Source organism: Trachypithecus francoisi, unplaced genomic scaffold, assembly GCF_009764315.1.
Source record: "Trachypithecus francoisi isolate TF-2019V2 unplaced genomic scaffold, Tfra_2.0 Lachesis_group12, whole genome shotgun sequence".
In the NCBI taxonomy this organism is placed as follows: Eukaryota; Metazoa; Chordata; class Mammalia; order Primates; family Cercopithecidae; genus Trachypithecus; species Trachypithecus francoisi.
In genome coordinates, this window is record NW_022681457.1 from 5,710,384 (window position 1) to 5,954,450 (window position 244,067).

Here is a 244,067-nt window from a genome sequence, read left to right on the forward strand (position 1 = left end):
TGAGACACTGTCTCAATAGAAATAAATAAATGCAAAAATAATGCTAAAGATCCACTTTGTGCACTCTGGGGGATTTTCCTGAAACAGTCGACCATGTCTCTGATAACTGTCACCACCCACTTTGTTTTCTCAGTCAGAGCACCCTTCAAGTCGCCCCCCACGCTTTCCGTCTGCAGCACCCCATCCAACTTCACCCAAAGCGCCCGTAAGTAGTTTCTGAGAGGCCGTGCCTGCAAATTCCCAATTGGCCACAAGGTGGAGGTGTGGGCCTATTTTCCCAGCCAAGATTCCCCAGCCGCCACCCCTGTTTCTAGAGCGGGACTCCTGGAACACCAGGCTCTTTCCAGCTCCCTGCTTCTGCCCTGGCGCTTCCCCACCCTGGAATGCCGACTTGCTCGCTCTCTGCACCCCACGGGAAAAGGAGCAGAACAGAGGCTTCCTCCCTGACTCCCCTGCCCGAGGTTACTGGGACATCTCCTGCCGAACACGGCCTGGCCAATGGGACCTGGATCTCCCCATGTCTTCTCTCTCAGGGGGTTGTGACCGGGTCGGCCTCCACCATCAGAGGAGCACAGTCTCCAGAATCGCCCAACACAATCTTTCCCGAAGCCCCTCAGGAGGTGATTAGGTAAAGGATTGCCAGATTTTTAAACCCGTCATTTTATTTACTAACTAACCTTGTAATAAAGGAATTATCGCCCACATTTTACGGGATTGGGGGGGTGCTGCGGTGCAGAAAGGTTAAAAGGAGGCAGCCCAGGTGCACTTGGAGGGGAATTGAACCTGGTTCTTGAAGCTGCAGACACCAAGTAATCAGCCCAGATGCCTCGCATTGTCTCTGCCAGGATTACTTTTGCCCGTTCCATTAGCGAGAATCTGTCACGTGGTTGCTCCTGGCTGCAAGGACGACCCGGAAAATGTAGTCCAGTTGTGTGTCTAAGCGTGAGGGACACTTTGTGTGACTCTCAGCCACTGTGGGCCACATCTGACCCAACAGGGTCTCAAATTCGGACCCGCGTTCCCTCTATGATCTTATATCGCACTTTCCCGAGGTCTCGCATTAGGTTTTTTTTTTTTTTCCTTGAGGGAGAGTCGCGCTCTGTCATCCAGGCTGGAGTGCAGTGGCTGTGATCTCGGCTCACTGCAACCTGCGTCCCCTGGGTTCAAGCGATTCTCCTGCCAATTTTTGTGTTTTTAGTAGAGATGGGGTTTTGCCATGTTGGCCAGGCTGGTCTCAAACTCCTGACCTCAGGTGATCTGCCCATCTCAGCCTCCCAAAGTGCTGGGATTACAGGTGTGAACCACTGCACCTGGCCTACTCAAAATATTAAACACAGGCCGGGAGTGGTGGCTCATGCATGTCGTCCCAGCACGTTGGCAGACTGAGGTGGGAGGATTGCTTGAGCCCAGGAGTTCCAGACCAGCCTGGGCAATACAGTGAGTCTGTTTCTATGAAAGAATTAGCCGGCTTGCTAGTGCATATTGGTAGTCCCAGTTACTCTGGAGACTGAGGTGGGAAGATCACTTGAGCCCAGAAAGTCAAGGCTGCAATGACCTGTGACCACACCACTCCACTCCAGCCTGGGTCGCAGAGTAAGACACTGTCTCAAAACAAAAGTTAAACATAGAGTTACTGCATGACCTAGCAATCCTACTCCCAGGTGAAATGAGAACATATGTCTACACAAAAACTTGTACATGAATGTTCATAGCAGCGTTGCAGCCAGGAATAGAAACATCCCACCTGTCCATTAACTAGCCAATGGGTAAGTACAAGGTGGTATATCTGTATCATGGACTATCACTGTGCCATAAACACAAATGAAATACTGATACATTCTACAATGTAGATGAACCTAGAAAACTTTATGCCAAGTGAGAGATGCCAGTCACAAAGAGCCACATATTCCACGGATCCATTTATAGGAAATGTCCAGAATAGGAAAATTCCATAAAGTCATAGAATTTTTTTTTTTTTTTTTGAAACAGAGTCTTGCTTTGTCACCCAAGCTGGAGTGCAGTGGTGCCATTATGGCTCACTGCAACCTCAGCCTCCTGGGCACAAGTGATCCTCCCATCTCAGCCTCCTGAGTAGCTGTGTCTAGAGGCATTCGCTACCATGCGTGGCTTAGTTTTTAATTTTTTGTAGATACGGGGGTGGGGGGGTCTCCCTGTGTTGCACAGATTGGTCTCAAACTCCTGGGCTCAAACAGTCTTCCAGCATCGGCCTCCCAAAGTGCTGGGATTACAGGCATGAGCCACCTCGCTCAGCCAGACATAGATTAATTGCTGCCTCAAGCTAGAGAAAAAGGGTGGAAGAATTGGGTATAACTGTTTTTTGTTTGTTTGAGACGGAGTCTCACTCTATCGCCAGGCTGGAGTGCAGTGGTGTGATCCTGGCTCACTGCAACCTCCGCCTCCCGGGTTCAAGCGATTCTCCTGCCTCAGCCTCCTGAGTAGCTGGGATTACAGGCGCCCGCCACCATACTCGGCTAATTTTTGTATTTTTAGTAGAGACGGGGTTTCACCATGCTAGCCAGGATGGTCTCAATCTCTTGACCTCGTGATCCGCCCGCCTCAGCCTCCCAAAGTGCTGGGATTACAGGCGTGAGCCACTGCGTCCAGCAGGTATATCTGCTTATGGGAATGGGGTTTCTTTGTGGAGTGACCAAATGTTCTAAAATTGGCTATGGTGGTGGTTGCACAACCCTGTGAACATGCTAAAAACCATTCAATTGTACTTTGAAGTGGTAAATTGTTTGGTATGTGAACCAAATCTCAATAAAGCTATTACCAAAAAAATTAGAGGATATTGGCCGGGTGTGGTGGCTCACACGGGTGGATCTGGCCACTGCACTCCAGACTGGGCGACAAAGCGAGACTTCGTCTCAAAAAAACAAACAAACAAAAAAACAAACAATCAGAGGATATTGGATTACGTACAAATGAGAACCTTGGTCTACAACTACGTTCAGACAACAAAACTGCCAGTGACTGAATGCTTCTGTATGCCACGCGCTGCGCTTCCGGGATCCTCACACCCTTCATAAGAAATAAGAGCAAGAGGCTGGGCACGGCAGCTCACGCCTGTAATCCCTGCACTTTGGGAGGCTGAGGCGGATGAATCACCTGAGGTCAGGAGTTGGACACCAGCCTGGCCAACATGATGAAACCCTGTCTCTATTAAAAATACAAAAAATTAGCTGGGCATGGTGGCGGGTGCCCGTAGTCCTAGCTACTCAGGAGGCTGAGGCAGGAGAATCGCTTGAACCCGGCAGGCAGAGGTTGCAGTGAGCCGAGATCACGCCACTGTACTAGAGTAAACTCCGTCTCAAATAAATCAATCAATAAGAACAAAGCCAGGCGTGGTGGCTCATGTCTGTAATCCCAGCACTTTGGGAGGCCGAGGGGGGCGGATCACCTGATGTCAGGAGTTTGAGACCAGCCTGCCCAACACGGTGAAACCCTGTCTCTACTAAAAACACAAAAGTTAACCGGGCAAGGTGGCGCACACCCATGATCCCAGCTACTCAGGAGGCTGAGGCAGGAGAATAACTTGAACCTGGGAGGCAGAAGTTGCAGTAAGCCAAGATTGGGTCACTGCACTCTAGCCTGGGTGACAAGAGCAAAACTCAAAGAAAAAAGGAAGAATGATTTCTCCTATTTTACCAGTATATCAACCGAGACTGAGTGCTATGTGACTTGCCTCAAAAGTGTTGTACTTCCTCTTCAGCCTATGTCAGGACTCTTGCACTTTTCTAATAGTGGAAACTTAGAAACAACTTTAACATCTACAAGAATCAATACAGGCTGGATGCGAGGCTCATGCCTATAATCCTGGCACTTTGGGAGGCCAAGACAGGCAGATCGCCTGAGTCCATGAGTTCAAGAACAGCCTAGGCAACATGGTGAAACCCCATCTCTACCAAAAATATAAAAACTTGGCTGGGTGTGGTGGCTCATGCCTGCGGTCCCAGATACTCTGGAGGCTGAGGTGGGAGGATCACCTGAGCCCAGGAGGTCAAGGCTGCAATGAGCCAAGATGGTACCACTGCACTCCAGCCTGGGTGACAGAGTGAGATCTTGTCTCAAAAAAAAAAAAAAAAGTATAAATATAGTTCCACCATATCAGGCACCTCATTTGAAACCCACCCTGTTTATGCGTTTACCTCATTTAGTCGTAAGAGTAAGGCGACAAGGTCAGTACTCTTGATAGAGGTGGGCTAGGGGAAGTCCCCATACGCCGGTGTGGGACCTCCACCCCAGCCAATGTCCAGGCTCTTGACACCATCTCAGGAAGGAACTAAAGGACAAGTAGGAAAATACTGTAAGTACAAAGATGTATTGCGAAGTGAAAAGTACACACTCAACACAGAAGAGTGCAGGTGGACTCGAGAGAGAGTCTCCTGCAGGGGGTTTGGGGCTGCTACCTTTATGGTTTTTTTTTTTTTTTTGAAACAGTCTCACTCTGTCGCCAGGCTGGAGAGCAATGGCACGATATCAGTTCACTGCAAGCTCTGCCTCACAGGTTCCAGCAATGCTCCTGCCTCAGCCTCCTGAGTGGCCGGGACTATAGGCCTGCACTATGGGTTTCTTTAATCAAGGAGTGGAATATTCATGAAGATTCCTAGAAAAAGGAGATTTTTGAGAACGGTGGTGCCACCCAGTTTTACACCAACTATGGGTGTTCCTGTAACTGCCCTGGTGCTGGTGGGTGTGTGTTTATGTTAATGAGCATATAATGAGGTCCTAGGTGAGACCTAGATCATATGTAGGGCCTTGTTGGATCCAGCGTGTCTTAGCCAGGTTGGTCCGCACCTAGGGTTTTCAAGAGTCTTTTCAGCCCCTACCTGCTGCAACTATTTCAACCGTTTCCTTTTGCTAGTCATGTGAAACTGCTGCCTGGAATTTTCTATTCTCCCGTGACCAGCCTGTGTTATTCCTGTCTCACATTTTTGTTTTGTTTTGTTTTGTTTTTGTTTTGAGATAGAGTCTCACTCTATTGCTAGGCTGGAGTGCAGTTGCAGCGGTGTGATCTCAGCTCACTGCAATCTCCCACTCCTTGGTTCAAGCGATTCTCCTGCCTCAGCCTCCCGAGTAGCTGGGACTACAGGCGCCCGCCACCACATGCGGCTAATTTTTGTATTTTTAGTTGAGACGGGGTTTCACCATGTTGGCCAGGATGGTCTCAATCTCTTGACCTCGTGATCCGCCCACCTTGGCCTCCCAAAGTGCTGGGATTACAGGTGTGAGCCACTGCGCCTGGCCTCCTGTCTTTTATTTTATTTGTATTTGTATTTGTATTTTTATGATGGAGTTTCGCTCCTGTTGCCCAGGGTGGGGTGCAAGTGCACGATCTTGGCTCACCGCAACCTCTGCCTCCCGGGTTCAATTCTCCTGCCTCCGCCTCCCGAGTAGCTGGGATTACAGGTGCCCGCCACCACGCCCGGTTAATTTTATATTTTTAGTAGAGATGGGGTTTCACCAAGTTGGTCAGGCTAGTCTCGAACTCCTGATCTCAGGTGATCCACCCACCTTGGCCTCCCAAAGTGCTGGGATTACAGGCGTGAGCCACCACGACCAGCTGTCTCCTGTTTGCAATTTACAGGCAAGGAAACTGAGGCATGAGGAGGTAAAGGAACTGAGCTCAGTGTTATACAGGAAGGAAGTGACAGAGACGCCAGGTTCTGCCGTCTCCAATGCTCATGTTAACCATTTGTTTCGCTTCTAACATCCCTGGGTGGAAAATTCCACAATCTCAAAGGATGGGCCTGAGTAGACAAAATAAGTTACAAAAGAGCATGGATCACATAGTCCCATTTCTTTTTTTTTTTTTTTTAAGGCATACACATATGTCAGAGGCATTCCAACCATAGAGATTCCGTCTTGAATAGGAGCTTGGTAAAATAAGGCTGAGACCTACTGGGCTGCATTCCCAGGAGGTTAAGGCATTCCTAGTCACAGGATGAGATAGGAGGTTGGCACAAGATACGGGTCACAAAGAGCCTGCTGATAAAACAGCATATGCACTAAAGAAGCCAGCCAAATCCCAGCAAAACCAAGATGGCAATGAGAGTGACCTCTAGCCATCCTCATGGCTAATTATACACTAATTATAATGCATTAGCATGCTAAAAGTCACACCCACCAACACAACGACAGCTTACAAATGCCATGGCAACATCATGAATTTCCCCCATATGGTCTAAAAGGGGAAGGAACCCTCAGTTCTGAGAATTGCCTACCCCTTTCCTGGAAAACTCATGAATAATCTACCCCTTGTTTAGCATGTAATCAAGAAATAACTGTAAGTATAATCACAGTGAACAGCCCAAGCCGCTGCTCTACCTGGAGAAGCCATTCTTTTATTCCTTTACTTTATTTTTATTGTATTTTATTATTAACAGTGTCTCGCTCTGTCGCCCAGGTTGGAATGCAGTGGCCCAATCTGGGCTCACTGCAAGCTCCGCCTCCCAGGTTCACGCCATTCTCCTGTCTCAGCCTCCAGGGACTACAGGCACTGGCGGCCACGCCCGGCTAATTTTTTTTTTTTTTTCCAACAGAGACGGGGTTTCACCGTTAACATGTGTTAACCAGGATGGTCTCCATCTGCTGACCTCGTGATCCACCCGCCTCGGCCTCCCAACGTGCTGGGATTACAGGTGTGAGCCACCGTGCCCGGCTAATTTTATTTTTGAGACTGAGTTTCGCTCTTGTTGCCCAGGCTGGAGTGCAGTGGCGCAATCTCGGCTCACCGCAACCTCCACCTCCCAGGTTCAAGCGATTCTCCTGTCTCAGCCTCTCCGGAGTAGCTGGAATTACAGGCGCCCGCCACCACGCCCGGCTAATTTTGTATTTTTAGTAGAGACGGGGTTTTTCTATGTTGGTCAGGCTGGTCTCAAACTCCCAACCTCAGGGGATCCGCCCACTTCGGCCTCCCAAACTGCTGGGAGTACAGGCGTTTGAGCCACTGTGCCCGGTCTGAGACTGAGCTTTTTTAATTCTTCCAATCACCAAGTTATTGAAACCATTTTTGCAAAAATTTTAACGAGAAAATTCTGACATCTCATATCTGGCCGGGCACAGCGGCTCACGCCTGTAATCCCAACATTTTGGGAGACCGAGGCAGGTGAATCACCTGAGGTCAGGAGTTCAATACCAGCCTGGCAAACATGGTGAAACCCCATCTCTACTAAAAATAGAAATTAGCCGGCCGTGGTGGCGGGCGCCTGTAATCCCAGCTACAAGCGAGACTGAGGCAGGAGAATCGCTTGAACCCAGGAGGCGGAGGTTGCAGTTAGCTGACATCGCGGCACTGCACTCCAGCCTGGGTAACAGAGCGAGACTCCATCTCAAAAAAAAAAAAAAGTAAAAATAAGCCGGACGCCGTGGCTCACGCCTGTAATCCCAGCACTTTGGGGAACCGAGGCGGGCGGATTTGAGGTCAGGAGTTCGAAACCGGCCTCGCCAACATGGTGAAACCCCATCTCTACTAAAAATATAAAAAAATGAGCCGGGCGTGGCACATGCCTATAATCCCAGCTACTTGGGAGGCTGAGGCACGAGAATCTCTTGAACCCAGGAGGCGGAGGCTGCAGTGAGCTGAGATTGCACCACTGCACTCCAGCCTGGGGTGACAGAGTGAGATCTCTCCAAATAAATAAATAAGAATAAAATAAAACCAACAAGCAGCACGAGTCCAAAATCAGAAAACTTGTGGCCGGGCGCGGTGGCTCAAGCCTGTAATCCCAGCACTTTGGGAGGCCGAGACGGGCGGATCACGAGGTCAGGAGATCGAGACCATCCTGGCTAACACGGTGAAACCCTGTCTCTACTAAAAAAAATACAAAAACCAGCCGGGCGAGGTGGCGGGCGCCTGTAGTCCCAGCCACTCGGGAGGCTGAGGCAGGAGAATGGCGTAAACCCGGGAGGTGGAGCTTGCAGTGAGCTGAGGTCCAGCCACTGCACTCCAGCCTGGGCGACAGAGCGAGACTCCGTCTCAAAAAAAAAAAAAAACTTGTAACGACCAAAAAAGTGCAAACGTGCCTTAAATTAGTCATGTGCGACAAGCAGCTATAGTTAGGGTTTGGCCGCTGGCTCAGAGAAGCGCATGAATGAGCTAAAGCCACAAAGCGCGGGGCTGGAGGTTTGGCTCCCAGATTCCCCTCTCATCCAAGAAGCGAGGAAATGGGTTCGGAACTCTTCTGCCAAGTCCCAGTACATCTACCCGGTAAACTTCCGGTGTTTCCAACTTCCGTGCGGGGCAGCAGCTTCGGCTGGTCCTAAGCGGGCCGGAAGTTCGTCAACTTTCACGCTCCGCCTCTTTTCCGGACGTGACGCAAGGGCGGGGTTGCCGGAAGAAGTGGCGAAGTTACTTTTGAGGGTATTCGAGTAGCGGCGGTGTGTCAGGGGCTAAAGAGGAGGACGAAGAGAAACGGAGCAAGGGGACCCAGGCAGGTGCACCCGAGAGTGGGGAGACGCGGAAGGAGCCCCGAACCTGGGGCTTCTCGGCGCTCCCCGCGTACTCCGCTCAGCCCCGTTCTCTTCTTCCATTTCCTCCCGTCCGTAACTCGCGCCTCCCGCGGCTGTTTCCAGGGCAACAGGAGTAGTTCACTCCGCGAGAGACAGTCCACGAGACCCCCGCGCGCAGCCATGAGCCCCGCCCCCCGCTGGTGCTCGGAGAGGGGCGGGACCTGGAGCGAGGTGCGGGGGCGGAGCATGAATGGAGGAGGTGGGGGCGGGGCATAATGGGAGGGGATGGGGCGGGACCTGGAAGCGCGGTGCGAGGGCGGGGCATGAAGGGAGGAGGCGGGGCTGGGGGCGGGGCATGATGGGAGGAGATGTGGCGGGGCCTGGAGCGAGGTTGTGGGGGTGCAGCGGGAAGGGAAGAGGTAGGATGGGGGGGGCATGATGGGAGGAGATGGGGCGGGACCTGGAGCGAGGTTGTAGGGATGAGGCTTGGAGGGAGGGATGCGTATGGGGCGGGGCAAGGTGTTGGGAAGCCCATGATGGGGGGCTTAGGGGCTGAACCTGGAAGGTTGAAGGCGGAGCATAATAGAAGGAGGTGGGGTCAGAATGAGAAATAGGGATGCATGGGGCAGAAGTGAGGCAGCCTTATGAAGAGGAGGTTGGGGGGAAACTACATGGGATGGAGGCCGTGAAGGCAGAGCATAATTAAAGGAGAATGGGCCCTACCTAGAAAGCAGGTGGATCGGACCTGAGGGGGCGGGGCCTAGAGCAGGGGCGGGGCTTAAGACCAAGCTGAAGGCTGGCCTGGAACAGAAGGGGCGGGTCCTGTTAGAAGGATGGGGATGGTTTGTAGGCCAGCAGGAACCAAGGCTGTGGCTGAGAGTAGGGTCTCTGGAGAGATGGAAGTAACAGTGGAAGCCCTGTCAGGACCTGTAACTGACCTAACCCAACCCTTCTTAGCCCCACAAGGCTCTCAATCCCCTCTATTCTACAGGCTGCTCCGTGATCCCACCATGTCCTCTCCCACCACGAGTTCCCTGGATACCCCCCTGCCTGGTGAGTGACTCTCTTCCCTGCCCAGCCCTTATCACACACTAGCAGAAGCTCACTGTACTACCCCTCCCGGATTCCACCCTCTTCCAGGAAATGGCCCCTCTCAGCCTGCCGCCCCTTCTTCTTCACCCACTGTAAAGGAGGAGGGTCCAGAGCCATGGCCCGGGGGTCCGGACCCTGATGTCCCAGGCACCGATGAGGCCGGCTCAGCCTGCAGCGTGGACTGGGGTGAGACAGGGCCTAGAGACAGGGCTCTGGAGTTGATGTGGGGGCTTAGGGAGGGAGACATAAATGGAGATGGGAATGGGAGGCCCCTGATCTTTGCTTTTTGTTCTCGCTTTCTCCTTGATATATACATCTTTCTGAATTGCAATTTCCCTGAATGTGAGTAGCATCTCCTCTCTCTCTCCATCCTCTGGTGCTTTGCCTGGGGATCTCCTGTGGGCCCATCCCTCTGGTTCGTGTTTCTCCCTGTGGCTCTCTCATGGCCTCTGCTTACCCACCCCAGTCATCCCAGATCCTGAAGAGGAGCCAGAGCGCAAGCGAAAGAAGGGCCCAGCCCCGAAGATGCTGGGCCACGAGCTTTGCCGAGTCTGCGGGGACAAGGCTTCCGGCTTCCACTACAATGTGCTCAGCTGCGAAGGCTGCAAGGGCTTCTTCCGGCGCAGTGTGGTCCGTGGTGGGGCCCGGCGCTATGCCTGCCGGGGCGGTGGAACCTGCCAGATGGACGCTTTCATGCGGCGCAAGTGCCAGCAGTGCCGGCTGCGCAAGTGCAAGGAGGCAGGGATGAGGGAGCAGTGTGAGTGCAGTGGGAGGGGGCGGTGCCGGCCTGGCCCGCTGGCCCAGCCTTGGGGTTCTGCTGAGGCCTGCATCCCCCTACAGGCGTCCTCTCTGAAGAACAGATCCGGAAGAAGAAGATTCGGAAGCAGCAGCAGCAGCAGTCACAGTCACAGTCACAGTCGCCTGCGGGGCCGCAGGGCAGCAGCAGCTCAGCCTCTGGGCCTGGGGCGTCCCCTGGTGGATCTGAGGCAGGCAGCCAGGGCTCCGGGGAAGGCGAGGGTGTCCAGTTAACAGCGGCTCAAGAACTAATGATCCAGCAGTTGGTGGCGGCCCAGCTGCAGTGCAACAAACGCTCCTTCTCCGACCAGCCCAAAGTCACGGTACTGCTCTCTCCACAACCTTGAGTGTGATGGTAGATGCCTCTCCCAATCGGGTAGAGCCGGCTGGGCCATCGCCCAGGGTGTGGGAGAATGAGGCTCCAGAGGGCAGGGGCTTTAGGAGGAGGGTCCCCCAGGGTGCAGGCTTGGCCTCAAGGTGGCCACCCCAACTTAGGCTCACAAAGACCTGGGAGTGACCCTGGTGTCCCGTGTTCCAGCCCTGGCCCCTGGGCGCAGACCCCCAGTCCCGAGATGCCCGCCAGCAGCGCTTCGCCCACTTCACGGAGCTGGCCATCATCTCAGTCCAGGAGATCGTGGACTTTGCCAAGCAAGTGCCTGGTTTCCTGCAGCTGGGCCGGGAGGACCAGATTGCCCTCCTGAAGGCGTCCACCATCGAGGTAATGGTCCATCTGCCCACAAGGAACCCCAGAGATAGCTCCAGGACAGATGCAGGGAGCAGAGTTGAAGCAAGACCAGTCCTTGCCCTTGTAGGATGACATTCCATGGCAAACAGAATCTCCTATGAGCCAAGAAGAAAAAGGGTCTGAGGCTGAGAAAATTGAGGATCAGGCCAGAGGCTATTTTAGAGAAAAGTTGCCAAAAAGGCTTTTCAGAGGAGTTAGCATTTGAATCAAAGTAGGGATAACATGTAAGTATTGAGCACCTACTGTATGCTAAGCTGTATACCAAGTGTTGGCATATGGCAAAGAACAAAGCAGATCAAACCTCCTGCCCCTATACCTTGTGCCCACCTGAGGAAGGAGTATCCTAAGGAGGGGGGATGCAACGTGTGCGAAAGCCCAAAGTGAAGAAAGAGCTTGGGCTGTCTCACGTGATGGCTGCACGCTGGTGTGGCTGAGAGAACGGGGGACGGGGATGAGGGATATTCCTGGTGAGATTAGACCCCCATTTGGGCCAGCAGGGAAGGGACTAGCAGCCTAAGGGTCACAGGGCTTGAGCCCTCTCCCACTGCCACCCTCAGATCATGCTGTTGGAGACAGCCAGGCGCTACAACCACGAGACAGAGTGTATCACCTTCCTGAAGGACTTCACCTACAGCAAGGACGACTTCCACCGCGCAGGTAGGGCCCAGGGGAGGCTTTGGGGAGGCTTAGCGCCCCTGCTGGCTGGAAGACTTGGGGCCAATTAATTCATCCTTGTCAGAGTCTCTGTTTCTTTATCTCCAAAGTTGGGGTGAGGGTTGAGCCAAGGTGAGAGCAAGACAAGAGTGTGTATGCCATGCGTGGTGGCGTGTGCCTGTAGGCCCAGCTACTCAGGAGGCTGAGGAGGGAAGATTGCTTGAGGCTACAGTGAGCTGTGATTGTGCCACAGCACTCCAGCCTAGCGACAGAAGAGAGCGTGTCTCTATTTTTTTCAAAAAAAGCATGTATTGGCCGAGCACGGTGACTCACGCCTGTAATCCCAGCACTTTGGGAGGCTGAGGTGGGTGGATCACGAGGTCAGGAGGTCGAGACCATCCTGGCTAACACAGTGAAACCCCGTCTCTACTAAAAATACAAAAAATTAGCCAGGCGTGGGAGCGGGCACCTGTAGTCCCAGCTACTCGGGAGGCTGAGGCAGGAGAATGGTGTGAACCCAGGAGGCGGAGGTTGCAGTGAGCTGAGATCGCGCCACTGTACTCTAGCCTGGGCAACAGAGCGAGACCCTGTCTCAAAAAAAAAAAAAAAAAAAAAGCTTGTATTGAGTGCCGACTCTGTACAGTGGGTTGCAGTGGAAGTTGAGACAGAAAGGCCCTGTTACCATATCAGGCGTCTTGGTGGGCACTAGGGAAAGCATCCCCCCACCCCAAAACCTGGTCTCACCCAAGGGAGGCAGGCTGGAGCTCAGTCCATTGTGAAGTGGGCAGTCTTCCCTACTGTCCAGGAGCACTGCTTCCTGCCCTCCGAGAGCGCTGACCTGGGTGTGTCACCTGGGCGGGTGGGCTTCTGGAAGAAGGCCTGGGCAGTGAGAGGCACTGCCTAGGAAAAGGGTGGGAGGCGCATTGCTAGTGCTGTAGAGCATACACCTGGGCCTCGCTTCCTCATCGTCCCGTAATCTGTGTGGGACCTCTCTGCATTTCCCGACATCTTTCTGAGCCCCACCCTCTCCCCTTCCTTTTACCCTGGCCCTTTCACCACCCAAGACGGTCCCAGTAACCCTTTTAGTATGAGCTTAGCAGAGCAGGGCTTCGTGGAAGCGTTTCTGGCGGGGGGATCGGCGATTGCAAAGGCCCTGAGGTCAGGGAGAGCCGGTGGTTTGGAGGAACTACAGGGAGGCCCAGGCAGCTGGAGCACAAGGAGACGGGGTGGAGAGGTTGGGAATCCCACCCTACCCCTTCCCAGCCCCTCCTCTGCCACCACTCTGGAACACTGCCAGAGTCCCCTTGAGGGGCCCCTGCCTCCACCCCCGCCTGATGGAGCTGCTCCTATGGCAGGCAGAAGGGTCCTGTCAGCACTTGAGGCCGCCCACATCCCTCCTCCGCTAAGAACCCTCCACAGCTCCCGTCTCACTAGGAGAAGAGCTAGAGTCCTCTCTGTGGCCCACAAAGCCCTTTAGGACCTGGACTCTCACTCTCTGCCCTCAGCTTCCAGCCTCTCCCCCTCCTCCAGTCACTCTGGGCTCTTCCTGGCACCCACCTGGCGTGCTGTACTTGGGAGTTTCCTTTGCCCAGAACTAGGGGGACCAACTGGTCCTGGTTTGCCCAGGACCTTCCCAGTTTTAACACCGAAAGTCCCATGGCCTGCGTAGCCCCCTGTCCCAAGTCCTGGGAACAGCAGACAGTTGGTCACCCTCACAATCTCACCTCCTTGGGGTTAGTCACTGCTCCAGCGTCACCCACAGCATGGCCTTCCCTGCCCGCCTTGTGTAAAATAGAAACGTGGCTCAGCAGGGCCCTTCGCCCTTCTCTGCACTGCCTGGTTCCATAGAACTCAGCCTTCTGACTGGCTGGGCCTCTTCCTCATGTGTTTGTCTATGACCTGTTCCCTAGGCCCTCAAATGTAAGTGCTGGGGCCTGGCACGTGGTAGGTACTCAGTGATGTTCGATGAATGAACGAACAAATCAGTCGTGGGAATGAGTTTGGGCTTTACCTGAGCAGTGGAAACCAGTGCAGGGACCGACACGATGGTTTTAAAAGCTTCCCTTTGCCTTCGTGAAGGGGCAAGGATAGGACCCGGGGAAGCTGCAACCACCGCCAGGTGGGAAGGGAGGGTGGTGACAGGATAGTAGAAAATACTGAGGAAACATGCACCCTCATTATTCATTCCCTCACTAGGCGGGATGTGTGGCACACCTGCTACGTGCCAGCACTCTCATGGGCACAGGGCACAGGTGGACAGAAATGACAAGAACGCTGTGATTACTGCTGTGTTCCCAGCCCCAGTGACTGTGGGCGGTGCCAGGGGCGAGGCTGTGGGGCCCGGTTTCAGGCTGAGGGAGTCACGGGCTGCCTCCCGCCCCTTAGGCCTGCAGGTGGAGTTCATCAACCCCATCTTTGAGTTCTCGAGGGCCATGCGGCGGCTGGGCCTGGACGACGCTGAGTACGCCCTGCTCATCGCCATCAACATCTTCTCCGCCGACCGGCCCAACGTACAGGAGCCGGGCCGCGTGGAGGCGCTGCAGCAGCCCTACGTGGAGGCGCTGCTGTCCTACACGCGCATCAAGAGGCCGCAGGTAGGGCCCCGCAGCGCCTCTGCGCAGAGCCAGCTACGTCCCGCGGCCCACTTGGTCCGTCCAGGCTGGGCTCTGCCTGGCTGCTGTCCCCTCCGGCAGTCTTTCCTCAGGCCCCACCCTGCTGGACTGGGAGCCAGGTCTAGTCCAAGCACAGGGCCGGGCCCCACGCTGGCTCCCACGCCTGACCGGAGAGGGTCCCTCCTTTCTGTTGGGGTGGGCCGCCCAGAGCCTGGCCGGGCAGGAACTCAGTGCCCACCTGCCTCCTCCCTCAGGACCAGCTGCGCTTCCCGCGCATGCTCATGAAGCTGGTGAGCCTGCGCACGCTGAGCTCCGTGCACTCGGAGCAGGTCTTTGCCCTGCGGCTCCAGGACAAGAAGCTACCGCCTCTGCTGTCAGAGATCTGGGACGTCCACGAGTGAGGGGCCGGCCACCCAGCCCCACAGCCTTGCCTGACCACCCTCCAGCAGATAGACGTCGGCACCCCTTTCTCCTCCTCGGGTGGAAGGGGCCCTGGGCTGAGCCTGTAGACCTCCCAGCCCTCAGCCCTTGGGATGAGCCCCAGTCCGGGTCCAGGAGACTCCCTCCCTGCCCACCAAGTCTTCCAGAAAGGGTGAAAGGGTTACAGGTCCCGACCGCTGACCCTTCCCGGCTGCCCTCCCTCCCCAGCTTACACCTCAAGCCCAGCACGCAGTGCACCTTGAACAGAGGGGGGGACGACCCATGGCTCTCCCCATAGGCTGGGAGACCAGGGGCCTTCCTCTTCCTCTGCTCCTTTTATTTAATAAAAACTAAAAACAAAAACAGGAAAATAAAAATATGAATACAATCCAGCCCAGAGCTGGAGTGCAAGATGCAGAGGGCGTGGGCTTCTAGGGACCTCAGTGACACCGGGTCCCTGAACCTGATTGAGCATGTGGGACTGGGTCTCCCCAGGCTGGTGGGAGGGGTGGCACATAGGGTCCCAGTGCTGGGTGGTGTGTCGCCTGCTGTGAAAGTTCAGGGGTCTGACAGCCTCAGGGTCACCTCCCCTGGACAGGGTGAATCAGGACTCACCCTTGAAGGATAAACAGGACTTAAGTGTATGAGGGGACCTGGACTTTCGTCTCAACAAGTGTTTTCTGAGGCCTCCTGTGGGCCAGGCACTGGGTTGGCCATTCTAGAGATGAAGACATTTCCCAGTAAATGTTTCCGGAGCATTTACTATAGTCAGGCACAATTCTAGGCACTGGAAACACCCGTGAACAAGATAACCACGCTCCTACCAAGACTCAGGGGATAGGGACGTTAATGAGGGTGGCACTGTGGTGGGGCTAGAGGAAGTCAGGCAAGGTGTTACAACAGAGGCAATCGCTGGGACCTAAAACGAGCCCAGGGGCTGGGACTCCAAGTTGAGGGAAGAGCACGTGCAAAGTTTGAAAGGTGAGGGACACTGCGAGTTCGGAGTGAGCAAGCGACGAAGTTCCTCCAATTCTTCTTGCCCCTGTGCCAGCCCTAAAAGAGCTGAATGAGCAATTCCAATCGAGGGCGAAAGGGGGGGTTACATGCAGAGATGCAACTTAAAGGTACATTTATTTGGGGCGGGGGACAGCGGAAGTGAGAGTAGTTAAAAACGATCACCTTATCCCAAGAGTAGTGTACCGGGCGCCCCACACGTGTCCCCATCATGCGTTGTTGAGTCTAGTTTACATGTGGGGAAACTGAGGCCAGGATGGAGAACAGATCAAGCCAGGACTCCACCACTTATCGGCCAGCCTCTGCGGGGATCTCGGGCGTCAGGTCACCGGCTGGCTGCTGGGCAGCGACGGGGCAGAGCTCCCTACCCGGCCCCAGGCGAGAGGCGGGCGGGGGACACGGAGGATGCGCGCGCAACACACGAGGGTGGGAGGAGAGAGAACAGAGCAGCGGCGCGCACGAACTGCACGAGGTCGTGAACGCTGCCGCACGGAGGGGCGTGGCTTCTGGCCGACACGTCATGGGGAGGCGGAATTAAGGGAATTTTTCAGCAAGGGGGCGAGGCCACTTTGCAAGCTGAGGGAGGGGGCGGGGCCTGCCTTGCAGTCGAACGAGCGGGGCGTGGTCCGCTGCCTGGTTGGGCGTGGCCTCGCCCGCACTTGGGCAGGCGGGGGCGTGGCCCGTCTCGGCGCCCCGCGGCTCTGGGCTTGCGCGCGCGAGAGTCAGGGGTCACGGCGGCGTCTGCTGTGGCGGGAAACGCTGTTTGAAGCGGGTGAGTAGAGGGGAAGAGGGGAGTTCGGGGCACTGGGCCTGGTATAGGGAACGGGGCTTGACCAGCCAGGCACATAGACCTGAGAGAGGGTTGCGAGGGCACCCTTTGGCCCGGGAGCGCGCAGGAGGGGGCAGCGGCCAGGGGTTTCTTGGGGGAGGGCGCGGGGACGCACAGGAAAAGGCCGAGGTGGGGGTGGAATTCCTCGGCAGGCAGGGGGCGCATGCGCCGGGCACCGTGGGGCGGGAAGTGGCCCGGGAGCAGCGGGGGCCACTGGGTGGTGGTGCACATGCTGGCTTGGTGTCATCCTGGATTCGCTGGGTGTTTGAGTACTCTGTGCCAGGCACTTATTCTGGAAGCAAGAACAAGTCAGAGAAGTTCCTGCCTTGGGAAGACAGACGATAGACAAGCGATGAGTTAATAGTAGCACCAGTAAAGCCCTGCTCTGGGGCTGTGAGATGCTCTCACAAGGGAACTAACGCAGGGTAACATGGTATAATGAGCGAAGAGCCTGCTGCTTTAGCTGGAGTGGGCCAGAATAGGCCGCTCTGGGACCCTCAAGTGCAAAGGCTCTGAGGTGGAAGGAGCTCGGCGTATTTGTAGCAGGAGCCGAGGGGACGAGAGTAATACAGATGAGGTCGGAGTCATGATGGGGAACTAGATCCTATAGGGCCTTGTAAACCTTGGTATGGAATTTCTCCTTTATTCCAGGTTCAGCGGGGAGCCGTGGGAGGGTTTGAGCGTGGAAACAACACGATTCGCCCGTGTTTTGAAAAACTCACTGACCACTGAGTGGAAATTGGGTTGTAGCAGGAATAAGAATGGAAGGAGGGAGGTCTGTTAGGACGGAGAGAGTCCAGCAGGCAGAGGGAATCAGGCTCAGATTACCTTTGTGGGTGGAGCTACGGGCACTGGCTGATGGACTGGGCGTGGGAGCGAGGGAAAGAGTCCAGAATGACTCTTGGGTTTGAGTTTGAGCAGCAGGCTGGATGGGGAAGGCTAAGGGAGAAGCAGGTTGGGTTGCCGCTCTGAAGGCAGAGATTAGTGGGGGAGTGAGTGGGCAGGGTTTAGAGCGGAACCAGGAGTGGGCAGGGCGATGTCAGTGCCTCGCCTCAGCCCTTCCACTCAAGGAACTTGTTGCGGCGCTCCTTTTTTTTTTGATTCGGAGTCTCACTCTGTCGCCCAGGCTGGAGTGCATTGGCCGGATCTCAGCTCACTGCAAGCTCCGCCTCCCGGGTTCACGCCATTCTCCTGCCTCAGCCTCCCGAGTAGCTGGGAGTACAGGCGCCCACCACCTTCCCGGCTAGTTTTTTGTATTTTTTAGTACAGACGGGGTTTCACCGGTTTAACTAGGATGGTCTCGATCTCCTGACCTCGTGATCCTCCCGTCTCGGCCTCCCAAAGTGCTGGGATTACAGGTTTGAGCCACCGCGCCCGGCCCTTTTTTTTTTTTTTTTTTTTTTTGAGACTTGCTCTGTCACCCAGGCTGGAATGCAGTGGTGTGAACTCAGCTCATTGCAACCTCCGCCTCCCGGGTTCAAGCGATTCTCGTGCCTCAGCCCCCTGAGTAGCTGGGATTACGGGTACCCGCTGCCACGCCCAGCTCATTTTTTGTATTTTTAGTAGAGATGGGGTTTCGCCATATTGGCCAGGCTGGTCTCGAACTCCTGACCTCAGGTGATCCACTCGCCTTGGCCTCCCAAAGTGCTGGAATTACAGCCGTGAGCCACCGTGCCTGGCCGCCTCTCCTTCCTGCACTTCCCCCGACAGATCTCTCTTCCCGCTAGAGAGGTTCCTTCCCTCCTCTGAAATGCTCTTCCCTCTCTTATGGGTTTCTGACAGCTGCTGTTTGGACAGGCCCTCTGCTGAGCACTGGGGAGCCAGTGATCATCCAGTTTGGTTGGGGAAGGACCGGAGATCTCAGTCCAGAGTGTGCTGAGCTATGGTGGAGCAGTGATAGTCTTTGGGAGCCAAGAGAAGAACCTATGTGCTCAGGGAAGACTCACCAGAGTGGTTGATACTCACAGGGAGTTTCAACTCACATGTCTGTTTTTTTTTGGTTTTTGAGACAGAGTCTTGCTTTGTCACCCAGGCTGGAGTGCAGTGGCACGATCTCGGCTCACTGTAACCTCCACCTTCAAGTGATTCTCATGCCTCATCCTCCTGAGTAGTTGGGATTATAGGTGCGCACCACCACGCCCAGCTAATTTTTGTATTTTTAGTAGAGACAGGGTTTTGCCATGTTGCCCAGGCTAGTCTCGAATCCCTGACCTCAAGTGATCCGCCCACCTCAACCTCCCAAAGTGCTGGGATTACAGGCGTGAGCCACCACACCCAGCCTAAACTCGCATGTCTTGAAGTAACCAGTGGAGTTTCATGCAGTGAACACTGCCTAAGGCCTCTTGGGGGCTCAGCCCTATGCTGGGTGATGCTAAGGCCCCAGAGGAGAGTCAGTGCTTGCTCTGCCATCCAGAAGTCCCTGGCTGGTAAGGGAGGAAGACATACACCCAGGCAGTCCAGAGGCAGCAGTCACAGAGGCCTAGGGGAAGGACAAGACCAAAAGCGTGGAGGTGAGCCTGGGTGACATAGCAAGACCCTGTCTACAAAAAATACAAAAACTAGGCTGGGCCGGGCGCGGTGGCTCAAGCCTGTAATCCCAGCACTTTGGGAGGCCGAGACGGGCGGATCACGAGGTCAGGAGATCGAGACCATCCTGGCTAACACGGTGAAACCCCGTCTCTACTGAAAAATACAAAAAAAACTAGCCGGGCGAGGTGGCAGGCGCCTGTAGTCCCAGCTACTCGGGAGGCTGAGGCAGGAGAATGGCGTGAACCCGGGAGGCGGAGCTTGCAGTGAGCTGAGATCCGGCCACTGCACTCCAGCCTGGTTGACAGAGCAAGACTCCGTCTCAAACAAAAAAAAAAAAAAAAAACTAGGCTGAGCACGGTGGCTCACACTTGTAATCTCAGCACTTTGGGAGGCTGAGGAGGGCAGATCGTGAGGTCAGGAGATATCGAGACCATCCTGGCTAACACGGTGAAACCTGGTCTCTACTAAAAATACAAAAAATTAGCCAGACGTGGTGGCGGGCTGTAGTGCCACTTACTCGGGAGGCTGAGGCAGGAGAATGGCGTGAACCCGGGAGGCAGAGCTGGCAGTGAGCCGAGATCATGCCACTGCACTCTAGCCTAGGTGAACAGAGCAAGACTCCGTATCAAAAAAAAAAAAAATACAAAAACTAGCCTAGTGTGGTGGCACATGCCTGTGGTCCCAGCTGCCCAGAAGACTGAGGTGGGAGGATTGCTTGAGCCCTGGAGTTCAAGGCTGCTGTGAGATGTGATCATGCCACTGCACTTTAGGCTGGGCAATACAATGAGATCTTGTGTCAAAATAAAAAAGTGGAGGTGTTTTCTGGTGGAGCAAAAATGAATAGTTGCCTTTGCAGTTATTTAATCATTCCCTCAGCCGATGTGTGTGAACCAGGACGCAGTGGTGAACAAGCAAAAGAAAAAGTTGTCTCCCGGGGAGGTCACCACCGTATCTCCCCTGGCACAGGCCTGGCACACAGATTTATCGGTGGGGCTCTGGAGCCAGCCTGCCTGAGTTTGAACCCTGGCCGTGCCCCACTGGGCTAGTTGTGCCATCTTGGGCAGGTAGTTTCACGTCTCTGGACCTCAGTTCCAGCCTTTGTAAAATGAGGTCGTAGCAGCAACTGAGGATTTTGTGAGGATTCTTTGAGTTCCTTTATTCTTTTATCGTTCAAAAAATGTTTTCTGAGCACCCCTCCATTCCTGGAGCACTGGATAGAGCAGGAAACAAAAGATGATGCCCCTGCTCTCCTGGAGCCCCCGTTCTACTAGCAGGACTCACTGGACACAAGATAACTAACCAGGCCAGGCGTGGTGGCTCACGCCTGTTATCCCAGCACTTTGGGAGGCCGAGGCGGACGGATCACTTGAGGTGAGGAGTTTGAGACCAGCCTGGCAAACATGGTGAAACCCAGTCTCTACTAAAAATACAAAACTAGCTGGACATGGTGGTGGGTGCTTGTAATCCCAGCTACCTGCGAGACTGAGGCAGGAGAATCGCTTGAGTCCAGGAGGTGGAGGTTGCAGTGAGCCGAGATTGCGCCACTGCACTCCAGCCTGGCAACAGAGCGAGACTCTGTCTCAAAAACAAAACAAAACAAAACAAAAAACTGTGAGATTGGAGGCCGGGTGCAGTGGCTCATACCTGTAATCACAGCACTTTGGGAGGCTGAGGTGGGAGATCATTTGAGCCCAGGAGTTTGAGACCAACCTGGCCAACATAGTGAAATCCCGTCTCTACAAAAATTAAAACATTAGCAAGGCATGGCAGCTGGTGCATGCCTCTGGTTCCAGTTACTTGGGAGGCTGAAGTGGATGGATCACTTGAGCCTAGGAGATCAAAGCTGCAGTGAGCCATATACGTGCCGCTGCACTCCAGCCTGGGCAACAGAGCAAGATCCTGTCCCCCCCCCCAAAACAAAACAAAATAAAGCTGTGAGATTGGGCAAGATTGGATGAGGTTATTGAGGAAATGAGTGTCTCACTCATTGAGAAAACCGGTGTCTGGCCTGCAGTGAGCGCACGGTGTCATTTGACTGCTGAATCTCTGTTAAGTGCTTGCTACCGAAGGGCCGTGAGAGGTGCAGAGGACAATGTTTGCCAAGCTCTCATCCTGCGCCAGGGCTGATGAGAAGGAACACAGGGACCTTTCCTTCCTAATGCTGCTCTGCCTCCACCGTGTACTAACAGGAGCCCAGGTTTGCCCCTGCTGACACCATCCCTCCCACCGCACCCTCGTAGCCACAGCCAACTGACCAAGAGCAGCCAGTCAGCTCCTTCCTTCCTCCTCCAGCTCCCACAAGCCCCTGCGCTTTGTCTGTCCCACCCGGATCTCTCCCCACAGGTCATCACTCCCTGTCTCTCCGGCTACTTGCACAACTGGAGCCAGAGCTACTAACTATACTTGCTTCTTCCTATAAGTCACACATGTACGCGGTTGTCACTCAAAGAGCGCAAACGCAGCGTCAGCTAAAGTCCTCCTCACACGAAACCTCCTGCACACACTATGGCTGCACCACTCTCAAAAGGTGGAAGCAACTGTAATGGCCATCCATTGATGAGCGGATACTGCAAACGTGTTCTCGCCATATAGCGGAAAAGTACTCGGCAAAAAAGGAACGCAGCACTGATGACAGGCCGCCACACACATGAACGATGAACACATTCAGAGAAAGCAGCCAGACACAAGAGGCCGCGTATTCCAAGATCCCGTTTATAGGAAATGCCCAGAATAGGCAGATCCATGGAGACAGAAAGTAAGATGAGGGACTGCCAGGAGTGGGGGCAGATGAGCTGAATGCGGGGAGAGAGCTAGAGGATGTAGGCTTTTTGGGGTGATGAAAGAGTTCTAAAATTGACTGTGGTGATGGTTGCCTAACTCTGAACATACTGAATACCATTGAACTATATATACTTTAAGTGGATGAATTGTATAGTATGTGAATTATAGCTCAATAAAGCAGTTAGCAAATGAAGTCGTCTTCTACCCTGTCCCCCAGGAAACCAGTTTCTTAGCTGTCCTTGTAGAATGCTGCATTAAAAGCAAATAAATTTATACATATGCTCTGCATTAAAATAAAACAGATTTCTACATACTCCCTTCATTAAAAGCAAAAAGATTTACACATACTCTTCTGTCCACCTTGTAAAATTGTTACTATTTTCATTTTATATATTTCCCCCTTAATATTTTGAAAAGTCTCAAACCTGCAGAGAAGGTACAAATTAAGTACAGTGAACAACCACGCTCCTTTGCCTCGATTCACTGACTGTTGGCATGATACCTCATTTGCTTTATCCGAGCACACACATATACCTGTACCTTTTGTCCTTTTTGTGGCTGAACTATTTGAAAGTTGTGGTCATCATGATACTTTGCCTCTGAAAACTCCAGCAGTTAACTCCTGGGGTTTTTTTTTGTTTGTTTGTTTGTTTTTTGTTTTTGTTGTTTTTTTTTTGAGACGGCGTCTTGCTCTGTCGCTCAGGCTGGAGTACAGGCACAACCTTGGCTCCCTGCAACCTCCACCTCCCGGGTTCAAGCGATTCTCCTACCTCAGCTTCCTGAGTAGCTGGGATTACAGGCACCTGCCAGCACACCTGGCTAATTTTTGTATTTTTAGTAGAGACGGGATTTCACTGTCTTTGCCAGGCTGGTCTTGAACTTCTGATGACATGATCCACCTTCCTCTGTCTCCCAGAGTGCTGGGATTACAGGAGTGCGTCACTGCACTCTGCCTAACTCTTTTTTTTTTGTACAGGAGTTTACTCTTACCATGCAGGTTGTAGTACAGTGGGGTGGTCACAGCTCACTGCAGCCTCAAACTCCCCATACTCAGCTGATCCTCAGCCTCCTGAGTAGCTGGGACTAAAGATGTTTGCCACCACACCCTGCTAATTTTTGTATTGTTTTATAGAGACAGGGTTTCACCATGTTGCCTAGGCTGTTCTCAAACTCCTGGGCTCAAGCGATCCCCCTGCCTCGGCCTCCAAATGTCCTGGGATTACAGCCGTGAGCCACGGTGCCTGGCCTCCAGCAGTCAGCTCTTAAGAACAGGGATGTCCGCCTACAGAACTACAGTGTCATTGTCATCGTCATGCAGTTTAACATGAGACAGTGACGTTATCGAATAGACAGTCCTTATTTAGATCTGTCATGTGTCCCTGTAATATTCTTCAAAGCTATAATAATTTTTTTCTTTTTTTTTTTCCGAGACCGAGTCTCGCTCTATCACCCAGCAGTGGCGCTATTTCAACTCACTGCAAGCTCCGCCTCCCGGGTTCAAGCCATTCTCCTGCCTCAGCCTACCGAGTAGCTGGAATCACAGACACCCGCCACTATGCCTGGCTAATTTTTTTTGTATTTTTAGTAGAGACGGGGTTTCATTTTGTCCAGGCTGGTCTCAAACTCCTGACCTCAGGTGATCCACCCGCCTCGGACTCCCAAAGGGCTGAGATTATAGGCGCGAGCCACTGCGCCTAGAATCCCAGAGGGGTGGGATTATAGGCATAAGCCACTGCGCCTGGCCAATAATTTCATTTTTTTTTTCCCACTCTTGTCGCCCAGGTGTAAGTGCAATGGCACAATCTTGTCTCACTGCAACCTCCACCTCCCAGGTTCAAGCAATTCTCCTGCCTCAGCCTCCCGAGTAGCTGGTATTACAGGCGCCCACCACCACACCCAGCTAATTTTTATATTTTTTTAGTAGAGATGGGGTTTCACCACATTGGTCAGGCTGGTCTTAATCTCCAGACCTCAGGTGATCCGCCCGCCTCGGTCTCCCAAAGTGCTGGGATTACAGGCATGAGCCACCACGCCCGGGCCATAATTTTATTTTTTTAAATCCAAGTTCTAACTTAGGATAACACACATTGTCATGGCAACTTTTTCATTTTTTGAGACATGTCTCGCTCTCTTGCCCAGGCTGTATTGCAGTGGTGCAATCATGGCTTACTATAGCCTTCACCTCCCAGTCTCAAGTGATCCTCCCACCTCAGCCCCCCGAGTAGCTGGGACTATAGGTATGCACCACCATGCTTAAGTAATTTTTAATTTTTTGTAGAAATTGAGTCTCACCATGTTGCCTAGGCCAGTTTCTAACTCCTGGCCTCAAGTGATCCTCCCACCTCAGCCTCGCAAAGTGTTGGGATTACAGATGTGAGCCCCCTGGCCTAGGCAACTTACTTTTTCATGACATCAGCAGTTTTAAAGATTTCAGACCAGTGTTGTCACCCTTCATTTTGGATTCGTTTGTTTCTTTTTCTTGTTTTGTTTTGAGACAGAGTTTTGCTCTGTCACCCAGGCTGGAGCACAGTGGCATGATCTCAGCTCACTGCAACCTCTGCCTCCCAGGTTCAAGTAATTCTCCTGCCTCAGCCTCTGGAGTAGCTGGTATTACAGGCACCCACCACCATGCCCAGCTAATTTTTGTATATTAGTAGAGACAGGGTTTCACCATGTTGGTCAGGCTGGTCTGGAACTGCTAATCTCAAGTGATCCACCCGCCTTGGCCTCCCAAAATGCTGGGATTACAGGCGTGAGCCCCTGTGCCCAGGCCATTTGTTTCTTAATGACTAGAATCAGGGTAAACGTTTTCTTAGACATTGTTTTTCAACACAAAAGATAAAATTCTGAGTGCACCACTGTGCATCTTGCTTTATCTACTGAACAATGCCTCTTTGAGAAACTTCCCTGTCAGTACACAAAGAGCTTCCTCGTTCCTTTACACAGTTGCATAGTATTCCATTGAACGGACTTAACTTATTTAAATAGACCCCTGGATGAGGACAGTTAGGTGGTTTCCAGTCTTTGGGGATTTCAAACGATGCTTCCGGAAATAACCTTATAAATGCAGTTTTTCTTATGTGATAATATAGCTACAGCGTACGTCCCTAGATGTGGAATTGCGGCCTCCAAACTTTTATGTTTGTAATTGAGGTGTCATTTACATGGCATGCCATGCCCAGGTCTCCAGTGTACAGTTGGCTGTGTAGTGTGGTTTATCACCCCAGAAAACCCCTCGTACCCTTCCCAGTCTCTCCTACTCTAGGAGCAGCCACTAGTCTGATTTCTAGCGCTGTAGATCACTTTAGTCTATTCTACTTTGTTTAAATGGTATCATACAATAAGTACGTTCTTTTTTACGGAGGTAAAATTAGGCATTTTAAAGCAAACAATGGCTGGGCGCGGTGGCTCATGCCTGTAATCCCAGCACTTTGGGGAGGCCGAGGCGAGCAGATCACTTGAGCCCAGGAGTTTCAGACCAGCCTGAGCAACATGGCAAAACCCGTCTTTACCAAAAAACAATTGGCCAGGCATGGTAACACGCACCTGTCTTCCTAACTACTCAGGAGGCCAAGGTAGGAGGATCGCCTGAGCCTGGGAGGTCAAGGCTGTAGTGAGCTGAGATCATGCCACTGCACTCTAGCCTGGGTGACAGAGTGAGACCTTGTCTCAATAAAGAGAAAATAATAATAAAGCAAATAATTCAGTTGACACATTCACAGTGTTGTACAACCATTACTTCTGTCTAATTTCAAAACATTTCATCACCCCTGCAGAAAACCCCATACCCCGTAACCAGTCACTCCCCGAGCCCCCAGCGTGTGCTTTGTGTCTGGCTTCTGCACAGCCTGCTCTCAAGATCCATCCGTGTTGCATGTCTGTCAGTAGCTGGCCCCCTTCTAATGCTGAGTGTCTGTCATGAACCGCCCTGAACATTTCTAACGTATACTCCGTCCGTTCAGAATTTTTCCGTGCTTATTTGAGGTCTAAGCTGTTGTACCAAGGAGCCCCCAAAACACAGTGGCCCAAGAAAGACACAAATTGATCTCTCCACGTAATGCTTTGGAAGATAGGCAGGTGTGCAGGATTGGCAGACAGCTTTGCTCTGGAAGGTTGTTGGGGAGCCCAGTGTTGTCCCCATCTTTGTGGTTAGCTCCCCCACTACATCCACGTTCCAGCCATTGTGATGGGGAAGAGGGTGGGGTGATGTCCCAGTAGCTGCACACCTCATGATCACTCTCATTCCTGGAGGGAGAACTTAGTCACGTGGCCATGCTGGCGATGCACACTGGGAAATGTAGTCATCAACTGGGCAGCCTATAGCCGCTCCGAAGAGGCAGGGTAGGAGGGGTGCCTACCCCGTTTCTACTAAAAATACAAAAAATTAGTGGGTATGGTGGCGGGCGCCTGTAATCCTAGCTACTCAGGAGGCTGAGGCAGGAGAATCGCTTGAACCCAGGAGGCGAAGGTTGCAGTGAGCCGAGATCAGCCACTGCACTCCAGCCTGGGTGACAGAGCGAGATTCTGTCTAAAAAAAATAAATAAAAAGGCAAAGTGAGGACTGGATATGGGGCAACCGTTATGAGATCCAGGGGTGTTCACTTGAACCTAGGACAGCTGACCTGCTCACCTGTCTCTTCCCAGCCGCATCTGGGATCTGCTCTGTGTTCCAGTAATCCCCTCTGTCTCAGCCTGGACCCTGGGGGACAAGTACTTTGTTTTTTTGTTTGTTTTTTTGTTTTTTTGAGATGGAGTTTCACTCTTGTTGCCCAGGCTAGAGTGCAATGGTTCAGTCTTGGCTGACTACAACCTCTACCTCCTGGGTTCAAGTAATTCTCCTGCCTCAGCCTTCCAAGTAGCTGGGGGTTACAGGTGTGCGCCACCATGCCCAGCTAATTTTGTATTTTTTTAGTAGAGACAGGGCTTCACCATGTTGGTCAGGCTGGTCTCAAACTCTTGACCTCAAGTGATCCACCCGTCTCGGCCTCCCAAAGTGCTGGGATTATAGGTGCGAGACACTGCGCCCGGCTAGGTACAGGTACTTTTTAAAAACTTCTTTCTCTGATAATTTCAAATTAACAGGAAGGTTGAAAGAATAAATAGTGTAGGCCGGGCGCGGTGGCTCACGTCTATAATCCCAGCACTTTGGGAGGCCAAGGCAGGCGGATCACGAGGTCAAGAGATCGAGACCACGGTGAAACCCTGTCTCTACTAAAAATACAAAGTTAGCTGGGTGTGGTGGCGGGCGCCTGTAGTCCCAGCTACTCAGGAGGCTGAGGCAGGAGAATGGCGTAAACCCGGGAGGCGGAGCTTGCAGTGAGCTGAGATCATGCCACTGCACTCCAGCCTGGGCAACAGAGCGAGACTCCATCTCAAAAAAAAAAAAAATAGTGTAAAGAACACCTGCACGCCCTTTGCCCAGATCACCTGTTTCAACATTCCACCCTATTTATGATTTGCATGCGTGTTTCTTATCTCCCTTCTCTCTGTATACATACACTTTTTACAAAGAATTCCCAATACCTTGTAGGCGTTATGGCCATTTACTCCTAAATACTTGAGTGTGTATCTCCTTAGAATATTCTTATTGAACCACAGTAAAGTAACCCCCTTAAGTTTAACCTGAATATAATCTTGTCTAATCAACTAGAGGATACATACTTTTCTTCTTTTTTTTTTTTTTGAGACGGGGTCTTGCCATGTTGTCCAGTCCAGTCTCGAACTCCTGGGCTCAAGTGATCCTCCCACCTTGGCCTCCCAAAGTGCTGAGATTACACACATAAGCCACTGTGCCAAGTGAACTTTTTTGTTGTGGCTGTTTTTTGGCTTGCTTGTTTGGGTTTTATTTGGTGGTGGATTTTTTTTTTTTTTTTGAAACGGAGTCTCGCTTCGCCCAGGCTGGAGTGCAGTGGCCGGATCTCAGCTCACTGCAAGCTCCGCCTCCCGAGTTCACGCCATTCTCCTGCCTCAGCCTCCCGAGTAGCTGGGACTACAGGTGCCCGCCACCTCATCCGGCTAGTTTTTTGTATTTTTTAGTAGAGACGGGGTTTCACCGTGTTCACCAGGATGGTCTCGATCTCCTGACCTCGTGATCCGCCCATCTCGGCCTCCCAAAGTGCTGGGATTACAGGCTTGAGCCACCGTGCCCAGCGATTTTTTTTTTTTGAAGACAGACTATTGCTGTGTCACCCGGGCTAACATGCAGTGGCATGATCTCGGCTCACTGCAACCTCCACCTCCCGGGTTCAAGTGATTCTCCTGCCTCAGCCTCCCGAGGAGCCATAATTACAGGTGTGCACCACCACACCCAGCTAATTTTTTTGTATTTTTATTAAAGACAGAGTTTTACCATGTTGACCAGGCTAGTCTCAAACTCCTGACCTCAAGTGATCCACTTGCCTCAGCTTCCCAAAGTGCTGGGATTACAGCGTGGGCCACCATACCTGGCTCCAGTCAACTTCTGTATCAATATACCCCAAAATAATCTTTTTTTTTTTTTTTTTTTTTTGACATGGAGTCTCGCTCTATTGCCCAGGCTGGAGTGTGGTGGCACGATCTCGGCTCACTGCAAGCTCCGCCTTCCAGGTTCACACCATTCTCCTGCCTCAGCCTCCCGAGAAGCTGGGACTACAGGCGCCTGCCACCACACCTGGCTAATTTTTTTGTATTTCTTTAGTAGAGATGGGGTTTCGCCTTGTTAGCCAGAATGGTCTCGATCTCCTGATCTCATGATCCACCTGCCTCCCAAAGTGCTGGGATTACAGGGGTGAGCTACTGTGCCCAGCCTCCAAAATAATCTTTTATAGGTTGTAATTAAGAAAACACAGGTTAGGCATGGTGGCTTATGCCTGTAATCCCAGCCCTTTGGGAGGCCGAGGCAGGTGGATCACCTGAGGTCAGGAGTTCAAGACCAGGATGGCCAACATGGTGAAACCCTGTCTCGACTAAAATATAAAAATTAGCCAGGCATGGTGGTGGGCGCCTGTGATCCCAGCTACTCGGGAGGCTCGGGTAGGAGAGTCTCTTGAACCTGGGAGGCGGAGGTTGCAGCTGAGATCGCACCACTGCACTCCAGCCTCAGTGACAGAGCGAGACTCCATCTCAAAAAATAAGAAAACAGAGGCCAGGCGCCATGGCTCATGCCTGAAATCTCAGCACTTTGGGAGGCCCCAAGGAAGGCGGATCACTTGAGGTCAGGAGTTCAAGACCAGCCTGGCCAACATGGTGAAACCGCATCTCCACTAAAAATACAAAAATTAGCTGGACATGGTGGCACGTGCTTGTAATCCCAGCTACTTGGGAGGCTGAGGCAGGAGAATTGCTTGAACTGGGACCCGGGAGGCGGAAGTTGCAGTGAGTTGAAATTGCGCCACTGCACTCTAGCCTGGGCAACAAGAGTCAGATTCCGTCTTTTTTATTTGTTTGTTTGAGACAGTGTCTTGTTCTGTGGCCCAGGCTGGAATGCAATGGCATGATCTCGGCTCACTGCAACCTCCGCCTCCCGGGCTCAAGGATTCTCCTGTCTCAGCCTTCTGAGTAGCTGGGATTACAGGCGCCTGCCACGACACCCAGCTAATTTTTGTATTTTTAGTAGAGATGGGATTTCACCATGTTGGTCAGGCTGGTCTCGAACTCCTGACCTTGTGATCGCCCGCCTCAGCCTCCCAAAGTGCTGGGATTACAGGCGTGAGCCATCGTACCCAGCCCTGATTCCATCTTAAAAAAAAAAAAAAAAGAAAAAGAAAGAAAGAAAAGAAGAAGACACATGTATAAGTAGCAGTCTGTATGTGATTTGTGTGTGTTTTGTTTGCTACTGTGGGTCCTAGACTGGAGGAGAAAGCAGGTTACTATAAATAGCATTTAGGAGACAGTTGGAGAAATTGGGAAAGGTGCCCTTTATTTTATATCATCCTTGAGTCAGTGTTAAATGTCCTAGATTGTACCGTACTTTGCTGAGTGAAGGGAATTTCTTAGGCACTACATGCTGAAGTGTGCAGGGGTATGGGATCTGCTAGGAACTCTCAAATTAGGAAAAGAAGTCATAATATGGTGTGCACGCCACACATGTGGGAGGGCAGAGAGAGGCGGCGAGGAAGCACACACATAACACACTGACCACTGGGGAGCCTGGGGAAGGGCATACAGGAGTTCTAGGGATTTGAGATTATGTCAAAGCATTTAGGTTGGTGCAAAAGTAATTGCAGTTTTTATCATTTCAATGGCAGATGGCCTGGGTGCATGGTTGGTAGGTGAGGGCATCGGAGACAGAGGTTTATGGGAAATAAAGAGATGTGCTAAGGCCGGGTGTGGGGGCTGTAATCCCAGCACTTTGGGAGGCTGAGGTGGGCGGATCACCTCAGGTCAGGAGTTTAAGACCAGCCTGGCCAACATGGCGAAACCCCGTCTCTACTCAAAACACAAAAATTAGCTGGGTGTGGTGGTGGGCACCTGTAATCCCAGCTACTCGGGAGGCTGAGGGAAGATCCACTTGAACCTGGGAGTGGAGTTTGCAGTGAGCCGAGATCATGTCATTGCACTCCAGCCTGAGTGACAAGAGCACATCTCAAGAAAAAAGAGAGAGATGTGCTAAGGACCTAGTGTGATGGGAGAGATGGTCAGGGAGTCGAATGGCCTGCCACTGCAGTAGCTAACAGTTGAGCGTCTGGAATGTGCTCCCACCCCACTGCCTGCAAGGTGCAGAGTTAGTACAGCCACTCCAGAGTAGGAAAAGGCTCATGGTCATGGTGGATGCATGGGATGCCATGGAGAAGACAGGGTAAGAGGTGTCTCTGGTCAGAAACTCCACCAAGCTCCAACTTGCCCAGCAGGATGGATGGCAAGCGGCGGCCAGGCCCAGGTCCTGGGGTGCCCCCAAAGCGGGCCCGTGGGAGCCTCTGGGATGATGATGATGCACATCAGCCATCCCAATTCGAGGAGGACCTGGCACTGATGGAGGAGATGGAGGCAGAGCACAGGCTGCAGGAGCAGGAGGAGGAGGAACTGCAGTCAGTCCTAGAGGGGGTTGCAGATGGTAAGTCTTAGAGCTGGAAGCCCCTGCTGCCCAACCCATTGCTCCTGGTCTTGCCTTTGGTCCAACAGTCAGCTGCAAAGCTGACCTGTGACCCCACTCTTGCCAACTTTGAATCCTACAAAGGACTGTCCTTTCCCCCCATGCCGCCTGTGTGGCCTGCAGTGATTCTGGACCTGACCCTTGACCCCCATTCTCTTCCAAGTTTCCTGCCTGACCCAGACCGCCACCTCTGCCTGGCTCCTTTCAGAATCACATGCCATCCTGGCCAGGGAAGACCATGATTCCGTGTACCCCACTTCCTTCCCTTCCCCCACCAGGGCAGTTCCCACCGTCAGCCATAGATCCTCGCTGGCGTCGGCCCACACCACCCCCCCTGGACCCCCAGACAGAGCCCCTCATCTTCCAACAGCTGGAGATTGACCATTATGTGGGTGAGTTTGGGGGTTATGGGTGAGTGCTGGGGCCCTGCGCTCCTGGGGCAGAGGCCGGGCCAGGTCAGCCCTTCCAGCCATAGAGCTGTAGTGACAGAACAGACCAGTGGGTGCCAGGGCCTGTGGAGTGCGAAGCAAAGGTGACACAGGATCAACTTGAGGGAGGTGCTTGGAGCGTTGAGCTGTTTTGCATACGTGGTGGCTGCAGCCTGTGCAAGGACCTTTGTGCCTTAAAATTCATAACACTAGACATGTACACCAAAAGTCAATTTGACTTTTTTTTTTTTTGAGATGGAGTCTTGCTCTGTCGCCCAGGCTAGGGTGTAGTGGCGTGATCTCGGCTCACTGCAACCTCCGCCTCTGGGGTTCAAGTGATTCTCCTGCCTCAGCCTCCCAAGTAGCTGGGATTACAGGTGCACACCACCATGCCTGGCTAATTTTTGTATTTTTAGTAGAGATTGGCTTTCGCCATGTTGGCTGGGCTGGTCTTGAACTCCTGACCTCAAGTGATCCACCTGCATTGGCCTCCTAAAGTGCTGAGATTATAGGTGTGAGACACCATGCCCAGCCCAATTTGACTTTTTATGAGTTTTTTTTTTTTTTTTTTTGAGACAAGATTTCTCTCTGTTGCCCAGGCTGGAGTGCACCTAGCCAATATTTATTTATTTATTTATTTATTTAGTTAGTTATTTAGTTATTTTTATGGAGTCTTGCGCTTGTCGCCTAGGCTGGAGTGCAGTGGCACGCTCTTGGCTCACTATAACCTCCGCCTCCTGAGTTCAAGTGATTCTTCTGCCTCAGCCTCCCAAGTAGCTGGGATTACAGGTGCCCGCCATCACACCTGGCTAATTTTTGTATTTTTAGTAGAGACGGGATTTTGCCATGTTGGTCAGGCTGGTTTCGAACTCCTGACCTCAGGTGATCTGCCAACCTTGGCCTCCCAAAGTGCTGGGATTACAGGAATGAGTGACTGCGCCCGGCCAATTTTTTTTGTTTTTTTGAAACAGAGTCTCCCTCTGTCACCCAGGCTGGAGGGTAGTGGCACAATCATGGTTCACTGTAACCTCAACCTCCTGGGCTCAAGTGATCCTCCCACCTCAGCCTCCGAGTAGCTAGGACTACAGGCTTGCACCACAATGTCTGCCTTACTTTTTTTTTTTTTTTTTTTTTTTTTTTTTTTTTTTTTTTTTGAGACGGAGTTTCGCTCTATCGCCCAGGCTGGAGTGCAGTGGCCGGATCTCAGCTCACTGCAAGCTCTGCCTCTGGGGTTTACACCATTCTCCTGCCTCAGCCTCCCGAGTAGCTGGGACTACAGGCGCCCGCCACCTCGCCCGGCTAGTTTTTTGTATTTTTTTTTTTTTTTAGTAGAGACGGGGTTTCACGGTGTTAGCCAGGATGGTCTCGATCTCCTGACCTCGTGATCCACCCGTCTCGGCCTCCCAAAGTGCTGGGATTACAGGCTTGAGCCACCGCGCCCGGCCTGCCTTACTTTTAAAAATATACTTTTGGTCCCGGTGTGGTGGCTCAAGCCTGTAAACCCAGCACTTTCAAAGGCTGAGGCAGGCTGATCACTTGACGTCAGGAGTTTGAGACCAGTCTGGCCAACATGGTAAAACCCCATCTCTACTAAAAATTCAAAAAATTAGCCAGCTGTGGTAGCACGGGCCTGTAATCTCAGCTATTCAGGTGACTTTCAACCTGGGAGGTGGTTGAAATATATATATATAATATATGTGTAATATATATCATATGTTCTTTATGTTATTTTATATATAACATATATTAATGTACTTTGTAGGGACAAATATATTTATACAGATAATATGTGTGTGTGCGTGTGTGTATATCTATATATATATATATATATATTTTTTTTTTTTTTTTTTTTTTTGAGACTGGGTCTCGCTCTGTCGCCCAGGCTGGTCTCAAAGTCCTGGGCTCTAGCGATCCTCCCGCCTCGCTCTCACAAAGCACTGGAATCACAGGTGTGAGTCACTGTGCACGGCCAGGTGGTTTTATCTTGTAATAAAAAAGAGGGGCCTCCCTGTAGTTGTGCTGTGGAGAATGGATCCTGGGGGATGAGGGTGGAGATGGGAACCAGGGCGGAGGCTGAAATGGACACAGGGAATGGTAAGGGGCAGGAGTGCCCCAGGCTGCAGGCCCCAAGGTATTTCGAGGCTGTGGAGGCACACCTCGGAGGACCCTGAGTGAGACACATGGCCGCTGTCTTACCTGTGGCCCCACAGGCCCAGCGCAGCCTGTGGCTGGCGGGCCCCCACTGTCCCGCGGCTCCGTGCCTGTGCTCCGCGCCTTCGGGGTCACCGATGAGGGGGTCTCTGTCTGCTGCCACATCCACGGCTTCGCTCCCTACTTCTACACCCCAGCGCCCCCTGGTGAGTGGCCCCCACCCAGCCCCTCCCCGAGCCACTGGAGCCCCCTGCACCTCTGACCACCCCTCCCACACCAGGTTTCGGGCCCGAGCACCTGGGTGACCTGCAACGGGAGCTAAACTTGGCCATCAGTCGGGACAATCGCGGGGGGAAGGAGCTGACCGGGCCGGCCGTGCTGGCCGTGGAGCTGTGCTCCCGAGAGAGTGAGTGCTCCCCCGGGATCAGCAGGTTGGGGGGTCCCCTGGGGAGGCCATTGGCCGGTCCCAGCTTCTTCCATCTGCAGGCATGTTTGGGTACCACGGGCACGGCCCCTCCCCATTCCTGCGCATCACCCTGGCACTGCCGCGCCTCGTGGCCCCGGCCCGCCGTCTCCTGGAACAGGGCATCCGTGTGACAGGCCTGGGCACGCCCAGCTTCGCGCCCTACGAGGCCAATGTCGACTTTGAGATCCGGTACGGCCTCTGCCTCACTTCTCCAGCCTCTATCCCCGCCCTCGGGCAGCCCCTGTCCACTGACCCCCAGCCTCCTCCAGGTTCATGGTGGACACGGACATCGTCGGCTGCAACTGGCTGGAGCTCCCAGCCGGGAAATACACCCTGAGGCTGAAGAAGAAGGGACAGGGCTTCCCAGGGCAGGGCCTGCTGCCACCGCTGACCCACCCATGCCCACAGGCTACGCAGTGCCAGCTGGAGGCAGATGTGCTGTGGTCTGACGTGGTCAGTCACCCACCGGAAGGGCCGTGGCAGCGCATCGCACCCTTGCGCGTGCTCAGCTTTGATATCGAGTGCGCTGGCCGCAAAGGTCTGTCCCCGGGCCCGGGCTCCTGCCCGCCTCATTGTTGGTACCAGGCAGGGGGTCAGGAGGGCAGGCCCTGGGAATGGCAAGTGCGAAGGTACTGGGGTGGGAGCACCCTAGCCCATGTGGCCAGATGGAGTGAGCACGGAGGGTGTGGAGACGGCCTGGAGGTTAGGGCGGAGCAGGAGCCAGGGTGAGCCACACAGGGCTGCAGGGCCACAGGGCAGCAGGACCAGGGCCGGCAGGCAGTGGGGACAGCCCTAGGGAGATGGGAAGTGCAGCCTCCCTGCTGTGTCAGGAGTGAGGGGCAGGAGTCAGGCCCCTGCATCCTCCTCCCTCACAGGCATCTTCCCTGAGCCTGAGCGGGACCCTGTCATCCAGATCTGCTCGCTAGGCCTGCGCTGGGGGGAGCAGGAGCCCTTCCTGCGCCTGGCGCTCACCCTGCGGCCCTGTGCCCCTATCCTGGGCGCCAAGGTGCAGAGCTACGAGAAGGAGGAGGACCTGCTGCAGGTAGCTCTCGTTCCGTGCCCCACACCATTTCCTGGGGGCCCCACCAGCCTCCACGTCCTGAGCCGTCAGTCCCCGGGTGCTGCGACGCCCGTGTCTGTGGGTCTGGGTGGGCCCCTGTGCACTGAGGCTTGAGCACTTCCCCTCTGGGTTCTGCAGGATTTTCAGGGGTGGCAGGAGTTCTAGAACATTCTGGAAGTAGGGGACTCCGTGGCAGGGCAACCTACCAGGGTGACCCGGTGTGCTCCCACCCCCAGGCCTGGTCCACCTTCATCCGCATCATGGACCCCGACGTGATCACCGGTTACAACATCCAGAACTTCGACCTTCCATACCTCATCTCTCGGGCCCAGACCCTCAAGGTGAGGGCTGGGCAGGCGGGGGGATTCTCTCAGATGCCCTAGGTGTGGCCTCCAGGCTCTGGGCCTCCTTCCCGCTCCCTCTCCTGGCCCTGCCCTGCTCCAAGTCGGAAAAGTTACTGTGGCTTTTGTCAGAGACAAGGAGGGGGTTACAGTGAAGTAAGAGAAGGCTGTGCATTCGGATGTCGGACTGAAGCTTGCAGGGGTTCAACAAGCCATTGAAGCAGCCACTGAATCCCAGTCTTCCTTTAGGTTATATCAGCATAAGGGAAAGAATCATAATGAAGGAGGAGGAGGGGGGAGTGTGTTGACGGACGGGGCAAATTCCAGATGCTTGTTGAGTCTGGGTGTGTGTGTGTAAGGGTGGATTCCTCTGCCCGAGTTGCTGTGACAAAGAGCCACAGACCAGGTGGCTGAAAACAGCCAAAGGTCATTGTCTCACCATCCTGAAGGCTGGAAAGTCCACGACCACAGTGTCAGCGGGCCTGCTTCCTTCTGGGGCTGTGAGGGAGGACCGGTTCCCGGCCTCTCTCCTTGGCTTGCAGACGGACATTGGCCCCCTGTGCCTCTTTACACTGTCTTCTCATCTTCTCTCTGTGCGTGTCTGTTCCCACATGTCCTCCTTTTTTTTTTCTTTGAGACGGAGTCTCACTCCGTCACCCAGGCTGGAGTGCAGTAGTGTGATCTCAGCTCACTGCAAGCTCTGCCTCATGGGTTCACGCCATTCTCCTGCCTCAGCCTCCCAAGTAGCTGGGACTACAGGTGTCCATCACCACGCCCGGCTAATTTTTTATATTTTTAGTAGAGACGGGGTTTCACCATGTTAGCCAGGATGGTCTTGATCTCCTGACCTTATGATCTGCCCGCCTCAGCTTCCCGAAGTGCTGGGATTACAGGCATGAGCCACCGCGCCCGGCCCTTTTTTTTTTTTTTTGAGGTGGAGTCTTGCTGTGTCACCCAGGCTGGAGTGCGATGGAGCGACTGAGGCTCACTGCAACTCCACCTCCCAGGTTCAAGTGATTCTCCTGCGTCGGCCTCCTGGGCAGCTGGGACTACAGGCTCACGCCACCACACTCCGCTAATTTTTGCTTTTTTGTTGTTGTTTCTTGAGACAGAACTTCACTCTTGTTGCCCAGGCTGGAGTGCGGTGGCACAATCTCGGCTCACCACAACCTCCGCCTCCCAGGTTCAAGCCATTCTCCTGCCTCAGCCTCCCAAATAGCTGAGATTATAGGCGCCCACCTCCATGCCCGGCTAATTTTACATTTTTAGTAGAGACAGAGTTTCTCCATGTTGACCAGGCTGATCTCGAACTCCCGATCTGAGGTGATCTGCCCACTTCGGCCTCCCAAAGTGCTGGGATTACAGGCGTGAGCCAGTGCATCTGGCCCACATGTCCTCTTTGTAGTGATACCGTCATGGGATGCGTGCCCACCCCAGTGACCTCATCTTTGCTTGACCCCCTGCAAAGACATATTTCCAAATGAGGTTACATTCTGAGGTGCTGGGGGTTAGGACTTCAACATCTTTTGGGAGAACATGGTTCAGCCCTTAACAGGGTATATTGCCTTATTTTCCTGCTTTTCTCTATGTCTGGCCAGCTTGGTAATGGAAAAACAAAACAGGCTGGGTGTGGTGGCCCATGCCTGTAATCCCAGCACTTTGGGAGGATGAGGCGAGAGGATCGATTGAGCCCAGGAGTTCAAGACTAGCCAGGGTTACATAACAAGACTCTGTTTCTATTAAAAAGAAAAAAAGAAAAAATCCATTCTAAAAAACAGAACAAACTGTTAGGACCCCCAGTGGCTCCAGCTGTACATTCCACAGCGTGGCACTGATGCCTGGGCCACTGCCGCCTCCTCCCCTTCCCTGGGCGGCCCTCACCCTCTGCTCTGGCCCCAGCTCAGGCTTCTTCTGGCCTCAGTCTCCCCCAGGCTGGGCCCCAGCACCCTGCAAGGCCCCCTCCACCCAGGCGCCCTCCAGCGCCCTCAGCATCCATCTCAGTCCAGCTCCACGTCACCTCCTGCCTCTGCCCCAACCTGGCCGCCTGCTCACAGTGTCCCCAAATCTTTTCCTGTTTCCCGGCTAGGTGCAGCCCGTAGACACCAGGCTCTGTCCTTAGCCCCCAGTCCATCCGGGCCCCTGACTCTCCCTGTCCCAGCCCTGAATGCAGCTTCGTCCTCCCTCCGGACTCCCTCCCCAGCCTTCAGCCCCCCACACCCAGCCCGAGACTGTCTTTCTGTCCCCAGGGTTGCTCTCGACCCCCGAGGGTTGCTATAAGGAGGTTGTGGTCGGTCTCGATCTCCGTTCCTCTGGCTGATGTGACACTGAGGACCCGCAGCCTGCTGCACACCCTGCCTCTCCCCCGCCAGGTACAAACATTCCCTTTCCTGGGCCGTGTGGCCGGCCTTCGCTCCAACATCCGGGAGTCGTCATTCCAGTCCAAGCAGACGGGCCGGCGGGACACCAAGGTGGTCAGCATGGTGGGCCGTGTGCAAATGGACATGCTGCAGGTACAGCCGGGCCAGGCGGGAGGAGGGGTGTGTCCCTGTCCTCGGGAGGCCACTGCCCAGGCCTGCAGCCGAGCAGCCCATCCACCCACCTAGGTGCTGCTGCGGGAGTACAAGCTCCGCTCCTACACGCTTAATGCCGTCAGCTTCCACTTCCTGGGCGAGCAGAAGGAGGACGTGCAGCACAGCATCATCACCGACCTGCAGGTGCCTGCCGCCTCCCTGACCTCTGACCTCTGACCCCCACCTCACCCTTCCCCAGCCCCTAACCTCAACTTCACAGCCCCGTGTCTGGCTTCACTTTTTGACCTGCTGTTATGACCTGTGACCTTACCTGCCACCCACCTTTTTCTGACCTCTGACCCCAGATTTCTCTCCATTCCTGTGACCTCTGTTACTATGACCTTGGCTCCACTTTCCTGGCCTGACCACAGGTCCACGGTGGCCTTCAGGCTGCTCCTTTCTCCTCCCTCTGACCCTGTGGACTCCCTGGCCCCCAACACTACCTCCATCCCCACCCAGACCCTGATGGCTTGGAGGCTGCCCCTGCCCACCTCACCTCCCAGGCCCTCTCCAGGCTACCTCACCCTGACCCTCACTTCCTCCTCCTGCTCTGCCTCCCACCCCCAACTCCTGGTCCCTGACCCCATCCGTGCCCATCCCCAGAATGGGAACGACCAGACCCGCCGCCGCCTGGCCGTGTACTGCCTGAAGGACGCCTATCTGCCGCTGCGGCTGCTGGAGCGGCTCATGGTGCTGGTGAACGCCGTGGAGATGGCGAGGGTCACTGGCGTGCCCCTCAGCTACCTGCTCAGCCGTGGTCAGCAGGTGAAGGTCGTATCCCAGCTGTTGCGGCAGGTCAGTAGCTGAGACCTGTCCTCACCACTCCCCACCAGGCACATCTCTGGCCCCTCCAGGCAATGGCATCCGGGATGCAGTTTTTCTCCCCGTTCCCAATCCGCACAACCCCACCTATACCCACTCCGTTTTCCACCTTCTCCCCTCCCAGGCTATGCACGAGGGGCTGCTGATGCCCGTGGTGAGGTCGGAGGGTGGCGAGGACTACACGGGAGCCACTGTCATCGAGCCCCTCAAAGGGTGAGGCCCCAGGCTTGTACCTGTAACCTCTAGGAGGCTGAGGGGGGAGGATCACTTGAGCTCAGGAGTTTGAGAATAGCCAGGGCAACATAGTGAGACCCCTGCTCCACAAAAAATTTTTTAAAATGAGCCAGGCCCATGGTGGCTCATGCCTGTAATCCCAGCACTTTGGGAGGCCGAGTTGGGCAGATCACGAGGTCAGGAGATCGACCCCGTCTCTACTAAAAATACAAAAAAATTAGCCAGGCGTGGTGGCAGGCTCCTGTAGCCCCAGCTACTCGGGAGACTGAGGCAGGAGAATGGTGTGAACCTGGGAGGCGGAGCTTGCAGTGAGCCAAAATTGCGCCACTGCACTCCAGCCTGGGTGACAGAGCGAGACTCCGTCTCAAAAAAAAAAAAAAAAAAAAATGAGCCAGGCCTGGTGGTGCATGCCTGTAATCCCAGCTACTTGGGAGGCTGAGCTGGGAGGATGATGAGCCTGGGAGGTGGAGGCTGCAGTGAGCGATGATTGTGCCGCTGCCCTCCAGCCTGGGTGACAGAGCAAGACCCTGGCCCTAAAATTAATAGGCCGGGTGCGGTAGCTCACACCTGTAATCCCAGCACTTTGGGGGGCTGAGGTGGGCGGATCATAAAGTCAGGAGATTGAGACCATCCAGGCTAACATGGTAAAACCCCGTTTCTACTAAAAATACAAAAATTAGCTGGGCATGGTGGCACACGCCTGTAGTCCCAGCTACTCAGGATGCTAAGGCAGGAGAATCGCTTGAACCTGGGAGGCGGAGGTTGCAGTGAGCCTCCCAGGCTCAAACGATCCTACTGCCTCTGGCCTCTGAGTAGCTGGGACCACAGGCATGCACCACCACACCTAGCTAATTTTTAAAAATTTTTTGTAGACATGGGGTTTTGCCATGTTGCCCAGGCTGGTCTGGAACCTCTGAGTTCAAGCGATCCTCCTGCCTCAGCCTTCCAAAGTGCTGGGATTACAGGAATGAGCACTGCTCCCAGCTAATGAATGATTTTTCTTTTTTTTTTTTGTTAAAGGGTGAGGCCACAAGACAGGGCAGGGGGCGGCATGGGAACTTGTAGCCCTGACTCCCTGCCGTGGCTGCTCCCCTCCCAGGTACTACGACGTCCCCATCGCCACCCTGGACTTCTCCTCGCTGTACCCGTCCATCATGATGGCCCACAACCTGTGCTACACCACGCTCCTGCGACCCGGGGCTGCGCAGAAACTGGGGTATGGTGCCCAATTCAGCACGTGTCCCCCGAGGCCCACCTGGGCCCTCCCTTGAGGGGCTCCATCTGGCGGGGGGAGATAGGCACAGGCCCAGAGATAGTGGGGAGTGAAGGGGTGCTTGAGGGGCCTGCATGTGCTCATGGCCAAGACCAGGACTGTAGGGCAGAGGTGGGGCTGGAGGAGGAGGGTGGCCGGCAGTCACCCCGCCATCTTCCAACCCAGCCTGACTGAGGATCAGTTCATCAAGACGCCCACCGGGGACGAGTTTGTGAAGACCTCAGTGCGGAAGGGGCTGCTGCCCCAGATCCTGGAGAACCTGCTCAGCGCCCGGAAGAGGTGAGCCCTGGAGATCCCCTGCTTGGAGCTCAGAACTGCTGGGGCGTCTGGGCAATCCCTGTCCCTCACTGGGACACCCCAGGGCTGTCCGGCCACCCTGCCCACAGCTGTGTGTGAATTAGCACAAGGCATCCCCTCTTGGCAGCTTCCTTTCGCCCCCTTGACCAGAAGCTTCTGTGCAGTGCACAGCACGCCCAACTGTACATGGCACCCACTTCCAGAAAGGAGCCCTGACCAGTGCCCGGGCGCCACCTGAGTGTGCTTTGCCTGTGTTCCCTTGCAGGGCCAAGGCCGAGCTGGCCAAGGAGACAGACCCCCTGCGGCGCCAGGTCCTGGATGGACGGCAGCTGGCGCTGAAGGTGAGCGCCAACTCCGTATATGGCTTCACCGGCGCCCAGGTGGGCAAGTTGCCGTGCCTGGAGATCTCACAGGTGAGCACTCGGGCCCCTGGCAGGCAACTGGGGGCAGGTGGGCCCCCTGTGTAGGAGACCAGGGCTCCATGTTGGGGACCTGTATCCAGAGGACTGGGCGACCCGACTCACTGGCCTTCTAGAGAAAGGATGCCAGCATGGCTTGAGCAATTGGTCCATTCATTCACTCAGCAAATGCCTCCTGAGCACACACTGGTCAGGGCCCTGTGCCCTGGGGATACAGAGGGGGACACAGTGGATGAGAGTCCCTTTCCCTGTCAGCTCGCAGCCCAATGGGGACACTGACAGGTCCGTGGTAAACGTGTTCAGGACACAAGTGGAGCTACGAGCTTTGCAGCCAGATAAAGCGGAAGGTGCGGACTTGGGGGAAGTGATGGGGCTGGGCGGGACTCACCGCTCTCAGTAGGCGACGCTCACGCAGAGGCCAAGGGACGTGGGGAGGGAAGGCATTCACCGTCCTCACGGCGGCATCCCGGCCTGCCTACCCACGGCAGCCCTGCTGCTTGGACAGAAAACCAGATTCTTTGAAAGCACAGAGGGCCTGAGTTTCTGAGATTTTGCCAAGCTGGGGTCAGTGCCTCAGCTCCTGGCATATGAGGACCTCGGAAGGGTCTTCCTGTCCAGCCTTCTCCACTGGGACTTGGGTCTTGGCCCATTCCAGGCCAGTAGCTGTGCCGCTCTGCTTGGTTACCTCTAGCCACGGGGAACTCCCTCCCTGGCTGGGCCCTGCGTCAGTTTTCAGAGAGCTCTGCGTGGAAGGTTTGGATGAATTCTCAGTGGATGGGGCCTTTGTACACACACACCCACCCGCAGTTCTGGGACCCAAAGACCACTCAAGGCTCAGTGATTCACTAGAAGTACTCAGAGAGCTCAGAAAAGCTGGTTCTCATGGTTATGATTTAATACAGCGAAAGAACACAGATTAAACTCAGCAAAGGAAAGAGGTGCACAGGGCAGGGTGTCGGAGGGACCAGGCGTGTCTTCCAGTTGTGCTCTCCCAGTAGAGTTACTGGGATGGCCGTCCTTTCTCCTAGCGTTGATGCGTGGCCACACACATGCAGCATTGCCAACCCGAGGCTCTCACCCAAGCTTTGGGGTCCAGGGTTTTTCTTGGGTGTCAGTCCTATAGGCATGGAGCACCCTGTGACTGGCCGTAGTGACTCCATCATCCCCAGGCCCCTCAGCAACCCCCAGAGGTCAAACCGATACTGCATGGCCCAGGGCCTCACCATAAACCATGTTAGTGTCAACTGCCTGGTGTGGTTCAAAGTCCCAGGTACACAGATACCTTTTTTTTTTTTTTTTTTTTGAGACAGTCTCACTCTGTCACCCAGGCTGGAGTAGTGCAGTGGCACAGTCATGGCTCACGGCAGCCTCAACCTCCTGGACTCAAGTGAGCCTCCCACCTTAGCCTCCGAAGTGGCTGGAACTGCAGGCACGCACCACCTATTTTTGTTATTTTTTGTAGAGATGGGGTCTCGCCATGTGCCCAGGCTGGAACAGAGACACTGTTATCAGGCAGGATATTCTAGGGGCTTCGACTTCCAGGAACCAGGCAAGAGCCAGACCTTTCTTTGCACAAAGTGAATTGCTCACTGCATGCCCTCAACTGCCCTCCGCCTTTCACAGTCCCCAGCTGCCTCCCCAGCCTCTTCGTGGAAAGGGGCGGCTGTGTGGACATCAGGCTCCAGCCCTGAAGCAGAGGCCAGGCCAAGAGAGCACGGCTTGGCCCTCCCCTGGGACTGCCTCTTACCAATCCAGTGTCTCTGTCTTCTCTCTCTCAGTCGCTTCCCTCTGTCACTGTTCTGTTTCTGCCTCTTGACCTCTTTCCTTATTTCTGTCTCTCAAGCTTATGGGAGCAAGAGGTGGAATAATAAAAATGCAGTGGGCCGGGCGCGGTGGCTCAACACCTGTAATCCCAGCGCTTTAGGAGGCCGAGGCAGGCGGATCACGAGGTCAGGAGTTTAAGACCAGCCTGGCCAACATGGTGAAACCCCGTCTCTACTAAAAATACAAAAAACTAGCCAGGAGTGGTGGCAGATGCCTGTGATCCCAGCTACTCAGGAGGCTGAGGTGGGACAATCGCTTGAACCCGGGAGGCAGAGCTTGCAGTGCACCAAGGTCGCGCCACTGCACTCCAGCCTGGGCAACAGAACGAAACTCCGTCTCAAAAAAATAATAATAATAATGAATCACAGTGGTTCACGACTGTAATCCCAACACTTATGTGACACTGAGGAGGGAGGATCACTTAAGGCCCGGAGTTGGAGACCAGCCTGGGCAACATAGTGAAACCCCATTGCTACAAAAAATACAACCAAACAAAACTAGGCAGGCATGGTGGTGGCTCATGCCTAGAGTTGCAGCTACTCAGGAGGCTGAGACGGGAAGATGACTTGAACCCAGCAGTTTGAGTTACAGTGAGCTGTGATGGCATCACTGCACTCCATTCTGGGTGACAGAGTTGAGACCTTGTCTCTCTTAGTTTTTGTTTATTTGTTTATTTTGAGATGGAGTCTCACTCTGTCACCTAGGCTGGAGTATAGTGGCCCAATCTTGGCTCACTGCAACCTCTACCTCCCAGGTTCAAGTGATTCTCCTGCCTCAGCCTCCTGAGTAGCTGGGATCACAGGCGCCTGCCACCACGCCTGGCTAATTTTTGTATTTTTAGTAGATATGGGGTTTCACTATGTTGGCCAGGCTGGTCTCGAACTCCTGACCTCAGGTGATCCACCCACCTCAGCCTCCCAAAGTGCTGAGATTACAGGTGTGAGTCACCATGCTTGGCCTTCTGTTTCTTTTTCTTTTTTTTGAGACAGAGTCTCGCTCTGTCCCCCGGGTTGGAGTGCAGTGACCGGATCTCAGCTCACTGCAAGCTCCGCCTCCCAGGTTTACGCCATTCTCCTGCCTCAGCCTCCGGAGTAGCTGGGACTACAGGCGCCCGCCACCTCACCCAGCTAGTTTTTTGTATTTTTTAGTAGAGACCGGGTTTCACCGTGTAGGCCAGGATGGTCTCGATCTCCTGACCTCGTGATCTGCCCGTCTCGGCCTCCCAAAGTGCTGGGATTACAGGCTTGAGCCACCACGCCCGGCCGGCCTCTTGTTTCTTTAAAAAAAAAAAAGAAAGAAAGAAAAATATTAAATCATTTCAGGAGTCTCTTAAAAAAAAAAAAAAAAGAAATATTGTATGATTTCAGGAAAAGATTACAAAGGAAGGAAAAAGGAACATAAGACAGGTGGAACAAGTAAAAGCCAGACAGTAAAGTGGTAGACGTAAGAGCAGCTATATCAGTAATTATACTAAATGTAAATGGACAAAATGCTCTAGTTAGACAGATTTCCTGACTGGATCCACACAAACAAAAACAGAAGAATCACACCCATCTCTCCTTGGTGTCCCCACCCCCAGCCTCAGGTGTTTTTTTTTTTTTTTTTTGAGGCGGAGTCTCGCTCTGTCACCCAGGCTGGAGTGCAGTGGCCGGATCTCAGCTCACTGCAAGCTCCACCTCCCGGGTTCACGCCATTCTCCTGCCTCAGCCTCCAGAGTAGCTGGGACTACAGGCGCCCGCCACCTCGCCAGGCTAGTTTTTGTATTTTTAGTAGAGACGGGGTTTCACCGTGTTCGCCAGGATGGTCTCGATCTCCTGACCTCGTGATCCGCCCATCTCAGCCTCCCAAAGTGCTGGGATTACAGGCTTGAGCCACCACGCCCAGCCTGTTATTGTTGTTTTAAAGTATTTTTTAGGGGAGTGTGTGTGTGTGTGTGTGTGTGTGTGTGTGTGTGTATTTTTAGTAGAGATGAGGTTTCAGCATGTTGCCCAGGCTGGTCTTGAACTCCTGACCTCAAGTGATCCAGCCACCTCAGCCTCCCAAAGGCTGGGAGTACAGGCATGAGCCACCGTGCCAGCCAGTTTTCTTAATTCTAAAATAAGACAGTGGGTTTCTCAATGGTTTCTTAGTCAGGGTGGTACCACGCCCTGCCCTGCGGGGCGTTTGTCAATGTGTAGGTAGGGCCAGTTCTGGTGGCACAGGGATGGGGGTGGCACTGCTGGCTTCCAGGGATGAGGCCAGCTATGTCAGTGGTCCTATACCACAGAGAGCTGCCCAGAATGTCAGTGTGAGGGAAACACTGAGTCAGTGACCTCTTCAGGCCACAGTCTTTCCAGCATGCTTTTGATGTAGTCAGTTCCTCGTGCGTGGCCAGAGCTCTGAGCCGGGGAACCCAGTTCTTTCCACCTGACCATTGAGGAGCAGCCTCGTAATCTCATTTTGCAGATTTGGAAACTGAGGCCCAGGAGGGGCAGAGCGGCTTGTGCATAAGCCCATGCCACTGGGAAATGGCAGAGGCGGGACCCCTCCCCCACCAGTCCATGTTCACTGCACATGGCCCCCAGGGCTTCACTCCACACGATTCTCTCCCCGACAGAGCGTCACGGGGTTCGGACGTCAGATGATTGAGAAAACCAAGCAACTGGTGGAGTCAAAGTACACAGTGGAGAATGGCTACAGCACCAGCGCCAAGGTCGGGGGCTGCCCCCCCCCTGCCCTGAGATGGGCCCTGGGCAGGTGGGGGAATGGAAGCGGGGCCGGGCCCCCCTGTCCCCGTGCCTCCTGGTCACACCCTGCCCACTCTCCTGTTGCATCCTTGGGTCCTGCTGGCATTAGCCACCCACCCCCCCCACACACCCAGTAGTTGACAGAAGGGAGTTGTTGACACACACATCCTCGCCCGCCACAGGTGGTGTATGGTGACACCGACTCCGTCATGTGCCGATTCGGTGTGTCCTCGGTGGCTGAGGCGATGGCCCTGGGGCGAGAGGCCGCGGACTGGGTGTCAGGTCACTTCCCGTCGCCCATCCGGCTCGAGTTTGAGAAGGTGCGTGGCTGGGTCAGGGGCTCTGCATTTAGGTTCCTTCATCAGGGTACTCAGGGCGTCCCATTCTTTGGGTTCACATAAGCCTCAGTGTGAAGGGATTTTGCTGCTTAGAATCTCCTGAGGTTGGGGCCTTGGTTTTGGAAGCCTCCAAGGCCTTGGGCTTTGTTATACTGGACGGCATCTGTTCTTTGAAAACCCTGTCACAGTGTCCCTGGTTTTGAGGTTTCCCAATACCTGTCAGATGTGGAGCTGCCCTCCACGCAGGGACCCTAATGGGGGTGCATCTTGGATCTGTGCACCATTGCCCCAGCCCTCAGGGTGCAGCACACTTGGTCCCAGGAATCCTTGCACCATATTTTCTTTTCATTTTTTTTTTTTTGAGACGGAGTCTCCTTCTGCCGCCCAGGCTGGAGTGCAGTGGCCGGATCTCAGCTCACTGCAAGCTCCGCCTCCCGGGTTCCTGCCATTCTCCTGCCTCAGCCTCCCGAGTAGCTGGGACTACAGGCGCCGCCACCTCGCCCGGCTAGTTTTTTGTATTTTTAGTAGAGACGGGGTTTCACCGTGTTAGCCAGGATGGTCTCGATCTCCTGACCTCGTGATCCGCCCGTCTTGGCCTCCCAAAGTGCTGGGATTACAGGCTTGAGCCACCACGCCCGGCCCATATTTTCTTTTGAAGAGACTGGGTCTCGCTCTGTCACCCAGGCTGGAGTGCAGTGGCAAGTTCACAGCTCACTGCAGCCTCAAACTCCTGGGCTCTCGATCCTCCTACCTTGGCCTCCTGAGCCGCCATGCCCAGTTCTCAAACTGTACTTTTTCCCCTTGGTTTAACGCTCTCTTGTGCCAGGCCTTGGAGCCTCGCAGAATGGGAAGGTCTCTGCCTCAGGGCTCACCCAGCCGTAGTTTCTCCTCTTTCATGGGACGCTTCATCGACTCCCCTGTCTGGATCTCATGTTTTAGGGACTATCTGGATTTATCCCCATCTCTGTTTCAGATTGGGATCTCTGGTATTGGGGGCCCTGGCATGCCAAGGGGCCTCAAGAGCCACTTCCAGCCACATGCGGTGTCTCAGGGCCCATCCCGTCAGGTTCAGGGCGTGGCTCCCGTGTCCTCCTGCATCTGGGACCCTGTCTGCCTTCAGTTTCTGGGGGGAGTCTTGGGATTGGGGCTTGGCCTCCACAAGCTCAGGGGTCTCAGCCGCGGCTTTCTCCCAGGTCTACTTCCCATACCTGCTTATCAGCAAGAAGCGCTACGCAGGCCTGCTCTTCTCTTCCCGGCCCGACACCCATGACCGCATGGACTGCAAGGGCCTGGAGGCCGTGCGCAGGGACAACTGCCCCCTCGTGGCCAACCTGGTCACTGCCTCACTGCGCCGCCTGCTTATCGACCGGTGGGTGGGGCCTCCTCCCTCAGACTTAGGAGTCTGGGCCCCAGTCCCCTCCTCCCTCAGACCCAGGAATCTGGGCCCCACCCCTCCCTCCTCCCTCAGACCCAGGAGTCCAGGCCCCCGGCCCCTCCTCCCTCAGACCCAGGAGTCTGGGCCCCCAGCCCCTCCTCCCTCAGACCCAGGAGCCCTGGCTCCCAGCCCGTCGTCCCTCAGACCCATGGGTCCAGGCCCCCAGCCCCCTCCTCCTCAGATCCAGGGGTCCGGGCCCCCAGTTCCTTCCTCTCTTAGATACAAGAGTTCAGACCCCAGGCCCTCCTCCCTCATACCCAGAAGTCTAGGCCCCCAGCCTCTCCTTCCTCAAACTCAGGAGCCCAGGCCCCCAGCCCCTCCTCCCTCAGACCCACAGGTCCAGGCCCCCAGCCCCTCCTCCCTCAGACCCACAGGTCCAGGCCCCCAGCCCCTCCTCCCTCAGACCCAGGAGTCCAGGCCCCCGGCCCCTCCTCCCTCAGACCCAGGAGTCCAGGCCCCCGGCCCCTCCTCCCTCAGACCCAGGAGTCCGGGCCCCCGGCCTCTCCTCCCTCAGACACAGGAGTCCGGGCCCCCGGCCCCTCCTCCCTCAGACCCAGGAGTCCGGGCCCCCGGCCCCTCCTCCCTCAGACCCAGGAGGCCCCGGCTCCCAGCCCCTCCTCCCTCAGACCCACGGGTCCAGGCCCCCAGCCCCTCCTCCTCAGACCCAGGGGTCCAGGCCCCCAGCCCCTCCTCCTCAGATCCAGGGGTCTGGGTCCCCAGCCCCCTCTTCTCTTAGATTCAAGAGTCCAGACCCCCCAGCCCCTCCTCCCCTGGGAACACAGGTGTCAGGCCCAGCTCTTAGTGGTGAAGCAGTGGAAAGAGTCGGCTTGGGCAGCTGTGGGTTCAGGCCCTGCCTCTGCCACTCTACAGCCTGTGGTAGGAAGGGCCCCTCTTTGCCCTGAGCCTCAGCCCTAAGCACTCATCCTGGTCCCCAGTCCTGAGACCTGTGGAGGCACCAGCCTGGCCCTCAGTGCCCTTTGGTGACACTGTGCGGCTTGCTGTCCCACAGAGACCCCGAGGGTGCGGTGGCCCATGCACAGGACGTCATCTCGGACCTGCTGTGCAACCGCATCGACATCTCCCAGCTGGTCATCACCAAGGAGCTGACCCGCGCGGCCTCCGACTATGCCGGCAAGCAGGCCCACGTGGAGCTGGCCGAGAGGTCCTGCCACGGGGCGGGTGGCCTGGCTAGAAATAGCCCCCTCCTTCCTGCCAGCTGGGCCCACTTCCTACGCCCCCACCCCCACCCCCGCCACCCACCTGCCCTCACCCACCCGCCACCCCGTCTCCACGCAGGATGAGGAAGCGGGACCCCGGGAGTGCGCCCAGCCTGGGCGACCGCGTCCCCTACGTGATCATCAGTGCCGCCAAGGTGTGGCCGCCTACATGAAGTCGGAGGTCAGGCCCACCTGGCTGCCCGCTCCCGCCCAGCCCCCTTGCTCTCACTTCTGCTTTCCGTGATGGGCGGACCTGCGGGAAGGGCGGGGCCTCCCATGCCCTGTGGGGCCCTGAGAACCACCCCCGATGGCAGCCTAGGCGTGGCCTGGGCCCCTTCTGGAGGCCCCCCCTCTATTCTGACCCCTCCCTTGCTCCCCTATGGAAGGGGGCCCCAGTCCCTCCCCTGTGCACACAGCTCCCCAGTCAGGGGTTCCCTTGGATTCATAATCCTCCCACTCTTGCCCCCACCCCCCGTGACCCACATCTTAGCCCCATGACCTCTGACCTCCTGACCCCTTCCTCATCCTTGCTTCCCCTTGTGAACTCTGACCCTTCCTTGGTGACCTGAGGGCCCCATAGACTCTGTGGCCCAGAGACTCCTTCATGACCTCCAACCCCATCCCAGACCCAGGACCCCCCATGTCACAGCCCACAGGCAGGCCTAGGCCCTACGCCCCATGACCACCCCGTGCCATTGTTCCCCCGTGTCCGCCCCGGCGCCCTTACCCTGGGCTGCCTGGGTGTGACTGCTGTGTGGCCGCAGGACCCACTGTTTGTGCTGGAGCACAGCCTGCCCATCGACACGCAGTACTACCTGGAGCAGCAGCTGGCCAAGCCCCTCCTGCGCATCTTCGAGCCCATCCTGGGCGAGGGCCGTGCCGAGGCTGTGCTACTGCGTACGGGGGCATCGGGGGACGGGGGGCACCCTGGGGGTGCAGGGGAGGGCACCGACCCACCACCTGCCTCCTCTCCTGCAGGGGGGGACCACACGCGCTGCAAAACGGTGCTCACAGGCAAGGTTGGCGGCCTCCTGGCCTTCGCCAAACGCCGCAACTGCTGCATCGGCTGCCGCACAGTGCTCAACCACCAGGGTGAGTGGTCCTGTCCACTGGGCCCCCACTGGCCCTCAGCCTGCCTCTGCCATCACCCCAGGTCCTAGACACCCACCCCATGGGCTGGCACTGCCACCCAGTAGGCCCAGGGCCCTTGGGCAGGTGGCCCCTCTCTCCACCCCCCACAGAGGGTCCTCGGCCCCCACCCTGGGAGTTCCCCAGGGGAGTTTTCCCAGCACACTTGCTCCGTTGTTCTCCAGCCTCTGGGGACTTTCAGAAGCTGGGATTGGCAGTGGGCAGGGGTGGGGTGGCCCAGTTCCTGGCTTGGCCCCAGCCCTTGGTGCTGACCCGCCTTCCCCCAGGAGCCGTGTGTGAGTTCTGCCAGCCCCGGGAGTCTGAGCTGTATCAGAAGGAGGTGAGAGGGCCGGGAGGTGAGGAGGGGCCCGGTCGGGAGGCGGGGGCGCCCTGCTCAGCCGCTGCCATCCCCAGGTATCCCATCTGAATGCCCTAGAGGAGCGCTTCTCGCGTCTCTGGACGCAGTGCCAGCGCTGCCAGGGCAGCCTGCACGAGGATGTCATCTGCACCAGGTGTGCGCGTGTCCCGACCCTGGGCTGCCCCACCCCTTCCCAGCTCCCAGGCCTGTGGATTGCTGACCCAACCTCTGACTCCAAGGCCTCTCCTGAGCATCCTCCCTGCCCATCCCCTTCCAGCTGTGAGCTCTCCTGAGCCTCAGTGCCCTTGCCTGGAAAATGGGCCCATCCCAGCCCCCCCAGAGGGGGTGGGTGCTGAGGGGCAGGGCCCGGCACCCAGTGTTGCCCGGGAAATGGCTGTCCTCCTGACACACCCAGCCAGCCTGGCCCCCTCCCCAGGGCGGGGCTGGGCTTTCCCCAGGGAACAGGTAGGCGGGGTGGGTTCCCACGCCAGGTGACAGGTGATATACGGCCAGCCGTGGCTCTGCACCTCGCCAGACACCCGCCGTTATCGGCTCCCCCCGTGCCTGCTGAGCAAACAGCCCGCTGCGGGAGGGGGCGGGTGGGCTGGGCAGCAGGCGGGGGCCAAAGTCCTGGGAACAGCCCCCACCCCTCTCCCAGGCTGGGCACTGGGCCTTGGCCGGTCCTGCCCCTGCCCCTGCCCCTGCCCCTTCCCCCACCCGCAGCCGGGACTGCCCCATTTTTTACATGCGCAAGAAGGTGCGGAAGGACCTGGAGGACCAGGAGCAGCTCCTGCGGCGCTTCGGACCCCCTGGCCCCGAGGCCTGGTGACCTTGCAAGCATTCCGTGGGGCGGGGGCGGGGCCAGGGACAACGAATAAAGTTCTGGACTTTTGCTACATGGTGCTTTGTGGTCTCTGGGGGCACACGGTCTGGTTTCATAAGCCCTGGTCTTGGCTGGGACCCTCCTGAGGCCCCCACCGCACCTCATCCTCAGCCGAAGCCCCCTGGGCTCCCACCTGTGCTGCCTGGTTCATGTGGGCCAAGCCTGCCTGTTTCCTCTCTGGCCCTGAATGAACACATACCGGCGCTTCTCTGCCCTGCTTAGGACCCCCAGGTGTCTGGCCCCGGTCCAGCCCTCCCTGGTCATGACCCTGGGGACCCTGGTGGATGCCCCACCCTCCAGGTGCTGACCTGTTTCCTCCAGGCCTTGGGGCAGCCCCAGGCTCACCCGGGCTTCCACTCCCCAGCACGGCCAAGAGGACCCCCCCTCGCCCCCCACCGGGCCACACACCCACGATGTTTCCACGTCGAGGTCCTGGCAATGGGCTTTGGGTCTGGGTTTCCCCCCAGCGACTCCCATCTCCATCCCCGCAGCCTCTGAATGCCCTCAGACACCCTCAGCCCTCCCGTCACCTCACACATCCCCCGGGAGAGTCTTGTGCTTGCCCCTCGGGCCCCCAGCCTGCTGCTGCTGGAATTCGACTCCTGGGTCCAGATCCTCTGTTTCCTGATTCTCCTCTTCAGTGAACCCCAGCCCTTCCCTGACTTTCAGGATTCCCCCAAATCCAGCTTCTGTCCCATCTCCAGCCCTCAAGGTCAGCCCCCCAAACCCAGCCCCACGGGGATCCCCAAATCCAGACAGCCTCTGGCCCGCCCTCCCTGCCACGTGACAAAGGGGTTGTGCAATCCAGCCCCCTCCCCTGACCCCCTCCCTGAGGGGATTTTTGAGGAGGGCCGAGCTTGTGGACAGCGGGCACCTTCCTCCCCCCGTAGGGGCTGGGCCAAGATATAAATAGGGTTGGCGGCTGCAGCAGGCGGCAAACAGCCTGCCCGGCACCACCATGCTCGCCCTGGAGGCTGCACAGTAAGTGAGGGCCCCCAAACCTGCACCCGGGGTCCCCACCTGCCCTGTCCCTCTGTGGGGCCTTACCCATGGGCAGGGGTCTCTGCTCCTCAGGGCAGGTGGGTGGGAGTGGAGGGGAGGGGTCTCATTTCCCCAGGACACTTGCTAGCATGCCCTCGCTGGGACTCTCCTCCATCCCCCCAGTCCCTGTCCTTCCTGTTCCCCAAAGATCTCATTTCCTTGGGACACTTGCTAGCGAGCCCTCCTGCAGGCGTCCTTCGTGGCTCTCTGTCCAGCCATGACTCTTCCCCTCTCCCTGAGTTCCCGTATCTGTTCGCTCTATCTGGCATCTCCTGGTTCTCAGCGTTCTGCCTGTTGCTCTGTCTCCGCCGGTCTCTGTGTCTCTGTCTCCAGTTCTCGCTCTCCCTGACTTTTGGTCTCCTTCTGCCTCACCCTCCATCCGGGGCTCCAGGAATCCTCCCTGCCTCCGGCGTGAATGTCCCTTTGCACACCTTTCTCCCTGTCCCACCTCTCCTGGAGCCTCCTCATCTGAGACTCCTCTGGGTTTCCCCCTCTCCACCCAGACATCTCTCCATCCCTCTCCTCTGGTCCAAGCTGGACTCATTTAACTGACTCGCCACCAAGACCCCACTTGACCCAGGCCCCCTCTCCATCCCCACACCTCCCTTCCGGGACTTTCTCTCCCTCACTTTCCCTGCCCCTCCCCACCAGGGTGTCTATGCAAATCCTGGGGAGGAGGGGGACATTTGCCTCCCCCCAACTTCCTGTCCCAGCAGGGGGTAGTGGGGGAGTCCGGTGAATGTGGTGGGGCTGGTCCCTCACACAGGGCTGTGGTGGTCACAGCTGCTGCCGCCTCCCCGTCAGTCCCCAACCACTTTGAGACTCAGGTGGCTGGAGGCAGCCTCAGCATGCCCCTGTGTCTCTCCCCTTCCAGGCTTGACGGGCCACACTTCAGCTGTCTGGTGAGTTGGGGCCCCTGGGAGCCAGGGAGAGGTGGCCCATGGTGACCTCCCTCAGACAAGTCATTTGCTTCCTTCCTCAGTTTCCCCTCCTGCCTCTTCCTGACACTTTGTTTCTGAGCTCCCCCTCGGTATCTCCTGCCATCCCCATCCATATTTTTGATGTCTCTCTCCCTCTCTCAGGCTGAATCCACTTCCTTGTGGCTTTGCGTCTCTCTCTGCCCATCCCACATTCAGCAAATGTATTTTCATGTTCCTTTCCTTCTTGTTTGTTCATAGTTTTAAAAATTGTGTTCTGTAATAGTTCAGACACGGAATACTATACCCAACACCCTTGAACCCACAACCCAGTCTGATGTGCCTGAAAGAAACCCCCTGTTCATGCCCCTCCACATTCACACCCCAGTCATGCTTTTTTGTTTTTTTTTTTTTAATTGAAGTGTAACTAACAAGTCAGTAAAGTGACAAATCTTGTGGACGCTTCAGTGAGTTTTTGCATTATCTATACACCGTGTAGCCACAAGTCAGATCAAGATGCCGAACATTTCCATCTCTGAAATGTTCCTTCCTGTCCCTTCTCAGTCAATACCTTTCTCTGATGTTTTCCGCCACCAAGTTGTAATTTGTTTTGCCTGCTCTTCTTTTTTTTTTTTTTTTTTTGAGAAGGAGTCTCACTCTGTCACCCAGGCTGGAGTGCAGTGGGACCGTCTTGGCTCACTGCAACCTTCACCTCCCAGATTCAAGCAATTCTCCTGCCTCAGCCTCCCAAGTAGCTGGGATTACAGGCACACACCACCACACCTGGCTAATTTTTGTATTTTTAGTGGAGACAGGGTTTCACCAGGTTATCCAGGCTGGTTTCAAACTTCTGAGCTCAACTGATCCTCCCACCTCAGCCTCCCAATTGCTGGGATTACAGGTGTGAACCACCACACTGGCTGCCTGCTTTTGAACTTTATGTAAAGTGAGTCATACAGCATGTCCCTTTTGGGGTCTGGCTTCCCTCACTCAACATGAAATGTGTGTCAGTGTTTGTCCTTTTTCCTTGCTGTATAGTACTCTATGATCAGCCCCCACCACAGTTTGTTTATCCCTTCTGCTGATGATGCCTGGGCTGTTTCCAGTTGGAGACTCATAATAAAGCTGCCGGGATGATTCTGGAACAAGGCTATTTTGTGCACATCCATTTTCAGTTCTTTTGATTAAATGCCAAGGAGTGAGACTGCCAGGTCCTAGGCATGGTGTGGATCTAGCTTTAGTTTTTCCTAGACTCGAGTTCTTGAAGCAACAACACATGATTCTTGGGGCAAATCAACATATGGAGGTTTATTTATCTATTGAGACAGTCTTGCTCTGTCGCCAGGCTGGAGTACAGTGGCATGATCTCGGCTCACTGCAACCTTCGCCTCCTGGGTTCAAGCGATTCTCCTACTTCAGCCTCCCAAGTAACTGGGACTACAGGTGTGCACCACCATGCCTGGCTAATTTTTATATTTTTACAAAATACAAAATACCATGTTGGCCAGGCTGGTATCCATCTCCTGACCTCAAGATCCGTCTGCCTTGGCCTCCCAAAGTGCTGGGATTACAGGCATGGGCCTCTGTACCCAGCCTATTTATTTATTTTTTGAGACAAAGTCTCACTCTGTCACCCAGGCTGGAGTGCAGTGGTGCAATCTCAGCTTACTGCAACCTCCACGTCTCAAGTTCAAGCGATTCTCCTGCCTCAGCCTCCAGAGTAGCTGGGATTACAGGCACCTGCCACCACATCCAGCTAAGTTTTGTATTTTCAGTAGAGATGGGGCGTCACCATATGGAGCAGGCTGGTCTCGAACTCCTGACCTCAGGTGATTCGCTGGCCTTAGCCTCCCAAAGTGCTGGGATTACAGGCATAAACCACTGTGCCTGGCTAATTTTTGTATTTTTAGTAGAGATGGGATTTCACCATGTTGGCTAGACTGGTCTCAAACTCCTGACCTCAGGTGATCTGCCCGCCTCAGCCTCCCAAAGTGTTGGGATGATAGGCGTGAGCCACCACGCCCGGCCTGGAGGTGTATTTAAAAAGCATTGACCCCTGCTTCTGCTAAGTGAAACACTTCCATTTCCCCTTGCCCTTCACCTCCAGGGCCCCCAGACAGGCAAGGCTGGGAAAGTTCTTCCACCCCTTCTCCAGGTGCCCTGATGTGCTGACTGTGTGCCAGTGAGGGGCTGGGGTTCTTGGGAGCCCACTGTCTTAGCAGGAGCTGGTTGCTGTGTGTCCCTGTTGGGTTGTGTCTCTACTCCCTGTATCTCTGTCTCTTTGTCCCTGTCTCTGATGCCTAGTCTCTGTGTCTCTTTGTTGCTCTAATCTCTCCAGCGTCCCCTCTTCTCTCCCCTGTCTGTGCTGGAGTCTCCCCAAGGGTCCAGGGTGGGGGTTGGGAGTCCCCAAGGCCTGGGATGACCCCTCTTCCCTCCTGCACCCCGTACCAGTACCCAGATGGCATCTTCTATGACCTGGACAGCTGCAAGCATTCCAGCTACCCTGACTCAGAGGGGGCTCCTGGTGAGTGACCCCAGCCCAGTACCCTTCCTGCCTTGGGGCCCATTTCACAGATGGGGGAGCTGAGGCCCAGGGGAGGTCATCACCTAGCACAACAGGATAAAGGTGGCCCGGGCCTGTAGCCCTCCTCCCCTTTCCTCTCCCACCCATCTGCTCCCCCATGCAAATCCTGGGGTCAGAGATTTGCACAGCCTACAATGGCCTCTCTGTGCTGGGGGCTTCGACTGGGAGGAGGCCTCCCTCAGACCTCCCAGCTTCTGACTCAGTGCCCCTCCCCCAGACTCCCTGTGGGACTGGACTGTGGCCCCACCTGTCCCAGCCGCCCCCTATGAAGCCTTTGACCCAGCAGCAGCCGCTTTTAGCCACTCCCAGGCTGCCCAGCTCTGCTATGGACCCCCCACCTACAGCCCTGCAGGGAACCTCGAACTGGCCCCCAGCCTGGAGGCCCCAGGGCCTGGCCTCCCTGCATACCCCACGGAGGACTTCGCCAGCCAGGTGAGTGGTAAGGGGACAGTTGAAATCAAGCCCAAAGCAGGTGTGGTGGTGCACGCCTGTAATCCCAGCTACTTGAGAGGCTGAGGTGGGAGGAGGATTGCTTGAGCCCAGAAGGTCAAGGCTGTGGTGAGCGGAGATCATCCCACTGCACTCCAGCCTGGGCAACAGAGCAAGATCCTGTCTCAAAAAAAAAAAAAAAAAAAAAAGACAAGAAAAGAAAACTCAAGCTCAGTCATTTGGCTGAGGTGTGCTGGGTGCCAGGTACTGCACAGAGACTGCACATAGTAACCCCTGCAGCAGCCTCCCAGGTTACGTTCTGTTGTTGCCCCTCTGAACAAGTGAGTCAAGAGAGGTAGTGACAGGAAGCCAGAAACAGGGCAGCCTCACATCACCTGTGTTGGGCCAGCTTTGAGGAGGTGCCTCAGGTGTCCCCTGCCCACAACGTGGTGATCTGAACAAAGGCCAGAGTCCACGCTGTCAACAAAGAGGGAGACCAGAGCCAGGAGGGCCACCGCCTTGGCCTGAGAGGAGGAAGTGGAGGGAGACAAGGGGTCCCTGGACGTGCAAGTGACCCTGACCTTCCGCAGACCCTGGGTTCCCCGGCATATGCCCCGTACCCCAGCCCCGTACTATCAGAGGAGGAAGACTTACCGTTGGACAGCCCTGCCCTGGAGGTCTCAGACAGCGAGTCGGATGAGGCCCTCGTGGCTGGCCCCGAGGGGAAGGGATCCGAGGCAGGTATGCGGGAGTGGCTGGGGTGGGGGAGATGCCAGCTGGAGATGGTTGGGGGGCTGAGAGCACCATGGCTTCCTGGGCCTCTACATATACGCCAGCACTCCAGGCAGCTCCCAGATCCACACCACCTGCTGGCTGTGTGACCTTGGGTAAGTGCCTCTACCTCTCTGTGCCCAGGTTTCCTGTCTGTGCGATGGGGATGGAGGTGATAGTGTCTACCCTCCTGAGGTCGTTGGGAGGATTAGATGGGATAATAAGTGTAAATGGGACAGCAGTGCCAGGCACAGAGTGAGCACTTCAATAAGTTGACCTCTTCCCCATCATTCCTGACACCACAGCAACAGAAATAATAACGCTGTCAACCCCCAACGCTTCAGCCCTTGCCCTGCCCATGTGCCCAATATCCTTTATGCTCAACCCCAAGAAAGCTGAGATCATTCCTTACTTTCTGTGCCTGGGCCTCGCTTTCTCATCTGTAAAGTGAGCATCATTGTCATTGTCCCTATCTCACGGGGTTATGACGGAGATTAAATAAGCTCATAATTGTAAAGCACCTTGCAAAGCACCTGGTCCTACATGCACCACAGTGGATTGTAAAAATCAACACACAGGCTGGGTGCGGTGGCTCACGCCTGTAATCCCAACAGTTTGGGAGGCTGAGTGGGGCAGGACCTGAGGTCAGGAGTTCGAGACCAGCCTGGCCAACATGGCAAAACCCCATCTCTACTAAAAATACAAAAATTAGGCCGGGCGCAGTGGCTCACGCCTTTAATCCCAGCACTTTGAGAGGCTGAGGTGGGTGGATCATGAGGTCAAGAGATTGAGACCATCCTGGCCAACATGGTGAAACCTCACATCTACTAAAACTACAAAAATTAGTTGGGCATGGTGGTGCGCACCTGTAGTCCCAGCTACTCAGGAAGCTGAGGCAGAAGAATCACTTGAACCCAGGAGGCAGAGGTTGCAGGAAGCCGAGATCTTGCCACTGAAGTCCAGCCTGGCGACAGAGTGAGACTCCATCTAAAAAAAAAAAAATTAGTGGAGCATGGTAGTATGTGCCTATAATCCCAGCTACTCAGGAGGCTGAGGTGGGAGAATTGCTGGAACCCAGGAGGCAAAGGTTGCAGTGAGCCGAGATTACACCACTGCACTGCAGCCTGGGTGATAGAGCAAGACTCCATCTCAAAAACAAACAAAAGCAGCCAGGCGCGGTGGCTCAAGCCTGTAATCCCAGCACTTTGGGAGGCCAAGACGGGCAGATCACGAGGTCAGGAGATCAAGACCATCCTGGCTAACATGGTGAAACCCCGTCTCTACTAAAAAATACAAAAAACTAGCCGGGCGAGGTGGCGGGCGCCTGTAGTCCCAGCTACCTGGGAGGCTGAGGCAGGAGAATGGCGTGAACCCAAGAGGCGGAGCTTGCAGTGAGCTGAGATCCGGCCACTGCACTCCAGCCTGGGCGACAGAGCCAGACTCCGTCTCAAAAAAAAAACAAACAAACAAACAAAAAAAACAAAACCACAGCCTCATTAAAAAAAAAATTTAATTAATTAATTTATTTATTTTTTGAGACAGAGTCTCGCTCTGTCACCCAGGCTGGAGTGCAGTGACACAATCTCAGCCCACTGTAACCTCCACCTGCTGGGTTCAAGCAATCCTCCTGCCTCAGCCTCTGAAGTAGCTGGGATCACACCATGCCCAGCTAAATTTTGTATTTTTAGTAGAGATGGGGTTTCTCCATGTTGGCCAGGCTGGTCTTGAGCTCCTGACCTCAGGTGATCTTGGCCTCACAAAGTGCTGGGATTACAGGCGTGAGCCACTGTGCCTGGCCACACAGCCTCATTTGTGGCTGAGGAGACTTCAGCTCAAAGAGGTTAAGTCACCTGTTTTAACTTAGGACATTTAAGATGGAGAGGATCTCTCCAATGACTAGGGAAGACAAGATGGAAATAAAGATTTTATTTATTTTATTTATTTATTTATTTTTTTTTTTTTTTTTTGAGACGGAGTCTCGCTCTGTCACCCAAGCTGGAGTGCACTGGCCAGATCTCAGCTCACTGCAAGCTCCGCCTCCTGGGTTCACGCCATTCTCCTGCCTCAGCCTCCCGAGTAGCTGGGACTACAGGCGCCCGCCACCTCGCCCGGCTAGTTTTTTGTATTTTTTAGTAGAGACGGGGTTTCACCGTGTTAGCCAGGATGGTCTCAATCTCCTGACCTTGTGATCCGCCCGCCTCGGCCTCCCAAAGTGCTGGGATTACAGGCTTGAGCCACCGCGCCCGGCTATTTATTTTTATTTATTTATTTGAGACAGGGTCTCCATCTGTCACCCAGGCTGAAGTGCAGTGGTGCAATCTAGGCTCACTACTGCCTCAAACTCCTGGGCTCAATCGATCCTCCTGCCTCAGCCTCTTGAGTAGTTAGGACCACAGGCATACACCACCACACCTGACTAATTTTTTAAATTTTTATAGAGGTGAGGTCTCGCTATGTTGCCCAGGCTGATCTCCAACTCCTGAGCCTATGTTATCTTCCCACCTCAGTCTTCCAAAGTGCTGAAGTTACAGGCATGAGCCACCACACCCAGCCGGAAATAAATTGTTTTATTGCTTATAGGTCCTGGGGCATACATGGCACGCCTGGAGGCCACACACACACACACACACACACACACACACACACGTCAGGGAATGCAGGCAGGGAGGGAGAGAGAGAGAGATCAGTGGACTGATGCCTTTATTGGGTCCAAGGCGTCAACCAAACAGGTTTCCTGAGGGGGATTTTAATTGGTGGGTTCAGGCCAGGTACGATGGCTCATGCCTATAATCCCAGCACTTTGGGAGACTGAGGCAGGAGAATCGCTTGAGCGCAGGAGGCAGAGGTTGCAGTGAGCTGAGATCATACCATTGCACTAGCTTACAGCAGCTTGTTGAGATTACAGTAGCTTGTTGCCTCAGCTACTGTAATCTCAGTAGCTGGGATTACAGGCATAAGCCACCACACCCAGCTAATTTTTGTGTTTTTAGTAGAAATGGGGTTTCATCATGTTGGCCAGGCTGGTCTCGAACTCCTGACCTCAAGTGATCTGCCCACCTTAGCCTTCCAAAGTGCTGGGATCACAGGCATGGCCCACTGCACCCAGCCTCCAACTTATACTTTAAATTAATGCCGAGGCAGCCTAAAATTGTAAGAATTCAATCCGGGTGCAGTGGTTCACACCTGTAATCCCAGCATTTTCAGAGGCCGAGGTGGGAGGATCACCTGAGGCCAGGAGTTCAAGACCAGCCTGGGCAGCATAGTAAGACACCATCTACAAAAAATAAAACAATTAGCCAAGCCTGATGGTGCATACCTGTAGTCCCAGCTACTGGGGAGGCTGGGGCAGGAGGATTGCTTAGGCCCAGGAGGTCGAGGCTGCAGTGAGCTGTGATTGCTCCTCTGTACTCCAACCTGGGTGACAGAACGAGACCCTGCCTTGAAAAAAAAAAAAAATGTCACTATGTCACCACCCCAAGGTCACACTGCTGTAAAATGGCAGAGATGGGATTCTTGTAGCCAGTGCCCTGCTCTGAAACTCCCAGTTATTGGCTGGGCGCAGAGGCTCACACCTGTAATCCCAGCACTTTGGGAGGCCCAGGCGGGCGGATCACCCGAGGCCAGGAGTTCGAGACCAGCCTGGCCAACAGAAACCCTGTCTCTACTTAAAAATATAAAAATAAGCCAGGAGTGGTGGCGCATGTCTGTAGTCCCAACTACTCGGGAGGCTAAGGCAGGAGAATTGCTTGAACCCGGGAGGCAGAGGCTGCAGTGAGCCGAGATTGGGCCATTGCACTTCAGCCTGGGCCACAGAGCAAGAGTCTGTCCCAAAAACATAGAAAAGCCTAGGAGCCCAGGAGTCAGGTGCCTCTTCCTGGGACCCTGTCCTGGTTTGGGCTGAGAGGCTGGGAGACCAGAAGCAGGAGAGATAGCCAGGCCAATGCAACTGCCTCCAGATCTGTTTGCCTCTCCGTTATAATCCTTTGAGCAGCGCTGTCAACCCATTTCACAAACTCATCCACTAGCTCAACAAATAGGGACTATTACGTGCTGGCCGCAGGGCGGAAGGCAGCACAGATGTAAATCTCGAACATTAAAGCACAGAACTCCGGAGGGGGCCTGGGGAGGACAGCTTGGGGCAGGGGGAGTGACTTGCCCCCCGTGGTGAGGGGCGCAGAGCCAGGAGTATGTAACAGCCACTTCCTCACCCTACTTCTCAGATCCTGGAGACAGAGGCCGGGGCGGAAGTCTCAGAGGAGGGTGGATGGGGAAGGCGGGGCCTTAGGGACCCCTCGCCTAACGCGTGCCCCCAACCTCACCGCAGGGACCCGTAAGAAGCTGCGCCTGTACCAGTTCCTGCTGGGGCTGCTGACGCGCGGGGACATGCGTGAGTGCGTGTGGTGGGTGGAGCCGGGCGCCGGCGTCTTCCAGTTCTCCTCCAAGCACAAGGAGCTCCTGGCGCGCCGCTGGGGCCAGCAGAAGGGGAACCGCAAGCGCATGACCTACCAGAAGCTGGCGCGCGCCCTCCGAAACTACGCCAAGACCGGCGAGATCCGCAAGGTCAAGCGCAAGCTCACCTACCAGTTCGACAGCGCGCTGCTGCCTGCAGCCCGCCGGGCCTGAGCACACCCGAGGCTCCCACCCCGTGGAGCCGCTGGGGGACCTCACGTCTCAGCCAGGATCCCCCTGGAAGAAAAAGGGCACACACCCTACCTGATATGACTTATGCATCCCCACCTTTTGGGGGTAGGGGGAGTGCTGCCCTGCCATAATCCCCAAGCCCAGCCCGGGCCTGTCTGGGATTCCCCCACTTGTACCTGGGGTCCCTCTGGGATTTCTTTGTCATGTACAGACTCCCCAGGATCCTCAGGTTTTGGGTGACAGGACCTATGGACCACTATACTAGGGGAGGCAGGGTAGCAGTTCTTCCAGAATCCCAAGAGCTTCTCTGGGATTTTCTTGTCATACCTGATTCCCCAGTGAGGCCTGGGACCTTTTTAAGATCCCCGTGTGTCTGTAAACCCTCAATCTCATCTGGGGTGGGGGCCCTGCTGGCAACCCTGAGCCCTGTCCAGGGGTCCCTCTTGTCGGGTCTGAGATCTCGTTAATGTCTGGGGCCCTCTGGGAGCTGTTATCTCAGATCTCTATGGCTGTGTTGCCACATCTGTCTCCTCATCTCTGAGATCCCCCAATTCTCTGGAACCATTCTGCTGTCCCTTTTTATGTGTCTGGAGTTCCCCAATCACATCTAGGGCTCCTCCAAGATCCTTTTGTCATGTCTGAAATCACTCTTGAGAGGTCTGGGGTGCTGGGGGATGGGGAAGTCAGTGAAATGTGTCTTGTCTGGGCCCTGTCAGGGACACCCTTGTCATATCTGGGATCCTCTAATCACATCTGAGACCGCCTAGGCTGTCCATCTGATATGCCCTTTCAGGGACCCCACAAAGACTGAGTTCTCATGGGGACCCTACCCTTCCTGGTGGCCCTCCCTATGGCTATGCTGAGGACCACTCTGGCCACATGACTGATTGTTGGGTGATCATGGCAGCTCCCCACCCATGTCATTTCTAACCAGAGGTCTCAAGGTGGTCACCCCCTGTCCCCCAACCCAGGCCCTGGTCCCTGGTGATGGTCTCTTTAGTTCAAAGTAGCATTTGGCGGTGGAGGTGTGAGGGATCCACATTAAAGCAGACCATCAGCTGGGCAGTGGCTCACACCTGTAATCCCAGGACTTTGGGAGGTGAGGCAGGGGGATGGCTTGAACCCAGATGTTCAAGACCAGCCTGGGCAACATAATGAGACCTCATCTCTACAAAACATAAAAAAAAAAAAAAATTAGTCAGGCATGGGGGTGCATACCTGTGGTCCCAACTGCTCAGGAGGCTGAGGTGGGAGGATCTCTTGAACCCAGGAAGTCGAGGCTGTGGTGAGCTGTAATCGTGCCACTGCACTCCAGCCTGGGCGACAGAGCGAGACACTGTCTTAAAAACAAAAAACAAGGCGAGGCACGGTGGCTCATGCCTGTAATCCCAGTACTTTGGGAGGCTGAGGTGGGCGGATCACGAGGTTGAGAGACCAAGACCATCCTGGCCAACATAGTGAAAACCCTGTCTCTACTAAAAATACAAAAATTAGCTGGGCGTGGTGGCGCGTGCCTGTAGTCCCAGCTACTCTGGAGGCTGAGGCAGAAGAATCACTTGAACCCAGGAGGCAGAGGTTGCAGTAAGCCTAGATTGCGCCACTGCACTCCAGCCTGGGCCACAGAGTGAGACTCCATCTGAAAACAACAACAATAAAAAAACAGCAGACCATTCAAAATAGGGAGACTTTGCATAACCCAGATTTCTACCTTCACTTAAAACTTTGGACGATCTGGAGAGAGTGGGCCAGTTTTTGGAGGGTTGGCGGGGAGCTGGAACAGGAGGACAGTAGCCTTTCCTAATGGGATATTTGTTCTCCAGTCTGCCCCAGTCGCTGCCATCCCTGGCTATCTTACCCCAGCAGCTTCTGAAGCCTGTTTGCTTTAGATCACTGTATAAACCCAGCTGGAACTGAAGCCTGGGTGGACTATGGAGCACTGGTTGTGACCCCCAGGGAGTGTCAAAGGCTGAGGGCCAAGAGGCCAGAGGTCCTGGAGCCCGGGTGGACAGGTGGATCTAGGGTGAATGACTTGCTGCTTCCCAACCTTAGTTTGTGCCTTCTGTGAAAAACAGAGAGAAAGAGGAGGAAGATCTCAAAAAGCCTTTCTGGCCCAGTACGGTGGCTCACACTTGTAATCCCAGCACTTTGGGAGGCCGATGCAGGTGGATCACCTGAGGTCAGGAGTTCAAGACCAGGCTGACCAACATGGTGAAACCCTGTCTCTACTAAAAATACAAAATTAGCTGGGCGTGGTGGCGCGTGGCTGTACTCCCAGCTACCTGGGAGGCTGAGGCAGGAGAATCGCTTAGAACCTGGGAGGCAGAGGTTGCAGTGAGCTGAGTTCGTGCCCTGAAATCCAGCCTGGGCGACAAGAGTGAAACTCTGTCTCAAAAAAAAAAAAAAAAAAAAAGCTGTTGCAGCCCCTATTGAGCCTTTGACACTGCCTGAAATCCACCCCACTCCCAGGGGAGGAGGAGGAAGGAATACCGATGACCCAGAGACACGAGAAGTCCGTGTGGAGGCACACAGCAGCTGGTGGCAGAGCCCAGGCTGGGACCAGCCCTCAAGAGAATGAGTGGGGAGGAGGAGGGGGAAGGGCAGGTAAAACGTCCTTCCCAGGGCCCCTGAAACGAAGAAGGTACTTTTTACAAGAGCTGTCATTGTCACCCTAAGTGTGGAATAAAATAAGACACATCGAAGTAGACAAACCTCCTGGGCCTTTTGTTAGGTACTGCAATCCTGCCCCTCCACTGGGGCCGCTGGCTCTCAGAGACACCGTGACATCACGGGTGATGATGAGAGAGGAGTTCAAAGAGACAATTATATGCTGGTCATTGGCTCTGAAATCCCAACACTTTGGGGGGCCGAGGCAGGAGGATCGCTTGAGTCCAGGAGTTCAAAACCAGCCTGAGCAAGATAGTGAGACCCCTCCCTACCCGTCTACAAAAAAATTAAAAAATTAGCGGGGTGTGTTGGTGTATGCCTGTAGTTCCAGCTACTCGGAACTACTGAGGTGGGAGGGTCACTTGAGCACAGGAAGTTGAGGCTGCAGTGAGCCGTGATCGTGCCCCCGCACTCCAGACTGGGCGAGACCCTGTCTCAGAAACAAATCACAAAAAGACTATACAGCAAAACCTGTCTGAACCTTGAATGCCGAGAAATAAGAGGCTTGACGTGCAGGCACAGGGGGTTCCATTTGTTTTATGTCTTCCTGCCTTCCTGCCAATTGAAGTTCTCCACCTCCTCGCTTCCCCTTCCGTCTGGGTCTGTGTCCCCTTCCCTCTGAATTGAGTCTTCGGGCTGGCGGCGAGGGGTGCGAGGCTTCAGGTGGCCGCGGCACTGCAGGCCTGGGCCCCTCCCCAACTTAGCGGGGCTCTCGGGAGCGCAGTGGCAGTCTGCCTGGCAACCCGTGACATCACAAGGGGCTGACGTCGGATTGGCTGGACCCTCCCTGGAGGCGGAGAAGTTTCCGGCTCGTAGGGGGTTTTGGAAAAGGAGGAGGGGGAAGATGAACAGGAAGAAAAAGGTGAGGGACTTGTTTTTCCTCACACCGGGTCCCTCACGCCGCGTTACTAGCCAGGCAGTCCCCCGCCTTCACCCTAACTCCCCAACACCCTTTCCCTCCTTCCTCCCCACAACACCTGGCGTCCCCAAGCCCCGCCCCTCCCCAGGCTCCGCCCCCTCGGCTCCCCGCCGCGTCCAGAGCTACCCCATTCAGAAAGTCACAGGTCCCCTTGCCGGGAAGGGCGCCAACGTCCGGGCAGCCCTCCAGGGCCTTCCCAGCCTCCCACCCGCCCCCGCCGGGGACGCCCACCCCCTACCCGCGTCCGGTGCCCGCAGTGCGCGCTCCGGGAAGAGTCGCGCGGAGCGGTCCCAGGAGGGGCGGCGGCCAGTTCGGGGTCCCAGATGGCCGGGGCCCCAGCTCTTCTGGTTTGCCCACGCCCGGGGCGCGAAACTCCGGAGTCCCAGAGCCCCGGCGCCCTCCCCGGAGGCGCAGGGACCTCCTCCCCCCGCCGCCGTCCTGCCTAGGCTGGGAAACCGGACCCTCCCTCCCGGCTCCGGTTTCCCGAAAACTCCTGACTTGCAGATGCTAAGAATGGCTTCCTAGACCCTGTCCCTCCCCCGCCTGCTTCATGCCAGAGCTCTGGCCCGCAGCCCTTGCCCCCTTGAGACCCTTAGTCTCTTCGTCTTCCTCCTCCCGGGACCCAGGCGTCCAGGCGCTTATCCTTTCTAGGGAACCCGAGAATCTGGGACCCCAGCTGCTTCTGCTCCCAGACTCAGGGGTCCAAGCACCCAGTCCCCTCCTCCCTGAGATCCTGGAGTCCGAACTCCAGGCCCCTCCTCCCTCAGACCCAGGTGTCCGAGCCCCAGCCCCTCCTTCCTCAGACCCAGGTGTCCGAGCCCCAGCCCCTCCTCCCTGGGGACCTGGCTCTCAGCCATCTCCCTAGGTCCAGCTGTTATTTCTCGCCCTTTAGAACATGCGGGCGGAATGTGGGGCGGCCCTATGGTCTGATGCCTCCCGGAGCCTTCTGGGAGTCTCAGGACTCATTAAAAGGCTCCCCTCAGGGGCCCACCTGTCCTCCCTAGGGCCTAGCGGGACGCGGCTGCGGTCAGAGGAGCGGGAGGAGGTCCCCCGACATGCCTGAGGCAAAACCAGGTGGTGCCAGGACCCCCTCCCTGTGAGGATGGGGCTGTCCTTTTCTGAATGGGGATTTGGGGCCCCTCTCTTTGTAGGGTTGGGAGAAGGAGGAGCCTTCGCTGTGTGAGGAGGAGGCTCCCTTTGCTGTGCGGGATGGGGGTTGCCACATTGGTTTAGGGCGAGGGTCTCGATTCTGCATGGGGAAGAAGGTCCCCTTTCGTTTGTGACAGGAGTTTCCTTCCTTGTATGAGATGGGGTCGGTCTCATATCTGTTGGGGTAAGGGATTCCCTTCACTCAGCAGGGAGGGGGTTTCTTTTTCTATAAGTGATTGGGGGGCATCTCTGGTGGAGATGGGGATTCTCTGGTTGTAAATTGGGTTCCTTTTGCTCGATGGAGCTAGGGGTCCTGTGTGTGTAGACTGGGTTTTTTATTTTTTTTGAGATGGAGTCTCGCTCTGTCACCCAGGCCGGACTGCAGTGGTGCAATCTCGGCTCACTGCAACCTCTGCCTCCTGGGTTCAAGCAATTCTCCTGCCTCAGGTAGCTAGGATTACAGGCATGCGCCATTATGTCTGGCTATTTTTGTATTTTTAGTAGAGACGGGTTTCGCCATGTTGGCCAGGCTGGTCTCAAACTCCTAACCTCGGGTGATCCACCCGCCTCAGCCTCCCCAAGTGCTTGGATGACAGGCATGAGCCCTCGCGCCCGGCCAGACTGGGAGGTCTTCGCATGTGATTGGATTCTCCACATCCGGGGATGGCATCCTCTGGGCAGGGTCTGGGCCACTTCTCTGAGTGAAGACTCAGAGGGAGCCAGGTGCAGTGGCTCACGCCTGTCATCCCAGTGCTTTGGAATGCCAAGGTAGGAGGATTGCTTGAGGCCAGGAATTCAAGACCAGCCCGGGCAACATGGCGAGACCTTGTCTCTACAAAAAATTAAAAGTTAGCCAGGTGTGGTGGTGCATGCCTGTAGTCCCAGATACTTGGGAGGCTGAGGTGGGAGGATCGTTTGAGCCTGGGCACTTGAGACTGCAGTGAGCTGTAATCATAACCACTGCACTCCAGCCTGGGTGACAGACTGAGACCCTGTCTCTAAAAAACAAGCAACAACAACAACAACAAAAATGGCCTGGTGCAGCAGCTCACACCTGTAGTCCCAGCACCTTGGGAGGCCAAGGTGGGTGGATCGCCTGAGCCCAGGAGTTTAAGGCCACTCTGGCCAATATGGCAAAACCCCATCGCTACAAAAAATACTAACTTAGCTGGGCTTGTGGATATGCGCCTGTAGTCCCAGCTACTTGGGAGTCTGAGGCAAGAGGATCACTTGAGCCTGGGAGGCGGAGGTTGCAGTGAGCCCAGATCTTGCCACTGCACTCCAGCCTGGGAGACAGAGCGAGACCCTGCTGGGAAAAAACAAAAACAAAAAATAGATTCCAAGGGACCCTCTCTGTAGGATATGGGGTGATTGTGGATATAAAGATTAGTGGTTCCCATCTGCATGGAGTCACAGGGTAAGTATCTGTATTAAGGATGGGGGAGCCTCATTTCTGTGGGCACTGAGGCTTCCCTGTGTAGGAATTAGCGAGGCTTCTTCATATAGGGAATGGGGTCCTTTCTGTGGGGTTTGGGGACCTTCTTTGAATGGGACTGGGGAGCACTTTCTATGGAGATGAGGCTTTCTCTTTATGAGGAACTCACCGCAGGAATCATGCACCACTGGGTGGACCCCCTCCTGGGATGTCTGGTCCGCTGGCCTCAGGCCAAGCAGGTTGTGGGGTGGGTCCGGACCCTACTGTAGCTGCAGACCCAGCCAGCAAGGAACAGCAGGCAGGGCAGGGGAAGGATGCTGCGGTCAGCACCAGGTGTCCAGTTTCCAGCCCAGAGGGAGAGCTAATTATACCCTCGGACCCAAAAGGTCAGGGGCTGGTGGCCTGGGCGGATGGGGCAGGGCCTGCTGGGGGCAAGGGAAACCCGATCCCACAGACTCTCAGATCTGAGATAAATTTATACCTAAGGTGGGGGCCTGGACTTGTGGGTCTGAGGGAGGAGGAGAGGCCGGGGGCCTGGACTCCTGGGTCTGAGGGAGGAGGAGGGGCCGGGGGCCTGGACTCCTGGGTCTGAGGGAGGAGTGTGCTGACCGCATGCTCAACTATGACTGTCCCCTACCTTACAGCGGCCAAAAAAGCCCCCAAGGGCAAAGATGCCCCCAAAGAAGCCCCCAAGGGGACTCCCCCTAAGGAGGCTCCTGCAGAGGCCCCCAAAGGTGAGGAGGTGTTCCCTCGGGCTCAGCCGACCTGGCTTCTCATCTCCGTCCTCCCCTCTACACCTCCCCCGGCCTTCCCCTAGCCTCTGTCCCTGAATCTGTCCCCACACAGCCCCAGGGCTGACCCACGCCTCCCATGCTCCTAGCCCTCCTGGGGCTCCCTGGCACCCCCAGGCAGAGCCCAGCCCCTCGGCTGGCATCAGTTCCGGTCAACTGACTGACTGATCACCAAGTTCCGCCCCAGTCTCTCTAAACCTCTCCCACCCCTCCAGTCCACAGATGAGGAAACCGAGGCCCAATGGGGTGGGGGAGCCTGGCCAAGGTCACACAGCCATGAGGGTGACAGGTGGCCTTTCCCAGGTCAGGAAAAGTCATTTAATCCCCATGATGTTTGGTTTCTGAGCAGAGGGTCCCTCACTGTCTCTAAGTCCTTTCCCCAAAGCGGCCCATTGTCCCCTCCTCAGCCCATCTCAGACCCTCAGACCTCCTCATCCTAATCCTGTCCCCTGAGCAGAAGCCCCACCCGAGGACCAGTCCCCGACTGTAGAGGAGCCTACTGGCATTTTCCTGAAGAAGCCGGACTCTGTATCAGTGGAGACTGGTGAGGCGAACCCGGGGTAGGAGGGGCCGGGGGCCTGGACGCCTGGGTCTGAGGGAGGAGGGGCCGGGGGCCTGGACGCCTGGGTCTGAGGGAGGAGGGGCCGGGGGCCTGGACGCCTGGGTCTGAGGGAGGAGGGGCCGGGGGCCTGGACGCCTGGGTCTGAGGGAGGAGGGGCCGGGGGCCTGGACGCCTGGGTCTGAGGGAGGAGGGGCCGGGGGCCTGGACTCCTGGGTCTGAGGGAGGAGGGGCTGGGGGCCTGGATTCCTGGGTCTGAGGGAGGAGGGGCTGGGGATCTGGACTCCTGGGTCTGAGGGAGGAGGAGCCAGGGCTCTGGAGAGCCTTAGTTTCCTTCCTGGGCCTCCTTCCACTCCCCGCTGTTACTCACCCCGTGTAGGGAAGGACACAGTGATCGTGGCCAAGGTGAACGGGAAGGAGCTTCCGGACAAACCGACCATCAAGTGGTTCAAGGGGAAGTGGCTGGAGCTGGGCAGCAAGAGTGGCACCCGCTTCTCCTTCAAGGAGTCCCATGACTCCGCCAGCAACGTGAGGACCCCGTGGGCCAGAGGGCCGGCGGGGGGAGTGGAGCTTGTGCAGGACGTGCTCCTCAGAAATGCTGTTGCCTGAGGCATGGCTGTGGGCCTGGAGCCGGGATGGAGAGTGGGCCCTCTGAGGATGGAGGCTGTGCAGCCTGGAGCCAGGATGGAGAGTGGGCCCTCTGAGGATGGAGGTTGTGCAGCCTGGAGCTGGGATGGAGAGTGGGCCCTCTGAGGATGGAGGCTGTGCAGCCTGGAGCCGGGATGGAGAGTGGGCCCTCTGAGGATGGAGGCTGTGCAGGGCTGCTGGGGAGAGGTTGTGTGAGGCAGAGGGGAGGATGCCTGGGGTTGGGTGGAGGTGTATCTGGGCTTGGTCATGTACATTCCTGGCAAGGCCTGAGAGGGCCAGGGACATGGGCCCCAGAAGTCCCGATGGGTCAGATGTGAGGAGACAGAGCTGGCCATCAGATGCTGAGCCCCCTCTCTGTCTCCACTGGCCCCCTGTGGGGTGGGGGTGAGGACTTGGAGATAGAGCTATGAGTGGACTCTAAAATATGGGGTGGCTCTAGAGGGTGGTCCCGTGCACCCACACCCCCGGCCTGGACCCAGGTGTACACCGTGGAGCTGCACATCGGGAAGGTGGTACTGGGGGATCGTGGGGATTACCGCCTTGAGGTCAAAGCCAAGGACACCTGCGACAGCTGTGGCTTCAACATCGACGTGGAGGGTACGCTGGTGGGGGGTGAGGGAGCAAAGGGTTCTGTGCCTGGGGGGTGGGGGACAGACGTACCAGCCGGGTGTTGGGAGAGTGCATAGGCATGGGCATGAGGTGGGCACAGATTTTTGGAGGAGGGAGTGCAGATTCTGGGGTCAGAGTATTCAAACTCAGGGAGACTTAGCATGGGAGGAGGTCTGGATTTGGGGGTTGAAAGTGTTCAGGGTTGGCCGGGCGCAGTGGCTCAAGCCTGTAATCCCAGCACTTTGGGAGGCCGAGACGGGCGGATCACGAGGTCAGGAGATCGAGACCATCCTGGCTAACACGGTGAAACCCCGTCTCTACTAAAAAATACAAAAAACTAGCTGGGTGAGGTGGCAGGTGCCTGTAGTCCCAGCTACTCGGGAGGTTGAGGCAGGAGAATGGTGTAAACCCGGGAGGCGGAGCTTGCAGTGAGCTGAGATCCAGCCACTGCACTCCAGCCCAGGCGACAGAGCGAGACTCGGTCTCAAAAAAAAAAAAAAATGAAAATGTTCAGGGTCTTGGGATGCACATGCAAAGGCTTAGGAGGTGAGTTACGCACATTCCACGTTCAAGAAAGTAGGCATAAAGACTTGGGAAGTGAGGAGGGTGTCCAGGTTTAGAGAGTGTCCAGATTTAGAGAATAAGGGCATATAGGTTTAGGGTGAGGGTGTACAGGATTAACAGGAAGTTACACGGATTTGAGGGCACATATATGGCCCCCTGAGGGTATATGGGCTCTGGGGGTCTGCAGCCCAGAATGTGTGAGGGCTTAAATGTGGGATGCACAGGAAATGAGATTGTCCAGGCCTAGGGAGAAAGACAAGCTGGCCCAGGTGCGGGGGTATAGGCTGCTGAGAGAGGGTGGAGCTGGGCAGCCGGGAAAATGAGTATGAGCTGGTCTAGAACTAGAGGATGCCCAGGCCTCAGTGAGGGTGTGCTGGTCCAAGAGATGGAGAAAAGGGGGCCTGGAAGAGGTTGTGCAGGCCTGGAGAGGGGCTCTCAGTCTTAGATCCACCCTGGCCTCCAACTCACCTTCCCTTCTCTTATCACCTCTCCCCAGCACCCCGTCAGGATGCCTCTGGGCAGAGTCTAGAAAGCTTCAAGCGTATGTAAGTGACCCCAGGCCCTTACCAGGGTCCCAAGGACCATGGGAGGCTCTCCCTTGGGAGGGAAAAAAGGGAGGACTGGGGAAGGCAAGGGGTGAATCTGAAGGGTCAATACTCACACCCCTCTCAATGGCCACAGGGGTGAAGGGAAGTCGGATACTGCAGGTGAGCTGGATTTCAGCGGCCTGTTGAAGAAGAGGTGAGCCCCAGAGCTGGCACAGAGAGGGGAGATGGGGCTCAAGGGGAGGAGGTGGTGGGTGAAGCTCCATGGCCCGTTGCTTCCTCCTGGACCCACTTCTTATCCCTCTACCACCTCCATCTGTTCACTCCCTGCTCACCCACTATGTAACACACCAACCCATCAGGCTGCCTGTTCATTCACCCATCTATCCATTCACCCAGACCCCTACCCACACCCCCACCCAGCCAACCATCTGCCACGAGTTCACTCACCTCCCCACCCTTTAATCCACTATTCTCACACCCACTCTCCTGCTCACTCAGGCTCTAGTTCACCTACTCCTCCACCTACTCACCCTCCCATCCATCCATCCTTCCATCCATCCACTTTCCACCCACCAATCCATCCACTCACCCATCCATCCAACCAGTTGCCTATTTATCCATCTACTAATGCATCTATCCACCTACCTGCCCAGTTGCCAATCCATCTACCCACATATCCTTCCATTAACCACCATCTTCCCACCTGTTTACCTGCCCATCTGCCATTACAGTCAACCTGGCTACACGGGTAGGTGGATGAGTAACAAGTGAATGGGATGTTGGATTTGGTTGGGAGATGCAGGTGCAGATAGACAGGTGGGAAGGTGGGTGGATGGTACGGATGAATGGGTGGTGGAGAGGTGGGAGGATGGGTGCCTCAGTAGGTGGGGAAGTGGATGGATGGATGGAGTGGGTGGAGGATGAATGGATGGGGTCATGAATACGTGTCTGAGTTCACCAATGAAGAGGTGGGCAGTTGACACACCCATCCACACAGATAGCCTTGTGTTAGATTGAACTATGTGAAATTGATGTTCTGTAGGTAAAAATGATTGAAAGTCTGGATGCAGTGGCTCACGCCTATAATCCCAGCACTTTGGAAGACCAGTGTGGAAAGATTACTTGAGCCCAGGAGTGCAAGACCAGCCTGGGCCACATAGGGAGACCCTGACTTTACAAAAAAAAAAAAAAGGAAGAAAACTTAGCAGGGCATGGTGGCATGTGCTTGTGGTCCTAACTACTTAGGAGGCTGGGGTAGGAGGATGGTTTGAGCCCAGGAGATCAAGGCTGCAGTGAGTCATGATGGCGCCACTACACTCCAGTCTAGGCAACAGAGTGAGACCCTGTTTCAAAAACAAACAAAAAATTAAATATTGGCAATCTTTTTTTTTTTTTTTTTTTTGAAACCGAGTCTCGCTCTGTCGCCCGGGCTGGAGTGCGGTGGCCGGATCTCAGCTCACTGCAAGCTCCGCCTCCCGGGTTTATGCCATTCTCCTGCCTCAGCCTCCCGAGTAGCTGGGACTACAGGCGCCCGCCACCTCACCCGGCTAGTTTTTTGTATTTTTTAGTAGAGACGGGGTTTCACTGTGTTAGCCAGGATGGTCTCGATCTCTTGACCTTGTGATCCGCCCTTCTCGGCCTCCCAAAGTGCTGGGATTACAGGCTTGAGCCACCATGCCCGGCCAAATATTGGCAATCTTATACTCATTATCTGCTGGCCCACTTATCCATCTTCACTTGCCCGTCAATCCCCATAACCAAATCCCTGACAATTCCATTTGCTGATCAATTATATCTCCAGCCAGCCAGCCGCGTCGTTGGCCACTTCCCATCAACATATTCACCCAACTGTGCAGTCAGTTCTCATCAACCCATCAGTCCATCCACTCACCCACCTGTCTTCCCCCAACCCATTTGCGTGTCCTCCCACCCACCCTTCCATTGACCCACCCACCTACTTATCAGCCCACTTACTCACCATTCTCTACATCAATTCAAATATTCATGTCCCCACATTCACCTCCACATCTATCCTCTCTTTGTTCCTTTCCCTTCCTTCCTTCCCTCCCAGGCTCCATCCATGCATTCAGTCACTCTCTCACCCATCATCCGTCTTCTGAGGCCTCCCGTCTACTAGGTCCTGGGCTGAGATCCAGGAAGAGAGAACAGTTTGACCAGGTCCCTGATGTGAGATCACTCATTGCCTTGGGAAATGGGTCTGGTCTAACAGACATGGACACAGACTGAGACTATTTGGTGTGATTTTAGAGAGGGTCCCACCGGGGCCTGTGAGAGCCCAGAGCACGAGCAACTCACTGCCTTGGAGGACAGGGAATGCCTCAGGGAGAAGGGAACTTTGGTGCTAGGTCTTGTAGGATGAAGAGGAGTCCAGGAGGAAGAGAAGGTGGGGAGACGTCATCAAGGTAGGGAAACATTTTGTGCAAAGGCTGGGAGGCAAGAGAGAGCCTGAAGTGTTCAGCAGGAGACAAGCAGCTTGGTTCAGGTGGCTTTGTGAGTGGTGATGGAAGTAGCTGGGGCGTGACTTCCAGGCGGAGGGCTGGGGCTTCCTCCTGAAGGCAGTGGGGAGCCACGGGACAGTTCTGAACATGAAAGGGAGAGCCACTGATGTGGGTGTCAGAAATACCCCACAGGATTAAAGAGGGTAAATAGGGTACAATGTGTACTGCTTGGGTGATACGTACACCGAAATCTCACACATCACTACTAAACAGCTTACTCATGTAACCAAACACCACCTGTTTCCCAAAAACCTATGGAAATAAAATAAATAAATACATAAATGTAAAGACATACCCCGCAGGCCGGGCACAGTGGCTCACGCCTGTAATCCCAGCACTTTGGGAGGCCGAGGCGGGCAGATCACTTAAGGTCGGGAGTTCGAGACCAGCCTGTCCAACATGGCGAAACCCTGTCTCTACTAAAAATACACAAATTAGCCGGGAGTGGTGGCGTGCGCCTGTAATCCCAGCTGCTCAGGAGGCTGAGGCAGGAGAATCGCTTGAACTTGCGGTGAGCCGAGGTGGAGGTTGCAGTGAGCCGAGATCACACCACTGCACTCCAGCCTGGGCGACAGAGTGAGACTCGGTCTCAAAAAAATTAAAAAAAAAAAAAAAAAAAACCCAGTGGGGACCGTGCTGGGAAGAGGCCAGGAGACCCCAGGAAGCGGCTGGGGCAATGGACCAGGCGGGAAACAATAAGGCCCCTAAAGGGAAGGTGGCTTGGGTGAGTCTCAGAGCCAATGAGTGAAGAAGGCAGAGGGATATCCTCCCTCCTCACTCCCTGATGGCCCCTGTCCGTTCCCCCAACCCCAGGGAGGTGGTGGAGGAAGAGAAGAAGAAGAAAAAGAAAGATGACGATGACTTAGGCATCCCCCCGGAGATCTGGGAGCTCCTGAAAGGGGCAAAGAAGAGCGAGTACGAGAAAATCGCCTTCCAGTATGGCATCACCGACCTCCGGGGCATGCTGAAGCGGCTGAAGAAGGCCAAGGTCGAGGTCAAGAAGAGTGCAGGTCAGCCCTGGTCCGGGGGGAGCTGGGCCCTGCACGCAGGAACCCCTAGCCTCGTGGGTATCGGATGATTAGACCCTGGACCTATGTTTTCAAGGGGTCCCAATGAGGTAGGAGGCAAGACCCAACTCTAGCAGTGGGCCTTGGACACTGGACCAAATTGAGGACTAGCTAAAACAGGGACAGGGTGGAAGCAGTTTTCCATAAGACACGCCCACCAATGTGCCATGTCCCTTTACCATGGCCATGGCAATGGCCAGGAGTTACTGCTCCTTTCCTTGGTAACGACCAGACCACCCAAAGGTTACCATCCTTTTCCTAGCAATTTCCATATAACCCGCTCCTTAATCTATAAGTAATTAAAAGCGGGTATCAATCTGACTGCAGGTCTGCCCTGAGCCGTTGCTCTCTGTCTCTGGGGTAGCCCTGTTCCGCAGGAGCAGTCAGGGGGCCTGTAACACTGCCACTTCAATAAAGCTGTTTTCAGGCCGGGCACGGTGGCTCACGCCTGTAATCCCAGCACTTTGGGAGGCCGAGGAGGGCAGATCACCTGAGGTCCGGAGTTTGAGACCAGCCTGGCCAACATGGTGAAACCCCGTCTCTACTGAAAATACAAAAATCAGCCGGGCATGGTGGCACATGCCTGTAATCCCAGCAACTTGGGAGGCTGAGGCAGGAGAATCGCTTAAACCAGGGAGGCAGAGGTTGCAGTGAGCTGAGATTACACCATGGCACTCCAGTCTGGGGAACAGAGTGAGACTCTGTCTAAATAAATAAATAAATAACCTGTTTTCTTCTACCTACCACTGGCTTGCCCTTGACTTCTTTCCTGGGTGAAGCCAAGAACCCTTGCAGGCTAAGCCCCACTTTGGGGTCCCCTGCCCTGCATCACCACCAGAGGAGTTCTCAAGGATCTCTAAGTTCATAGAAGGCCTCCTGACTTCCTCGCTTTGACTTTGGAGAGCCTGTGGCCTGGGGAGGGAGATGTGGAGCCTCAGGGGATGACCACGGGAGGACCACGTGCCTCCATCCCCTCTGCATGCCTCAATCTCCAGCATTCACAAAGAAGCTGGATCCAGCCTACCAAGTGGACAGAGGCAACAAGATCAAGTTGATGGTAGAGATCAGCGACCCAGACCTGCCCCTCAAGTGGTTCAAGAATGGCCAGGAGATCAAACCAAGCAGCAAGTATGTGTGGGGTGGGCAGTCCCTGTACCGGGGAGATCCCAGTCCAGAGAGAATGCCCGGAGACAAGGCCCATCACTCTTAACTAGAAAGGACACACTCACCTCTATATGAAAAGTACAGGCCAGGCGCAGTGGCTCACGCCTGTAATCCCAGCACTCTGGGAAGCTGATGTGGGAGGACTGCTTGAGTCCAGGAGTGGAGTTCAAGACCAGCCTGGCTAACATAATGAAACCACATATCTACAAAAAATATATAAAATTAGCCAGGCACAGTGGCACATGTCTGTAGTCCAGGCTGTTTGAGGGGCTAAGGCAGGAGGACTGCCCAAGCTTGGGAGGCTGAGGCTGCAGTGAGCTATGATGGCACCACTGCACTCCAGCCTGGGCAACAAAGCGAGACCCTGTCAAAAAAAAAAAAAAGAAAAAGAAAAAATTTAACAACAGTGTTTCTGCTCTCCAAATGGGCAAAACCTTGCGAAATTCTAAAACCCAGTGCTGGAGAAGAATAGCACAAATGTTGCTAGTGGGAATGTAATTTGCCGAGTCTCCCTAAGGGTAATGTATTAAAAAGTCTTCAGGATGTGCAATCCTAGGTATGCATTGTGAGGAGTTATCATGACTGTGCATATTTAGCCACAAGGATGTTCGCTGAGGCATTTGCTATCATAGAAAAGAATGGAAAACAACCAAAATGTAGTTTCATGCTAAGACACTCTGCAGTCACTCAAACATATATTTATAATAGCTGAATGCAGTGACTCACATGTATAATTCCAGCAATTTGGGAGGCTGAGGCGGGCGGATGGCTTGAGCCCAGGAGTTCGAGATCAGCCTGGGCGACATGGTGAAACTCCATCTCTACTAAAAATACAAAAATTAGCCGGGCATGGTGGCGGGCGCCTGTAGTCCCAGCTACTTAGGAGGCTGAGGCAGGAGGATCGCTTGAACCCAGGAGGCAGAGGTTGCAGTGAGCTGAGATCTCACCACTGCACTCCAGCCTGGGTGGCAGAGTGAGACCCTGTTTCAACAACAACAACAACAACAACAAACACATCACAAGACAACCTTTTTTAAATTAATTAGTTAATTAATTTTGTTGTGAGACGGAGTTTCGCTTTTGTTGCCCAGGCTGGAGTATAATGGCATGATCTCAGTTCACTGCAACCTTTGCCTCCCAGGTTCAAGAGATTCTCCTGCCTCAGCCTCCCAAGTAGCTTGGGATGACAGGAGCACCCCAACACATCTGACTGATTTTTTGGGGTGTATTTTTGGTAGAGATGAGGTTTTACCATGTTGCCCAGGCTGGTCTTGAACTCTTCAAGCAATCTGCGCACCTCAGACTCTGAAAAATGTTAGGATTACAGGTGTGAGCCACCATGACCGGTCCCGCCATGGTTATTCAAATAATAGGAATGGCTAGCCTGGACAACATTCCATCTCTACAAAAACATTTAAAAATTAGAAGATACCAAGAAACGAGAAAAAAAATTTGCTGGGTATGGTGGTGTGTACCTGTGATCCCAGATACTCAGGGGCTGAGGTGGGAGGATCGCTCGGACCCAGGAAGTCTAGGTTGCAGTGAGCTGTGATCGCACCACTACACACTAGCCTGGGTGACAGAGTGAGACCCTGTCTCAAAAATAAAAAATAAATAAATAAATAATTGAAACTGGGCTCTCAATCCCTTTCCACACAATTTGGTTCTGAGAGAGAGAGAGAGACTTGCCTTGAGAACAAGTGAGCAGAGCTACCAGGGCTAGGTGGATGCTACATGCCCTGGTTTGAGGTGAGACTTTCGCATCAGGTACGTGTTTGAGAACGTTGGTAAGAAGCGAATCCTCACCATCAACAAGTGCACGTTGGCGGATGACGCTGCCTATGAAGTAGCTGTGAAGGATGAGAAGTGCTTCACTGAGCTCTTCGTCAAAGGTGAGGCTGGATTCAGGCCTGAGCCTGGAGAGGGACTGGAACTCTGGAGGGGGTCCTGAAATGACTGACCTCCTGTCCCCCTGCCCCACAGAACCTGCAGTCCTGATTGTCACACCTCTCGAGGACCAGCAGGTGTTTGTGGGTGACCGGGTGGAAATGGCAGTGGAGGTGTCAGAAGAGGGTGCCCAGGTGATGTGGTAAGTGACCCTTGATCCCTGATCTCCATACAGGTGCACAAAGCTTCTTTGCCTCTGCCCTGATCTTTATGGGACCTCTTGCGACTTCTCTTGGAGATTTCTGACCTTTACTCAGTAGTCACCCCCAGGAGATCTCAGCTTTTCTCTATAAATCCTTACCTTCACCTAAAATTGTTTCTAGAATTTCTGACCTCTACCCATCCTATCCTCTTCAGGATCCTTTTCCTGATCTCCACTGTTCCATTAAATATTGATTCATCTGACCAATCATCTGTCCCTTGGTCCATCTATCCATGTATCCACTCATCCACCTACTCCATCCATCCATCCATCCGTCCGTCCATCCATTCATCCATTTACTTAACCATCCATCCATTCATCCACCCATCCATCCACTTATCCATCCATCCATCCATCTACCCACTTAACCATCCATCCATCTACTTAACCATCCATCCATCCATCCATCCATCCACCCACTTAACCATCCAACCATCTACCTAACCATCCATCCACTCATCCATCCATCCATCCACTCATCTATCCATCCATCTATCTATCCACTTAACCATCCATCCATCTACTTAACCAACCATCCATCCATCCATCCATCCATCCATCCATCCATCCCATTGACCCATTCATCTATCTACTCATTCATATATCCACTCTTCCATTTAGGTTGCCATCTAGTCATCCATCGACCTATCAATCCAGAGATCTATCCATCCACTCACTCACTCAGTCACTCACCTGCATACTTACCCACCATCTACCCATCCATCCATTCATCCATCTATGTACCTATTCACCAACCCAACCAATATTTATCGAGCACCTGTTGTGTGGTGGTACTCTTCTACATATCAGATATATGGGGAGAAAAAAATGTCAACATGGTACCTGCCTTCATGGCATTTATAATCTGCTAATTTGGTGATAGTGGTGGTGATGTGTGTGTGTGTGTGTGTGTGCTTAGGAGACAGAGATAGGCATTAATCAAGTCGTCACATACATACATATAAAAGTTCCATTTTGAGACTGGTTTGAAAGGAGCAGTAATGGATTCTGTAACAGCTTCCCAGGAGGAAGGGATTCAGGAGGTCAGGGAAGGCTTCCTGGAGATGACAATTGAGCTGAGAACTGAATGATGCGGAGATATAAGTGAAGAGAGAAGGGGAGAGTGCCCTGGACAGGGAAAACCATTGGCAGAGGCCTCAACGTGTGATGTTTCTCCGAGACCCTAGGGCTTCCTCTGTGCTGACCTCTGCCCGTGGCATCTTTTTGGGTCCCCTGACTTCCAGCCAATACCTTGAGGCAATTAACTGTGTGTGGCCTGTGAACTCCTCCTCTCTCTCCCCGCTGCCCTTTTTGTTGTTGTTGTTGTTGAGACAGAGTCTTACTCTGTCACCCAGGCTGGAGTGCAATGGCGTGATCTTGGCTCACTGCAACCTCCACCTCCTGGTTTCAAGCAGTTCTCCTGCCTTAGCCTCCTGAATAGCTGGGATTACAGGCGCCCGCCACTACACCTCCGTAATTTTGTGTTTTTTTAGTTAGAGATGGGGTTTCACCATGTTGGCCAGGCTGGTCTCAAACTCCTGACCTCAAGTGATCCACCCACCTCTGCCTCCCAAAGTGCTGGGATTACAGGCATGAGCCACCGTGCCTGGCCCTCTCACTCCCCTTCACCTGACCTGTGACCCTTCCGCCACTCAAGATGCCTCTGCCACCCTTTATGTCTCCTGTCTCTGGGGACCTGCCTTCTGACCCCTCTGCGTGGGCCCCCGACTGACTCTCCACGACCCAGTCCGAGGGCTGTGCTGTCTCCTCACATCCCGCTCTCTGTCTCATTCCACCTAGGATGAAAGATGGTGTGGAACTGACTCGGGAGGATTCCTTCAAAGCCCGGTACCGCTTCAAGAAGGACGGGAAGCGTCACATCCTCATCTACTCAGATGTGACCCAGGAGGACGGGGGTCATTATCAGGTCATAACCAATGGCGGCCAGTGTGAGGCCGAGCTGATTGTGGAAGGTACGGGGCCTCCAGGTGGGGCAGGGGCTGTACTGCGCATGCTTCTCCACACAGCTTGAGGTTGCTCAGGCCCCCAGTCTGGAAGTTGTTCTTGACTCCTCTCTTTCCCACACACCCTGTGTTCAGCCCACCAGGGAGATCTGGTGGCTCCAACTTCAAAGTAAATTTTGAATCCAGCCAAGCTTGGTGGCTCACGCCTGTAATCCCAGGACTTTGGGAGGCCGAGGCAGGTGGGTCACTTGAGCTTAGGAGTTCGAGACCAGCCTGGCCAACGTGGTGAAACTCCATCTCTACTAAAAATACAAAAAAATTAGCTGAGCGTGGCAGCGTGCATCTGTAGTCCCAGCTACTTGGGAGGCCGAGGCAGGAGAATTGCTTGAACCCAGGAGGCGGAGGTTGCAATGAGCCGAGATTGCGCCACTGCACTCCAGCCTGGGCAACAGAGCAAGACTCTGTCAAAAAAAAAAAAAAAAGAAAAGAAAAGAAAAGAAAAAGCTGGGCGAGGTGGCTCACACCTGTAATCCCAGCATTTTGGGAGACCAAGGCAAGTGGATCACTTGAGGTCGGGAGTTAGAGACCAGCCTGGCCAACGTGGTGAAACCCCACCTCTATTAAAAATACAAAAATTAGCTGGGTGTGGTGGTGTGCACCTGTAATCTCAGCTACTTGGGAGGCTGAGGCAGGAGAATCGCTTGAATCCAGGAGGCAGAGGTTGCAGTCAGCTGAGATCGTGCCACTGCACTCCAGCCTGGGCAACAGAGCAAGACTCTGTCTCAAAAAAAAACTAAAACTAAAACTAAAAATAACAAAAATTAGCCGGAGATGGTGGCACATACCTGTAATCCCAGCTACTCAGGAGGCTGAGGCAGGAGAATCACTTGAATCCAGGAGTTGGAGGTTGCAGTGAGCTGAGATTGTGCCACTGCAGTCCAACCTGGGTGACAGAGCAAGACTCCGTCCTAAAAAAAAAAAATCTGAATCCAACCACAAGCCCCCTGTCACTGTCCCCGCCTGGCCCAGGTCTTCCTCCCCTCATGCCTGGACTGGTGCAGTTGTCTCCTCTCTAGTCACTCTGTGTCTATACTTGCCCCCTGACCTCCACCCCCCAGTACCCGCGAGAGTGAGCCTCGTAAAATGTAAGTGAGATGGTGAAAAGAAACAGGTCTGTAGTTCGGGAAACAGTGCTGGTACGTGTCAACGTCCTGGTTTGGATACTGGAGTCCGTTATGTACGCCGCCGCCAGTAGGGGAGGCTGGGTGAAGAGCACACAGGACTCTGTGCTATTTTTGCAAGCTCTTGGGAGTCTATAATTCTGTAAAAATAAAAAATAAAAAACAAGTCATTTATGGGCCAAACAAATGATGGTATTTCCATATCTAGCCATAAGAAAAGAGAATGTTTTAGACTGGGCATGGTGGCTCAGCCCTGTCATCCCAACTCTTTGTGAGGCTGAGGTGGGAGGGTAAATTGAATCCAGAAGTTCATGGCAACACGGCAAGACCCCCTCTCTGTAAAAAAAAATCAGGCCGGGCGTGATGGCTCAGGCTGGGCTTGGTGGCTCATTCCTGTAATCCCAGCACTTTGGGAGGCCGAGGCGGGTGGATCACCTGAGGTCAGGAGGTCAAGACCAGCCTGGCCAACATGGTGAAACCCCATCTCTACTAAAAATACAAAATTATCCGGGCGTGGTGGTGTGTGCTTGTAATCCCAGCTACTCAGGAGGCTGAGGCAGGAGTATCACTTGAACCTGGGAGGTAGAGGTTGCAGTGAGCCAAGATCACGCCATTGCACTCCAGCCTGGGTGACAAGAGTGAAACTCCGTCTCAAAAAATATATAAAAATAAAATAAAATAAATAAAAACCTCAACGTGCTGGGATTATAGGCGTGAACCACTGTGCCTGGCCACCTCAGGGCCTTTGCACGCTCCAGTCCCTCTGCCTGGGAGGCTTTTTTTCATCCTCTGGTGGATTCCTCCCTGTCTCCCTCAGGCCTCCTTGCTCCCTCTTCTGTTTCTTTCTTCACCGTCTCCCACTAGCATGGGAGCTTCCCAAGGCCAGTGGGTTGTTTCTGGGTTGTCCGTGGCTGGTATCCCCAGTGCCTAGACCAGTGCCTGGCATGCAGTGGGTGCTCACAAGTGTCTGTGCACCAACTGGAGTAGTGACAGCTCCCTGTCTTTCGTTCCCTAACCAGAGAAACAGCTGGAGGTCCTGCAGGACATCGCGGACCTGACGGTGAAGGCCGCAGAACAGGCTGTGTTCAAGTGTGAGGTGTCTGATGAGAAAGTGACGGGCAAATGGTATAAGAATGGGATCGAGGTGCGGCCCAGCAAGAGGATCACCATTTCACATGTAGGCAGGTGAGGAGTGGGCTGCAGAAGTGGCTGGGGGCAGGGTGTGTATAGCAGTTAGCTTTAGCTGCATAACAAGCTGTCCCCCACTTTTTTTTTTTTTAATTGAGATGGAGTTTCTCTCTTGTTGCCCAGGCTAGAGTATAATGGCACGATCTCAGCTCACTGCAACCTCTGCCTCCTGGGTTCAAGGGATTCTCCTGCCTCAGCCTCCAAGTAGCTGGGATGCACCACCACACCTGGCTAATTTTTTTGTATTTGGTAGAGACGGGGTTTCACCATGTTAGTCAGTCAGGTGGGTCTTGAAGTCCTGACCTCAAGTGATCCACCCGCCTCGGCCTCTCAAAGTGCTGGGATTACAGGCGTGAGTCACCGTGCCTGGACTTTTTCTTTTCTTTTTTTCTTTCTTTTCTTTTTTCTTTTTTTTTTTGAGACAGAGTCTTGCACAGCAACCTCCAACTCCAAGGTTCAAACGATTCTCCTGCTTCAGCCTCCTGACTAGCTGGCACTACAGGTGCACACTACCATGCTAATTTTTGCATTTTCAGTCAAGACGGGGTTTTGCCATGTTGGCCAGTCTGGTCTCTCACGCTTGACTTCAGGTGATCCACTCACCTCAGCCTCCAAAGTGCTGGGATTACAAGTGTGAGCCACCACTCCTATCCCGTCTCCAAACTTAGAGGTTTAAAAGGATGAAGATTGGGCTCATTGCAGTGACTCATACCTGCAATCTTGGCACTTTGGGAGGCCAAGGCAGGAGGACTTCTTGAGCCCAGGAGTTTGAAACCAGTCTGGGCAACATAGTGAAACCCTCTTTCTAAATAAATAAACAAATTAGGATTCATTTCATCTTGAGTCTGCAGGTTGGCTGGGGGCTGGCTGATCCAGGATGGCCTCATTCTTACCTCTGTAGTAGCAGGACCTGGGCCCTGCTGACTTTGCATGGGTGCTGTCAGGACCTCAGCTGGGACAGTTGGGCACCCAGCATGCTGCTCCCTATGGCACCTCCTCCTCTTCCAGTGAGCTCAGCCTAGCACATTCATGTGGCAGAGGCAGAGGTCCTGAGAGAGCATGGAAGCAAACAAGACCTTTGTGGCCCAGGCTGGAAACTGGTCCAATGCCACTTCCGCCATAGTCTGTTGGGCAAGGAAAGTCCCAGGTCAGCTCTGAGTCAAGGACTGGGAAGCAGATTCCACCACTTGATGGGGATGCTGCAAGGCCGCATTGCAAGGGCATGGACACGGGCAGAGAAAAGTCTCTGGCCATATCTGCTAACAGTCCACACGGGCGCCAGCTCAGAAAACAAGAAGCTGGAATCAACAGGTCGCACGTGGACACCTAAGACAAACACCTGGTTACCTGCAGAATGCATGATAATCTCCATGACGCCCGGAGAGCGTCGTGCCGTCCAGGGCTTCCTGGCAATAGCTCTTAGTGGGAGGCAGGCGTTCCCTGTGTTCTGTGTAGGGAACCATGCCGGCTGGTGGTCTCAATAATGATGATAATGGGCCGGGCGCGGTGGCTCAAGCCTGTAATCTCAGCACTTTGGGAGGCCGAGACGGGCGGATCACGAGGTCAGGAGATCGAGACCATCCTGGCTAACACGGTGAAACCCCGTCTCTACTAAAAAAATACAAAAAACTAGCCGGGTGAGGTGGCAGGCGCCTGTAGTCCCAGCTACTCGGGAGGCTGAGGCAGGAGAATGGTGTAAACCCGGGAGGTGGAGCTTGCAGTGAGCTGAGATCCGGCCACTGCACTCCAGCCTGGGTGACAGAGAGAGACTCTGTCTCAAAAAAAAAAAAAAAAAAATGATGATAATGGCCAGGTGTGGTGGCTGACACCTATAATCCTAGTACTTTGGGAGGCCGAGTACTTTGGGAGGTGGATCACTTGAGGTCAGGAGTTTGAGACCAGCCTGGCCAACATGGTGAAATCCCCATCTCTACGAAAAACACAAAAATTAGCTGGGTGTTGTGTTACACGCCCATAGTTCCAGCTACTCAGGAGGCTGGGGTGGGAAAATCATTTGAGCCCAGGAGGAGGATCTTGGCAGTGAGCCAACATCATGCCATTGCACTCCAGCCTAGGTGGCGGAGTGAGACTCCGTCTCAAACAAACAAACAAAAACAACGACACATGATGATAACACGTCTTGACGCTTATAGGGCACTGACTATGTGCCAGGTACTTTTCTAGGTGCAGTTTTTTTTTTGTTTTTTGTTTTTTTTTGAGACAGGGTCTCAACGTGTCACACAGCCTGGAGTGCAGTGGTGCAATCACGACTCACTGCAGCCTTGACCTGGGCTGGAGCAATTCTCCCACCTCAGCCTCCCTAAGTGCTGAGATTACAGGCATGAGCCACCATGCCCGGCCAAATAACAGTATTTATTTATTTATTTATTTATTTATTTTCTGTAGAGACAGGGTCTCCCTGTGTTGCCCTGGCTGGTCTCGAACTCCTGGGCTCAAGCAATTCTTGATCCTCAGCCTCCCAAAGTGCTGGGATGTGAGCCACTGCACCTTTTTCGATGCTTTACAACAACCTTCATGTAGATTGGTATCGTTACCCCTATTTTATAGATGAAGAAACAGAGGCACAGAGAGGTTAAGTAACTTGCCCAAGGTCACACAGCTACTGATTTGAACATAGGCCACAGCATTCCAAAACCCTGGATAAGAATGCAGGCATGTGAATTGCACTGAGGGAAGCTGATGAGACGGTGTAGTCCCATAGTGGTCCCCATTGCAATCTGGCCCGAACCCTACCCTTCTCCCCCACCCCTTAGGTTCCACAAGCTGGTGATCGATGACGTCCGCCCGGAGGATGAGGGAGACTACACGTTCGTGCCTGACGGCTACGCCCTGTCGCTCTCAGCCAAGCTCAACTTCCTGGGTGAGGGTGCCCCTTCCTCCTTCCCTGGGGACTATAAGACACACCTTCCCAGACCCAGGGCCCGGGATGTCCCCCTCCAGGATTAAGGTTCCCTGAGTGCGAATGAGGACGACAGCAAGCCTCTGTCCCGCTCATGGCTGGAGTCAGAAGATGGAGGGAGAGCACTGAACTCACCGCCGCCTGCCGCCTGGGAGGAGGGGTGGCTCCTGGGCCTGAACCTGTCCCCAGCACCCCAGTTCCCAGGGAGACTGCCAGACCCCGTCACCTCTTCCTCTGGGCCGTGAAGGTGGGGTGAGGAGCCTGCTGGGTTTAGACCTAACCGTCCACTCTTCTTTGTCTTCCAGAAATCAAGGTGGAGTACGTTCCCAAGCAAGGTGAGCACCACGGGCTGCGCTGGGAGCGGGTCCGAGGGAGGAGGGGCGGGTCTGAGGGAGGAGGGGAATGGCCGAGGGAGGATAGGCGGGGCGAGGACGGATGGGCGGGACGCGGGGGGATGGGTGGGGCGAGGAAGGAGGGGCGGGTCTGCGGGGGAGGAGCGGGGCTGAGGGAGGAGGGGCGGGGGGGTGCTGAGGGAGGGAGAAGGGGCAGGGAGCCCACAGGCGGGGGTGGGGGCGGTCGGCCGAGAGAGGAGGCACTGGAGTCCGAGGGAGGAGGGGCTGGGGGCCTAGACTGTAGGGTCTGAGGGAGGAGGGGTTGGGGGCTTGGATCCCTGGGACTCTCGCTGTTGGAACCCAACTTTTCCGAGATCTTCTCGTGCCGACTGGGAAGGCCCAGCCTCCCACCTCCAGGGTCCCCGTATCTCTTCTGTGCCACCAGAACCACCAAAGATCCACTTGGATTGCTCGGGGAAGACCTCAGAGAATGCGATTGTGGTTGTGGCTGGAAACAAGCTGAGGCTGGACGTGTCCATCACAGGGGAGCCCCCTCCCGTCGCCACCTGGCTGAAGGGAGATGAGGTGGGTCGGGGCCGCGCCTCTGTCCTGACTCCCTTCCCTTTAGGCAAGTCTCTTTCCCCCTGAGCCTCAGTTTCATCCTCTATAAAATGAGGGTGATGATTCCTTCTTCACAGGGTTGTTTTGAAGATTGGAGATTATGTTTGTCCATCACAGGTGTGGGACTAGTACACGGTGGACTTTCCATCCATTCATCTTTCAGTTAATTAATCAAGCGATCGACCAGTTTAGCCTTCCAGCCATCCAGTAACTCATCCGCCCATCCAGCTGGTGATTTTTTCATCAACGAATTGGTTAATTCACCCAGCCATCCACTCATCCAGTAAATAATCCGTTTGTCCATTTATCCATCAACCAATCCAGTTATCCATTCATCCAGAAACACATCTACCCACTTATCTACCTACCTACCTACCTATCTATCTATCTATGTATCTATGTACATATGTATACATGTATCTATGTATGTATGTATCATCCATGTATCTAATGTATGTATGTATGTATCTATGTATCTGTCTAATGTATCTATCTATCATCTATGTATCTATCATCTATCTATGTATGTATATGTGTATGTATGTATTTATCTATGTATCTATCTACCTATGTATGTATGTATGTATGTATGTATCTATCTATCTATGTTTTTGAGAGGGGGAATCTCACTCTGTCACCCAGGCTGGAGTGCAGTGGCATGGTCTTGGCTCACGGCAACCTCCACCTCCCAGGCTCAAGTGATCCTCCTGCCTCAGCCTCTTGAGTAGCTGGGACCACCATGCCTGGCTAATTTTTTGTATTTTTGTAGGGACAGGGTTTTGCCATGTTGCCCAGGCTGGTCTCGAACTCCTGAGCTCAAGCGATCCTTCCACTTTGGCCTCCCAAAGTGTTGGGATTATGGGCGTGAGCCAACATGCCTAGCCATATCTATATATTCCTATATCCATCCATCCAACAAATATTTTAACCTTGCATGTCCCAGGCCCTGGGACAGCTCGATTTTTCATTTCTCCTCTGTGCTTCCATTTCCTCTTCTGTAAAATGGATAGACTTGGCTCAATATCCATCCATTCCCTCACTCAGCAAACATCCCCTAAAGTTTCCTTTGCACCAGGTTGGATGCAGCTCCTGCCCTCCAAGAGCCTTCATTTTACTTAAAATTTATTTATTTTTAAATGTGAGACAGGGTCTCACTATTTTGCCCACGCTGGTCTTGAACTCCTAGGCTTGAGTGATACTCCTGCCTCAGCCTCCCAAAGTGCTGGGATTATGGGCATGAGCCACCTTGTCCCGCTCAGGAGCCTTCACTCTTGCAGAGATGCAAACACCTGCCCAAGCAGCCACGGTTCAGGGTGCCCTGGCTGAGATAAAGGGAGGTTCTAGAAGCTATGAGAACCCAGGGGCTGGAGCCAGCACTTCCAGCTGAGGGTATCCAGGAAGGCTTCCTGAAAGAAGTGTCTTCTGGGTGTGTCCTGAGGGATGAGTAAGAGCTTAGTGTTGCATGCACAGGGACCAGCCTTGCAAAATCTCTGAGACAAGGCAGTCTGTTTTTTTTTGTTTTTTTGTTTTTTTTCCAGATGGAGTTTCGCTCTTGTTACCCAGCTTGGAGTGCAGTGGTACGATCTCGGTTCACCACAACCTCTGCCTCCTGGGTTTAAGCGATTCTCCTGCCTCAGCCTCCCGAGTAGCTGGGATTACATGCATGCACCACCAGGCCCGGCTAATTTTGTATTTTTAGTAGAGACGGGGTTTCACCATGTTGGCCAGGCTGGTCACAAACTCCCAGCCTCAGGTGATCTGCCCGCCTCGGCCTCCCAAAGTGCTGGGATTACAGGTGTGAGCCTCCGCACCCGGCCCAGTCTGGTGTTTTTAACGAAGGACGGCATGTGGAGGAGGGCAGTGGAGCGAGTGAGGACTCTGTGTGTCGATGGGGAATCACGGGAGGATTCTGAGTAGGGGAGTGGCAGAGGCAGGCCTGGGTTTGCTTGGGGACACGATCGGGTGCGAGGCCGTCTTGTGGCTGTGTCCAGGTATTCACGACCACCGAGGGTAGGATCCGCATCGAGAAGCGCGCGGACTGCAGCAGCTTTGTGATTGAGAGCGCGGAGCGGGCAGACGAGGGCCGCTATACCATCAAGGTCACCAACCCCGTGGGCGAGGATGTGGCTTCCATCTTCCTGCGGGTTGTGGGTGAGCAGAGAAGGCCGAGGCGGCCGGGCCAAGGGGTGACTCCCTGAGACCCCGAGGGGCCACCTGACTCTCCTGCCCCCCGCAGATGTCCCAGACCCCCCAGAGGCCGTGCGCATCACCTCAGTTGGAGAGGATTGGGCCATCCTTGTCTGGGAGCCACCTAAGTACGATGGGGGGAAGCCGGTCACCGGTGAGTGCCTCTGTCTTCATGACCTCTGACCTTCCCTCCTGCCTTCGTTTTTTTTGTTGTTGTTGTTGTTTTGTTTTGTTTTGTTTTGAGACGGAGTCTCACTCTATCGCCCAGGTTGGAGTGCAGTGGCTCAATCTCGGCTCACTGCAACCTCCGCCTGCTGGGTACAAGCAATTCTCCCGCCTCAGCCTCCCAAGTAACTGGGATTACAGGTGCCCACCACCACACCCAGCTAATTTTTGTATTTTTAGTAGAGATGGGGTTTTACCATGTTGGCCAGGCCGGTTTTGAACTCCTGACCTCAAGTGATCTGCCCACCTCGGGCTCCCAAAGTGCTGGGATCACAGGCGCCAGCCACAGCGCCGGCCACAGCGCCCGGCCACAGCGCCCGGCCACAGCGCCGGCCACAGCGCCGGCCTCTGCCTTCTCCTTGATCTCCCAAAGCCCTTGGCATCCTCAGTGACCTGCCTCTGACCCCTGATTTTCCATTTTGCCGTCTCAATCCCTTTGCTCTTCCCTCTTCCTTTACTTGCTGGTGACCTGGGAATTCTCACTTTGACCAGTAGGCTGGGTTTTTCTATGGCTTCTGGCCCCCTGGTTCATGAGCTGTGACCCCCTCTCGATTCCTGACTCCAGGACTGGTGGCCTCTGAATGCTCTGTGGCCCCTGAGATCCACCTAAAGTTCATGGCCTCAGACCGCCCTAGGTCATGCGATCCTCTGGATATAACCCTCATGCCCCCAGCTGACTTGTGCCCTGTGCCCTCCCGTTCCCTCTTCTCCTCTCTGCTTGGAGCCTCCAGGGTACCTCCTGGAGCGGAAGAAGAAGGGCTCTCAGCGCTGGATGAAGCTGAACTTTGAGGTCTTCACGGAGACCACCTATGAGTCCACCAAGATGATCGAGGGCATCCTCTATGAGATGCGTGTCTTCGCCGTCAATGCCATAGGGGTCTCCCAGCCCAGCATGAACACCAAGCCTTTCATGCCTATTGGTAATGTCCCCCCTCACTCTGATCCATCAACCCCGTCCACCTCTGGCCCATTTTTGCCCGTCATCAGTCTCTGACCCTACACCCTGGCCTTCTGACTAGTCATTCTACCTCTGACCCCTGCCCCTTCCTGCTGGCCCCTGACCCCTCATTCCCCCCATATCCTCTTTTTTCTGGATGCTTCCAGCACCTACGAGTGAACCCCTGCACCTGATAGTGGAGGATGTGACAGACACCACCACCACACTCAAGTGGAGGCCTCCGAACAGGATCGGGGCAGGTGGCATCGATGGGTACCTGGTGGAGTACTGCCTGGAAGGCTGTGAGTGATCCTGGCAGGCCTGGTGGGGGTGGTGGCTAGCACAGGTGGGTATCCAGTCCAGGGAGCTGAAAATAGCACCGTGCAGGGAGGGAGGTGGGTGCGTGGTCTGCTCATGTTTTGTGTCTGTACTGTCATAAGTCCCTGGGATGGGACCCCCAGTGACTAGTGTGTTTTCTCTCCCTTCTTCCTTTCTACACCCATCCTCCATACAGCAGTGACTTTCTGTCCATTCCATCTATCCTTCCATCCCCCCATTTATCTTTTTTCTTTTACCTCTATGACTTCTTTCTTTCTTCTATTCATTTATCCATCTAACCAATCTTTCCTTCATCCATCTTAACATCCACCCATCCATTCATCTGTCCATCTATCTGTCCACCTGTCTGTACATCCATCCATCCATATTTCCATCCATCTGTCCATCCATCCATCCATCCATCCATCCATCCATCCATATTTCCATCCATCCATCCATCCATCCATCCATCCATCCATCCATCCATATTTCCATCCACCCACCCACCCACCCATATTTCCATCTATCTATCCATCCATCCATCCATTTATCCATCCATCCACCCACCCATCCATATTTCCATCCATCCATCCATCCCTCCATTCGTCCATCTGTCCACCTGTCCATCCATCCATCCATCCATCCATCCATCCATCCATCCATAGTTACTTCCTTCGTTTCTCTCTCTCTCTCTCTTTTTTTTTTTTTTGAGATGGAGTCTTGCTCTGTTGCCCAGGCTAGAATGCAGTGGTGTGATCTTGGCTCACTGCAAGCTCTGCCTCCCAGGTTCATGCCATTCTCCTGCCTCAGCCTCCCAGGTAGCTGGGACTACAGGCACCTGCCACCATGCCTGGCTAATTTTGTGTGTGTATGTGTGTGTGTGTATTTTTAGTAGAGATGGGGTTTCACTGTGTTAGCCAGGATGGTCTCGATCTCCTGACCTTGTGATCCACCCACCTTGGCCTCCCAAAGTGCTAGGATTACAGGCGTGAGCTGTGGCGCCCAACCTTCTCTCTTTTTTAATTTTTGAGACAGGATCTCAGTCTGTCATCCAGGCTGGAGTGCAATGGCACAATTACAGCTCACTGCAGCCTCAACCTCCTGGACTCAAGTGATCTTCCCACCTCAGCTTCTCAAGTAGCTGGGACTGCAGGCATGTGCCACCACACCTCGCTAATTTTTTGATTTTTTGTAGACACAGGGTCTCACCATGTTGCCCAGGCTGGGCTCAAACTCTTGGGCTCAAGCCATCTGTCCACCTTAGCTTCCCAAAGTGCTGGGATTACAGGTGTGAGCTGCCATGCCCGAACCCTTTTTCCCTTTTATTGCTCCCTTTTTCCCTTTCTCTCTGTCCTCCCTCCCTTCCTTTCCTCCTGCTTGGCATTCACTTGTCTACCCAGTCATCCATCCATCCATCCTTGTATCCATCTGAGAGTCATTTGAATCATCCAACCATCCTTTCAGGAACTTTTTTTTTTTTTGAGACAGAGTCTCACTCTATTGCCCAGGCTGGAGTGCAGTAGCACAATCTCACTGCAACCTCTGGCTCCTGGGTTCAAGTGATTCTCCTGCCTCAGCCTCCTGAGTAGCTGGGACTACATGCACCCACCACAATGCCCAGGTAGTTTTTGTATTTTTAGTAGAGATGGGGTTTCACCTTGCTGGCCAGGCTGGTCTCGAACCCTGACCTCATCGTGATCCACCCGCCTCAGCCTCCCAAAGTGCTGGGATTACAGGCGTGAGCCTCTACACCCGGCCCAGTATCATTTTTTCATCCATATATCTATCTCTTCACCACTATCTTTGCTTCTTTCCTTCTTTCTACCTATATAGCCATCCAACCATCTGTCCACCTAACTAGCCATTGTCTCTCTGCCTTTCCATCCATCATCTGTACCTCCATACATCCACTCTCCATCCTCCACCAAACAAACATTCGCTGAGCACTGACTTTTGTCCGGCCCAGCGCCATGGCTATGGAGATGTCTCAAACACAGCCATCTCTCTGGGAGAACAGACGAGATCACCTCGACACTATATCCCCGACCTTAAAGTCAGACAGATGGGGGTTCCAACCCTGCCCCTCCACTGTCTAACTGTGTGTCCTTGGGCGAGTCTCTGAGCCTCAGTCTCTTCATCTAACCATGGCGAAGACAGTTCTCATCTTGACAGGGTACAGTGACGATGCACTTGAGAATGCATGGAAAGGAGGGATGGTTGAACCCTCATCAGCTTCCTCCCTCCTCCTCTCCGTATTCTTTACCCCATTCCTCCCTGGCTGGCTGCTCCCACCCTGACGTTTCAGAAGCCAGCTTGTTAGAGTTCACTCTCTGTTGATTGCTGCTTTGAGCCAACAGCCATGAGTTTCTCAGCCCACGGCCATAAACCCAAGACAGAAAGGCATGTAACAAAAAGCAGGCAATGTGAAGAGCTCTGACGCTGTCCTCAGCCCGCCCTCCCAGACACCCACCTGGCTGTGCCCTCAGACAGCGCCACGATCCCTGCTCCTCTGTGCCAGCCTGGCAGGAGAGCAGAGCTTGAGAGCATGCTGGAGTCAGACAGGCCTGGGTTTAACATCCTAGTCCATGGAGCCTGAGCTGTGTGTCCAGGCAGGTCTCGAACTCCTGGGCTTGAGAGATCCTCCTGCCTTGGCTTCCCAAAGTGCTGGGATTACAGGCATGAGCCATTGCACGCGGGTAAAGTTTTTTTGTTTGTTTTTTTGTTTTGTTTAGTTTTGTTTTTTTGTTTTTGACAGAGTCTCGCTCTGTTGCCCAGGCTGGAACGCAATGGGGTGATCTCGGCTCACTGCAATCTCTGCCTCCCAGGTTCAAGCGATTCTCCTGCCTCAGCCTCCCGAGTAGCTGGGATTACAGGTGTCTGTCACCTTGCCCGGCTAATTATTGTATTTTTAGTAGAGACAGGGTCTTGTCATGTTGGCCAGGCTGGTCTCGAACTGCTGGACTCAAGTGATCTGCCCACCTCAGCCTCCCAAAGTGCTGGGATTACAAGCATGAGCCACCGCCTCCGGTTGAAAGTTCTTTAACCTCTCTGGTCCTCATCCTAACATGTTAGGGACAGTTTCTCACCTCTAACATGGGGATAGCACAGCGTTGAGGTAAGAAGTAATGAACAACGCCTGTAATCCCAGCACTTTGGGAGGCTGAGGTGGGCGGATCACGAGTTCAGGAGTTCAAAACCATCCTGGTCAACATGGTGAAACCCCATCTCTACTAAAAATACAAAAATTAGCAGGGCATGGTGGTGGGCGCCTGTAATCCCGGCTACTCAGGAGGCTGAGGCAGGAGAATCACTTGAACCCAGGAGGCAGAGGTTGCAGTAAGTCAAGATCTCCCCATTGCACTCCAGTCTGGCGACAGGGCGAGACTCCGTCTGAAAAAAAAAAAAAAAAAAAGAATTAATGAGCGAACAGATGTGCCACCCTTAGAGCCTGGCCATGATGAATGCTTAACTAACGCCAGCTGCTGCTGCGGCTTCTGCTAGGAGCTTACCCACTTCTCACTCGCTGCGTGGGGCCCAAATCCCCGGGAGAAACGGAGCGGAGGGTGGGAGGAGGACAGGAGATCCGCCAGCAGGGCCTCTCTCTCCAGCGGATGAATGGGTCTCTGCCAACACGGAGCCCGTGGAGCGCTGTGGCTTTACCGTCAAGAATCTCCCGACCGGAGCCAGAATCCTCTTCCGAGTCGTTGGGGTCAACATCGCGGGGCGCAGCGAGCCGGCCACCCTGGCCCAGCCGGTCACCATCAGGGAGATTGCAGGTGCGTGGCCCCTGACCCTGCGCTCCGAAAGACCAAGCTGGCGTCGTCCCGCCTGCCCTTTCTGTCTGGTCGACAGGACCTCCCCAGACAGTCTCATCGCCATTGGCCCCTGGAACGTGCCCCGGCCCCCCGCTGAGCCCCCTCCCTGTGTTTGCGCCCTCAGAGCCACCCAAGATCCGACTCCCCCGCCACCTCCGCCAGACCTACATCCGCAAAGTGGGAGAGCAGCTCAACCTTGTCGTCCCCTTCCAGGTCAGGGGAGCGGGGTCAGGGGCCCGGGGTCCGCTCCTGCCGCAAGCCCCCTTTGTGCGGGTGGAGCCCCTGCTGACCCCGCCCCGCCCTCTTCCCGCAGGGAAAGCCCCGGCCCCAGGTGGTGTGGACCAAGGGCGGGGCCCCGGTGGACACCTCCCGCGTGCACGTGCGGACCAGCGACTTCGACACCGTGTTCTTCGTGCGCCAGGCGGCCCGCTCCGACTCTGGGGAGTACGAGCTGAGCGTGCAGATCGAGAACATGAAGGACACCGCCACCATCCACATCCGCGTCGTGGGTGCGCGCGCTGGGAGGGCCCCTGGTGGTCGGGAGGGGCAGGGATGGGAAGCGATGAGGGAGGAGGTGAGATGAGGTGTGGGAGAGGAGGTGAGAGATGAGGGGTAGGAGAGGAGGTGAGAGATGAGGGGTGGAAGAGGAGGTGAGAGATGAGGGGTGGGAGAGGAGGTGAGAGATGAGGGGTGGGAGAGGAGGTGAGAGATGAGGGGTGGGAGAGGAGGTGAGAGATGAGGGGTGGGAGAGGAGGTGGGAGATGGGGGGTGGGAATGGAGGTGGGAGATGAGGGGTGGGAGAGGAGATGAGAGATGAGGGGTGGGAGAGGAGGTGGGAGATGGGGGGTGGGAATGGAGGTGAGAGATGAGGGGTGGGAGAGGAGGTGAGAGATGAGGGGTGGGAGAGGAGGTGAGAGATGAGGGGTGGGAGAGGAGGTGAGAGATGAGGGGTGGGAGAGGAGGTGAGAGATGAGGGGTGGGAGAGGAGGTGAGAGATGAGGGGTGGGAGAGGAGGTGAGAGATGAGGGGTGGGAGAGGAGGTGAGAGATGAGGGGGGGAGAGGAGGTGAGAGATGAGGGGTGGAAGAGGAGGTGGGAGATGAGGGGTGGGAGAGGAGATGAGAGATGAGGGGTGGGAGAGGAGGTGAGAGATGAGGGGTGGGAGAGGAGGTGGGAGATGGGGGGTGGGAGAGGAGGTGGGAGATGGGGGGGGGGAATGGAGGTGGGAGATGAGGGGTGGGAGAGGAGGTGAGAGATGAGGGGTGGGAGAGGAGATGGGAGATGAGGGGTGGGAGAGGAGGTGGGAGATGGGTGGTAGAGGAGGTGAGATGAGGGGTGGGGAGGAGGTGGCAGATGGGTGGGAGAGGAGGTGAGATGAGGGGTGGGAGAGGAGGTGAGAGATGAGGGGTGGGAGAGGAAGTGAGGAGATGAGGAGGCGGAGACTAGATAAGGAGCAAGGCAAGTACCAGGGCTAGGAGTGGAGGAGAGATGAACATGGGGAACCCTTGAGAGAGACATTGGGTGGAGAGAGGAAGTGGGGAGACATCGGGGTGAGGAGAGGAGGTGAGGAGGGATGAGGATGGCCCAGGATAGGAGGAAGTGGAGAGATTGGGATGGGGGAGGCCGTAGGTAGGAATGAGAATGGGGCATAAGAGAGGTTAGAATCAGAAGAGGAGTATAGGGGTGTGGGGAGGGGAGGGGAGTGGCTGGACACCCCAAAACCCAGACTGACTTGTCACACTTCCCCACTTCCAGAAAAGGCTGGGCCCCCCATAAACGTGATGGTGAAGGAGGTGTGGGGCACGAACGCGCTAGTGGAATGGCAGGCCCCCAAAGATGATGGGAACACTGAGATCACGGGGTACTTCGTCCAGAAAGCAGACAAAAAGACCATGGTGAGAGAGCAGAGGGGGTGACGGGGAAGAGCCGGTGAGGTGGGCAGAGCAGGTGCAGATGTCCCCCTTTCACAGCTGGAAGGGCAGGGAGGGGCCCAGAGGCTGGAGGACGGGCTGGGGCCGGGAGGGAAGCCTTTTAGCTGAGACTCGGCACGTGATGGGTTTTCATTTTCTTTTTTCACTGAGGTAAACATCACATAATGGAATTAGCCATTCGCTGTTTTAAAGCGAACAATTCAGCAGCCCTTAAGACATTTGCAGGGTTGTGCAGCCACCGCCTCTACCCAGTCCATTTTCATCCCCCAGGGGAAGCCCTGTATCCAATAGCGCCACCCCCTGGTCTCCCCTGGCCCCAGACCCTGGCAGCCACCGATTTGCTTTCTGTCTCCCTGGATTTACCTACTCTGGACATTTCATACACGTGGAATCCTAGCTATGTGACCTTTGTGTCTGACTTTGTTAACTCAGCACATCTTCAAAGTTCATCCATACTGCAGGGTGCAGGGTGTGTCCATGCGGCAATCCTGTTTTTTTTTTTTTTTTTTTTTTTTGAGATGGAGTCTGGCTCTGTCGCCCAGGCTGGAGTGCAGTGGCGCGATCTCCGCTCACTGCAAGCTCCGCCTCCCAGGCTCACGCCATTCTCCTGCCTCAGCCTCCCGAGCAGCTGGGACTACAGGCGCCCACCTCCTCGCCCAGCTAGTTTTTTTGGTAGTTTTTAGTAGAGACAGGGTTTCACCGTGTTAGCCAGGATGGTCTTGATCTCCTGACCTCGTGATCCGCCCGTCTTGGCCTCCCAAAGTGCTAGGATTACAGGCTTGAGCCACCGCGCCCGGCCTACAGTCCTGTTTTTAGAATTATTTTTTTTGAAACAGGATCGTACTGTCACCCAGGCTGGAGGGCAGTGACGCAATCTCGGCTCACTGCCTTCTCTGCCTCCAAACTCAGGTGATCCCCCCTCATCTTAGCCTCCCAAGTAGCTGGCACATGCCACCACGCCCTGCTAATTTTTGTAGAAATGGGGTCTCACTACGTTGTCCAGGCTGGTCTTGAACTCCTGGACCCAAGTCATCCTCCCACCTTGGCCTCCCAAAGTGTTGGGATTACAGGCGTGAATGACTGCACCTGGTCTTAATTTCTTTTACATTTTTTAAAATTTTTATTTTTGAGACAGGGTCTTGCTCTGTCACCCAGGCTGGAATGCAGTGGCATGTTTATGGCTCACTGCAGCCTCAAACTCCCAGGTTCAAGCAATCCTCCTTCCTCAGCCTCTTGAGCAGCTGAGACTACAGGTGCTGGCCACCAGACCTGGCTAATTTTTTGATTTTTTTGAAGAGCCAGGGTCTCGCCGTGTTGCCCACGCTGGTCTCGAACTCCTGGGCTCAAGTGAGCCTCCCACCTTGGCCTCCCAAAGAGCTGGGATTACAGGCGTGAGCCATGGTGCCTGACTCCTTCTTAGAGTTGAATGATGTTCCCTTGTCTGGGCTGACCAGTCCATCCCTGCACTGATGGGCGCTGGGTTGGTTCCACCTGTTGGCCACTGTGAGTAGTGTGCCACGAGTGACAAGATTTTTAAACACTGGATGTGCTCTTCTCACCCTTTCTTGCGTCTGTGTCTGTGTGTAATCCTGTGATCCGGTGGCGCTGACCCGCCTGGTCCCTCCCTGTCCCCACACTAGGAGTGGTTCAACGTCTATGAACGTAACCGGCACACTAGCTGTACTGTGTCCGACCTCATCGTGGGCAATGAATACTATTTCCGAGTTTACACTGAGAACATCTGTGGGCTCAGTGACTCACCTGGTGTCTCCAAGAATACGGCCCGCATCCTCAAGACAGGTACAGCCATCCTGCTCCACGGCCCAGGCCCCCCCCTCCACCCTCCCGCCCAGGTCCCACCTGGACTCCCCCTGCCCTCCCCTCCCCTCCCCACTGGGGTTGACTGCACCTAGTTATGGGGGAGAAGTGATTGCAGTTTGTTCCGCAGCTGGTGTCGGGATGATCTAGATCAATCGCCTCACGGGTGCATCCTCTCTCCCCAGGAATCACCTTAAAACCATTCGAGTATAAGGAGCATGACTTCCGGATGGCTCCCAAGTTCCTGACGCCTCTCATAGACCGGGTGGTCGTGGCTGGGTACTCAGCGGCTCTCAACTGCGCTGTCAGAGGCCACCCAAAGGTGCCTGTGCAGGGACTCAGATCTGTGTGTGTGTTGCCTTGTGGGGAATCTTCTATACAACGAAGCCCCCACTCCCCATCACGCCAGTTCTTCCTCCCCGAGTTCTCTGTCTCAAGGATTTAGTCACTTAAAACAATTTTTTTAATTGATTTTTTTTGTTTGTTTTTTTGAGACAGGGTCTTGCTGTATCACCCAGGCTGGAGTGCAGTGGTGCGATCACAGCTCACTGCAACCTTGACCTCCTGGGCTCAAGCGATCCTCCTACCTCATCTTCCTGAGTAGCTGGGACCACAGGCATGAACCACTATGCCCAGCTACTTTTATGGTTTGTAGAGATGGGGTCTTGCTATGTTGTCCAGGCTGGTCTTGAACTCCTAGGCTCAAGTGATTCTCCTGCCTCGGCCTCCCAAAGTGCTGGGATTACAGGTGTGAGCCACCACGCCAAGACTGGACTTGCTTGCTTTTCACCCCCTTCCTGTTAACTCCTCTGACCACAGCCCAAGTCTCAGACAATCAATCACACCTTGCCTTTGGCTTCCTGCCTTTTTCCTTCCTTTTTTTTTTTCTGACACCAGGCTGGAGTGCAGTGGTGCGATGTTGGCTCACTGCAACCGCCTCCCAGATTCAAGCGATTCTCCTGTCTCAGCCTCCTGAGTAGCTAGGATTACAGGTGTGCACCACCATGCCCAGCTAAATTTTGTATTTTTACTAGAGACAGGGTTTTGTTGACCTCAGGTGATCCACCTGCCTCGGCTTCCCAAAGTGCTGGGATTACAGGTGTGAGCCACCGTGCCCAGCCTCTTGCCTTTTTCTTTGTCCCCTGTCAGGTAATAGCTTGTCTCGGCAGCTTGAGGAGAGGACCATTAAGTCTCTCTTGCTCTGTCCAAGGACAAATGCCAGTCCCATGGAAAAAGAAACCTTGGGAGCAGGGGCAGCCTGAACCGCCATGGCTCCCCAGGGTCTTTCTGTCCAGCCGTTTCCCGACTGCTCTTTGGGAGTGTGGACACTTGCAACCTAGAGCTCGTTTAGACCAGAGGTTGGCAAACCATCGCCCATGGGTCAAATCCACCCGCCACCTGTTCCTCTCATTAAAGATTTATTGGAACACGGGCCATGCACATTTGTTTATGTTTTGTTTACAGCTACTGCAGACAAAATGTAAATAAATGTGCGTGGCTCATGTTCCGGACCCAGAGACCACAGGGCCCAAAAAACCCGAAATATTCACCATCTGGCCCTTTATAGGAACAGTTTGCCAGCTTCTGGTCTGGGCTGTAGGTTCTTCGCTTTAGCCCCCTTTAGGCATACCATGGATTCATTGGTTCACCATCTCCATCTCTGTGTACTTTATTCACTAACTCCACTCATGTCTCTCATTCCACTCATTTATCCACCTACCAATCCATCCTTTACTCAGTTCCTTCCTTCACTCCATTTGCTTATTTACAGCACTTTTTCATGCTCTCATTCATTTATTCACTCCATTTATTCTTTCAACAAACATTTTCAGAGGCTTTCAACGACCTCGGTGATTCGAACAAGAAATTTCCTGTATGTTGAGGGAGACTGACATTTGCCCAGAGTCACACAAATAATATAAAATTATAAAGGGCTGGGCCAGACACGGTGGCTCACACCTGTAATCTCAGCACTTTGGGAGACCGAAGCGGGCAGATCACCTGAGGTCGGGAGTTTGAGACCAGCCTGGCCAACATGGTGAAACCCCATCTCTACTAAAAAAAAATACAAAAATTAGCCAGGCATGGTGGCGAGTACCTGTAATCCCAGATACTTGGGAGGCTGAGGCAGGAGAATCGCTTAAACCCAGGAGGTGGAGGTTGCAGTGAGCCGAGATCACGCCACTGCACTCCAGCCCGGGAAACAAAGCAAGATTGTCTCAAAACAAACAAACAAAAAAACAAAAAAAGGCCAAGCGCAGTGGCTCACACCTGTAGTCAGGAGTTCAAGACCAGCTTGACCAACATGGAGAAACCCTGTTTCTACTAAAAATACAAAAAAGTAGCCAGGCATGGTGGCACATGCCTGTAATCCCAGTTACTCTGGAGGCTGAGGCAGGAGAATCACTTGAATCCAGGAGATGGAGATTGCAGTGAGCTGAGATTGCGCCATTGCACTCCAGCCTGGGCAACAAGAGTGAAACTCCATCTCAAAAAAAAAAAAAAAAAAAAAAAAAAGGGCTGGCAGGGCACAGTGGCTCACTCCTGGAATCCCAATCCCAGCACTTTGGGAAGCCGTGGTGGGAGGTTGGCTTGAGGCCAGGAGTTTGAAACCAGCCTGGGCAATATGGTGGAACCCATCTCTATATACAAAATAAATACAATTATAAAGGGAGGCAAGTGTGTGAGAGAAACACAGGCAGAGTGTAAAAATAGGTATTTCCGTTCCAGTCTAGGGGCCACGAAGGGACGTGTGAACTGAGACCTAAAGGATAGGTTTAAAAAAAAAAAAAAAGGAGGGAAGGGCAGCATGGAAGAGGGAACAGCCAGTGCCAGGGTCCTGAGGTGGGCGCCTGTCTGGTCTGTTTGAATGACAGCGAGGTAGCCTGTTTGGCTGGAGCAGAGAAGTAATGGGGATCAAAGACTGTGGGACCCTGTGGGCCACGACAGTGAGCTTCTTGTCCTGAGAGCAATGGGAAGACCGCACCGTGACCATGTGAAGTAGGGACTATCAACCTGCTTTTACAGAATAGGAGACTGAGGGTCAGGGAGAAGTGACTCGCCCCAGGACATCTGGCAAGAGCGTGGCAGAGCCTAGAACCCAGATCTGCTTCCCGAGCCCCATTTTGTCATTGCCCAGGGACCCTCTCTAAGTTGGCCTCCTCTCCCTTGACTCTTAACAGCCGAAGGTGGTCTGGATGAAGAACAAGATGGAAATCCGCGAAGATCCCAAGTTCCTGATGACCAATTACCAGGGGGTCCTGACGCTGAACATCCGCCGCCCCTCGCCCTTCGACGCTGGGACTTACACCTGCCTGGCCGTCAACGAGCTGGGCGAGGCGCTGGCTGAGTGCAAGCTGGAGGTCCGAGGTGAGGGCGTGGCCGTCCCCAACACGGGCTGACCGTGGCTCGGGCCCTGTGCCAGCCTGGCCAGAGGCCCTGGGCTGAGCACCGCTGAGATCTGGAGACAGTGAGACCTGCCCTCTGGGAGGAGGACTGGGAAGCTGCTGTCCTGAAGGCAGCACAGAGCATCATAGGAGTTGGGGTGGGGGAGCCCCGGACCCAGCTTGGGCAGGAATCCGATTTTTTCAAAGGAGTTGAAGGACAAGGAAGAGGGAGGCTGAGTGAGAAGGGCTTAGCAAATGTTCCCAAGGCCTCCAGTGAACCTGGGTCCCCGCAGGCAGATGGGTTGACAGAGTGAGAGCAAACATGGATAACAGAAATGACCAGGGGTGGTGGGAGCTCCCAAAAGTGCCTCCCCTCCATAGCCTGTCCCCATGCTCTCACCCACCTGCCCCTGCCTCTCCCTGCCCCTTCCCCTCATCTCGGTCCCAGAGCTCCAGCCCCAACGAAAGCTACATCCTCTTCCTCCCGGATTCCATTTCCAGCCACCTCCCTGTCTCCAGTCTCTCCAACCTGCCACCCACCTTCACCCCTGTACTGGCCCCAGAGAGCTCTCTCTATCCAGAACTGCTCTGCCCCAGCCCTGATCCCAGCCCACTGGGGGCTCCCCACCACCCCAGCGGCCCTCCGCCTGGTATTCACAGTGGTGTGTCCACCTCCGGCCCCCACCCACCCCGGTTCTTCCCACATGATGTCCCAGCCACACTGGGCTGTTGGCCGTTACACTGGCCAGGCTTTCCTTCCACCGGGACTTGGCACAGGCTCTTCCCTCTTCCTGGAACACAATTCCCCTGCTCATTTACCCTGTGCTCCAGCCCATCAGACACCTGCCAGTCAAGGCTCAGCAAAGAGGCCACTAACAGTGTCCCTCAGAGCAGGATGACATCAATGTGGACTTCCAGAGTCCCTCCCGGATGGTGACTTCTGACCTCTGACTCCCCTGGCTCTGAGAACAACCCAGCAGACAGGGTGGCTGGGTACCTTTAACAAAGGCTGAGGCCGGGCGCGGTGGCTCAAGCCTGTAATCCCAGCACTTTGGGAGGCAGAGACGGGCGGATCACGAGGTCAGGAGATCGAGACCATCCTGGCTAATACGGTGAAACCCTGTCTCTACTTAAAAATACAAAAAACTAGCCGGGCGAGGTGGCGGGCGCCTGTAGTCCCAGCTACTCGGGAGGCTGAGGCAGGAGAATGGCATAAACCCGGGAGGCGGAGCTTGCAGTGAGCTGAGATCCGGCCACTGCACTCCAGCCTGGGTGGCAGAGCAAGACTCCGTCTCAAAAAAAAAAAAAAAAAAAAAAAAAAAAGCTGAGAGAGGATACTTTCTGGCCAAGCACGGTGGCTCTCGCCTGTAATCCAGCACATTGGGAGACCAAGGCAGGCGTGTTGCTTGAGCCCGGGAGTTCAACACCAGCCTGGGCAACACGGCGAAACTGTCTCTACTAAAAATACAAAAAAAAAAAAAAAATTAGCCGGGCGTGGTAGCATATGCCTGTCGTCCCAGCTACCTGGGGGGCTGAGGCAGGAGGATCACTTGAACTGGGGAGGCTGAGGCTGCAGTGAGCTGAGATCGTGCCACTGCACTCCAGCCTGGTGCAACAGAGTAAGACTCTGTCTCAAAAACCAAACAAAAACACCCCCGATCACTGCTCTTCCAAGCCCACTCAATTTCTGATATTCTGCTGTCTCCCTGATTAACTACTGAATCAGCTCAGAAAAATCCCGGCCTCAGGATTCCAGTGACCACGTACAGCCAGCAGCTCAGCACGTCCCCATCTGGGATCCAGAATAGCAGTAGTCAGGCGCACTGTGACTCTGGGTTTTCCAGCCACAGTGGCCTGGGATGGGGCGGGATGGGGACTGTCATCCTGTCTCCCTGCTGGTCATGTGGACACAGCAGCCAAAGGGGCCTGGGGCTTCAGGAGGAGGCGTGCCCGGGCCTGGCTCACCCGCTTTCTCATTTTCCTGTAGTGCCGCAGTGAGACCTATCCCCTACCTGCCAAGACAGTTGGTGGCGGAGTCCTGACCCCAATCCCCAGCCTCCCGGGACTGTGTTCTTTCTGGAGTTTTTGCTGAGAACAAAACAGTGTTGTCTGGACCCTGGAGTGTCTGTCCTTCTTACCTCTGTAGCTCCGTCTTCCTCCTGCAGGGGGTTGGTCACCCTGGGGTTGGCGACGGGAGCAGCTGCGTCGACACAGGCCACGGTGAGGTGGCCTCTCGGAGGAGCTACTTTAGTGAGGCAGCCATGTGGTTACTGCAAGCACAGAGCACCAAAGGTGAACCCAAGCCCATGTGGAGGCCGGCCCCAGCAGAGCTGCTGGGAGGGAGGGAGGGTGCAGGCTGGGGACAATGAATGTGGCAGCGAGTCAAAGATGCACCCAGGCCACGCCCAGAAGGCTGGAGGCAGCTGTGTCAGTGTGGCGGCCTCGAGGCCTGGGCCGTGGCCCAAAGAGCTAGACGTGGTGAACTGAAGAGGGAGGCAGCTGCGCGGACTTGGCGATGATGGCAAAACCGCTCGTGGCCTGCTGGTTGGTTCTTAAGGGGTTGACCTTTATTAACTTTGATATCTCATCTGCCTGGCCCTGGGGCAAGGTACTTTGATCTCTGGTGATTCGGTGACCTGAAGGATGCTGGAAGACTCAGAGTCCCCAGAGCTCAGAGGTCTTGGGGTCAAGCCTGGCTTCCACGCCTTGGGGCTGGGGAGAGAGAGTTCGTTTCAGAGGCCTTGGCCTGCAGTTAGGGAGTGGGGGGCGGGGAGGGACTTTGCACTTACTGGAATAGCAGGGGAAGCCAGGTGTCTCAAGAGTGGGCACAGATTCCAGTGACCCCAGCTTCTAAAACTGGCATCACCCCCTGCTCCACCTTGACCCCCAAGGCCCTACAGAGAACTGGACATTGGGCCTGGCTGACCCCACTCCTTCAGGACACAGGTTGTCCCTCTCTAGACCCCACTCTGGTAGGTCAGGGGGAGAGGGGCTGGGGCATGGGTGTGGGTGGCTGTGTGTGTTCCCAAGTAGGACACGACAGCCTCCTTGGCTGGGGCGCCAAGGCCCTGGACAGACTGCTGGCTTCTACCCACAGACCCCCATATCCCTGGGTCACCTCCACTTCCAGACCCAGGAGTCCAGGCCCCCAGCCCCTCCTCCCTCAGACCCAGGGGTTCAGGCCCCAGTGCCTCCTCCCTCAGACCCAGAGGCCCAGGCCCCAGCCCCTCCTCCCTCAGACCCAGGAGTCCAGGCCCCAGCCCCTCCTCCCTCAGACCCAGGAGTCCAGGCCCCAGCCCCTCCTCCCTCAGACCCAGGAGTCCAGGCCCCAGCCCCTCCTCCCTCAGACCCAGGAGTCCTGGCCCCAGCCCCTCCTCCCTCAGACCCAGGAGTCCTGGCCCCAGCCCCTCCTCCTCAGACCCAGGAGTCCAGACCCCCAGCCCCTCCTCCGTCAGACCCAGGAGTCCAGGCCCCAGCTTCTCCTCCCTCAGACCCAGGAGTCCAGGCCCCAGCCCCTCCTCCCTGAGACTCAGGACTCCAGGCCCCCAGCCCCTCCTCCGTCAGACCCAGGAGTCCAGGCCCCAGCTTCTCCTCCCTCAGACCCAGGAGTCCAGGCCCCAGCCCTCTCCTGTCTTAGACCTGGGAGTCCTCAGACGCCTCCCCTCTGTCCTCTGCCGCCCCACCGCGCTTCCCCCCTCTCCTCACCTCCTCCCACTCCCTCTGGGCCTCCACCTCATCGTCATCGCCCTCCTCATCTTCATCCTCCAGCACTTGGTGCTCCCGTGTGAAGGGCACGGCGGAGGCGGAGAGGAAGCGCAGGCGGTAGAGCAGCCGCACCCACTGGCCGAACTCCTGGTTTCGGGTCTCGAGTGGGGCGCGCAGTTGCAAGTAGAAGGTTCGGCTGGTGTTCAACTTGACCTCGAGCTGACACTGGCTTTCGTCGTGGACAAAGAGCTGGACGAACTTCAAGGGGAACAGCCTGGGTGGGAGGAAGGGGCAGACTCAGGTTCTGACCCTGTCGGGTCTTCCTGCACCATCGGGGTCAGGGGTCCCCACCTTGCCACCCCTCCCTCTGCCCCAGGAATCCCTTTCCACTTTCATTGCCTCTTGAATTTGAGTCCATTCCCAACTTTCTTCCAGCCACATTTCCTTTTTGTCGCCTACTAGTCCTCTCCCCTAAACTCCAGACTCAAATATACAACTGCCTACTTGAAATTTCCATCTGGGGCCGGGCGCGGTGGCTCACGCCTGTGATCCCAGCACTTTGGGAGGCCGAGGCGGGTGGATCACCTGAGGTCAGGAGTTCGAGACCAGCCTGGCCAACATGGCGGAACCCCCATCTCTACTGAAAATACAAAAAATTGGCCAGGCGTGGTAGTGGGTGCCTATAATCCCAGCTACTTGGGAGGCTGAGGCAGGAGAATTGCTTGAATCTGGGAGGCAGAGGTTGCAGTGAGCCGAGATCACGCCATTACACTTCAGCCCGGGAAACAGTGTGAGATTCTGTCTCAAAAAAAAAAAATATTGCCGGGCGCGGTGGCTCAAGCCTGTAATCCCAGCACTTTGGGAGGCCGAGACGGGCGGATCACGAGGTCAGGAGATCGAGACCATCCTGGCTAACACGGTGAAACCCCGCCTCTACTAAAAAAATACTAAAAACTAGCCTGGCGAGGTGGCAGGCGCCTGTAGTCCCAGCCACTCGGGAGGCTGAGGCAGGAGAATGGCGTAAACCCAGGAGGCGGAGCTTGCAGTGAGCTGAGGTCCGGCCACTGCACTCCAGCCTGGGTGACAGAGCGAGACTCCGTCTCAAAAAAAAAAAAAAAAAGTCAGCCGTTATTCTATTTGGGGGACAAAAATCAACCTCCGACTCCCAGGCTCAAGTGATTCTCCTGCCTCAGCCTCCCGACTAGCTCCCGAGTAGCTGGGACTACAGGTGGCCATCATCATGTCTGGTTAATTTTTTGCATTTTTGTAGAGATGGGGTCTCACCATGTTGGCCAGGCTGGTCTCGAACTCCTGGCATCAGGTGATCTGCCCACCTTGGCCTCCCAAAGTGCTGGGATTACAGGTGTGAGCCACCACACCCAGCCTCTACTGCTGTTTTTAAAGAAAGGGTGGATCTATATATATGTGTGTATATATGTGTATATGTGTATATATGTCCACGTGTGTGTATATGTGCATATATGTATATATGTATATGTGCATGTGTATATATGTATATGTATGTCTCTGTGTATATATGTATATATTTGTGTATATATACATTATGTATATATGTATATGTGTATATATGTATATGCATGTATACATGTATATATGCGTTTATATGTATATATGCGTTTATATGTATGTTTATATGTATATATGTGTAATATGTGTATGTGTGTATAAGTACATATATGTATGTATATGTATATATATTTGTGTGTGTATATACATGTATATATACCTCTCAGGAACTGCCCCAGAACAGCTCAGGGCTGAAGTTGGTTAGACAAAAGTGAGGGGCTAGGAGATGAGTCCTGAGGCCAAATTTGCAGAGCAAGCTCAATGTTCTCACTTCAGTGGTATGTTCATTTGGGAAGGGGTTTTAGAGTGCCAAAGGAGCTTATGAGAGGATCAAAGCCACTCTCAGCATCATCATTGGTATTCTTCCAACTGCAGGTCATGATTCAGTGAGTGATGAGATCACTGGTGAAATACAGTTAGCATTTAAAATAAAAGGGGCTGGGCAAGGTGGGTCACACGTACAGTCCCAGCACTTTGGGAAGTTGAGGGAGGAGGATTGCTTGAGCCCAGGAGTTCGAGACCAGCTTGGGCAGCACGGTGAGACCCTGTCTCTACAAAAAAAGACAGGGTCAGGCAGCTGAGGTGGGAGGATCGCTTGAGCCTGCAGAGAGCTGTGATCACTCCAGCCTGGATGACAGAGTGAGACACTGTCACAAAATTAAATATGAATGAATGGATGAATGAATGAATAAATAAATAAATAAACAAATAAAGACCAGGCACGGTGGTTTATGCCTGTAATTCTAGTGCTTTGGGAGGCTGAGGTGGGAGGATCACTTGAGGCCCGGAGTTCAAGACCAGCCTGGGCAACATAGTGAGATTCCATCTCCACAACACATAAACAAAAATAAAGGCATAGTGTAGAAGAGAAAATATCTCAGTGTACTGTACTGGCGTCAGAATACTGCTTTCTGAAAGGTTTTTAACTTAGGGGGGATTAATAAAGGCTGTAAGTAATCTTGAATACATGCAGGTCAAAATCTGATTTGGCTACCAAATTACAAAAGCAATCTTTTGGATTTCAGAAGTGCGAGAAAGAACTGTGGACCTTCATGTGTGCATGTGTGAGACAATGAGTTGGTCCTTCCTTCCTTCCCTCCTTCCTCTATTTCTCCCTCCTTACTTTCTTCCCTTTCTTTTCTCTCTCTTCTTTCTTCCCTTTCTTTCTTTCTTTGAGAACGGGTCTCACTTCATTGCCCAGGCTGGAGTACAGTGGTGTGGTCACAGTTCACTGCAGCCTGGAACTCCCGGGCTCAGGTGATCCTCCTGGCTCAGCCCCAGTAGCTAGGACCACAGGTGTGTGCCACCACACCTGGCTAGCTTTGTAATTTTAATTTCTGTAGAGATTGTGGTCTCGCTGTGTTGCCCAGGCTGGTCTTGAACTCCAAGCCTGAAGTAATCCTCCCACCTCAGCCTCCCAAAGTGCTGGGATTACAGGTGTGAGTCACTGTGTCTGGCATCTCTCTTTCATGAACTGTGAGATATGGTCAAAAAAGTGAAAGCTGGACAGGCATGGTAGCTCATGCCTATAGTCCCAGCACTTTGGGAGGCCCAGGCAGGCAGATCACCTGAGGTCAGGAATTTGAGACCAGACTGGCCAACATGGTGAAACCCTGTCTCTACTAAAAATACAAAAATTAGCCGGTTGTGGTGGCAGGTGCCTGTAATCCCAGCTACTCAGGAGGCTGAGGCAGGAGAATCGCTTGAACCCAGGAGGCAGAGGTTGCAGTGAGCCGAGGTTGAGACTCTGTCTCAAAACAACAACAACAAGAACAACAACAACAACAACAAAAAGTGAAAGCTACTGGCAGAATGTTTCTGTACTATGGGCACATAAACATTTCAGTGTTTGTAGCTGGAGTTGGAGCAGGAGCCTTGGGTGAGAGAAGGGAACAGCTTCTGCTGTCTATTTTGTTTTCTCGTATGTTAGCATTGCTTTTTCTTTTTCTCTTTTCTTTTCTTTTTTCTTCTCTTTTCTTTTGAGACAGAGTCTCACTCACTCTGTTGTTCAGAATGGAGTGCAGTGGCATGGTCTCGGCTCACTGCAACCTCCACCTCCCGGGTTCAAGTGATTCTCCTGCCTCAACCTCCCGAGTAGCTGGGATTACCGGCGCCTGCCACCACACCTGGCTAATTTTTTTGTATTTCTGGTAGAGACAGGGTTTTGCTATGTTGGCCAGGCTGGTCTCAAACTCCTGGCCTCAAGTGATCTGCCTGCCTTGGCCTCCCAAAGTGCTGGGATTACAGGTGTGGGCCACCGCGCCCAATCTGCATTACTTTTTCAATGAAAAAATACGACATAAAGGAGAGTATGGAGTGAGGCACAGGAGGGCTCAAGAACCGTGAGATCCACAATCGTGACAAGCTTGGCGTTCCAATCCTGGCCCACTCTGGCGCCACAGTGGGACCCTGGGCAAATGGCTCCCAGCTCTCTGAGCCTCAGTTTAGCTCTTTGGAGGATGGGGCTAAGGGAGCCCACCATGTGAAGATATGAGGTCAGAGGTGAGATCACATGCACGGCCCAGGGGCATCTGGCATGAGCAGGCCCTGCGGAAATGGTCATTCTCCTGACTCCTGCTGGGGCATGGCTGAGGACTGTCCCCTTCAGGTCTGTCTAGTCCTTGATTTCTGGCCCCTGAGGGCTGCTCTGTCCTTCTCCCATGCAGACGGCAGCTCAGGGAGGGCCGGTAGCACTGCCAGCTCCTGGCCCTGGGGGTGGTCTGGGTGAGGGGAGGTACTGCTGGGGGCTCAGGTGCCTGGAGCTGAGGGAGGAGGGGGTCTCAGCTGAGGTGGCGGCAGTTACCCAAAGAGTTGCAGGCGCGCATTCTCCTTGTCAGGGCCGGCCAGAAGCAATAGGTCCGGGAGCTCCAGCGCTGGACTGGAGGCTGCCACCCCCATGGTGACCTCGTTGGCAACTTCTCCCAACCGAGTCACCTGGGGCCAGAGGTCAGAGGTTAGGGGCAGGACAGATGTGGGGGCAGAACTGGGGAGGGATCAGAGGCTAGGAATCTTGGTAGGGGAAAAGGTCATGAACCAGGTGAGTTGAAAATCAGGCTGGGGGCCAGATATCTTGGAATTAAAGGTCAAAAATCATATGGGTGTGAAGTTAGGGAAACTGAGGCAACGGAGTTAGAGGTTCACAAAGAATCTAAAGAACTAGAGGTATGGGGCGTCAGAGGTCACGTAGGAGTTGGGAGTCGGGAATCCCACGAGATAGACGTTATGGGGGAGCAGGGGCTTTCCAAGTCAGGAGGAGGTCGAGGGACAGGCCGAGGCTTGGGATGAGGGGGTTCTGGGGCTCCCTACCTGCACAAAGTTGCTCTCAAAGATGGGGAAGTCTCGCAACTGGTCGAATTCGCCGCTCTGGAGGTAGCGTTGGAGCCGTCTGGGACGGCCCGTGGGAGAGGCTGGAACCAGGAGGCATTTTAGCAGGACGAAGTCTGGGGGTCGATCCCGGGAGGCTGTGTCTGGCTGCCAGACAGGAGGGCCCGGCACAGCTCCGCGCAGAGGACGGGTTATCAGATGTCCCCGAATTGCCGGACCCAGCCTTTACTTGGTTCCCTCACCAGGTCCAACCCCTCCAGGCCTGGCTCCATCTCTCACCTGCCATCCCACCTGTTTCCACCTCGCCAGCTCCACTCACAGCCGGCTTAGCGCCGCGATCCCGCCTCATCGCGATGTCCCCGCCCGACGGGAGCGGAGGAAGGAGCCGAGGGAGAAAAATGAGGGGCATTGTGACGTCATGATGTGGATCGGGTTCTATGACGTCACACAGAACCGGGCTCCCAGTTTGTGATGACGTCCCCGGAGGGGGCGGCTCCATCCTGCTGATGTCAGGCCGCAGGAGCGGACGGGCGCCAGTGCGCAGGCGCTGGGGCCCAGCGCAGGCGCACGGGCGTCAGGATGCGGCCTGTTTCTCCCGGCGTGCTGCGCGGCTCCTGCCTTTCAGCCATCCCTTCGCTGGTGGGAAGGAGCCGAGATGGCGGCAACCAGCGCTGGGGCGACCCGGCTGCTCCTGCTCTTGCTGATGGCGGTAGCAGCGCCCAGTCGAGCCCGGGGCAGCGGCTGCCGGGCCGGGACTGGTGCGCGAGGGGTGAGTGCTCTTTAGCTGTGCATAGCGGGCGCGGTCTACGGATGTCCCGGGTCTTGGGTCTTTAGGTGAGTTACAGACGGAAGGAGGCTGCGCAGGGCTGAGAGGGAAGAGGTGGGCGATTTCTGGAAAGCCAGGCGTGAGTCACGCACGCGCAGGAGGGGCCTCGCCAGTGCACCGGGTTGCAGCGACTCGGAGGAAGAACGAGAGCACCTGTTGGAAAGGCTCTGGCTCGGGAATATGTATGAGGGGGCGGGGCTGGGGGTGTGGAATCTTGGAGAATCACATCGGAGCGGTTAAAATGAAAGAGGCATGGTGAAGCCGGGCGCGGTGGCTCTTCTGTCATCCCAACGCTTAGGGAGGCCGAGGCGGGAGGATTGCTCGAGGTCAGGAGTTCAAGACCAGCCGGGGCAACATAGCGAGCCCCGTCTCTACAAAAAATACTAATTAAAAAAATTAGGCCAATCGCGGTGGCTCATGCTTGTAATCCCAGCACTTTGGGAAGCCGAGGTGAGCGGACCACTTGAAGTCAGGAGTTCAAGACCAGCCGGTTCAACATGGTGAAACCCCATCTCTACTAAAAATACAAAAATAAGCTGGGTGTGGTGGCAGGTGCCTGTAATCCCAACTACTCGGGAGGCTGAGGCAGGAGAATCGCTTGAACCCGGGAGGCAGAGGTTGCAGTGAGCTGAGATCAGGCCACTGCACTCCAGCCTGGGCGACTGAGCGAGACCCTGTCTCAGAAAAACAATAAGGAGTGGGAGGGGGCTCTTGAGGAGGTGGAGAGGAGTTTTACCTCCTGAATATGCATGAATATGCAGGTTTGGAGATTGGAGAAAAGGAAAGCATGAATCTTGAATGTGCTTAATAGGGACTAAACTCAGGCTGCATCTTGGCTCTTGGGCTGTCAGGTGATAAGGAGGCCATTTGGATATTAGCATGAAAAAGAAGCCTTGGGAGAGGAATGGTGTCATTTAACTCAAGAGTATTTGTGGTGCAAGGCTTGAAATTGACCTTGGGATAGTTGCTCTGGCAGTGAGGTTAGGCATGTTTGTAGGGTATGGTGTTTTGGGGGTGAGGGAGTCCAGATTATGAATATTCATGAAATGGGTGGTTTATAGTGAAATGGAGGCAAGCAGCAGTGATTAACCTGCAGATAAGGCTCCTCCCTCAACCCACCCCAATCTGTCTGTCCTGGGCTTTGTGGGTGACTGCCATGCTGAGGGCTTGGATGGTTCTCACTTGGGGCCTTCTGTGTCCTCTGCAGGCTGGGGTGGAAGGCCGAGAGGGCGAGGCCTGCGGCACGGTGGGGCTGCTGCTGGAGCACTCATTTGAGATCGGTGAGTCAGGCAACGTCCTCTCTTAACATTGGTGCCCTGAGAAGTCAAGACTTGGAGTCCGGGTGCCTCCCGTCATATATGACATTTACTAACATCCGTTTACTAACAGATTTGCCCCAGGTTGGGGGAAAGGGGGACATGAAAGAAAAGAAACACTGTCTTTAAATGTCCCCTTGCCCGTAAGACAAATCTCAGTTTTTGAAGGGTCAGCACGGCAGTAATAATGTCAGAGCCGACTTTCCCGATCAGTTGCCACGTGCCCAGCATTAGTGGTTGCACGCTTTGCAAGTATTAACTCACATGTTCTCACAGCAGCCACGTGAGGTGGTAGGTATTCGTGTCAGCCTCCTTTTCCAGAAGAGGAAATGGGCTCAGAGTAGGCACCACACAAGGTCTCATCATGAGTGAGTGGCAGAGCAGGAGCCAGCTTCAAAGCCAAACTTAAATTGCCATGACGCAGGCGTCCGGGTTCCCAGAGCTGGACATCAGTGCTGCCCAGAGTGTAGTAATCGAGTCTGAGGCCCCGAACCTGAGGGCACAAACCCTGAAGCTGGTGCCCCTCTGCAGACCCTGGCATCTGCTCAGCGAACAGCTCCCCTGCTTCTGACACAGCCAGGTAGTTGGGAATTCCTGAACTCCACAGCCTCCGTATTTTGCAGTTGGGGAAGCTGAGGCTCAGAGAGGTTATATGGCTGTCCCTGGGTCACCTGGTGAGGCAGAGGCAGGATTTGGGAGCTGTGGGGTTCATGCATCTGCTATGGGTTGCCTTGTGAGGTAGAACATGGTGGAGGTGTCCCCACTTTGCAGATAGGAAAATGGGGGCCAAGATGGGGAGGGAACCTGGTCACTTGGGTGAAGGCCAGGCCGAAATTTGAAGCTGGACCTCCTGGCCCCTGCCTGGGTTGAAAGATGGGCGGGGGGCGGTGGGGGTTGTCTCTGAGCCTGAGCTCCTCACAGATGACAGTGCCAACTTCCGGAAGCGGGGCTCGCTGCTTTGGAACCAGCAGGATGGTACCTTGTCCCTGTCACAGCGGCAGCTCAGCGAGGAGGAGCGGGGCCGACTCCGGGTGAGGTGGGGCACTCAGGGCTGGGTGTAGATGGGGATGGAGGGTATCTAGCTGTCTCTTCAGCCACCCCCTGCTGGTCCCCCGCAGCCTTCCCTCCAGTCCCAGGTGAACTTCCAGCACCTCCTGCCACTCTCAGCCTCTGTCCTGGATGACTGCCCCGGTGGAACGGCATTGCAGTTTGTCTTGGCGCTGCCAGGCACAATGTCCTGCCTCATGGCCTCTGCCCACGCTGCTCCCTCTGCCCGCAGACCCCCTTCCCCTGCAGGTTTCACACAATCGGCTCCTCTCCTCTTCCAGATTCAGCTGAGCTGTTTCATGACCACTTAGACGAGCTTTGCTTGTGAGGAGAAAGAGATCCTTAAAATAGCCATGGTTGGACAGGACCTCACTTCTGTCGCCCTTGTTGTGACAGCCTCAGGGCCCGGCTCAGTCCTCCCTAGGTGTCATGCAGAGAGGCCCCAGGGCTCCAGGCAGGATAGAGCGGGAGAAATAGGGGCAGAAGGAGCAGCAGCATTTAGAGAAAGCTTGCAAAAGCTGGCACAGCCCACTTGCACCCATTGGCCAGATGTAGCTGTGAGGAAGGCTGGGAGTGCAGGCTTGATTCTGGTGGCCACGCGGTGACGTCTGCCTGAGCAGCCTTCCTGCTTGGTGCCCACATGATTCTCTTGTCACAGCTGCCCCCAAACAGAATTTATTGTGCGTGTAACTGGCGCATCCAGGCGTGGGGTGGATGCCAGGTGCAGCTGGATCCAGGCACAGGGAAGGCGTCCTCAGGACCCACTCCATCGCTGGGCTGGGCTCTGTGCTCCTTGTGATGGCTTCTCCCCTAGGTGGGGCAGTCCCAGCTGCTCCTGGCCTCACCCACCAGCCAGGCCACCCCAGCAGGAAGAGTCCTGGGCAGACTCAGGTCGGCCAGCCTGGGGAGTGTGGGCTGTGAGGCGGGTAGGGCTGGAGAGGGGCCTTCACGGAGGCCTGGTGGGCATCACAGCCTGTCCAGGGCTGGTGCCATCCTTCTGACCAGCACCCTCTTCTCCCATCCCCAGGATGTGGCAGCCCTGAACGGCCTGTACCGGGTCCGGGTCCCGAGGCGACCTGGGGCCCTGGATGGCCTGGAAGCTGGTGGCTACGTCTCCTCCTTTGTCCCTGCGGTGAGTTGGTGTCGAGGACAAGCCCCCTTCTCCCTCGTCCTTACCCTCTACCCTGGTCCTGCTTCCACCATTCGAACCCCTGTGTTTTTGGAGCCCGCAGAGGCCTGGGAGACTCGGACCTGGCCTTGCCCTCCAAGGCCTCCTGGTCTGGAGGGGTCGGTCCAGGTAGCGGGTGCTGGGGACAGCATTGTGAGGACTCCAGGGTGGGTGACGGTTGAGCTTGGGCTTGTGCCTGAGGGTGACAGGGAACCATGGGAAGGTTTTGAAAGATGCTCTGGGGATCCTGTGGTGGGGGGGAGGGGGAGGTTAGGGTGGAGCCCAGGCAGCAGGCTCCCCACCTCCGCTGACCTCACTCCCCTGACAGTGCTCCCTGGTGGAGTCCCACCTCTCGGACCAGCTGACCCTGCACGTGGACGTGGCTGGCAACGTGGTGGGCGTGTCAGTGGTGACGCACCCCGGGGGCTGCCGGGGCCATGAGGTGGAGGATGTGGACCTGGAGCTGTTCAACACCTCGGTGCAGCTGCAGCCGCCTGCTACAGCCCCGGGGTGAGCCTGCTTCTAGAGCCTTCGCGGCGCCATTGCCACCTGCCCCGGCCCTTCCTGGCGGCCTCAGGGTCTCCGGGTCTCTGGACTCAGGGCCTCACCCTTCTCCTTCTCTCCCCTCGCCCCAGCCCTGAGACGGCGGCCTTCATCGAGCGCCTGGAGATGGAACAGGCCCAGAAGGCCAAGAACCCCCAGGAGCAGAAGTCCTTCTTCGCCAAATACGTGAGTGGGGCTCCCCCGCCTCCCCTATTCCCTTCCTGACAGTCCCAGCGCCTGACTAGGCCCTCTCTGCTCCCACTCAGACTCCCCTCTGGTGTTCGGGCCTGCCCTCATCCTCCAGGCTTCCTGCATGGGGGCCCATCATTCTCCAGGCCTCCTGTGTGTCCTGATACCTGGACTGAGGCTTGTTTGCAGGAGGAGGGTATGGAGGTGTGGTCAGGGGAGGTCGGGCCAGCTCTAGGGTGCCGGGTCCTGGGGAAGGTCTCGGCATGAGCTAGGCTGGAGCCATGAGGCTGGAGAGGAAGGGAACAGTGGAGGTTTCAAAGGAACCAGGGAGGCTTAGAAAGGAGGGGTGAGCAGATTCTCCAGGGGGATATACAGGAAGGAGAGAGGAGAGGGTCCGGGAGGGATGTAGCCCAGGGAGGGGCATTGAGGGCAGCAGGGTGTCCCGGAGGCCTCCTGGAGCTGAGGAGGGAGGGGCCTGTGCTGCCAGCAGCAGGTCTGAGTCCAGGGGCTTGGAGGCTGCGGTATGGGGTGGGGAGGCTGGGGACGGCCAGAGGAGGTGGCTTCTACCCAGGCCTCTGGTCCCTTGAGTGTGGAGACTGGTGTTAGTTGTAGCACAGGACCCCAGGCAGGACAAGGCCAGTGAGGAGGCTGGCGTGGCCCGAGGGAGGCTAGGAGGATGCTGAGACTGGGATGGCTGAGCCCTGCCGTGCTGAGCGCCCTACCCGAGGGCCTCACCCGCTCTGCCCGGGTAGTCCAACAGCTGCACTGCAGGAAACTGAGGCCCAGAGGCTGAGCCCTTGCCTGCCGGGCCCTGCCCTGCTGCCCACTCGAGCGCCCTCCCGCTCCCCGCTGGCCCTAGGGCCCCATGGCTACCCAGTGGCTCTGACCTGCGCTCCTCCCTCCCCAGTGGCACATCATCCTGGGGGGGGCCGTGTTGCTCACAGCCCTGCGTCCTGCTGCGCCAGGGCCCGCGCCACCGCCGCAAGAGGCCTGAGTGAGGACCGAGACCCCTGCCCCTCCCTGCGCCCCACTGGCCCTCCCTGACCTGTAGTGACGTAGGGGACCTGGGTGCCCTCCCCTTACGCGGCCTCCCTTCATGCCGGGCCCCACCTTCCCCACCCTGGGCGGGCGATGCCCACACTCACCTCCTTCCCCTCTCTCTCTTTTTCTGTGTCTGTCTGTCCATCCTTCCGTCCGGCTGCAGTGGATGTACATCATTCCCGTCGTCTTGTTCCTCATGATGTCAGGAGCGCCGGACACCGGGGGCCAGGGTGGGGGTGGGGGTGGGGGCGGTGGTGGGGGTAGTGGCCGGTGAGGGCCCAGGCTGGTCAGCTTCCCGTCCTGCACACCCACGGGCCTCCCTTTCTGCTGGAGTCCCCTGTGTCCTCAGCCATCCCAAGAAGGGTTTGCTGGTCCCTCCTTTCCCCCCGTCTCACGAGGCCCCTTGTCCTCTGCCTTCTTGCTGGCAGTGGAGCGGCTGGATTGGGGCCTTTGGCACGGGAGCGGGTGTCTCCTGCGCCCGCCTCCCCCATGGCCCCATGCACCCCTAGGGGCTTCCCCCCTGCCCATGGAATAGAGCCCGAGATCCCGGCCACTGTGCCAGCTCTGACCTCACATCCCCCCACCCCGAGCCCGTGCAGTCTGGGAACATGCCACCTTCTCTCCAGCCTGTGTGCCTTTGTTCCGGGTGGTCTCCCCATCCTGTCCCTGGCTGGGTTAGGTGGTCCTGTCCAGGCTTCTGCAGCGCCCCCCTCACTTTGACACTGCACTAGGATGCACCCTCCCTTCTGTGTCTCCTTGAGGGGACAGAAGCATGAAAGAGCCGGGGCTGGATGGCCAGGGGCTTCTGGGCTTGGCTCCTAGCACGGCCCCTGCGGTCGTGGTTTGACATGTCTGCCTGGTGCAGACAAGAAATCCTTGCCTTTAGGGTGACAGGCCCTCCACAGGCCTCCAGACTTGAAGGAAAAGATTTAAGATAAAAAAAACAAAACCAACAGTTAGTGGAGTCAAAGGCCAGACACTGTAAATAGAACCCCCTCCGCCGCCCGCCGCCGCCCAGCATCCTGCCTGGACTGCGGTGCTATGAGGGGCTGTGGGCCTTTGCTGTGCGCTGCCCTCTCTGTAAGTCTATTTAAAAACATCGACGATACATTGAAATGTGTGAACGTTTTGAAAAGCTACAGCTTCCAGCAGCCAAAAGCAACTGTTGTTTTGGCAAGACGGTCCTGATGGCAAGACAGTCAAGACAGGCTTGACTGAAATTCACTGCTCACTTGATACGTTATTCAGAAACCCAAGGAATGGCTGTCCCCATCGTCATGGCTGTATGAAGCTCAGCTGTGCCATGTGGCAGTTTATTAAACTGGCCGCCAAATCGACACTCAGCTGACCTCCTGCATTGTGTGGTTATAAATAGCACCCCAGTGAATGCTGTCATCCAGTCTCTCCTCCAGTCTCTCCTGGTTGTGGTTTGAATGATCTCGGGACGCATGACTAAAATGGAGTTACGATGGCAGATGGGAAACGCGCTTATGAACAAGTGATGGGTTCACGTGAGTCGACTGTCAAGACCAGGAGGTGGTGCACGGTGGGACGTTGCCTTCCCTCTCGTCACTTCTTTTTGATTTGGAGACAGGGTCTTGCTCTGTCACCCAAGCTGGAGTGCCGCGGTGATACCTTGACTCACTGTCATCTCCACTTCCTAGGCTCAGCGATTCTCCCACCTCAGCCTCCTGAGTAGCTGGGATTAGAGGCGTGCACCACCACACCCAGCTAGTTTTTGTATTTTTTGTAGAGACGGGGTTTCACCGTGTTGCCTAGGCTGGTCTTGAACTGCAGTACTCCAGTGATCCACCTGCCTCGGCCTCCCAAAGTGCTGGGATTACAGGCGTGAGCCACCGCGCCTGGCCTATTTTTGGTAGCTTTAATAAAGAAGATAGTCTTAGCATTGCTGACTTCTGTTTCTTCCTCCACCTGCAGGAGATAGCTTATGCTTTTTCTGTCTTCATTCCCTGTGAATCCTGCTTTACTCTTCCTAGATGATTCCTGAAGTATTTTACTAATGCTTTTGTTTTGTTTTGTTTTGAGACAGAGTCTCGCTCTGTCACCCAGGCTGGAGTGCAATGGCATGATCTCAACTCACTGCAACCTCCGCCTCCTGGGTTTAAGTGATTCTCCTGCCTCAGCCTCCCAAGTAGCTGGGATTGCAGGTGCCCGCCAACACACCTGGCTAATTTTTGTATTTTTAGTAGAGACAGGTTTCACCATGTTGGCCAGGCTGGTGTTGAACTCCTGACCTCAGGTGATCTACCTGCCTCAGCCTCCCAAAGTGCTGGGATTACAGGCATGAGCCCCTGTGCCAGGCCTACTGAGACTTTTGGGAAGTATTCACAACTCAGAGTCCTGGTCCCTGTGTCTGATCTGCAGATGCCTTCTACACTGGTGCTGGGGGGCCATCTTATTTTTCCTGGGTTGAGCATTGGGATCCTTATAAGCCTAATTACATCCTTTCCCTCTAAGACTCGGTTGCTTTCAGGCTGGCAGAGTTATTCTGTGGGGTATTCCAGCAAATGCCTGAGTTCCTTCAGACTCCCCTAGGGTTCTGTTCTTTTTTTTTTTTTTTGAGACAGAGTCTCGCTCTGTCACCCAGGCTGGAGTGCAGTGGCCGAATCTCAGCTCACTGCAAGCTCCGCCTGCCGGGTTCACGCCATTCTCCTGCCTCAGCCTCCCGAGTAGCTGGGACTACAGGCGCCCGCCACCTCGCCCGGCTAGTTTTTTGTATTTTTTAGTAGAGACAGGGTTTCACCGTGTTAGCCAGGATGGTCTCGATCTCCTGACCTCGTGATCTGCCTGTCTCTGCCTCCCAAAGTGCTGGGATTACAGGCGTGAGCCACCATGCCTGGCCGGGTCTGTTCTTATTAAACTTTTCATTCAGGTCTGCCTGTCCCTGGGGAACCCACTCACTATTTTGTTTTACTGACTGGGGTATCCAGGGATGAAGTATGAAACTCAAAAGATAGAGTAGGTTGGCCAGGCATAGTGACTTATGCCTGTAGTCCCAGCTGTTTGGGAGGTGGAGACAGGAGGATCGCTTGAGCCCAGGAGTTCGATGCTTCCCTGAACTGCGATTGAACTACGGCACTCCAGGCTGGGTGGCAGGGAGACGCTGTCTCCAGAACAGACAAAAGATGCAGTGGGATGCACGTTTAGAAACTGTATGCTCACTCCAGGCTCTAGCACCCACTTCCCCTCCCTGGAGACAGCCTGGGTGTTCTGTCCCCTGGTATTCTGCAGATACTCGCCGCAGAAACAGATGCACAGTTAAACAGTTTTGCAAGTGTTGCTCTTTTCCTCCACCTCCTTTTGACATAGCTGGGGCAGTTTCCATCTCTGGTATAAGGTACCATCTTACTCCATCTCTGGTGTAAGAGCGTGTTGTGTTGGTCCCCTGCTGCTGGATTTGAGTTGTTCTAAGCAGCACTGCAGGAATCCCCCTGTTCTGCTGCATCACTTTGCACACGTGTGTGTGTGTGTGTGGAAGCCATGGCCCGGTGCGGCCCCGCCTTGCTGGGGGACAGGGGTGTGTGTGTGGAAGCCATGGCCCAGTGCGGCCCCGTCTTGCTGGGGGACAGGGATGTGTGTGTGTGGAAGCCATGGCCCGGTGCGGCCCCGCATTGCTGGGGGACAGGGATGTGTGTGTGATGGTGGTGTATGCTGCCCCCTTACTACTACAGGTGTCTGCCCTCCACCCTGGAGGTGCCAGACAGCCCCTCAGTGATTCCTCAACTGATCTCCAGCTCAGATCCCACCCTTGATCTCCAGACTCATGGCCCCATCTGCCTCCTGGGCTCCTTCCCCAGGATGTGCCTCAGGGGCCACTAAAGGAGCCAGTGCCTCTCACCTGCCCGGATCGGGTGCTTCTCTAGGGATCTTTGTTCTAGTGAGTGGTGCCACCACCTGCCTAAACTCATGGCCCAGAGCACTGCCCTGTCCCAATCACATTCCCCTGTGCACCACCATACCTACCCCTAAAGTTCTTCCTGGCCTCATCCCTTCACTTCTGTCTCCATGGCCTTGGCCCCAGCTCAAGTCTTGTCCTCTGCCACCTGGACCATCAGCCCAGCCTCCTCTTTGGCCTCCAGCCCACAGCATCCCCCCTCAATCCGTCCCCCTAATGGAGGGCTTCCTGACACTAGAGCTGACCTCACTACTCCCCTGCTCACAAGCCTCCCCGTGGCCCCTCACCTCTCCCAGGATAAAGTCCCAACGCATCATTCTGTGTCTCCTTCTCTCTGTCTCCACTGTCCTGACCCTAACTCAACCCTCATTCTCTGCCTCCTGGACCCTCACCCTAGCCTCGTGACTTCTGGTCTAAGATGTGAGAGCACCTGGCAAGGTAAATGCTCCAGGAGGGTTGCTGCCTCCCATTTCCTGCCACCACAAAATGTTTTCAGCTCCCTGGCATTGAGGAAGCGTCCCTCTTCCCAGCCTGGGGTTTCATGTGGGCATTTAGGCGCTCCCAGTATATTGTTGCATGGCAAGCAATCCTAAAATATACAAGACTGCATTTAGTATGTTGTAAAATTCTTTACCAACCTCAAATTGTCTACTGGAAACTATGGGCTCCTTTTTTTTTTTATTGGTGGGTGGGGGGCGGGTGTGTTTGTGAGATGGAGTTTCACTTGTCACCCAGGCTGGAGGGCAGTGGCTCTATTTTTGCTCACTGAAACTTCCACCTCCTAGGTTCAAGCAATTCTCTTACCTCAGCCTCCCGAGTAGCTGGGATTACAGCTGCGTGCCACCACACCCAGCTAATTTTTGTATTTTTAGTAGAGACAGGGTTTCACCATGTTGGCCCAGCTGGTCTTGAACTCCTGACCTGAAGCGATCCACCTGCCTTGGTCTCCTACAGTGCTAGGATTACAGGTGTGAGCCTCTGCCCCTGTTCTCTGTAGGCTTCTTTAACCCATCAGAGAGACTCCCTGGTAAGGATCAGGGGCTAACTACTGGTGCCTCTTCAGCTGTCAGTCCATCCTCCTTTGCTTGTACCCACCTTCCAGTCAGCAAGGCACAACAATGTTGTTACAAAGGAAACAAACTCAATTTGGCCCATTTCCTGGTAATGCAATCTCCCAAACAGGTTTGTGTGAACCAAATTCCATTTTCCTTTGTTTCCCATGTGCAGTCCCAGTTGCATTTCCATGAGAGCCAATCCACCCACCCATAGAATGACTTGAAAATGTGTGAAGTACCAGGTGCGGTGGCTCATGCCTGTAATCCCAGCACTTTGGGAGGCTGAGGTGGGCGGATCATGAGGTCAGGAGATTGAGACCATCCTGGCTAACACGGTGAAACCCCATCTCTACTAAAAAATAGAAAAAACTAGCTGGGCGTAGTGGCGGGCACCTGTAGTCCCAGTTACTCAGGAGGCTGAGGCAGGAGAATGGTGGGAATCCAGGAGGCAGAGCTTGCAGTGAGCCGAGATCACGCCACCGCACTCCAGCCTGGGCGAAAGAGCGAGACTACGTCAAAGAAAAACCAAAAAAACAGTGTGAAGTTCAGAAGTTTCATGCCAAGAAGTTTGCTGAGCATGATGTTTATATATTGATTAGGAGTAAAAATGTTCGTTTTTACAAAATGTTACAACTTCTCCCTGTCCCCTCCTTCCACCCAGTATCCCCTGTTCCTCCCCCAGGCATTCAGGTCACTGTTCCTTTTTGTTGGGATCATTCTCGGTGTCTCATACAACTGGGTTGCAGCTCCATTCTTTGCCAGGAGGTGGTGATAGAGGATTCCACGCACTCAGAATGCCTCAGGCCGGCCCCTGGGGCTTCTGTCCATGGAGGGAAGTGTCCTGCAGGGGGCGCTGTTGGTCCTCCAGGCAAGGTCGGGTTCCCTTGAAGTCTCTGTCCTAGCCGTTGCTGGTCTTCAGAAACACTGGGCACCGTTTTTCTCATGTCTGAAATGGAATTCAGGTGAGGTCCCACCAGTGCTGAGGTGCTTCATGTCAGAGGAGGAGTTGGGGAAGGAGTGGAATGGAGCAGAAAGGCGTCATCTGCTCACTGAGCTCAGATAGGAGGCCAGGGATCAGCAGATTCAGGAGCCCATTCCTGGTTAACCCCAGGGGCCCCACCCAGTCCTGGCCCTGCTCCTTACGTGCTGTGTGTCTTTAGGCAAGTTGCTTCCTGTCTGTGAGCCTCTTCTTTGTGTCCACCTTCCTGGGCCTAGGGCAAGCCCGATTCCTCCAGGCAGTGTCCAGAGTTCCAGATAGAAAAGAAAGAGAGAATGGGTGTCAGAAAGGTGGTCCACTCCTGGGCCTCAGGCTTGGGGACCCTGCTCAGGGCTAGCCTGTTTGGGCATTGGTGTGGACTCCTGCCTCCTGGTCAGGACCTGGAAACGTGGGAGCAGGCAAGGCAGGAATGGGAGAGGGAGGCAAAGGCCCACCAGGCAGGGATGCAGGGGCCAGCCAGGAGATGGGAGATGGGGCTCCCGGGAGGGAGGCCAGTTTGAGTGAGAGCTCGGAGGAGAGAGAGGGAGAGAGAGCCAGGAGAGGAGACTGGTCCAGAGAGGAGGGAAAGGAAAGGACAGGGCAGAGATAGAGAAAACAGAGAGAGGGGAGGAAGAGAGACCCAAGGGGGACAGACAGGGAAGGAAGAGGAAAGAGAAGAGGAAGAGGCAGATTCAGAGGAGAGAGGAGAGAAAAGAGGCGGAAATGAAACAGGAGAAAGGGGGAGGAAAGGAGGGAGAACAGAGTGCAGGAAAGAGCCGGGCGCGGTGGCTCAGGCCTGTAATCCCAGCACTTTGAGAGGCCGAGGTGGGTGGATCATGAGGTAAGGAGACCGAGACCATCCTGGCTAACAGGGTGAAACCCTGTCTCTAGTAAAAATACAAAAAAAAAAAAAAAAACAGGTGTGGTGGCAGGCGCCTGTAGTCTCAGCTACTCGGGAGGCTGAGGCAGAGAATGGTGTGAACCCGGGAGGTGGAGCTTGCATTAAGCCAAGATCGCACCACTGCCCTCCTCTAGCCTGGGTGACAGAGCGAGACTCCATCTCAAAAAAAAAAAAAAAAAAAAAAAGAAAGATGGCCAGAGCAGGAGGGGAGAGAGGAAGAGGTAGAAAGAAGGAAACAGAGTGAGGGGTCAGAAGTGGAAAGAGAGGAAGAAACAGGGGAAAGAAAGATGGAGTGAAAAAAGGGACAGGAAGGAAGCGAGGCAGAGGGGTGGGTGTCATGGCTGGTGAGCTGGGAGAAGAGGGAGGCAGAGAAACGGGTGAAGGAGGGAGCAGCCTAGGAGAAGGGGGTGAGGGAGAGGGGGCCAACTGCCCAGGGAGAGGGAGGGATGGAGGAGTGGGGAGCTCCAGCCAGAGAAGAGGAAAGAGAGAAAGGAGAGAGCCAGGAACGGGGAAGGAAAAGAGAGCTAGGAGGAGACCATGAGATAGAAAAGGGCGCAGAGAGAGGAGAGTGGCAGGGAGGAGAGAAAGGGGATGGAGAGAGGAGGAGGGAGGAGCACAGAGGGAGAGGAGAGGAAACGCCAGAGAATCTGCTAGAAGGAAGAGAGGAGAGAGAAGAGCGGGGAGGAGGGGACAGCGGAAGTGAGAAAAAGGACGGTGGCAACAGTGAGGACAGGGAGAAAGAACAGGAAGAGGGGAAGAGAAGAAATGGGAGAGGGAACGAGGGTGGGAGAGAAAACAGAACAGAGAGGGGGCAGAGACAGCCGACTGGACCTAGGGGATGGAGTGGTGTGGAGCGGGAGAGAGGAAAGGGTAGGAGAGGGCTGGAGAGAGGAGGGAAGGTAAGAAGGGAAGGAGAGAGACATTAGGGAAGAAGGAAGGGAGAAAGGAAAAAAGAATACAAAAAAGGGCAGAGAGAAAAGAACAGGCCGGGCATGGTGCCTTGCACCTGTGGTCCCAGCACTTTGAGAGGCTGAGGCAGGAGGATCACTGGAGCCTGGGAGGTGGAGGCTGCACTACTGCACCCCAGCCTGGGTGAGCGAGGGAGAAAAAAGCAGAAAGGAAAGAAGAGGTGCTGGAGTGTGGAAGAGCAATATGGAGAGAAAGAAGGGAGAGAGGATTGGAAGTGGCAGGAGACAGAGGACCCTGCCCCTCCAGCTGAGGAGGGGGCGCCTCCCTAAGACGGCAGATGTCTGGGCGTCAGCCCAGAGACCGGGGCAGGAAGCAGGGACGTGAAGCAGGTTAGGAGCCAGTGCGAGGCAGGGAGAGGGCCAGGTAACTGGGCGGCCGGGGGTCTCCCCGGCACAGCCCAGGCTACTGTGGAGACAGGCGACCAGACGTGGCAAGTCCAGGCTGGGAACTTGGCCATGCAGCAGAAACGTTCCCCAGCCTCACAGAAACGTTCCCTGCCTCAACGGGGCGCAGCCACCCCAGGGCCATCTCTGTGACCCAGGGAGAGAAAGGACAATGAATGGGACTAGACAAGGATGGGGAGAAATGGAGCAGCTGTGGAAAGTGCAGCAGAGAAGGGCCCAGGAGAAAGGAGGAAGGGAAGGAGCTGGGGGGGCAGGAGAGCAGGAAACAGAACGGGACAGAGACAGCTGCCGGGGAGGATGGGAGAACGGAAAGAAGCAGGAAACCCCAAGCGCTGAGCTGGGGGAGGGGAGTAAAGAGAAGGGAAGGAGGATTGGAAGGGAACTGGAGAATGAGAGAAGCAAAAGTGTCAGTGGGGGGTGCGTGTAGGAGGGCGGGAGAACCAATGACAAGACAGAAAAGTCACAGAAAGCAAAGCAAGACCGGAGTCCTCATCCAGTAACACTGTGTCAGGTCATCGCCCTCCCCTGCCCCACCCCCAACCCCATAACTGAAAACAAGTAGGAACCTGGATAAAATATTCTTAACAATTTTTTTTTTTTTTTCCTGAGACGGAGTCTTGCTCTGTCGCCCAGGCTGGAGTGCAGTGGTGCGATCTCGGCTCACTGCAAACTGCCTCCCGGGTTTAAGCGATTCTCCTGCCTCAGCTTCCCAAGTAGCTGGGATTACAGGCGCCCACCACCACGCCCGCTAATTTTTATATTTCGTAGTAGAGACAGGGTTTCACCATTTTGGCTAGGCTGGTCTCGAACTCCTGACCTCATGATCTGCCCGCCTCGGCCTCCCAAAGTGCTGGGATTACAGGCGTTGAGCCCGGCCCTTAAAAGCATCAAACTACAGACAAGACCGTAAGGAAGCTGTGGGTCAACGCGGAGGGATACGGGAACCCATCCCGGTGAAGCGGTAGCCTCCCGTCCTTTCTCCCAGGGATCTCTTAGAGACATTGGGAATTCCATGTGGACAGCCTGGGTGAAAGGGGGACCCAGGGCCCTCACCTGGGCTACCTGAGGTGGGTGGACCTGCCACTGTGCCAAGGTGTAGCCTGGGCTCAGAGGAACATGCCCTCTGCCTCGTCCCTGACATCCTTTTCAAATCCAACATGCAGAGCAGGGGTGCAAGCGACCAGGCAAGCAGGGAAGGGAGAGACAATGAGCAAGAGCCAGCGGGGTGGCAGGGCGGGGCAGATGGCAGAGGTTCGCTGCTGGAAAATCAGATGCAGACTATGAAACGCCTGTGCTTACTATGTTAATAGTAATAATAATAGTAAAAGGCAAAAAACCAGGCTCATTGATACACTGATATTAACAAGAACAGAATACTGAGAGAGAGAGAGAGGTGAGGAGGAAGGCAGACGAGGGAAGGCTGGGTTTCCTGCCGTCCACTTTGTGACCTCCCGCGTGATGGTGTGTCCTTCCAAGTCATGCGGTAACGTCCCTGTGACCCAGATAATGAGCTGCAGATGGACGGGAATGTGCAGCTGTGGAGACACGCGAGCTGATGGTCCCAGGACCTGGCAGGACATGAAACGAGTTTCCTAAAGGGTGAAATAGATTGCAGGACTAATCGTTCCGATCGTCCAAGGCAGGATAAAAATATCCCAGCGCTCGGAGGAGCCCTCCCTGCCCCGTCTCATCGGAGGGACCTCGGGGCCTCTGCAGCTGCAGCTGTTGGAGCCATCAAGAAGACAGGGACGCGGGAGGGGGATAGGGACCAGGAGGAGAGGGGACGGCAGGAGTCGGGGGTGGGGTGACGGCGAGGAGAAGGCTGTAGGCGCCAGGTATCAGAGGAGCTAGTGGGAGCAGAGAGGAGGAGAGGGAAGGGTCAAGGACAATGACTGACAGAGAAACTGGAAAGGAAGTAGCGGGCATGGAGAGGCGAAGCTGGGAAGGACTTGGGGGGCTGGAGGCGAGGGGAGAGAGCTTGTGGGGTGAGGGAGAAAACGGAGAGGAAAGAGTGAGGAGAACAAAATACTAAGAAGGTCAGGAAAGAGCAAGTGAAAGTGAGGATGGAAAGGAAACAGGAGAGCCCCATGGAGGGAGGATGGGAGAAAGAGTGTGTCAGAGACAGAGGGAGAGAGAGAGACAGAGACATTGAGAGAAACAGCGAGAAAGAGCGAGAGAAAGAGACAGCAAGAGAGGGAGATAGCGAGACAGACAGCGAAAGAGACAGCCAGAGAGAGACAATGAGACAGAGACAGACAGCGAGAGACAGAGAGATGGCTAGAAAGAGAGACAAAATTATGGCGTGAGAGAGAGAGGGACAGAGCAAGAGAGAGAGAGCGAGAGACAGGCGGGAGAGAGAGGAGCAGAGAAGCGCCAAAGGGAAGCCACTGGGGCGTGTCGCGGGGAAGCCAGGTGGGACTCACTGAAGGCGCAAGGAGAGGAAGGGGAGAGGCACATCCAAGGGACAGAAACTGGAGGTGAAGGAGGCGGAGGAGGGAGGGAGACCAAGGGCACAGGCCCTGCTCGAAGTGCTGCCCCTTGTCCCCGGCCCCCTTGTCTCCTTCTGACACAGTCCAGTGCTGTGGACAGGTGCAGTCAGGCTGGGCCCCATCAGCACTTCCTGTGGGGGTCAGGTACAGACAATGAGGAAATGACAGGGTGGGGATAAGGGGGGGGACCCAGCGCACCGGAAGGAGAGAGGGCAGAGGACGGGGGGTGGGGGGCGGCGGTGGCAGTCTGGAGGACAAGGGAGAAGATCCCAGAAAGGCTGACAGCCACAAGGTGGACAGTCAGGAAAAGGTGGGGCCGGGTGGAAGCAGGTGGAGAACGGGAACATCGCCCAAGGGAGGAGGAGCAGTGTGCGAGACCTAGAGAGGAGGAAGCGTGAGGATCCAGCCAAAGAAAGGACAGACAGGGACAGCCTGTGTGTCTGTGTGTTATGGAGAGAGGGGAGAAGGAGGAGGAAGGAGGAGGGGGAAAGAGGAGGGAGAGGAAAGAGGAGGAGTAGGAAGGAGGAGGAGAGGAAGGAGGAGAAGGAAGGAGGAGGAAGAGGAAAGGGGAGAGGAGGGATGAGAGGAGGGGAGGAGGAGGCAAGAGGAGAAGGAGAAGGGAAGAGGAGAAGGAGGGAGGAGGAAGGAAGAGGGAGGAGGAAGAGGAAAGGGGAGAGGAGGAGGAAGGAGGAGGAAAGAGGAGGAGGTGGAGGGAGTAAGAGCGAGGAGGAGGAAGGAGGAAGGAAGAGGAAAGAAGAAGGAGGAAAAGAGGAGGAGAAAGGAGGAGAGGGAGGAAGGAGGAGGAGAGGGAGGAAGGAGGAGGAGAGGGAGGGAGGAGGAAGAGGAGAAGAGGGAGGAGGGAGGAGGAGAAGGAAATGAAAGGAGGACGAGGGGGAAGAGGAGGAGTAAGGAGGAGGAGAGAGGAAGGAGGAGGAGAAGGAAGAAAGGAAGGAGAAGGAGGAAAGAGGAAGGAGGAGAAGGGAGGAGGGGTAAGAGGAGAAAGAGGAGAGGGAGGAAAGAGGAAGGAGGAGGGAAGAGGAGGAAGGAGGAGGAGGGAGTAAGAGTAAGAAGGAAGGAGGAAGAGGAGGAAGGAGGAGGAGAAGGAGGAAAGAGGAGGAGGAGCAGGAAAGAGAAGGAGGGAGGAGGAGGAAGTAGGAAGAGGAATCAGGGAGGAGAAGGAGGAAGGAGGAGAAGAAGGAAGAAAGGAGGAGAGGAGGAAAAAGGAGGAGGAGGAAGGAGGTGGAGGGAGGAGGAGGAAAGGGGGAGGATGGAGGAGGAGAGAGGTGGAGGATGAAAGGAGGGCGAAGGATGAAAGGGGGAGGGAGGAGGAGGAAGGAGCAGTAAAAAAGGGGAGGAGGAAAGGAGGAGAGAAGAGGAGGGAGGAGGAGAGGTAGAGGAAGGAGGAGGATGAAAGAGGAGGAGGGAGAAGGAGGAAGAAGGAAGAGGAAAGGAGGAAGGAGGTGGAGAAAGGAGGGGGAAGAGGAAAGAGGAGGAGGGGAGGAGGAAAGAGGAGGAGAAAAGAGGAAGGAGGAAGAGGAAGGAGGAAGGAAGAAAGGGGAGGAGGAAAGAGGAGGAGAAAAGAGGAAGGAGGAAGAGGAAGGAGGAAGGAAGAAAGGGGAGGAGGAAAGAGGAGGAGAAAAGAGGAAGGAGGTAGAGGAAGGAGGAAGGAGGAAAGGGGAGGAGGAAAGAGGAGGAGAAAAGAGGAAGGAGGAAGAGGAAGGAGGAAGGAGGAAAGGGGAGGAGGAAAGAGGAGGAGGGGAGGAGGAAAGAGGAGGAGAAAAGAAGAGGAAGGGGTAGAGGAAGGAGGAAGGAGGAAAGGGGAGGAGGAAGGAGGAGGAGGAAAGAGGAGGGGCAGCTGCATGAAGAATCATGAAAATGAAAAGGTGGTCCAGAAGGTGGGAGCCCTTGCTGGCCTGTAGCGGGAGGGAAATTAGTGTGTGGAGGAAAGTGTGTGTCAAAGAGAAGTTGGGGCCGGGCGCAGTAATCACACCTGCAATCCCAGCATTTTGGGAGGCTGAGGCAGGTGGATCATTTGAGGTCAGGAGTTCGAGACCAGCCTCACCAACATAGTAAGACCCCGTTTCTACTAAAAATACAAAAATTAGTGAGGCGTGGTGGCGGGCGCCTGTAATCCCAGCACTTTGGGAGGCTGAGGCAGGAGAATCACTTACACCCGGGAGGCGGAGGTTGCAGTGAGCCGAGATCACTCTATTGTACTCCAGCCTGGGCGACAAAGCGAGTCCCCATCTCAGGAAAAAAAAAAAAAAAAAAAAGGTGGGGGGGAAGTTGGGGCATGCAGAGACAGGAACAGAGTGGGGGCAGGGGTGAGGGGAGAGATTCAGAGAATGGAGAGAGGAGAGGGTGAGCGAGACAGAGGAAGGGAGTCACAGAGGAGAGGTAGAAGGAGAAACGGGGAGGGGCAAATCCTCTTTCCCACCCGAGCCTCAGTTTCCTCATCTGCTCTCTAAGGTGATGAGGTGTCCAGGGACCATATGCCAAGTGCCTGCAGGGCAGAGAGGCCTGCGGAGGGAAGAGGGAGGTGGAGGAAGGAGGTTCGGGCTTGAATCCAGTGTGGTGACTGGCGGCAGAAGCGTCCCCTTCATGGGCATAGGCTGCTTCTCAGGCTCAGATTCTAGAGTGTTCCGTCCTAGAGCCCCTCCAGGCCTCCTTCAGCCTCCCCCACCCTGCCCTGACCTGGGAGGGAGTGGCCATTGTCGTCCACATATTTTTCCAAGGGAGAAATTGGACTGCAGCCCAAATCCTCCTTCCTCCTCCTCTTTCCTGCAGCCCCGCGTGGTGTAGCTGGCCGCCCCTTCTAGGGCTGTGGCGGCTGAGACTCCTGGGGGATACCTAAACCCCTTCCGTCTGGAAGGTTTGGAGTTTCCACCGCTGAGAAGAAGAAAACAAGAGGGAGTCGGTGGAGTGGAAGGGGCAGGGGGAAAGGAAGGTCTAAAGAGAGTCGCCTGGTACACAGTCGGCGCTCAATTGGTGCCCTTTCCCTTTCCTAGGGGAGAGCACAGAGAGCAGGAAGGCAGAGAGAGGAAGGGAAAGGAGGAATCGAGGGTGAGAAGGGGAAGCTATGATGCCTATAAAAAGCCTGGCACAAGGCCAGGCGCGGTGGCTCAAGCCTGTAATCCCAGCACTTTGGGAGGCCGAGACGGGCGGATCACGAGGTCAGGAGATCGAGACCATCCTGGCTAACACGGTGAAACCCTGTCTCTACTAAAACAAATACAAAAAAAAACTAGCCGGGCGAGGTGGCGGCCGCCTGTAGTCCCAGCTCCTCGGGAGGCTGAGGCAGGAGAATGGCGTAAACCCAGGAGGTGGAGCTTGCAGTGAGCTGAGATCCGGCCACTGCACTCCAGTCTGGGCGACAGAGTGAGACTCCGCCTCAAAAAGAAAAAAAAAAAAAGCCTGGCACATAGTCGGTGCTCAAAAGCTGCCCATTCCCTTCAGGACCACATGAGAAAGGAGAAGAAATGCCCGCAGAGGAAAAGCAGGAGGAGAGGCAGCCTAAAGAGAGGGGCATGGGGCCGGGCGTGGTGGCTCACGCCTGTAATCCCAGCACCTTGGGAAGCCTAGGTGGGCGATTGCTTGAGTTCAGGATTTCGAGACCAGCCTGGGCAACCCGGTGAAACCCCATCTTTACTAAAATACAAAAAATTAGCCGGGCGTGGTGGCGTGCGCCTGTAATCCCAGCTACTCTGGAGGCTGAGGCAGGAGAATCGCCTGAACCCGGGAGGCAGAGGTTGCAGTGAGCCGAGATCGCACCAGCCTGGGTGACAGAGCGAGACTCCATCTCAAAAACAAAAACTAAAACAAACAAACAAGAAAAAACAAAGGCGGGGGGGTGTTCATGGGTGGAAAGTGTGAAGCAGACAGTAGGTTTTTGTTAAGTATTATTTCTTTTCCCCAAGAGAGGAGAAAGTAGAGGAGTGAGAAGAGGAAGAGGAGGAAGAGGAGAAGGAGGAAGAGGAGGAAGGGAGGAGGAGGATGAGGAGGAAACTCCAGCAGAGAGAATAGAATAGATTGTTGTGTGGGAAGGAGACAATATATGTAAAGTGACTAATACACAGTAGGTGCCTAATAAATGCCCATTCTCCTCCCCAGCAGCAAGCACAGAGAAAGCAGCCAGGAGGAAGGGAGCAAACAGAGAAAAGGAGAGAAGGAGACAAGGGAGAACAGAACCTGTGAGGCAAGCAGACAGTGTAGATGAAGGGGCAGCATACAGCAGGCACTCAACACATGCCTATTTCCTCTCCCAGGAAGGAGCTGGCAGGGCAGAGAGGACGGGGAGAAGCTGGAGGAGAGAAGGAGGCAGGGAGAAGAGAAGAAATGAGAACAAGTGCGCTGGTGAGGTGGCGAGCACACAGGAGGCACTCAGTAAATGCACATTGTCTTCTTTGGAGGAGCAAGAGAAGAGAGAAGTGAAGGCACAGGCAGGAACGAGAGGAAAAGGTGTTGGCCCAGGAGGCCTTCATGGGGGTGGAGGAGCAGAGGGAGGAGGGATCAGTGAGAGGAATCTGGCAGAGGAGAGGATACGCAGGGAGGGGGCATTGCAGGTAAACCATGGGGCACACAGGAGGCGCTCAGTAAACACCTGTACTCTTCCCCGGAAGAGGACCCGGAGAACAGAACAAGGGGATAAGCTGGCAGAGCGAGAGGGGCAGCGAGAAAGAGGCAAGAGGAGGTGAAGTGGGATATTAATTGGCTGGCATACAGTAGGTGCCCATAATTGCTGTTTTTGTCCTTGAGAAAGAGCTGATGGAACAGAAAGAAGTTAGAGATAAGGCAAGAAAGAGAAGTGAAGAGTTGGGGGAGAGTAAGAAGACTGTCTGGCACACAATAGGTGCTCCATAAATGCCCATTTTCTTCCCTGGCAGAGAGCAGAAAGAAGCAGAGACTGGCGGAGTCAGTGGAGACTGAAGGGCAAGAAGAGAGTAGAGAAAGGACACAATTGCTTGCATACCAGAAGTGCTCAATAAATGTAGTCCTTGCCTTGGAAGAGGGTAGAGAACTCAGAAACACAGGGAGACGACAGAGAGGGACCAGGGAGGAAGAGAGTGAGGAGAGAGGTATGTAAAGTGTCTGGTACACAGTAAGCACTCAAAATGTGTCCACTCCTCTGCCAGGAGAGAGCAGAACGTCAGAAAGGAGAGGAAACTAATAGAGAGGGAAGAAAGGGGCCAGGCACTGTGGCTCGTGTCTGTAATCCTAGCACTTTGAGAGGCAGAGGTGGGAGGATCGCTCGAGCACAGGAGTTCAAGACCAGCCTGGCCAACATAGACCCTATCTCTACAAAAAATACACAAATTAGGCTGGGCGCGGTGGCTCACTCCTGTAATCCCAGCATTTTGGGAGCTGAGGTGGGTGGACCACCTGAGGTCAGGAGTTGAAGACTAGCCTGACCCACATGGTGAAATCCTGTCTACTAAAAATACTTAAAAATTATCCAGGCATGGTGGCAGGCACCTGTAATCCCAGCTATTCGGAAGGCCGAGGCAGGAGAATCTCTTGAACCCAGGAGGTGGAGGTTGCAGTGAGCCGAGGTCATGCCATTGCACTCCAGCCTGGGTGACAAGAGCAAAACTCCATCTCAAGTAATAATAATAATAATAAATTAGCCAGGCATGGTGGTGCGTGGAGTTCCAGCTACTTAGGAGGCTGGGGTGGGAGGATCGCTTGAGCCCAGGAAGTCAAGGCTGCAGTGAACTACGATTGTGTGCGCTCCAACCTGGGTGACAGAGTGAGACCCTGTCCCAGAAAGAAAAAAAGAAAGAAAGGAATGGGGGTGGGGGGAGGAAAGAATGTAGTAAGAGAGGAGCCGTGTTCCTCAACTCCTCGGCGCATAGTAGGTGCTCAGTACATGCCGGTTTCCTTCCCAGGAGAGACCAAGCAAATCAGAAAGAGAAAGGAACTGGGGCAGAAGGGACAGGAAAGCAAGAAGGATGGAAGGTGCAGACGCAGTTAGGGGAATTGCCTGTGAAACATCAGGTGCTTAATCATTGCCTATTTCTTCCATGGAAGGAGCCAGAGGCACAGGAGGAACAAGTAGAGGGCGCCGAGGACACGCGAGGCGGGAGGCGGGGTATCTGAGGAGAGGTGAGGAGGCATTTTGGGTGCATACAGCAGGTGCTCCATAAATACCCGTCCCCTTCCCCAGGCAGAGCAGAGAAAGTAGGCTGGGAGTAGGCAGAGACCCCAGGAAGGGAGGCCAGGGGAGGAGGAGAGTCTGAGGGTGGAGGCTGTGGGCCAGGCCCCCAGGAGGTGCACCTTCCCCAACCCAGCAGCTGTTGTGGCCACCCCTCCTCCGTGGCCCAGCCCACAGGCCTCCCCAGCTGGCCCGCTCCTCTGGAGCCCTGACAAGGGCCCATTGTCCTGGGCCTGGCACTGCCTGGCCTGGCCTGGCCTGGAGGGGGAGGGAAGGCTGCCCAGCCCTGCCCGGCCCTTGTCCCCTGTGTCTGTTTGTGTGTATTGGAGTGGGGACGCTGCCTGGTCTCTGTCTCTGAGTCTCTCTCTGTGTCTCCCTGTCTCTCACATGCTGTGTCTCCTTGATCTGCCGTCTCTCTCATCTCTGAGCTTATGGCCCCCATCTTGTCTCTGTCTTACTCAGTCTCTTTCTCTGTCTCTCTCCGTGCCTGTCTCTGGTTCTCTCTCTGCATCCATCTCTGTCTCTGGGAGGGAGGAGCCCCCACCCCCACCTCCGGAATTCCCACCCCCTAGACCCAGGATCAGGGCTGGGGGCTGAGCTGAGAGGCAGAGGAGTGAGGAAGGAAAGAAGGAGGCGCAGAAGGGAGAGAGGTGAGGACAGAAACAGCTTTATTCAGCAGGGACCACAGAGGCCCGGAGGGAGGGCTTCATCCGGGGAGCTGGGGAGAGAGGAGGAGTCAGAGAAAGACAGGAGAGACAGACAGAGGCAGAGAGAAGTGGGGGGAGAGACAGAGACAGAGAGAAATGGGGGGAGAGACAGAGACAGAAAGAAGTGGGGGAGAATCAGAGATAGAAATGGGGAAGAGACAGAAGTGGGGGAGAGGCAGAGACAGAAGTGGGGGAGAGGCAGAGACAGAGAGAAATGGGGGGAGAGACAGACAGAAAGAAGTGGGGGAGAGTCAGAGATAGAAATGGGGAAGAGACAGACAGAAGTGAGGGACAGGCAGAGACAGAGAGAAGTGGGGGGAGAGACAGAGACAGAGATAGAAGTGTGGGAGAGGCAGAGACAAGTGGAGCAGAGACAGAGACAGAAGTGGGGGAGAGTCAGAGACAGAAATGGGAAAAAGACAGAGATAGAAGTGGGGGAGAGGCAGAGACAAATGGGGGAGAGTCAAAGATAGAGAAAAGTGGGGGAGAAACAGAGAGAAATGGGGGAGATAGAAATGGGGAGAGACAGAGACAGAAAGAAGTGGGGGAGTGACAGAGATAGAAGTGTGGGACAGAGACAGAGAAATAGGGGACAGTCAGAGATAGAAGTGTGGGAGAGACAGAGAGAAATGGAGGGAGAGACAGAGAGGTACGGGGGAGACAGAGAGAAGTGGGGGAGAGAGAGAAGTGGGGGAGAGGCAGAGATAGAAAGAAATGGAGAGACAGAGACAGAAGTGGGGGACAGACAGAGAAATGGGGGAGAGGCAGAGATAGAGAGAAATGGGGTGAGAGGGACAGGCACAGAGATACAAAGCCAGGGAGAGACAGAGAGAGATGGGGAGTAAGAAAGAGAAACAGGGGGTGCTGAGGGAGACTGAGAGAAGGTTGGGGGGAGGAGACAGAGACACAGAGAAGGGGTGGGAGGAAGAGACAGATGGAGAGACAGAGAGAGACAGACGGAGAAGGTGGGGGAGAGAGAGATGGAGAGAACGATAGAGAGAATAAGAGACAGAGACAGTGAGAGGAGAGGAAGGGAGATGAGGTGGGAGAGAAGGAGGTACAGAGAACTGGGGAGATAAAGAGAAAGGGACACAGAAAGACGGATGGGGAGAGAGACAGAAACAGGGAGAAAGAGGAGAGAGGGATGGAGAGAGAGAGGAGACAGGGAGACAGAGGGAGAAGACGCGCGGAGCCTTGCGGCAGGAGGTGGAGGAAGGAGCAGACCCTCTCACCTGGCATCGGTGGCGGCTGAACCCTGGGCCTGACCGTGTGATTTAAGGGGTACCCTGGGGGTGAGACCGCCCCCCCGCCACTGCCTTATCTGGCCAGACCCAGCACTGTGAGCTAAATCGGGCAGCAGCTGTCACCACCGGGGGGTGCGGGACAGCTGTCCCCCTCCCCCTGCACCTGCCCTGCACCTGCCTCGTGACCGTAGCCCCTCCCTCTCCCCTTCTGCAGCCTGGGGGTGCTGAGAGGCCGCTGGCATCTGCGGGGGGTGCCCCAGCCCCCTCAGCTCTGGGACGGGCCTGGCTGGGCGCCCTGGGGCAAGCGGCAGCCCTCTGAGTCCCGAGGCCATCTCCTGGGAAGAGGGGTCCCAGTGGGTGGAGGCACAGGCGCTCTGCACTGTGAGGGGCCCGCAGTTAAGTGCTTAGTTGATGCGATGACCTGGTCTGCCCTGCCAGCTCTCACCTGCCAGAATGTGGGGGTTAGGGCAGGAGGGAGTGGGAGCAGGAGGTCAGCTGGCCCCTCTCCCCCCACCCCCCACCCCCCACCCCAGCTCCTCCTCCCTGGGCTCCTCACTCCGGACCTTATTTGGCCATAGCCCAGGACGCACCTGGGGGCCACAGCCCCTCCTGCCACTCAGGCCCAAGAATAGCAACACTCAGGCCCCCGCCAGTCTGTCTGGGACCTGCGATGGGACAGGCAACAGGCACAGGGTGGCAGGGAGGGGCCCAGGGGCACAGAGAGAAGAGGAGGGGCACAGAGAGAAGGGTGGAGACACAGAGAGACAGAGGGGAGAGACAGCGAGTTGAGGAGAGACTGAGATCGAGGGGGAGAGACAGAGACAGGGTCAAAGAGGCAGAGAGGGGTGCAGAGAAACGCCCAGCAAGAGAGAGAGAGAAGAGAGACTCAGGCGAAGCGAGAGACAGAGGTAGACACAGAGACAGAGGGGGCTTAGCCAGGGGCCTGGGGCCAGACACCCAGACGGGGCAGAGAGCAAGACCCACACCAGCAGAGGCATGGGGAGCTTGGCGGGTGGGCAGGAGGTGCAGGGGTCTGAGTTGTCCTGGAGTTGGGCTGTCTGCAGCCCCCAGCAGCTTCCCCTTCGGTGCTATCTGGCTTTTCACTTTACGACCCGCCCTTTGACCTTGGGAAAACTTGCAAACCAGAACCTGCCACACCCTGGTCCCTGCGTGGCGAGGGCTTTTGTGAGCGTGTCCTGCACGGCATCAGTTCCACCTTGCCGGGGGGTCATGGGCAGCTCGTGGGCTGCCTGGATGAACTGCCTGCCTGGGCGCAAGGGTCTATGGCTCCTGGAGGGGATGCGCCCCAAGCCGGGGACCCCTTGCCTCCCTGTGCCTGAGTCCCCCATTTCTGCAGGTGCCTAACGGGGGTCCCAGGGTTCAGCCAGGCCCCTGGGCACTTTTCACTCATTCCTGCCTCCTCACCTCCCAGGGCCCACCAGGCTCAGACCCAGCTCTCTGTCCCCCTCAGGGGCCTGGCTCCAGCCCTGCCCTCCCAGCCTCCTTCCTGGCCTCCTGGCCTCTGGTCCCCCCTCCATTCTGAGCCTGCAGCTCCAGAGGGGTGTCTGCATCCAGAGCTGACCTGCCCTTCCCTTCTCGCCGCTCCCAGGTTGCCCTCGGAGGTCCCGCCTGGTTGGGTTCCTGGCAGGGACCCACCCTCCTCTTTCATCATCTCCTCAAATAACTCTGGCGATAAACAGCTGTAGCATTCTAGGTCTCATCCAGGATGACTTCCAATTCTGGAGTGCCCTCCCCTGCCCCGCCAGCCTCTGCAGAGCCCTCCTCAGCCTTCCGTGGCCAGCCTTGTCTCTGGGCCATTTTATGCGACTCGCTTGTCCCAGGATCTCTTCTCTGTCCTCTGGTCCCTGCAGTGCCCCATGGGAACCCTGTAAAAGCCCCCACTGCTGGGACAGGAACTTTTGGTGTTCCCTTGGGCCTCCTCACAGGGTGGGAGCTGGGAGGGTGTCCCTCCTCCGCTGTGAGGACCCTCGTGATGACACGGGGCCCATCGGGGGATCCAGGACACTCTCCCTGTCTCAAGGTCATGGCAGCCTTAATCCCACTCACAACCTCACTCCCTGTTGGCCGAGTAACACAACATATTCACAGGCTCCAGGGATTAGGACAGGGCATCTTTTAACTTAATTTAATTTTTTGTTGTTTGAGATGGAGTTTCACTCTTGTTGCTGAGGCTGGAGTGCAGTGGCGCGATCTCAGTTCACTGCAACCTCTGCCTCCCGGGTTCAAGCGATTCTCCTGTCTCAGCCTCCCAAATAGCTGAGATTACAGGTACCTGCCACCACACCCAGCTAATTTTTGTTTTTTGTTTGTTTGTTTGTTTTTTGAGACGGAGTCTCACTCTGTCACCAGGCTGGAGTGCAATGGCGTGGCTGGAGTGCAGTGGCGCGATCTTGGTTCGCTGTAACCTCCGCCTCCCGGGTTCAAGCAATTCTCCTGCCTCAGCCTCCTGAGTAGCTGGGATGACAGGCGTGTGTCACCACGGCCAGCTAATTTTTGTAATTTTAGTAGAGACACGGTTTTCACCATGTTGGTCAGGATGGTCTCAATTTATTTACCTCGTGATCCACCCACCTTGGCCTCCCAAAGTGCTGGGATTATAGGCATGAGCCACTGCATCCGGCCTAATTTTTTTTTTTTTGAGACAGAGCCTTACTGTGTCGCCCAGGCTGGAGTGCAGTGGCATGATCTCGGCTCACTGCAAGCTCCACCTTCTGGATTCACGCCATTCTGCCTCAGCCAGTAGCTGGGACTACAGGCGCCCGCCACCATGCTTGGCGAATTTTTTTATATTTTTAGTAGAGACAGGGTTTCACCGTGTTAGCCAGGATGGTCTCAATCTTCTGACCTTGCGGTCTGACTGCCTTGGCCTCCCAAAGTGCTGGGATTACAGGTGTAAGCCACCGTGCCTGGTCTATTATATTTATCTTTATTAATTTTTTTGAGACAGGGTCTCACTCTGTCACCCAGGGTGGAGTGCAGTGATTCTGTCATGGCTCACTACAGCCTCGACCTCCTGGGCTCAAAGGATCCACCTGCCTCAACCCCCAAGTAGCGGGGACCACAGGTGTGCACCACCAAGCTTAGCTTATTTGAATTTTTTTGTAGAGACAGGGTCTCGCTATGTTGCCCAGGCTGGTTTCAAACTCCAGAGCTCAAGTGATCCTCCTGTTTTTACCTCCCAAAGTGCTAGGGTTACAGATGTGAGCCATCATGCCTGGGTTATTATATTTTTGAGACAAGGTCTCTCTCACTCACGATCATGGCTAACTGCAGCCTTAACTTCCTGGGCTCAAGCAATCCTCCTGCTTCAGCTTCCCAAGTAGCTGTGATTACAGGCGCAGGCCACCACGTCCCGCTTATTTATTTATTTATGAGACAGAGTCTTCCTCTGTTGCCGAGGCTGGAGTGCAGTGGTGCCATCTCGGCTCACCAAAACCTCCACCTCCTGGGTTCAAGCGATTCTCCTGCCTCAGCCTCCCGAGTAGCTGGGATTACAGGCACCCGCCACCACACCCAGCTAATTTTTGTATTTTTAGTAGAGATGGGGTTTCACCATGTTGGCAAGGCTGGCCTTGAACCTTTTTTTTTTTTTGAGATGGAGTCTTGCTCTGTCTCCCAGGCTGGAGTGCAGTGGCGCTATCTCGGCTCACTGCAAACTCCGCCTCCCAGGTTCACACCATTCTCCTGCCTCAGCCTCCCAAGTAGCTGGGACTACAGGCGCTCGCCACCATGCCCGGCTAATTTTTTGTATTTTTAGTAGATATGGGGTTTCACCGTGTTAGTCAGGATGGTCTCAATGTCCTGACCTCGTGATCTGCCTGCCTCAGCCTCCCAAAGTGTTGGGATTACAGGCATGAGCCACTGCGCCTGGCCAGTCTTGAACTCTTGACCTCAGGTGATCCACCCACCTCGGCCTCCCAGAGTGTTGAGATTACAGATGTGAGCCACTGGCCTCACATCCCACTTATTTTTAATTTTTTTTTTTTTTTTTTGTAGAGACAGGGTCTTGCTATGTTGCCCAGGCTGGTCTCACACTGTGGACCTCAGCCTCCCAAAGCACTGTGATTACAGGCATGAGGCACCACATCTGGCCAGGGTGTGGACATCTTTGGGGCCGCTGTTCTGCCCACCTACCAATCAACGGAATAGAATGGAGAGTCAAGAAGTAAACTCAGGCATGGTGGCTCACACCTATAATCCTAGCACTTTGGGAAGCCGAGGCAGGCAGATTGCTTGAGGTCAGGGGTTCAAGACCAGCCTGGGCAACAGAGTGAGATCCCATCTCTACAAAACAATTTAAAGAAAGTAGTCAGGGCCAGGTGCATTGGCTCAAGCCTTTAATCCCAGCACTTTGGGAGGCCGAGACGGGCGGATCACGAGGTCAGGAGATCGAGACCATCCTGGCTAACACAGTGAAACCCCATCTCTACTAAAAAATACAAAAATCTAGCCGGGTGAGGTGGCGGGCGCCTGTAGTCCCAGCTACTCGGGAAGCTGAAGCAGGAGAATGGCGTAAACCCGGGAGGCGGAGCTTGTAGTGAGCTGTGATCCGGCCACTGCACTCCAGCCTGGGTGACAGAGGGAGACTCCGTCTCAAAAGAAAAAAAGAAAAAGAAAGTAGTCAGGTATGGCGGCATGCACCCGTGGTCCCAGCTACTTGGGAGGCTGAGGTGGGAGGATCACCTGAGCCCAGGAGTTCAAGGCTACAGTGAGCCGTGATTGACCCACTGCAATCCAGCCTGGGTGACAGAGTGAGACCCTGTCTCAATCAATCGAATAAAGAAGTAAACACCTGCTTTTTCCTTAGCAAGTACCCCCGTGGAACCCAGATCAAACTCATCCGTTCGCCACTGGTCTCTCTCCAGCGCCGGAGGAGCGTGAGCCCCAGGGGCACGGACTTGTATTGTTTTCTGCTGTGTCACTGATGAGGAAGCTGAGGCCCAGCAGTGAGCAACTGGCATGAGGCGGCAGAGAACCAGGAGGGCTCCTGGGCTCTCAGCCCCACCCATCAGGGTGTCTGGCCTGTCAGAGAAGTGGGAGTGACTGAGTGGAAGGGGCCCCAGAAGGGCGGGGCAGTCAGACACAGGCCAGGCCGGCAGAAAATCAGCAGATTTATTGAGGCAGCAGCGGCAGTGGGGAGCAGGGGTGTGGGGAGGGGGCCGGGCCTCCCCAGGCCTTTCCCAGGCACGCAGTGTGTGCAGTCAGAGGGGGACGCGCAGGGACTGTGCTGTGGGCGCCGACGGTCAGCTGAGATCAGTCTGTCCGAAGCCAGCAGCCCTTCTCCTCCACCTCCTTGGTCACCACCAGCAGCACCTCGCACAGGCCCTGGGCCAGCGCAGTCGCCAGGAAGGCCCTGGGTGGGAGAAATGGGGAGACTGAGGCTCAGCCAGCCTGGGCATTCCCTCTGGGGAGTGGGGTTTCAGGCCCCTGGTCTTGGAATCACCTCTGCTGGGCTCACCTGACTCCGTCCTCGTCCCCCAGGGCCTCGGGCGCCCGCAGCTTGGAGTCCAGGTTGTAGTAGATGCCGTCCACCTGGCGCAGGGCCACCCAGTGCCGCCGGCGCAGCGGCAGTGACAGCAGCCCCAGAGACACGGGCGAGGGTAGGTTCAGGATTAATCCCAGTACCTGGGGCAGGGCCAGCTGGGACAGGGGCCTGTGTGGGCAGAGAGGGGACACGGCCATCAGGGCCTGCTCCGCCCCTGGTGAAGTGTGGCTGACCATGTGGGGCCCAGGCTGGCGGTGGTGGGGGCCTCCTGAGCCCACCCAGAGGTGCTCCTTCATCAGCCACCCTGGTTCCCGACACTCATCCGTTCACCCGCCCACTCAAACCTCCCACCCATGCAGCCGCCCAACCAGACCTCCCACCCATCCACCCAGCATTCACCCAACTCACATCGGCCCTTCACCAACCACCATCACCCTGTCTGTCCAGCCACCCACCCACCAACTTACTCCTCACACAGCCACCCAGGATCCAGGCATGATCCGCCCACCCCACCGGGCCTCCCAGCCACCAGCCAACTTCCCAAGGACGATTGACACTCACCTCCATCTATGCATTCACCTCCCTGTCACCATCACCATCCAACTAGCCATCTACTGTCCACCACCCACCCACCACCCAGCCACCACCCAGCCAGCCATCTACCCAACAGTGGACTCGCCATGCCCCCAGCCCTCACCCACTCTTGACCCACCTGCCATTGGTCTATCCCTCATCCACCAGCCACACACCTGGCCACTGGCCAGCCAGCCATCAAAACCTCCCATTCATCCACCCAACTCCCCAGCCTCCTGTCTGTTGTCCACTGACCATGAACACCCAATCCCCTCGCTCCCCCTCACCCAACACATCCAACCACCTACTCAGCATTCACCTGGTAACCATCATCCACCCAGCATCTCAGCCTGGCGACCACCTGATCTCCCCCACTAACCCATCAGCGCCAGCCTTCCCGCACTCATGCCAACCCCCCCGGCCACATTCCCCTCCCTGACCCCCCCAACAGGCTCACGCACTACAGGGTGCCCTCTGTGCCCGGCCCAGGATGTGCTGTGCTGCTCTGGGGCCTACCTCCTCCTGTCCCACCACACGGCGGCCAGGCCCAGCCCCTGCAGAGCGGCCATGATCACGTTGACGTCATAGTTGCCGGTGCCCAGGAGGCTGCGATGAGGGTTCAGCCGGGAGTCTGGGGCCAGCCTGGTAGTGGGGTGGCCAGAGTTGAGCTGGGGACCCCTGGAAAGGCCGCCCCACAAAATGGGGGTCCCAGGGGCCACAAGTTGCATCAGCCTTTGACTCTCCCCGCTTCAGACCCCACAACTCATCCACCCCCAAGTCCTGTCTCTCCTGCCCCAACTCTGCCCTGTCCCCAAGGCCCCAGTTGGGCTCTGTCTTCTCCCCCAGCCTCCAGCCTCCCTCCAGTCCATTCCCATGCGGCCCTGGCCCTCCCCTGCTCACAGCTCTCCCATAGCTCCCCAGCGCCCTGAACAAAGTCCCTGTCCCTCTCCCAGTCCCTTCCTCTGTCCTTCAAGACCCGCCTCAGATGTCAGATCCTCTGAGAGGAGGCTCGTGACCTTCAGGCTGGGTCGGGGCCCTGTCTGGGCTCCCCCAGTGAACTGAGCTACCTCAACGATGACAGCTGCCCGCATCACCCTCATTTAACACTGCTTGCTTCTCCCATGGGGTTGCCCTCACCTCTCCCCTGCTCACAGCCCACTCTGCTGCCTCATTTCCCCCGGGACAGAGTCCCACAAGGCCCTGCGTGGTCTGGCCCTGGTGGCCTCACCTCAGAGCCTCAGCACCCTCCTTCCTGGCCCCCTGGCCCCAGCCACATCCCTGGTGCCCACCGCCCCCGCCCCACCCCCGCCAACCTTTCCTCCAGCTCTTCCCCTGCCCAGGAAGGCTCTTCCACCTGCCGCCACTTGTCTCTGGGCCCTGCCTCTGAACAGCTGCACCTCTGTTCCCTGTCTGGGCCCTGGGCAGGCAGGGCATGGGAGGAAAAGGCTTGTGTGTTTGTGTATATGTGTTTCCCTCGCCACCCTCAGGCTGGCACTTGAGTCTGAGTCATCTCAGGGTCTCCAACATGGCTTTGGTATTAAAGAGCTGGTGGGTCCTTGTTCTGAAGGACAGAGGAGATGAGTAAATACCATAATGATCAGTCTGAGGGGCTGGGACTCAGGATGTCTGGGAGCCAGAGGCGGCTTTGAGCAAGAGACAGGAGAGGCAGGCCCATCTCCAGGTGTAGAAAGACTCGCTAGGATCAGTGGGCACTGAAGGCAGAAAGAGACTGGAGGCCACGGGCAGGTTGGGCAGGAGAGGGTCAGGCCTGAGCTGGGGCCAGGGACGTGGGGACAGAGAGGAGGGAGTAAGAGATGATAAAGGATGGATTTTTTTTTTTTTTTTTTTTTTTTTTGAGACAGAGTCTTGCTCTGTTGCCTGGCTCACTGAAACCTCTGTCTCCCAGGTTCAAGCAATTCTCCCACCTCAGCCTCCAGAGTAGCTAGGACTACAGACGTGTGCCACCACGCCCAGCTAATTATTTTTTATTTTTTAGTAGAGACAGGGTTTTGCTCTGTTGGCCAGGCTGGTGTGGAACTCCTGACTTCAAGTGATCCACCTGCCTCGGCCTCCCAAAGTGTTGGGATTACAGACGTGAGCCACTGCGCCCGGCCAAGGAGCGAGGTTGGACATCGTGAATAGTGAAGAGGAACATTCCATGCTGGCAGAGAAGGAAGCCACACCAGGCAGAAAGAAGTACCTGGAAGCCCAGAGGCTGCACAAGAGGGCTCACGGGAGTGGAGAGTCTGGTTTGAGGGGGGCTGTGAGGGCTGAAGTTGCAGAGGCAGGCTCAGCCTCTGCTATCGGGAGGGCCCTAAGTAGGGCGGGGGCGTGTTTAGGATGGACTGGAGAGCTGTGACAGGGCCCAGATAAGAGATGCCTGAAGCTGGGTGAGCCTGTAATCCCAGCTACTGGGGAGGCTGAGGTGTGAGGATCACAAGCTCAGGAGTTCAAGACTAGCCCGAGCAGCACAGCCAGACATTGTCTCTAAAGAAAGAAAGGACCATTGGATTGGGGCCTGGCTAGGGCTGAGGCCACAGGGACAGACAGGCACAGGAGGCAACATCTCCCCAGAGTCCCCAGCGTCTGGCTTAGGCAAGTGAGCTGGGGACAGAAGAAAGCCCCCAGGCTCAGCGCCTGCTTGGTGGCGAGACCCAGGTGGGTCGCTCTGCCGGAGCCCTGCTGCTCCAGGGGCCGGGGTGGGTGACGGTCACCTCTTGCAGATCTCATCGGCAGCCTCCTGGCTAAAGAGCTGCTGCTGCAGAACGTTGTTGAGGGCGTGGACGGCACATAGCTCCAGGCGCTGCCGTTCGTGGTACACAGAGGGTGGGCTCGGCTGTGCTCCCGGGGCCTGGGACATGCCGTCCTCGGCTCCTGCTGGAGGTTGGAAGGGGAAGAAGGTCCTCAGGGGCCCGGGATCTAGAGGTCCAACCTCCCAGCAGGCCTTTGGGGCATCGTCATTGATTGAGCTGGGGCTCGGGGCAGCGCGGGAGGACACTGGGCCCCTGACCCCGCTCCCTGACAGTACACGTCCCTCCATCCCCTATTCCTATTCCTACGAAAAAGGCTGTCTCCTCTGCTCCCCTAGCAACAGAGAACCACCCTCATCAGGTCTCTAAGTAAAAGGGTCCCTATCATGGTCACCTAGCAACAGAGGAACCCGCCTCCCCTGTCCCTAGGTAACCGGGCACTCTGTGGTTACCTAGCAACAGAGCCCCTTCCCCACCGCACTAGGTAACAAAGTCTGTCCTCCGAGCACCTAGCAATAGAGAGTCCTCCTCCCCTGTCTCTAGGTGATAGGGTCCCCTCCGGTCTCCTAGCAACAGAAGACTCCCCGGTCATGAAGCAGCGAGGCTCTCTGCTCTTGTCACCTGGCAACGGGGCCCCCTCCCCAGTCACTAAGCAACAGGAGTTCCTTTTCCTATACCCGGCAACCAGGCCCCTTCCCCGGACACCAAGGAATGGAGCCTTTCACCGACCCGAACCCCAACCACGGCGCTCGCCCTTTGCCTGGCAACGCCCCTCACCCCGCCTGCCTCTCCGCTCCAACAAGCCAAGGGCTTCCGCATCCCCTTCCTGGGTTGCGGCTCTGTGCTCCGAGTGCGGGGCGGCCAGCACCGCGCTGACTGGGCAGGCGGGATGGACTACAGCTCCCGGTGATCCCTGCGCGCCGGACTACGACTCCCGTGGGGCCCCGCGTGACTCCTGCTCCCCACCGAACGCCCGGGCCGCGCGGCCTTGAAGTCCGCCGACGGGCCTAGAAAATGCCGCACTACAACTTCCGTCGGGCCCCGCGGCAAATCCCGGAAGTGCGCCTCAGAGGCCCTTCCTTCGCGTACGGCCGCGCCCACTACCGCTCAGAGCTTCTAGGAAATGTAGTGGGTACACTGTCGCGATAGCTTCCTGGCGCCGCGCTCTCGTGGGAGCTCGCCCCCTGCGATGGCGTCATGCGCGGTGCGCAGACGCAGCGTGACGTCACACAAGGGAAACAGGGACCAGGGACGGCAGGCGGTGCAGGGGCAGACAGCGGTGATCTTTACTGAGTCAGAAGGGAGATCCTGGGGAAGTGGGGCAAGGCAGGGTTGGGACAGTGGTAGTGAGAGGCCAGTAAGATGATCTCGTCTCGGGAGGGAGGAAGCTTCTCAGCAGAGATGGATCCCCGGCCTGGAGGGGAGCTGGCAGCAGGCTGCGGGGAGAGAGGGGAATGAGCGAGTGAGACAGAGGAGAGATGAGGAGACCGACACCTGGGGGAGGCAATGGTGGGAGGAGGGGACAGGCCTGGGGGCGGTGGAGGAAGACTCGGAGAGAGCGGAACAGAGCCCTGGGGGTGGACACAGACAGAGAGAGTCCTGATCAGAGGCGGGCACAGAGACTCGGAGAGGGGACGCGGACAGAGATGGAGACATCCACGGTGCCAGGATTCAAAGTCGTGGAGAGAGGTTAAGGAAATAAAGGTCAACAAATACAGAACCAGAGCTGCAGAACTAGCGAGAGCCCGGGATCCCCAAGCTCTGCAGAACGCAGGAGCCCAGGGCCAGGGGAGAGGGGCCTGGCCGCACCTAGGAGGCTCCGCCAGAAGGCCGTGACCGTGGTGGAGCCGGTTACCGCGCCTGGCTCGGCAGGGTTCTCTCTGTGGGTGTGCACAGCAAAGCTTCGGCCCCTGGGGCCCGGGTGTCCGCTCAGCTCTACATCCACCACGTGCATGTCCGTGAGGCTAGGACAAGTGGGGCGGTCAGTCTGGTTAGCCTGGACTCAGCCCAACACCCTGCTCACTCTGCTCACCTGAGATCAGCCACAAGCACACCAGTCACCCCATCGAAGCCCAGGCTGGGAGCAGCCAGGGCAGCCGCCGCCATGGTGTTGGAATTTCGGGGGGCAAAGGGGCAGAGCCCGCGGACAGGGCCTTCGTAGAGCACAGTGCGAGGCCCGGTGCTGTGGGCTGCAGCCAGGGGTCCCTCGAGCCGGAAGCCATCGGGGTGTGTGGCCATGGTAACACGAAGGCTCTGGAAGCAAGAGCCCGGGTTAGGGGGAGTGGGGTCTTTGCAGGCCTCCCCTGGTTCCTGGGGAGCCCAGCAGGCTCTCACCCGGAGGCCCCCAGCTGCATCCAATCTCGTGATGTCCTCAGTGCCCCACAGGGCCCCTCGGGCCACAAACACAGCATGGTTCCAGTGCTGTGAGGCCTCCAAGAGCTGCCGCTCTGTGGTCTGGTCACTTAGAGCTGAGGGGGACCCCACCTGGGGTGGATGAAGGAGGAGAGGGTTGAGGTCAGGGAAGGATATCCACTTTAGGGTGGGGTGAGACCAAGACACAAGGGGTAGGGCTCCGCGTCAATGGTTGGGGTGGGGCTTACCAGGAGATTGGCATGGCGCAGGATTTGTGCCCCAGATTCATGGATTATTTTGGGATGGGCCACTTCCACAACCAGATCAGGGTGCCTGGGAGAGGGGAAAGAAGGCAGAGGGTCTTGGAGAGGTATTAGGCCTCTTCTTCCCAAAGTTCCCTCTGAGTCTACTGAGGGCTGCCCCTCTTTTCCCTGGCCTGGGAGGAGAAATGAGATGAATGGGCTCGTCCCGTTTCACATTTGCTTGAACCAAGGCCCAGAGAGGATCAGGGAATCCCTGAGATCACACAGTGGCTAAGAGGGCCAGGACAGGAGCTTCAGGGAGCTCCACTCTCCCATGGCAAGGTCACTGACCTTTCCTTAAGGGCAGCAAGCTTCTGGAGCTGCAGAGAAGGGGGCACGCTCCCTGCCATTCGTCCTGGGTCACGATTCCAGACAAAAACAAGTTCTAGGCCAAGTTCTGGTCCCTGAGCCAACAGGCGGGAGACGAGGGACTGTCCTGAGGAGAGGGAAAGGAGAGGGCTAGAGATCCAGAGAGGGGGGGACAGAGACCCAGAGAGAGAGGAGGGGGGGACAGAGGCCCAGAGAGAGGGGACAGAGACCCCGAGAGAGGAGGTGAGGACAGAGACTCGGGGAGACAGAGATGGGGCCAGGGGCAGAGATTCAGAGGGACAGGAGGACACAGGCCCAGAGAGAGAGGAGGTGGGGACAGACTCAGATGTCAGGGGGAGGGTAGACAGAGATGGGGGCAGGGGCAGAGACCCAGTGTGGTGGACAGAGGCCCTGAGAGAAGGGAGACAGAGACCCAGGGTGGGGTTGTGTTGGGCAGACCCAGAGACACAGCTAGGGGCAGATAGAGACAGAGAAAAGTGTCTGTGGAGGGCAGAGAGCCTTGGGGGCTTTAGGAAGGGGCTTGGGGAAGGAGGCCCAGGATGGTCAGGAACTCACCGAGGCGGCCGTAGCCCACCACGCCCACCCTCCATGGGCCCTTGTCAGCCATGGCCCTGAGCGTGGTGTCTGTGGCCCGGCTCCCTGGGCTGCTGGCTGCCCCCTGCACGAGGCCTGGGCAGCTGCTGCTCTTTGGACATCTGACCCTTGAGCCTCTGGGCTCAGTCCTCCCCCTTCCCGCAGACCCAGTGTGGGGGCGTGGGCCTGCTGGAGTGGAGGCGGGAGAATCCTTCCGTGTGCTCTGTCCACTTTCCCGGGTCCGGCACAGTGATCATGGTGACCGGGGGTTCCGGGAGCCCTGTGTGTCCCCCTTTCCCCTGTAGCACACCCTCCTTGCTCCCTGCTGATGTGGAAAATTTCCTCTGCAGTCCCCTGCCCCCTATCTGGCCGGCCAGGTTGTCATGGAAACTGCATCTTGCTTTGGGTGGGGAAAAGAGATGGTGACAGGGACTCTGGGCTCTGTCTGTCCCCTTGCGCTCACCTCTCCTCCTCGTCCTCAGGTGGCCAAGGTCTGAGGGAGGCTTCAAGCTGGCCGTGCCCCAGCCCTCCCGGAGGCAGCGGGAGCCCTGGTTGCGGCTTCTCCTCGATGTGCCCTTGCCTCAGCAGGTCCAACCTCCCTAGCCCCGCAGCATGGGTCCCCTTCCTGCAGCCTCCGCCCCCGTCCACAGCTTCCCTCCGCTCTGATCATCCTTCGGTTCACCTTGACTTGCCACCTTTCACTCTGTCCCCCATCGTGCCACCAGCTGCCTCCCATGTGACATTCCCACTCCCACGTCTGTCCCTCCTGTTCCTCAGCTTGCATCAGCCCAGGAGAAGCCTTCGAGGCCTGGAGAGGCCAAGCACCCCCAACATGAGCCCCAGCCACTGTGCCTCGAGGGTGCCTGGCATCGGAAATGGCGCAGGCTGCGGCAGCACGGGCTCCCTGCCCCCAGCCACCACCTGGTACCCGCTGCAGTGTTTCCATAGCAACTAGGATTGGCGCTGGAAAGAGGCTGGAGAGAAAGAGAGCGTGAACGGGAGCACGGGGTGGGGGGACGGGCACCGGGTGGCGAGAGCCCCAAGTTGACAGGAGGAGAGAGGAGACAGACGCAGACAGAGAGGGGCCGAAACCCCGACGCGGCGCCCAGAGGCTGCTGCTGCTGCTGATAAAGGAGGAACTGACTTCCAGAGCCAGGAGCCCCAGGTGTGGGGGAGATAAGATGCCCGGGTGTAGAGAGATCCAGGAAGGGGGCAGGGGCCAGGCACCTCATGGAAGTGGGGGGCCTACCGCCATCCCCACCTTCTGACTCCTCCTGGGGCCTGAGTGTCCCCACAGTGTCCATAGCTGCCGTGTACGGGGTCCAGGCTGGGTCACTGCCAGGGGAGAAGGGGGCTGGGCGCAGGCCTACATGTCCTCAGGGCTGTATCCCTGAAGCCACCTCAGCGTGGGAAGGCGCTAGAAGGCCCTGCATGGCTCTGTCACTCCCTCTGCCTCCCCCAGTGGCGTGAGATGGCAGCCCCGGCCAGCGCTAGCTGTCCAGGGGCTGCAACTCAGGCGCCTTGACCCCCTGAAAAGACATCATCACCCCCTCCCCCAATCCCCCCAACAATTGCTCACTGTGCCGGCAACACCCCGGCCTGTTCCGGGCTTGCTCCCTGCCCTCTGAGGACTCTGTTCCTGCCCTTCTGGGCGGCACTGTGGTGCCCTTGATGCCCCAGGCCCACCCGATCCGGCCCTCCAGCCTCCCACTGAACAGGCCAGAAATACAGCTCCTGTGCCCCAGAGGCCACAGCCCCAGCCTCCCACTTGGCCTCCCTCCCCTTCAGCGCCCATCCTCCGGAGCAGCCTTGAGGAGGTCTGCAGTGGAGACACTCTGGATTGGGCCCTGTTGTGGGTTGAATTGTCGCCCAGAAAGGGAAGCACAGAAGTCCTGACCTCCAGGGCCTCAGAATGGGACCTTATTTGGGAACTGGGTTTTTCTAAGGATGGAGCTGAGGTCATACTGGAGGTGGGGGCTCCTGGTCCAGTCTGACCTCTGTCCTTGGAAGAGGGGAGGTTAGGCAGGCTGCAATGGCTCACACCTATAATCCCAGCACTTTGGGAGGCTGAGGCAGGTGGATCACTTCAGGTCAGGAGTTCAGGTCACCTGGCCAACATGGTGAAACCCCTTCTGTACTAAAAGTACAAAAATTAGTTGGGTGTAATGGTAGGCGCGTGTAATCCTAGCTACTCAGGGGGCTGAGGGAGGAGATTCACTTGAACCTGGGAGGCAGAGGCTTTGGTGAGCTGAAATTGTGCCACTGCACTCCAGCCTGGACAACAGAGCGAGACTCTGTCTCAAAAAAAAAAAAAAAAAAAAGTCAGGCACGGTGACTCATACCTGTAATCCGAGCACTTTGAGAGGCCGAGGTGAGTGGATCACCTGAGGTTAGGAGTTTGAAAGCAGCCTGGTCAACGTGGTGAAACCCCGTCTCTACTAAAAATACAAAATTTAGCCAGGCGTGGTGGCGCATGCCTGTAATCCCAGCTACTTGGGAGGCTAAGGGAGGAGAATCGCTTGAAGCTGGGAAGCAGAGGTTGCAGTGAGCCAAGACTGTGCCACTGCACTCCAGCCTGGGCGACAAGAATGAAACTCCATCTCAATTAAAAAAAAAAGAGGGGGGTGGGGGGAGTTGGACACAGACAGAGGCACACAGAGGGAAGAGATGAGAGGTTACAGCGGCAGGCGCTGGAAGACTGGGGTGATATAATACAGCCATCAGCCAGGACAGCCTGGGGCCACCAGAAGCTGGTGAGGCAGGAAGCCCCCCGAGGTACCCCCAGGTTTCAGAGAGAGCCTGGTCCTCCTGGCACCTGGATCACATCCAGCCTCCAGGACTGTGGGACTATAGATTTCCTTTGTTCTAAGTTCCCACCTGGGTTTGGGTGTGGTTGGCGGTGCTACGGGAGGAGTTTAGGAGGAGAGGGAATCAGACCTTCTCTGGGGTCTCCAGCGTGAAGGCTGAGGGGCCTAAGACCACCCAGAGGTGCCCCGGCCCACCCTCCCAACGGGGCCGCGAGGCTGGCTCTCCAGCCTCGCCTTCTGCCCCCACCCACATTCACTTTGTTTTCGCTCCTCCGTGCTTTCATGACCAAAAAAAATATTTTTTTACTTTTTCCATGTTTTTTTTTTAAAGTAATTACAGAGCAGGTAGTCGTTGACGCAAACCTCCCTTCAGTATCAAAAGTGTCTATGGGGCAGGTGGGGCTGGGGCGGGTGGAGGCTGCCACCCTCTGCCGACGACAGGGACCGCCGGCCGGGAGCTCTGGCGACGTGTCCATCTCTTCAGTTTTGAGGGCGGAGGATTGGGAGGGAGGGACGGGCGTCAAACTGCAAAAACTGAACCGTAAAAGGAGGGTGTCTGGGGCCGAGGGGAAAGGACACCCCTGGAAAAAGCTCCTCTCTCCCCTGGAAGGCGGCGGGCCGGGAACGCTTGGTCGGGAGAGCGAGGAGGAAACGCGCAGAGCGAGGAGGAAACGCCACTTCTCCTGGGTCCCACGTCCCCTCCCGTCACCGGGGATTGGTGGGGGTGAGGCGAGGACCCCAGAGACTCCGTTCCTGGAGCCCCACCCTGTCCTCACTGGGAGTCCGAGCCCCAGATGGGGCCGGAAGCCACCTCTCCCCAATTCCCTGCGTGGTCCCAGAAGGTGGGCTGGGCTGTGGGAGGGAGGGGTCCCGGTCAGGCTGCGCCCGAGCTGGGACCAGGGTGGGGGGCTCCACGCCCCTCGCCCGCCAGGCCCCACCGCCTCAGATCTGCGTCTCTTGCACGTTCTCCTTGGAGCCGCTCTTGAAGAGCAGAGGTTCGTGGATGGAGTTGAGGCCGGGCGGGCCTTTGCCCCCGCAGCCCCCGCCGCTGGGGTTGCTGCTGTAGTGCGCCTTGAAGGCGGCAGCCACGTAGTGGTGGTGGTTGAGGTGGTCTCGCTCCAGAGCGGGCAGGGCCAGGTGGCTGTCCCCGCCCACGCCACCCCCACCGGCCACGGCGGCCGCCGCGGCCACGGACACGGCCGAGGCGGCGGGCAGCTCGTCCTCCACGTTGATGATCTCCACGGTGCGCGTGGGCCCGTGGTGCTTGTGGAGCTGGTGCTGCTTGCGCAGCTTGTAGAAGGCCACGAGCATCACCGCGGCCATGAACGTGATGGCCACGAAGCAGCCAATGATGATCTTGGTGGTCTTCATGACGTCGTCCAGGTCCTTGAGGGCGTTCTCCGTCACATCCGTGATGGGCACCGTGAACGCCTTCTCCGTGGGCCGTGAGGAGCGCGGGGCGGGTGCCGTGGTAGACGACGAGGCAGGGCCGGCCGCATCCCCGGGCCGGCCCCCGCCCCAGACACCGTCCGTCGTGGGCCCCGGCGGTTCCTTCTCCGTCCCCCGCGGCTGCAGGGCCTCCTCTCCGGGCTGCGTCTCCAGGGTCTCCACGGTCACCGTGGTGAAGTAGGTGTAGCCACCACTGCCCCCTCCAACACCACCACCGCCCCCAGGGCCGCCCCCGCCGCCGGTGCCCCCGGCCGCCACGGGGTCCACGGCCGAGACGTTGAGCGTGGCCGAGGCGGTGGTGTTGCCGGCCGAGTTCGTCACCATGCACGTGTACTGGCCCGTGTCCTGCACGGTGACGTTGGTGAAGTTGAGCGTGCCGTCATGCAGGACGGAGATGCGCACGCGGTAGGAGCCGTGGGTCATGAGGGTGCCATTGGGCGTCAGCCAGTTGACGGAGGTCATGGAGGTGCCCGTGCGGCATTTGAGCTCCGCAGCCATGCCCTCGGTGACGTTGAGGTCAGTGGGCGGCTCCACGATGACGGGCGCATAGCAGGTGAAATGCGACTGGTCCAGCTCCCCAATGTAGCGCCCCTTGAGGCCGGCGGGCGCATGACAGCGGGCGCAGCACGTCGTGTTGCTGGGCACTGTCTCTTTGAGCCACCAGCTCAGCCAGAGCACGTCGCAGTTGCAATGCCAGGGGTTGTGGTTAAGGTGCACGCGCTCGAGGCGGTGCAGGGGCGTGAAGAGGTCGTGGGGCAGCGACATCAGGTTGTTGTGGGACAGGTTGAGCTCCTCCAGCGACTTGAGGTCGTCGAAGGCGTTGCGCTCGATGGTGGCTACCTGGGCGTGCATGAGCCACAGCTTGCGCAGACTGGTGAGACCCTGGAAGGAGCCCGGGCGGATTAGGTCCAGCCGGTTGCCCGACAGCTCCAGCTCCTCCAGGCGCACCAGGGCCGTCAGGTTGGGGATGTCCTTGAGGTTGCACATGCCCAGGTTGAGGTAGCGCAGGTTGACCAGCCCCTCGAAGGCCGCCTCCGAGATGTACTCCAGCCGCTTGAGCTCGCCCAGGTCCAGGCGCCGCAGCGAGGGCACGCGGTTGAAAGCGTACGAGGGGATGCTCTCGATGGGGTTGTTGCGCAGCCAGAGCTCCCGCAGCTTGGACAGGTACTCGAAGGCCTGCGTGGGCACCGTGGTCAGCCGGTTGTCAAAAAGCTCCAGCGTGTTGAGGCTGGGCAGCCCGTTGAAGGCACCCACCTCGATCTTGCGCACCAGGTTCTTGCTTAGCTGCAGAATCTCCAGGTGCCGCAAGTGCTTGAACGTGTCCGTCCGGATCACCTGGGGAGAGGGAGACACGGATCAGTCACGGAGATACTGACAAGGGCTGTGGGGGGATCACCAGGGTCCCGGGAGCAGGCGGGGTCGGGTGGCTGGATCTCCCGTGCTGTGCTGTGACGGTACGACCACATTGCAACATGGTTTGATGAGTTTCTTATGAAGTTAAAACTGGAGTCAAGGCTGGGTACGGTGGCTCAGGCCTGTAATCGCAGCACTTTGGGAGGCCGAGGCAGGTGGATCACTTGAGGTCAAGAGTTCGAGACCAGCCTGGCCAACATGGTGAAACCCTGTCTCTACTAAAAATACAAAAATTAGCCAGGTGTGGTGGCGTGTGCCTGTAATCCCAGCTACTTGGGAGACTGAGGCACAAGAATCACTTGAACCCAGGAGGCGAAGTTTGCAGTGAGTCGAGATAGTGCCACTGCACTCCTGCCTGGGCAACAGAGCAAGATTCCGTGTAGAAATAAACAAAAAAACTGGATTCAAGAATTTTGGGGGACTAGGCACGGGGTGGCTCATGCCTGTAATCCCAGCACTTTGGGAGGCTGAAGTGGGCAGATCACTTGAGCCCAGGAGATCAAGATCAGACTGGGCAACAGCGCATAAACTGCATCTCTACAAAAATAAAAATAAAATAAAATAAAATAAACAAATTAGCCAGGCGTGGTGGCATGTGCCTGTTGTCTCTGCTACTAGGGAGGCTGAGGTGGGAGGATTGCGTGAGCCTGGAAAGGGAAGTCTGCAGTGAGCCCTGATCACGCTACTGCACTCTAGCCTGGGCAATGAAGTAAAACCCTGTCTCAAAAAAAAAAAAAAAAAAAGAAAGAAAGAAAGAATGAAAAACGATCAAACAAGAAAACAAAAAAAGATAGTTACTTACAAAGTTAAAACTGGATTCAAGAATTTTGGGGGACTAGGCACGGGGTGGCTCATGCCTGTAATCCCAGCACTTTGGGAGGCTGAAGTGGGCAGATCACTTGAGCCCAGGAGATCAAGATCAGACTGGGCAACAGCGCATAAACTGCATCTCTACAAAAATAAAAATAAAAATAAAAATAAAATAAACAAATTAGCCAGGCGTGGTGGCATGTGCCTGTTGTCTCTGCTACTAGGGAGGCTGAGGTGGGAGGATTGCGTGAGCCTGGAAAGGGAAGTCTGCAGTGAGCCCTGATCACGCTACTGCACTCTAGCCTGGGCAATGAAGTAAAACCCTGTCTCAAAAAAAAAAAAAAAAAGAAAGAAAGAAAGAATGAAAAACGATCAAACAAGAAAACAAAAAAAGATAGTTACTTACAAAGTTAAAACTGGATTCAAGAATTTTGGGGATGACCAGGCATGGTGGCTGACACCTGTATGCCAGCACTTCGGGAGGCTGCAGTGGGTGGATCACCTGAGGTCAGGAGTTCAAGACCAGCCTGGCCAACCTGGTGAAACCCCGTCTCTACTAAAAATACAAAAATTAGCTGGGCGTGGTGGCGCATGCCTGTAATCCTAGCTACTTGGGAGGCTGAGGCAGGAGACTTGTTTGAACCTGAGAGGCAGAGGTTGCTGTGAGCTGAGATCGTGTCACCACACTCCAGTCTGGGTGACAGAGCGAGACTCCATCTCAAAAAAAAAAAAAAAAAAAAAAAATTTTGGGGGCCAGGCACAGTGGCTCATGTCTATAATCCCAGCACTTTGGGAGGCCAAGGTGAGAGGATCCCCTGAGCCCAGAAGCTTGAGGCCAGTCTGGGCAACATTGGGAGACCTTCTCTCTACAGAAAAGAATTTAAAAAGAAATGTAAAAACAAGAATTTTGGCATTGAGGAGGAAAAAACTTTTGAAAAAAAAGTTAAAACTGGAGTGGCCATCCGACCTGGCTGTTCCATTCCTGGGTATTTCCTCAAGAGAAATGAAGGCAGATGTCCACGCAACGGCTTCTACGTGGGTGTTCGCAGCATTTTTTTTCTCTGGACTGCCTAAGCTGGAGACGGCCCAAATGATAATCAGCAGGTGACTGGATAAACACTGCAAAGTGTGGCCGTGTGGAGGATGCTGCGGCTCAGCCACAAAAGGGACCTGGCTACTGTGACCCCCGGAAGAATCTCTCCGGGGTGACACTGAGCAAAAGAAGCCGAACCCAAAGGAGCTGGCACGGTGGATCCGTCCACACTGTGTTCTGGGTGTTCTAAGCGGGCGTCTCTGCGTGTGTGGGTGGGTGAGGTGTCTGGGGCAGACAGGGAAGGGTGTGAGAGAGCTTTCTGGGGTGACTGACACGTGCTACAGTGGCATGGTGGTTACATGATGGAAGGCAACTGTTAGGACTCCCCAAACTACACTTAAAATGCGGTATTTTATTCCATGCCAGTGATACATTATTTTATTTTATTTTTGAGACAGAGTCTTGCTCTGTCACCCAGGCTGGAGTGCAGTTGCACAGTCTCGGCTCACTGCCATCTCCGCCTGCCGGGTTCTAGCGATTATCCTGCCTCAGTCTCCCGAGTAGCTGGGATTACAGGTGTGTGCCACCACGCCTGGCTAATTTTTGTATTTTTAGTAGAGACGGGGTTTCACCATGTTGGCCAGGCTGGTCTCGATCTCCTGACCTCGTGATCCACCCGCCTCGGCCTCCCAAAGTGCTGGGATTACAGGCGTGAGCTACCGTGCCCGGCCAATGTTGTATTTTTAGTAGAGACGGGGTTTCACCATGTTGGCCAGGCTGGTCTTGAACTCCCGATCTCAAGTGATTTGCCTGCCTTGGCCTCCCAAAGTGCTGGGATATTACAGGCGTGAACCACCTTGCCTGGCCACTATGCATTAGTTTTAAAAATAAAAAAAATAAGGCTGGGCATGGTGGTTCACACCAGTAATCCCAGCACTTTGGGAGGCTGAGGTGGGAGGATCACTTGAGCCCAGGAGTTGAAGACAATCCTGGTCAACAAAGCAAGACCCCTGTCTCTACAAATAAATACAAAAATTAGCCCTGTGTGGTGGTGCGCACCTGTGGTCCCAGCTACTCAGAAGGCTAAGATGGGAGGATCGCTTGAGCCCAGGAGGTCAAGGCTGCAGTGAACTGTGATCATGCCACTGCACTCCAGCCTGCGTGACAGGGAGACCCCATCCCCAAAATAAATAAATAAATAATAAAAAGTAAAAATACTAATACCAGCAACTAAGACACATTGAACAAGTCTTTGATGCCAGACACTGTTCTAAATGCTTTGTGGGCAATAAGTCTTTTTTTTTTTTTTTTTTTCGAGACGGAGTCTGGCTCTGTCGCCCAGGCTGGAGTGCAGTGGTGCCATCTCTGCACTGAGCTCACTGCAAGCTCCACCTCCCGGGTTCACACCATTCTCCTGCCTCAGCCTCCCGAGTAGCTGGGACAACAGGTGCCCACCACCACGCCCGGCTAATTTTTTTGTATTTTTAGTAGAGACAGGGTTTCGCCATGTTGGCCAGGCTGGTCTCGAACTCCTGGCCTCAGATGATCCACCCAGCTTGGCCTTCCAAAGTGCTGGGATTACCGATGTGAGCCACCGCGCACGGTCACATGAAACTAAAGCTTTTATTGATCCCACTCGTGACTATCCAAACATTTCATTCTAGAAATTCCCATGTTTCAAGACCACTAAGATGTTATAAAACCTATGGTAACTATTATTATGTTTCTAATATCAGAATGCCAAAACGCATCAGACTTCAAGGGTTTCACATGAAGCATGATGAATTAGGCCCAGGGAGGTGCAGTGACTTGCCCAGGGTCACACAGAAGTTGACTGCAGAGTTGGGATTGGATCCAGGCCCTCTGGTTCGAGTCCTAGCTCTTTTTTTTTTTTTTTTTTTTTTGAGACGGAGTCTTGCTCTGCCACCCAGGCTGGAGTGCAGTGGCCGGATCTCAGCTCACTGCAAGCTCCGCCTCCCGGGTTTACGCCATTCTCCTGCCTCAGCCTCCCGAGTAGCTGGGACTACAGGCGCCCGCCTCGTCGCCCGGCTAGTTTTTTGTATTTTTAAGTAGAGACAGGGTTTCACCGTATTAGCCAGGATGGTCTCGATCTCCTGACCTCGTGATCCGCCCATCTCGGCCTCCCAAAGTGCTGGGATTACAGGCTTGAGCCACCGCGCCCGGCTCGAGTCCTAGCTCTTGACCTCTGACCCTGGCTGCCGCCTTTCAGGGGTGGGACTGGGGTCCACAGGAGAGGCAGTGCTGGGTCAGAGCATGGGAGGCAGGATCTCACAGGGTCCTCACTACTGATCACCACGCCGGGTGCACTGAGGCCCAGAAGGTCACACAGCCATCGGATCATATTTGCAAAGCCCAGATAATGATGTGTACAAGGGAGAAGGGGACAGGCACTGGGGGAATGTGGTGTTACGGTATTAACAGAGGAAACTGAGAACCTCAGATGCATCCTGTGTCATCACAAAGAAGCCGAAGAATTAGGTATCAGAGTATATGCACCAAAAGAAAAAGGAGAAAAAGAAGCCGGGCGCGGTGGCTCACACCTGTAATCCCAGCACTTTGGGAGGCCGAGGCGCTCAGAGCAGTTGAGGTTGGGAGTTCGAGCCCAGCCTGGCCAACATGATAAAACTCCGTCTCTACTAAAAATACAAAAAGTAGCCGGGGGTAGTGGTGGGCGCCTGTAATCCCAGTTACTCAGGAAACTGAGGCAAGAGGGAGGTGGAGGTTGCAATGAGCTGAGATGGCGCCACTATACTCTGGCCTGGGCGACAGAGCAAGACGCCATCTTAAAAAGAAAAAAGAGTCTGGGCATGGTAGCTCATGCCTGTAATCCCAGCTACTTGGGAGGCTGAGGCAGGAGAATTGCTTGAACCCGGGAGGTGGAGGTTGCATTGAGCCAAGACCCCCCAATTACATTCCAGCCTGGGTGACAGAGTAAGACTCTGTCTAAAAAAAAAAAAAAAAAACTGGAAGGACATAGGACCTACTCCAAGTTTTCTTAGCAGTGAACTCTATCTGTTGGGAATTATGGACAATTTTTATTCTTTTGTGATTTTTTTCTTCAATGAACAAAAATTACTTTTATAGTAAGCAGGGATAAAAACAAAACCAAACCCAGATATACCTGAGAGGCAGAAAAAATGGTAATATTGGTAGCATAGGCACAGTCACAAAATAATAATAATTTATGTTGGTGCTATCCAATAGAAACAGAATGTGAGGCTGGGTACGGTGGCTCAAGCCTGTAATAATCCCAGCACTTTGGGAGGCCAAGACGGGCAGATCACGAGGTCAGGAAATTGAGACCATCCTGGTTAACACAGTGAAACCCCGTCTCTACTAAAAAATACAAAAAAAAACCTAGCCAGGCGAGGTGGCGGGCGCCTGTAGTCCCAGCTACTTGGGAGGTTGAGGCAGAAGAATGGCCTAAACCCGGGAGGCGGAGCTTGCAGTGAGCCGAGATCGTGCCACTGCACTCCAGCCTGGGCGACAGAGCGAGACTCCGTCTCAAAAAAAAAAAAAAAGAAAGAAAAAGAATGTGAACCACATGTGAAATGTTTGTTTGTTTGTTTTAAGACAGAGTCTCGCTGTTGCCCAGGCTGGAGTGCAGTGGCACAATCTCAGCTCACTGCAGCCTTGACCTTCTGGGCTCAAGTAATCCACCCGCCTCAGCCTCCTGAGTAGCTGGGACTACAGGCACCTGCCAGCACACCTGGCTAAACTTTTATTTAAATTTTTTGTAGCAACGGGGTCTCCTTATGTTGCCTAGGCTGATCTCAAACTCCTGGCCTCGAGTGACCATCCAGTCTCAGCCTCCCAAAGTGCTGGGATTATAGGCGTGAGCCACCACACCCAGCCCACATGTGTAATTTTAAATTTCCTAGAAGCAACATTAAAAACAAAAACAAAAACAAACAAACAAACAAAAACCAAATAGGTGAAATCAACTTTACTAATGTATTTATTTAGTGCAACATGTCCAAAATACTATCATTCGAACCTGTCATCAAGATGAAAACTTGCAACTGAGCCATTTTATACTCTTTATGGTGAAGCTTCTAAACGCAAGGAAATCCGACATGTGTTTTACACCCAGGGCGTCCAGGGCACCTCTCAGCAGCAATGCACGTGGTCCCCAGGCCCAGCCAGCAGCCCCGATGCTAGCGGCTGCTCTGTGAGACACTGCGGGTTTACTCAGCGCTCAGGGACGCTCTGTGGACACAGTCGCCTTTTGTCCATCAAGCAGCCCTATGAACAAGGACTATGATCGCCCCATTTTAGAAAGGAGGAAACATCAGCACTTTGGGAGGCCGACACAGGCGGATCACCAGGTCAGGAGATCAAGACCATCCTGGCTAACATGGTGAAACCCCGTCTCTACTAAAAACACACAAAACTAGCCAGGCGTGGTGGCGGGCGCCTGTAGTCCCAGCTACTCGGAGGCTGAGGCGGGAGAATGGTGTGAACCCGGGAGGCGGAGCTTGCAGTGAGCCGAGATCGCGGCCACTGCACTCCAGACTGGGCTACAGAGCGAGACTCCATCTCAAAAAAAAAAAAAAAAAAAAAAAAAGAAAGAAAAGAAAAGAAAGGAGGAAACAGGAGCCTGAAGAAGTGGCTTGCTCCATGGCAGAGCTGGGCAGGGCTGGCCGGAGCCCGCGCCTCTCCCCGTCTCGCTCGGCCACCTGGCACCCACCCATCGCCATTCCCCACAGACAGACACGGAAACAGAGGTCGCAGATGTGGCGTGGAGAGCAGTGCCCTGTTCAAATCCCCCCTCCCCCGTCCTGGTTGTAGGGCCTGTCACTTGAGCTCTCTGTACCTCCAGGTCCGCTCTTACCACAAGGAGGATGACGAAAAGCACTTCGGGCCGGGCGCGGTGGCTCAAGCCTGTAATCCCAGCACTTTGGGAGGCCGAGACAGGCGGATCACGAGGTCAGGAGATCGAGACTATCCTGGCTAACACGGTGAAACCCTGTCTCTACTAAAAAATACAGAAAACTAGCCGGGCGAGGTGGCGGGCGCCTATAGTCCCAGCTACTTGGGAGGCTGAGGCAGGAGAATGGCGTAAACCCGGGAGGCGGAGCTTGCAGTGAGCTGAGATCCGGCCACTGCACTCCAGCCCCGGCAACAGAGCGAGACTCCATCTCAAAAAAAAAAAAAAAAAAAAAAAAAAATAAGAAAGAAAAGCACTTCGGAGGGTGAGGGAGAGGAGAGGAGGTCCCAGTGTTCAGGGCTGCTCAGCACATCATTATTCTCATTGCTACTGTTATCAGTGGTGCAATCTCAGCTCACTGCAACCTCCACCTCCTGGGTTCAAGTGATTCTCCTGCCTCAGCCTCCCCCGTAGCTAGGATTACAGGCATGCACCACCACGCCCAGCTGATTTTTGTTTTTGTTTTTGTTTTTTTTTAGTAGAGACAGGGTTTTCCCATGTTGGCCAGGCTAGCCTTGAACTCCTGACCTCAGGTGATCTGCCCAACTCGGCCTCCCAAAGTGCTGGGATTACAGGCATGAGTCTCCCTGCCCGGCAAGAACTGTCTTACTGCATCCTTTCCGGAAGAAAATCAGGGCCGCCCCCATCCTGGCCCCCTGTTCTCTGACTCCCTGTTCCAGTCTCCCTCCTCTCCATGCCCACAGGCCCAGCTGCACCTCAATCCTCCGCCTCTCTCACCAGGCCCTAGAAAGGTCTGTTTAGGCAGGGCGCGTGTCTGTAATCCCAGCTACTAGGGAGGCTAAGGCAGGAGAATCGTTTGAACCCAGGAGGTGGAGGTTGTGGTGAGCTAAGATCGCGCCATTGCACCCCAGCCTGGGCAACAAGAGCGAAACTCGGTCTCAAAAAAAGAAAAAGGTCCCACAGATCCCCCGTCCCTCCCCTGGGCCCTTCACAATCCTCCCAGGACTGCCCGTCAGTCCCAGCACAAGACTCTCCGTGCCGCGCTGTGCTGCCCACCAAGGCGACAATGACAGTGAGAGCCCATAAGACACAGTCTCTGCCCTGGAGCAGCTCATCCGCCTGGCACCACCTTCTCCTTCCTCCCCTACTTGTTTTCCCCACCCCCTGTTCTGGCAAGTCCCTGGGCCCAGCAGACACACTCCTGCCTCCGGACTTTGCACCTGTGTTTCCCTCTGCCAGGAACACCTTTCCTGCTTTTTTCCTGGATACCTACCCCCATCTGTCCTTCAACACCTAGTTCCAGGGTCACTAACACGGGAGGATGTCCTGATCCCGTCTACCCACCCCAGTCTGGTCAGGGATCCCCAGGGCTGGGTTCCCTGGAGCCCAGAGTCCAGACACCTCCAGGGAGGGCAGGGACTGGGTCCCAACCACAGGGCGTCTTGCCCAGTGAAGGACTCCACAGCCTCAGAGTGAAAGGGATAGACGAAGGATGGGCACAGTGGCTTATGCCTGTAATCCCAGCACTTTGGGAGGCCGAGGCAGGCAGATTACCTGAGGTTAGGAGTTCCAGACTAGCCTGGGCAATAAGGTGAAACTGTGTCTCTAAAATAAAAAAAAAGTTTTTTTGAAGTAATATATACTCATTTAGGAAAAATGTATGAGAAGAAAATAAAAATTGGCCAAAATACATCTACCCAGAGTTAATTTATGTTAATCATTTGACACATTCTTCCAATTTTTTCTATGCATATTATGCAGGGATATGTTTTTTCATCATCTTTTACTTTTTTTTTTTTGAGATAGAGTCTCACTCTGTTGCCCAGGATGGAGTGCAGTGGTGCGATCTTGGCTCACTACAACCTCTGCCTCCTGGGTTCATGCCATTTTCCTGCCTCAGCCCAAGTAGCTGGGACTACAGGCGCCCGCCACCACGCCCAGCTAATTGTTTCGTATTTTTAGTAGAGACGGGGTTTCACCATGTTAGCCAGGATGGTCTCGATCTCCTGACCTCATGATCCACCCGCCCTGGCCTCCCAAAGTGCTGGGATTACAGGCGTGAGCCACCGCGCCCAGCCTCATTGTGAGTATTTTCTTACATCATGAAAAGTGCTTCAAAGACATGATTTGAATGGCTCTCTGGAGTATTGGCCCATGGCTATACCTATGTATAGGTGCTGCGATTATGGGCGTGAGCCACCGTGCCCGGCCGACTTTTTTCTTAATAGGCCTCTGCTTTGTCTAACTTCCCGGAGTGAACACAGCTAGCTTTCAGAACTGAACGAGACCTTCGTGAATGCTATTTCACAGGCAACAGGGTGTGAATGTGTTTGCAGGGAGCTGGTGGGGGTCAGCCTGCAGGACCAAGCCTGAGGATGGGCTCGGGCAGGCCTTGTGGGGTAGGGAGAGTGGCGGAGTACAACAGGGATGCCTCTGCAGGCACGGGTCCTGAGGGTCAGTTGGGTCCCAAGCCAGTCTGGGGTCTCTGCACCCAGCCGGAGATGCAACTGTGCCTGTGCATGAGGCTGGGGGGTGGGGGCATCTCCTGTCCAGGGCAGGAGAAGCAGGGGCTTGAGAATGTCTCTGGCCTGACTGGGCTGGAGCTCTAAAACTCCCCTCTGCCAGGGGTCCCCAGAGCTTGCCATTCTTCCTCGGAGAGAACATCTGGGGGATAACTCAACCTGGAGCTTCTCAGAGCCGTTCCCTGGGACACTAAACACCAACAGCAAAAAAACGCTCATATCAATGCACTGGGAGCCTGCACACTTCCTCCCCGAGACTCCGGTGCGCCTGGCGTGCTGAAGCTCTGTGAAGCCCAGAGGGAGACAGCGGCTTTGCTTTCCTCAACTCTGGGTTTCCCAAACATAATACACATGGGACACTTCTCACCAAACGCCACTTATCACCTCCCTGGGAAATGCTGGTGATTGACAAAGCAGGTGCTCTGTTGCTATTTCTATTAATAATAATAACATCAATAATCATAACAGGAAGAGGAGGTCCGGGTCATCACTGATTGCTAGGCAGAGAATGAGGTGGACTTGAAAAGAAAGCCTAGACCAAGAGGCCGGGCGCGGTGGCTCACGCCTGCAATCCCAGCACTTTGGGAGGCTGAGGTGGGCAGATCATTGGAGGTCAGGAGTTCAAGACCAGCCTGGCCAACATGGTGAAACCCTGTCTCTACTAAAAACACAAAAATTAGCTAGGTGTGGCGATGCGTGCCTGTAATCCCAGCTATTCGGGAGCCTGAGGCAGAAGGCTTGAACTTGGGAGGAGGAGGCTGCAGTGAGCCGAGATTGTGCCACCGCACTCCAGCCTGGATGACAGAGACTCGTCTTAATAATAATAATGATAATAATAATAATAAATACAGAAAGAACAAAGGTATTGCTGGTCCATGTGCTGTCAAGAACCCCCTGGAACTTTCCCCCTCGCCGGGGTACACTGAGGTGACCTGGGGCCCCCTTTGTTCCCAGCAAACCCTCTGTGCCCCACCCTCCCCTCCCTCCTTTCAGGGTCTTTTTTCTCAGTGGGGCCCCCCCAGCTCACCTTCCCTGTCCGAAGTGGGGCTGCAGCCTCGCTCATGGGTCGGCCAGCAGGGCCAGGTGGCTTCATGCCTTTTAATGCCTTGCAGCAAGCTCCCTCCATTTCTTCTCCATCCCGACAGCCCAGCTCCCACCTCATCCTCTCTCCCTGGACCCTTGCCCCAGTCTCCTGCCTGGCCTTCAGTCTCTTCCCTCTAGTCCATCTCGGGTCCTGCTATGCCAGAGCTGATCCTCTAGATGCCTCCGGGGCTCCCCAGTGCCCTCGGGAAGTTCAGCCTGCATTGGAAACCCTGCCTGGCATCTGCTTTTCTCCCCCTCCGCTCTGCATGGCTCCTCACTCGCAGCCCTCACTCGGATACACGTTAGCCAGGATAAGTTCTCGGACCCTCTCGCTGGGCACTCCACCTTTGCACATGCTGTTCCCTCTGCTCAGGATGCCCTTCCCTTTCATCCACCTGGAAAGCTCCTGCTCACCCTCTTGAACCCAGCCAAAAGGTCTCCATTCATTCCCCCAGTGCTTACTGATTGGATGGAGATGAAGCAGGCCTGCAGGTGCAGAGGTGGAGAGGGGCCATTGTCTGCGAAAGGACATCAGGATGTCAGCCTTGCAGAGCTGCACTGAAGGCCTGAGGTGAGACTCATTCAGCTCAGGGCTTGGCACCTGGAGGCGTGCGCTGGGCACAGGTGTTGATTCTCTGCAGGGCACGTGTTGTTAGGCTCCTCTTTTTTTTGAGATGGAGTTTCGCTCTTGTCACCCAGGCTGGAGTGCAGTGACGCCATCTTGGCTCACTGCAACCTCTGCCTCCTGGGTTCAAGTGATTCTCCTGCCTCAGCCTCCCCAGTAGCTGGGATGACAGGCATGTGCCACCACGCACGGCTATTTTGTATTTTAGTAGAGACGGGGGTGGCGTCTCTCTATGTTGGTCAGGCTGGTCTTGAACTCCCAACCTCAGGTGATCCACCTGCCTCGGCCTCTCAAAGTGCTGGGATTACAGGTGTGAGCCACCGTGCCCAGCCTAGGCTCACTTTTCAGAGAAGGAAGATGGCTCAGCAAGGCCACACAACCAGGAAGTGGCAGAGCCAGGGTTTGAGCCCTGAGCCTCAGGCTCCTCCACACCTGCCTCCTGCCTGCAGCTCCCGGAGTCTCTGCCACACCCCAGGCTCCTGCTGACTCCCCGGGCAGCTCTGGAGGTGAGCACCACATGCCATTTCAGAGACAGGAGACCCAGGCTCCGTGAAGTCAAGTGACTCAGCAGGGTTGCCGGCCCTGGGGAGTGTGCACCTGGGGCTCCACCCACCATGTGTTTTCCAAGTCTCCTTGGTGCCTCTGGACAGAGGACCGTGACAATAGCGTGGCCATAGGCGGACAGGCTGAGGCTGCTCGGCACTCAGTACGCAGTGACCCAGCTGCAGAGGGAAGGAGGTGTGAAGGGAGATGAAGGGACACTCCCAAAGGGAGGGGGTGGGGTCCCCCTGCCAATCACTTTAGTAATGCAGTTGAGAACTAAGTGGGATGGGGGTGTTGCTGCAAAGGGAAGCCTGGTTTTGTTGAAACATGTGGCATAGGGCTGCTTTAAATAGGAGTCTCTTTATTTTGAACAGAATTCCAGTCTATTCTCTCTCCTCTTCTCTGCAGAATGCCTGCTGAGCAGCCTCGTGGGGGATGGTTGAGGCTGGGTTTGAATCCTGGCTTTGCTGCTGACCAGCTGTGTGGCCTTGGGTAAGTGTTCTAACCTCTCTGAGCCCACTTTCCTCACAGGTACCATGGGGTTATTGTGATGCTTGGACAAGACAGTGAGTGCTTGGGATGAGATAGTGAATGTGTGGGGCATGGCGAGCATGCAATAATCTATATTTTTTCATGGTTAATTCAGCTGATAATGATCATTAACACCGGTCCTGGCCGGGCACAGTGGCTCATCCCTGTAATCCCAGCACTTTGGGAGGCCAAGGCGGGAGGATTGCTTGAGCTTAGGAGTTCGAGACCAGCCTGGCCAACATAGTGAAACCTCGTCTCTACTAAAACTACAACAACAACAACAAAACCCACCAAAATTTACCCTGGTGTGGGGGCACACTCCTGTAGTCCCAGCTACTCAAGAGGTTGAGGCAGGAGCTTGAACCCGGGAGGCAGAGGTTGCAGTGAGCTGAAATTGCGCCACTGCACTCCAGCCTGGGTGACAGAGTGAGACTCTGTCTCAAAAATTAAAAAAAAAAAAAAACAAAAAAAAACGCTAGTCCTGTCTCTGGGCTTCCGGTTTCTCCCTCAGCATCTTTCCTCTACACTGGCTGTCAGAATGACCGGAAATGCAGTCTAGACCTTGCCACATCCCTGTTCCCAGCCCTCCCACGGCTATCACCCTCAACAAAGTGTCAGAGGCCCTTCAGAACCTATCCTGCTGCCCTCTCCTTGACTCTAGCCATAGTAGAGAGAAGAGAAATGAGAGAGATGCATGGGGTTCCCTCTGCTTGCCACACTCTGTCCAGCCTCTGCATTTGCACAGGCTCTGCCTCTTTTCTATACTGTCCTCCTCCTTGTTCTCTGGAAAATTCTAATTGCCTTCCTTGGAAAAGCCCTTTTTGACCCCTGGTCCCTCATCGGTCACACACACACTCTCTTATTAGATCCCTATTGCAGTGACTATAATTTGGTTTCACACATCTATCTCCTTGTCTAGGCTATGAGTCGGTATGAGCAGAGACTGTGTTGGGATGATTTCTGCATTCCCAGCACGCTATGCAAGGCCAAGTTCATGACAGACTTCGGCCAAGATCTACTGAATAAACAGACTAGAGTGTCTAAGGCTCTTATTGGGGAACACCCTGGTTGTGCTGGTCCCTGTTTCCCTCACGCTTTTTGGCCTGGGTGATAATGCCAACATGTCAAAATCATGTTGACATCAATATGACAGAACTTGGAAACTGAAAAGCATTGGTGTTCTGGTTCCAACCTATTTCTGCTTTTTTTTTCTCTCTTTTTCTTTTCTTTTTTTGGAGACGGAGTCTCGCACTGTCGCCCAGGCTGGAGTGCAGTGGCACAATCTCGGCTCACTGCAAGCTCCGCCTCCCGGGTTCACGCCATTCTCCTGCCTCAGCCTCCCGAGTAGCTGGGACTACAGGCGCCTGCCACCATGCCCAGCTAATTTTTTGTAGTTTTAGTAGAGACAGGGTTTCACCGTGTTAGCCAGGATGGTCTCAATCTCCTGACCTTGTGATTCGCCTGCCTTGGCCTCCCAAAGTGCTGGGATTACAGGCGTGAGCCACCGCGCCCAGCCCCTATTCTGCTTTTTACCTTCATGTGCACATGTCTGAGACCATTAAAGCTACATTACCTTTCTTGTGTTTGTCATCATTTTTACTTTCATGATTTCTATCCTCATGTCTTTCGATTTTAAGTCAGTCTGAAATCTCTGTTTTTTAACTGGAAGTTTAGCTCATTTACATTTACTATAATTACTAATATATTTGGAATTCTTCCTATAATGTTATTTTGGGCTTTTTAATTGTCCTGAATTTTGTAGCCTATTCTTTCCCCTTTCCTGTCTTCTTTGTATTGATTGAATGTCTTCTGATTCCATTTCTTCTCTCTATTGTTTTAGAATTTATATATTTTCTCTTTATTTAGTGGTTACCCATAAAATTTAACATGCATACCTAAAGACCAAAGCCAGTTAATTCTTCTCTTCTCCTCCCAAATAATACAAAGACCAAAGACTAGTTAATTCTTCTCTTCTCCTCCCAAGTAATACAAAGCTGATTTCATCTCTGACTCTAAAAGAAAGAGATATCCTGGTCAGCTTCCCAGTAAGGTAAAAGCGGGGGGTGGGGGAGAATCATAATCTGTTAAGTGCCGATTATTGCCAGAGCTGTGCTAAATGCTCTGAGGTATGATCTCCTTTAATCTTTGTGAAAATTCCGTCACATGGGGGTTATCAAGCGCATACTCCTGCTCCCTTCATATCTGATGGTTCATAGCTGAGAAAATGAAGGCTCAGAGAAGTAAAGTCACTTGTCCCCCGTCTCACAGGCTCCAGAGTTGCAGAACCAAGGCTCAACGTCTCCTTCTCCTGAACACAGACATGGAAGTTTGCACCACATCTACCCACCCTAAACTGAAACAGCTGGGCTGTCTATGGGCTTCACAATGCTTTTTTTTGAGCTGTGGGGCCTGTTCATTCTTACATTACCATGTATTGTTTTGCTCATTTGACAGGTATTTTTTGGGAGCTGCTATGTGTCAAGTGTCATACTGGGCTCTGGGGATCCAGCTGTGGACAAGACAGACAAAGCCCTGTCTTCCTAGATCCCGGCCTCAGAGAAGAAGAGAGACACTAAACAAAACAATTACGCAAACAATCATTTAACCAGCAAAGGTGTACACAGATAGTGGAGGCTGCCGTGGTTGCAGGGGAAGGCAGGCCTGGAGCCCCTCCAAAGCCTGATTTAAAACACCCTAGAAGGCCGGGCGCGGTGGCTCAAGCCTGTAATCCCAGCACTTTGGGAGGCCGAGACGGGTGGATCACGAGGTCAAGAGATCGAGACCATCCTGGCTAACACAGTGAAACCCCATCTCTACTAAAAAATACAAAAAACTAGCCGGGCGAGGTGGCGGGCGCCTGTAGTCCCAGCTACTCGGGAGGCTGAGGCAGGAGAATGGCGTAAACCCGGGAGGCGGAGCTTGCAGTGAGCTGAGATCCGGCCACTGCACTCCAGCCTGGGTGACAGAGCGAGACTCCGTCTCAAAAAAACAAAAAAACAAACAAACAAAAAAACACCCTAGACCAGATCACCTCTGAAGTTGTGAGGGCCATCACCCTCACGGCCCCTGACACAGAGCAGGATGGGCAAGGTGGGGATTGGTTCTCGAAGCAGGTAAATCCCCCTGCCCCCTCACCCTAATATCGTTGGCCTGACGAAGATGTTGACATTTTGTCATACAGTAGAGGACCCAGGCCTGGGGCCACCTCTGACAGCCACGTAGCTGCCCACACTTCCAAGTTCTCTGGATCTTTAGCCCCCAACTGCTGAGCCCACCTCCACCTACGCTGGGCTCTGGGCCAGATCTCAATAATGCGGATGTGAATCCGGCAAAGGGACGTGGCCCCGGTCAGTGACTGCCTCCTAACCCCAACGGGGACTTTCCTTTTATCCTGCAACTTGGCCTGTGTAGGGGACTTTCCACTTTGGTTGTGGTAGGTAAATATTACTAAAGCTGAAAAAAATCCCGCCGAGATCTGTTGGGGTTTTTAAGAAAATAAATTGTCAAGAAATTCCTTATTAAAAATGTAACTGTGGTAAGAAAACAATTAAGTGAACTGTTCATCTTAACATTATAAATTGTATTTATTTATATTTATTTATTTATTTATTTGAAATGGAGTCTTGCTCTGTCACCAGGCTGGAGTGCAGCGATCTCAGCTCACTGCAACCTCCACCTCCTGGGTTCAAGTGATTCTCCTGCCTCAGCTTCCCGAGTAGCTGGGATTACAGGTGCCCACCACCACGCCCAGCTAATTGTTTGTATTTTTAGTATAGACGGGGTTTCACTGTGTTAGCCAGGATGGTCTCGATCTCCTGACCTCATGAACTGCCTGCCTCGGCCTCCCTAAGGGCTGGGATTACAGGTGTGACCCACCACGCCTGGCCTATTTATTTATTTATTTATTTATTTTTAAGACAGGATCTTGTTCTATTGCTCAGGCTGAAGTGCAGTGGCGTGATCTCAGCTCACTGCAGCCTCTGCCTCCTGGGTTTCAGTGATTCTCCCTCCTCAGCCTCCTGAGTAGCTGGGATTACAGGTACAAACCACCACACCAGGCTAATTTTTGTATTTAAGTAGAGACAAGGTTTCACCAAGTTGGCCAGGCTGGTCTCCAACTCCTGACCTCAGGTGATCTGCCTGCCTTTGCCTCCCAAAGTGCTGAGATTATGGACGTGAGCCACTGCACCCGGCCTGTTTTTATGTTTTGAATATAATGAGTCAATCACAAAAGTTTAGCAAGTTTACTGTTGTTTGTGTGTGTATGTGTGTTAAGTTTTTTACATTCAGATTTTAAAAACTGTTATTTGTCGGCCGGGCGCGGTGGCTCAAGCCTGTAATCCCAGCACTTTGGGAGGCCGAGACGGGCGGATCACAAGGTCAGGAGATCGAGACCATCCTGGCTAACACGGTGAAACCCCGTCTCTACCAAAAAAATACAAAAAACTAGCCGGGCGAGGTGGCGGGCGCCTGTAGTCCCAGCTACTCGGGAGGCTGAGGCAGGAGAATGGCGTGAACCCCGGAGGCGGAGCTTGCAGTGAGCTGAGATCTGGCCAGTGCACTCCAGCTTGGGTGACAGAGCGAGACTCCGTCTCAAAAAAAAAAAAAACAAAAAAAAAACCTGTTATTTGTCACATCAACTGTCTTTATGATGACTTCTCATATTTATTCCTTGTCCCTGAGACAAGGGACTGTGCCTTCCTCTCCAACAGGGACTTCTCTGACTGCCATGACTGGCAGCATTGCAGGGGCCATTGTGGGCCCCTGATTTCACACTGACCCAGCTCAGGCCTAGACGTCCCTGTCTCCCTCCTCCCATTCATCCTCCTGGGAGCGGCCTCCTGAGCCTTTCTGGGACCAGGCCTGGCCTGGGTGGAAAGTCTGGCTGGATGGCTACCCCTCCACCACCCCTCCCCACCACCAGGAGCCCAAATGGGCATCTGAACCTGGGTGTAAACAACAAGGGGATGAGATCTATATCAGAGGCATGTGCAAGGCCAAGCAAGGCAGCACGACTTTGCCTAAGGCACCTGCGGGTGGGGTGGAAGGGTGGGGTTAAGCTGAGGCACAGGCCACAGTCTTACACTGCTTCCTGGGCAGCCTTCCCTGGCCTCCCCTCACTCCCGGCCTTTCCTGCCCTATGCTCAGCTCAGCAACCCCCCGCCAGCTCGTGCACGCTGCTACAGGACTTGTTCACCTTCCTTTCTTTTTTTTTTTGAGATGGAGTCTTGCTTTGTTGCCCAGGCTGGAGTGCAGTGGCACGATCTCAGCTCACTGCAACCTCCGCCTCCTGGGTTCAAGTGATTCTCCTGCCTCATCCTCCCGAGTATCTGGGATTACAGTAACACGCCACCATGCCTGGCTAATTTTTGTATTTTTAGTAGAGATGGGTTTTCACTACGTTGGTCAGGCTGGTCTCAATCTCCTGACCTCGTGATCCGCCCGCCTCGGCCTCCCAAAGTGCTGGGATTACAGGCGTGAGCCCCGGCGCACGGATGAGACTTGCTCACTTTCTGAATCACCTCTTTCTGCACGCAGTGTCCAGAGGGCAGGGGTCTCTGTATGTCTTGCTCTCTGGGCCTCGAGTGGTGCCTGGCACACACTAGGTGCTCAATAAATGAATCAGGGCTGCACTGAATACTGCAGATGAATTAGCCGGGGCTGTTCAGACACAGGAGGAACAGCTCATGTAGGGAGAAGGATGCATGGGTCTCAGCTCAGCTCCTGGGCTCACCTCGGGGTGGTGATGAGACCATGGCGTCCTTGTGAGGATTAAACTGTCTCGATATCTGTACGCCGTGGGGAAGAGCGCCTGGCACAAGGCAAGCACATCTGTGTCTGTGACTATTTAAAGGCAGGAAGGGGCTGGGCTGGCTTTTGGTGCCCAGTAGAGGGTGCCCCTGAGCTTGGTGTAGCTCCAGGAGCGCCAGGCATCCTCATCCTGATCTGAGAAGGGGACAGGGTGGCTCGCAGAAAGGTGTCCCCTAGGAGGAGATGGCGTGGCGACTCTGGCTGGGTGTGCTGGCGGAGGTGTGCAGGTACAGGCTATGGCTGGGAGGCTAGGAAGAAGCTGGGGCTTCCGGAGGAGCAAGGACAAGGCCAGAGCCAGGTTGGGCTGGGGGGATGCAGACTGGGACTCAGTGGCCGTTCTGAAACTGAGTCACCAGGGCGCAGCGCCAGGGATAGCTACGAATTAGGAAGCGTTAGGAATCGCATTGAAAAAACCAAGTTCTGCAGCCAGCCTGCCTGGGCTGAGTCCCAGCTCCGTCACTAACCATGAGACCAGGACCGTGTGCAAGTGTCTTACTCTCCTATGCCTCAGTTTCCCCCTTTGTAACATGAGAAGAATAGGACCTACTCAGGGGGCTGTCATGAGGCTGAAATTCGCTGACCCTGTAAAGGGCTTGGAGCAGCGCCGGGGGCCCTGCTGACATTCTCCCGCCCACCCTTGCTGAACTGTAGAAGTAATTGGTCTATTTTCTAGATGAGAAGACAGGCTCAGAGAGGTGACTCAAGGCCGCTAAGGGGAGAATGTGGGTCTTGTGTCTCTCAGGGCCTCTCAGGCTGCTCGACAGAGATGTGGGACTGACACTCCCACCCAGCCCGTCTCGGGCCTGTCCCGAGGCTCAGGGGCCATGTAGCTTTGCAGGACGCCAAGCAATTCTATGCGTTTGTCAATTTAACTTTAACAGTTGCATTGTGGACACCTACAGTTTGTGGTGTGCTGGGGCCAGCAGCAATGGAGATGGACAAACACAATGACATCAACAAATTGGGGGCTGGCACGGTGGCTCACACCTGTAATCCCAGCACTTTGGAAGGCTGTGGTGGGCGAATCACCTGAGGTCAGGAGTTCAAGACCAGCCTGGCCAACATGATGAAACCCTGTCTCTACTAAAAATACAAAAAATTAGCCAGGGGTGGTGGCGGGCACCTGTAATCCCAGCTACTCGGGAGGCTGAGGCAGGAGAATTGCTTGAACCCGGGAGCTGGGGGTTGCAGTGAGCTGAGATAGTGCCACTGCACTCCAGCCTAGGCGACAAGAGTGAAAATCCATCTCAAAAAAAAAACAAAACCAAAAAATTGGAGAGGCACCGGGGATCAGTGGGGTATGGCCAGATTCGGGGCACACAGAAGGCACCTGAGGTTGAGATGTTTGTCTAGCTCATGAAGGACGACACAACCGTGATAATGGCCTCACTATGAAAGCTGCCAGCACTGCCCAGCAGCCAACCCCATCCCAGGCCCTCTGCTGAATCGTCCTGCACCTGCCGACCCACCCGCCAGTGCCTGGAAGAGCCTGGCACATGGTAGCCCTCGGTATGTGCTTGTGCGAAGAATGAGACGCATCCGATTTCTCAGCAACTCTATGACAGAGGGACTGTCACTATCCTCATTTCACTGATGACAAAACTGAGGCCCAGACAGGTTCAATAACGTGCCTGAAGCCCCTCGGCTGATAAGTGGCCGGGGTGCAATCAAACCTCAACTGCCTCCCACAGTCCCAGGCGCTGGCACTAACTAGGTGAACGGGACAGTGGAAGGGCCTTCCAGGGAGCGGGAACAGCATGTGTGAGGGTGCTGAGAGTACAGCATGTGTGAGGGAGAGTACAGGAGATGCGAGTGTGTTGCAGGAAGTGGGAGGTACCCGGTGGGAGACGGGGGCAGACCACGTCCTGGAGGATCTCAGCTCAGTTGCAGCAACAAGGACAAGATACCCAGGAGAATGAAGTGGAAAGAGAAGGACGAGGCTGGGTGCAGAGGCTCATGCTTGTAATCCCAGCCCTTTGGGAGGCTGAGGTGGGAGAATTGCTTGAGCTCAATTCAAGACCAGCGTGAGTAACATAGCAAGACCCTGTTTCTACCAAAAATGTAGAGATTAGCCGGGTATGGTGGCACATGCCTGCAGTCCCAGCTACTCGGGAGGCTGAGGGAATTGCTTGAGCCAAGAAGATTGTGGTTGCAGTGAGCCATGATTGTATCACTGCATCCCTGCCTGGACAACATAGCAAGACCCCACTTTTTTTTTTTTTTTTGAGACAGAGTCTTGCACTGTCACCCAGGTTGGAGTGCAATGGCGCAATTGCAGCTCACTGCAACCTCCGTCTCCCAGGTTCACACAATTCTCCTGCCTCAGCTTCCTGAGTAGCTGGGATTACAGGTGCACACCACCACACCTGGCTAATTTTTTGTATTTTTAGTAGAGACAGGGTTTCACTATGTTGGCCAGACAGGTCTTGAACTCCTGACCTCACAATCTGTCCGCCCTGGGCAAGGCCCACTTCTAAAAAATTAAAAATAAATAAAAAGAAGAGGATAAGCTCTAGGCATTGACACATGCTGTGTGAGGTTCTGTTCCTTCTTGAGCCAAATCTCAAAAAAAAAAAAAAAAAAAAAGGAGCAGCAGGTGTGTGGTCAGACCTGGGTCTGAGGCCACCACCAGGCACTAACACCAGCTTCAGACCACAGGCAGCTCAGAGCTGCTCCGCCTCTCCCACCTTGGGGCTTTCATCCACTGAGTAAGTGGAGAGACATTCAGCCTATCTCCTTTGGCAGGAAAAGATTTGAAATCTAAAATCAAGCAGGGTAAGGGCCCCAAACTGCAAAGAATCCAAATGCCCATCAGTAGGAAAAGAGTAAAGAAACTGCTATCTTCATCCGACAGAATATTATGCAATGACAGAAAAGGAGAGGAGGAGCCAAGGCTACCAGGAGCACGGGTGTGACTCTCATCAACAGTGCAGAGTGAAAAAAGCCACACAAGAGCCGGCGTCTGCACCAGCGCGAAACTGCCCCTTGCAGTCAGAAGTCGGAGAGAGTGCCTTCGGGAGAAGGGGAAAGCAGTGGTGGTGGGAAGCGCGTGGGGGACTGCGGAGGGGGGGCTCCCTCGCTCCCATCTCCGGACCCAGGTGGTATTTACATGGCTCTTCTCTCTGTGACGATCTTTTGCGCTGGACTTTTAAAGATTGTGTTCTTTTCTTTTCTTTCTCTTTTCTTTTTTTTTTGAGATGGAGTCTCGCTCTGTCACCCAGGCTGCAGTGCAGTGGCGTGATCTCAGCTCAGTGCAACCTCCCCGCCTCCTGGGTTCAAGCGATTCTCCTGCCTCAGCCTCCCGAGTAGCTAGGATTACGGGTGCGCGCCACCGTGCCCAGCTAATTTTTTTTTTTTTGTATTTTTAGTAGACATGGGGTTTCACCAGGTTGCCCAGGCTAGTCTCGAACTCCTGACCTCCAGTGATCCGCCTGCCCTGGCCTCCCAAAGTGCTGGGATTACAAGTGTGAGCCACCGCGCCTGACTGACTGTTCTGTTCTGTGAGAGTGCTGTGCGTCATCATGAGAAAAAGGAAGAAACTGGCAAAGTATGGGAAGTCCTATTTGAAAAGGATAGAAACTGATGCTCCAAGAGGTGACAAAGATTATCTGGGCGTCGAGATGGCGCTGCTGAGGGAATGAAGAGGACAACACAGCTGGAATGAGAGCCAGAGAGGCCGCAGTTAAGACACGAAGTCTCAGCAGCCTGGGAACGGACGGCAGAGGGCGCACTGCTCCCTCCTACCCAGAGGACCTCCGGGCTTCTAGTCACGGGCCCGCGGCGGGGGAATGTCCCACTTGACCTCAAGAGAGGTCAGCTCCTAGATTCCCCCACATAGAGCCTTCCTTCCGCCATTTTCCCTCCTTCCTTCCTTCCTTCCTTCCTTCCTTCCTTCCTTCCTTCCTTCCTTCCCTCCCTCCCTCCCTCCCTCCCTCCCTCCTTCCTTTCTTCCTTTCATTTTTGTTTTTTTTTTTTTTTTTTTTTTTGAGACGGACTCTCTGTCTGTTGCCCAGGCTAGAGTGCAGTGGCACAATCTCAGCTCACTGCAACCTCTGCCTCCCAGGTTCAAGTGATTCTCCTGCCTCAGCCTCCTGAGTAGCTGGTACTACAGGCGCGCACTACCACTCTCAGTTAACTTTGGTATTTTGGTTGAGGTGGAGTTTCGCCATGTTGGCTAGGTTGGTCTCGAACTCCTGACTTCAGGTGATCCAACCGCTTCGGCCTCCCAAAGTGGTGGGATTACAGGCCTGAGCCACCGCGCCCGGCTCTCCCACCATTTTCTTCCTTAAAGGGCTCTAACTGGGAAAAGTCTGTCCAATCCAAAGCTCTATGTTTCATGCCCCTAGAGGGATCAGCCACCTGGAAAATGCAAACTAGTGGGTAATTTAAAAGCCATTCTTGGTATTTGCCTTGCTAATGCACTATGGCCAGGGTTTTGTTTGGTTGGTTAGGGTTTTTTTTAGACAGTGTCTTGCTCTGCCACCTAGGCTGGAGTGCAGTGGCACAATCACGGCTTACTGCAGCCTCTGCCTCCTGGGCTCATGCAATCTTCCCACCTCAGCCTCCCAGGTATGTGGGACTACAGCTGCACACCACCACACCTGGCTAACTTTTGTATTTGTAGTAGAGATGGGGTCTTGCTATGTTGCCCAGGCTGGTTTCAAACTCCTGAGCTCAAGTGATCCACCTGCCTTGGCCTCCCAAAGTGCTGGGATAACAGGTGTGCGCTGGGATTACAGGCATGAGCCACCATGCCCACTTTTTTTTTTTTTTTTGGTTGAGACGGAGCCTCGCTTCTTCAACAGGCTGGAGTGCAGTGGCGCGATCTTAGCTCACTGCAACCTCCACCCCCGAGGTTCAAGCTATTCTCCTGCCTCAGCCTCCCAAGTAGCTGGAATTACAGGTGCCCACTACCACGCCTGGCTAATTTTTGTATTTTTAGTAGAGACAGGGTTTCACCATGTTGGCCAGGCTGGTTTCGAACTCCTGACCTTGTGATCCACCTGCCTCGGCCTCCCAAAGTGCTGGGATTACAGGCGTGAGCCACCGCACCCGGCCGGGTTTTGTTTTTTGCTTTTGCAACGGAATTACCATCCTGTAGCTGTCCCACTTTGGCTGTCTGGGCCTGGCTTCTCCACGATGACTTTCAGGGTAGGACAGACATATATACCTTCTGAGGCACAGGACGAGCCCATGGGGGCTACAGCTTGCTGGGCGACCTTGGTTACGTCACTCAGAGCCTGTGCCTCCATTTTCCAATCCATAAGATGGGAGCAGTCATCCTGCCCTCACAGGAATAAATGGGGTTGGATGAGCACTCCCTGCCCCCCTGCTCCAGGTAAATGCTTTGAAATTTTAGTTTCTTTTTCCTCAGGAAAAGGTGAGCAAATTCCAGTATAGACTTTTTCTTTTTCTTTCCAGTTTGCATAGGATTTTATACTTAGTATTTTTAAAGTTTAATTTGTTCTGATTATAAAAGTTATTAGCTGGGTACAGTGGCTCATGCCTGTAATCCCAGCACTTTGGGAGGCCAAGCTGGGTGGATCAAAAGGTCAGGAGTTCGAGACCAGACTGGCCAACACAGTGAAACCCCATCTCTACTAAAAATACAAAAATTAGCCAGGCGTGGTGGCGGGTGCCTGTAGTCCCAGCTACTTGGGAGGCTGAGGCAGGAGAATCACTTGAACCAGGGAGGTGGAGCCTGCAGTGAACCAAGATCGTGCCACTACACTCCAGCCTGGGTGACAGTGTGAGACTCCATCTCAAAAAAAAAAAAAAAAAAAAAGTTATTAAATACTCTCACTGAAGAAAATCTAGAGAATAAAGAAAACATAAAGGAGAAATTAAATATCCTTGTAATACTAATGCAAAGAGAAAAGACCCTGTTGACCTTCCTGGGTATTTCTCAGTCTTTTAAAATATATTACTTAAGTTTTAAAAGTGAATTGGAGATCCTATTCACATTCTTTGAAAGCTCAGTATTATGTTTTGAGCATTTCCCCATGTTGTCCACTATTATTTGAAACTCTGTTTTAAATACCTGCATAATACTCCATTGTAAGTGGCACAGTGATTGATTGAACCCAGGGGTCCCCAACCCCTAGGCCACAGACCGGTACTGGTGGGTGGCCTGCTAGGAACCAGGCTGCACAGAAGGAGGTGAGCAGCAGGCGAGCGAGCATTACTGTCTGAGCTCTGCCTCCTATCAGATCACTGGCGGCATCAGATTCTCTTTTATTTAAATTACAAAAAAAATTTATTTTTGAGAGTCTTGTTCTGTTGCCTAGGCTGGAGTGCAATGGCACAATCTCAGCACACTGCAGCCTCTGCCTCCTAGGTTCCACTGATTCTCCTGCCTCAGCCTCCCGAGTAGCTGGGATTACAGACACCTGCCAACATGCCCGGCTAATTTTTGTATTTTTAGTAGAGACGGGTTTTGCCATGTTGGTCAGGCTGGTCTCAAACTCCTGACCTCAGGTGATCCACCCACCTCGGCGTCCCAAAGTGCTGGGATTACAGGCGTGAGGCACCACACTCGGCCAGCATTAGATTCTCATAGGAGCGTGAACCCTATTGTGAACTGTGCAGGCAAGGGATTTAGGTTGCTTGTTCCTTATGAGAACCTAATGCCTGATGATCCATCACTGTCTCCCATCACCCCCAGATGGGACCATCTAGCTGCAGGAAAACAAGCTCAGGGTCCCACTGATTCTAAGTTATAGTGAGTAGTATAATTATTTTATTATATATTACTATGTAATAATAATAATAGAAATAAAGTGCACCACCCAGGCAGAGTGGCTCATGCCTGTAATCCCAGCATGTTGGGAGGCCGAGGTGGGCAGATCATGAGGTCAGGAGATCGAGACCATCCTGGCCAACATGGTGAAACCCCATCTCTACTAAAAATACAAAAATTAGCTGGGCATAGGCCGGGCACGGTGGCTGATGCCTCTAATCCCAGCACTTTGGGAGGCCGAGGTAGGCGGATCATGAAGTCAGGAGATCAAGACCATCCTGGCTAACACGGTGAAACCCCATCTCTACTAAAAATACAAAAAAATTAGCCGGGCGTGGTGGCGGGCGCCTGTAGTCCCAGTTACTTGGGAGGCTGAGGCAGGAGAATGGCGTGAACCTGAGAGGCGAAGCTTGCAGTGAGCCGAGATCGCGCTACCGCACCCCAGCCTGGGTGAAAATGCGAGGCTCCGTCTCAAAAAATAAAATAAAATAAATTAGCCGGGCAGGGTGGTGTGTGTCTGTAATCCCAGCTACTCGGGAGGCTGAGGCAGGAGAATCGCTTGGATCTGGTAGGCGGAGGTTGCAGTGAGCCAAGATTGTACCACTGCACTCCAGGCTGGTGACAGAGCGAAGCAAGACTCTGTCTCAAAAAAAAAAAAAAAAAGAAAAAAGAAAAAAATGCACCATCATAAATGTAATGCCAAAACCGTCTCCTCGGCACCCCAGTCCATGGAAAAATTATCTTCCATGAAACCAGTCCCTGGTGCTAAAAAAGCTGGGGAGCACTGATGTAGCCAGTCCCTTGTCAGCAGGAGTTGAGGTTACTTCTAAATGTTGGAGTCGGGCCATCCTTAAACACAACTCTTTGAAGCCCCTCTCATAATTTCCATAGGATGGATTGGTTTGTTCCTTAAGCTGGAACCACACTTACTTGCCATACAACCTCATAGCGGGCCTCAGGAGGGCCCCAGGGCCGCCCGCTAAAAGCCTTGGGTGGATTCAGCGGTACTTTGTTAAATTAAGTACATGAATATCCTATGGCCTGGCAATTCCCTCTGGGTATATATTCCACAGAAATGATCACGCAGCTCCCAGAGGGGTCCTGAGGGAGGATTTGCGGTGGGGCAGCTAGAAGCCTCCGGGACGTCCAGTCTCATCAGGAAGCAGTGGGGGACTTGGCAGGTGGATGGGGGTGGGTGCCCATCCATTCTGCAGCAGCGACAGCAGCAGAGTGGACACACACAGCAATGTGAACCACTCTCAGAAACACAGGCCGAGTGAACACAGTGAGACAAAGACAGCGATCTTAACGCAGCTTCCTCTGCATAAATTAAGAATACATGCACACAAAACAACAATACCCGTTTTGCAAGAACACACACAAGCAAAAAATCCACAGTAAACATATTAGGAGGACTTTCTGTGGGGAGAGGGGAAGGCGGGGATACGAGGATAAAAGGGAGGGAAAGAGGAAGGAGCCAGTCCGGTGAGGACCACGTGCCTGACTGAGGAGCAAGGAGTGGACAGGCTGGGCCCAGCCGAGGTGGCGCAGCTGCCCCCCAGGCCCAGAGGAGATGGAGGAGCAGATCTGCACCCGGTCTTCTCCCAGGGGTCCAGGGCATGTGAGCTGGGGGAAGGCAGTCTCCAGGCCTCTGCCTTAAAAGGCATTTCTGGAGACTCCAGGCTTGCAGGCCCTACCAATCTCAAAAAACAGTGGTGGGGCCGGGGGAGGGCCTCTGAAGATTGCTGATTTTTTTTTTTTTTTTTTTTTTGAGACGGAGTCTAGCTCTGTCACTCAGGCTGGAGTGCATTGGCACGATCTCGGCTCACTGCAGACTCCACCTCCCGGGTTCAAGCCATTCTCCTTCCTCAGCCTCCCAAGTAGCTGGGACTACAGGCACGCGCCACCATGCCTGGCTAATTTTGGTATTTTTAGTAGAGATGGGGTTTCACCATGTTGGCCAGGCTGGTCTCGAACTCCTAACCTCAGGTGATCTGCCTGCCTCAGCCTCCCAAAGTACTGGGATTACAGGCATAGCCACCACCCTGCCCGATCATGATCTTTTAAAAATCACATCCTCGGCCGGGCGCGGTGGCTCAAGCCTGTAATCCCAGCACTTTGGGAGGCCGAGACGGGTGGATCACGAGGTCAGGAGATCGAGACCATCCTGGCTAACACGGTGAAACCCCGTCTCTACTAAAAAATACAAAAAACTAGCCGGGCGAGGTGGCGGGCGCCTGTAGTCCCAGCTGCTCGGGAGGCTGAGGCAGGAGAATGGCGTGAACCCGGGAGGTGGAGCTTGCAGTGAGCTGAGATCCGGCCACTGCACTCCAGCCTGGGTGACAGAGCGAGACTCCGCCTCAAAAAAAAAATAAAAAAATAAATAAAAATAAATAAAAAAATAAATAAATAAAAATCACATCCTCTGTCTTACTATGGGGACTACCTACTGTCCCTGTCGTGTGGCAGAAGAACATTTTAACCCTCTCACCAAAGATGAATGGCAACGTTCTAGCCTCCCAGAGAGAGGCCAGCACTGTCAGTCCCTCAAAGTCCCCACAAGGTTCTTGCTGCCCGCACTGCGCCCAGGCCAGGGGCAGGCGAGAACAGGTGACAGGAGTCTCCGAGCCAAGCTCATGGGAGGGCGTTGTAGGGATTCGCGTCGGCTCCCACCGACAGATGGCTGCAGGGCCGCTGCCAAGGATCCGGGCAGGAGCTCGGGAGCTGGCCTCCCATTTACAGGCAAACAGCTGCTGGGCACCTCCTGCATGCTAGGCTCGGCCCTAGGTGCTGGGGATCCGGCAGAGAACAGTGCAAAGTCCCTGCCTTCATGCAGGTGGCGGCACAGCAGGGGACAGATGACAACCAAGGTGGCAGGCCACACGGGAGGCTCTCGAATCCCCAGAATTCAGCCTGTCGCTACCAATGCTTCAGTGCCAGGCCCTGGTGTGTGTGTGTGTGTGTGTGTGCGTGTGTGCGTATGTGTGTGTAAGGGAGGAGTATACTCAAATGAGGAAGCCACATAGAACTCACAGGGTGGTGCTTCCGTCATCATCCCTCAGACCCAGAAACTTCGTTTCTAGGAATTTATCCCAAGGGCAGAGTCCAGAACGTTAGGAAGAATGAGGCAATGGATGTCCCCCGGGTGTTGTTCATATCAACTCAGAAACTGTAAATAAGGAGGCCGGGTGGGGTGGCTCACGCCTGTAATCTCAGCACTTTGGGAGGGTGAGGTGGGTTGATCCCTTGAGGCCAGGAGTTCGAGACCAGCCGGGTCAATATGGTGAAACCCCATCTCTACTAGAAAGTACAAAAAGTAGCCGGCCATCGTGGTGGGCACCTGTAGTCTCAGCTACTTGGGAGGTTAAGGCAGGAGAATCACTTAAACCCAGAAGGCGGAGGTTGCAGTGAGCCAAGATCGTACCACTGCACTCCAGCCTGGGCAACAGACTCCATCTCAAAAAAAAAAAAAAAAAAAGAAGAGCCTGGTTAATAACGGGATGCTGGCCGGGTTGTGGTGGCTCACGCCTGTAATCCCAGCACTTTGGGAGGCCAAGGCGGGCAGATCACCTGAGGCCAGGAGTTCGAGACCAGCCTGACCAACATGGTGAAACCCCGTTTCTATTAAAATACAAAAAATTAGCCAGGCGTGGTGGTGTACGCCTGTAATCCCAGCTACTCGGGAAGCTGAGGCGGTAGAATTGCTTGCACCTGGGAGGCGGAGGTTGCAGTGAGCTGAGATCATGCCATTGCACCCCAGCTTGGGCAATAGAGAAAGACTCCGCCTCAAAAAAAAAGAAAAAAGCAAAAACTCCATTTACAAATCAGCAGCAATTGTGCAACACACTGCGCATGGGTTGGGAGGGTGTCCGAATCCAAAGACACCAAAGCAAAGGAGAGCTACCCGTGGCTGTGGATTTGTGGTTGGCTTCTGTCTTCCTGTTTTTACTTAGGTATATTTTCTAGTTTTTCTCAATTAATTTGTACTCATTCTGTAATAAGTAATTAAAAATACACTTCTGGCTGGGTTAGGTGGTTTATACCTGTAATCCCAGCACTTTGGGAGGCCAAGGTGGGGGAATTGCTTGGGCCCAGGAGTTCAAGACCAGCCTGGGAAACATAGTGAGACACTGTCTTCATAAAAAAGGAAAAAAAAAAAAAAAAAAAAGTCGGGCGCAGTGGCTCACACCTGTAATCCCAGCACTTTGGGAGTCTAACGCAGGTGGATCATCTGAGGTCGGGAGTTCGAGACAAGCCTGACCAACATGGAGAAACCCTGTCTCTACTAAAAATACAAAATTAGCCGGGCGTGGTGGCACATGCCTATAATCCCAGCTACTCAAGAAGGCTGAGGCAGGAGAATCGCTTGAACCCGGGAGGCGGTGGTTGCAGTGAGCCGAGATGGTGCCATTGCACTCCAGCCTGGGTAACAAGAGTGAAACTCCGTCTCAAAAAAAAAAAGGTAGTCCCAGCTACTCTGGAGGCTGAGGCAGGAGAATCACTTGAGCCAGGGAAGTTGAGGCTGCAGCGAGCTGTGATAGCTCCACTGCCCCTCCAGCCTGAGTGACAGAGTGAGACCCTGTTCCTAAAAATGAAACCATTTACATAGACACGGGAAAGAGCCAGGAAGGTATTAAAACAAAATATAAACAGTAGTTATTTATATCTGGTGATGGAACTAGGGTGATTTTTTTCACTTTTTTATTTGGATAACTAAAAAGTTATTACTTTTTTTTTTTGAGACAGGGTCTCTCTGTTGCCCGGGATGGAGTGCAGTGGTGAAATCTCAGCTCACTGCAACCTCTGCCTCCTAGGCTCAAGCAATCCTCCCACCTCAGCCTCCTGAGTAGCTGGGACCACAGGCGCATGCCACCATACCTGGCTAATTTTTGTTTTTTTAGTGGAGATGGGGATTCGCCGTGTGGCTCAGGCTAGGCTCGAATTCCTGGGCTCGAGCAATCCACCTGCCTCAGTCTCCCAAAGTGCTGGGATTACAGGCATGAGTCATCGCGCTGGGCTAAAAGTTATTACATTTTAAAGAGCCTCTGGGCCAGGCACAGTGGCTCACGCCTGTAATCCCAGCACTTTGGGAGGCCGAGGCGGGTGGATCACCTGAGGTTAGGAGTTCGAGACCAGCCTGGCCGACGTGGTGAAATCCCGTCTCTGCTAAAAATATAGAAATTAGCTGAGCGTGGCGGCAGGTGCCTGTAATCACAGCTACTCAAGAGACTGAGGCAGAAGAATCGCTTGAACCCGGGAGGTGGAGGTTGCAATGGGCCAACATTGCGCCACTGCACTCCAGCCTGCGAAACAGAGTGAGACTCTCTCTCAAAAAAAGTAAATAAATAAATAAATAGCCTCTGATTACCCTCGACGTGGTCCATGCCCCTTCCTGTCTGGGATGTGTCCACTGAGGGAGGTCAAGCCCACTGACAAACACTCACAAGCATCCACTCTCGTGGATTGGACGAACACGCCCTCCATCCCCGTCTCTGGAGGGGTGCGAGAACCCCTGGTGGTGGTGGGGGAAATGAGAAATGGAGGTGTCTGGATTCCTACTGATGTTTTTCACTCTCTGACAACGTCCACCTCGGTGTGTGCTTTACCAGGTGCGTGATATACGGAGGGAGCGGGCCTGTGCATGACTTATCATAAATCATAAATGATAAATGAACATACGTCCGCTGGCGGCGCTCAGCACGTTTGTGGGACTGAATTGTTCACTGAGCCCCCCCCCACAAAGAGATACGGGTCCAGGTTCTACGACGGGGGTGTTGCCATGGCCTGGGGCTGCTGGTGAGTGGCGTGGGTGCCTCCCCGTCCCATGCTCTCCCTGGCCGTTTCTCTAAAGTGCGTTTCCCTGGCGTGCCGTTCCATCCATTGGCTCCTTTTCCTCCTCGTTTCTTCCCCACTAGAAGGTGAGTTGCCGGGGCTAGGGCTGGGCTTTGCCTTGCTCGGTCACCACCCAGGACGGGGCTTGGCGCAGAGCCGGTGCTGCCGGTGTCTGTTGAACATCACGTGTATAAATAGGGGAAGGATAGAGTGCAGGGAAGCCGGGGGCAGGTGCATGGGGACCGCATAGTGCGGAATGTCACTTGCTCAAGGGACATGTGGACAGATTGGTGGAGACTGCAGCTAGGGAGATGCAGGGCAGACTCAAAGCAAACTGGCAGACATGGGAGCCTGTGGGAGGTGGGTGTGGACAGAGGGACAAGGCCTTGCAAGAGCAGGGGGTGGTGACAAGGCCCCTGATGTTTCTGGACCCCTTCGCTGGCCCTTGCCCCACAGCCACTAGGAAGAGACTGCTCCCTTGAGAGGTCCCCTTTTTTCCCCGAATCTGGCTCTCAGGATAGTCAGATGGGAGCGGCCAAGTCCTCCCACCCCTTCCCAGGGACCAGTCAGAAGAGCAGCTGCCCTTCTATCTGGAAGGTTAGATCTGGGGGAGCTGGGACCTCTGGCACGGGCGCCCTCTTCTCGCCCAGCTTTACAGGCTGGGGCAGGAGGAGGCTTGCTTGGAGGCAGGAGTTGGACCAAATCAACCTGGGGTAATGATCCCCTGTGAATCATTGGCAATGCCTGGAGACATTTTTGGAACTGGGGGTGGGGTGCTACTGGCATCTAGTGGCCGGAAATGCTGCTAAACATCCTACAGCATACAGGATAGAGCCCCCCACCCTGCCTGCCAAAGGATGATTTGGTCCCAAATGTCAATAGGGTAGAGGCTGAGAAGCCCTGCTTTCTAGTAGCACAGCTCTGTCCCCCAAGCCCTCGCTTACGGCCTATCCTAATCAGAGTCATCATTAATCGAGTGGCAGCTGCTCCATCCTGAGCAGCAGTCACAGGCCACCACGGCGCCAGGCACCAGAGCGATCTCAGCCTCTCTGCTCTCCAGTTCTCACACCAGCTCCAGGAAATGGGGACGCAAACCCTGCACTGCCCGGCAAATGACCATGGAAACGCCTCCCGTCCTCTGACCACTTGCCAGGTGCCAGCACACAGGCTAAAGTACGAGACCCACAGCCCTCAGCCCTCACAGCAACGCCTCAGCACAGGGGTTCGCATCGTCCCCGTTTTTCAGATGAAGAAACTGAGGCTCAGAATCATGCTGCCATCTTCCCAAGGCCACGAGGGAGTGAGGTGGTGCAGATGCCACAGAGGTCCCCACGGAAGGGTTGCTCTCCACACCCCAGTGACTCCAGGGCTCAGCCTAGGCCGACCCACCTGTCCTGTGCTGGGGGCTGGGCAGGCGGCCTGCACTTGGACCCCAACACAGTGGCTCAGAGACAGGGAGCACTGTGGTCCCAAAGCCCAGAGAGCTTCCGCTCCACCTTGGGAGCCCGGCTCCAGGTGATCGGATGCAGACCCACACGTCCACGGGTGCTGGAGACGGGGAAGAGCCGGTGTGGGGAGGCCCGGAAGGGATGCACTACATCTGCACGTCTCCCCAGTGCCCCCCTCCATGGTCCCCCTCCACCTGCTGGCCCCGCATACCTGGATGCCGTTCTCCTGCAGGTTCAGGTACCGTGTGTTGACGGGGATGCTGGCTGGGACCTCGGCCAGGTCTCTCCGTGTGCAGATCACCCGGCTGGCCTGGTTGCTGCAGGAGCAGGCCGCTGGGCAGGAGGTGGCCGGTGGGGAGCCCCCTCCGGCGGCAGACGTCACGGCCACTCCACCTCCACCGGCCCCCAGGGGTGGGGAGAAGAGCCAGAGGAAGAGCAATGCCCCGTGGGGCCAGGACATCCTACCAGGCAGCAGCAGGGGCACGGGGAGCCGCGGGCACGCGCCATCCTCAATGTTCATGCTCCGCGTGGACGCTGGGGGGCTGTGGGTGGGGGAAGAGAGAGGGGAGAGGCTCAGTGAGGGACAGGAGCCCACGTGGCCTGGGTGCTTGCCAACACCCAGGCAGCCCCACTGCCGCCTCCCTGCCCCATGCCCAGAACCAAAGGGGCAGGGAGGGCGACAGCTGCCAATGGACCCACCCAGCAGGCTGGGGCAGACACAGGGAAGCGTGGCCCGCCCCGCCCCACACTAGCTCATCCTCTCCATGCTGGCAAGACTCTACGCCCATTCTGCAGCAGGGAAAACTGAGGCTAGGGGAGAGGAAATGCCCGTCCAAGGTCACTCAGCCAGTAAGTGCGGACGTCGTCCAGATTCAAAACCCAGCTCTTTGCACGATTTCAAAAAGGTAGATACATCAGAGGAGTGACAGAGAGACAGACAGACAGACAAGGCGAGGGGGCAGAAAGGGGGAAGAGCCAGACAGGCGACGAGGACCTCGCTCCCATCCCAACACCCACCCGGTCCCCTCGCCACCTGCGTGGTCCCCTCGCTCCCATCCCAACACCCACCCGGTCCCCTCGCCACCTGCGTGGTCCCCTGGGGGGTGGGTCCCAGCCTCCTCTCCCTTCCACTCCCGCTCCCTCTCCCCCTCCCAGGGATGTTAGCGAAGAGATGCATTTCCCCCACCCCCCGTACCCTCAGCTGAACCGAAAGACCCTCCGCTGCACACCCTCCTGTCACTGCCCACCCTGTCCAGGCCCTGCGGGGCCCTCGCGGCGGCTTCAGAGTTTTAAGTCAGACTCATGGGAGAATCTGAGGGGGAGAGGGCTAAGGTAGCAGACAAGGCAACCGTGGAGGTGACAGGTGTGGGCAGGTGAAGGGAGGGCTGGGAGGCAGCAGGGTGAGGAGGGAGGAGACTGGAGTTTGTGTGTAAGGGTGGTTGGGGACCTCGCAGGGGGCGGCACAGGCCGACAGGCCACCAGCTGCACCTCCTCCTTTGCCCGGAGACTGGGTGCTCCAGGCAGAGACAGCCCCGGTGGGACTCATGCCAGCTGCTGCCGCAGGACCAAGCTCGGTTCTCGGTGAGGGGATGGGGAAGGGAAGGGGGTCCAGGGACTCTGCCTGGGTTCTGGGAGGAAAGCAGACAGTGCGGATTTGGGTCCTCTGAGAAGTCAGGCTGTACCTCCCCAATCTGTCCTGCCCCACCATTTCCCTAGAACCAGAGAGGGAAAGGGGATGGACGAGTCACAGCAATAGCAACGATACCAGTAACAATAGTCTCTCCGGAACACTGGGTAAGCCCTTGCAATGCAGCAAACTGTATCCCGGTCGGCTCATGTAAGCCTCATAATGACCACAGGAGAAAGCTGTTAGGATGCCCAATTTACAGATGGGGACACTGAGGCACTACGAGGGAAAACGGCCTGTCCAAGGGCACAGAGCAGGCTGGGACGGCACAGAGAGGGTACTTCGGCCCTGGGTCTACCCTCTGGCTCCCAGCCCTCCTTTGCATGCAGCATCTCTGAGTACACACAAATACACCCACACCAGCAGGCTCTGCCCCAACACAGGCCAACCCCAAATCATTCCCAAGAGACCAGGAGGAGAGCAGGTCACACAAACACGCACACCAACCCACTCACGCACTAAGCAGTGATGGGCACGCCCTCTCACGGTGGACTCTCAGGCCCCCCGACACAGGCTCACCCCCAGGCACACGGCCGTGCACACACACAGTCACTCCCTCCTCCTGCAGTTTCCAAGACCATTTTAACCCAGATAAAAATGTGTGTGCATACATCTGTGTATCTGAGTGCGTGTGTGAGAGCGAGGGCTAGACAGAGACATAGAGAGACAGAGAGAGACAGAGACAGAAGCAGAGGCAGAGAGACAGAGAGAGGGGGAAGAGGGGGCTGGGGAGAGAAAGAGAGAGAGAGAGAGGAGAGAGAGGTTGGTTCTGTGTCTGCACCCGGGCTCATTTTTCTCCTGGAGGGCTGGGGCCGTGCGCCTGTGTCTGACTGTGTGAGCACAGTGAGGGTCTTCATCTTCCTGAATGTGAACAGGGAGGTCGATGCCCAGTCCTTATCCTGGGTCTGGGGCTCCCACCCCTTAAGACCCTGGCGATGATCGAGCCCACACCCTCTTAGCCAAGGGGCTGGCCCAAAGCACAGGGCCTGGATTTGAGGCGGGGGAGGGGGGCGCACCCGCAGGGCCTGTGGGAGCCCACGGCATCCACCCCGGCCTCCAGGCCTGCCGCTGCTGTGTCTACCTCCGCATCTGTCCCTAGCTCTCCCGCTGCCAGCCCGCATCCCCCCACCCCCATCCCGGCTTCTGCAGTGACTCGGCCTCCCTCCCCTTCCCCCCTCGCCCTCCGCCATCTCCCGTCCTTTTCTCCCCGCAACCCCACAGTGGGGGACACTCACCCTGGTGGTTTGGCTTCTGCTGGGCCTCTCCCTGCGCCCAGGCCCCCCCCTCCACATGCCTCCAGCCAGCCGGGGTCTCTGACTCCCCAGTTCTCCAGGGCTTCCCGTCGAGATCGTGCTGGGGGGGGGCGCAGGGGCTTCTTGGGTCTCCCCGCGCCCCCCCCACTGGTCTGTCGCCCTTCCCACCCCTGGGGGGAGGCTGTCCTTTGGCCACTGCAGCAGTTCTCTCCTCCCCTCCCCGCTCGCCTCCTCCGGTCTCCTTCCACCCCCTCTCCCACCTCTACCTCGACTCTCCCCCCACCGCAGCCTCCTTTCTCTCCACCCACCGACCCCAGCCCCCTTCTCCCCTCTCTCTGCCCCTCTCAGTCCTCCCCCTCCGCCTCTGGTACCCGTCCACCTTCTCTGGCCTCAACCCCCTCCTGAGTCTCCCCCTCACAATCTTGCCTCTCTCGGGACCCCCAGGCCCCTTCTCTCCTTCTCCTCCATCTATTCCTCCCTCTTGCTCTGTCCCTGTCACCCTCTCATCGGCCCCAAGCCTGTCTCAGTCAGGTTGTCTGTCTGTCCGTCTGTCTTGGTCCCTTTCTCCCCGGCTCTGTCTCTCTCTTTCTCTGCGATTACAATTTCTAGTCACACGGCAGTGCAGAGCCAAGCTGTGCCTCAGCTCCCTCCCTCCTCACCCCTCCCTCCTTCTTTCTCTCCTTCTGAACGGGGAGGGCGCCTCTCCTCCCTCCTCCTCAGCCTCCCTTCCCTGTGCCGCCGGAGGGGAGGCCTCCCCCTCCCCCGCTAATCAAAGGCTCCGTTATCTAATTAACCCATTGGTTCTGGGCAGCCGAGGAGGCAGCCGAGGAAGGTCGGGGGAAGCGGGGGAGGAAGGTTGCCGGCTGGGCTGCCCAAGAAAGGGGGGTGGTTGGGCCGTGCCAAGCCGGAGCCTCGTGGCACACAGACAGCCTCGTCGGCTGTATAACCGGGCTGGGCCACCGCTGACCCCCCACCCCCATGGCCGGCTAAAACCACCCCTCCTGCATCACACGCCCCACCGGGTCTAGGCACACAGTCTTGCCCACGGTCTTCCTGCAGATGCCCCTGTACCCCAGGAACTCCCTCAAACCCCCACCATGCCACACAGCCTTTACTCCAACCCCCACACCTGATATACCAGCACTGGAACCTGCGACCTGCACCATCACCCCTGTCCTGCGACTGAGGACTAGCCCCTCTTCATGCCACAAAGACCCCCACCACCAGAGGCACCCCTCTCCCTGGACCTTAGCCAGATCCAGACATCCGCCTCCTGACACACTTCTGCAAAATCGTCAGGGCAGCCACACTCATTCACTCAACTTATCCGCCCATCCATCCGCCCATCTATCCGTCCGTCCATCCATCCATCCATCCATCCATCCATCCATCCATCCATCTGCCCACCCATCCATCCATCCGTCTGCCCATCCATCCACCCATCCATCCATCCATCCATCCATCCATCCACCCACCCACCCACCCACCCATCCGTCCATCCATCCATCCGCCAATCCATGCATCCATCCATGCATCCATCCATCCATCCATCCATCCATCCATCCACCCGCCCACCCACCCACCCATCCGTCCATCCATCCATCCATCCGCCATCCATCCAACCAATGTCTACCCAGTCCCTGCTATGTGCCAGACACTGGCCCAGGACACCCATGGGCCACAAAAGGCACATCTTGAGGGTGGGGCACATTGGTGAGCGCTGAGAGGCCTGGGTTTGAATCCTGACTCTGCTGCCACTTCCCCTGTAACCTCAGGCCGGTGGCTTCATTCTCCCAAGCTGCAGTTCCCTCCACTGTGAAACAGGGATAAGGAGAGTATCTGCCCTGCCTCCTAGGGCCGCTGGGGGCATTAAATCAGTAAATTCTCAGTAAAGGGTTCTGTCTTCACAACATACGCGGAATCAGACCCCAGAATCAAAGGATCTTTCTCCCCACCCCCAGGCTACTTCCCTGGCCTGGCTCCCATCTCCCTCTTGGACGATTACAGTGTCCTCCTCTCCAGCCTCCCCATTTCTACCTTCACGCCCACTCCCTGTGTGTTCCCCATGGGCAGCGAGAGGGATCCTGTCAACACCCAATGGACCCTTCTCTGCCTCTGCTCCACAGCGTTCCACGGCTCCCTTCCCACTCAGAGCAGAGGTGAGGACTTCACCGCAGTTTTCAGGCCCCCACTCTCCACCCAGCTCCTCCTTTGACCTCATCACTTCCCTCCTCCCCCTGCTCAACTCGCTGTTTCCAGGCCATGCACACCCCGGCCCCAGGGCCTTTGCACCTGCTCTTCCCTCTGCTGGGAATGCTCTTCTTGAGTTGTCCACAGGGCCCTTGCCTTGCTCTCTATCAGGTCTGTGCTCCAATGCTACCATCTCAGGGAGGCTGTCCAGACCACCCTGCATTGGACAGCACCCCCATCCCTCTCCAGAACCTTCTCTGTTTCGTTTTTCTCCGTGACATTTATCAGCATCTGAGCTTTTATACGGGCCGGTGCACTTGAATGCAAGTTTCCTGAGGGCAGCCAGTTTGTGACTCTTTGGTTCCCAGGACCCACAACAGGGCCTGACACATGGCAGTTGCTCACAAACACTGGATTCAGGGATGGATGGGTACCGATCACCACTGGGAGTCTACTTCCCCCCACGCTCACACACAGACACCCGCACTCTCGGTTCTGCACACCGAGCCAGGCCACACTGCACAACACAGGCTCCCAGCCCTGGACGCCCTTGGTTCCCAGGTCCCCTTCCATCCCAGGAGGCCTGCTGGCAGAGGCAGCACCTTTTTTTTTCAAGACAGAGTCTCACTCTGTTGCCCAGGCTGGAGTGCAGTGGCACAATCTCAGCTCACTGCAACCTCTACTTCCTGGGTTCAAGCAATTCTCCTGCCCCAGCCTCCCGAGTAGCTGAGACTACAGGCGCTCGCCACCACGTCCGGCTAATGTTTGTATTTTTAGTTAGAATTGGGGTTTCACCATGTGGGCCAGGCTGGTCTTGAACTTCTGACCTCCAGTGATCCGCCTGCCTTGGCCTCCCAAAGTGCTGGGATGACAGGTGTGGGCCACTGTACCTGGATGAGAAAGCACACCTCAGGCCATGATGCAGCTGTTGTCAGCTGGACACCAATGTCCTGGGTCACCCTCCATGCCCCAGGTCACCATCCATGCCCCAGCACAACCCGGATGGCTAAGTCCTAGATACTACGTCTCAGGTTCCAAACAGGAGGTCCCAGCGCAGCTCTGTGCACCCAGAGGAATGTTACCACTCTGCCCAAACCTCGGATACCACCTGTGTGAGCTACACTCCTGGATACAGCTGCACACTGAGGGGGCACCTGGCCCCAGCTGTCCCCAGATAGAGCCCTCTGACCCGGATAACAGGAATGCTGGCTAACCTCATCTCTTCTGCACACATTCTCAAAGCCAGGCATGGCACACATATCTGACTTGTGTGAACTCACTGAATAACGACCCCACTAAAAGTGGTAACATCCAACACACATCTGGCACTGACTGGGCACGGTTCTGGGAGCTTTACTTGCATTAGCTGCCACAGTGTGCATCAGCCCTCTGAACTGCTATTACACCCAGTTCACAGCTAGGAAAGCTGAAACACACAGAGGTACTGTCAGTTGCCTGAGGCGAAACACACGGCTAGGAAGTGGCCCCTCCCAGGTCAGCCTAGCTAGAGTCCAGGGGCCCCAAAGACCCCCAAGATTGGCCTGACAACAGCAACAATTCCCATAGAGGTTGCCTCTGTGTGGGGGGCAGGGTGCAGGCAAGGCCACAGTCATGTTGAACAGCCACCCTTCCTCAGCCCCTGCAGTCACCCGCACTGCACAGGACATGACACGCCTGACACCCCATCATGGCTTCACGCTCCGCTGCTGGAGGCTCTGTGGACTGCCCACTGCCCCCACGCACCCCTAGTAGTGGTGGGGAGTACTGATTACATGTGGGTGCCATGCTGTCCACTCCTCAAGCTGCTGGCCTCTCCCCACGACCCTGGGAGAAAGGGATGGTTTTTGTGCCCATTTGACGTACAGAAGCAGATTCAGAGGCGGGCGGCACTTGTCAAAGGTTACACAGCCCTCAAGCAGCACAGCCGGCATTGGAACCCAGGCCTGGAACTTGGCCAGGTCACCACGGTTGCCTCTCCCACCCCAGCTGCCCCGGGAGAGGACCCATCACAAGGGTACACCTGTTCTCCTCCCTCACCTGGTGCAAGGAACAAGCCAGAGGTGCAGACACAGAAGGCCCCCAAAGAGGAGAATTATGAGGGGCAGAGAGTGGCAGAGTCACAGGGAGACAGTCACAGGCATACAAGGAGGCATGAAAGGGGCAGGAGGGCAGGAGGCCCCGAGATGGAGCTGAGATCCAGGGAAGGCAGAGGCTGGGAGGACCCAGGCGCTCGAGGCGTGAAGCTGAGTCCTCATCGGCTTCGCCATCCTCCCCAGCCCCAGCTCTGAGAGATCTCGGGCACTGTGCCTGGGAGGATTCAGGCAGATGGCAGATCGGAAACTCGGGGACCCAGGGGAGGCGGGGTGAGGAGAAATGGGAGGCAGGGAACGTTCCTGTCAGGCACACTCATTTTTTGGGGTGGGGGTGGGGGGGTACATTCAGATGGCCAGAGGGAAGATAGGAAATTGACTACCATTGCAGCAAGAGGCCTGCAAGTTAGAGCTAGAGAAGAACTTTCCCACTGCGAGGGACTGGGGCAGAAGTGGAGCCTGGAGCCCAGAGGGTGGAGAGGGATCCAGGCCGGGGAAGGATGAGCCCTTCTGTCCCTGGAAGCTGGTCCTATGGGAGAGACCTGGGTTCAGGGGGAGGGGACAGGCAGCGCTGGCATCAGGGAGGGATAAGACTTCCCTCATGTGCTTTTCTGAGCCAATCCATGTCCTGAATGCTTTCAAAATAAAAGCAACCCCACAGCCCCAAGAATTGTCAGGCTGCTATATTTCCAGGTAGAAGAACCTTAGGGAAAGGGCAGTCCAGGCCCCCTAGGAGCTGCTGATGAGGAAGCAAGACTGGGGGTGCTTGGCTCAGCTCAAGGGTTTCCTGGACCACAGACCACTGGGCAGCAGGACCAACAGGCGGCCCGTGCAGTGGGGGTACAGTCGGGGTGGGGGTGAGGTGCAGTGGGTGGGGGTGAGGTGGTGACTTGCTTGGAGGGGGGCTGTCCTTTCTCGTGCAGCCAGGCCAGCCTCCCCCAGGCTCCTCCCACCCACCAGGCGCCTGCCACCCAGGTTCCTCCCATCCACACCAGGCCCGTTCCCCTGAGAGGCCTTTGCCAGCCAGGGCTGTTCTTCCTGCAGTCAAGGTGGCTCTGCGTTCCCACGACGCCTCCAGGAGGTCTTCTTTGAGCTCCCCTACCATCCCTATCCCTTGCACTTCCTTTTCTTCACAGCTCGTGTCACGGCCACCCAGCACCTGATGCTTGGTGATTTGTTCCTTCGTTCCTTGCCTGCCTTCCTGCTACGAGGGGAGCTCCTGAGGGCTTTGTCGGGGCGTTCACGGCTGCATCCTCAGGACCTGCCACAGCGCCGGCCCCTCCGAGCCTCAGTACTTCCTGCAGGAAGGAGCGAGCCAGCGCCCCCTACCGGCAGTTCCTCTGCTGGCACCCGATGCAAGGAGCCCTGTGTCTGTAGGGAGGCGAGTGTGGGGGTAGGGGCTAAGTGAGAGGGTGGGCACAGGGTGGGCTCCGGAACGTCCAGGAGGGAAGCCGGGAGGAGGGAATGTCGAGCTGTTACAGAGGCCGTGGCAATGGGCCCGGGGGCCTCCTTCCTCCCACATCGGGCTGTGACAACAGAGGGGCAGCTTCAGCTCTGCGGGGTGAAGGTCCCCTCTGAGTGGACTGGAGCGGGGACTGCTGGAGGTCAAGGAGGAACTGCGCCAAGGGTCCGGGGGTAGAGGATGAGGCCGCGGCTGGAGCCACGGGGATGGAGAGAAGGGAAAGAGTGAACAGATAAAGCAAATTTGTAAAAGTGGCAGAACCTGGAGGCGGTGTAGGAGGTGAGGGAGAGGGAGGAGCCAGGCTCTTCTTAGAGATCTGGGGTCAAATTCCAAAGCCAAAAGAGGATGTCGGGGTGGGAAGCAGTTATGGGGAGAAGAGAATGCAAAGGTCCCTGCCACGGGTCCCCCAGCCCCAATCTCTACGTGCCTCGCTCTGGTCACACCCACAGGGCAGCAGGTGAGCAGGGAACATGCTGCCCGCCCGGCTCCTGTCCAGTCCCTGGCTGTGCCACCTTGGGCCAGCTGCAGCCTCTCTGATGAGGCTGCACGGGGCTGTGGCAAGGCGGCCCAAGTAGGGGCCTGGCACACAGCAAGTGACCAACAAGTGAGATATAGGACTCAGAGCCTGGCTGGCAGCTGGGAAAAGGAGAAACCTGGGCTTCGACCCCGTGGTGCTGCCAATTTTCTGCTAGGAATAGTACCTTGCGGTCACTCAGTTTCCTCAATGGAGGAACGGGAATTAACAGCAGGTTTCAGAAGACAGAGGGCTGGGAGAGCTGGCTGGGGGGCGGTGGGGATGCAGGAAGGGCTAAGGTGAGCTATTTACCAGCAAGTGGAGGACTACAGTTGACCCTTGAAGGACTGGGGTTTGAACCGTGTGGTCCACTTATACGTGGACTTTCTCCCGCCTCTGCCACTCCCTAGACAGCAAGACAACGCTCCCCCCACCCCCCACCTGCTCACAGCCTACTCAACGTGAAGATGATCAGGGGAGCCCTTTACGATGATACACTCCACTTAGTGGCTAGTAAATGTATTTTCTCTTCCTTAGCATTTTCTCAATAACATGTTCTTTTCTGTAGCTCACTTTATTGTCAGAATTCGGGATAGAATACATTTAACACACAGAACGTGTTAACTGAATGTGTATGTTACTGGCAGGACATCCAATCAACAGGACACTATTCGTAGTTAAGTTTTAGGGGAATCAAAAGTTACATGCAGATTTTCAACTGCATAGAGGGCTGGCGTCCCTAGCCCCCAAGTTGGTCAGGAGTCAACTGTATACATACATATATATATATATACACACACACATACATATATACACGCACATACACACACACACACACACAAATTTCTGCTGGAGTGCAGTGGCGTGATCTCAGCTCACTGCAGCCTCCACCTCCCAGGCCCAGGTGATCCTCCCACTTCAGCCTCCCAAGTAGCTGACTACAGGCGCCGACCACTACCCCCGGCTAATTTTTTTGTATTTTTGTAGAGAAGGGCTTTTACCATGTTGCCCAGGCTGGTCTTAAACTCCCAAGCTCAAACAATCCTCCGGCCTTAGCCTCCCAAAGTGCTGGATTATAAGCGTGAGCTGCAGCACCTGCCTGTATTTCAGTATTTCAGTGCATCACCATCCAATAGACTCTCTGCAGTGATGCAAATGTTCTCTCCATGCTGTCCAGCACTGGCGGCCACCAGCCACATGAGGCCATGGAGCACGTGACATGTGTTGAGGGTGGACAGGGACTGAATTCTTCATTTCACTTGATGTGACTGTTGGTGCTCACGTGTAGCAGTGGCTGTGGCGGCTACTGTGTTGGACAGCATGGATCTAACCACTGATACTGCTTGGAACTGCTTCTGCCTGAGTCCCTGAAGTGCTGCTCCGTCTGCTCCTTGGCCCTGCCCAGCTACCTCACAGGGCTCTTACAGGACTCATGGAGAGGCCAGGGAGATCACAGCTGGAGAAACGGAACATTACAGAGAGTGTGAGGCCCGAGCACCTGGCCAGCTCTGCCTTGGTTGCCTGCGCCAGGCCTGTGCTGCAGGAGCCAGCTGCAAGAGCTCATTCAGTCCTGCAAGGGCCCACGGCGAGAGTTACTGCTGCCCATTTTACAGAAGGGCACACTGAGGCATGGTGAGGTCACACTGCCATACCCATGGATTGCCAGATTTGGGCAGGCTTTGGGACAAAATCTGAACTTCCAAAAAAAAAAAAAGAAAAAGAAAAAGAAGAGGCCCGGGCGCGGTGGCTCACATCTGTAATCCCAGCACTTTGGGAGGCCAAGGTGGGTGGATCACCTGAGGTCAGGAGTTCGAGACCAGCCTGACCAACATGATGAAATTCCACCTCTACTAAAAATACAAAATTAGCCGTGCATGGTGGCGGGCACCTGTAATCCCAGCTACTCGGGAGACTGAGAAAGGGGAATCACTTGAACCCAGGAGGCAGAGCTTGCCGTGAGCCGAGATGGCGCCACTGCACTCCAGCCTGGGTGACAAAGAGTGAGACTCCGTCTCAAAAAAAGAAAAGAAAGGAAACTGAACTTCCAGGCCACTGGACTGTGACTCTCTGCTGGGATGGGACGGCTTAACACCCCTGAACTGAATTCACCCCGGAAGAGAGCAGGGCTCTGGCCTGGCACTGGTAGTTTTTACAACAGTATTTGTTGCCAAGGCTCGGGCAGTGGGGTGTGAGACTGAGTTTGCAGGTGGGGAGGGGCATGGCCCCAGCCTGCTGCACTCATAGAGGTCCTGCCTAGGAAGAACGCTGATCTGATCTGTTTTCTCTCACGGGGTTGTGCATATTTTGTTCACAACAAAAGGGTGCCGCTTAAAGTCACAAAAAGCTGAAAACTATGTGAACTGGAGCCACGCTTCTCAGACATGAATATGTGTCCAGCTGCCTGGGAATCTTGTTAAGAGGCAGATTCTGGCGGGGCGCAGTGGCTCACGCCTGTAATCCCAGCACTCTGGGAGGCTGAGGCGGGCGGATCACTTGAGGTCAGGAGTTTTGAGACCAGCCTGATCAACATGGTGAAACCTCGTCTCTAATAAAAATACACAAATTAGCTGGACGTGGGGGCACCTGCCTGTAGTTTCAGCTACTCGGGAGGCTGAGGCAGAAGAATTGCTTGAACCCGGGAGGCAGAGGTTGCAGTAAGCCGAGATCGCACCACTGCACTCCAGCCTCGGTGACAGAGTGAGACTCTGTCTCAAAATAATAATAATAACAAAAAAACGCAGATTCTGCATCACCATATCTAGGGCGAGACTGTCATTCTGTTTCCCAGGGGATGCGGGTCTCGCAGCAACGGGCTGAAGGGTCTCTAAGTGCCCATCTCACTCCTATATTCCAGTTCAGGATATAGCCCCCTCCTCTTCTCTCCTGAGCTCTGTATAGGGGTGTGGCTCTGGGCGGGCCTTGGAATCAACTAGACCTGGGTTTGAGCCTCAGCTGCCACAGTTACTAGCTATGTTGGCTTGCAAAGGGAACTTCAACCCTCAGGGCCTCGGTCTGCTCATCGGTAGGTGGGGAAGGTCTGACATCTGTGATGAGTTTAGGGAAATGCCTGGGGCATGAAAGGAAAATGCTCAGTGAACTTATTCTAGGATCCGGAAGATCCTCCTTCTCCTCGTCCACCTCATCACACCGTCCTGTGAAGAGGAAGGATAGAGAGGTGGAAAGCGCGTTGGTGTTGAAGAAAACTGGGTTTAAACTCTGGCTGGCCACTTTCTCCCTGTGTCCACCGCCCCAGGCTCCGCCTTGCGGTCGGTGAAGATAATGACACCTATTCATAGCTTGTTGGGGTTCCTGGTGACCATGTACAGTGCTTGACACTTAAGTGACAGCTACATTAAAAGTTAACATTTATTCTCAGCCGGGCGCAGTGGCTCACGCCTGTAATCCCAGTATTTTGGGAGGCCAAGACGGGTGGATCACTTGAGGTCAGGAGATCGAGACCAGCCCGGCCAACATAGTGAAACCCCCGTCTCTACTAAAAATACAAAAAATTAGCCGGGAGCGGTGGCACGCGCCTGTAATCTCCGCTACTCAAGAGGTTGAGACTGGAGAATCGCCTGAACCTGGGAGGTGGAGGTTGCAGTGAGCCAAGATAGTGCCACTGCACTCCAGCCTGGGTGACAGAGCGAGACTCCGTCTTTTAAAAAAAAAAAAATTATTTATTCTTACGGGTCAGAAGAATGAATAGTTTTCCCATTCCGTGACTCAGCCCCTCCCCCCCAAACCCCGCCACTTCTCCACCATTGTAAATCCAGCATTTCTGGCTGGATCAAAACCACTCATTGTTCAAGGAGCAGGGGGCCCATGGGATCACATTTGGGGTCTTTGCCCTTCCCGCAACAAGATCCTACAACCCCACGTTGGTGAGGGCTGATCTCATACCCCACTGTGAGAACCAGCGTGGGGGAATCCTTTCGCTTCTGGTGCTTTAGAGGCATAAACGAGATTGAGAACCCGACAGCTCCTGAGTTATAGGAGCTTCAGTGCCTTCAAACGTCTAATCTTGCTGGCCGTGGTGGCTTCTGCCTGGAATCCCAGCATTTTGGGAGGCCAAGGCAAGAGGGTCGCATGAGCTCAGGAGTTTCAGACCAGCCTGGGCAACATAGTGAGAACCCCCCTCTCTCCAAAAAATACAAAAATTAGCTGGGTGTGGTGGTGCATGCCTGTAATCCCAGCTACTCGGGAGGTTGAGGCGGGAGGATCGCTTGAGCCCAGGAGGTCAAGGCTGCAGTGAGCTGTGGTCGTGCCACAGCACTTCAGCATGGGTAACAGAGCAAGACCCTGTCCTGCCCCAACCCCAATGGTCTAACCTACGAGTATATTGTTATTAACAACCTAATTATTGTGATTATGAACAATTTTATGGCCGGGAGCAGTGGCTCACACCTGTAATCCCAACACTTTGGGAGGCTGAGGCAGGTGGATCACTTGAAGTCAGGAGTTTGAGACCAGCCTGGCCAACACAGTGAAATGGTGTATCTACCATAAAATTAAAAAAAAAAAAAAATTAGCCAGGTGTAGTGATGCACGCCTGTAGTCTCAGCTACTCGGGAGGCTGAGGCAGGAGAATCGCTTGAACCTGGGAGGCAGAGGTTGCAGTGAGCCGAGATTGCACCACTGCACTCCAGCCTGGTCAACAGAGTGAGACTCTAATTGCCACTTGGAGGGCCCAATGGACCAGTGCATTCTCCTCTCTTGGCCTCAGTTTTCCCCTCTGTAAAGCAATAGTCTCACGGGGGGAGGCGACCTGCAGGGCAGCCCACACCAGGGTTTGTCGTCCTGGCTCTGCCACTTCTAGGTGTATCATTTGGGGCAAGGAACCCCACCTCTCTGGGCCTCAGTTTCCCCATCTGTCGATCCAGAGATGATGGCTGTGCCTCCTTGCAGGGTTGCCCAAGGAAAACATGGAAGAAATCCACATGAAAGGCTGAGCACTGAGCCTGGCTCGTGGCACGCTCTTCATCAGTTAGCTACGATCATGATCATTTCTGGCTCTGGAGAGAGGGTTCGAGGCAAGGGGGGGGCCAATCTCCTCTGCATTTACCACCTGGGGCTGGCCTCTCCAGTGGAGCTGTGGCCGCACAGCCTTCTGACCTTTGTTGCAGTGTTTGAACAAGAGCTCTGGGGCCTAAGCTCAACTCCCTGGGCTGGCACAGCATCTGGGGGGCACAGTGAGCCTGGGAGTGGCTGGGGCTGCTGCCCCCTCCTGCCCTGCCTCACTCCTTTCCTCCTCTCCATCTAGGATTTTTTTTTTTTTTTTTGATAGAGTTTTGCTCTTGTCATCCAGGCTGGAGTACAACGGCATGATCTCGGCTCACTGCAACCTCCACCTTCCAGGTTTAAGTGATTCTCCTGCCTCAGTCTCCTGAGTAGCTGGGATTACAGACTCACACCACCATGCCTGGCTAATTTTGTATTTTTAGTAGAGACGGGTTTCACCATGTTGGCCAGGCTGGTCTCAAACTCCCGACCTCAGGTGATCTACCCACCTCAACCTCCCGAAGTGTTGAGATTACAGGTGTGAAACACCATGCCCGGTCTGTCTCTGTCTAGGTCTTATACTTAGTCCTCAACCTCCCACCAGGATCCCAGATACTACCAGACACCCCCCATTCTCACTCTCAGCAGTCCCCTGTGGGCTCCTGCCTGCCTCCCAGCGGCGAGCCCCCACCAGCCCATCTCGTGGGTCTCCGAGGCAGCCCCTCCACCTCTGCCTGCCATGACAACAGTTGCGAGTGGGTTTCCAGGCAACAAGGGGCATCCTGCCACTCTTCTTACTCTCCTGCCACCCCCTGTCTGGCAGAGCCAGCCCAGTCTCAGGAACTGGGACTGGAAGGAAAGGGAGGTTCTCCCCAGTGGGGACAGAGGGTCTCCAAACTCAGAGTTAATGAGGTTTCCCGAACCCTGCCAGAGAGGACACAAAGACGTGTCCCCTATACCCAGCAAGGGTGATGGTGGAGGGGCTGCTCTTGGGCTTGAGCGCTGCCAGGCACAAAGGGGAGCCCTGTCCTCTGCACCCCTCTCTGGAGGTGAGGCCCTCTTCCTCCAGAAACAGGGTCTACATGCCAGGTCCTCTAAGGCAGCCCCTGCTCTCCACCTGCTCTGGGGCCAAATATGCAGCCTGGTGCACAGGGAAGCCTACCCCCTGCCTACGTAGAGGCTGTGATGCCACACGCTGGGGGCAAGAGTGTGGGTCCGTGGCCCACTCCAGCCATCAGCCAGCTGAGAAGGACAGGCTGCAACATGGTGGCTTCATGCAACGCTGACCTGCCAACACTGTGAGGGGCTGGCAGTTTCACAGCAGACCCTGACCCTGGAGAATGGGCGTGTGCTCTGCGCCCTGGCAGTGTTAAGAACCACTTCTCCCAGATAAAGATAAGACTCTTTCTGCTCTTGGCAAGGAAAGGAGGCCATTTAAGTGGAAACAGGGCCCAAAGTGAGGTTTGGAGTTAGGGCAAACTGATGGGGGGATGAAGGAGGAGGGTCAGAAAGAGGACCCCGCAAGGGAAACCAAGGGAAGGAGAGTGGAGAGGGTGATGGGGCACAAAGAGATGGAGCAGAGAGGAAGAGGAGTAAACAGCAGAGGTTGCAAACTCCTCTGTCTACGGAGCCCAGCGGGGAAGATGATCACGATGCTGGTTAGAGGGGAGAGTGGGGCGTGGTAGCCCTGCACACCTGAGCACAGCCCACAGTTACCCAGGAGGAAGAAGATTCCAAAAGCTAGCAGTCTAGATTTTTATACGAAATCTCGAATTTAAAAAATGTTGGCAACAAATTAAACATGTTGAAGGCACTGGGGGAAAATAACCCTCTAGGGCCGCCCAGAGGACCCCAGCGTAAGTGAGTCCTCAGGGATGTGGGGAGAGGGAGCCACAGGGAAGGAGCAGGGGAGGCGGGGAGGCAGACAGGCTGGCAAGAACAGCAGCAGAGGTGAGGGCGAGTGACACAGAGGGACAAAGAAGACAGGCACAGAGAGCGGTGTCGAGCAGAGACAGAAATAGAGGCAGGTTTCACAGCAGATGGGGTGGAAGAGGGAAAGACTGATGAATGAGTCCACAGACTAGACGGATGGGCCAGGCCAGCAAGACCCTGGGGGCTGGGAGGGCGAAGGGTCAGTCCCAGGGAAGATGAGAGGAGATGAAGAGATGAGACGGCTTGACAGAGACAGGAGGTCCAGGTGACACCTCGAGACAGACGCCCAGCCAGAGAGAGTGGGGTGGGAGAGAGGATGGAGAGAGAGAGCCTGCGTGAGCTACCCAGCAGGTGTCCTAGCAGGTGAGACAGGTGATTGAGGGGGTGGAGACCCTGGCAAGAAAGCAGGGCCAGGGTTCCGGAAGGGACTGAGGATTCAGCGGCCACCCCACCCCCACCCCCACCCCACAGCACCTCTGCCTGAAGATTGGCCTCTCTGCATGGGCCCTGACGATGTGTGTGTGGGCACCTGTGTGTACAGGCTCTGCCTGTGACAGAGACGTCAGCGCCCTCTGATACCTGATGTCTTAATTCTGCTGACCTCTTGGACGGACGGCAAGGAGGTCCCTGAGGAGCCCTGTGGGGAGAGGAGCACTCTCTGGGCTGTCTCTGAGTGGGATTAAGGGTGACTGCTGGAGCCCGACGGGGCTGGCCCTCCCTGCAGTACACACGCATGCCCCCGACGCTGGCACTAGCTTTAGTGTGTGCGCAGCTCTGTGACTGTCTTAGCGGCACCTGGGGCTGCATCTCTGTAGCTCTGGGGCCACCTCTGTGCCTTTTGCTGTGTGTCTGTCCCTAAGCGTGAGGCCACGAGGCAAGGGCCTCCTGCCTTTGTCTCTCCCTCCAGGTCTGTGTATGAAGGACTGTGTGTGTGTCTCCATGTGACACAAGACTACAGGTCTGGGGACTGCTCCCTCTCTCTCCTGACCACTGGCAGACTGAGTGTGGGGGCTGCCTCTGCAACTGGGCCTCTCTGGTTCCACATGGGGTCTCTAGCTGCCAGTGAATGACTGTGTGCTCATGTATGGGAATCTTTGCCTCCACGTGCCCCGTATCTTCCTCGCAGGCTCCCACTCTCTGTCGCTGACTTGGGGTCCCTCTGACAAGCCAGAATCGGCCTCTAACCCCCTAGAGCTCTGGTGACCAGTATCCCCCAGCTTCCTGCTGGCCCCAGCAGGCACCTCGTGGGTCTGTCCCACCCTCCCTGAGTCTGTGGCTCCCTGCGTCTCTGCCTGGCTCGCGTGTCTGCTTTCCGGGTGGGAGTGGCGTGTGTCCCCGGCTCCCTCTCTCTTTCTTTCAGAAATTAAGTGAGTAACTCCGTGACTCCGTGCTGATGCCCTAATTGCCTGTATGTCTGTTTCGGAGGCTGGGTCCCCTCTCTCCCTGTGTGCCTCCCTCCCTGGCTCCCACCCTTCCCTTCCTTGTGTCTCTCTCCCGCCTTTCTGCAGCTTCACTCTCTGTCCCTCCTTTCTCTGTGTGCGTTTGGACAATCGGGTGGCCAGGAGGAGACGAGCCCCAGGGAGGAGGAAGAGGAGGAAGAAGGTGGGAAGGGGAAGTGGAGGCTGCCGAAAGGCAGGTTAGAAGGCGAAGGCTGCGGAAGATGCTACAGGAAGAGGGAGGTGCCCTCCTGGCCGCGGTTCGGGGGTGGGGGGCGGGAGTTTTCAGGCTCCTGGACCAGGAGGGAAGCCGGCTCCGGCTACTCCCAGCTGCCTGGAGCCCGAGTTCCTGTCTGGCGGCTGCGCGGCCGGGACTTGGGATGTGAGGCGCATAGCAATGGGGCGCTGCGGAGGCGCCACTGCAGCTCCCAGCTGGAGAGGGGGGCGGGGAGGGGGCCGAGGGGCAGCCCCGAGGCTCCCTTCCCCCTCCCCCTTCCCAGCTGGGCTCTCCCCCGGGGAATTCCCCACCCGGAGAGAAAGTCGCCAGAGGCTGCAGGGAGGGGGCAGGGAGGAGGGGAGGGCGCCCAGGGGGAGAGCAGAGGTGAGGAGGTCTGGGGAAGGAGATGGGGGTGCAGAGAGGAGGCGAAGGGGTGGAGAGGTGGGCAAGAGGCCATCCTGGGCTATGGAGACTCGGAGTCCTGGAGAGAGACTGGCTAGGCCCCTGGCAGAACAGGACCCCAGGGAGGCAGAGGCATGCAGATGGGGGGAACCCTGAGAGCCCGGGATTGATGGTGAGTTGGAAGGAGAGGTTCCCAAAAGGAGAGAGCTAGGATTGGGGGCATCTGAGATTGGGGAGTACTATGGGGTGAGGAGACAAGGATGGATGGGGTCTCTGGGTGAAGAAAGGTCATAGAAGGAGATTTCAGAGAGTGACGGGCTAAGGAGAAGGCGACTGGGGGTGCTGGGGAGAAAGGGGAGAGGCTGGGGTGCAAGGCCCAAAGAGGAGCGGGGAGGGAGTGGGAGGAGGGAGCTGGAGGAGAGGGTGGCTGAAGTGAGGGTCTCCTGTACAGAGGGTCTGGAGAGGGATATCTGGGGTATTGTCAGAGATGGGGGTTAGAGAATCCTGAGGGGCAGGTGCCGTGCCTTAGAAGGTCCTAGAAGAGCAGGTGTAAGGGTCGGAAGGCTGGTGAGGAGGTAGCAAATGGGGGGCGAGGGTCCCCAGGAGGAGAGATTTCCAGGAGGGGAGGGCGGAGGGAGGTGGGAGAGGCAGTGGTCCTGGAGAGACACGTGCCCAAGGATACAAGGCCCCAAAGCCTAGTGGGGTCAGGGAACCGGGGGTCTTGGAGAGAGGGAGGGGCAGGGGTCCGAGCAGCCCATAAAGAGAGGCGAGGTGACCCCAGAGGGAGAAGGGCTGAAGACTGGGGAGGGGGCTGTCTCACTCCCCAATCACCCCCTCCGTCTTTCCCATTTTCACTTCCCAAACTCCCCGGTTCTCCCGGTTGCCACGGCAACCGCTCTTGCCAGGCGCGGTCACCAAGGAAACCCCGTGCCCGCCTCTCCCCCCTCCCCATCACTGGCGTGCCCCCCCCACCCCAAGCAGCAGCGGTGTGGAGGGTGGGAGGGGCCATGGGGAGAGGAATAACCTGGACTCCCGCCCCAGAAAGGGGGGCCCGGACCTACGCCCGGAGAACCCCCCACCCTAAGCCTACTTCCTCAGCCCCACAGCTGGATACGCAGCGACCGCCGGACGCACCCCCCACAACCTGTCCCCAGGCAGCGGCGACAACCCCCCCCCCACCCAGCACAGAACTCGCCTGGCCCGGAGAACCCCCACCCAGTCGCCTCCCCAACCGGCTTCTGCCTCCCATTAGGCCCCGCCCCCTGTCCTCTGCCATCTCCCCCATCCTGGAGGAGGCCTAAGACCACTGTCCCCCAATTAGCGAATGCCCCCCACCCACCCCCCGCGGTTCCGCCTCCGGCCCCCGCCCCCGACCCGTGCCCCTTGGCGGCTACTCACAGCGAGGAGAGGGGTTCCTTCCGGGGGGCAGCATGCCCGGCCCGTGGGGGGAGGACCCCCCCAATGAGGCTGAGGAATTTGGGGTGCAAGGCCCGCTGCGGGGAGGCGCGGGGGGCGGGGCTGCGGCCGGGCCCGGAGCCTCTCGCGCTCTCCCCCCTCCCCGGCTCCTGGGTGGGGAGGGGGCTTCCGCAGCGGCGGTGGTGGGGCTGGGGGGGCCGCTCTGCCTCCTTGCCTCGCGCCCGCCTGCCGTCCGGCCCCGGCGCCCTCGCCCGCCGCCCGCCTTCCTTCTTGCCTTCCTTTCTTTCCTTCTTTCTTTCCTGGCTTCCTTCCTTCCAGCCTTCCTTCCTTCCTTCCTCCCTCCTCGGGCCCGCCGGCGCCGCTCTCCCCCCACCCACCCCCCCCCAGGCCCCGGCCCCGGCCCCGGCCCCCGCCTCGGACGGTGCGGCAGCGACCGAGAGCAGCCGAGAGCGGCGGAGACGGGAGCGGAATACTGATGATGGTGGGAGCGGGCGGGCGGAGGGAGGGAGCAGGGAGGGAGGCCCGGGAGGAGAGGAGGGGGGAGAGAGGGAGGGGAGGGAGGGCAGCGTGGAGAGGGAGGAAGGAAAGAGGGGGGAAGAACTGGAGAGGATGGGAGAGGGAGGGAAGAAAGGAGAGGGAGATGGGAGGGAAGGGAAGGGGGAGGAAAGAAGAGGGAAGGGAGGAAAGAGGAAGGAAGTGGGAAGGGGGTGGAGGAAAGAAGAGGGGGAGAAAAAGGGGAGGGAGCAGGGAAGAGAGGAGGGAAAGGGAGAGGGTGTGGGTGGGGAGGGGAGGGGAGGGGGTGGTGGGGAAACTCCTGCAATAAGGTCCTGGATGAAGGGGAGGGGAGGGCGGGGGAGCGGGGAGAGTGGGCAGAGGAAGAGGAAAGGAGGGAGAGGAGGAGTGGAGGGAGAGATTGGTAGAGAGATGGGCAGGAGAGGCCCAGGGGCAGGGAAGTGAGGGGAAAGAGGAAAGAGGGAAGGCCCAGCTTTGAGGGCTGCAGGGGACAGAGGGGCCTGGAGGGCAGCGGGGGCTGCCCGGAGAAGAATGGGGAGTGTGGTGGGTGTTGTCAGGAAGAGCAGGGGAAGCTGGCAGGACCCGGAAGAGGCAGGAGGAACTAAGTCGGACAGAGATGACAGGATGGAAGACATAGGGAAGAACCCGTCGGGGGGATGGGGAGAGGAGAAAGATCTCGAGGGAGGGGAGAGAAGCTGCGGAACTGGAGCTTTGAGGGCCCAAGACTGGATGGCAAGAGCCCGGGGAGTAGACGGAGTAGGGGAGGGGACAGAGGGCCTTTCTTGAACCCTGCTGTGTGCCCGCTTCGTCAGCCCCTCCACCTCATGAAGAGAAGAATCCCCAAACCCATTTTCCAGAAGAGACCATTGAGGCTCTTGGAGGAGCCAGGATGGGGCTTGAATGCACAGTCCTGGGCTGGGGGGACCCTGAGGGAGATGGAGAATAGGTTAGGTCCTAGCTTTCATCCCTGGTCCAGACCTGGCAGGTGGAGGCGCCTGGGAAGGGCAGAGGGCACAGCCCACAGCCTCCCTCTCCACTCTCCTCTCACCTCCCCCAGGTGTTGGCAGCGGGTACTGGGGACGCATTTAGAGCTGTGAAGCTGAGCTGCATCTTGGGTGCAGGGAGAGGGAGGGCGAATGCAGAGGCCTCTGGGAGGTCACCGTGACCCTCCCCTCTACCTCCCCGGTCCACTACCCCAAAAGCTTGGGCCCCAAGGAAGGGGGACATCGGGAATCGGGGTCAGAGAAACCCACAAGGAGAGGTGGCCCCTGTCCAGGACACTGAAGATCCTTCCAGATGTTAAAATTAGCACAGAAGTTTCACCCCTTCCTTGTTATCCCCCAAAACGCTGACTAATAACTGAGGACTCAGGAGAGAGAGAAGAAAGATGAAGGTTCCTTCTTTCAGTGCCAGGGGACCGGGACGGACTCTCCCTCTTCCCCTTCTCCTTGGAGAGCCCCAGGAGGGAAAGTGTGGCCCTAACCCTGCAGGCAGAGCCTGGGGAGAGTCGGGGTTGGAAGCTGGAAGGAAAATGGGCCAGACACATCTATAATGAGCCAGGGTTCCCGAGAGAAGCCAGGTCACAGATGGGTTCAGAAGAGGTGGTTTCGGGTGGGCGATGGTCGGCGCTGAGCCCTGAGAGCTGCCGAGAGGGGAAACTGAGAAGGGGCCGGGCGAGGGCCAGGGAGTAGCAGGTGGTGCTGTGGTGCTTCCGGTTTCACCCGCCCCTGGGCATCGTCGTTCAAGTCTAGTTTGCGAGACTGGACCAGTGAATGTGTGTGTGCACCAGGGCCCTCACAGAATAGGCCAAGACCAATGGTGACACCAACAAAACAATCACATGGTGGCAGCCCGAGGTTCCTGCCGGTCTCCCACAGGCCAGATGCTGTGCCCAGCACCTCACAAGCATGGCATCGATCCTGCCACCACGCGGTACCAACTCCTAGGGATGGGAGCCCCGGTGGGCACAGGTGAGAGCAGGCCCTTGCTGAGCCCCGAGTTAACCCTTTCATTACAAGAGGGTCTCAGGCGGGCTTGGTGGCTCGCACCTGAAATCCCAGCACTTTGGGAGGCCGAGGCGGGTGGATCACTTGAGGTCAGGAGTTCGAGACGAGCCTGACCAACATGATGGTGAAACCCCATCTCTACTAAAAATATAAAAATTAGCCACGCATGGTGGTGCATGCCTGTAATCCCAGCTACTCGGGAGACTGAGGCACAAGAATCACTTGAACCCAGGAGGCAGAGGTTGCAGTGAGCCGAGATCACACTATTGTACTCCAGCCTGGGTGACAGAGCGAAACTCAGTCTCAAAAAACAAACAAACCAAGAGGGTCTCAGGTGAGAGGCCAAGCCGTGTCAGGTGGGGCCCTTAGAGAAGCAGGGAAGTATTCCAATATTTTAACAACCAGTGAACCCTCTCGGTCCATGAAGCCTAAGTCTCAGCCCTGCCTGGAGGGTGTGACTGCCCCTGTTTTACTGAAGGAGAAATAATTTGCCGTCAACCCCCAGAACTCATCAAGGGCCTTCAGCACCGGGCGCTGTTCAGAGTCCTGAGAGCCGGCCGGAGAACAGGAAGGAGACAGCACCTGTCCCCACGGAGCTGACCCTCCAGCAGAGAGGATAACTCAAGGTCCTATTTCCAAGAGCAGTGTGAACAATGAAGAAAATAAGAGGACAATTAGGGCGGAGAGAAGTTGGTGGGAGGTCAGGAGGACAGACTTGAGGTGAGCAGGAGAGGCCTCCTGGAGGAGGTGTCTTGTGTGCTGAGGCCAAAATAAGGAGACAGCTCATTGCGTGCACAGGGGCAAGCACCTAGGGCAGAGGCCCCCAGATGGCAACAAGCCGGGCCTGTTTGAGAGACGGGAGCGAGACGGGTGTGGTGTGGAGGAAGAAGAGAAGCAGAGTGGAAAAAGGTGAGGATGAAGCCCCAGGTTGGACTCAAACACAAAACCAAACCTTAACGCTCCCCACTGTCCCCTAAACCTTGCCCTAAGGCTTAACTCTAATCTCCCACTCAGGTGATAGTCCTGAGCAACCAGAACACTCATCCTCATTTTTCATTCATGTTTTCAACATGGATTGGGGCCTCTGATGCCCCAGAAATGTTATCAGGTAAGAGACGGGGAGAGTGACCCTCCACAGTAACGAACGCTCAAAGGTATTTTCACCATTTAAAACACACACACACACACACATATACACACACACACACATGGAAGTTGTACATTTCCTTCGGGATGGGATTTCAGAGGTTAAATTTCAAATTTCTTTGCTTTGGGCTGTAAAAAAAAAAAAAAATCCATGCAATGTGTTCACTGCCTGTCTCACCCCAATCAGAAGCTATGATTGGCAGTTTGGTATACCTTTGATCAATAAAACATGGGAAAATGAATGAACTTTTCACTAAATGTAGTTCCATTTGGTCAGAAAAATCTCTCAAAGTGGGACTTATGGGGGACAGTGGCTAAAGGAATCACAGCCACTCTGGCGTTCCTGTATTTAGTTCCATCCAGTTACACCGGACAACTCCCAGGCACCCTTCACCTGGGCTGCGATATAACAGGACTGCCACCCACGGTGGGAAGGTCCGGGAAGGCGGCTCACACCACCATGGTGCTAAGCGGCTTGGCCTTATGCCTTACCCCCAATTCTTTTTTATTTTTATTTTTTTTTTGAGACAGGGCCTTGCTCTGCCACCCAGGCCAGAGTGTGGTAGTGCGATGTTGGCTCACCGCAACCTGCACCTCCCGGGTTCAAGCGATTCTCCTGCCTCAGCCTCCGAGTAGCTGGGATTACAGGCGCGCACCACCACACCCAGTGTTTTGTATTTTTAGTAGAGATGGGGTTTCACCATGTTGGCCAGGCTGGTCTCGAACTCCTGGCCTCAGGTGATCCGCCTGCCTCAGCCTCCCAAAGTGCTGGGTTTACAGGCATGAGCTGCTGCGCCCGGGCTCTTACTCCCAATTCTGACTATTGCTAACTGCTATGATCTGAATATGTTCCCCCAAAATTCCTATGTTGAAACTTAATTGCCAGTGTGACAGTATTAACAGGTGGGTCCTTGATGAGATGATTAAGTTGCAAGGGCAGAGCCCTCATGAATGTCATTAGTGACTTTATTTATTTATTTATTGGAAATAATCTCGCTCTGTCGCCCAGGCTGGAGTGCAGTGGCACGATCTCTGCTCATTGCAACCTCTGTCTCCCGGGCTCAAGCAGTTCTCATGCCTCAGCCTCCCAAGTAGCTGGGACTACAGGCCCCTGCCACCAAGCCCAGCTTTTTTTTTTTTTTTTGTATTTTTAGTAGAGATGGGACTTCACCATGTTGCCCAGGGTGTCTCGAACTCCTGAGCTCAGGCAATCCACCCGCATCAGCCTCCCAAAGTGCTAGGATTACAACCATGAGCCAGCACATTTAGCCGCATTAGTGACTTTATAACAGAAGTTTGGCCAGGCCCAGTGGCTCAGACCTGTAATCCCAGCAATCTGGGAGGCCGAGGTGGGAGGATCACTTGAGTCCAAGAGTTTGAGAGCAGTCTGGGTAATATGGCAAAACCCATAAAAAATACAAAGCCCAGGCGACAGAGCAAGACTCCGTCTCAAAAAAAAAAAAAATAATAATATACAAAGCCCATAAAAAATACAAAAATTTAGCCAATATAGTGGCATGTGCCTGTAGTCCCAGCTACTCAGGAGGCTGAGATGGGAGGATTGCTTGAACCTGGGAGTTGCTGGTTCCAGTGAGCTGAGATTTCGCCACTGCACTCAGCCTGGGGGACAGTGAGATCCTGTCTCAAACAATAACAACAACAACCACAACAAAAAACCCAGAAGTCTGAGTGAGCTATATTCCCTTTTGCTATGTGAAGACACATCCAGAAGGCACCATCTATGAAGAATAGCTCTTCCCCAGACACTGAATCTGCAGCGCCTTCATCTTGGAATTCCCAGCCTTCAGAACGGCGAGAGAAAATTCCCATGGTTTGTAAATTACCCAATCTAGGCCGGGCGTGGTTGTTCACACCTGTAGTCCCAGCACTTTGGGAAGCCAAGGTGGGCGGATCACTTGAGGTCAGGAGTTCAAGACCGGCCTGGCTAACGTGGTGAAACCCTGTCCATCTCTACTAAACATATGAAAATTGGCTGGGCATGGTGGTGGGCGCCTGTAATCCTAGCTACTCAGGAGGCTGAGGCAGGAGAACTGTTTGAGCCCAGGAAGTGTGGAGGTTGCAGTGAGCCAAGATTGTACCACTGCACTGCAGCCCAGGCAACAGAGCAAAACTCTGTCTTTAAATAAATAAATAAATAAATTTACCCAATCTAAGGTATTTTTTCTGTGGCAGCCCCAGTGGATGAAGACACTGTGCCTCTAATCCAAACCTTGACCCTCACTGTTAGGAGAGATGAGTGGCCACTGAAACAGAAGCACAGAGCTGGGTGCTCCATCCTCACAGCAGGGTAACATCCCTATTGCCTGCTTGTCTGGTTTCCAGAACGTCTCTACTTGTCCTGAGTCAGTGTGACAGGCTACATTTCTTGAAGATGACTGTAATCATTGCCCGTCCCTCAGACTCTTCTTACGATGAGACTGACACTTTCCCCTGTCTCATCCCATCAGAAGTGCTGATTGGCAGTGAGGTATACCTTTGATAAATAAAAACCCTTGAAACTGGGAGGGCTTTTGTGACTTTTTTAACCAATGGCCTGTGGCCACCTAAAAGATGTAGCTTCTGCTTTATTTGCTAAAATATTAACTCCAGCCTTTGGCAGCTCTACGAGCTGACTGACTGTCCTGAGGTAGTTATGCTGTGAGGTGGCTCACACTAACCTGATATAGTTGGGTGTTTTTTTGTTATTTTTTTTTTTTTATTTTTTGAGACAAGGTCTCATTCTGTCACCCAGGCTGGAGTGCAGTGATGCAGTCACGGCTTACCGCAGCCTTGACCCAAGGGGTTCAAATGATCCTCCCGCCTAAGCCTCCCTAGTAGCTGGGACTAGAGGTATGTGCCCCCACGCATGGCTCATTTTTAAGTTTTTTGTAGAGATAGGGTCCCACTGTGTTGCCCAGGCTGGTCTCAAATTCCTGGGCTCGAGCTGTCCTCCTGTCTTGGCCCCTCAAAGTGCTGGCATTACAGGCATGAGCCACACCTGACCGAGTTTAGATACTTTGTCCCTTCCAAATCTCCTTTTGAAATGTGATCCCCGATGCTGGACGGGGGACCTGGGGGGAGGTGTCAGAGGCAGACTCCCTCATGAATGTCTCGGTGCCATTCCTGCAGCAATGAATGAGTTCTTGCTCTATTAGTTCACTGAGATCCTGTTGTTAAAAAGGGCCTGGCACCTCCCTCCTCACTGTCTTTTCTGCTCCTTCTCTCTCCATGTGACATACTGGCTTCGCCTCCCCTTTCACCCTCTTCTATGATTGAAAGCTTCCTGGCCGGGTGCAGTGGTTCACGCCTGTAATCCCAGCACTTTGGGAGGCTGAGGCAGGAGTATCGCCTGAGGTCAGGAGCTCGAGATCAGCCTGGCCAACATGGCAAAATCCCATCTCTACTAAAAATACAAAAATTAGCCAGGCGTGGTGGCATGCACGGGTAGTTCCAGCTACTAGGGAGGCTGAGGCAGGAGAACTGCTTGAACCCGGGAGGTGGACATTGCAGTGAGCCAAGATCACACCACTGCACTCCACCCTGGATGACAGAACAAGACTCCATCTTGGGAAAAAGCAAAAACAAAAACAGAGCATCACTTACAACGTTTTCTTGCCAAGAGCATTTAAAGTAAATCTAATTAAGCCCGAAGACCTGTGGTTCCCAAACTAGATGCCAAGACACCCTGGGGTGACTACAGCAAATTCATAGCAGGCCACGGCAGTGCCATGGTGGTAAACGTTTACCAACCGGATCTCAACACTCATTAGAGGAGAGATGTACTTTTTTTTTGCTTCTGTTTGGAAAGCCAGCACTCGCTGGCTCCAGCACACAACTGGTTACAGGATCTTTAAATTTTTCAAATGAAACACAGTGGTGGTTGACATCTCTCAGACACCACCATGACCTCATGGCTTGGGACAGTCCACAGTTTCAACATTAGATTATGCTACGTTAGGGGGATGATATTATCTCCGTGAAGCTGAGTTTTCGGTAGTTCCGTGATTAAAAGCAAGCACTACCTGTTTGTGGAACAGGAAATGAAGGTGGTGGTGTCCAATCTGATTCCAAAGTGTGAGAGGTGCATATACCCCGTTAGTAAGTAATCAGTGCCATTTAAGACTGAATAAACGCTGGACACTGTGGCTCATGCCTATAATCCCAGCACTTTGGGAGGCCAAGCAGGGCAGATCATTTGAGACCAGGAGTTCGAGACCAACCTGGCCAACATGGCAAAACCCTTTGGTGAAACCCCGTCTCTACTAAAAATACAAAAAGTAGCCCGGTGTGGTGGTGCACACCTGCAGCCTCAGCTGCTCTGGTGCCTGAAGCAGGAGGATCACTTCAACCCCAGAGGCGGAGGTTACAGTGAGCTGAGATCACACCACTGCATTCCACCCTGGGTGACAAAGCAAGACTCTGTTATCAGTTAAAAAAAAAAAAAAAGGATGAAATAAATTATTTTTTTCTTTCAGTTTGTGTGCCTTACTTTTTCAACTGGTGCTAAGTTGTTAGAACAAGACTCCTTAAGTTGTATGAACATAACTACTTAATAATGGAACCACCAAGTATTGCTTTCTGGCTTAGGGACACCATGAGAAAATGACTGAGGTGCTGTGAACTAAGAATGTGGGGGAACCTCTGCACAAGCTCCCATTTCCATCTACAGGAACTATGAGAGAGAAACAAGCTGGAAGACACTGTGAAGGAACAATCAGGCAAATCCAGAATGCGGGGCGTTCTAGGAGACAACCAGCCTGGTCCCTCCAAAAAGTCACCATGATGGGGTAGAGACACTGGATGGAGTGGTTGCTCTAAATTAAAATAGATTAAGGAGATATAACCACCGCATGCAATGCTTGAGCCTTGCTTGGATCCTGGTTTGCAACATTTCTTTTTTCTTTTTTTTGAAGATGGGGTCTCACTTTTTTGCTTAAGCTGGAGTGCAGTGGCGCAATCATAGCTCGCTGCAGCCGCCAACTCCTGGGCTTAAGTGATCCTCCTGCCACAGCCTTCTGAGTAGCGGGGATTACAGGCAGGTGCTACCACACCTGGCTAATTTTTTTTTTTTTTTTTTTTTTTGAGATGGACTCTCGCTCTGTCACCCAGGCTGGAGTGCAGTGGCACGATCTCAGCTCACTGCAACCTCCATCTTCCAGGCTCAAGTCATTCTCCTGCCTCCGCCTACCAAGTAGCTGAAACTGCAGGCGCACACCACCATGCCTGGGTAATTATTTTTTCTTTTGTATTTTTAGTAGAGACAAGGTTTCACCATGTTGGTCAGGCTGGTCCCAAACTCCTGACCTCAAGTGATCTGCCCGCCTCGGCCTCCCAAATTGCCTGTGATTACAGGTGGCAGCTATTGCATCTGGCTAATTTTTAAACTTTTTTTTTTTTTAAGAGATGGGGTCTTGCTATGTTGCCCAGGCTGATCTTCAACTCCTGGCCTCACACGATCCTCCTGCCTTGGCCTCTCAAAGCACTAGGATTATACATGTGGGCCACTGTGCCCAACCCACAGTATTTTTTTAAAGTCCTAAAAGACAATCTCTGGACAAGTGGGATAATGTGAATTTGGACTTGATCTTAGAAGCACTAGGGAATTACAGCTACTCTTCTTGGGTGTAATATGATATAATATTGTAGTTATGTAGGAGAATGTTCTTATTTTTTTTTCTTTTTTGTTTTTGTTTTGTGTTTGTTTTTGAGACAAGGTCTCACTCTGTTGCCCAGGCTGGAGTGCAGTGGCACAGTCTTAGCTTGGTGTAACCTCTACCTCCCTGGTTTAAGCCATCTTTTGTTTTCAGCCTCCTGGGTAGCTGGGACTGCAGGTGTGCACCCCCATGGCTGGCTAATTTTTGTATTTTTTCTGTAGAGTTTCCCCATGTTTCCGTACATTGCCTAGACTGGTCTCGAACTCCTGGCCTCAAGTGATCTGCCTGTCTCACCCTCCCAAATTGCTGGGATTACAGGCATGAGCCACAACGCCTGGCCTAGAGTGTTCTTGTCTTAGGAGATTCGTACGGAAGCATTTGCGTCTGCAACCTCCTCTCAAATCATTCAGCATCTCAAATATTAACAACGACGGAATCGAAGTGGTGGACATATGGATGCTCAATGTTTTTTTCAGCTTTCCGGATATATGACATTTTTCATAAAAAATTTGGGGGAGATTCATCTGAGAGAAGTCACATTTAGGGCACGTTGTTGCTTGCAGTTAACCACTCCCCTCCTGCATAAGTGCTTCTCTCTGTCTGCGCCAGCCTTTAAGATTTCCCTGGTCTCTCCCGTCTTAAAGAGGAACCACATCATCATGCCCTCCTCTGACACACCTCCCTGCAGCGACCACCCGCTTCTCTTGTTCTTCTCAGCAAAACTTCACAAAAGCTACCTCTCCTTCTTCATGTCCTAGTTCCTCTCCAAACACCAGCTGGGCTTCTGCCTCCCACCCCCGACCAAGCTGTCCCTGTCCAAGGCCACCAATGGCCTCGGCACTGCACATTCAATGGCCACTTCTCTACCCTCATCCCACTCTTCCACTTGGCAGCACTGGCCACAGAATCTCCTGGAAACGAATGTCTTTTCATGGCTTCAATGACTTCAAACCCTCCTCACTTTCCTCCTCTTTCACCTGGCTGGGCTTTCTAGGACTCGTCTGCCAGTTCCCCTCCTTTGCTTGTCCCCTAAGTGTGGGAGGAAAGCCACTGGATGCCAGCCCTCTTTGTGCTCTGTTCTCTACCCCAGGTGACCCAGTTGTGTGGCTTTAAACCCAGACAGCCAGGCCGGGAGTAGTGGCTCAAGCCTGTAATCCCAGCACTTTGGAAGGCTGAGGCGGGCAGATCACTTGAGGTCAGGAGTTCGAGACCAGCCTGACCAACATGGTGAAACCCTGTCTCTACTAAAAATACAAAAATTAGCCAGGTGTAGTGGTGGGCACCTGTAATCTCAGCTACTCGGGAGGCTGAGGTGGGAGGATCACTTGAACCCGGGAGGTGGAGGTTGCAGTGAGCCAAGATCGAACCACTGCACTCCAGCCTGGGTGACAGAGCGAGACCCTGTCTCAAAAAACAAAACAAAACAAACAAACCAAAAATTCAGGCAGCCGATGACTCCCCAGTATAGGCGTCCTACTCTGAACTCTGTGCCGAGCTCCTCCTACAGGTATACAAATGGCTCCTTGACATCTCTTCTGTTTTTTTTTTTTGAGATGGAGTCTCGCTCTGTCGCCCAGGCTGGAGTGCAGTGGCACGATCTCGGCTCACTGCAAGTTCCGCCTCCCGGGTTCACGCCATTCTCTTTTCTTTCTTTTCTTTCCTTCCTTCCTTCCTTCCTTCCTTCCTTCCTTCCTTCCTTCCTTTCTCTCTCTCTTTCTTTCTTTCTGACAGAGTCTCCCTCTGCTGCTCAGGCTGGAGTGTGGTGGTGTGATCTTGGCTCACTGCAACCTCTGCCCCCCAGGTTCAAGCAATTCTTGTGTCTCAGCCTCCTGAGTAGCTGGGATGACAGGCGCCCCCCACCACGCCAGGTTAATTTTTGTATTTTTAGTAGAGAAGGGGTTTTGTCATGTTGGCCAGGCTGGTCTTGAACTCCTGACCTCAATTGATCTGCCCTCCTCGGCCTCCCAGAATGCTATGATTACAGGCATGAGCCATCACGCCCAGCCTGAAATTTTCTTCGCTTGTTTCCTTACTACTCACTGTCTTCCCTCATTTGAAGGCAAACTCCATGAGAACAAAGACCTGGTCTATTTTCAGTGATGACTACATTCCCAGTGTCTGGAAAATGCCAGGAGAACTGAGTATTTTCATGGAATTTGTGGAATATTACGTACAATCCATGCAGGCTGCTCTGCACTTTAAATACCTTTCTTGAAACAGAATCATTCCTCTCCATAACACAACATTCATTGTTCTCGTTGGTCTACTGTGCATGAGATAAGTGCTTGGGTTACTTCTGACCCCACCAACAATCCTGCAAGGAAGGTGCTATTAATATCCTCCTCTCCACTTTATAGAGAAGACTCAAGCGCAAAGAGCTGAGGTGCTTATGCAAGACCACCACACAGGAACGGAGCATCAGAGTGTGGAATCGAGACTTGTTCTACTGCACTCCATAGCACATGTTCTTTCTACTCTGCCATAATGTTTGGGACAAAATTGAATCATGAGGGTTTTTTTTTTTTTCCATTACAAATGTAACACATCGGGAGCTCCTGCGTACGGCTGGGATGAGTCACTGGCACCAGACGTGCCCTCCTGTGAAAAACAACTGTGAAACTGGACAAAATATAGGAGGGCCACTGTTTTCAGGCATTGAACCGTGGAAAGAGGACTGCGATCCTTGAGAGGAGACGATGGTGAAGGTGAGCCCATGTACTGGCCCAGGTTCCTCACCGGGAGCCCTGTCCCTACCATGGCACAGAGATAAGGGGCTAAAACAGTGCAGTTGTTTTTCATGTTTTCTCTTATCTTCTTTCTATTCTCTTCCTTGTTTTTTTTTTTTTTTTTGAGATCGAGTATCGCTGTTGCCCAGGCTGGAGTGCAATGGCGCGATCTCGGCTCAATGCAGCCTCCACCTCCCCGGTTCAAGTGGTTCTCCTGCCTCAGCCTCCCGAGTAGCTGGGATTACAGGCACGTGCCATCACGCCCGGGTAATTTCTGTATTTTTAGTAGACACAGGGTTTCGCTATGCTGCCAAAGCTGAGACAGGCAGGCCTCAAGGGATCTGCCTGTCTCAGCTTCTCAAAGTGGTGGGATTACAGGAGTGAGCCACTGCGCCTGGCCCAGAGCAGTCTTACTGAGCTGAGGAGGCAGAAAGACGGCTCTGGGGGCTGCTGACAAGGCTGGAATTTGCAGGACGGGGCAGTGGGGAAGAGGGAGCTACATGAGATGGGCCCCCAGAAGGCTGTGAGGAGTTCACCATAGGTCCTTGGCTAAGGACTGGACAGTGTTTGCAGAGGACAAGACTCCATGAGTCCCAGCTGGGAGTAGCTGCTACAAAGATGAGAGATGAGCAGAAATAAAAGCCGTCATGCAGTGCTAGGAGATGCTGAGTCTCCTGCCCAGTCAGAGTGGGAGGGCCTCGCTAAGCTTCCCGGCATTCATTTGAAAGCTCAGGAAGGCCGTGCTTTAGGAGTAAGGCCCACACCCTATAGTAAGGGCCATGCTCCAGGACTAGGAAGAGAAGTGAAATGGACCTATCCTAACAGTGAGTCAAAACCAAGCTTGGGCTGGGCGTGCTGACTCACGCCTATAATCCCAGCTCTTTGGGAGGCCGAGGCGGGTTGATTGCTTGAGGCTAGGAGTTCAAGACCAGCCTGGGCAACATGGTGAAACATCGTCTCTACAAAAAATATAAAAATTAGCCGGGTTTGGTGGCAAGGGTCTGTGGTCCCAGCTACTCTGGAGGCTGAGGTGAGAAGACTGCTTGAGCTCAGGAAGCAGAGGTTGCAGTGAGCCGACATCACACCACTGCACTCCAGCCTGGGCAACAGAGTGAGACTGTCTCCAAAAAAAAAAAAAAAAAAAAAAAAAACCAAAACCAAAACCAACAAACAAACAAAAACAATCAAACCCCAAAACCCCAAGCCCGATAGAATCCAAAATATCTTCCAGTAACTGCTTTTCAGAACAAAACTCAACACTTTTCTTTCCTTTCTTTCTTTCTTTCTCTCTTTGTCTCTCTCTCTCTTTCTTTCTTTCTCTCTTCTCTCTTTCTTTCTTTCTCTCTTTCTCTCTTTCTTTCTTTTTTGAGATAGAGTCTTGTTCTGTTGCCCAGGCTAGAGTGCAATGGCTTGATCTCAGCTCACTGCAACCTCCGGGTTCAAGTGATTCTCTTGCCTCAGCCTCTTGAGTAGTTGGGATTACAGGCACCTGCCACCATGCCCAGCTAATTTTTATATTTTTAGTAGAGACATCCCAGCTTCGCCATATTGGCCAGGCTGGTCTTGAACTCCTGACATCAGGTGATCTGCCCTCCCCGGCCTCCCAAAGTGTTGGGATTACAGGCATGAGCCACCACACCCGGCCCAAAACTCAACACTTTTCTTTTCTTTCTTTTTTTTTTTTTGAGACGGAGTCTCGCTCTGTGGCCCGGGCTGGAGTGCAGTGGCCAGATCTTGGCTCACTGCAAGCTCCGCCTCCTAGGTTGACGCCATTCTCCTGCCTCAGCCTCCCGAGTAGCTGGGATTACAGGCGCCCGTCACCTCGCCCGGCTAGTTTTTTGTATTTTTTAGTAGAGATGGAGTTTCACCATGTTAGCCAGGATGGTCTCGATCTCCTGACCTCGTGATCCGCCCGCCTCGGCTTTCTAAAGTGCTGGGATTACAGGCTTGAGCCACCGCGCCCAGCCTAACTCAACACTTTTCAAAGGAAGACAGCATCATTCAGGGTCCCTACTATGCGCCATCCATAATGTTCAACATTCAGCTAGAAAACATGAAACCTGCAAAAACAAACAAACAAACAAACAAAACAGAAAAATATGTCCTAAACAAAAGCAAAAAAAAAAAAAAGAAAGAAAAAAAAGAAGAAGAAGAAGCCAATAGAAACAGGCCTCAAGGTAACCCAGATATTGGAATTGAGAGCCAAGAACTTTACAACAGCGATTACAAATATATTCAGCGACTTAAAAGAAAATATGCACAGGGAGTGAGAGATGGAAAATCTCAGCAGAGATACAGAAACTATGAAAAGAATCAGAGGTCAAGCAATCCATCACCTCGGCCTTCCAAAGTGCTGGGATTATAGGCATGAGCCACCATGCCCAGAGACCAGCCTGGCAAACAGGCAAAACCCAGTCTCTACTAAAAATACAAAAATTACCCAGGTGTGGTAGCACATGCCTGTAGTCCCAGCTACTCAGGAGGCTGAGGCAGGAGAATTGCTTGAACCCAGGAGACAGAGGTTGCAGTGAGCCGAGATCATGCCACTGCACTCCAGTCTGGGCGACAGATCCAAGACCCTGTCTCAAAAACAAAAACAAACAAACAAAAAAACAAAAAAAGAATCAGAGGGATAGCCAGGTGCGGTGGCTCATGCCCATAATCCCAACACTTTGGAAGGCCGAGGTGGGCAGATCACTTGAGGTAAAGAGTTTGAGACCGGCTTGGCCAACATGGTGAAACCCCACCTCTCCAACAAATACAAAAATTAGTCAGGTGTGGTGGCACGTGCCTGTGGTCCCAGCTACTCGAGAGGCCGAGGCCAGAGAATTGCTGGAACCTGGGAGGTGGAGGTTGCAGTGAGCCAAGATCATGCCACTACACTCCAGTCTGGGCGACAGAGAGAGAATCTGTCTCAAAATAAATAAATAAATAAATAAAATAAAATAAAATAAAATATAATAAATAATAAAAAGCAGAGAGAAATTCCAGACATTACACAAACTGTTTCAGAAAACAGAAGAGGAAGAAACACTTCCAAAATCATTTCACAAGGCAGTATAATCCTGATATCAAAAGCTGACATTACAAGAAAAGAAAATTACAGACCAATATCCCTTATGAACACAGATGGAAAAGCCCTTGATAAAATACTGGAAAATCAAAATAGTAATATACGAAAAGGTTAATACATCGTAAGCAAGTGGGACTTAGACCAGGAAAGCAAGATTTGTTTAACATTCAAAAAGCAGTGAATATACTTTAGCACATAACACAATAAAGGAAAAAAGTCATATGATTATCTCAATAGATGCAGAAAAAAACTTTAAAACTATCTTTATTCAAGACAACAACATATATGTAAAAAAAGGCCTTAGGAACTTACAAAAGAACTTCTAGAACAAACATGTGAATTTAGCTATTTTGAAAAATAAAAGGTCAATATAAAAATTTTTATTTATATTTTAATATACTGGTGCAAAATGAAATTTTGCAAAATTTTGCCCTCAAAATAGCAGAAAACATACAAAATGCATAGGAATAACTTTAGCAAAAGATGTGCAAGACTTCCTTTTTTTGTTCTTTTGAGATGGAGTCTCACACTGTCACCCAGGCTGGAGTGCAGTGGCACAATCTTGGCTCACTGCAACCTCCTCCTCCCGTGTTTAAGCAATTCTTCTGCCTCAGCCTCCCAAGTAGCTAGAATCACAGGCACCTGTCACCATGCCCAGCTAATTTTTGTATTTTTAGTAGAGACAGGGTTTCACCATGTTGGCCAGGCTGGTCTTGAACTCCTGACCTCAGGTGATCTGCCCGCCTCAGCCTTCCAAAGTGCTGGGATTACAGGGATCTTGAATAGTGAAAAACAATCTTGAAAAAGAAAAACAAAGTTGGAGGATTCAAACTATCTGATTTCAAACTTACCATAAAGCTGCAGTAACCAAGACAGTGTGGTGTTCGCATAAGAACAGACAATTAAGAACAAAACAGAAGCTGGCACAATGGCTCATGCCTGTAATCCCAACACTTTGGAAGGCCAAGGCAGGAGGATCCCTTGAGCCCAGAAGTTTGAGACAAGACTAGGCAACATAGCGAGACTCTGTCTCTACAAAAATTTAGCCAGGTGTGGTGGTGTGTGTCTGTAGTCCCAGTTACTTGGGAGGCTGAGGTGGGGGGATTGCTTGAGCCTGGGAGGTTGAGGCTGCTGTCAGCCATGATTGCATCATTGCACTCCAGCCTGGGCCATAGAGGAGACCCTGTTCCCGTGGCCCACAGAAAAGAATAGAATAGAATAGAGAATTCTTATATCGACCCATATTTATTATCAAATGATTTTCAACACAGAAGTCAGAGCAATTCATGATGAATGAGGGGATCCATTACCTCACTGTCTGGATATGGTGACCTGGTGAGTCTCAGTTCTTTGATACTTTTTTTTGAGAGGCCTGAAGGTAGTTTCCCGAGGAAGGAATTCAGATAAAACAAATGTAAGGGTCAAGCTTTAAGACCAGAACGGTCAATTTTTCTGTTTATCCAAAACGCCATCTATGGGACTAGTGGGTGAGTTTCAAATAGACAAACAAATTGTGGTCTAATAATAGAAGAGAATACATAAAAACAAGTAAAGCAACGAACTACTGACTTAAGCAACAACCTGGATGAATACCACAGTATTATTAAGAAAATGAAGGCTGGACTTGGTGGCTCACACCTATAATCCCAGCATTTCGGGGGGCCGAAGCAGGCAGATCACCTGAGGTCGGGAGTTCGAGACCAGCCTGACCAACATGGTGAAACCCTGTCTCTACTAAAAATGCAAAAATTAGCTGGGCGTGGTGGTGCGTGCCTGTAGTCCCAGCTACTCAGGAGGCTGAGGCAGGAGAATTGCTTGGACCCGGGAGGCAGAGGTTGCAGTGAGATTCCATCTCAAAAAATAAAAAAGAAAATGAAAAGACAAGCATCAGGCTGCTAAAAATATTCACATTACATGTACAATTCTCCCTCAGCATTCATGGGGGAATGTTTCCGGGACCCTCTTGAATAACGAAATCTGTGGATGCTCAAGTCCCTTATGTAAAAAGGTATAGTATTTGCATAACCCACCTACATCCTCCTGGATTTCAGGCCGTCTCTACATTATTCGTAATACCTAATAAATTGTAAATACTCTATAAATAGTTATTACACCATATTGCTTTAAAAAATCTGTTATTTTTAATTGTATTATTATTATTTAAAATATTTTCTTTTCTTTTCTTTTCTTTTCTTTTTTTTTTTGAGACAGGGTCTTGCTCTGTCATCCAGGCTGGAGTGTAGTGGTGTGAGCTCAGCTCACTGCAACCTCTGCCTCCCATGCTCAAGTGGTTCTCCTACCTCACCCTCCTGAGTAGCTGGGATTACAGGCATGTGCCACCACGCCTGGCTAATTTTTTGTATTTTTAGTAGAGACAGGGTTTCTCCATGTTGGTCAGGCTGGTCTTGAACCCCTATCCTCAAGTGATCCACCCGCCTCAGCCTCCCAAAGTGTTGGGATTATAGGCGTGATTCACCTCACCCGGTCAATTTTTGTATTTTTTTGTAGAGATGGGTTTTCACCACGTTGTCCGGGCTGTTTCCAGACATTTTCAGTACATTGTTGGTTGAATTTGTGGAACCCATGGATACAGAGGGCTGACTGTATTTGACAAAGGAATCAAATGCAAAAAATATAAAGAACTTCTACAGATCAACAACAGAAAAGACGAGCAACCTGATAAATGAGCAAAAGATTTAAACAAGAGTCAGGTGCCTGGCCAACTCGGTGAAACTCCATCTTTACTAAAATGCAAAAATTAGCTGGGCATGGTGGCACGTGCCTGTACTGGAGAGGCTAGCCAAGATCACCCCACTGCACTCCAGCCTAGGCGACAAGAGCAAAACTCTGTCTAAAAAAAAAAAAAAAAAAAAAAGGCCAGGCGTGGTGGTTCACGCCTGTAATCTCAGCACTTTCGGAGGCCGAGGTGGGCAGATCACGAGGTCAGGAGATCAAGACCATCCTGACGAACATGGTGAAACCCTGTCCCTACTAAAAATACAAAAAAAAAATTAGCCGGTTGTGGTGGCGGGCGCCTGTAGTCCCAGCTACTCGGGAGGCTGAGGCAGGAGAATGGTGTGAACCCGGGAGGTGGAGCTTGCAGTGAGCCAAGATCGCACCACTGCACTCTAACCTGGGTGACAGAGCAAGACTCCGTCTCAAAAAAAAAAAAAAAAAAGATTTAAACAGAAACTACACAAAAAAGTGATAGCACTTCTTATTTCTTTGAGGCAGGGTCTTGCTGTGTTGCCCAGGCTAGAGTGCAATGGCATGATCATGGCTCGCTGCAGCCTTGACCTCCCAGGCTCAAGCCAGTCTCCCACCTCAGCCTCCCAAGTAGCTGGGACTACAAGCACATACCACCACACCCAGCTACTTTTTTGTAGAGACAGGGTCTCACCATGTTGCCCTGGTTGGTCTCAAACTCCTGGGCTCGAGCAATCCTCCGCCTCAGCTTCCCAAAGTTCTGGGATTATAGGTGTAAGCCAGCATGCCTGGCCCACTTTTTCAAAATGCATGGTTATATTAGTTTTCTATAGCTGCTATGGCAACCCCAGGCTCCACCAGCAGATGAGCAGACAAGCAGGTGAACCGAAGATCAGAAGAGCAGCACGGCAGAGGAGGAGAGAATAGAAGGAGCGTCTGAACTTTGGGAGGAGTTTGGCTGGGGATGGTTGGAGAGGACATTGGCTGAGGGACAGCTGAACTCCAGGGGAAGATCATTTCCCACTCCATCCCCTTTCCAGCTCCACATCCATCCCACTGAGAGCCACCTCCACCACTCAATAAAACCCTTACATGCACCATCCTTCAAGTTTGTGTGTGACCTGATTCTGTGAACGGCACCTGATAAGAACCTGGGTACCAAGAGGGCACTGAGCTGGTTAACATTAAGCCGTCTGCAGATGGCAGAGGTAAAAGGACGCTGTAGCATGCCCACTGGCGCTTGGGGGGTCACAGGCACCCGTCCCTAGAAGCTACCATGGGGCTGGAGCCCAAAAAGTGCTTGTCCTCGATCCTGCACCTGCCCATCTGCATAAGGGGTTTGAGTGCGCGGTAGCCGAACAGTCAAGCCACAGTCCTGTTGCATGTCCTGTGAGGTTGGGAGTGTGGGGGTGGTCAAGGAATGCTTCCGCTTCCCTTGCACGGTCATGCTGCTTTCTCTGACTCTGATCTTCCCCCCTCCCTCTTAGAAGGTCCCTGTGATTCCACTGGGGCCACCGTGACAATTCAGGATATCTTTCCCATTTCAAGATTCTTGACTTAGTCATATCTGCAAAGTCCTTTCTGCCGTGTAAGATAATACATTGATCGGTCCCAGGGATCAGGACTTGAGCATTTTTATTCTGTCTGCTGCAATGATCACGAGAGAATAGGCGGAAAACAGAGAAAGGCAGAAAAAGTTCCATACCCTCACCTTCCAAATACAGTCCCCCCTTAAGAGTCTGTGGAGTCTTTAACATCTAAATTCATACTTCATAAAATGTCTGCACTCTGCTTTTGTTCACTGAACATTACCTTATCAGCATTTTCATGCTCATACATATATTCTTTAAAATGTCATTTTAAATGGCTGTGTAATATTCTGTTGGGTGGATACAGCATGGTTAATTTATCCATTCCTTTCTAGTTGGATACTCTGGTAATTTTATTTTTCGAAAACTAGGCCTGGCATGGTGGCTCATGCCTGTAATCCCAGAACTCTGGGAGGCCGAGGTAGGTGGATCTCTTGAGCTCAGGAGTTTGAGGCCAGCCTGGCTAACATGGTAAAGCCCCGTCCCCACTAAAAATACAAAAATTAGGCAGGTTTGGTGGTGCGTGCCTATAGTCCCAGCTACTTGGGAAGCTGAGGTAGGAGAATCGCTTAAACCCGGGAGGTGGAGGTTGCAGGGAGCTGAGATGGTACCACTGCACTCCAGCCTGGGTGACAGAGCAAGACTCTGTCCAAAAAAGAAATAAAAATAAAAAATAAAAATAAAGGCTGAGCACAGTGGCTCACACCTGTAATCCCAGCACTTTGGGAGGCTGAGGTGGGCGGATCATCTGAGGTCAGGAGTTCAAGACTAGCCTGGCCAACATGGCGAAACCCCGTTTCTACTAAAAATACAAATAGTAGCTGAGTGTGGTGGTGTGCACCTGTAATCCCAGCTACTCAGGAGGCTGAGGCAGGAGAATCACTTGAAACTGGGAGGCAGAGATTGCAGTGAGCCGAGATCACACTACTGCACTCCAGCCTGGGTGACAAGAGCGAGACTCCGTCTCAAAAAATAAATAATAAAAATAAATAAATAAATAAAAACTATTATAAATAATATCATGACAAACTTCTTTGTTTGTAAGCCTCTGACTTACAGGTGAATTCCCAGGCATGGGATATTTTCAGGGCATGGGCATTGTTCCTATATTTGACACCTTCCACCAAATTGCTTTCCAAAATGGTGGTAGCAATTTACCTTCTGACAACTGAGTATCAGCATGAATGTCTGTTTGGCTGCACTCTCTCTAGCATTCGGTAGAACCTTAAAATATTTGTTGCTCATTTGATGGGCAGAGGAAGGAATCACTGAGCTGTTTTAATGCTATGCCTTTGGGCTTTATAAAAGGAACTAAATGAAACAGTTAATGTGAAAATTGCTTTAGCTTCTGCAGAAAAGTTTTGTTAATGACCCAGCAGTTCAACTCATAGGAATTTATATGCAGGAAATCATCAGAGAGGTAGACAAAAATATACGCACAGAGATGTATCTCATAGAATCATTTATTATAGCCAAATCTGAAAACAACTTAAGTGCTAAAAATTAATGGAGTATGTGTGATATGGGGATGCACTCCTACCTTAATTTTTTATTTTATTTATTATTTTATTTTATTTTTTGTTTTTAGAGACAGAGTCTTGCTCTGTTGCCCAGGCTGGAGTGCAGTGGCACAATCTCAGCTCATTGCAACCTCTGCCTCCCAGGTTCAAGCGATTCTCCTGCCTCAGCCTCCCGAGTAGCTGGGACTACAGGCCTGTACACCACACCTGGCTAATTTGTGTATTTTTAGTAGAGATGGGGTTTCGCCATGTTGGCCAGACGGGTCTTGAACTCCTGACCTCAGATGATTTGCCCGACTCAGTCTCCCAAAGTGCTGGGATTACAGGCGTACGCTTCTGTGCCCGGCCCTGCCTTATTTTACTATTATTATTATTTTATTTATTTATTTATTTATTTGAGACAGAGTCTCACTCTGTCACCCAGGCTGGAGTGCAATGGCACAATCTCAGCTCACTGTAATTTCCACCTCCTGGGTTCAAGAGATCCTCCCACCTCAGCCTCCTAAGTAGCTGGGACTACAGGGGCCTGCCACCATGCCCAGCTATTTTTATATTTTTTTGTACAGATGGAGTTTGGTTATGTTGCCCTGGCTGGTCTCAAACTCTTGGGCTCAAGCCCCCTGGGCTCAAGTTATTCACTCGCCTTGGCCTCCCAAAGTACTGGGATTACAGGTGTGAGCCACCATTTCTGGCCACTCCTGCCTTATTGACTAATAATTTTATTATTTATTATTATTGAGACAGAGTCTCTATCACCCAGGCTGGAGTGCAGTAGTGCAATCTTAGCTCACTGCAACCTCTACCTCCTTGGTTCAAGTGATTCTCTTGCCTTAGCCCCCCATGTAGCTGGGATTACAGGTACCCACCATCATACTCAGCTAATTTTTGTATTTTTTGTAGAGACAGGGTTTCACTGTGTTGCCCAGGCTGGTCTCGAACTCCTGGGCTCAAGTGATCTGCCTATCTCAGCCTCCCAAAATGCTGGGATTACAGGCGTGAGCCACCACGCCTAGCCACTCCTGATTTATTGACTAATAATTTTATTATTTTTATTTTTTTGAGCCAGAGTGACCTGTAATTTTAGCACTTGGGAAAACCGGGGCGGGAGGATAGCTTGAGCCCAGGAGTTTGAAACCCAGCCTGGGAAACATAGGGAGACCCCCATCCCTGCAAAGAATCAGAAAAATTAGCCAGGCGTGGTGATACGTGTCTGCTCAGGTGGCTGAGGTGGAGGATCTCATACTCGGGAGGCTGAGGCTGCAATGAACTGTGATCACATCACTGCACTCCGGCCTGGGCAACAGAGTGAGACCCTGTCTCAAGAAAAAAAAAAAAAAAGTCACGGGGAGTGGCAGGCTCTTCCACCTGGTACTTTCCCTCTACTTCATGCTGCGTTTTGGCTGACAGTAGTCTTTGGGAAGGGAGAGGAAATCAATATATATTCCCCCCATAGGACTGGCAAAACCTAAGTTAACTGGTGTATTAAGCATTGATGAGATGGACCGGGCCGGTGGCTCACTCCTGTAATCCCAGCACTTTGGGAGGCCGAGGTGGGCGCTTGTAATCCCAGCTACTCGGGAGGTTGAGGCAGAAGAATCGCTTGAATCTGGGAGGCGGAGGTTGTGGTGAGCCAAGATCGCACCTCTGCACTGCAGCCTGGGCAAAAGAGAGAAAAAGAGAGAGGCTCAGCTTCAAAAAAAAAAAAAAAAAAAAGGCATTGATGACAATGTAGGGAAGCAGGTTCTCTGTCCCATCATCAGCAGAAAGAAAATCAGGCTGGGTGCAGTGGCTCACGCCTGTAATCCCAGAACTTTGGGAGGCTGAGGTGGGCGGATCACCTGAGGTCAGGAGTTGGAGAGCAGCCTGGTCAACATGGCGAAACCCCGTCTCTCCTAAAAATACCAAATTAGCTGGGTGTGGTGGCGGGCGCCTGTATTCCCAGCTACTCTGGGAGGCTGAAGCACAAGAAGCACTTGAACCTGGGAGGCGGAGGCTGCAGTGAGTCAAGATTGCACCATTGCAGTCCAGCCTGGGTGACAGAGTGAGACCTTGTCACAAACACACCCACAAAAAGTGAAAATCAGTGTCTACCGATGGCCCCACACCCTTGCCATGGCCTCGCCGTGTGTGGAGGGTGCCTCCTTGCCCTTTAACTCTGCACAGCTGACTTGACTTGCTTTGGCCAATGGCATGTGGGTGCACGCACCAGCGTCTGAGTCTAGGCTTTCAAAAGCCTTGCATCTGCCTCTGGTCCGCTTGTGCCCCCACCATCACCATGAGAAACTCTCCCTGGCAGCCGACCTTCCCTCAGCCTGGGCCCTGGAATGAGACGCTTGGAGTCAGCCAGATCTGCAGCTTCAAGCAGAGCAGCCCTCGAAAAGTCTGGCTAGGCTGGGCACAGTGGCTCACACCTCTAATCCCAGCACTTTGGGAGGCCGAGGCAGGTGGATCACTTGAGGTCAGGAGTTCAAAACCAGCCTAGCCAACATATAGTGAAACCCTGTCTCTACCAAAAATACAAAAATTAGCCAGGCATGGTGGTGCATGCCTGTAGTCCCAGCTACTTGGGAAGCTGAGGCAGGAGAATCACCTGAACCTGGGAGGCAGAGGCTGCAGTGGGACGAGGTTGTGCCATTGCACTCCAGCCTGGGCGACAGAGAGAGACTCTGCCTCAAAACAAAACAAAACAAAAAAACAAACAAAAGAAACAGAAAAGCCTGGCTAGATCAAGAGCACATGAAGTTGCTGAGTTTTTGTTATTTATTATGTAGAAATACTTGACAGTTCCAGGAATTGTTTATTAAAATTAAAATGAATACATTCATATAACTTGATAATTCTAACTCTCCTTATTAGACATGTCTCCAAGGAAACTCGTGTAAAGATGTTCATAGCAACATTGTTTATAAGAGCAAAGAAACCAAGAATAACCCAAATGTCCAGCAATAGGAGAGAGGACAAAGAAACACCGAGTTCTACAGAATACTACTGCAGCTTTTAAAAGGAAGAGGACAAGCTCTTTAAATAAATCTGGATAGGTTTCCAAGACATATTGTTGAGTTAAAAAAGCAAGCTGCAGAACAATATGTACAGTAGGATCCCATTTATGTTAAAAGATACTCATATGCTTGCTCAAAACAATACTACTCATCTACTACACAATACTATGCATATACTATATTACCACACACACACACACATGCACACACATGCACGCACACACACACATGCACACACATGCACGCACACACACACATGCAGCATGCACTCACTTTTAGACAAAGATCCAGAAGGATCAGCCATAAACCGACAATCATGGTTACTTCTAGGGAAGAGATCTAGATGAGAGAGAGGTGACCAAAGAGAATTTTAGCTTTGTCTGTAGCACTTTTTTTTAAGAAGCAAGGAAAGTCTATGCATATATTGTTTGCACAATTTAAAAGTAATTTTCTTTTTTTCTTTTCTTTTTCTTTTTTTTTTTTTTTTTGAGATAGGGTCTTGCTCTGTCACCCAAACTGGAGTGCTGTGGCAAGATCATGGCTCACTGCAGCTTCAAACTCCTGGGCTCAAGTAATCCTCCTACCTCAGACTCCCCAGTAGCTGGGACTACAGATGCGCGTCACCACGCCCAGCTAATTTTTGCTTTTTTTTTTTTATGTAGAGATGGAGTCTTGCCATGTTGTCCAGTTCGGTCTTGAACTTCTGGGCTCAAGTGATCCTCCCACCTCGGCCTCCCAAAGTGCTGGGATTACAGGTGTGAGCCGCTGCGCCCGGCCTAAAAATAATTTTATGAAAGGAAAAAACATGTATGAATATATACATCCATGCATACTATGAACATAAACATAGGGCCTTATTTTAAATGTCCTTTGTGGCAGACAGGCCTGAATTCAAATCCTGCTACTGCCACCAGCTAACTGTGTCACTTGACAAGTCCATTCTTTCATTTGGAACCTCTATTTCCTCATATGTATAATGGGGATACTCATTTATATTTAATAGGGTTGTCATCAAAGTAAATTATAATGTTTGTAAAGTTCCAAGAGCAGGCTGGGCATGGTGGCTCACGCCTGTAATCCCAGCACTTTGGGAAGCTGAGGTGAGTGGATGACCTGAGGTCAGGAGTTCGAGACCAGCCTGGGCAACATGACGAAACCCCGTCTCTACCAAAAATACAAAAATTAGCTGGGTATGGTGGCAGGCACCTGTAATCTCAGCTACTTGGGAGGCTGAGGCAAGAGAATTACTTGAACCCCAGAGGCAGAGGTTGCAGTGAGCTGAGATCATGCCGCTGCACTCCAATCTGGGTGACAGAGTGAGATTCTGTCTCCAAAAAAAAAAAAAAAAAAAGTTCCAAGAGCAGTGTCTGACAACTAGTGTATGTTCAATTAAATACGAATTCCCTTCCCTTCCCTTCCACTTCCCAGTCCCAGCTAACTCTAACCTTGCTCCTAAGCCATGAGTCATGCTGTGGTGACTATTTCGTAGGTGCCTCCTTAGCACTTACATTCCCTAGGGTAGGCGGAATAATTGCTCCCCAAAGATGTCCTCATCCCCAGAGCCCGTGAATATGTTTGATTACATAGCAAAGAGGAAGTAAGGCAGCTGGCGGAATTAAGGTTGCTAATCAGCTGACGTTAAGATAGGGAAAGTAGGCCGGGCGCGGTGGCTCACGTCTGTGATCCCAGCACTGTGGGAGGCGGAGGCAGGCAGATCATGAGGTCAGGAGATCAAGACCATCCTGGCTAACATGGTGAAACCCCGTCTCTACTAAAAACACAAAGTATTAGCCAGACATGGTGGCACACGCCTGTACTCCCAGCTACTTGGGAGGCTGAGGCAGGAGAATCGCTTGAACCTGGGAGGCGGAGGTTACAGTGAGCTGAGATCGTGCCACTGCACTCCAGCCTGGGCGACAGAGCAAGATTCCATCTAAAAAAAAAAAAAAGATAAGGAAAGTATCCTAGAGTACACAGGCACAGGCATGCCCTTTGCAGTCAGAATCCTTCTAAGTGGAAGAGGGCGGCCAGAAGGAAAGAATCAGAAAAACATGTGGGACACTGGAAGCAGGGTTAGAAAAATGCTACACTGCTGACTTTGAAAATGGAAGGTGCTATCAGCCAAGGCAGCCTTTAGAAACTGGCAAGGACAATTGAACAGATTTGCCCCTAGAGCCTCCAGAAAAAAATGCAGCCCTGCTGCCATCTTGATTTTAGCCCAATGAGACCCATGTTAGACTTCTGAACTACAGAACTGTAAGATCATGAATTTGCACTAGATGGCCGGGCTCGGTGGCTCATGCCTGTAATCCCAGCACTTTGGGAGGCTGAGGTGGGCAGATCACCTGAGGTCAGGAGTTCGAGACCAACCTGGCCAACATGGTAAAACCCCGTCGCTATTAAAATACAAAAATTAGCCAGGCGTGGTGGTGGGTGCCTGTAATTCCAGCTACTTTGGAGGTTGAGGCAGAAGAATTGCTTGAACCCGGGAGGCGGAGGTTGCAGTGAGCCGAGATTGTGCCATTGCACTCCAGCCTAGGCAAGAAGAGCGAGACTCTGTCTCAGAAAAAAAAGAAATTGCATTGTTTTAAGTCACTAAGTTTGTGGTAATTTGCTATGGTGGCAACAAAAAACAATGCAACTTTGTGTGTGTCTGTGTGTGTGACAGGGTCTCAACTCTGTCACCCAGGCTGGGGTGCCGTGGTGCCATCTCAGCTCACTTCAACCTCTGCCTCACTGGCTCAAGCAATCCTCCCACCTCAGCCTCCCGAGTAACTCGGACCACAGACACACATACTAACACGCCCAGTTAATTTTTGCATTTTTTGTAGAGATGGGGTTTTGCCATGTTACCCAAACTGGTCTCAAACTCCTGGGCTCCAATGATCCACCCACCTCAGCCTCCCAAAGTGCTGGGATTACAGGGGTGAGTCACCGTGCCCCGCCCAATGCAACCTTTGATTCCTACAAAGGCATCTCTATTTTTGGTTGCAGAACCACTCTTCTCTCCAAATAACCCATGTGTGCTTCCTGGACATAACTCTTTGGATACACTGGGTCCTCTCAGATTCAGAGGACCCTGGCTTGGTTAATCAGAGAATTTACAATCTCTGGCCATATCGACTGGTTCAAAGATGGTCACGTGAGCAAAACTGGGCCAAAGCACAGAATTAAGCCAAAGTTGCTAAGGGGGTTGGATGTGAGCCTGACGATACTGATGGTCATATTTCCAGCATGAGGGAACAGCCTATGTGAAGACGACTCAGAGGGAATGATGACTCAGAGATGCAGAGGCACATTCCCCACGACATCGTTTGAGTGCCTGGATCTAGTCCTGCCTGAAGTTCTGACTTTTCAGCTACGTGAGGCAATACATTCAATGAATCTCCCACAATTTTTTTTTTTTTTTGAGACAGACTCTCACTCTGTCACCCAGGTTGGAGTGCAGTGGCACAATTTGAGCTCACTGCAACCTCTGCCTCCTAGGTTCAAGCGAGTCTCCTGCCTCACCCTCCCTGCAGTAACTGGGACTGCAGGCACGCACCACCACTCCTGGCTAATTTTTTTGGTATTTTTAGTAGAGATGGGGTCTCGCCATGTTGGCCAGGCTGGTCTCGAACTCCTGACCTCCAGCGATCTGCCCACCTCGGCCTCCCAAATTGCTGGGATTACAGGTGTGAGTCACCATGCCTAGCCATAAACTCCCTTTTTAAAATTCAGCCAATTTGAATTGGGGTCTGTCCTTTGCAAGTGGACTAACGCTTTGAGAATCTGATGACAGCTATAAATTTTTTTCCCTTGAGAAAAATGCATGAGGACAAACCTTTATATACAATTTCGGGGAAACTTTGGACCCCTGAAGTCAGGCCCCAGGTTATGAAGTCCTGGTGTGTTCCAAGCTGTATCGCCAGCAAGGCATCAAAAAGGAGAGAAGAGACAGGGTGTCTTCAGGGAGCCCGGGATGCCCAGTCCCTCCCTCCGATCCTGAAGAGGAGTTTTGATGTAGGTCATAAACCACTGGATCAAGGAATGAAAGGTGGGAGTTCTCTGTGGGAGGCATAAAAAGGCTCTTTGCGATCACTTCACTCAGCCTCTTTGAGAGAATCTCTCAGCCCTACTTTTGGAATCTACTGAGCAGGGGGCATAAGGTGGGGGACAGCCTCTCTTGGATCTCCTTCGTGGATTATGTTTCTCTCTATCCCCTCTTTCCACACTTGGAAGAACCCAAGATCAGAGTGACACAGTGAGTGCCCAAGATACACAGCAAAGATATGAAGCGGGTTTTGAATTCTGGCCTCGTTAGCTCTTTTACACATAGAAGGTCTTTCTTTTTCTTTCTTTTCTTTTTTTCTTTTTTTGAAGTTAAGAGTGGAGGTTTAATAGGTGAAAGAAAGAAAAGCCCTCTCTCCTGCAGAGAGGGAGGGGCTCCCAAATGGGTCTTCTGCTTCCGAGGTGAAATGAATGGGGTTTTATAGGCGAGCCTGGGGAGGTGGTGTTTGATTTACACAGAGGATGAGAGATTGGTGGGACCAGGTGTATCATTTGCATAGCGTGCGAAGGAGCTGGCTGCTCCCACCCTCATCTTTTATCATGCAGATGGGTTCTCTACCTGGCCGGCACCATGTTGTCTGCTTTTTTTTTTTTTTTTGAGACAGAGTCTCCCTGTGTCGCCAGGCTGGAGTGCAGTGGCCCCATCTCGGCTCACTGCAACTTTCGCCTCCCAGGTTTGGGAGATTCCCGTGCCTCAGCCTCCCGAGTAGCTGGGATTACAGGTATGCACCACTACGCCCGGCTAATTTTTTGTATTTTAGTAGAGACGGGGTTTCACCATGTTGGCCAGGATGGTCTAGGTACCCTGACCTCATGATCCACCCGCCTCTGCCTCCCAAAGTGCTGGGATTACAGGCGTGGGCCACCGCGCCCGACCTGCCTGCTTCTTTTTTTTTTTTGAGACGGAGTCTCGCTCTGTCGCCCAGGCTGGAGTGCAGTGGCTGGATCTCAGTTCACTGCAAGCTCCGCCTCCCGGGTTTACGCCATTCTCCTGCCTCAGCCTCTTGAGTAGCTGAGACTACAGGCGCCCGCCACCTCGCCGGGCTAGTTTTTTGTATTTTTTTTAGTAGAGACGGGGTTTCACCGTGTTAGCCAGGATGGTCTTGATCTTGTGACCTCGTGATCCCCCCGTCTCGGCCTCCCAAAGTGCTGGGATTACAGGCTTGAGCCACCGCGCCCGGCCGACATCATTCTTGAAATATATTTTCACTGGCTGGGCATGGTGACTCATGCCTGTAATTCTAGCACTTTGGGAGGCCAAGGCTGGTGCATCGCTTGAGCTCGGGAGTTCAAGACCAGCCTGGCCAACATGGTGAAACCCTGTCTCTACTAAAAATACAAAAATTAGCTGAGCATGGTGGCACACGTGCCTGTAGTCCCAGCTACTCAGGAGACTGAGGCAGGAGAATTGCTTGAACTCAGGAGGCAGAGGTTGCAGTGAGCTGGGATCATGCCATTGCACTCCAGCCTGGGTGACAGAGTGAGACTCCATCTCAAAAAACACATGTATATATACATATTTTACTGGATATTAAATTGACAGTTATTTTCTTTTTCTTTTTTTTTTTTTTTTTTTTGAGACGGAGTCTTGCTCTGTCGCCCAGGCTGGAGTGCAGTGGCCGGATCTCAGCTCACTGCAAGCTCTGCCTCCCAGGTTTACGTCATTCTCCTGCCTCAGCCTCCCGAGTAGCTGGGACTACAGGCGCCCGCCACCTCGCCCGGCTAGTTTTGTGTATTTTTTAGTAGAGACGGGGTTTCACCGTGTTAGCCAGGATGGTCTCGATCTCCTGACCTTGTGATCCGCTCGTTTCGGCCTCCCAAAGTGCTGGGATTACAGGCTTGAGCCACTGCGCCCGGCCGACAGTTATTTTCTATCAGCACATTAATCTTATTCTAAATTCCACTGTTACTCTTATAACAATGTCAGTTGTTATACAAATTATTTATTTTTTAAAAAGCCAGTCCAGGCCAGGCGCGGTGGCTCAAGCCTGTAATCCCAGCACTTTGGGAGGCCGAGACGGGTGGATCACGAGGTCAGCAGATCGAGACCATCCTGGCTAACATGGTGAAACCCCGTCTCTACTAAAAAATACAAAAAAACAGCCGGGCGAGATGGCGGGCGCCTATAGTCCCAGCTACTCGGGAGGCTGAGGCAGGAGAATGGCGTGAACCCGGGAGGCAGAGCTTGCAGTGAGCTGAGATCCAGCCACTGCACTCCAGCCCGGGCGACAGAGCGAGACTCCACCTCAAAAATAAATAAATAAATAAATAAAAATAAAATAAAAAGCCAGTCCAATTTAGCAGTAGGGGGTTCTATAACAACTTGCAGTGAATTTCTTTTTTTAAGACAAGGTCTCGCTCTATTGCCAAGGGTAGGGTGCAGTGGTGCAGTCATGGCTTACTGCAGCCGCGACCACTTGGGCTCAAATGATTCTCCTGCCTCAGCCTCCTAAGTGAGTAGCTGGGACTACGGTTGTGCCACCATGGCTGACTAAGATTTTTAAAAAAATTTTGTAGAGACAGTCTTGATGTGTTGCCTAGGTTGGTCTCAAACTCCTGGCCTTAAGCAATCCTCCTGCCTCAGAGGCTTCCCAGAGTGCTGGGATAATAGATGTGAGGCACACCACACCTGGCCCTCCAACTATTGATCTTTGAAAGGACATCTGTCTTTTTTCTCTAGCTGCTGTTGAGATCTCTTTGCCTTTAGTGTTCTGCAAACATACTGTCGCGGGTGAACTGCTGGGGCTGGTGTTGCGGGCATTAATTTCCTGAGATAGTCATAGGTAAAGAAAAGCAGATTTATTAGAGAAAGTATAAAGATACGTTGCAAGGTTGCAATGGGCAGCACAGCAGAGAAGTGGCTATTTGCAAAGAGGCAGGAACTAGAGGGATGAGTTTATGCTGCTGAAGTTACATGCAGTGAGGTATCTGGGAACAGGATGTCGTGCCAGCCTGTTGTCTGTAATTAGCCATCTCTCAGAACAATTGTTTTCCCCAACCTGGGACCCCTTCCTTGTTGCTTACTTATTTTGTCAGGACTCCACACATGTTAATACAATGATGTTTCTAAGTGTAGATTTCTTTATACTTATGATTCATGAAGCGTCTTGAATCTTTGAATTAAATTCTCTCCTCAATTTTGGAAAATTTGAAAAATCCGCCATTATTTTCTTAAATATTCTTTCTGCCATAGTATCTTTCTCCCCGCTTTTGGGACTCAGAATAAATATAGTTAAGACTCTTACACTCTACACTCCATTCCACTTAACCTCTTTTGCGTGTTTCCTGCTTTGTCTCTTATGGTGAATTGTGGATAACTTCTATTGATCTATGTTCTGCTTCCCTATGTCTCTACTCAGCTGTTGCTTTTATTTTTAATCCTCTTTTAGAGTTTTTGTCATTTTGAAAGCACCTAGATAATTTTTTATAGTTTCTCAGTCCCTTGCCATTGCAAAACAATGGCAATCTTATGTTTTCTATGAACAAACCACATTGTTTTATGTCCCTCTGATAGTTCTAAAATCACAAAGATTAGTGGGTCTGTTTATAGTGTCTCTTATTTCTGCTAGTTCTTGCTCCTGGTACTTTGTGTACTTGGTTATATCTGTGTGCTACTCACTTTCCTTGGGGAAAAAATGTTTACAGGAAAATATAAGGCCTTTAATGAAGATTATTTTCACCAGAGAGAATTCTCTGTGTGTTGTCATCAAGAGCTTAAAAATACTTCCAGCTGGGGACTTTAAGTCCACAACTTGAGGTCTTTTGGACCACCCATGGAATAGGCTGTCAAGTAACAAACCAGGGCCAATTTACTTCTAGTTCCCCTTACCCTGGAGGCATAGCCATTGCTTTCTCAGCTCAGTGTGGACTCCCCACCTTGGTGGGCCCTAGTTTTGTTTTTTTTTTTTTTGTTTTTTTTTTTTGTTTTTTTTTTTTTTGGTATTCCTTTCATCTAAGAAGCCATCCAAATAAAAGTTTAAATTTGCCAGGGTTATAAAATTCCCTTAGGGTAGAAGTACTCTGATTACTTCTCTGAGTTCCCAATTTTGTATCAGTTACAGCCTGATAAATCCTGTGAGCCTTCAGTGTTTTGTTTTGTTTTTTTTTAAGTCACAGAAATTCTTTTTTTTTTTTTTTGAGACGGAGTCTCGCTCTGTCACCCAGGCTGGAGTGCAGTGGCCGGATCTCAGCTCACTGCAAGCTCTGCCTTCCGGGTTTATGCCATTCTCCTGCCTCAGCCTCCCGAGTAGCTGGGACTACAGGCGCCTGCCACCATGCCCAGCTAATTTTTTGTAGTTTTAGTAGAGACAGGGTTTCACCGTGTTAGCCAGGATGGTCTCGATCTCCTGACCTCGTGATCCGCCCGTCTCGGCCTCCCAAAGTGCTGGGATTACAGGCTTGAGCCACCACGCCCGGCTCAGAAATTCTTTTAGAGACAGGGTCTTACCCAGGCTGGAATGCAGTGGCTATTCACAAGCATATTCACTGTGCACTAAGCCTCGAACTCCTGGCCTCGAGGGGTCCTCCTGCCTCAGCCTCCTAGGTAGCTGGAACTACAGGCACAGGCCACTGTGCCAGGGCAATGCTTTCAGGATTTAAAAAAATGCATCCAGCATTTTTAGTTGCTTTTAGTGGGAATGTTGGTCTGAATAACCTAGCCTGCCATTATCAGCAACCTCAATTACTCTGTCCTCTCATCTTTGCTTAATTTCTCTTCTTAGCACTTAACACTACTTGACATTATATATTTATTTGTCCACCATCTAGGCTGAAAGCTGCATGGGTGCATGTACTTTGTTTGCTGCTGTCGTCTCCCTGGCACCCAGAATAATGCCTGGCACATAGTGAATACTCAATGGTTGTTGAATGAATGAATGAAAAAAGAATGATTTTGCTTACTGCTTTGTGCCATGGCCACTGTGGGCCAAAGAAAGAGGACTGGGGGATTCAGAAACATGGTCACAGATCTAGAACCGGTGTCAAGATCTTTCAAATCACAATTCCAAATCAAGGTCACAACTTAACCAGACTGGCAGAAAGAACCTCAAGCATTCTTGGCTTTCAGTACTTCCCAGGTTTAGGTACTGAGGGGAGTGGCAGGTCTCAGCTGCCCACGGGTTTGTGGGTCCCTGTCATGCTCTCTGGGTCTTTGCTCAGTCTGCCCATCTTGGCTTTTGTCCTCATCCCTTACCAAATCTCAGACAGCTCTGACCCTCGCATTTCCTTTCTTTGCCCTTTCTCTCTATTCATCTCTGTGACTCAGTCTCTGTGTCCTTATCTTTCTCTGGTGGGTCTCGATCATGTTCTTCCTGTCACTCTCCTCCCCTGTAAGATACAATTCTGTTTCTGACTCTGCCCACACCCCTAATCTCTAGCTGTAGGATGTCTGACAAGCCATCGTCCATCTACCCCCTACCCCCGTCTTGCCTCATGCTTTTTCTTTCTGTATCACCCCTTTTTTATGTTACCATCCCTTCTGTCTGACATCACGCTCTCTGCCTCTATATCTGCACCTCTGTCATTGAATGGGCTCTGTTATGCTCATCCTGGTAGCATCACCATGACTGCCCTCCACTCAGTCTGTGCATTCTGTTGCCGTTCCCTCTGGCTCTGTCTCCTCCCACTCTGAATCCTCCATCTCTGTCCCTTGCTCAGCTTGTCTCCTCTATTTCTGTCAGAGCCTCTTTCTCTGACTTCTACCTTCTATCTCCGTCTCTGTCCCCTCAACTTCTGTTCCACTTCTCTCCTTGCTCTCTCCTCTCTTCTTTCTCTTTTCTTTTTTCTTCTTCTTTTTCTCTCTCTCTTTCTTTCCCTCCCTCCCTCTCTCTTTCTTCTTTTTCTTTTTTTTTGAGACAGAGTCTCAGTCTGTTGCCCAGACGAGGCTGGAATGCAGTGGCACGAACACCACTCACTGCAGCCTCCAACTTGAAGGCTCTAGTGATCCTCCCACCTCAGCCTCCCAGGTAGCTAGGACCACAGATGTGCATGCACCACCATTACCACGCCTGGCTAATTTTAAACATTTTTTTGTAGGGACAAGATCTCCCTTTGTTGCCCACATTGGAGGGCAGTGGCATCATCATAGCTTACTGCAGCCTTGATGTCCCTGGCTCAAGTGATCCTCCTGCCTCAGCCTCCTGAATAGCAGAGACTACAGGCGCACAACACTGTGCTCAGCTAACTTTTATATGTTTTTTTGTAGAGACAGGGTTTTGCCATGTTGGCCAGGTTGGTCTTGAACTCCTGACCTCAAGTGATCTGCCCACCTCCGCCTCCCAAAGTACTGGGATTACAGGCATAAGCCACCGTGCCCGGCCTGTCTTTGCTATTTGCCACCAGCTCTCGGTCCCCTCTGTGCACTCCTAATCTAGTATTGTTTCTTGAATCTCTGATATTGACACCATTATCTCTGCCCAATCCATTTGAGTTTGTTCTCTTTGCCTCACTCGCTGTTGCCTCCAACTTTGTCTCTGGTACCATCTCCATTTTTGTCACTTTTCCCTGTATCACTTCTGTTATCTCTGCCATCTCTCTATCACTGTCCACTACATCTTTATAGCCTCTGGGTCTCTGTCTTCTCTGTCTCTATGGCTGTCACCTTCTCTATGTCTGCCACATCCCCTTATCTCTTTCTCCCCTATCACTATCCCTTAGTCTCTGTCCCTTCTGTCACAGTCCTCCCTGTTTCTATTACTGTCCTCTTGGTCTCTCTCCCATCTTCCTCCTTTCTTTTCTTTCCTCCTCCTCCTTCTCCTCCTCCTCCTCCTTCTTCTTCCTCTTCTCTCTCTCTCTCTCTCCCCTCCTCGCTTGCTCTCTTTGTTTCTTTTGTTTTGTTTTGTTTTTTCTCTTGGAGTCTCACCCTGTCACCCAGGTTGGATTGCAGTGACGCAACCTCAGCTCACTACAAGCTTTGCCTCCCGGGTTCAAGCAATTCTCCTTCCTGCCTCAGCCTCTCGAGTAGCTGGGACTCTCGAGTAGCAGGGAATACAGGTGCCCGCCACCAGGCCCGCCTAATTTTTGTATTTTTAGTAGAGATGGGGGTATGACAATGTTGGCCAGGATGATCTCGAACTTCTGGCCTTAAGTGATCCTCCTACCTGGACCTCCCAAAGTGTTGGGATTACAGGTGTGAGCCACCGTGCCCGGTCTTCTTTCCCGTCTTTCTTAGACCTGGTGATCTCTCTCCTGGCACCTGGAGTCTTTGTCGCCGTCCCGTCTCCAGTTTGCTCCCATCTGATTCACCGTCTTCTCTCTCTGGTCCTCTCCCCTTTGCCTCGGACTGTATCCTCTTCGTCGCTGTTGATCCCACTTCTGTACTGTCTTTGCTGCTGTCTTCTCCTTGTCCTGTCGCCATCCCCATCCCCTGCCTCAGTCCCCTGTGCCACCGGGCGCTCCATCTGTGACCGTGGAGTCTTTTTCTGTCCCCTCCGTCTCTGTCACAACCCCTCTTGTCGCTCCTGGTCAGAGGCCCTGTCTCCCTCGCCTCAGGGGTCTTCCCCGTCTCCTTCTCTTCCTGTCATCCCAGGCTTCTTCCCAGCGTCTTTCCTTCCTTCTACCAATCGTCCTCTGCTCCTCTGGGTTTGCACCTGTTGGGGGCTCTGCCCCTCCACTCAGTCTCTGGATGTTTTCTAGGGGGCCACATCCTCTTCTAGGCCTGTCCTGGGGCAGAGGGGCCACCTCGAGGTCCATCAGTCTGACCATCTCCTTAGAACCTCGAAACTCTCGCCTTACCTTGCCTCGCCTCACGCCCTTTCCCGCCTTTTATTTCTCCCTTCAGAATTTAAAAAAAAAGACAGTCGGAAGCATGCGCGCATGCGCCACCACTCTGGAACAGTGTGCACGGCCGGCCTGCAGGCTCACGGGAGCTCACGGGAACTCACGCGCGAGCTCGCACGCTGAGGCCGTGGGCTCGGCGACTAGTGATGTCATGGAGGATTGTCCCTGCCTTATTGGCTGCCTTCGACCAGCGCACGCTTGCTGGAGTAGACGGCCACGCCTTGCCAAGCGCCAGGGGGCGCTCCGCGATAGAGCTCACTGACCCTGGGAACCCTATAGAGACTCGTGTCCTCGTGACAACCCTGCCCTACCTAATTGGATACCTGCTCCAGTTCGTTGGATCCACTACTCTGATTGGATGCCTGGTAAGTCAAGGCCTGTATATAATTGGATCCCTGGAAATTTGGATCTTCCCTACCTTTCGCATTTCTCTTACGGATATCTTCCTCAAGCACTGGGGATGTGGAGATGGAAAGTAACTTGAGTCTCCGTGTGGAAATGAGGGGTGTTGGACACGGCACGGGAACCCGGCCCGAATCAGCAGAGCCAATTGAATGCTGTCTCTCAGATACAGGTCCCTTTCCTCCCTCCAAGGGGTGCCATGGAATGCAGGGCCCTCTCTGGCCCTGGGGACTGGGTGACGTCAGGGGTGAGCCTCCCGTGATTGGCTACATCGCTCTGGGTAAGACTAAAGGCAATAAAGGAGAGCCTTGGTCCCGGGAGCCACGGTGGCTCAGGCCGGTTGCCCTGGCACTCAGGGAGGCGAGGCTACATGTTCAATGCCAACCTGGTCAACATTGATTGAAAAAAAATTTTTTTATTTTTCCGTATATAACCACAAAACATAAAGGGAGAATGTTTTCATAGGAAGAAATGGCGTCTTCCTAAGTGTTCTTAAATTACTTCAATATATCTTTTTTTTTTTTCTTTTTGGGACAGAGCCTTGCTCTGTTCCCCAGGCTGGAGTGCAGTAGTGTGCTCTCTTCCCCAGGCTGGAGTGCAGTCGTGTGGTCTTGGCTCACCGCAACGTCTGCCTCCTGAATTCAAGCCAGTCTCCTGTCTCCGCCTCCCGAGTAGCTGGGATTACAGGCGCACGCCACTGCACCCAGCTAATTTTTGTATTTTTAGTAGAGACGGCCATGTTGATGAGGCTGGTCTTGAACTTCTGGCCTCAAGAGATCTTCCTCCTTGTCCTCCCAAAGTGCTGGGATTACACGGGTGTGTCACCACGCCGGGCCATCTCTCCCATCTTTCTTAGACCCCTTGATCTCTGTCCTGGCCCTTGAGATCTTTGTCTTCGTCCCCTCTCTAGTTCGTGCCCATCCCATTCACTGTCTTCTCTCTCTGGTCCTCTCCCCTTTGCCTCGGACTGTATTGTCGCTGTTGATCCCACTTCTGCATTGTCCTCACTGCTATCTTCTCTCAGTCCTGTTGCCATCCCCATCCCTTGCCTCAGTCCCCTGTGCCGTTGGGCACTCCACTGGTGACTGTAGAGTCTTTTTCTGTCCCCTCCGTCTCTGTCACAACCCCTCTTGTCGCTCCTGGTCGGAGGCCCTGTCTCCCTCGCCTCAGGGGTCTTCCCCGTCTCCTTCTCTTCCTGTCATCCCAGGCTCCTTCCCAGCGTCTTTCCTTCCTTCTACCAATCGTCCCCTGTTCCTCTGGGTTTGTGCCTCTTGGGGGCTCTGCCCCTGGGAGCTGTTTCCTCCACTCAGTCTCTGGATGTTTTCTAGGGGGCCACATCCTCTTCTAGGCCCTTCCTGGGGCACAGGGGCCATCTCGAGGTCCATCAGTCAGTCTGACCATCTCCTTAGAACCTCGAGCCCTTCGCCTCGCCTAGGCTCCCCTCACACCCTTTCCCGCGCTTTATCTCCGCCTTCAGAATTAAAAAAAAAAAGAAAAAGAAAAAAAAAAAGTCGGAAGCATCACCGCATGCGCCCCAATCACCACTCTGGAACAGGTGCGCGCAGCCGGCCTGCAGGCTCGCGGGAGCTCACGGGAACTCACGCGCGAGCTCACACGCTCCGGCGGCCAGCTCGGCAACTAGTGACGTCACGGAGGCTTGTCCCTGCCTTATTGGCTGCCTTCGACCAGGGCGCGCTTGCTGGAGTAGACGGCCACGCCTTGCCATGCGCCAGGGGGCGCTCGGCGCTAGAGCTCGCAGACCCTGGGAACTCTATAATAGAGACTCGCGTCATCATGGCAACCCTGCCCTACCTAATTGGATACCTGCTCCAGTTAGTTGGATCCACCACTCTGATTGGATGCCTGGCCAGTCAAGGCTTGTATATAATTGGATGCCTGGAAATTTGGATCTTCCCTACCTTTCCCAATTCTCTCTCTTAGCCAGATTTCTTCCTTAAGCACTGGGGATGTGGAGATGGAAAGTAACTTGAGTCTCCGTGTGGGAGTGAGAGGTGTTGAACACTTGAGTCTCCGTGTGGGAGTGAGAGGTGTTGGACACAGCATGGGAACTCGGTCCGAGTCAGCAGACCCAATTGAATGCTATCTCTCAGCGGACCCAATTGAATGCTCTTTCCTCCCTCCAAGGGGTGCTATGGAATGCAGGGCCCTCTCTGGCCCAGGGGACTGGGTGACGTCAGGGGTGAGCCTCTCGTGATTGGCTACATTGCTCTGCGTAAGACCAAAGGGAAGAAAGGGGTCGCAGACCTCAGGAGCCGCGGTGGCTTAGACCGGTTGCCCTGGCACTCGGGGAGGCGAGGCTACACGTTCGAGGCCAACCTGGTCAACAGTGATTAAAAAATTTAAAAAAAACTTTTATTTTTCCATATATAACAAAACATAAAGGGAGGATGTCTTCATATATATATGTATATATGTATATATGCACATATATATACACGTGTGTGTATATATATTTGAGACAGAGTCTTGTTCTGTTGCCCAGGCAGGAGTGCAGTGGTGTGATCTCGGCTCACTGCAACCTCCGCCACCTGGGTTCAAGTGAGTCTCCTGTCTCAGCCTCCCGAGTAGCTGGGATTGCAGGCACACACCACCGCACTCAGCTAATTTTTGCATTTTTAGTAGAGATGGAGTTTCACCATGTTAACGAGGCTGGTCTCGAACTTCTGGCCTCAAGAGATCTTCCCCCTTGTCCTCCCAAAGTGCTGGGATTACAGGGTGTCACCGCACCCGGCAGTCTCTCCCATCTTTCTTAGACTCCTTGATCTCTGTCCTGGCCCTTGGGATCTTTGTCTCCGTCCCCTCTCTAGTTTGCTCCCATCTGATTCACTGTCTTCTCTCTCTGGTCCTCCCCCCTTTGCCTCGGACTGTATCCTCTTTTTCGCTGTTGATCCCACTTCTGCACTGTCCTTGCTGCTGTCTTCTCCCAGTCCTGTCGCCATCCTCATCCCCTGCCTCAGTCCCCTGTGCCGTCGGGCGCTCCACCTGTGGCTGTGGAGTCTTTTTCTGTCCCCTCCGTCTCTGTCACACTCCCTCTTGTCGCTCCTGGTCAGAGGCCCTGTCTCCCTCGCCTGAGGGCCCTTCCCCGTCTCCTTCTCTTCCTCTTATCCCTAGCTCCTTCCCAGCATCTTTCCTTCCTTCTCCGAATCGTCCTCTGCTCCTCTGGATTTGTGTGTGTTGGGGGCTCTGCCCCTGGAAGCCGTTTCCTCCACTCAGTCTCTGTTTTCTAGGGGAACACATCCTCTTCTAGGCCCTTCCTGGGGCACAGGGGCCATGTCGAGGTCCATTAGTCAGTCTGACCATCTCCTTAGAACCTCGAGCCCTTCGCCTCGTCTCTCCTCCCCTCACGCCCTTTCCCGCCCTTTATCTCTGCCTTCAGAATTAGAAAGACAGTCGGGAGCATCAGCGCATGCGTCCCAATCACCGCTCTGGAACTGTGCGCGCGGCCGGCCTGCAGACTCGCGGGAGCTCACGGGAACTTACGCGCGAGCTCACACGCTCCGGCGGCCAGCTCGGCAACTAGTGACGTCACGGAGGCTTGTCCCTGCCTTGTTGGCTGCCTTCGACCAGCGCGCGCTTAATGGAGTAGACGGCCACGCCTTGCCAAGCGTCAGGGGGCGCTCCGCGCTAGAGCTCACTGACCCTGGAAACCCTATAGAGACTCCTGTCATCATGGCAACCGTGCCCTACCTAATTGGATACTTGCTCCAGTTCGTTGGATCCACCACTCTGATTGGATGCCTGGCGAGTCAAGACTTGTATAAATTGGATGCCTGGAAATTTGGATCTTCCCTACCTTTCTCGTATTTCTCTCTTA

General features: G+C 54.2%; 9 protein-coding genes and 1 long non-coding RNA gene across 30 annotated transcripts; 5 read left to right on the forward strand and 5 right to left on the reverse strand.

The window, feature by feature from the left end:
• The first annotated feature begins 8,303 nt into the window (after positions 1 to 8,303).
• Positions 8,304 to 15,161, forward strand: NR1H2 (nuclear receptor subfamily 1 group H member 2). 3 transcript variants are annotated; one of them, XM_033224205.1, is made up of 10 exons: positions 8,304 to 8,453; positions 8,596 to 8,703; positions 9,464 to 9,525; positions 9,613 to 9,750; positions 10,031 to 10,321; positions 10,405 to 10,682; positions 10,898 to 11,077; positions 11,662 to 11,761; positions 14,144 to 14,352; positions 14,625 to 15,161. In XM_033224205.1, the coding sequence occupies exons 3-10, from the start codon at positions 9,483 to 9,485 to the stop codon at positions 14,769 to 14,771; spliced, it is 1,386 nt and encodes a 461-aa protein (XP_033080096.1). In that variant the 5' UTR covers positions 8,304 to 8,453; positions 8,596 to 8,703; positions 9,464 to 9,482; the 3' UTR covers positions 14,772 to 15,161. The 3 variants fall into 3 exon arrangements, with proteins under 3 accessions (XP_033080096.1, XP_033080098.1, XP_033080097.1); XM_033224207.1 differs by lacking the exon at positions 8,304 to 8,453 and having other exon boundaries at positions 8,610 to 8,703; positions 9,663 to 9,750; XM_033224206.1 differs by lacking the exons at positions 8,304 to 8,453; positions 8,596 to 8,703 and adding an exon at positions 8,923 to 8,942.
• Positions 15,162 to 16,452: 1,291 nt separating this feature from the next.
• Positions 16,453 to 50,998, forward strand: POLD1 (DNA polymerase delta 1, catalytic subunit). Its single transcript, XM_033224204.1, is given in 27 exon segments — positions 16,453 to 16,576; positions 30,772 to 30,974; positions 31,292 to 31,405; positions 33,652 to 33,798; positions 33,873 to 33,998; positions 34,079 to 34,247; positions 34,328 to 34,596; positions 34,934 to 35,100; positions 35,355 to 35,459; positions 37,829 to 37,969; positions 38,063 to 38,173; positions 38,633 to 38,824; positions 38,976 to 39,064; positions 40,185 to 40,301; positions 40,524 to 40,637; positions 40,921 to 41,068; positions 45,495 to 45,590; positions 45,807 to 45,944; positions 47,156 to 47,331; positions 48,407 to 48,559; positions 48,694 to 48,764; positions 48,767 to 48,795; positions 49,379 to 49,511; positions 49,593 to 49,706; positions 50,030 to 50,082; positions 50,157 to 50,254; positions 50,824 to 50,998. Coding segments are annotated over 26 exon segments (3,378 nt in total). The 5' UTR covers positions 16,453 to 16,576; position 30,772; the 3' UTR covers positions 50,930 to 50,998.
• An 856-nt stretch (positions 50,999 to 51,854) lies between these two features.
• Positions 51,855 to 64,074, forward strand: SPIB (Spi-B transcription factor). Its single transcript, XM_033224209.1, has 6 exons — positions 51,855 to 51,964; positions 52,899 to 52,926; positions 55,393 to 55,465; positions 55,743 to 55,957; positions 56,545 to 56,695; positions 61,050 to 64,074. The coding sequence occupies exons 1-6, from the start codon at positions 51,942 to 51,944 to the stop codon at positions 61,346 to 61,348; spliced, it is 789 nt and encodes a 262-aa protein (XP_033080100.1). The 5' UTR covers positions 51,855 to 51,941; the 3' UTR covers positions 61,349 to 64,074.
• Positions 64,075 to 65,916: 1,842 nt separating this feature from the next.
• Positions 65,917 to 103,094, forward strand: MYBPC2 (myosin binding protein C2). The gene is made up of 28 exons (XM_033224210.1): positions 65,917 to 66,023; positions 68,178 to 68,267; positions 68,782 to 68,868; positions 69,263 to 69,411; positions 70,011 to 70,128; positions 71,201 to 71,249; positions 71,386 to 71,445; positions 74,585 to 74,781; positions 75,834 to 75,966; positions 77,770 to 77,894; positions 77,986 to 78,091; positions 79,952 to 80,124; positions 82,316 to 82,481; positions 85,259 to 85,365; positions 85,710 to 85,739; positions 86,182 to 86,321; positions 88,349 to 88,508; positions 88,594 to 88,698; positions 89,501 to 89,689; positions 89,874 to 90,008; positions 93,633 to 93,800; positions 93,964 to 94,052; positions 94,153 to 94,348; positions 95,594 to 95,733; positions 97,410 to 97,569; positions 97,773 to 97,909; positions 100,770 to 100,956; positions 102,961 to 103,094. The coding sequence occupies exons 1-28, from the start codon at positions 66,005 to 66,007 to the stop codon at positions 102,969 to 102,971; spliced, it is 3,426 nt and encodes a 1,141-aa protein (XP_033080101.1). The 5' UTR covers positions 65,917 to 66,004; the 3' UTR covers positions 102,972 to 103,094.
• A 244-nt stretch (positions 103,095 to 103,338) lies between these two features.
• Positions 103,339 to 110,166, reverse strand: FAM71E1 (family with sequence similarity 71 member E1). Of its 2 annotated transcripts, none has more exons than XM_033224225.1 (5): positions 109,869 to 110,166; positions 109,572 to 109,672; positions 109,069 to 109,199; positions 104,679 to 104,952; positions 103,339 to 103,685 (listed from the first exon to the last, which is right to left on the reverse strand). In XM_033224225.1, the coding sequence occupies exons 1-5, from the start codon at positions 110,086 to 110,088 to the stop codon at positions 103,629 to 103,631; spliced, it is 783 nt and encodes a 260-aa protein (XP_033080116.1). In that variant the 5' UTR covers positions 110,089 to 110,166; the 3' UTR covers positions 103,339 to 103,628. The 2 variants fall into 2 exon arrangements, with proteins under 2 accessions (XP_033080116.1, XP_033080117.1); XM_033224226.1 differs by having other exon boundaries at positions 103,342 to 103,685; positions 104,706 to 104,952; positions 109,869 to 110,109.
• A 16-nt stretch (positions 110,167 to 110,182) lies between these two features.
• On the forward strand, positions 110,183 to 143,325 carry EMC10 (ER membrane protein complex subunit 10). Of its 7 annotated transcripts, none has more exons than XM_033224218.1 (8): positions 110,183 to 110,358; positions 111,623 to 111,695; positions 112,653 to 112,762; positions 113,806 to 113,910; positions 114,275 to 114,456; positions 114,582 to 114,675; positions 139,360 to 139,498; positions 142,607 to 143,325. In XM_033224218.1, the coding sequence occupies exons 1-8, from the start codon at positions 110,245 to 110,247 to the stop codon at positions 142,750 to 142,752; spliced, it is 963 nt and encodes a 320-aa protein (XP_033080109.1). In that variant the 5' UTR covers positions 110,183 to 110,244; the 3' UTR covers positions 142,753 to 143,325. The 7 variants fall into 7 exon arrangements, with proteins under 7 accessions (XP_033080109.1, XP_033080110.1, XP_033080113.1 ...); XM_033224219.1 differs by having other exon boundaries at positions 139,363 to 139,498; XM_033224222.1 differs by lacking the exons at positions 139,360 to 139,498; positions 142,607 to 143,325 and adding exons at positions 115,586 to 115,672; positions 115,883 to 117,062.
• Positions 121,258 to 122,305, reverse strand: LOC117091639. The gene is made up of 2 exons (XR_004440489.1): positions 121,834 to 122,305; positions 121,258 to 121,636 (listed from the first exon to the last, which is right to left on the reverse strand). It is a non-coding gene; the product is annotated as an uncharacterized LOC117091639 (long non-coding RNA).
• Positions 139,647 to 144,371, reverse strand: JOSD2 (Josephin domain containing 2). 8 transcript variants are annotated; one of them, XM_033224229.1, is made up of 5 exons: positions 144,138 to 144,371; positions 143,325 to 143,484; positions 141,127 to 141,252; positions 140,011 to 140,205; positions 139,647 to 139,905 (listed from the first exon to the last, which is right to left on the reverse strand). In XM_033224229.1, the coding sequence occupies exons 2-5, from the start codon at positions 143,468 to 143,470 to the stop codon at positions 139,806 to 139,808; spliced, it is 567 nt and encodes a 188-aa protein (XP_033080120.1). In that variant the 5' UTR covers positions 143,471 to 143,484; positions 144,138 to 144,371; the 3' UTR covers positions 139,647 to 139,805. The 8 variants fall into 8 exon arrangements, with proteins under 8 accessions (XP_033080120.1, XP_033080119.1, XP_033080121.1 ...); XM_033224228.1 differs by having other exon boundaries at positions 143,325 to 143,487; XM_033224230.1 differs by having other exon boundaries at positions 143,325 to 143,487; positions 144,327 to 144,346.
• A 251-nt stretch (positions 144,372 to 144,622) lies between these two features.
• ASPDH (aspartate dehydrogenase domain containing) lies at positions 144,623 to 148,426 on the reverse strand. Of its 5 annotated transcripts, none has more exons than XM_033224213.1 (7): positions 147,846 to 148,426; positions 146,306 to 146,450; positions 145,961 to 146,045; positions 145,695 to 145,844; positions 145,393 to 145,613; positions 145,170 to 145,324; positions 144,623 to 144,796 (listed from the first exon to the last, which is right to left on the reverse strand). In XM_033224213.1, the coding sequence occupies exons 1-7, from the start codon at positions 148,219 to 148,221 to the stop codon at positions 144,753 to 144,755; spliced, it is 1,176 nt and encodes a 391-aa protein (XP_033080104.1). In that variant the 5' UTR covers positions 148,222 to 148,426; the 3' UTR covers positions 144,623 to 144,752. The 5 variants fall into 5 exon arrangements, with proteins under 5 accessions (XP_033080104.1, XP_033080107.1, XP_033080103.1 ...); XM_033224216.1 differs by lacking the exon at positions 147,846 to 148,426 and adding an exon at positions 146,900 to 147,038; XM_033224212.1 differs by lacking the exon at positions 144,623 to 144,796 and having other exon boundaries at positions 144,839 to 145,324.
• A 1,581-nt stretch (positions 148,427 to 150,007) lies between these two features.
• LRRC4B (leucine rich repeat containing 4B) lies at positions 150,008 to 184,982 on the reverse strand. Its single transcript, XM_033224211.1, is given in 3 exon segments — positions 150,008 to 152,508; positions 184,687 to 184,952; positions 184,955 to 184,982. Coding segments are annotated over 3 exon segments (2,136 nt in total). The 3' UTR covers positions 150,008 to 150,666.
• Positions 184,983 to 244,067: the final 59,085 nt, after the last annotated feature.

Bases quoted from the DNA above. Each gene is read 5' to 3' on its own strand.
- NR1H2 (XM_033224205.1), top strand. From the start codon at position 9,483: ATGTCCTCTCCCACCACGAGTTCCCTGGATACCCCCCTGCCTG. The intron at 9,751-10,030 runs GTGAGACAGGGC...TACCCACCCCAG, and splicing joins AGCCTGCAGCGTGGACTGGG to TCATCCCAGATCCTGAAGAG. The intron at 10,322-10,404 runs GTGAGTGCAGTG...ATCCCCCTACAG, and splicing joins GGCAGGGATGAGGGAGCAGT to GCGTCCTCTCTGAAGAACAG.
- EMC10 (XM_033224218.1), top strand. From the start codon at position 110,245: ATGGCGGCAACCAGCGCTGGGGCGACCCGGCTGCTCCTGCTCTTGCTG. The intron at 110,359-111,622 runs GTGAGTGCTCTT...TGTCCTCTGCAG, and splicing joins CCGGGACTGGTGCGCGAGGG to GCTGGGGTGGAAGGCCGAGA. The intron at 111,696-112,652 runs GTGAGTCAGGCA...AGCTCCTCACAG, and splicing joins GGAGCACTCATTTGAGATCG to ATGACAGTGCCAACTTCCGG.
- ASPDH (XM_033224212.1), bottom strand. From the start codon at position 148,221: ATGGACACTGTGGGGACACTCAGGCCCCAGGAGGAGTCAGAAGGTGGG. The intron at 145,614-145,694 runs GTGAGAGCCTGC...TCTTGCTTCCAG, and splicing joins ATGCAGCTGGGGGCCTCCGG to AGCCTTCGTGTTACCATGGC. The intron at 145,325-145,392 runs GTGAGCAGAGTG...CACTTGTCCTAG, and splicing joins GTGCTTGTGGCTGATCTCAG to CCTCACGGACATGCACGTGG.
- FAM71E1 (XM_033224225.1), bottom strand. From the start codon at position 110,088: ATGGAGCCGCCCCCTCCGGGGACGTCATCACAAACTGGGAGCCCGGTT. The intron at 109,200-109,571 runs GTAGGGAGCCCC...CTCTGGCCCCAG, and splicing joins TTGAGAGCAACTTTGTGCAG to GTGACTCGGTTGGGAGAAGT. The intron at 104,953-109,068 runs GTAACTGCCGCC...CCTCCCACCCAG, and splicing joins GCGCGCCTGCAACTCTTTGG to GCTGTTCCCCTTGAAGTTCG.
- JOSD2 (XM_033224229.1), bottom strand. From the start codon at position 143,470: ATGTCCCAGGCCCCGGGAGCACAGCCGAGCCCACCCTCTGTGTACCAC. The intron at 141,253-143,324 runs GTGACCGTCACC...CCCCACTACCAG, and splicing joins GCCGATGAGATCTGCAAGAG to GCTGGCCCCAGACTCCCGGC. The intron at 139,906-140,010 runs GTGAGCCCAGCA...TCTCCCACCCAG, and splicing joins GGGGACGAGGACGGAGTCAG to GGCCTTCCTGGCGACTGCGC.
- MYBPC2 (XM_033224210.1), top strand. The intron at 70,129-71,200 runs GTACGCTGGTGG...ACCTCTCCCCAG, and splicing joins CTTCAACATCGACGTGGAGG to CACCCCGTCAGGATGCCTCT. The intron at 97,910-100,769 runs GTGCCTGTGCAG...GACTCTTAACAG, and splicing joins CTGTCAGAGGCCACCCAAAG to CCGAAGGTGGTCTGGATGAA.
- SPIB (XM_033224209.1), top strand. From the start codon at position 51,942: ATGCTCGCCCTGGAGGCTGCACA. The intron at 55,466-55,742 runs GTGAGTGACCCC...CCCCTCCCCCAG, and splicing joins TGACTCAGAGGGGGCTCCTG to ACTCCCTGTGGGACTGGACT. The intron at 56,696-61,049 runs GTATGCGGGAGT...ACCTCACCGCAG, and splicing joins GGGGAAGGGATCCGAGGCAG to GGACCCGTAAGAAGCTGCGC.